The 286,421-nt window shown below is 52.4% G+C and overlaps 5 protein-coding genes across 5 annotated transcripts; 2 read left to right on the forward strand and 3 right to left on the reverse strand.

Annotated features, from left to right (window-relative positions):
• Positions 1-40,050: 40,050 nt before the first annotated feature.
• Positions 40,051-46,122, reverse strand: PAX1 (paired box 1; the record flags this gene model as incomplete). Its single annotated transcript, XM_084261142.1, has 5 exons — positions 40,051-40,142; positions 42,550-42,769; positions 43,028-43,170; positions 44,256-45,053; positions 45,858-46,122. 5 exons carry the CDS (start codon positions 46,120-46,122, stop codon positions 40,051-40,053), a joined length of 1,518 nt encoding a protein of 505 aa, XP_084117268.1.
• A 42,189-nt stretch (positions 46,123-88,311) lies between these two features.
• Positions 88,312-89,505, forward strand: NKX2-2 (NK2 homeobox 2; the record flags this gene model as incomplete). Its single annotated transcript, XM_084261305.1, has 2 exons — positions 88,312-88,570; positions 88,946-89,505. The coding sequence occupies 2 exons, from the start codon at positions 88,312-88,314 to the stop codon at positions 89,503-89,505; spliced, it is 819 nt and encodes a 272-aa protein (XP_084117431.1).
• Positions 89,506-119,156: 29,651 nt separating this feature from the next.
• NKX2-4 (NK2 homeobox 4) lies at positions 119,157-121,198 on the forward strand (the record flags this gene model as incomplete). The annotated part of the gene is made up of 4 exons (XM_084261144.1): positions 119,157-119,529; positions 119,640-120,268; positions 120,577-120,739; positions 121,023-121,198. The coding sequence occupies 4 exons, from the start codon at positions 119,157-119,159 to the stop codon at positions 121,196-121,198; spliced, it is 1,341 nt and encodes a 446-aa protein (XP_084117270.1).
• Positions 121,199-123,309: 2,111 nt separating this feature from the next.
• Positions 123,310-172,392, reverse strand: XRN2 (5'-3' exoribonuclease 2; the record flags this gene model as incomplete). Its single annotated transcript, XM_084261145.1, is given in 34 exon segments — positions 123,310-123,759; positions 123,762-123,797; positions 123,799-123,838; positions 124,089-124,114; positions 124,118-124,177; positions 128,650-128,791; positions 134,148-134,208; positions 139,741-139,868; positions 141,190-141,324; positions 141,439-141,507; positions 143,308-143,364; positions 145,143-145,222; positions 145,308-145,405; positions 146,195-146,278; positions 147,468-147,540; positions 148,526-148,615; positions 148,695-148,802; positions 152,569-152,704; positions 155,939-156,057; positions 158,624-158,755; positions 159,611-159,655; positions 160,714-160,821; positions 160,909-160,966; positions 161,066-161,199; positions 161,300-161,374; positions 161,773-161,930; positions 162,270-162,320; positions 162,428-162,500; positions 163,535-163,624; positions 163,704-163,762; positions 164,891-165,002; positions 166,190-166,301; positions 166,389-166,516; positions 172,318-172,392. Coding segments are annotated over 34 exon segments (2,991 nt in total). The 3' UTR covers positions 123,310-123,720.
• A 5,090-nt stretch (positions 172,393-177,482) lies between these two features.
• On the reverse strand, positions 177,483-221,044 carry KIZ (kizuna centrosomal protein; the record flags this gene model as incomplete). The annotated part of the gene is given in 14 exon segments (XM_084261146.1): positions 177,483-177,707; positions 178,841-178,884; positions 185,478-185,577; positions 192,190-192,255; positions 193,282-193,441; positions 196,626-196,776; positions 198,019-198,183; positions 203,374-203,596; positions 205,834-206,209; positions 210,439-210,534; positions 214,016-214,172; positions 215,626-215,661; positions 215,663-215,686; positions 220,896-221,044. Coding segments are annotated over 14 exon segments (1,851 nt in total). The 3' UTR covers positions 177,483-177,603.
• Between the last annotated feature and the right edge of the window lie 65,377 nt (positions 221,045-286,421).

The raw sequence follows: 286,421 nt of genomic DNA on the forward strand, positions 1-286,421 counted from the left end.
TTTGCAGCAAGGAGAGGACAGTTCTAGCAACCAAAAATATAAACCAGATGGAAAACTCATCCAGCTCCAAGGGGGGAAGGGAAAAAAAAGTGTTCAACCTGTTGTAGGGTTTTTTTATACATTGGGAATGGTACAGTAAATGTTTGGGATAACCCAAGCCACCAGTAGGTCTTTCCTGCCATTGCTGAACTCCTGACCTTATTTCCTCAGAGGGCTGTTAAAATGAAGTCAGAGGGCAAGCAGAGTTATTTGCCAGCACTGTTTGCACTTGTGTGGTCTAGAAAGTTAACAGATTTTTCTCTCCCCCCACACACACACACCTTGCCTGCCCCTCCTATGAGCCAGACATGGTGATGAGGGGGAGGATGAGATAGCTTAATTAACCTCCCCAAGCCATTCAGGGAATCCGGGGCAGCAGAGACAAGTCTTTTCACAGCATCCTGTGGGATGCTGAGCTTCTCCATGATGGTTTCAGTACACAGGGTTGGCTGGGTGACGTGTAATCAGGGAGGAAACTACCTCTCTTCCATGCCTCTGGTGCTTCCCAAGTGATGTCTCCATCCCACTGAGGAAGACTGGTTTGTTGATGGAGGAGGACAGCATTTGATGAGATTTTTGAGTCTCCCTGGAGGTGTGATGATAGGTTTGTTTGCTGCTCTGGTGTGTTAAATAGGTGGGAAGGAGCCTCTGGGCAGGGGAGAGTTAGTTTCCTTTGTGCTCACTCCATCTCTCAAACTGGCCAGGGAGGAGAGGAGCATCGCCATGGATGAGGTTCTCGCTGCTGGAGTGAGGCCAGAGCTGGAGATGTTTTTGACAGCTTGGCGCTAAAGACACAGTTTACTTGGTAGCTGGACAACGAGTCAAAATAGAGCAAAATGAGCAAAAATAAGAAGCTGGAGCACACACATCTCATAGTGATGTCAGACCAGGTCCTAAGGGCTGGAGCAGGCTGCACTAGGCATCCATGTCCTCATCCCCTTGATCATATGCAGCCTGCAGCCTCTCCTTACCTCTCCCTCCCACTGATTGCACTGCAAAGTCCTTCACAGAATCCTGGCATTCCCAGGACCTTGTCCTGGAAGACGCCTTGAGTGTTCCTGGAGCATCACATTGATGCTGAGGGCTGCCCAACCCTAGTTGATGCTTTTGATGACTCTGCTGGAAGATGACACAGCCTGGAGATGGTGTTTCTGTGCAGCCTTCTGCAAGGTGACTCCTTGGACACCCCAATCAAACTCATAACCCTCCTGCTCCTTGGCAGGTTAGTATCTGACTCAGATTTGGGAGGCGGGGGGGGGGGGGGGGAAATGCCTTTCTTTGTCTTGTGAGTGTTATGTGATGTCTTCCTAGAAAAGTAGACACCGAAGAGCAAGTGCCTGTAGGTCTGTTTTGCAAATACCTGGTGCTCCAGGCTTCTCTGGAAATAGCCACCAGGCATCGGTGGGTGGCCACAGGTGACCTGTGACAATCTATACTCAGGTGCCATTTGACACATCTGCTCCTGGGGAAAGAATGGGAATTGGCTTCTGGAGGCCAGAGACACAGGCAAAAGATGGGGCTGGGTAGGGAGAGGGATTATCCCACCTTGGGATAAGTGAATCTGTTTCCTGGGGGCAGAGAAATGAAGGGCAGGAATCTCTCCATTCCCAGGGCAATGGATTGATTCCACCACCGATTAATTAATGAGACGCTCCGTTAATTGCTTCCCACCAATGCCCCAGCTCTTCATCCTTTCTCTACATCCCAGCCTTGCGCTGGGCTCATTCCCCTGGGTTACGAGAAGATGACATCCCTGAGGCTGAAATTACTGCACCGGTGACATCAGGCACCCCGAGGCTGGGAGGGTGCTCACATCCCCCCCAGTCTGAGCACAGGTTAATCCACTGCTCATCACCTAATTGCACATGAGGGTGATGAATCGTGGTGACAAACAGTGGCAGTGGGCACTGTGGAACGGGGCTGGATGACTGGCAGCACGTTCCACTTGCTCTGACACACAACAGACGTGTGTTCCCTGGCATGGGACAGCCCCCAGCCTGAGGTGGATCACAGGAAACACCAACTGCTTTCAGCTGTGCTGCTGTGATGAAATGTTTCAGACACGTGGGCCCGGGGCTGATCCCTGCGGGGGCGATGCCTGGAGACGGGGAGGAGGCATTGGGAAGGGAGCGGGGCACAGAAGGGGAGTCTGAGGCGTATGGGGGGCTCTGGGTATCAAATAAGGGAAGTCCCCCTGCTAGGGTCTTGGTTGAGCAATTTGGGGATTTGGTGGCAAGTTTCAGTATTTCAAAAGAAAAAAGAAGCAAAACAAAACAACCTCCCTCACAAAAAGCCAGAGGAAAGCAAACCCCCTGCATGGGATGAATTTTCTCCCTCTCCCCTAACAGCTCACTCCCGGGGTCAGGTCCCTTTGGAGCAGTGTGACAGAGTGGCAGCTCGCTAGGACATGGGAGAGGTCCAAAGGTATCCCAGCGCCTTGCCTCTGGGTGTCACCAAAACATCACAGTCCCCAAGCCCTGCATTGCACCTTCTCCATGCACAGCAGTTTGGGGAGAATCCCGGTGGTTTGGTGATCTGTTGCCTGAGAGAGATCCCTTTTCTGAGCAGCTACAGGATCACAGTGCCACGCCCCCTCTCTCAGACCTCAGAGATCACTGACATTACCTGTCTTGGGGCTGGTGGTTCCGGATTTGTCTGTCTGCCTGTGCAGACCTCCTCTGGCAGCTTTGTACCTCTGGGAATTTGGGGTCTGGGAGGTCTCAGCCTTGAGGAATCCAGTTACTCCCCCCGGCGCAGCGATGCTCACCGCTCTGCGGGCGAGTGCTTAGCTCAGGGTAGCCGAGTATTCCTGGGGCACACTTAAATCAGCTCTAAGTGACTTAACTCGACTCAGGCTGATTCCTTATCGATCTAAATGACTCATTTAGTCTCAGCTTTAATGTCAATCCATCTTTCTACCTTGCCGCTCTCATCTTCTGAGGCCGGAGAAATGGGATCCAGCTGTTTGTGTTTAGGTCTGTGCGGCTGCCAGGGCAGAGTAACGTGGGGTTTTTCAGCTTGTGGTTATCCAGACATTCCAGGTCAGCTTCCTGCATGGGGAGACACACAGCACCCCCCAACAAATAGTGCTGGAAGGGCTGTGGGGAGAGGGGTCTTCTCACCCAGCCCCACCGCAGAGCAGGCTCAGCCACACCAAGCCCCTTGCTGCCTCTCACACCCAGGGTCTTCTTCTGCCAGGAGGGATGGAAATGGTGCTGCCTGCCCAGGTGAGGTCTGGCTGAGTTTCTCTGATGCTACAGGAGGGAACTGAGTACCTGGTCTCTATCTGCCACTGAAAACCATTACTTTTTTCTTGTCCACAGTGATATGCAGCAGCTTCTCCCCTTCTGTTTTACAGTTGCCTTTAATACCAGACTGCTGTCCTGTTTCCTCTTGGTTTCCTTGAGCCAGAAGATGCTCTTTGCTCCTTCCTTCCTTCCTTCCTTCCTTCCTTCCTTCCTTCCTTCCTTCCTTCCTTCCTTCCTTCCTTCCTTGGGGGGATGTCATATTTTCCAGACTCCCCATCACTCCTGGCACCCTTTACCACTCTCTCCAGTCCATACCTCTGTGAGGTACATGCCTCGCTTTTTTGATTTGAAAACCCAGCCGTGCCCAAGAGTAGGGACAAACCAACCTCCAGGCCTGGAGCTACACAAGGTTGCCCAGGGCCCCATTCACCCTGGCCTCGAACACCCCCAGGAATGGGGCACCCACCCCCTCTCTGGGCAGATTCAGCACTTTGATGATTCTTCACCTCCAAAGCAATGCTGTCTGATGCTAGACACATCCCCAGGGCTAGACACATCTCCAGGGCTAGACACATCTCCAGTGCTTTGGATAGATGGAAGCCAGTGAAGTCCCTGGCTGGAGTAGGTGCTCAACCAATCAGGCTATGCTCCTCTCTTGCTGCAGAGATCGTGGGATGCACAGAGACTCGTTAATTGGGGATGATAGGCAATAGGAAACTTGGCACCTTGGATAGCACTATCTTCTGGAGAAGAGCCAGGACCCTGCAGGGAAGCAGCTGGTAAACCCGTCCCAAAGTGGGGAGCCCGTTCCCTATTTCAAACTCCAAGGCAAACAGCAAGTGAGAAAATTACCTCTGTAACCACTGTAAAGGATTAGCAGCAAGTGGGGACAGGTATTGCAGCTCAATAAATAAATTCAAAAACTAGAGATGACTTCTTCTGGGGTCTAGCATCAGCCAAGAGCTGAGCCACGATGTTGATGCTGTTCCTGGGGAAAGGGGGTCTGAGGGGGTGTGCTGAAGGCCGTGAGATGGCACACACGCCTCCAACTCTGCGCCAGCCTCCCTACCTCCCTGATGGGAGCCCTCCCGAAACCTGAGAGCCCCCCTTTCCCTCTCTCAGATGCATGGCAGACCTCCCAAAGCTGCTTTTAATTGTGGTCGCAACCAGAAGCCGCTTGAGCTGCAGTGCCCTGCCAGCCCGGCTCAGATACCTCTGCGATGGCACTGTGGCTATAAATCTCCAACCCCCATCCTCCCTTTTCCAGCTTCCAGAAATTCCTTCGGAGCTGCAAGCTGGCACACACGCTCCTGGCTGGGGAAGGATGTTTTTCCACCAAATTTGAAAGGGGGAGAAAAAAAATCAGGCTCATCTGGTTTATATTTAGGGGGGGTGCACATGGCATTGAAATATTGGCAATCTCTTGCTCACACTGACCCCTCCTCTTCTTTAGCTTGTCTGTGTTTTGCTCTGAGCCATTGAAACCTGAAATATTCCAGGGAAGCTGCCTGGCAAGGGGGATCCAGGGCATCTCTGCCTAGTGATGCTGGGGCAGTGTAAACCCTCCTGTTGCCTGTGCCTCTGCAGGAGCATTTTGGGGCTGTACAATCCTCCTCAGTGGGTGCAGGGTGTTTGTTCATGCTGGCTGATGATCTATTTCTTGGGACAAAGGACTGAATTTTGGGTTCTTGCACCCTGTAAGAGCACCTGGCAGTGGCACCAAGTTCTGACCTGGGCTTGGGCTTTGTAGCCTCTTGGAAATTTAATTTTGGCTGGAAATCAAAGTGCAGGCAGGTCCTCAGAGCACCCTGCCAGCCAGGATGCTTGGGATGCTCATGCAGGATGAGCGATTCCTGGGTTTAGGACTTGAGGTAAAATCAGTCGTGTGCTGGAGCAGTGAAGTGGGGGCGATTTTGGTGAATCAGGACCCCAAGAAGAGAGCTGGAGTGGGGGTTATGGGAGTCGTAGCTGCTTTTTTCTGCAGGCTGGATTCCTTCTGGCTGTTCCAAACAGCTTTATGCTTTCTTTCCCAGTCCCATCATCTCACTGAATGATGGAGGCTCACCACATCCCAAATCCACGTCTTCCACTGCTTTACCATCCTCAGCCTGCAGTCTCCTCTCTGATTTATTGTCCTGTCAGCCCCAGACCTACAAATGGATGGTCACTTTCCTGTACACATCCACTGCCGGCATCTCTATAGGCTTTTTACCATGGCCACACTCAGGCTGCTCTGAAAGAAGCTGGATTAATTCCTTCCATCAGGTAAGCCAGGATTTTATGGGCTTGGACTATTCTCTGGTTCCTCCACAATTAGTCCCCATTTTCCCTGCGCTGTGGGCCCGAAGCTGGATGCAGTGCTGCATCTCTAAGTGCTCCGGTCCTGAGCAGGGCCATACACCTCATGGCAATCCTCCCACTGCTGGATGGAGATCTGATTGCCTATTTTTTTGTTTTAATTCTGTGTTTTCCTTGTGGGTTTTGCCTTGTTTTTAAGCACTAGTCAAGGTATAGTCCACCTAGGCTCCATCAGGTCTCTCTTTCATCTCTTCCACAGACCTGCCACTCTGCCAGACGCTTCCCCTCCCAAATCCCTGCAAAGGCCTTGGAAAAACTGGAGCAACGGCCTTAAAAAAATTAAAAATAACTACAAGTGGCACTTGGTTGGGTCCTCCAGGCCCTGCTGCTGGGCAGGGATGCGGCCAGGGGCAGGAATTTGGCCAAGCTGGAGCACAGGCGCCGCAAAGGAGTCTCAGCCATTTGATTTTGGCAATTAAAACAGCCTGGGTAATTCCCTGAGTTCCTCAAGCCATATCATATTTTATGTGTGAGCTCTTAAACCCCTGGGCTCTTTTCAGCCCATGTGAGAAGTGGACAGTGCTGTATTTTAAGTGTAATTATGGGGATTTGAACGTTTCCTTTTTCCTCTTTTTTTTACTGTCAGAGGTTTTTTTACTCAGCTGCACAACACACCCATGTGTGGTGCACATGGCAGAGCCACTCTCCAACTGTATCTCCCTCCTCATAGCTCTGCTCTGGAGCAGCAGGAACTTTGATTTCCTCTCCAGGAGAAACCTTTCCCTTATCCACGCTCCATCAGAAAACAGAGGGGCTTTTTCGGCGCATCCCCCGCTCCCCCCAGCACCCCTATGAAGATTATCCCACATCAACCAGAACAGCATTAGACTGGAAGCAGATCTTTTAGTTTTGGGGGTTTCTGTTGGGTTTATGTTTATTTATTTGTATTTATATTTATTTGTTTGCCTTTATTTAGGTATTTGTCTTTATTTAGATATTTGCCTTTATTTAGATATTTATTTTGATATTTAAGTTTACTTAAATATTTAAGTTTATTTCAATATCTTTATTTCAATATTTATTTCCCTATTTATGCCTATTTAGATACTTCAGAACTCCAAATGGACCCCCTCAAGGCACCCTGCTCTGACCCATCTCCTTTGTTCTGGTGTTTTTGGGCAGACTTCTCAAAGGTAGGTTGCCCTCCTAGAAGGTTTTGGGGTTGTTTTTTTAAATGGAATGGTAGTTGCTAATGGAAAACACTCCAACAAATTCATCTCGACCAACTTCAGCTGTATTCACCCCAATTTCTGCTTCTGGTTTTAGATTATGGCTGGTATCATAACTGGTGTTTATTTAATGCACTGCTGTGTCTCCAAATGGATGATGGAAGGAAATACCTCTCTGGGTAAAGAGAATATTAAAATAAGCTGAATTATTTGCTCTTTTTAAAGAAAAAAGGTTAAAATATGAGCATGTGGGGATGTCACTTGGGGAATCCTTACGCTCTGGGTATGTGTGCATGGTCTCCCTTGGAAAGAAGGAAGTTCCCAGACTATTTAAAGCCTCCCCAACAGACCTCCCACAACTGATAACTTCTTGAAAGCCCAAACGTCTCCAAAGATGTTACATGGCTTCAAAAGGGAATCCCCTCCACTGATTGGAACCACCAGCCTCCCATCTGGAGCTGAGCTCCAGTAATAAGGGTCGGGACCTTGTCCATACGTAGGGAAAAAAAATACTGTAAGAAAGCACTTTTTTAGTATTTCCAGATGGAGGGAGAGCATTTTTCTTTTTGAAATACAATGAGAAAGCTTTGTCAGGCTTTTCTGGAAACAAATATATAGGCAAGCCCAGCAAAGGAGAACAGTTTGCCAAAGAGTAAAGACACGTCGGGGCAGGTGAGTTGAGGAGTTGGCAGCGTGGCTGGTCTCCAAAGGGCAGCAGATTTCTTGAGCTGTACTGTAAATGGGATTTATTTAAATCAAAAGGGGGAATCGTGGTTTAAGGAGGTTCATAGATTTTTCTTTTCAGGCTGGGAGGATCGTTAAATTTTCTAGGCTTTTCTCCAGGATAACCTAACCTGCTGGATTCCCCCCTCTCCCTGCCCTGTCCTTCAGGTACTGCTGAAAAGAAAAGAGAAGGATGAGAATTAAATGAAAAGGGGAAATAGAATGACAAGAATTAAACAAAAAGGGAAATAGAGTGACAAGAATTAAACAAAAAGGGCACTTACTTCCCTAGGAAAAAGGAAGGTGTCTGCCTTTCTGCAGATAGTCACACACATTTCCCAGTGTGGGATGTGAATAACTGGGTGCTCACAGACAGTAATTCCCTTTCCTTGAGAAATTTTAAAAGGCAAAAATATTTTTCTCCACTTTCAGACTTCATCCTTGAGTTTTATCTTTTAGAGCAGCTGAGGTAGGAGTGTGTTCTCACCTTCAGTTCTGTAGGGTTCCTTACATGCCACACAGCTTGCTCATGGGGATTTTTTGCTCTGTGGTTTTCCTTCTGCCTTTTTTTTTCCCCTTTTATTTTCCCACTTAAAGAATAGGAGGAGAATGGGAAGAAGGAAAGTGAAAGGTTTGGGGCATTTTTAGGGGGGAGGAAAATAATGCCTCTAAAAAAAACAAACAACAAAAGCATTGGATGCTTTAGAAGCTGCTTTGACTAGAGCAGAAAGAGCCCCTTCAGGGATATTTCTTCTATTTCCACCAGTGTTTGAGCATCACACTGGGAGGACAAGAAGAACAGGTCAGTATGGAGGTTGCCTTGCCTGGAACATCATCCCACCCTTGAGCATGGGAGATCTTGTCTGATATGGGCAGGTTAAGCTCTTGGGCAATTTCATGTAAGCTTGGACAATTTTGTTCATACTTCCACCACTTTTGGTCCCCTGCAGCGTAGCTCCAGGGTTGGTCCCTTGGGCTGGACTCTGTTTGCAGAGTTGAGGTGTCACCAAGAAGGCACATCACCAGGTGCACATCCCAGCAGCATCACCCATCTCCTTCCCCTGCTTCACGGCAGGAAACAAGGCTGGGATGCAGCTGGAGCCTCATGAGCATCATGGTTGGTGCTCATCACGATGGACACAAGGTATAGGTAGAACCACTGCAGGCTCCTCAGATTTATCCAGGTTTTTGGCCTGAGAACTAGGATGGAGGTTGAATGGATGTCATTATGAGTTCATGGATGTTGTTATGAGTTCATGATGCACGGCTGAACATGAGCCGACAGTGTGCGCGGGTGGCCAAGAAGGCCAACGGCATCCTGGCTTGCATCAAAAATAGTGTTACTAGTAGGAAAGGGAGGTAATTGTCCCCCTGTACTCAGCACTTGTGAGGCCGCATCTCGAGTACTGTGTTCAGTTTTGGGCCCCTCACTACAGGAAAGACATTGAGGCCCTGGAACGCGTTCAGAGGAGGGCTACTAAGCTGGTGAGGGGTCTGGAACACAGGCCTTACGAGGAGCGGCTGAGGGAGCTGGGATTATTCAGCCTGGAGAAGAGGAGGCTCAGGGGAGACCTTATAGCTCTCTCTAACTTCCTGAAGGGAGGTTGTAGTGAGCTGGGGGTCGGCCTCTTCTCCCGTGTAGACAGTGACAGAACAAGAGGGAATGGTATCAAGCTGCGCCAGGGGAGATTCAGGCTGGACATTAGGAAGCACTACTTCTCTGAAAGGGTAGTCAGGCACTGGAATGCACTGCCCAGGGAGGTGGTGGAGTCTTCGACCCTGGGGGTGTTCAAGGAAAGACTGGATGTTGTATTGAGGGACATGGTTTAGTGGGAGCTAGTAGTAATAGGTGAATGGTTGGACTGGATGATCTTTTAGGTCTTTTCCAACCTTGATAATTCTGTGATTCTGTGATTCTATGGATATCCAGTGCAGTAATAATTCCTGAAACAAGGCTCTGAATATGGAAAACACAAATATATCCACAATGCAAGGGCACTGAAGGAGGATGACATGTACTCTACAGGCAAATGATCAGAGTTTGCTTAACTCAGGAATCCGTTCCTCAGTTGGATATTATCAATGCCATGCCAGTTCTGTGCTGTATCACCATAGGTGGGGACACATCATGGCAGCACAGCTGTGAAGGTGAGCTGAGACCGCTGCAGGACGGGTTAAAAACATGAGTCTGGATGGTCCTTCTCTCTTCCTTAGGCAGGAGCACCAGCAGTGAAAGGGCTTGCCAGGTCACAGTGTGTTTGTGAAAGCTCAGTTTCCTGGAAGCATTAGACCTTCAGAGACTTCGGGGTTTGGCTTCTAAAAGGACCATGTTTCTACCCCGTGTGACTGCCGAGAAACCCCGACAATGTCATCTCTGTGGGTTGGTGAGGCTCAGAAGGCACTGTTGGGGGAAAGGAGGCGGCTTTTGAGTGCCTTCCCTCCACAGCTGATGCTGAGGATGTTTGGGTCCTGACTCACCAGCCTGAACACGTTCAGACTTGGCAGCACACGTCTCATACAAGCTCTGTGGGCTCCGATGCCTTCAGAGAGGGTCTAAGTTTTGTTGGGGTTTGGCTTGGTGTGGGGATTTGGTTGGTTGGATTTCTCCCCCTTCCCCTCCTCCCCTCTCCCATTCCTTTTTTTTCTTTTTAAATGTCAATGATCCTTGAAGATTTCAGGCTGTGGCAGCTGAATGCTACCTTGGCTCCCAACAGGCACCAGCAGAAGATCTAAAGGAACAGCAAACCTGATGGGCGCCTTTTGCAGCCTACAAAGGGTAGCAGTAACCTGTCACTGATACTCCGTGAGTTCATTGTGAATGGTTCACTTGTCTTTCCTGGTTCATACTGAACAACATGCAGGAAAGGAACTTTAACTAGCAGTGTATAACTACTTGCATTTAACCAAAAAAATGAACATTTAAAGGTATGGTTTCCCTTCCCTGAGATCTTCTCCGTTGTGCCCGAAGCCTCGGTGGGGGTGAAACCCTTTTCTTGCCCTTTCCCCCCACCCACTCCCTCCAGGGGATGCTCAGGCGGATGCACACACCAGTGCTTCTTCCAGCACCTTTTGTGCTTTGTTTTTCCCCCACCCTTGGGGGGGGGGTCTGTCCCTATAAATGTTTGGCAAGTGATGCTGCTACAACCCTCCCTAAAACACACCACGATACCTGCAGGAGACTTAACCTGCTGTGTGCTTTGCAAAGCACAATTAGAGCTGCTCCCAGATGCTTCTTATGGCCTCTCATGTTATTTAAGGAGAGGAAGGGAGGGAAACAAAGACCTAGCTGTCTAGATACTCATTTCAGTGTGGCTTTTGAGCTGGGGACTCGGTCTGCTGGGTCCAAAAGGTTAAACACCACACCAGAAGAGTTCATACCCATGTTGGGGTGTCTCATGTTTAGTTATGGAGCAGTTATGTTTGCTAACAGCTCAAGCAGCGCTTTGGACAAGACCACAGAGACTAAGGAATGTAAAGGTGCGTTGGCTAGTGATAAATCCACAGCCCCTGGCCATGGGAAGAGGTCACCAGGGCCCTGGTCCCGAAAACTGTCTGTGGATGGTTATGTGCTGCCCCAGCCCTGTGCCACAGCTGCTTCTTTTGGTGAATATTTGGAAGCTGGGTGAGGTAGTAGCTCCAGGTTTGCCATAAGACCTCTGTGAGCTATGCCTCAGCTTGGAGTAAGCAGGAGGAGCTGTGTTGGTGGGTCTCCAGAGGCAGCAGCCACCAGTGCTTGCACCAGTCCTTACCTAGGCTCCTTCCAGATTCACCCCAATCCCACTCACCTCTTGTACCTGTGCCTTCAGACCTTCCTTGCTGCCAGTCACTGCTAGCAGGCAGACCCTTCCCTCTCCAGAAGCAGCTCCTTTAGCTCTAACTCCCCATCCCACCGACGCAGCTGCAAAGGACTCCAGGAGTTTTAGCAGAGCCACGTGCCTGATTTTTCTGGGCCCTCTGGGAATTGACGTCTTTCCAACATGGTGGGTGACTGGCATCAAAGGAAGCCTGGTTTCTTCCCATGTGCGTGCTGTGGGGTGCCTTGAGCTGTGTGTTTTAGGGTGGGTGGTGGAGACGTGGTCATCACATCAACAAGTGGTACAAGAGCTAAAAGAAACCCCCAGATTTTCTGCGTTCTGCTTCACTTTGGCCTCCTCCTGCCTGGCTGCCTGGTCACAGATGGATTTCAGGCCTCTGACTGAAATCAGGGCAGCGTGTGGTTTAGTTGGTACTTGTTTTACCCGCACTGCTCCGTTGGAGCTCTCTGTAGTGTGCTGTAGCTTGGCCTGTTCAGACACGCTTCAGATTTGCCATCAGGTTTTGGAGCCTGTTTCTCCTACAGTTGCACTCTGTGCCCCTTGGGACAGGCAGGGGGGGTGTGTTTGTTTGCTTTACCCTTTGCTGATTTGGGATTCCACTCAGGACAGAGCCCTCCTCTATCACACCCGGGGAGGCAGCACAAGGGCAGCACAGAGCTGTGGGCAGACCTCAGGACCTTGGGAAGCGCAGTTCGGATCCGCGTCCAGAACTTGGGATGCTTTTCTGAAACTCATCCAAACATATCTGAGACTCTTTGGGTTAGGAATTGGGTTAAAACCCAGGAGAATAGTAACTTCTTATTTTTTTTAAGCCCCTCTCTGGTGTTGATGTGCTTTACTGGGTCTTGCCAAGCCCAGGCTCTGGTGAAAGATCATGATTCAGGGGGGACTCAGTACTTGTCTCTCCGCTCATGGAAGGAGTTACGGGGACCAGATGTGTGCAGGCACTGCGGATGGGAGAACAGGATGCAGTTAGCCCAGGGGTTCCCCTCTCCAGCCACAGCTATAGGATGCAGAGGTGCCCCCCCAATCATCTTCTCTTTCTCTGCAATCTGGGTATTTGCTTTTGGCATCTTACCACAGATAAATCTCTCTAGTTAACTTCATGCTAGCACACTGGACATCTGCAAGACCATCCAAGCTATTGACCTGGGGGTCTTTCACCCCAGGGTTGCACCACTAGACCTCGTTGAAGGAGCATGTTGATCAAATGCAAGCAGCATGATGCTCCACTGAGGAGACCTGCTGGCCTGCCCCAGGGTCCCTGTTGCCACTGGTGTGCTCGGACCTCAGCAGGACCAGCACCATTCAATGCTCAAACCTTGAACCCTTTGCCTGCCCTGGCTGAAAAAAAAAAACCACCAAAATAATAACTTAGAGCTGAACCACAGAGTCAAACCCCGAAATTAAATCAGGTAGAAAAAAAATACCATCATTTTCTCCAATAGTATGGCCTAAAGAGCATCTGTGCAATGCTAAAAGCCTCCAGTGAGCCCTGGGCTCCTGATATATTAGCCTACAGCACTGAAATATTAGCCCCAGGCAGTGTAAATCAGAGCTGCGTTGCCGGAGCCCGCGGAACCCCGCTGATTTACCCCGTTATTGCCCGGCCCGCTGACCTGCCCGGGGGTTTTAATCAGGTCTGAAGGAACTGAAGTATATAGCCAATAAATTACTGTGTGCTCTTTGATAGCACAGCAAAGGGTTCCTGGCTGAAGAGGTAGAATATCTGAATCCAACCCATCAAACCACGGCCTCGGCGGCGTTTTACCCCTTCAGCATCAGTTCATCAACAAGGCAGTAAAAGCCTCTGCGGATACCGCCTGGCTGCTACTTATTCTCCTCCTAATGAATGTGGAAATATCCATGGCAAGTGGAATTTATGGATGAAAGAATTCCAGTTACCATCATTTCATCTCTGCTGTAATAAGGCGGGCTGCGGCTGACAGCCCTGTAAAATACTGCCAGCTCCCCCCCACCCTGCAAAAAACACACCCACCCCTGGAAAAAGGGGTTAGGAGCCTGTCCAGCCTGCACCCGGGGAGGGGGGGAAACCACCTCTAAACCTCCTGAAGATGTTTATAACATAGTGCAGCTCCTGTTCCTTCACGGGCCTCTTCTCAAAGCCAAATGAAGGAGAACCAAATACTTTATTGAGTGGGCTCTGATGACCTTTGCTTATTTTTTTTATTATTTTATATATTTTTTTAAATGAGCAGATCTGTCTAAGGGAGGGGGGAGGGAAAAAAAAGCATATGAAAAACACAAACTAACTTCAGATGGCGAGTTTAACCTCCAGTGGTCTGGTAGATTAAAAAACATTAAATCTTTTTATCTAAATTCTAATAAAAATCATGTCTCCCATGGTTTTTAGTGACTGCTTCCAACTACACTTTAAAGCTTATTATTTTCAGGTCAGGTAGTGTGCATTGCAAAGCTTTTTTTCTATTCTTATATATATATATAATTTATATTTATTTTAATTTATATATTACAAATATATATATTTCATTTTTATTTTTATATATATATTTCTATCTTTTTTTAACTATTAATTTAAGGTTTGCTCTTACTATGAAAAAAAAGCCTTTCCCTCTTCTTGCCTGTCAGGGTCTCATGTGGAATAAAGCAGCATCAAGTTTGAATTAATAAAGAGAGTTTCAGATGCACTGCATGTTTACTCGCTGCCTTTCATAGAGTGGTACAAATATCCCATAATTTCATGTATTAGCTAAGAAAAATGCTTTTTTTCTTAAGGAAAACAAAAAGTCTTCTTAAATGATTAAAGCCTGGCAAGAGTGGAGGCATCTTGCCTTCATCCTCAGGTAGAAGCATCCTCAGGGGGGATGCTGAGCTGTTGGTTTCGCTGGCTGGAAAAGCCTCAGGATCCCAAGAAAAACATGAGTGTTCTCCAAGAAAAGGCAATTTCTGTGGGTTTGGGGGGAATTAAGCCAGATCCTGGCAAAGCTGAGGCGGGCACAACCCACTGGCTGCGGGGGCTCTTTTTGGTTGAAGGTTTGAGGTGCCCACAGATCTGGGCTCAGCCCCACTGAGGGCACGGGGAGAGGAGGTGGGTAGAGGAAGGGAGGCAGATTGTGACTTTGGGGTTGGGGGTGTTTCACTGGCGAGGGGGGTTGGAATGTGTTTTGCAATCCGTGCTAGTGCCCTGAACCGTGATTCCCAGGCTGTGTTGGGAGTGTGGCTAACGTGTGTGTCTCTGGTGGCTGTCTTGCTTTTGGCGGGCAGAATGGGGGAAAACACCCCCCAAGACAAAGTGGCCTTATTCCATTTGGGGTGAGGGCAAGGCATTTCATTCAGCCCAAGCTCAACCGTGGCTCGTCACTCTGTCTTTTTTTATTTATTCCTTTTTATAAGCCAACAAACACCACTGTGGGGTTGTTTTTTCTTTTTTTTTGGGGGGGGGGGGGGGTTGGCTGTGTCCATAGGAGAGACCAAAACTACTCTCCTTTCTCCCTCCTGGTTTTGCCTTGTTACTGACAATTTTCAACCAAAAGGACCATCCCAACTCCTGGAATTGGATTCCTCCCCCATCTACTTAAAAAATGCCTTTTTAATGGGCTCAGCCCCACTCATCAGGGAATTTTCCTCACATCCTTCTGCTTTCCAGACTGATTTGGTGCAGTTCTGAGATTGGGGATGTGCCTTGCTCACCTATGCTGCTTCTCCTCCTCCTCTTTTTTTTGTGGCAGCTAAAATCAGAGGGTGATGAGAGGCAGCTGGGGTGTGATGCATCACACTGAACTGAAATAGTGTGATCCCAGTGTGTGGTTTACCTGGAAAATAGAGCTCCAGGTGTGTAACTCCAGCCAGTATCACACATTCACCTTAGACACCTCAGCATCCCCAGCATCACTCATACAGTGCAGCATTTCACTGCCAGAAATACCAGGGGAGGGGGTTTAAAACCCACCCCCTCCTCTGACTTTCCATCCACAAGAGCATTTAAACACCACTTTACATCAAAGCCCTTTGGTTCCCCACCAGAGGAGTTATAAATGGGGCTCAGCACAACGGGCACGGCGCTCGCCTCGGGACGCGGCGCTTCAGGTGCCTCCCGCTTTCAAACACCACGACATCAATATCCCCCCTCCTGGAAGTTAAAAGCATCATTTACACACACACACATCACACTAATAACACATCGATTGACTGCTCTCCTACTTAGAAACTAATATATTAAAACAAATTGCCAAGTGGCAAAACTTGCCTGACAGGGGGTGAAATACAGCGCTTTGCTTTATTGTATGTTGTGTGTGTTACTGGGACTCCAGTAAATCCTGCCCATGCTGGGACTTCTTAAAGCAGAGTCTGCAGGGCCCATTCTCACTTCTGCTCCTCACTCACTCCCCCTCCAGCTCGTGTGAAGTGGCAACAGGGCAGAGAAGAGCCAAGCCTTTCCAAACTGAGGGCTTTAAATCGCATTTAGGATGTACCTGATGGGGGAAATAACCTTCCACCCTGCCTGTAGCTGCTGGGAGGGTTGGATATCAAACGGGAAGATTTCAGGACCCCGATACTAGAATTCTGAAAGGCCTTTAGCGTAATCCTTTAATCTGTTTACCGTTAGATCCAGGAGAAAATGCTTATTTACAAGAGTAAACATCTACTTCCATTTCAAATAGGAGTTTTAATCTGTTTAGAGAAAGGCTTGGGAGGAAATAATTCAAACTACTTTAGAGATTAAGGTTATCATCTTTTCCTTTTTCCTTCAGAGGAGGTGGTGGGCAACCTTCAGAGCAAGCAGCGTTCCTTCAGACTACCCCAAAGGCACCTGAAATGCTCCATTATCCCACCTGGTCAGTCACAGCAACTCTGGATGTGAGGTGAGCCCATGTTTGCTGGTTGGGGAATGCTAGTGGTGGGGGTGGTGAAGCCCCCAACCCCTCCACAGGAGCCTTTTCCCATCAGCCATCCTCTGTGCGCTCTCAGCCCTTACATCCTGTTTTATGGGGGGGCTTTAGGGCAGCCTGATTTTGGGGAGAGCACGTGACTGTGATGTCACATCTCAGCTTTGCTCCTGCACTTCAGTCACTGGCACGTTCTGTGGCAAATGCTAGCGATGCTTTTCTCTGCATCCCCTTCTGATTGCAACTTCCCATCCCACCAGCCAGCCCACCCTTCCCCTGGTGGCACTGGGGAACACCTATTTTTAGAAGCAAAGGCAGATGCTTAGCTCCCAGCAGCTCCTTGGGGCATTGGGATGGGGCAGTTGAAATGGGGATTGAGATGATCCGGGCTCAGTGCAGCAACTTTCCTTCGTGGAGGCAGAGGGAATAAAACACAACCCCTAAGCACCACCACAGTGACATCAGTCATGGGAACGTCACTGCTAAGCATATGACATAAAATCTGGCCTTTTCCAGAGAACCAGCTGGTGTTCTCCCCAAACCCCTCATACAAAGGGCAGATTTATTTCCAATGAGGCCCTTGACACGAGGGTGAGACGTCTTCTTTGAGGAGGCCCCGCAGTTTCTAGCCCCATGCACAGAAATAGAGGTGAGTCTGGTGCTTTGTTAAACGCCACAATCCTGCCCCATGAAACAGGCAGCTTTCCTCAGCACTGCTCCATCAGAGCAAAAGGCTTCCTCTCTGGACAGTGCCAGCCACCAAGCAAGGAGGGGGGATGAGGTCTGGTCAGAAGAAATGAAGCACAAGGCTTCATAGGACTTTAAAGTTTGCAGAGCATCCTCGGTTCTATGAGGGGAAGTAAGAACCCTCTGGCATGCTACTTTTCCCTGAGGTGACAATAGCAGTGATTTGTTTGGGGGTGACTCCTTAAGGATGGATTTGCCTCTGCGTCCAGGCAGGTCCATCTATAGCCCAGGGTTATGATGCAGAATTAGCCCTTAGCTGCACATACCCTGTGCCATTCGGCTGGGAAAAGATTGCAGCTAAGCCTGTTGGATTGTTAATCAGTATATTTTAATTTTAATTTCCAATTTGGCTGAAATTTTAGCAACACAAGTGCAATGTCTCTGTTCTGCCTCTCATTACTGCATAAGCCCTGTTGTGGGTATGTGTGTAGCCAGTCACACCATGTACCTGTGGCACCCTGCCTGTGCCAAAGCAAGACAGGCTGCTGCCCAACCATCCTACAGCAGGAGCATCCCAGCTCCTCCTTCCTCCACACACCCTGTAGCAGAGCAGGCTGCTGGGTTCAGGCTGCCACCCGTGCAGTCCCAGGGCCCCAGCGTCCGCTGACTGCATTACGCCGCATGGCATCGTCCTGTCCCCTCAGCTCACCTATCCAGGGACGCCATGTGCCCAAGTTTTCCAAGCCAATCTGAGGTTCCCAAGCACCTGAATCCCCAGCTATGAGCATCGCTGCTTCTACGAGCATGGTCAGAGCTGGGGTGGTGAGCACGAGGGGTCAGGTTTGGCAAGCAAACCATGGAGGGAGTACTGCAGGAGTTGGGCTTGATGTGGGCTACCCAACGGGGTGCCCTGGCTGCCAGGAGTGGCTGGGGACCCCATGCTCCTCAAGCATGAGGTCTTGGTGCACAGGTCTTGTGTTCAACTCAAAGTTACGGGGATGTCAGCGCGTGCGGAGGCAGAGAGAGGAGCATGGCAGAAGTGATGCCTTGAGCATGGTCACCCTCTTCTTCAGCCCAATTTTCCCTGAAATAAAACCTTTGAGGAAAGACACAACCAGCCCTCCCCCCCATCCTGCTTCCCATCCCGTGCAACCAGGAGCGCGATTTTCTGACGCGTCCACCCCCAGTAAAAGCCACAAGTCTCAAGAAAAACATCCACTGAGCTCCCTTTCCATAAATGTTCCTCCCTTGGAGCGTGCCTTCCCTTTTTAAATGCCTGCTGAACCCACCTCCCTGCTCCCAGTCCCTTCCCTTCTCCAGAAATAAATCTGAGTGTCTCTTGAACTCATTTATAGTGCTGGGTCGCCTTCCCCGCCTTAACTCATTCCATATGGCTGCTGCTCTTTGCGTGGAGCAGTTCTGCCTGGGTTCCCTCATTTACTTCCAAGATTCTTAATTTTATGAACAATTTCCTAACAATCAGATCAATTAGAATGTGGAAAAGTCCTCCAAGGGAAGCGGTGGGATCCCTCTCGCTGGTATAATGCAAATCCGGGCCAGACAAAGCAATTCCCTCCGATGGACTGATCTAATAACGCAGATATTTTCCATCTTGGCACTCCTGGGGCCCGATCCTCCTCCCAGTGACACCAGTGGCAGAGCTCTCTCATGGATTTTGGTAGTGGGGAGGGGGAAGAGGCTGGGTTCCCTCTGCCCATCACGCTGGGGCTTCGCCTCTGCCTTCTTCCCAGCATGAGCTTCATGTGATATAAAATCACCCTGGGTTATTTCGTCTCGTTTCCTCAATTAGCTGCTGCTTTACTAGTTCATTTCTTTTTCTTCTCATCTTTTTTCCTTCTTTTTCCCTGATTCACCCTGGGTAATGCCTGACACATGCTTATTTCATGCCTCGTCCCGCCGTATTTCAACCAGAGGCAAACAGGGAGAGCGAAGCCAGCCCAGTTTCAATGGATCAAACACCATCCTACCCAAAACCACAATTTTCAAATCAGCCTTTTGATTGAAACAGCCTTTTCACTGCACCAGGAGCATCCTACTGAAACCCAACATCTCTTCAAACACCCATCCCAACGGCCTCCCTCATTTCCCCATCCCAAACAGGTAATTTTCCAATCAGAGCCATTACACCAAATCGATTTATATTTACCCAAAACACATAATTACAAGAATTAGCCCAAACCCACGCACTTTGTTTTTAATCCTGTTAACTCAAACCACACGTATCTGCAAGGAGGGATTCTTTCAGAGGCCGGTGGAAATGTATTCCAAACAATGCATTCTTATTCAAATTCTTATACATTTTAATCAAAAAAACCTTGCATTATCTGCAGCCAATATCTCCAGAGCCAGCCTGCTCTGTGTTGGGGAAGTCAGGCCAGTTTTGGTGCCCCCCCCCCCACAGTTTCTGGGGGGGATTAATCCAGCACACACTGAAAGTGATGCCTAATGCAATAACACACACAAGTTCCTCCCAGTATCTCCCTAACGATGGGCTGTAACGCTGGTATTTACCCAACCAAACCAGCTTTGAGTGAAAGCAGGAGGGATACCCACCAAGGGCTGAGCTTTCCCCCCTGCCCCAGCCTTGCCTGGCTGAAGGGGCTGGGCAGGGATGAGTGGAGGACCGAAGGGCAGCGCGCAGGGGGATATATTCCTGCTCTCTGGACCACTGCTGTCTCGAGGGACATGGCGTGGTGACAGCATCTTTGCATGGGACACTCCCACATGGTAATGTACCTTCTGTATCCTCCAAAAAAAAACCACAAAGGGGGGAGTTTTCATGACTGCAGCTTATATGGGAAATTTCCTCAGGATTGTCCTCAGTGGATGGTTGGGAACCTTCTTCCAGCTGCAAGCCAGTAGTGATCCACCTGCCTGGAACTGGCACTGGCCTCACCAGATCTCCTCCATCCCTGGGATGTTTCTGCTGACAGGAGTCACACCCACTCTCAGCATTCACCTCTCAGCCTAAAAACAGGCTCTCCTCTCCCCAAGGTGCCTCAGAGCTCTTCTCTCCTGCTGAGCTGCCTTGTATGTGAATGGCTTCAACTCCTTGATTAAAGAAGGCCTCAGCAGAGCCCAATGAGGTGGCAATGAAGCATCTCAGTCCCAGGCAGATTCACGCTGTGGGATGCTTCCCCTGCAGCTGTCAGCCCGTTCCTGCTGCCAAAATCCCACCATTAGTTCCCACTGGTGTCCCCTCACCTGGGAAGCCACCCAAAGGGAACACCTGCTCCAATCCAGGGTGGGAAAGAAGGGTGCCCTGGCAGGGCAGCTCTCCTGTAGTGTGGGGTCACCCTTGGTAGATTCTGGGATTCCTCCAGCACCGCGAGACGGAACCGCCAGCAAGGGATACCTGCAGCTGGGTAGACAAACCACAGCACTGTGTTGGTCCCCGGTGAGCTTGGCATGTGGATGGCCCAGGAGGGGGGAGAAGGGTGGGTGGGCTTCGTGGCACCAGTGGGCCCCGCTCTCCATCCCTGCTGTGGTGAGCCAGGGCCGGCAGTCTGGTCCCTGCCAGGCAGCCGGGAGGCTGGGAAGCCAGCCTGGCTCAACTCATTTACTCCTCCGCTCGCTCCTTTATTTATTGAGGGCCTGAGCAGGCTTGGCAGTCTTCTGGTATTTCAGCAAAATTAGATATTAATTCTCTCCTAACTGCTCCATAATTTTATTTTATTAAAACTTTTACAATGGGGGGGGGGAGGGGTTTCTTGCACCATCCCAAACGGGTGCCAATAAACCCTTTACACCCCACCGCAGCCTCAGATGCTCTGTGGGCACAAAGGAAAAAACACATTATGCAGAGAAATTGTATTTCATGTATTATTTTTTTGTTTAAAATGTATATTAGAGAGGGGATATAAAACTTTATGGACACTGTATTTCCTCCCCCTCTGCCTCAGCCAGCCAGCCTTGGCAAGGACTGTGTGCCGAGCATGGAGAGGGAGGAGAAGGGAAATAAACCTGCAGGCAAACACGCTCCCAGTGATTTTCCCTGTGGAAGTAATGCCTTGATGTTGAGGGCTGGTGCTGCAGGAAGCCAGGCAGGCTCAGAGGGGAGCAGCCCTGGTGTCTGCCCCCCAGTTTAAGGAGCTGGGAAGGCAGCATTCTTCCAAGGGTGATGGGAATTCCCAAAGCACCCTGGTTTTCCTCCTGTCCTGGTGCTTCAGCCAAGCCATCCCTTTACCATCCCTTTACCATCACCTCCTTCAGACCAGGGGAGGGGGTTTGTGCTTAATCCATAGCTTGGCTAAAGCAGGGTAGAGCCAGAAGCTCCCTCTCCATGGCCAGGGATCCAGTCCAGCTTCCCACTCTTTACTGGGGGAAAACAATTTGTTTCCAGCTCTGCACTGGGCAGAGGAAGCTCACACAGCCCTTAGCCACACAAAGCTTTAATATTTGATAATGTTATTTAATAAAACCTGTTACAAGGTTCTTAAATAACTCTTTATGACCCTTTTATGATTTATGCCACGACACATAACCTCAGGTGGATATATTTTATGTTATTACAGATGTGTAAACTGATATTAATTGTACACATTTTCCCCCCAAGTAGAAGAACTTGGGGTTGTTTTTTTCTCTTTTTCCCTTGGCTATGTAACTAGACATATAATAATTCCTACAGAAGGTAAAAACCAGCACATACAGTAAAGAAAAAAAGGGGATGAAAAATGTTTGTGCAGCTCTGCCTTTCGCTTTAAATGAATATAAATGTTCATATATGTCATAAATTTAAGCTGCAAGTAAATTACTGCCAAGTTCTGAGCCCATCTCGTGTTGGAATCCTGGGGTAAAATAGAAACCATTTGTTGGATCAGTCTGCTGAAAGGGGTAAGGAAATGATGTCATGCTTGTGAAATATGCAGTTTTGATACAATCCAATTAGCACTCGCGGGTGCTCTCTCGCAGCCTTGCAGCAGGTTAGCTGTGGGATGGGGGGAGGGTGTTGTTTTGGGGGGGGACACCGGCTGCAGAAAGCAGGGATGTCCTCAGAGCAACGGGGATAGGTGGCTTTCCTCAGGAGGGTGCCCTGCAACCCCCAGGTTATTGCTCACAACGCCAGTAAAGATGCCCGCAAAGACCTCCAGTCCAGGACCTGTGGGGTGAAAACCACCCCCCTCACCCTCCCAAGCAAATCTGTATCTCCAAGGAGGGGAATGGGGGGCAGAATTTTAGAGAAAACCACTAATTTTTCCCCTTTTCTTGGATCACACACCCCTCAGCATCCCTTCTCCCTGGGAGCTTTTCAGGAGCGAGCCCAGGGAGCTCACATAGTGCTGCCGTGCCCAGCAAAACGGCGTCGGGACATAGAATAACATCCCAAAGTAGATCTGCATCACAGATTTCTGAACCTACCAGCTTTTGCACCCCAAAACCCACCCCCACAAGCAATAACTCTGCTGAGGCAGGCCCAGCACCCCAAAGAAGGACAATAAAGCCATGATACCTTTCTCTTCAATGCACTTCACAAGCCATTGCAGCATCTGGAACAAGGGACATCAGCTTTGATGATTTCCTTATGATATTTATCCAATTTGTTATCCTTAAAGCTAGTATTGTTTTCTGTTCTCTCTCTCTCCCTCGCTCTGTTCTTCTCTTTCATCCCCAGGTTTCTGCCCATTTGTCAAGCACAGCTCAGGGAAAGAAAGCTGAAACACATCACCGATGTGGCCTTCCTCCTTCTGTGGCTGGCATTCCATGAGCTGCTTGTCCAGGTAGGAGCAACACAGCAAGTTTGAAGTTGGGTGTAACGAGCAGCGGTGAAGCACAGAGCCCAAATCCCTGGGTTTTCACCCAAACCTCTGCTAACGGTGGGGTGATGCTGCTGATGGATGCACACACGTGTCGAATGCATCACAGGCTGCACCTTGAGGTGAAGTTTGCTGCGACCAGGCAGAGCTGCGGGATGGGCCTGGGTGAACCTAATGAGGTTCAACACTGCAAAGTGTCAGGTGTTGCACTTGAACTGGAAGAATCCCAGACATAGATACAGACTGGGAGAAGAGCTCCTAGACAGCAACCCTGCTGAGAAGGACCTGGGGGTTCTGGTGGATGAAAAACATAACATGAGCCAGCAGTGTGCTCTTGCAGCTCAGAAGGGTGGTGGGATCCTGGGCTCCATCAGCAGAGGGGTGGCAGCAGGGACAGGGAGGGGATTGTCCCTCTCTGCTCTGCCCTCAGGGGGCCCCAGCTGGAGTCCTGTGTCCAGAGCTGGGGCTCCAACACAAGAAAGATGCAGGACTGATGGAGAGGGTTCAGAGAAGCCACGAAGATGATCAGAGGGCTGTAGCACCTCCCCTACAAAGAGAGGCTGGGGGAGCTGGGCTGGTTCAGCCTGGAGAAGAGAAGGCTGTGGGGGGACCTCATTGCAGCCTTCTCGTCCCTGAAAGGAGCAGAGAAACAGGAGGGGAATCAGCTTGATAAAGGGCAGAGACTGGCAGGACAAGGGGGATGGAGTGAAGCTGAAGGAGGGAAGGGTTAGATGAGATTTTAGGGGGAAGTTCTTTACAGAGAGAGTGGTGAGGTGCTGGAACAGGCTGCCCAGAGAGGATGTGGGTGCCCCATCCCTGGAGGTGTTCAAGGCCAGGTTGGATGGGGCCCTGGGCAACCTTGTGTAGCTCCAGGCCTGGAGGTTGGTGTCCCTGCCTGTGGCAGAGGGGTTGGAACTCTGTGATCCTTGGGGTCCCTTCCAACCCAGACCAGTCTTTGATTCTGTGATTCTATGAAATCAGCCCAGAGATTCTGGCAGGTGTCCTCAGCAGATGGATCAGGTGGTCATGTGTCTTGTTCTCTACCCTGCTTGAGGACAGACATGTTGTCCCACCTCCTCAGCAGGAACTCTGAAGAAGAACTCCTTGTCAAGCTGGGCTGATGATGGATTTTTTTGGCTTCCTGGTCAAATCAGAGAAGAAACAGATACAAAACAAATAAAACCCCAACCCAGCATACATTGAACCTTGGCTTTTAGGGGGGAAAAAAATCTAAACCCCAAAATATGTCATGCTGGGTCAACCTGAAATGGCATCTTTGATTCAAATCCGAAGCACTTTGGCTTCACTGTTTTTTTTAACTCTCTTGTTCTAACTTTTGTCTTTTAATTTGGGTCAGTTTAGAAATCAGCAGATGCTGTTTGGAAACAAAAGGCTGAGAGGGGTTTGTTTGGGAAGTGTCAAATGTTTTTGCAAGTCCGAAGTGAAATGTTTTGACATTTAAAAAAAATAAATAATAATAGCACAGAAAGAGCAATCTCTGCTTTTTCCTGGCTGAAACCAATTGCTGAACTTGACCTGAAAGTGTGAAGGGTTCCTCTTTTCTCCCAAAACTCCGTTTTTTAACTGGAATTACTTTAAGAGGTTAAAAACCCCATCCCCTGTGCCCAAAGGTCGCTGCTTCACCCAAAGGGAAGCATGCAGAGACCTGCACCCTGCTCTCTGGCTCCAGGTGCTGGAGCTGGATGTGTGCTTCCTGGTGTGCAGCACCAAGGCACCATCAGACCTCCCTTTTCCAACCTTCAGACCTCATAAGAATGCATCTGGAAATAACCCCACGGGATGCAGCTCTTCTTTTCAGAGTCAGGACCTTGGCCATCGATGCATCAGCCAGGGATCCCTTCCTGTTCCCCCCCACACTTGTAAAATCCCACTCTCTTTCCCCAGCCAGCTGCTCTGTCTGGGGAATAGTCGAGGTCTGCTGAGGTTGGTACAGATTTTGGGGCTTTGCTACTTAAATGCATCCCCAAACCTGCCCCTCCTCTCCTCTGCAGTACCCTCATTCCCCAGGAGCTGGGCGGCTGCTGCACCCTGAGCCAGCAGCGTTTGTTTAAGTGGGGCCTGCAGCAGCGTGGGCTACAGCTGGGTGTCACAGCACACACTCCATAAATTACCAGCTGGTACCAAATGTGTGGGGACAATGGGGAGAGACAATGGCTGAGATAAACAAAGAGTAAAAGTCGTGCCTGCTTTGAGGAGAGCACATACCACACCGCTGCCAGCAGCCGCCCCGCACGCCTCCCAGCTCGTGTTTTCCATGTCTCCCACGCCTGGACCAGCTAAGCCTCCCAAAAAATACTTGCAAACCAGATTTATGCTGCCCCAGCATCACAAAACACCGGTGCTCGTGCTCCAGCTCAGCCCCTGGGAGCCCCTTGTCTGCCCCCCGAAGCGATGCTGAGGCTGCTTTGCCCCACACCCAGGAGGGTGGGATTCCCAGACGTGGGATTCCTCAGCTCCAGGCTGCTGGGAAAGTTTACTGTGGAAACTGATACCCTCCTAAAAGTCCTCCTTCACCCCGGTGTGCTGCAGGTAGGGCCAGGTCAGGGGATTACTCTGGGGCTGCCAGCCACGCTCATTGTCCTCCGCAACATGAATGAGTGAATGAAGGGGGTAATTTAACCCGCTGAGATAATGAAGCGCGGTGTCTGTCCCAACAGTTGTTATTAGCCTTTCCCATGAAGCTGCCTTTAAAGCAGGTTTAGAGAGTCTCTTAACAAATTATCAGGATATCTGGCTCCTTCCAGGTGCCAAGTGTCTCCGTGACTCCGCTTCCCTCTGGTCATCAATGGGCAGGAAAGCTTTAATTAATTACACACCTGTCTTACGTGGGCCGTCACTGGAGAAGTTTTCCTCCTAAGACAATACATGCTCAGGGAGCTTTAGGAAGCACTTCTCCACTTTGCTGAGCAGGAGGCAATCTTCTTCCTTCAAAATGGGGTTCACATGGGTAAAAATCGCTCTGGTTTAGGCCAATATCCATTAATGCTCACACTAACCCACACCAAAGATGAGGAGAAACACATCAGGCTGAGGTTATACCAGTCAATGCACGTGGAAGTTGCATTATTTCAGTTATTACACCTGAAAGCCAGTTTTCCTCTTTCCCAACATTAATGGGTGGACACCCCAGCTGCACCCCACTTTGGCACAGCTGCAGAAGGTCCCCATGGAGCAGCCATATGCCCTGCAGTTCCTCCTGCTCCTTCATCCTCTGCATCCCCTTATTGTCCCTCCTCCAGCCATCCTGTTATGCCCCCACTCTCCCCCCTTTCCACGGAGCGGGTGGTCCCAGCATCACCTACATCTGGGGCTCCATGCCCAGCCAAGACACGGAGCTGTAGGCACTCAGTTCATCTGCAGCCAGAAGATTTGGCATTTCCACACCCATCCTCACACAAGCCTGCAGAGCATCAGGAGTTTAATTTGCCTTGCGCCAGGTTCTCAAGCGCCCTGCTCGAGGAAGCCATCTACCCTCCCAAATGTCCAGCTCAAAACAGCACATCAGTTTTATTAAGCAGGATGCTTGGGCAACTTAATAGCCTGCTTTAATTTGGGAGACTTGGTCCAGCTTAAGTATTTTTCCATCTCCTGCTCAGCTCGTTCTGTGATTTATCAATTCCCTGCTTCACATACATCACGGGCTTAACTTTTTCACCCTGTAAATCATACTCCTGGCTGAAGGAATAGGGGGTTTTTTACAACTCAAAAAAAAGCCCCAAACCCCAAGGCAACCGCAGTTGTCTCTCCGTATGAGAGGCATAATACCTTCTGAGAAATATTTCAAGCAACAATAGATGCAACTCAGCAATGAGTCAGGAGATTTGCAGGATATTCGCGAGGTTATAGTGACCTTTGGAGGATAAACTGTATTAGGTATTAATCCTTCCTACAAATAAACCTGATTTCCATCAATAGGCCCTTCTTTTTTCTTTTTTTTTTTTTTTCCTTTTTTTCCCTTCCCTGTGTAAGTATCCCACCCTTTTTGGAGAAAGCCTCTCCCTGTAGCAGCATCGCCGGCATCTCCCGGTTGGATTCAGGAGGGAGCTGCCCTCCCATTCAAACGCAGAGATCTGCCTTTCCATTGACCATGGGAGGTTTGTGGGTGACTCCCCCCGAGCCTTATTTTGTCAGACACTTACTGAAACGCTGCCTGAAAAAACAAACACAAAGCTGACAACCCTCACCCCCATCCCAGGGTGGGGGGGACACATCTCCATTCACTGGGGCGGGCGCTCTGGCTGCGCAGAGGCACGGCACTATAATTGCAATAGGCCCTGCCAAATGAAAAGGAAAATGTTGTAATCCTTTTCTTTTCATTGTATCCCAGCCTGGCCAACTCCAGAAGACTTTGAAAAAAACCCCAGCAGACTGCCAGAGGAAAAAAAACTCCTGGCTTCACAGAGGTCAATGGGAGAAACTTCCCTGGGCTTAACGAGGTCACGGGCTCTCCCTTGGACTTCATTGATGTTGTGGTTTAATGAGTGAGTGTAAATGACTCCAAAGGAGATGGAGAGCCTGGTTGGTGCTGTATGGGAATGTGGTGCTACGTCTTAAAGACTTTCAGAGAGAAGATAAGGAGAAGATGCGCTGACTCACCTATGAATTTTAAGCCAGGTGGTAAATCTTGGCCACTTTTGAGGTACTGGTCCTCCAGCTCGACCCCACAGCATTGTCAGGCAAACAGCAACTCCCACTTTGTTGCTTTTTGGGGTATTTTTTTGCAAAGGAATAAGAAAATCTTGCAAAACAACCATTCCCTTTTGCAAAGTCACACAAGAAACCTATCCCAGAGAGGGTAAAGGCTGAACCCCTCCACTGCCAGTGATTACAGCTCCTTTTTACGGTCAGTACTGCTATTGATCCATCAGAATCTAATCAATAGGGACCAATTTAATGAAATGATGTGATAATTAAGTGGGGTTTTATGGGTTTGGTCTGGAACTGGTGAAAATGGCTTTGAGATGGAGAATAGTAAACCCTTCTCAAAGGCAGAACTGCTCCTTAAAGTTATTGGTATTGTGATAAAAAGTGTTCATCCTGCCCTCAGAAATGCCTGTCCTTTGCCCTTTGAAGCAGTACAGCAGAGAGCATCAGGGTTAGGAGGGTTTGGGACTTGGGGTTTTTCCCCCTCTCTCCCTGCCAGGAACCAGCCAGTTGCAAACACTTTCAACTGGAAACAACTCAGAAATTTCAGAAATGTTAAAAAAAAAAAAAAGAAAAAGACATTTTCACTTTTCCCCCAACTCTGTTCTTGATTTTCCAGGCTGGATGAGGAATGCTTGTTGAATTTTATGGAAACTGATAGTGGGACTATATGAAACTGGCCGTAAAAGATAACAGATTTTGTTTTAAAGTCAGATAAAAGTTATGGTCCCGTGTTATTTGGCATATGAATTTCCTATGATACCAATAAAAATGTTGGTTATAAAGCATTTCCTGAGGAATGGCTGTAACCCCAAATGGTCGTGGTTATTTGCTGAGGAAAATAGGTTTTATCCCCATACAATAAACCTATGCAGATTTATTAACCTGGGAAGCACGCGGCTGCCTCACGGACCCAGCCGCTCCCAGCTGATGGAATTAATAACACTGATACAATGAAAAAGATCTTTTACACTCCAAACCCATTGCCTGCCCAACATCACACAGAAAGGAGTTTACTTGAGAGCCCTTTAGCTCTATTTTCCCCCCTTCTTTGCAGAAGTCTTCATTCACAGTGGGTTGGTTTGGTTGAAATGCTGGTATTTGCTGCGTATCCTGTTACCGCGGGGCTGTTCCCCATGGAGGGATGGAAGCCAAGCATCAACCAGCAAGAGAAAAGGCCTTGGAAGGTGAAAAACCTGAAACAACTGAAAAATGCCTTTCCTGCTTCCAAGGTGATGGCGGGAGAGCCCGGCAGGCACTCGTGGCACCTCCAAACCCTCCACAACTTGCTCTCAAGAGCCCGAGCACCACCCCCACCATGGAATTTAACTTGGAAAATAAATTGAGAGGATGTTAAATAAGGGTTAAGAGGGACAGTTGAGCTCACCTGGGAACTGCTGGCTCGGTGCTGTGGTGACTAAGTGGGGATTCCTGATGGAAGGTGCCAGGAGCAGCGCATCCTCCATCAGCCAGGTTCGCATCCTCCACCGGCCGGTCCCTCCTGCTTGACATTTGTGCTTCCCTTCCTCTCCCAGACCAGCAGCCCCAGCAGCAAAGCATGACTCTGCAGCACTGGAGGATGCATGAGTGCTCTGGCCATCAGCTTCACCTCCCTCCTCTGCCGAGGGCTGGGGCGGCTCTGCCAGAAACTGCTACAGAGGCACCCAGGGCACGGCAAAATCCTTTCTCTACAGGGCTGTGTAGGTCCCAGGCGGTGCCCAAGCAAACTTCCCACTATGGCAGGATAGTTTCTCTCCAGAAGTTTTTCTGCCTACAGTGTAATTCTATCATATTTCCATAAATATAGAAGTAGCCATCTTTTTAACAGAGAGACGCCGCAGATAGTTTCACGCACTCAGCAGCCCTCAGTTGCTGGGTTTTGGAGGGCAAAATTGAAGGCTGGGATAGGGAATGACCTGTGAGAGCCAGCAGAGTGAAATCCTGAAGTGGCCAAACATAAGGCCCCATTAATGAGGGATCTCATCCCAGCACATATATGGCTCAGTTAGAAGACTAAGGCTTTGCTCCCCCACCCCACCCCCACCCCACCCCCACCCCCACCCCGCCTCCAAAAAGATCAAAATCTTTTGATTTCTCTTCATTTTGCCCTGGGAGCAGCTACCACTGCTTAATTCATCCCATATTTGCCAAGGTCATGGGCTGCAGTGTGCTCCACAAATGTTGGTGTGTCTTACCCCATCCGTGGCCTTCGCATCCTCGGGATGGGTGGAAGCAGAGTCAGCGGAGAGCTGCCGGGGAAGGCGGCTGTGGTCACCCCCCATCCTGCCCCAGCGTGTGAAGCAGAGAGGATGAGAAAGAGGGGGTGACCATTTTTTGGGTGGTTTGGCCACAGCAATCCAGTTTGGGCCAAGGAGAGAGTGATGCGGCTGAAGATGTTCGGTGCTGGACACCCTCCCTGCAGCCTCCTGAAGGTTGTAAGGGGGGGGGGACAGCCGAGCCTCATCTGTGGGCTCTGCCTGTTCCTGTGCAGCCTGTTCCTTGTCTTTTCAGGGGAAAAAAGGCAAAGAAATAATATCCCCTTAAAAACACCTCTGAACCCATCACAGAAAAATCACATGGGCAACTCGATTTGACCCGATTTTTGTACCTCCTTCAGAACCCATTGGCTCTGTCAGTAGCTTTTCCTTTAATTTATTTATAGGGATCAGCATTTCCCCCCTGTGATTAGCCAAGGAACCCTCCAAGGAGGGGTGCCCTACGTGCAGGCAGAGCATTGATGCTCTGTGATGGACAGGAGGACACGTGGGGCACACGAGGTCCAGCTGGGCACCACCAATGCAGCAGGCACCTTGGAGTCCCTTAACCCCCTCCCAGATAACACAGCCCCACCTGCCATGTGATGCTTGGTGAGTGGAAGGGAAGGGGTTAACCAGGGACCGTAGGTTTTGTCCAGATCAGCACATTCTGCCAGGGGAAATGTCCATGTCTATATATAGGGCGCCCGTGCTGTCTGCCTTTTGCCTCTCTATAAAGCAGAACCCACGGCTACAGGCCAGGGACTAAGGCAAGCAGCATGTTCCCAGGTAATTAGTGTTTATAATCAGTTTGTAAAGCTCAAGTGACTCCAGATCACAGCACACTCAAGGAAAACTAAAAGAAAAACCCCGCAGAAAAGGCTTTTTTTCCCTCCTTACAGACACATGCAAATGCCAAATTACCATCTGCATACAATATAGGCTCTGGTCAGACCCAAAATATTGTTGTGGTTATGGTCAATTCACTTAAAAGCCGCTCTGTTTAAAGCCTCACATTAGTATGGATGAAATGTTTTCTGTTCCTTTAACTTTTTTTTAGGGTTGGTTGGGGTTGGGTATTTTTTTTAAGTTGAAGTTTTGCATTAATGGCACTTATAAAGCCCAGCTGTTTCCCCAGACTGTGTAACAATAGCGTTTTATATCTGAGAAGGCTTGGAAATCTTCAGGCTTACTCAGTTCTTCCAAAACCAAAAGCAACACCCCCCCACACTTGTTCCTTGAAATGGAAGAGGTATCCACAGTGTTTGCAAAACAATTAGATTCCTGACAGCTTCTTCGTGAAGATGACGTGGTGTTACATTGCTGTGGAGAGGAGATGAAATGCAACCTCAGGGATGGGTGAAACTTGGCTCCTGGACCTTTTCCTTTGTGCTCTTGCTGTGGAGAAGGGGAGGCTGAGCAGGCTGCTCTGCTCACACCAGTGTATGGCACACCTTCCCTCCTCCATGGCTGGCTCCTTGGATGTTGGTCACGGCACCTCTGATGGTGACAACACGTGAGCCATCAGGTGAAGGTCCCTCTGAAGAGCTTCAGGGCCAGGAACCAAAGGTCCACAGGTATGCAGTGCCCAACAGCTTTCCAACAGAGGGGGTTTGGTGGCCAATGGCTTCCCAGCACACGGGATTTGGTGGCCAATGGCTTCCCAACACAGGGGGTTTGGTGGCCAATGACTTCCCAACACAGGGGTTTTGGTGGCCAATGACTTCCCAGCGCAGGGGTTTTGGTGGCCAATGACTTCCCAACGCAGGGGTTTTGGTGGCCAATGACTTCCCAATGCAGGGGGTTTTGTCCCCACACAGTCATCCTCACAACATGGTTGTCAGACAAGGGCTTTGCAGAGCCAGGAGGGTAGAAGGGGGCTTTAAAGAGGTGGGGAAGCCACTGGTGGCCCAAAAACCCACAAGTGCTTGCCTAACACCCAGCAGGGGGTCTGGAGACCCATCCAGCAGTAAAACAGCAAAGGAAATCCAACAGCCCTTGGTGGGACCATCCTTACATGGACACTTTACCTACCTTGGAGTTCAGACTTGCTGAATGTGATCTCCAGCCCATCTGGATCCCATAAGCCCCACCCAGGTGGAGAAGCCCCCTGTCCATGTTGCTTTTGCAAGTCCATGCAACCAGGGGACCCTTTGCTGTAGCTCCAGACGTAGAGCTTGGCTTGGAGTAGACATGGCTGCAGCTTTTGTTGACCCCACAGGTGAAGAGGGAAAGCAAGAGGCACACATGAGGATGCACGCTGGCAGGATGCAGGATGCTCTCTCCCCAAAAGTAGGGACAAGAGCAGGTGCCTGGCAGAGGGTGGTTTATTCTCCCTTGCAAGCAGGGTCTGAAGTGCTCTGCTGGGTGTGCTTCCTTTCCTTTCTCTCTCTGTCCCAGCACATTTCATCTCTTCCTTCCAGCCCCTGGTTTTCCGGGAGAGGTTTTGAAGTGGCCTTGTTTGTAACCTGACCTGGCTCCTTGTCCTATTTGTGTCATCAGCTCTGGGGCCGTGCTAGGATGCTGACAAGTCTTTCCAGCTCCAAAACACAACTCCTTGGCAAGGCAAAGAAGAAAAGGAGAGGAAACACACATACCTCCCCCCCATCACCAGCAGCTGTCTTTGGAGTGTTTCTGCGTGACACAGCTGCGACCAGGATTGTCCGAAGCTGCTGGAATCCCAACGGGGTTTATCCCAGCTCTTTTCTCCCCATGGCTGGCCCTTGGGTGCTGCACATCCCAGGAGCAGCCCTGGGGCTTTGGGAGGTTTGGCAGGTCCAGCCAAGGCCACGGTGGCTGGGCTCAGCTGGCCAGACCTCCTTGTTGGCAGAGGGAGCACTGGGTCGGAGCGGAGGCAATTCCAGCTCCTAGGAAATAAGCAGGGACTATTTTAAGGCGGCTTCCTGAGGCTTGCAAAGCCAATCCGTGGGCTAGGGCTGGGGTGGATGTCCTTCAGCTTTCTCATTCCTGAGAGAAGCCAGAGAGGGACTGGTGACAGGGACAGGGGATGAGGGGAATGGGTCTGAACTAAAAGAGGGGAGATATTGGGCAGAAATCCCTCCCAGGGAGGATGGGGAGGCCCCAGCCTTCAAGGCCATATGGAATTTTACATGACAAGTATCACTTTTGTGCTGCTTTTCCCCCAAAACCAGCTGATACCAACCATAATGGGAAATCTGCTAGACCTCTGTCAGAGCCATTCTCACCAACCAAATTAAAGTACCCGACATCACATGGTGAGAAACATCCTCGCTGACCCAGGGGAGCCACACAGCTTTCTGCAGCCTCCAAGTTTTAAGAAAAAAAAATAAAAATAAAAATTAAAATTCAGGCCTGTGTAGGTGCAGAAATAATCTCTATTAATCCCCTGGCTCCTCAGGAAACTCTTCAGGAGTTCAGGGCTCTACACGAGTGTGAGCGTCTGCAAGGTTGACACCAAGAGAGGCTCCAGCCAGCCCCGAAATGAAGAACGTAAATATGAGATATTAAAACCAGATCTGCTCCAGAGGAGAACTTTAACATTGCCACAAAGCTGAAGAAGAAAGAGGAAAAAACCCTGGCGTACAAACTCAGGGTGACATCACTTTCTGAGCGCCTGATGCCAAACCAGTGCTATCTGTGGGAGAGCTCCAATGAAAGCTCTTGTCATCTCTGCCAGGTTAACAGAACTTTTAAGATTAAAAAGTACTTTCATATTTGTAGGTTGCAGGCTGGGGGGGAGCAGGAGGGAGGGGGCATGTTTTCCCCAAGGGAAATCTTGCACTCAAGTCCAGAAACAGAAGACTTGTCATCTTTGCACAAGTCATTGATCTTCCTTCCCCAAAGGCTACAAAATCCCGTTGATCTTCCTTCCCCTACCAGCTCCAAAATCCATCGAGGGGTGAGAAAGGAGACCGAAACCCACTGTGCTCCTCGGTGTCTGAGTAATGCTGTATGTAGGGCTCAGCACTATTTTATTTTGCTTTGATTTATCATCACCAGCTTTCTACAAATTAGGGAGAGGAGCCTGTTTTGAAACCCTGATGATGCTCGTCTCCCGGAGTTCTTCCTCTGCATCAGTCAGCTTAGGAAGGGAGCGCCCCAAAAGACTGAGTGAAACCCAAAACATCTAACCTGTGCTGCTCTGGAGAACACCTCCTGCCCACCTGCAATCTCTGCAGCTCACTTCCCACGGGAGTCCTGCCTCTGCCCAGAGATCCTGCCCTTGCAGGGCTCCCAATCCTCATCCTCCGGAACGAGCGATCTGCCCGGCGCTGCTGGGAGAGCTGGCAGGGCAAGGCAGCCCCGGCTCCCCTCCACTGCAGCAAAGTCTGAGGTTTGATGTGTCGGGGGAGCTGTGAAGGGAAGAGCAGGTCCTTTCTTTACCCTGGAGTCAAGGAGGAAGTCAGGTTTTCTCTGGTCATCCAGAGCCTGCACACGTGCACAGTCCATACACAGTCCCAGGGATCCTGCAGCCAAGGAAAGAGAAGCCACACAAGGGTTTGGGAGCCAGTACCCACAGCATTCAGATAAAGGCTTTGCAGCCATGCTCTGCTCAAGCCTGCATGGATCCTGACCCCCCACACGCCACAGCTCTTGGTGCTTTCCCTCCAAAGCTTCAGATTATAAATGTCTCTCAGCACCTCCTGGAAATACAAGCCTGTCCTCCAGGCAGAGTGGACACCTTGGCTACCCAGCAAGCAGCATAACTACTGCGGCTGCGTTCGGTGCTGATGTTAGCAGGACAGAAGCCGAGGAATATGACAGCTGTGGAGATTATCACCGTCACCTCTGGGACTCCCTGGGTAACAGATCTGGTCCGGCAACGTGTAGCATCTCCCTGTGCAGGGGCTCCCTCAGCGGGGCTGGGGGCACTGGGGATTTCTATCTGGGGGCTCTGGGGATTTCTATCTGGGGCAGAGGGCTTGTGACTATTGCTGCCAGGGAGATGGGCAGCCTGAGGAATGAGCTGCCAGGGAGATGGACAGCCTGAGGAATGAGGGTGGGAGACCCTCAGCACAGGAAGACACACCTGCTGTAGCCTGGGATGGTGCAGGGAGCTAGCTCCAGAGGCACAGCTACCGAAGGGGCTTTGCCCCTGCTCTGGCTGCAAATTAGCCCAGCTCATGGATTGAAGGGGTGGGAGAGGGAACCCCATGGGAAAGCAATGGAAACTACAGGTACAGGGCTCTCCTGGGGAGGAAAAGCTGACTTACTCATCCAGTTCAGATCTGGAGGGCAGGCTGCCTGGGATGTTCTCATTTTAGTGTCCCTGTCATTCTCTTTACCCTGCTGAGCCCCTCAATTCCAGAGCTACCAGGCTCTGCCCAGAGACCCACCAGATCTAGATGCTTCCCCAGAAAGTGTTGGCAAAGAAAGAGTTAACCCTCAGATTTGTGGCTCCTAATCTCAGTACCCTCTCAGTATATCCAGGACTTCTGGAAGATGTTGGAGAGTTATTGGGCGTCTCAAGCTATGAAATGAGCTGAGCCCAGACTTCTCTTGCTGGCCTTGGACTGTGGGTGGCAAGGAAGGGTTGCTGGGAGGATCTCCACAGCAGTCAGCACAAGTGGAAACCCACCAGTGGGCAAGGCTGGGTCCAGCCCAGTCCCCACTCAGCCCAAAAAGCCATTTATTGAGAGGAAACACGGTGAAATGCCTGAGTGGCCTGGGAATGACATCCCTGCTTTCCAAAGCGACTCAGGCAGTTGCTGGGGGGTGGGGTTACAGATTCACAAACAAGGGGTTGGTTTGCAAATACACATCACCAGCCTAAAGTTTCCCTTGGCTGGGTGTTCCCCAAGCCCACTTGTATTTTCCTGCTGGTGTGGTAAGAGGACCTGAAGCCCATGGAGTCACACACGGGGACGGACACCAGCCAGTGCAGGCAGGGACTGGATCCACGTGTGTACAGGTCTACATGCACACAGATATGTATGTGCATCTCTATGACTATACATGTATGTATATATGTATACATGTACTGACATGTGTGTATGTGTATCTATATGTACATACCTGCATGTAAATACTCTTTATATGCTTCCCTAAGCATCCACAGTCATAGACAGCACAGGGAGGCGTGCAGATCCTTGAGCACATCAACCCTTGGCTCCCAAGGACGAGTCTGATCTCTGGAGGAGGCACCACCTCTCCTGCCGTTGTGAGCTGCTCCTTGCACTGAGTAAACCAAATCAAGTTGGGACACCCCAGGACCTTTGTCTGGAGCTCAGCACACACTGCACAGCCACAGCAGACAGCTCGAAGCAGCCTGTACCCATGCCAAACATCTGCAAGCCCCCACTTCCCCGGCACGGATTGTTCCTAAGCAGAGTGATGGGTTTAAACCTTTATGATCCTTAACATGCCAAAAAGGAAATAAATACGTGGTCCACCAGTGAGTCTTCAGTAACAATGTGCAGGTCTTTGAACAGGGGCTGTAACGCTCTCCATCCCGCCCCGCACTCGAAAGAAACCCTGCTGAAGATATATGGGGCAGGTAGAGCTGATGGAAGCAGTTTCAGCCCCATGGGGTTGGGGTTTTTTTTCCCCTCCCCTGTCAGAAAATGCCATTCCATCAGAATTGACATGTTCCAAGGGATGGTATCGATTTTGACAAAGCCCTGGCTGAGGACGTGTTGGGGCGGATGGCTCCCACCCTCCTGCTTCGTCCTGATAAATTCAAAGAGCCCCGCTCCAATCAAGTCCAATCTGCCTCTGGATTATGTCAGCCTGCCTGTGTGGGGTTTGCTGCAAGGCCGGATGGTGTCGAGGCAGAGCAGCCCTGCCTCAGAGACTGGTTTCAGCGTGGGATTTATTTGGGGGTCTTTGCTCCCAGCATTTTTCTATGACAGGGAATGAATTAGCAGAGATGCACAGGCAGGCAACGAGCTCCCCCTGCTCCTCCGGGGATTCTCCACACGGCAGGACCCCACCAAAAGGCCGGGCAACACCTTGCTGGTGGCAGCCTTGCAGCCCAAGATGGAAAAGCAGTTGCCCTTCAATGCTGGCTCAGGGAGCAGTGGGCTGCATGCACAGCACATATGCAGCAAGTACAGCACACGCACCACATGCCAGGCACATCAAGGCTGCTCCCTCACTGGCAGAGATGCTGGGGACAAGCAGCCACCACCCTCCTTTGCCCTTCAAACACGCAGCCCTCATCCCTTCTCTTTTCACAGAACCATCCCCCCAACTTCCATGGGTCTCCGTCCTTGCAGGAAGGAGAAAACTCTGCATTAGCTGTAGCCCTGAGGAGGTTTTGAAGTGTGAGCCATCCACCTCCCAGCAAATTCCAATCCCTCCGCCCCTCAGATCCCCTCTAAGTCCACACCTGTCCACCCACCTAGCCCCTTTCTGGGGGCTGACCCACCCAGCCCCTTTCAGCTGACCCACACCATCTGCATTTGGGTCAGCTGAAACAATCCCCCCAAAAAAGCACTGGGCTGTTTGTTTTTAATGAGAAAGTCCCTTCCCTGATCGTAATCGTTAACATCACAGATTTAATAAAGGCTACTGACAGTCACACACCCCAGAGAAAGAACAGAAACCAGAAGCTTGTCAGCACGAATGGCACCCGGGGTGTACCCCTCTGCTCCCCGCTCCCACCCACCTCCGAGAAGCATTCCGGGCAGAGGCAGAGCTCTGCAGCCCCAAATACCTGCAGCAGGGCAGGGTCCTGCCGGGGCTGGGAACAGGCTCCATCCCTTCCCGGCTGGGAGCGCAGTGGCTGCCTGGCCGCTGCAGTTACGTGTCTGTGGAACAATGGGGTCTCCCTCTGGTGGCAAATTCCACCCGAGGTGTGCTGACATCGCAGGCGGCGATGGGCTGCGGTGAAGCTTCCAGCCCCTGCCCGGGCATCACATAGTGGCACAGCCCCAGCTGGCTGGCGGTGGGAAGGAGGGGCTCACAGCCCCATCACCATCAACCTCTGCCTGGCACAAGCTTCGTGCAGAAGCCTCTGGGTGACCTGTCACCCGACACATCACATCACACGATGCATCACATCCCATCCCTGCAGGAATGTAGCCCAAGGGGTCTCAGCCCCACCTCCAAAGCCTGGCAGCCAGGTCCCCACACTCGGGATGCAGCGCTCCTTCAGTGAGCCCTGCCAAGGGACGTCTGCCTTGGGGCTGGAGTGGATGCTGAGCGCCAAAGTCCCTGTTTGGGGTTTTGGCAGGTCTGTGGCAGACTTGGAAGGGAATAAGTCAGGCATTCGCACGCCATCCCGGCAGAGTGCTAATTAAAAGGCTCAGACTCTGCACCAGGCCTCTGCCCAGCCCCAGTACAGGTCTCTGTCCAGCCCCAGTACTCACATCTCACTTGTCCCAGTCATCCACCAAAACCCCTGGTCCCATCTCCACAGGATGCAGGAGCGCTGCCCATCCTGCATGGATGGGGATGTAGGGCGTCACCGCTAGGTCCCCACGCAGGAGGGTGCTGCAAATGCAGCTGACATCACTTACCTACATGAGTGTGGGGTGCTGGGAGGTGGTGAGGCTATTTCAGGCTTCTTATGACAGGCTGACACTGTGGCAGTGGGCATTCCCATGGCATTCTCAGGCATTCCCACTTAGCCAGACCCCTCCACAGTGCAGGTAACTGGCATCTCCCAGCTCCCTGGCAGATGGGCGTTCTGGCAGCCCTACATAGAGGGCAGACTAGTTTCTTCAGGCTCATGAGCTGTAAGGTTTGAGCACTGGGGAGGCAAAGGGCTCCTCCGACCTCCCAGACGGGCAGCCTGAGATGCACAGGGCTTGGGGCTGTGCTCCCCCCTTGCCCAGAGGGGCCACATTTCCCAGCCACCATGGTGTCAGGATGGACAGAAAGGCTGTGCCTGCTGCCTCCCAGCTTTAAAGGTATTGCTGTGGGTCCTCTTTTCCAAAGCTGCTCCACCACATGCTCCTGGTGAGGATCTGTCTGGTAGTCATCTGCTTCAGGTGGCCTCTCCATCCCCACACCCTTCAAAAGGCAGCCAGTGACAGTCTGGAGGCAGATCTCGCCCTGGGACAGTACTCTCTCCTACTTAACCACCCTGCTTCCTTCCCCTCCCATGCTTTGTGGCTGGTTGCAAAGCCCAGCTCTAGCTGGAGGCTTGGCTTTGCAGTGGCAGCAGAGACAAGACTGAACTTTGCCACCCTGAGGTTGAAGGCAAAATAATTTCCTGGGGTGGGATGTCAAATCTGGCATCCTTCTCTCTCGCTGCCTCCCTCCCTCCCACAAAGACACACTCTCTCTGCAGAAAGCCAGGCGTGTATTCTCCTGCCAGGATATTTCCTCCCTGCCCAGCTGTAGGACCTTCCCCTTCTCCAGACAATGAAGGGACCAAAGCCAATGGCAGCGTCTTGTGGAGCCAGGGAATGCAAAAGCCCAGTGGAGCCCAGCCTGAACGCGCCCCAGCCGGCTGGACAGGAGGGGGGTAACAAACCCCAGTGGGGGAGCTGCAAGGGGTAGCCCCCCCCACCAGTCCTCAGCTTGCCCACAGCCAGGTGAGGTGGGCAGGAGCTGGCCTGGGGTTCAAGGATGGTCACCCACCTCCCCACTTGTGCTCAGAACATCAGGAGTCACAGTCCTTGAAGGAGGGGGACAGGACGACAACACACAACACCCCAAATACACACATGCAATTAGGTTGCAACACAGTGACACCAGGTTTCTGGGAGGGTGGGCACACGAATCCAGGCTCCACACAGAGCCATTCCTCCCAGCCACATACCCCCAACATCCCTGCGGGTCTCTGCCACTCACAGGCACCCCCACAGCTCCCATCCGTGGCTTGGGGACACCAGGACAGGCAACGGTGCTCAGCTGGACCCCAAGGGAAGGGTGTCACCAGTGTGTGCCCACTGCAGTCACTTTTTATTAAGGTTTGTTATTAGAAAAATAGATCATAAGATGTTGTGGGACATCTGTCCATCTCCATCCTGGGGCAGGAGCACTGGGAGGTCCAGAGGGAGCGGGCTCCATCACCCAGCAGCTCTAGGGGAAGCCAGGAGGAGGGAACATGCTCCCTTGGGCCAGGGCAGAGCTGGGTGCAGTGTCTGGGATGGGGGCATTCGGTACCCTGCCTCCAGCTGTCTCTGGAGATGTAGAAAGAAGGAACAAAAACTGAAAGCAAAGAGGGGGGGGCGAGGGGAGGGGGGTGTGGGAAACCCAAACCAAACCCCCAAAACAACCAAAGAAAGACAAAATAAAGAAGGAAAACCGAGTCTCTTCTGTTGCTCCTTTCCAATTCAGTGGGGGCGAAGCATCCCTCCAGGCAGTGTGGATGCACACCCTGGCCACACTCCCCTGCGCAGGGATTTGCCGTAGGAGGATGTCACCTCTCACCTCCCAGGCTGTCTCCTTGTCCCTGCAGGCATCTGCCAGAGTCCATGGCACTTTGGGTACAGTTCAGTGGCACTTGGGGCTCTGTTACAGCTGGCAGGCACTTATTCCAAGTCACTGTCTCTTGACTGCTGCTCCGTGGCTCTAGGAGGAGGAGGCTGGGATAGACAGTCCATGGATGGGATTTAGAGGATCTGGAGACTTCCCCACGGGGCTGGTGGGTTTTCTGTCCACGACTGTGAGAAGGGTAGAGGAAAGGGAAAGGAAAAGACAATGTGGCAGTGGGACATTGCTGCAGCCAGGCATGTCCCATGCCTGCACACCCACAGCTACCCCTCCAAGGGCTCTGCCCCACCAGGCCCCCTATCTGCCTGCCCACAACAAGGCCACCCTTCAGGAAGGGACTGCCAGGTTCTGTGTATCAGACCTCTCCAGGGGAAATGGAGAGGACAAGGGGGGATGCAATCCCTAAGCGTTAGGGACAGACCCCCTTTGCCATCACGGGGGATCTGGAGCTGCTTGCACGGGTGCCCCTGACGCATCCCATACCCTTCAGTAAAGCCTGAGCTTGGGGTGCCCCAGGAGCGGACTGTGCCACCAGTACCGGGAAGGGGAGAGGACCTGCACCCCACTCCAGCTGTAGGTAAGCTCCTGCCGAGCTTCTCCCCAGCCCCAGCTCATCCCAGTCCCGGTCGGCATCATAGGACCAAAGCTGGGCCGGCTCCACACACCCCCCCCGTACCGTACGGGGATGCAAAGCATCTGGGGTGGCTGTGGGCCTGGGGAGAAACGGGGGGAGGGGAGGTGTCTGGGGAAATAGCAGCTGTGAAACAGAAAAGCTCTGAATTAGAGGGTGAGTGAGCCGGCCTTTATCTCCTTTCGCTTTCTGGTTTATTCCTTGCCTTCTCTCTTGCCTTCTCTCTCTCTCTCTCTCTCTCTCTCTCTCCATCCCTTTGTCCCTCTCCCCGTGCGATGCGGAGCCCAGGACGCGGCGAGCCCAGCCGGCTGCCTCGGGAGAGGTGCGGGGCCGCCAGCCCCCCCACGGCTGCTTCGCGGGTCCCCCCACGTCCTTCCTCCTCCAGTCCCCGGCTCAGGCGGCGGGGAAACGCGCTGCCGGACAACCCGGGATTTGGTTTGTCTCAGATAAGTCGTGGAACCAGAAAACCGATCCGAATTAAATTAAACAGAAAAAAGAAATTTAAAAAAACCACAAAAGAAACCAAGCAAGGAAAATACCCTCAACTTTTAAATTAAAAAAAAACCACTCAAAAACCAAATTAAAAAAACCCGATTTAAATAAAGTCCGTGGGACTTTCGGCAGAGACAGATCAAAGACGGTAAAGTCAGAAAACTCAGGCTCAAAGTTACTTAAAATACCTCAAAAACACACTAAATACGCACAGATAATCCTTCCCGCTTCCCTCATTTTCTTTCTTAATTCGTTTTCTCTCCTTCTTTCTTTCTCCCTCTTCCCTTTCTTTCCCCCCTCTCCTTCTTCATTCCCCTCCGCTTTCTCGCGCTCTGCCTCTCCGTATTTATCTTTTCCACTAATAATTGGTTCACAATTATCTCTTTTCACCCCTTCACGTCTTCCCCGGGATAGCTGATTCCACAGCCCGCAGCAGGTTGCGATAGTTAGATAGAAACGGTAAGGCAAAGGTCGGATAAAAAAAAATTAACAAACACACATCCCCCACCCAAAAAAAACCCAAAACAAAACACAACACCCCAAACAAACCCCACAAAACGACAATAAAGAAATTGACTGATAAGCGGGGAATTAATTACAAACGGGGGAAAGGAGAACGATATCCACGGGGATTTTATATCCAACACATTTTGGGGGGTAAAAAAAAACAAACCGAAAGCGTCTATTATTTCAGTTCATCGTCGTTCCATCGATGAACTGAAATAATTAGCAGGAGACCAAAGAAACGCCTCAATTAACAACCTCTGATAGTTCCGTTCAAATCAAACGCTCGTGATTCCCGGGGGGGAGTTTTCCTTTAAATACTCCCCGGGCGGGGTTTATCGCGTTGATAACCCTTAGCTGGAGCTCTCTCGGTAGCCGTGATGCCCCTCGGTGGGACGGGTGCCGTTAGTACCTTTTCATCGCTGAAAATACTCAGAGGAAAAGCCCTCGAGGTGCGGAGGAGCCGAGAAAGCTGGCTTTGCCCGAGGAGGGGACTTAAAAGTGGGGGATTCACCCTAAATCTTCCCGGTTTCCGGCGTACACGCGTGTAAAAGACGAGAAAAAAAAAATATTTCTAGTTTGTAATCCCCGTGCGCTGGTTGAGGCCGGCCGGGAAGGCGCTGAGGATGGAGAGGGACCCATCGAATATTGCACCGGGGGGGCTCATAGCCCCCGGCGGGAACGGGGACACAGAGGGGACCGGGTCTGCCCGAGGCACCAGCAGCGGCAAGGCAAACCCGGGCACCGGCAGCCCCACGGAGAGGGGGAACACTACGAGTCTTTAAAACATTCGGCGCGACACAAGGTAAGGGGATCACCACCGAGCCCCTCAGCTCCCCCCCGTTCCTCTCCCGCTTGCCGAGCGGCCCCCACCGAGGGGGGTCCGCAACCGCGCCGCTCCGGGGGTCTCCCCCCGCCGTCCCCCTTCCCTCTCGTCCCCCCCGGCTCACCTTCCCTCCCGGGCTGCTTGAACGCCATCGCCGTGGCCAGGTCGCCGCCGTGCACCGCCACACCGGGCCCGTGGTGAGCCAAGGGGCTGCCCTGGGACTGCCAGGGGTGGCCCGGGGGGATGTAGCCGCCGGCCGGCCCGCCGTAGACGCCGTGCTGGTTGGAAGGGGGGTAGGCGCAGGCCGGGAGGAAGCTGCCCACCGACGAGAGCCCCGGGGTGGGCTGGGGACAGGCACAAAGAGACACGTCGGATACGTGGGGAAGCATCGCCGTGCGGGGTGGGGGGACCGTCGAAATGCTGCGGGGGGTATGGGGAGGGGGGCTAGGAACAACCTGCCCGCCTCTGCGGGTCGGGGAGGTGGGGGTCCGGCTGGCCGCGGCGGTGCGGAGCCCGGGGGAACGGAAACAACGGGAATTCGCCCACCCACCCCCGCCTCGTCTCCTCCTGCCCACCCCCTCCGTCTCCTCCGGAGTAGTTACCTGCGGGTATTTGATATCTCCTTCCATGGCAGCCTTGTCGATGCCGTTGACCGCCTGCGCCGGGGGGAAGGCCGTCCTGTTCACGCTGGGCCAGTCTTCCACTTTGGGGGGATAGGCAGACCCCTCTGTGCCGGCCAGAGCTCCTGGGGAAGAAGAGCGTTAGCGGCAGCCCTCGCCCGCCCGAGCCGAGCAGGTTTTGTCCCCCGTAGCAAGGATTGGGTTGAAGCGGGTTTTCCTGGCTTTGCAAGTGCCGGTTCGTATAAACCCGAAGCGGGGGGATGCACAGATCCGCCTCGCCTCCCCGTTCTCCGTCAGCATCCCATGGGACAGCCCCCGGACACCGGGGCGGCCCGGGAAACCCTCGATCCTGAGGGCCGAAATTAGGTGTACCCCGGTGTGGTACCATACAGCGAGGAGAAGCTGTGACACCCCCTCCCCAAAACCCTGTTCCTCTGCCCGGCTCTCCTGGTCCGGTGCCGTTCCCCCCATCACTTCCATGCTCCTGATAATTTAGGAGGCCCGATTCCTCTCCTGAAGAAGGAGATTTAGAAAAGTGACATCGGAATTTTAAAGATAAATGATTACACGCAGGGAAATGCATGCGGTTCATTTAGTCGAGCATTTGAAAGGATAAAAGGACTCCCCCCGCCCCGCCATTCCTATCCCCAGCATCCGCCCCCGGAGCCGGCGGGGCAGCCGGGCCCGGGTTCCACTCGCTTCCCCGAGCCCCGGCCGCAGCGGCCCAGAGACGGTCCTCGATTCCTCCTCCCCCGGGTGGGTTTTAAAGAAAATGAGGATAATTCCTTGGGGAGGGATCCCGGAGGGTGCCGTCCCTGTTTCCCGAGGCGGCTTTGCCGCCTGCCTTTCTCTTTCCCCCGATTTGGTTCCACACACCCCTCCTTCCTTTTCCCTCCCCTTCCATATTTTTTGTTTTCCCCCTTTGCAGAGGGAAATTCAGGGCTCCGAATTTGCGGTCGGCAATCTATCATCCCTACGAAAATATTTTCCACATTTTTCATAAAAAGTTCAAGATGTCTGAGCCGCGCTGCGCCTGGCCTGGCCCCGCTGCAGCGCCCGTCACAGAGATTCAAATAAAATCGATAATAATTAAAAAACCAACCCCGAAACCATCCCAAAATACCCAAACGGGTGGGGGGCGATGGAGCCGCTCGCCGGGAGGGAAGGGGCCGCCGCATCGCTGGCCGGGGCCGCGGAGCGCGGTACCCACCCGTCTGCTCCACGAAGGTGCGGATGCCCAGGATGTTGGTGACGGAGTGCGCCGAGGGCCAGGAGCGGGGCAAGCTGACGTGAGCCGCCGTCACGGGCGCTCCCGGGTGTCCCCCCATCTTGGCGGCCGGCGAGGCCATGGGGCTGGGGTAGGGGTACTGGTAGATGTGGTTGTAGGGCAGGGCGGGCTGTGGGGGCGGCTGCTTGCCGCCGTCGTAGGGGCCGGGCTGGGAGAGGCTGCCGATTTTGTTCCGCAGGATCCTGCTGATGGAGCTGACCGAGGGCACGTTGTACTTGTCGCAGACGCCGTCCGCCAGCAGCCGGTCGCGGATCTCCCAGGCGAAGATGCCGGGGTCGCCCTGCTTGTAGTCACGGATGTGCTTGACCACGTTGGGGGTGGTGACCCGCGGCTTGCTGCCGCCGATGGCCCCGGGCAGGATGGAGCCGGTCTCGTTGTAACGGGCCAGGATCTTGCTGACGCAGCCGTGCGAGACGCGGAGCTGGCGGCTGATGTCGCAGGGCCGGATCCCGAGCTGCGCCAGCTCCACGATGCGCAGCCGGATGGCGTTAGGCAGCGGCCGCCCGTTGACGAAGACGCCGCCGAGCTGGTTCACCTCCCCGTAGGTGTGCTCTGCAGCGGGGCCGGCGGAGCGCGTTACCGGCGGGCAGCCCGCGGGGCGCGGCGGCAGGGGCGGAGGGAGGGAGGGACGGGGACGCGCCGCCGCGCAAATCGTGGCCTCCGCGGGCGGCCCCGCCGGCGCACGTCTAGCCGGTAAGCGGGCGTGGGACGGGAACGGGGCTGCGGTGGGGGGAAAGAAAGGGAAGGAAAGGAAAAAAAAAAATAGAAAAAAGAAAGAGATGGGGAAAAAGTGTGTGGGGGGTGGGGGAACAGCGAGCGAGGGAACAACGAGAACGGGAGAAAGAACGGAAAGAGGAGAGCAGAGCGAATGGGAAGGAAGGGAGCGGAGGGAAAGGGGGCAGCTGAGAGCCTTCGCAGCCGGGCACGTCGTGCCGGGCACCCCCCCACCCCCCCCCCACCCCAACCTTCCCCCGCCGCCACGACGGCCTGGAGGGCCGCGACGCAGCCCGGACCGTTCCGCGGGGCAGCAGTGACGGGGCCGGGGCCGGCGGGGGTCCGGTGCGGCGCTCCCCCTCTCCCGCCACTTTGTACCCGCCCCCCCCTCCGGGAAGAGACACCGTGGAGCCCGTCCCGGAGCCCTCCCCACGGCCGCCCGTGCTTACCCATCGCCCGGCGCCGGCGGAGCGCTGCTCCGCCCGGGGAGGGGGCACTGCCTGCCTGCCGTGCCGCAGCCCCGGCCCCGGCCGCCGCCGACCCGGCATAGGGGGCCCGGGGGGCGACGGAGGGCGGGCCGGCTGGGCGGGAGCCGGCGGCGGGGGTGTCCTGGCGGCGCCGAGCCGGTTCCCCGCTCGCGGGGAGCCCCCGCCGCTACTTGGGATCAATTTGACGTGGGAAACACGTCAATCTCGGCCGTCACGGTGGAGGCGCCGCCGAGGGCCGCCCATTGGCTCCCGCGTCGCTCCTAAATGGCCGCGACCGCCGCTCCCCGCCGCGGAGAGTGGGGGACGGGAGCGGGGGCGGCACCCTCCGCCCGCCCCCGCGGGGCCAACGCCCCGTCGCCGCCGTTCCCCGCCCGCGACTGTTCGCACCGTCCCCGCGGGACGTCCCCATCTCCCGGCCCCGTTTCAGGGATGCGGTAAGGCGGAGCTGGGTCGACGGTGGGGTCCCCACGACCCCCCCACCCCTCCCCTTTGAGGTGGCAAGGTTCCCCCGGCTCCCTCCACTCCCACGCGGGACGCGGAGACGCGGCCCGGGCACCTGCCCCGTCTCCAGCCCCGGCGAGCGCCATGGGGCCGGGATCCACGGGTGGGGACATCGCCGTGGGCGAGGGGGGGTACTTGTGCTGTCGAGGGGAGAGCTGCCGGCTGCCGGTGCGGTCCCATAGCGAGGAGCTTCCCTCGGCAGCGGGGATCTGCCCCGGGCCTGGCCCCGGACATGGTCCCTGGCCGTCTGTCCCCGCAAACCTGCTGCCGCCCAGCCGACAGCGAAATCCACGGGGTAATAGCGCACGAAGGCAGCCTCGTAAAACGTGGATGAGACGAGTGTTCGTGGGGGTTCTGTAGGTGTGTGTCGTTCTTTAAACCCCCCAAGAAAAACGAGGTTTTCTCCGCAAACGACTGAAACTGGGGAGAGGGCGGCGGGGGGAAGGATGGAGAATCCTCACAGCTAGACGCTGGCATCGCCTTGCTTTGCAGCCGCATCGAAAACCCACTCCCCCTCCGGTTTTGGATCGGGGGTGCTGGGGGGAGAGGCGGGCAGCGACGCCCTGTAGCAGCAGGTGGACAGCGCCCATCGCCCCCGCGTCCGGCCTCTCCGCCGGCAGCGCGGGCAGCGGTGGGCAGGACCGGCAAACGGCGACCGCTGCCAGGGCACGGCTCCCGTGCGGGGACGGGCACGGCCAGAAGCCGCCGTGCCGTGCCCACCCGGCCGCCCCCTCCTCTCTTCCCCCCGACCCATGGGCACCGGATGAAACCCCTGCGCTCCCGCCGGGGCCAGGGCGGACGGTGCTTCCCGAGCTCTGGAAATCTGTCGTCGGGAAAAGAGTGCGGATCGAGTCACGGGCAGCTGAGGATCGCAAAAGGATGGGTGCTTCGTGTTCGCCTCCCCTCCCTCCCTCCCTGCCCCCAGTGCCCCCGGCTACGGACCCCGGGGAAGCGCCGTGGCAATGAGTTTCCCATCCTCAGCCTCCGGCGGAGCGGGGCGGGAGCGGCTGCCGGCAGCCCGCGGGAAGGAGGCAATCGAAAGGCGGCCGAAGAAACCAGGTGTCGTTCTCTCTGTCCTGGGAATACAACGGAACGATTTTTTCGAGGCATGGGGGGGTCCCCTCCTACCCGCCGAAGAGCCTTTTACCCCGGGGGACCGTGCCCAGCGCGCAACCGGAGTCAGCTCCCGCCGTCACCCTCCCAGGGCCGCGGGGAGTTGCCGGGATGAGGGAGAGGCCTGCCTGGCGACGGCCGTGAAGGGGCTCCTGAAGCCCCCCAGATCTCCCCAGTTGTTTGCTGCTCGAAGGAGCCCCGGAGCAAGAGCATCCCCGACGGCGCAGCGAGACCGGCTCACAGCGCTGCCGGGACAACAGCCCGGGGCCCGCCGAGTCCACCCGGGACCCCCTGCCCGGGTTCTCCCAAGCCCACCCGCTCCCCCTTGGCACAGCCAATCTTTTGTCTCCCTCTGTTGGGAAGCGCGGAGAAATCCGCCGGCCGCGGAGATGCCCCGCGGTGGGGGGTGGAGGGTAGGGCAAGGGCCGTGTGTCGAGACAGCCGCGGGCCCGGGGCGCCGCGCTGGGACCGCTCGGGAAAAGCCGCGGAGCAGCGGCCTGGGCCGTGCGGGCTCCGGCGCTGAAGGTGTGCTCCCCCCTACTTCCGCAAAGTAGGAACGAACACGCGTGGGTGCCCGCCCGAAGCCCCCCGCAGCCGCACGGCCCTGGGTGCGCTCGGGCTGCGAGCGGGCCCGCGGTTTGTGCGCGCTCGTTGTCCTCCTGGGGCTCCCACCGTGATGCGCACACCCACGGATACCCGTGCCCGCAGCCAGCTCGCAGCCCTGCGCCGTGGGGACGAGGTGCGGGGTGGAGGGAATCCCTAGGGGTTTAAAGAACCAAATACGCCCAGCCCGCAGGAGAAGCAACCGCCTCTCGGGGGGCACCTGCTGCGGGACAGCATCGCATGCGGCGTGCAGCTCCCCGCCGCGTCCCCCCGGGGTTCTTCTCCCCCCGTGGGAGGGGGTTAGGGGCTGTCCCGGTGGTCTCCGTCTCCGCAGGCTTCGAGCCACAAAGAATCCGAGGGTTTCGGACTCCGTGGGGCCGCCTTGCACCCGTGGGACAGAGCCCGCCCCGGGCCGGCCGGGCGCGCGTGGGAAGGAAAGGGAGAAGAAAAGCAAGAGGGAGAAGGAGAAGAAAAGGAAGAAGGAGGGAAAGAATAATAAAATGACGAAGGAAGAGGCAGACGGGAAATGAGAAGGAAAAGAAAACGAAGAAGGAAAAAGAAGAAGAAGCAAAAGAAGGAGGAAAATAAAGGTAGGGAGGGGAAAGAAAAATATAAAGGGAAACGGACAAAGAAACGACAGGGGCAGCGGGGCGGCCGGCTGGCTGGAGCAGCAGGGATGCGGGCGGGAAGGGGGGATTCTCCTTCTCCCCTCGCAAAAGCCGCCGAGCGGGAAGGGAAACGGGACTCCGCGGGCCGGAACCGGGCCGTGACCCCCACCCTGCCGGGAAGTCGCTCTCCCGCCGGTGACGCCAACCTGGCTCTCCAAACCCTCGATGAAATCACTAGCAATGCGCCCCAAAACCCCGCGTGCTGCGGAAAGGTGTGGGGAGCACCTGGGGGCTGCCCGGCACCCCCAAACCTGCTGGTCCACCCCGCTCTAAGAGTCTCCATTTTCTCCGGCTCTTTCTCACCCCATCCCATCCCATCCCCTCTTTCTCTCTCCGCTCCTCTCTCGCGGTTTATCCGCGCTCCCTCCCGCCTCCGGATTCGATTTAGCGGCGTGAGCTCACGGTCCGGCACTGAAAATATCCGGCTAGGGCTCAAGATCTGGGTGGAAAGACCCCTTGTCCCCCTCCATCCCCTCCCCCGGGTGAGGGACAGGCTGCCCCAGCCGAGCAGCTTTCCCTTGGAGCGGGGGGCGGCAGCTCCCGGAGCCCTCGGCTCCGCCGGCATTTCGCTGAGAAACAGATAAATACTTCGTTATTTATTCGATTTTATTTCCCTGCTGCCACGAAAAGCTCGGGAAAAGAAAAGAAAAAGAAATAAAATCCTCTTATTCTAAGCCTGTCTGCAAGAGCATCCGCGGGTGCGGGGATTTTTAAGCTGCGCCTTCCCAGGGGCTGAGCTTCACGGGGCAGCACTTTGCATCCTTCATTTCGCTGAACAAAACCTCCTGCCAGCAGCCGAGCAGGTAGAGCCGCGAGCTTTTTGTTTAATTTAATTTAATTTTAAATAGAAATACCCAGGACATCGCTGCCCTGCGCCGGCCCCCAGCTAACACAGCTAAAGGTAGGGCTTCCCCTGTGCCAGTGTCCCCCCCCATCATTTATCCCAGGCTCACTAACGATCCCGAAAAGCCGTGGGTCCGAGAGGGGGGGTATTTATTTTTAAGTCACGCTTATGGAGCTGGTTTTCTGTCGCGAGCAATGATGGAAAATCCTACTGCAGCGGGTCCAAAGCTTCTCCCTCCCCGAGCCCAGCGCAGTATTGTTTATCTGGGTGCTGGTGTGTGTGCTTTTTGTGGCAGAAGGAACCCAAAATTATTTCTGACATTTTTTTAAAATATATATATTACACACACACACACACCTTGAGCATTTTGACACTGGATAAATGGAGTTCAATGGCCAGAAGGGAAAACAACCCAAACCTGCTCCCTGTTTTCTAGAGGATGGGCTCGAAGAAACAAAAATCGTCCTTCAAAGCCTGATGTGCTGTCTGAGCCGTTTTGTTTCACCATCTATTTCGGTTTGGTAGAAGCCACGGGTTGAGTAATTAACAATAACTTGGTTTCATTTTCAAAAGCAATTTAGCTCTATGAAATACACCCTGCTGCAAGCCAGAGGAGAGAGAAAAATACCCCAAACAAACCTCACAACCCACCAACAAAAACTTTTAGGTTTGGATTTGCTTTCCTAAAGCCTGTATATTTTTTGTCGCAGATGTTCAATGTGAAATTGGCAGTGGGATCCTGGATCCTTAACAAATTCTACCTGGATCTCGGGTGAGACACTGTTGGCCCCAGGACACCGCAGATAATCGGTGCCGTTGCTTAAGTAAGTGTTGCCTTGAATCCTAAGTGACAGCAGATATAGCCTACCTTCGTTTTACCAGCTGCACCGCTATTTTCATCTCCTTTTCTGCCCGTGGACTATTCCAGATCACGGTGCATGGATTTGAAATCACCCTTCATGTCCCAGGCAGCGTGCGGGCAGCGGGAGGTTGCTCTAGCTGCAGCCTGGATCTGCCTGCCTCCCATCAGCTGCAGAGGTGCAGGGTCACAGGCCAGCCCCTGAGCTTCCCCGGAGACGGAATTTAGTCAGTACAGAGCGATTTGAGAAGGGTATTAAACAGCTCTTTAATGGCACACGGGGGTCTCACTGGAGGGGAGGTTTGAGGGTGAAGCGGGTGAGCGGGGTGGTGGGATGCCTGCTCTGGTTGTGGCTCAAAGTTGGGAGCAGGGGTGGGGGGGTGGGGGGGTGGTGTGTGTGAACTAAAGCCCCTTCCTTGCAAAGGCTTGATCCTGCAAAGAGACATCTGTCAGGCATGTGCAGGGGCCACCGTTCAGTGATGGGGTTGGCACTGAAATTTGGTTCAGGCGCCTGCTGATGGACCGGGCTGGGCTGCCCCAGGGTGGAGGATGCGGCAGTGGGGGTCTCTGGGCATGGGAGCAATGCACCACGGCATCGCTGCCTTCCCAGCAAAGGACTTTGCGGGGGATGAAGGCATGCAGCCATCCTTTAAAAAGCAGGTATGAAAGCCTAATTCTGCACAGGGCAGCCAAGCATCCCGAGACCAGCAGCTGAATACCCTGGCTTTGTCAGGGCTTAGATTGAAAGCACCGTGGAAGCCGTGCTCTGGCACGTGATGCCACTGCACGGGCTCTGCACAGGTGCTGCACCTTCTGCCCTGTACAGCTTTCATGGGGGAACTGGGAGCCCAGGATACCACTCAGCTTTGCCACTCCCTCGGTTTGCCGAGCCCCCTACAAAGCCACCTCCCACCTTCTGCACCCAGGTCCTTTCTCTCCACCTTGTCTTTAGGAGGAGGGAAAGCAACCCCTGCACGGCCCCCTCCCGTCCTCTTCCCAGGGCATAAGCAAACATCCATCCCTCTCCTGCCAATGCTCACACAGCCCCAGCGCCCACGGCGCTGGGAAACCACTGTCCCTGTGACATGGATGGAAGCTGTAGGTGCTGTGAGTGACAGCCAGCACCTTCTCACATGAAGCCCTAGTCTCCTGGCTGGCCAGCTGCCCCCAAGACCTCTGGATCCAGCATCTGTCTCTACTCACTGGTGAATATTTCTTTGCTCCTACAGTGCACTGAAAGAGAAACAAAAAAAAATCCAAAACCCAAACCCCAAATATTTTCCTTTAGATTAAGCTCTCACTCCATGCTAAGCCCATATGGAAGTCTTTGCCTGAGTGTAAATCTCCATGAGACCAGCTTATTCCTTTACACCCAACTTCGCCAAACAAATGCCGCACGCGCTTGCTGATGGGAGGGACAGGGGGCTGCTAAACCTATCCCTTTGTGTTCTTACTGGAATGGCTCTTACAAGGACTGAAGTGGGAAGGCCACACGCTTGGCAAAGGAATGGATGTGAAGTTGTTGCTGGTGGAAAAATGCATCATGTAGCCCGAAACAGCACCGGGTTGACTTGTTGCCTTTGGCACTGAGGAGCAGCACACTGAGCTGCATGGACATGGCCCCAGGAGAAGAGCAGGAATCTCCTTGTGGAAAGTGTTTCTGATGAGATTCAGGTGCCTCTTCTCATGCTCCAGCCAGCCGTGCTGCATGGCACGGATCCACCCAGCATGTCACATCCAGCTCTCCAAGATGGACCTCCCTGGGCTTTGTGCAGGATCTTCTCATCCCTAGGGAATGCTGGAGGAGGACCATGGAGGGGAAAAGGAAGGGATGCCCACAGTGTTGAAGAAAGGCAAAATAAACTCTTCACTGGGATCTCAGAGGGGAATAACCTGCCCTGCCTGTCAGACAGCAACAGGCTCAGTCACCCCAGGCAGCTTCGAGGGGGCATCAGTTTTCCTCATACATACATTCTGCTCATCCTCTGGCTCGGCCTTAGGGGTGGTGATGGACACAGCAGGCTAGATTTTACACAGCCAGGCTGTGAATAAAGGGTATCTTGGGCAGCTCTTTGTGCTAGAGCCCATAGCTCCTTGCCAGGGCACTCTGTGAGGTATGTGCCAAGAGCTGGGCGTCACGGTGCCATACCAGAGCATTTCACAGGGTTCAGAGCCATTTAGTGGCAGGTAAACTCCTTTCAGGGATCATTTCACAGCAGAAACTCACAGCAATATGAAGACACACTGAGGGAGCGAGGTGAGCAGTGGAGAGCGTCATAACCATCATAAAGGCTCCAATTAATCACCACAGAACTGTGTTTATTTCCCCTGCACGTGGCACAGGGGATGTGAAGGGGATTTACAGCACGTGAAGAGCTGCCTTGTCCCTTCTAGCTAGCTTCTTCAGCCCTGAAGCATCTCCCCATGATGCTCCTCAGTCCTGCCCGCAGATGCTGGCAGCATGCTCCTCGCACAAGACCCTTCAAAGTAAAGATTGGGGGGAGGATGCAAAAAAAAGAAATCCCTTCTCACTGCCCCAGCAACTGAGCAAAGGCTGAGAGAAGGCACTGTGAGCAGCAGCCTGCCTTATGTGAAGCCACAGCCCCTCCTCATCCTTAGCACAGCAGCTAAGCCCTGCAGTTCACCCCACGATGCACTTACAGTCACGTATTTGGTTCACACATCCCTAAATAAGTGCTACCAGCTCCTGGAACTGATCTGCCACAGCTGTCTGGCCACAGCAATGCACCATGACCTGGGCACGAAGCTCTCAGAGACAGCAGGATGTTTCTTGAGGCTTCATCTCAGCCAGGAGCTCTCCAGCAGGTCTATTTGGTGAAGCTCTGACACCAAACCCAGGGCATGGCTGGAGGAATGAGTTGCAGGTGGTGGATGGGGGGAAACCCAAACCCTCTGATGGGAGGAAGGACCCGCAGCTCCTCCCTCCTGATGAGCCTGCACCCGTGGTATCAGCTCCTGAAGACTTTAAGCAGTACATGAAACACGTTGTATGTTACATGAATGCTGTTGCTGCTGCTCTCCAGGAGCTTTCCTGGATCAGCAGTGTTGGGAAGGAGCAGCGAGCACTGGGATGGAAACATGACACTGTTGGGATGGGGACTGGGGACCATGAACTGCAAGCAAAGAGCAGCTCCTTTCTGGAATTTCCCCCCTCCAAACAGAATGCTGGTCCTGTGGGGAAAGCACACAGGTTATCTGAGCTACTGAGCGCTACCAGCCATACCCAGCGCTAGAAGAAACAGCACCGCAGCCATGTGCAGCTCCTGAATGTGATCTGGGCAGCTCTGCACACTACCTGCGATCCTGTGTTCTGGCACAGACCTGATTTCTCCCTCTGCCTTTGTTGGATCCTCCTTCTCCAACAGGAATTAGGGGGACTGGCAGCACCCCAGCCTTGCTGCACCCTTGGGGTGGGCAACACCAGCCCCTGTGATGTGCATGGGGACATCTGGGCCAGCAATTCAGATAAAACACAAATTAAACAACATAAGAGGAAAACATAAGCAGAGTCTGTAAAGGCTATGCACAAACAATGCTTCCTGCTATTAATCCAAAGGCATTGGCAGCAGAGGGCTTCCAGGGCACAGGATCTACTCTGTTTCCCATTTATGCGTTGGAATTGCGGTGGATGTCAGGAGAATTCAATACACATGATGCAGGCATATGAATGAGCTGGATCCTTTTCTGGGAACGAGCATTCTTAAGTCTCCATGTGGTTCCACATCTACAAAGACATGGGTATTTATTTCACGAGATCTGGACTCCATTTCAGGCAAGAAAAACCCCTGCTAGAGCCGAGGGGGAATCTTTCTCTTCACGTCAACGGGGCTCAGAGCCCCGATTCAGGCATGCCGTTAAAACACATGCTTAACTTTAAAGCCAGGCTTAAGTCTCCCCAAAGCCCATTAGGCGCAAGCCTATGCTTTTGCTGAAAGACAAGGAATTTGGGCGGGTGCTTACGTGCTCACCTGAAGGTGAGCCTGGCTCCTGCTCGCAGCAGGGTGAAGCAGAGGAGGAAATGTAAAGGAAATGCTGCAGAGATAGACCATGTCTGCAGGCTGCTGGGTCCAGGCTGCTGGGCTGCGTTACCTGGCCAGTATGGGGGGAACAGGCTCTTTCGCAGATGAAGGTGGGGTTCAACATGGTCCAGTTTCCTGGAGTCTCCTGGGTAGACATCGCTGACGGGCACAGACAACAGCCTGGGTGGTTTTTGGGGAGGCTGTCCTGCCCCTCTCTGCCATTTCATCAGCAAGTGAAGCTCAGCAGGCGATTTTCAGTGCTCCCATCACTGCCTCCATCCACCCTTCTCTCACCTTTAGGGTTTTTGTCCCTGCTTTTTCCACCAGAAAAAGGCAGTTTGTCCAGATGGGCACACTCCCTCACAATACAGTGGGGTTTGGGAGTGGAAAGAGCCCCCCTGACTTCCCTCCTGCCCCAAATCAGGCCTCCCGGGCACAACACTTACTGGAACAGAAGCACTGGTTCCTCCCCAAGTCCCTTCGAGTGAAGCAGCCTGGCTTTACGCTGGGGGAGCCTGCAGCCCCTCCAGGATAACGGTCAGGACCAAGTTATCACCCGCTGCCCACAGCATTATTTTGGGTGAGCAAACCCAAGTCCTACTGGAGCCCAGCACTTCACATCCCCCTTGGATACAGCCCTACAGCAGGGAAAGAGCATGTTATCAAGAGCAGGCACCATCAGCAGGTTAAAGAACAAGGAGGAAGGGACTGCCTGGAATAGCTGCAGGGAGGGGCCAGACGGACCAGGATAGCAGAGGAGTGGGAAATCCTCTGGAGAGATGGACACCACCTCCTCCACTTCTACTATGTCTCTGTCTTCCCTCAGCCAAGCCCTCCATCAGCCCTTCTGCAACCTGCAGCCAAAGGAGTGACCGGCTCCAGGCTCCAAGACTCAGCATCCACAGCGATTAATTTCCTCAGGATTAAGTTCCCCTGATTTAAAACAACAGATAATGGCTAATAAGGGGAAGCATCCCTATCATAAACACTGCTTTGGCATTTACCATTTGAAATAATTTATATTCTCTGGTCTAGTGGGTTTGTATCACCAGCCTTAATGACTGTTTCTGTTTAATTTTCAGATGCTTAATTGCAGTAGAACACTTCAACACCATTAAATTAAAACAAGCTACCAGCTTTTCCTTGCCTACGCTACTGGCCTGGCTCCAAGTGACATTTAAAGCGATCTCAGATGTTTTATCCCTGCCACACAGGCTGCTCACTTACAAACAAAAAGTGTGTGTGCACGCCGGGGCGGGAGGGGGACGTCAAGCCCCCGACGTGGGAGCACTAAGAACAGCCCCTGAGCAGGGGAGAATTGGGGTGAGGGGTGGTAGTCACAGCTACTTTCCCTCCTCTGGAACAGATCTGTGGTACCTAGGTCATGCTGATGGCTGAGTGAAGGGTTTGGGGGACCCCAAAACAGGAGCACAGCCTGGAGAGGAACCCCCAGCCTCAATAGGACCGCCCCTTCTCTTCATCCTGAGATGAGCTCTACTGGGAAAGATCCTGTTAAGGGGCTTTATCTTGGGCAATTTCACATCTTTGAGCAAATTTCCCAATGTGGAAGTACTTTGGGTTTCAGGTACCTATTAAAAAGGAGTAAGAGGAAATGGAGTTCCCCCATAAGTCAATATCCTTCAGTAATGGATGTTTAGAGTTAGTATGTGTCTTTACAACATCATTCATAGGGGTATTGTTTGCTCCTGACAGTTTTTCCCTTTCAAGATTAATGTGCTTATGAAAACCTTGTGCACCGCTCCACGAGGCGAGCTGGGAATCCATCAGCAATACCATCGCCATGACACAATGTCAGGAGGGGGGGAGCAGCCCAAATGACAAACAGAATCTGGGGGGGTGGGGGGTGGGCTTGGAGACCCGGCGTGTGCTGAAGAGAAACACTCTGAGGCAGAAATTTGGCCCCCCTCCAGCCACCCTTCCTGTTCTGCTGCTGGCACTGCCCGGGGAGAGGGGGGAGAGTAAAAATACACACGAGGCAGTGAAAGAAAACAGAATTAATTGGGGGGAAGGGGAGGGGGGGGCAACCCCCCTCCCCAAGCCCCCTAACTCAAACCTGCTAGCACTCGGTCTCTTTTTAGCAAACAAGCATATGGAAAACCCATATAAAGTTTAAAGACTGTTTCAGGCTTGTTACACATATAAATAATTTCACCGGAGATCAGCGGAAACAATGCAATTAGGGGCGAGCTGCAGCGAGCGCGCTGGGACCGCGTCCAGTTGACGTGCATCCTTGTGAAAATTCAAACATCATGCACCAGGCTCCCAGTCACCCTCCGCTGCTCTTTCTTCCCCCCCCTCCTCTTCATGGAGTTTTTTCTTTAAGTGCTGGCTTGCCCGACCCTGATGAGAAGAGACAAGGGTCTGGCCTCGCTGCTGCCGGAGACAAACCAGCACGCAGCATGAACACGCTGGGTTAAGTGATACACGCTGTGGTGAGATGTGGGGGGAGAGCTGAGAGCCTCGCAGGAGGTACAGAACCATCGCTGGTCTGGGCAGTAGCAGGGGCACTCAGCCTGCCCTAGCAGGGAGTTGATGATGTGCTGCTGTTCCATGGGGTTGTGCCCTGACTGCTAACTTCCCCAATTTTCCACTTTTTGTGGAAAATTGGGTGAAAATGAATGGGGAAGTTTAAATATTGCTCTGATGTGGGTGGACATGGCTTTGTTTTCATACCTGCTTCCTGGCCATGCGTAGGAAGGAGACCATCCACATCCCAGACAACGTGGGGGCTCACACGAAGGCAGCGCCCTCCACTCGCCCTGCTCCAGGGGTGGGAAGAGACCAAAAGAAAAAAACCTTAAAATAACATTTCTGTTGAGTTACCTGATCCCAGCGCCGAGATGAGTGAAAGAACATCCTGGACCCAGCCGCTCACACTCCTGTTTCGATCGTTATCTCCCAAGGAGACACAATGCCCCGTTCTTCTGCCTATTACTGCTGAAAAACAACACTTAAAATTAATTTCATCCTCACAAGATCTATAGCAGAGCAGACCTGGTGCTTCGCATCTCCTTGCTACAAACCCACACTTCCGATGAAAACTCCTGTAACAAACCCTCTGATCAACCGGAGAGAGATTCGTTTGCCTTGGGAAGCCCAACAGTTGGAATCCCCTGGGATTGCTTTCCCATCCCATCTCCTCTACGAGCCTGAACTGCAATTTCAGCTTTCTGAGGGAAGGAGACAGGCAGAGGCCATCCCTCCATGTTTTTGACTCCAGTTACGCAGCACCCACCCACCCCACCAACCACCAGCAAACATCAACAGCAGCCTCAGCGTTATTAATTTTCTACCAGTGATGTGCAGGGACTTGGGGAGACCCTAAGCTGTGCCCCTACCCCAAGGAAGAGGCTCCCCAGAGCAGCCACGAGGACACCAAACTAGGCCCCAAAACCACCTCTCATTACTCCATCCACAGTCATTTCCATCAAACCAGTTCAGGCAGAACAAACACAAGCCCCCTGGGCGGGGAAATCTCCTTTCCACCAGCCCATTTGATTTCTCCATGGTCCAGTGATGGTGTCTTGCACAGCACCAATGGGGTTGCCTCCCACTTGAGTGCCCAAATGCAGTTTGGTGAAGCTGGGAATGCCCATTTTCCTGGGCTGCTTGCCAGGGCAGATGAATTGTGCATGAGGGCTCCTGATTTCTGCTCCTCCTTGACCTCTGTCACATCTCAGGGGGAGGTTTGCAGAGCTGAGCTGGCACAGGGGGGAACACCAGGAGATGGGACCCACCGTGCCCTCCAGCTTCCACCACAAAAACCCAGCGAACCAGCTCTGATTTGGTAGGAAAGCAGCTCCAAAGGGGATACCTTTCACCTCTTTGTGACTTCTTCCACAAACACACCATCCCTCAACACCTTGCTGTTGACAGAAGTCTCTGTCAATACCCAGCCTGAACTTCAGACTCGATACCATCTCCGTACAGAGAGGAACCGGTTGCACCAGAAGTGCTGCTGTGAGAGATGGCTGCATGGAAAACCCAGCCTCCTGCCGTGACACTGGGGCTTGGCATGCGGGTGCTGCGCTGCAGAAGGGCATTTCAGGGTGGGCAAGGCTCTCAGAAGAGGCAGGTGATGTTGGGTTTTTCCCTCTGAGGGTACTTCTGCCTTCCAAGTACCCTGCTTCTCAGAAGAGCAGTGCACAGAGGATAAACCTGTGGCTTTGAGGATCCCACGGCCATGGAGGTGCTCTGCAGAGCCCCAGGATGGATGCTCACCACACGCCAGCACAAGGAGCCTCCTGGTCAAAAAGCAGAAGCCAGCAGCAAGTTCAAACACACCCATATAAAGAAGGCAAGAGAAAGCTTACCCAGGGGAGGGCAGCTGTCCAGACACACTAAAGAACAGGCTCTAACACAGATCTGGGCAGTTTTAAGGTAGGCACAACCCAGGCTGTACCTGTAGAAGCTCAAGAAGGCCATGGGTGACAACACCTTACACATTTGAAGTCTTGTGTATACTGTGACCACAGAGGAGAAGGGCTTTTGCCCAGAAAGGCCTGTATCCCAGCATCTTCAATCCATTGGTACAGAGGAAACTTTAACTGCCCAGTGAGTGACAAAGGGGGAGCGAAATAGCCAAAATCTGGAGCCCAGAACCAAGGCAGCACATTACCAACTGTCAGACTCCAGGTTTCCCATCACTATTTGCCCAGGAAGCATCTCCAGAGAGCCATGGGTGGTACAAGAGGGGTTTGCTCTCACCCTGCCCACACCTTGTCACAGGCAATTGCAGGGGCAGAGCGCAGATTAGAGGCAGCCACGTGTTGGGGCCGGGACAGGGGTGGGGGACTCCTTAGGAGATGGGAGCAATGCCAAGGGAAATGTCCACATATAATAACATCCATTTCTTTAAACCCTCACTCAAAAAAGTCACCCCAAAATATAATTACATTATATATTATTCATATATATTTACATATTTTATATATTATGTCTAACTATATTATATGGATATATTCTATATAATATATTTTATATTATGTCTATTTAACATATCAATAAATATATTTACAGTATACATATTTACATGAAGGCTGCTTGGTTTTGACAATATTACTAGATTTAAAGAGCAAAACAAGCAGTAGAGGTGAAGGAGATCCTTTTTTCTTACCGACCATCATTTTGAGGAACACCGAGGTGGAAAGGGAGACACAGCTCGTCAGGGTTTCTTGGGCAAACACCAGAAGCAGTTATGGGTTGTCAGCACCCACATCACCCCCACGTGCATTTCCAGCAAAGCTTTAAATTTTTAAGATAAGGGGAGGGAGTGGGGGGAAATCATGTTCTTTCTCTCAGAAAAATAATTTCCTATCAAACCCCCCTGGGCCTGGAGTGTGTTTGTGTTTTGGGGGGGGGGGGGGGGAGCATCACTGGAGGGGTACCCGTGCTGCAACCCGCTTCCTGCCACGCACACCTCACGGCAGGCCAGGGCACGCCGAGCCGGCTGTCAGCATCGGCCGGGAAAAGCCTTCTGGATTGGGAAAAGAAGGGGGGAATTAGGGGGAAAAAACGCGTTGGCAGCTCAGGGCTGAGCGGCTCCCTCTAGTGCCGCTCCCCGGGACCTGCCGGGCGCTGGGTACCAGGGGAGGATGCTCTCCTCCCGCGCCTCGGAGAGGGGCCGCTTTGGCGTTTGGGACAGGGAGGGACACACACAGAGAGCAAGCAGAGCTCAAGCCAAGGTGCGGGAAGGTGCAGTCGCTGCTCCCTGATGGCCATCTGCTCTCATCCAGCCCCTCAGAAGTCCGTTTCCTTGATGTATTCACAACCCAGTGTAAGGAGACAGCCTGGATTAAAGCCTGGGGGGCAGCCAGGGCTTTCTCCAGCTCCCCATGGCCCCAAAAAGCAATGAGGGGGCATGGCTCTTGCCTGGCACATACTCACTGACACGCTGTTCCTGCAGCACTTCCAAGAAAGTGTTAAAAACCATAGGAAATAAGAGGTCAGGACCACGGTTTACATACCTTATTATATACCTGTGTGCTTGCCAACACACACAGAGGCACTACACACCAAATATTTGCCCAGGGAACCTGATTCAGTTCACCTGCAAAGAGGAATTGAAATAAATGAGGGGCTCACGTGCACAGGTGATGTGAACCACAATCAACACCCACAGCTCTGAGGATTCAGTTCTACACATTCAAGCCCAGCTAAGAATCAAACTGGGCTGCTTCAGCCCCGAAGTCCCCATCCAAGGCAGAATATCAACTCTCAATATCTTAATATCAGCCCCAAATACCATCACCTTGGAGCAAGGGATTGGGGCTGGACCCTTTAAAGCACAAGCCCTTTACACCCTGGGCAGAGCATCTGTCCAGAAGATCAGAGAACACCTCAGACCCTAAATCTAAGTGACCAAGCAGCATCCTCAGCCCACCTGACTGATGCTCACACATCAAGGGCTGCCTTTCCTGGAGTCAGTGTCCCTACCCCGTGCCACCTCTGTCCTCACAGGCATGTGTGTACCTGCTGCACACACACACACACACACACCTGTACAACAGCTCCCCAGGTAGGATCTGCTTGTGCGTTTGAGGAATGACACACAAATGGAGGGCTCATTGATGCAAGCCACCTGCCTTCCTTGCTCCAAAAAGTGCTCCTGATCCCTCCCGGGTGGCACCCACATCCACAGGAGAGATGAGAAGTGATCCACAAAGTCAAGATGAGAAGTGATGCACATCAAGAGAGCTCCTTGCATCACAGCAGGCAGCTGACATCAACACGGCTATGCGTGACAGGTGAGGGGAAGAACCGCCGGAGAGGAACCCTGAGACATCCCTGGACCACAGGGTGGGAAGAGCTGGTACCCCTAGTGGGAGACGGGCCCTACACGGGTGCTTCGCTCAGCAGCGATGCCGCGGCAGCACCGTGCAGCTTCGCGGCGCGCCGGGAGATGGCAATCTTCATCTTCCCTCTCCGCCTGCCATGGGAGCTGCAGGCCCGCTACCCAGACACGCAGGGAATAAAGCCATTAAACCAGCAGCCTGGCAGATAAGTCCTGCGCAGGAAAACACCTCTTAAACATTTTTAAATGAACGGGGATTTATTTTAGTGTTTAAAGCAATAACATGTATTTGCCCTGCAGCACATTATCTCCCTCTGTATTCTCGAATAAACTACAGAAAATTAGAGTGTCTCTGTTATCTGTTTGCTATCTGCAGCAGGATTAGAGGCGTCATGAACTAAGCTTTGAATCAACAATGGTTTATTGGTTCATGTCACTAAAGGCTGGGTACAACTGAGATAAATAAGACATCAAGCCCCTCTCCCATCTCCACAGCCCTGCTTGCAGCACTGAGGATGCTCATGTGGGCAGCCACAGCTCCTCTTTTCGGGGAGGGGATAGGGAAAAGGGGGTTGGCATCACCATTTCCAGGGTTCCCTCCCTTCTGTGGAAGGAGAAAAGCAGTGCCCACGGTGTGCATACAGCTGCTGGGAAAGCTTTCCTTCAGTCACTGCTTCTGTAGCATGTTTCTAGAAATACTTAAATACAAGGTGGGAATCTGCACTGCAGCTTTTTGGGGTGGTCCCCCCATCACTCCAGCTGCCCCTCATCTCAGGAAGCTGGAGGAGCGCATTGCAGATGCAACCACTCTGCAAGCAAACACCCAAACCAAAGCCAAACGGGAGGCAAAAGGGTGTGTGGGTAGGTTGTGACTCTCAGAGACCTCTCACCATCCACAACTATCAGCAACAGGTCCACAAAAGCCCAGGACAGTAAGGTGGCAAACGGGTCTCCTCAGCCCCATGGATTCAGAGCTGGCTCCAGCCATCTCTGGAGAACAGGTCCTTCCTGGGCGGGGGGGGGGGGAGGGGGGGGGGAGGGGGGGGCACCAGCCCCAACTCACCTTCTGCACCCACTACTTGCAGACCGCTCCTTTCTCCAGGTGATGAAGGCACACTGGGTTTTTCAACAGCCTTTCCAACCACCCAGAAATGGGGAGAAGGCCCGAGCAAGGCAGAGGGACACGAGGCCAGGATGTGCCACACAGCCTCAGAGCCAGCAGCCAGCTTGCTTTACTCCACCCTGCTCCAGAGACTGGGCTGCCTCTCCCAAGGGTTTCTGAGGGGAAAAGAAACAGAGATTCCATGACTACAAAGCAATAACACGTGTTTTAAAATAAGTACATGGTGTCTCTGCAAGGAAGCCCTGACCTCCCACCCGAGGTGTCCAACTACCCAATGCCGATTCCCCTTAGCAGCCCCAAAGAGGACAAGTGATGCTTTGTTCACAGCAGACCCCAGCCCTCCCTGCTCAGCCAGGACAGCCTCTCATCCTCCTCCCACCCCCTCCATCTGCCAGCCCCAGGAGGGGTCTGGAAGCCCCTAGCCTCACAGCCAGAGCATCTCCCTCCCTGCAAAGCAGACATGGATCTCACTTACATCCTCTTTACCTGGCTGGTGAGTGGGAAGGGGACACTCATTCCCAAAAAGCTGGTCCCAAACACATCAATTCAGTCCTTTCTTCCTTCCTGCCCTTTTTCCCCACCATCCACCCCCTTTTAATTGTACAAATGCAGTTCCAGGACCCCATAAAGCCACACAGAGAACAAAGTCAACCGAGCAGGGACAATGGCAGGTGAGAACAGCAGTGTTGCTGTTGGGGTACAGGTGCTCAGTGCATCGCAGAGGGTTTTACTTGCCGCTGAATAACCTTTGGCTCTGCACACATAAGAAATGCAGCCCCTCATCCCACCGCCTCCTCCACATGCCAGCCCCAGGAGGGGGTCTGGTAGCCCCTTCCCTCGCAGCCAGAGCATCTCCCTCCCAGCAATGCAGCCACGGATCTCACTTACATTCCCCTTACCTGCTGGTGAGAGGAAAGGGGAGACTCACTCCCCCAAAACCAGGTTCCAAATACATCAATTAATTTCTCCTTTCGTCCTTCCTGCCCTTTTTCCCCCCTGAACACCCCCTTTTAATTGTACAAACACAGTTCCAGAACCCCATAAAGCCACCCAGAGAACAAAGTCAACTGAGCAGGGACAATGGTGCTGTTGGGGTACAGGTGCTTGGTGCTTCACAGAGAGTTTTACTTTATGCTAAATAACCTTTGGCTCCTCACACATAAGAAATGCAGCCAGGCTGTTTCCTCAATAAGATGTCCTTACTTAGTTTTTCTATTACTGTTATCAGAGAGGATCAAAACAGACAGATGCATTTACTCTTTTCCATCAAAAGATAATAAAAAGAAACAGTTTATAAAATCAGATTATATGAAAAATTGCCTAATGATTATAATTTCTAAACCCGTTGCTGAATAATGATGTATTCAAGAGTTGTCATCGAGTGATGAAAGAAACCTAATATGAAAGATTTTCTCTATGAAGAATGACTACAGATGAATTGCACAGAGATACAATCCTCTGATAAAGGACAATAAGAGCCTCTAGAACACTTAATAATAGACTACTCAGGATGAATTGAGTATTGCAATAAAAGCCCATAAATTAAAAAGTTTCAAAATGATTTCTGATAAAAGACATGCCAAGGTGAAATAGAAAAAAATCCTTGAAATCAACAGATACACTGGCTACAGCACATTAGGTAATAGAAAACGCACTCCACAAACTCAAAATAATTGATTTAAAGAGAATGCTATCACACCCTGTGCGCAGCGAGCTCGCAAGAAGTCTTCGCTGTGAGGCAAATCAGGGTATCCATGCAGATGTGCTGGCTGGGGGGGGGGGGGGGAGTAGGTGATGTTTATGAGGTGCTGCTGAGCCCCCCTGGCCCAAACTGGGAGTTCCAGAGCACTGTGAGGAAGAACCTGAGGAGGAAGGTTGGATTGGCAAAGGGAAAAGTGAGGTTTCGGCATCCAACATCCCCTTCTCAGCCCTTCACCCTCAAATCACTGAAACCTATCAGGCTCCATTGGCTTTAAACACTAAAGAGCTTCCCGGCTCCCTAAAAACCTTTCCTGGACCATCCCAGGTACCAGCAGAGCTCATCCCTTGGCAGCACCGGGATGCTCTGGGTCCAGCACCAGGGAAAAGCTGAGCACAGCCCTGTCTGTGATCCCACACCTGTGAGGGACCCTCCTGGCCATGATGGGTGGGGACATGCCAGTGCCAGGAGCCCACACTCCTCATCCTCAAAGGTGAAGGAACCCAAAGGATGGAAGGTGGCCATGCTCACTCTCCTGCATGGGGAATTGAGATGATTTATTACAAGCTGTGCCAGCATATATTATTCATGTTGGAAGCAAGGAAAGGTCTTTGATATGTATCTGAGAGAGCTTCAAATCCATAAGAGAGATAAACTTGCCTGAACAGTGTCACCCAGTGCAGAGATGGAACTCCACAACACATCCTCCTATCGCACAGCGTGCTGTAGGACTTATACAATCAGTGCATTAATTTCACTTAGAAGAGAAATTAATTGCCGTGTCTCATCCAAGGGATGACTGACCCAGCCTTTGTTTGCTTCTGACACACACCACTGCCCATGCGAGCACCTCGCTCACCACAGGCTTCCCTCTGGACCCCACTGTTTGGGCTCAAAATTACATCAGTCCTCCCCAAACCCCGCATCATTTTGGTGGTGTGAGGGAATGATGGGATCTGCCAAGGACCCCCTTGGTCCAGCCTGGGGAGCTACGTTCCTGCAGGTCTCCTGCCAGCACTGGGATTAGGCTGTGGCTAATTACGGCTTTATTTCCTTTAATAAAGAGACACCCAAGTGTTCGGCACAATCGCGGCAGAAAACAACAGTCATAAAGTCTCCCGCTAAATGCCTGCAATTAGAGCATTCACTATTAATTGCACTAATTAACCCCACGCGCAGAGCAGCTGCTGGAGCAGGCGCGGAGAGAAGCAGCTTTGGGTAAGCGGGAAGAAGGATGCTTTACTCCCTAAAGCATCCTGCATCTCCTGCCCAGCCCACAGAGAGGGACAGCAGCAGCTTCCCCAGGCTGCACAGAGCAGGCTGGGGGAGAGGGGAGCAAGGTGCATTTGTGATGCTTATTGCAGCCAGGAGGGTTTCCCATCACTGCTCCTACAGGGAGAACCATCGCTTGCCCAAAGGCAGTTGTTTGAGGGGACAAGTGCAGGCCTACAGTACCTGGAAAGGGGCTGGTGTCCTCACAGAAACAAAGCCTCCAAGGAAGCAGGGCACTGCCCATCCAGCACAAAACCCCATGAGACACTCCACACCTTCAGCTCTCCCATCCTAGCTCTGCTCTAGTTTGATTTTGCTTGGTTTGGGTTGTGGTTTAGCTTGAGGTTTTTCTGAAATTGTCTCTATTTTTAACTTCCTAAGCTCCAGGAAAATCCTTTCCCTTCCCCATAGGCATCTCCAGTTCTCACAGCTCATTCCCAGAGTACTTGGAGCAGTAAAAAGACAACAAACCGAAGTCAGAGCATCCAAGAGTCCGAGCATCCCTCTGGGCAAAGCAGCCATTGTGCTAGCTGTGAGAGCACAGCCGTGCTTCCTCCAGCAGCCAGAGTGGGAGTTAGAGAAGGGACCCTTTCCTCAGTTTTTTCCTGTCTCCAGAAGAATCTGGAGGTGTGTCACCCTGTTATTGCTCCCGCACAAAGCCTGGACCAAATCCCACCATGACGAGCTGTCGGCAAGTGCCAGAGCAGCACAGAAAGGGAACAAGAGCACCCATGATGCTTTCATCACAAACTTTCTGCCCTTGCTTTCCCTGCCAGCCTTAATTCACCCACAGCCATGGGATTTTCTCTGGCCAAACACCCTTGATCCAGGGATGCCTGTGACATGGACACCCCCCCCCCCATATCCCCCAACCCATGGGGAAAGGCACTCTGCCAACAGGGCAGGGCACAAATTTCAGCTTTCTGGCCTGCACAGACCCCTGATGCTCCAGGAGAGTGGCTGTCCCAGCTCTTCCACTTCAGACCAGTCTGGGAGCTGTTTTGGGCAGAGGTTGAGTCCTTCACTGCTTGGGTCTCTTAGCCAGAATATTCTTATTTCCCCATCTGTGCCCTATTTTTAAGCCCTTGCTCCCCTATCCTTCCTTCCTTTTTGACAGCAAATGTGATGCTTTTGTTCCCATTCTTTCTCTGGCCCTGATCCTGATAAAGAAAAAAGAGAGGCAGGCAAGCAAAAAGAGCCCAGCATCTGAAGTGGCTGCACAGTGGGTAAAGCCCTGGCTCCCTCCAAACCCAGAGTCAAACACCCATTCATTCCCCTCCACCATGGCGCTCACCCCGTGACTTCAACGGGACAAACTCACAGGGCATAAAGTTGTTTGTTGTCCCTTAAATGGCCCCATTGTTCATTGTTGGGGCTCTTTCCTGAGCTCTAAATCTTCCTTTAGCTCTGCTCCCTGCCCCTCTGAAGGCCCGGAGAGGAGACGCATCCTCCAAACACAGCATTTGAGCAGAACAATATTTCTTTCCCAAAATACCTTTTCTGCCCACTCTCCAAGGGCTCTTAAAGGCCTCCCACTCTTCCTTAATGCTGGTAGGGCATAACTATAATGAGTAATTTATTTTCCCCCCACCCCATGAAGAACAAGGGCATGATTTTGGCAGCAGGCTGGATTGCTCCGTACCTGTCACCTTGGTGTCCCCCCCGCACCCTTCACCTCCAAACCAAGGTGGGCTTGGGGGGATTGCCCTGCTCCTCGGGCCCCAAAACAAGCAGAGCTGAGCTTGAAGTGCCAAGTCCACATGACTGGAAGGGGATGAGGAGAATAAAGCTCTTTTCCTTGGAATACCTGTATCTGAACACGTTGGGCACGGTTCTTCTCCAGAGCCTCCTGCCTGCCCACATCAGGGATAAAAGGTCCACATCCTTCAGGAATCTGTTTGCTGACAAGAACATGGTGTGTGAGAAGCAGGATGTAAAAACATCTGGGATCAGCTGAGATGGCCCAGCCATGCCTCCCAGCAAACACCAGTTCATGGCGAGGGGCTTGGGACTGCAGTGGGGCTGGGGAGGAGCGGGGTCCCGCATCCTGGCCCTCAGCCCAAGGACGCCAGGCTGTGTTCAGAAGGCGCTTGGAGAGGATTCAGGGCTGGGGGAGGGAGGTAAAGTCCCCACCGCCGAGCCGCGGCCGGTGCGGAGATGCGGGGAGCGGCCACACGGTGTCAGCGGAGATCGCGGCATCCCCGAGCCCGTCGCCACCGGCCCGGCCCCGGGAGCGGGGATGTGAAGGGGAAGGGACCGGCGCAGAGAGAGCTCCTGAGCCCAGCCCGTGCCCCGCAGCCGCACGGACGGGGGCAGCCGCCCTCGAGTGGGTAGGGGGCACTTAGCACTGCGCAGATGGCCTCTGCCGGGACCGACCGCCCCCCTCACCCCTCCCAATGGCTTCTTCCACCCCCTTCCCCTTTTCCTCCCCATTTCTTCCCGCTCATTCCTTATCCATGCTTTTTTTCCCCCATCTGTTTTCTGCAGCCAGCATCCTCGGAGAAACTCCCAGTCACCCCCCCGCCCCATCCCTGGGTACCAAAAGGCTCCTTTGCATGGGGACAGACCAGCCCGGGCTGTTTACTTGCTCGGCAGTCCTAGCTCAGCGTTTCTCTCAATCCTTGGATACTTCCATTTTTAGCTGACTGGTCAGAGTCAGGTTGAGCCAAACAACTTTAGTGATGCTACACTGGCATGGTGAGCCTGGAAGATGCAGCCCTCTGGTCATGTCACTCCTCTGCCTACAGTGTCACTGATTTACCCTGGGACTGTATGGAAACACAAGTTTCAAACTGAAGTTCCCCACACTTAACCTTGCCAGCCCCACACCAACAAACCAGAGGAGACACCAGCAGACAGACAGACCTTTTCAAGCAGTTACACACCAGCTTTATCCCAGCACCACCACAGCACTGTGAAGACAGGAGGTCAAACAGTGGATACTGATTTCCAGGCAGGAGAGACTACACAGCTGGCAAGGTAGGGGCTCCCCCCACCTTAAATGAGATTTTTTTTTGGTAGCACTGGGTGCTCACTGCCACAAGCACCAGCTCAAAGCACCTGGACAGCAGCTGCCTTTGCCATCTCACCCTTGTCCACACAAGCAATAGAAAGCCCTGGAAAACCATGAGCTCTCCCTCAAATACAAGGCAATTTCTAAAATGCAGTAGGCTTCTCAGCACATCTCCAACTTCAGGTGCCCTTTGAACACACTTACTTCAGCTTTCCCACCACAGGCAACAGAGGTGGCAGTTTCCCTCCCCCTCTAAACCAGAGCAGAGATCACCCAAGAATTAATAACAAGAATGCAGCAAATGAGGCTCTAAAACTAGACCAACACGTGATCTGGGCTTTCCAACAAGAGGGATCAATAACCCCCAGTATGATTTTTATGGCCCTCTGAAATACACAACCAGTTGAGCTGGGGCACCTGTCCAGGCACTTTGCAGTCACAACTAATGACTAACAATTTCAGAGGTGGAGTCAAGGCAATTGCTGGCCAGAACCACACCATCTCCAACACCACAAGGTCCCAGTTCATGCTGGGCTTCCCAGGCTCTAGGAAATACAACAGCCCTCCAAGTAAACACCCATCAGCAGCAGAACCCTGCAGCACAGGCTTATACCAAGCAGGAGCGTTTCCTGAACTTCCCTGGGAAATTTGGAGTTTCCCATCCATCCAAAGCTCCCTTTCCCTACCAGCTGCCTTCCTCCTGCCCCAACTCCAGTCATTTTTTGTAGCCTAGCATCAGGCAAACCACTGTTTTCCTGTGAAATGGAGGAGTGAAACACTGAAATCTCAAACTGGGAGAGGCCAGGGCACCACAGGAGTGCTGGACACAAAATGTGCCACATCACACCAGGCTCCCATAGGCTCTTCCCCCACATCACACCACACAACACAGGGAAGGCTGTGCCAGACTTATCCTCCTGGCCACTGTTCTGAGCATCCCTTTGAGCTCTGAGAGCAGGAGGATTAGGCAGGGTGGGCAAGCATGGCAATGTGGGGTTCAGGACCATCACCAAGAGCTCCCCACCTAAGGGCAAGGGGGCTAGTTTGCTTGGGGTATTTGCTAGAAACAAGGAAAATGTCTGTGCATCTTTCCAGAACAAAGAGCAGAGGCTCTGTAGAAACCCAGTTCTGCCCCAACAAAATATTTTCCCTTTATTTTGGCTGGTTTTGGCCAGAAAAGTTCTCCCCCCATGAGATTTCAGTGGGTTGAATTGGGACCTGCACCTTGGGGAAGCCAAGCAGTTGGGATGGTGTGAAACACTGCGAAGGGAGATGAGTGGAAAACCAGGCTAAGCCACAGCAGAATAATCTTCTAGTGTCTCCACTGGGACTCTCTTCCCTCCGACACCAGCGCAAACACACTTCACATAATGCTATTCTCAGGCAGCAGATTACTGGTGTGTGGGTGTAAAGAGGAGGTCTGCTCCACAGCGAGACATCTTGAACAAACAGCACGCTGAACCCTCACCCTCTGCCAGCACAGCGTGCTGAGGGTGGCTGAGCACAGGTCAGCATCCTTCCCCCTGCTTTGTCACAGGAGCCACAGCTCCAGCTCACACCAGGAAAACCTGCACGCATCAGTGAGTGTGGAAAGCAGCCACAAGCCCAGCAAGGTACTGGTGTGGTGGGAGTTACCTACAGCCATTGCAGTGTGTGCATCCAACCTGTGTTACACACCCCCCCAAAAAAAGCACTCTCCAAATCAAAGTGGTTATAGAGCTACAAAAGCGGCACCCTGCACATAGACCTGTTTATAGGGGGCAAGAGTGAAACCAAAGTGCCGCCTTCGCCTTGCAGAAAGCTGTTGAGGGGCTGGAATTAAGCCTGGACAATCCCACAGGCAGTAAAAGGAGTACCTTCAGTTATTAAGGAAGAATATAGCTTTATAGAGCCTACAGTGCGTGACAGGGCATTGGGGGGAGGAGACAGAGCTGATGGAGGTTCATGCCACCTCCAAGGACTGCATCTCAGAGAGCAGCTACACCCATACCAGAGGGAAAGGCATAAGAGAGCAGTAATTAACAGGCAGCCAGACCACTGTTGGCTTCCTTCTGCCTAAACGAGCCAGTTCCTGGTTGCATGCCCTCATTATCTTCCTCCCACCCCCACCCCACGCCTGAGCACCCCCTCCCTGCCTGCCTCCTTCCCCATCAGTGGGGGCTTACAGGGGCCTGTGCTGCAGCACATTTCAGAGTAATACAGCTGGAGAGCCGCCTCCGGAGCGGCATGTTTGTAACATGCCTGCCAACATTATATTCCAATCCAGCTCTCCACGTAACCTTCAATTTATTCCTAAGCCCCTGTGTTTATTTAACCGAATCTGCCTTCCGCCGCTCTGAGCGGGAGCACTCAACCTTTAAACAGCCCAAGAGCCACTTCAGCCTCCAACAGACGCAGAGAGCTCCTGAGTCAGGGAGTCACAAAAGAGCCCCAGCGCATTGTGCCACAGGCAGAGGTGCACCGAGCCCCGCGGGCGGCATTCAGCCATCCGCACCTCCGTGGAGGTTGCAAGCCGTGTGGGCTTTGCTCAGCACCCCTGGGAGAGGAGAGGAGTGGGTGGTGTTTCAAGGCTGGGCCATGGGGGCTCTGGTGGGCTCTGGCACAGTGGGAGCTTGGCAGGGAGTTGCAGGACCTCTGCGGCTGGCTCCAAGGTTTGGGGGTGTCCGTGGGGTGACACGGATCTGAGATGACCTGAGGCATTCTGACATGCTGCTCCATCCTGTGGATGGTTGCAGGTCTGGCCCCACTGAGGTATGGGCAGGGGTGATGGGTGGCTGCGATGCCCCTGCTTTGGCAGGGGTGAGTTGCAGCATCACTGTCCCCCCCTCTGCCAGTGATCATCACTCACTTGTTCATGCACACCACTGATCCTCACAGCACATTCTTCCCAAAACCAGCCATCTTTCCCCAAGCTCATCCATCCTCACAACACCTTCTCAAGAACATCCACCTTTTCCCCAGCCTCTCCTCCCATCTCCCAGTACTGCCCAGTACCACCCAGCTACCCAAGGAACCCACACAAATCAGTCCCAGGGGGAGCAGCCCCAAACACTGCTCCATTGGCACCCCAAACCCCTCCAACAAGGGCCCATCACCCCTTTGGTAGTGCCCATATCTGCACCCAGGCCAAATCCTTCAGGATTTTGGTCTCATCCTGCTGCATTCCCTGAGAATGCAGAGTCACCAAGAGACCCCAAAAAGCCAAGCCCCCTCCCTTTCCAAAGCTGGGGGCTCAGGGCAGCAGGATCAGCCCTTCCCTTGACAGGGGACAGGAAAAACATGGGTCGTGACGAATCCACCTGCCCACGTCCACACACTTTTCACCCTGAGAACAAAACCCTGATCATTCCCCATCACTTTCCCTTTCAATCCTCCAGAGCTCTGTGCTGCCTTCGGGTTCAGCACACATCGCTCAGACACCTAATGCAATCTATAGCAAAAAAACCTTGGCTTGCTTTTCTGTTTACTGTTCCCAAGCATAATGAAGATGTTAAAATGCTAAGTCACTTGACACCTGTCACCCCAGTAATGCACTTACTTTACTTTTTTTGTAGTTACGAGAGTTGTTGAATATATTTAAAGCTCTTCAATTCACTTAAGTTGAGAAAGACACACTGCATATTCAATGAAATGCCACAGTTGTGACATGTTCCATATCCTCTGCTGTGTTAAGTCTCTTCATTTATTCTTTTACAGACAGTCGCAGAATTTATTCTGTTATGAATAAAATTATCTCCCATGTCCTTCAGAAAATAATGCAGGGGCTTTTGACTGAATGCAGGAAGTTCAAGGAAAATATTCCAGGTGCCCAGGACATGAAGAACAAGTCATTGAACCCTCTTTCATCGAGCTGTCATCTCTCCTTCCAGCTCTGCGTACTGCACCCCTGATTCCAGACAGGCTGCTGCCTTGGTGAATAATGATTTACCACAGCCAAGCCTTCTGCCTGCTGAATGCCAGCCCCATGCTCTGGAGCTGTGTGGGCTGCTGCTTAAAGATGACAATAGGAATAACCCAAATTCTCCCCTGGTACCTGTGAAGCCACAGGGATCTGTAGCAGTGGGGTGGTGGGGGCATTCCCAGGCTGGTGGCAAAGCCCTGGGAAGAGGAAGGAGCAAGATAGGGAAGGGGAGGCTGCTGGCTTGGCACACCACGCTTGATGCTCCAACATCAGTTGGGTCAATGCCCATTGGGTGAGCGATTGGCTGGGGTAAGCCTGTTTCTCCTGTGGAGGAGAGATGGAGCAAAGCGTGGGGAAGTGGCCAGCCAGGCTCCCCTGGGAATGCAGTCCCCCCTCCAAGCACAGTCCCCCAAAGCATCACTATCGCCACAGGGAGGAGGCAAGTTTTGGGGAGGGTTGGATCCAGCTGGCAGTTCCCTGGGCCCTGCAAACATGAGCATGGTGTCTGAAGGCCAATACAAACTGTTGTCCCAGCAAAGGTTGAGGAGAAAGTGATGTGTTTCCTTGGGGGGAATAATGGGAGGGGTTTGGGTTTTTTCTCTTTGCATGAGAATCCTGACTCTGTTTATGAGTTTGGAGACAACCAGGAGGGTAGATAAACCCCTCAAAGAAGTACCTGTGTACCCAAGGGCATCCCCGCTGGATGAAACAGTGCATAAACATCCCTAAGCTTGGACCAGCTTTATAACCAAGAAGAACAAGGCTTCCAGGTACACCCACACTGATGCCCACAGCCTGCCCTCCGCTCACAGCTTCACTTGAAGCCACCAGCAGCTCCATCCTCCTGGAAGTCAGAACAGAGGTGGCTGGAGAAACAGGAACCAGAGCACCCAACACTCAGTCTGGGCTTTAGAAACAACAGCTGCTCCTGACTACTGCCAGAAACATCCCCAGGAGCCCCAGCTTTATACACCCAAAATCACGCCCTTGCCTCCCTGAGGACCCACAACCCTTCCAACTACAACTGCTCAGACTCAACTTCAGCTGCTCAGATGCCTACAGAAAGGCAGAAGCAGCAGCCAAAGTGGATGTTGATCAACATGTTAATGTGGAAGCCAGGTGCCCAGATGCTCCCTGAAGGGCAGAATGAAGACAGGGATACAGGCTCGTTTTCCTGTGCCTCACAATGTAATGTTTCCCCCCCCCTTTCTATTGTCAGCATCATTGTTGATCCTGAAATTATAGTGTCTGAGTGAGGAGTTATTCAACAGGAGACATTCAACATGAAGGGAAAAAAATAAAAAAGAGCCTCAGAAAATAACTGTGAGGAGAACATTTAAATAAACCCAGAGATTACAGAGGCAAAACACAGAAGCGACTCCAAGAAGCTCATTTGGTTTCATTCCACTACATTTGAGTGTTATCAGAGAGCAGGAGAGGAAAAAACACCCAGACTGGCTGTGTAGGATGAGGAAAAGCCCAGGCATCTCCCTGCCTACATCCCAGCCTATTAATTACCCCCAGATTATAACCATCCAACTAACCCACCAGTAAGGAGCTGTATCAGCCCAACAGCATCTCCACTCCAAGGAAAAGCTTGGCTTTTGGAGAGGCTCGAGGAGAATCTCTCTTGCATGGCTCAGAGTGTGTGTGTGGGGTGTCTCCCCGCCTTTTTCAGTTAATCTCCTCATTTTTACAGCCTGTCTGCTGATTTCCTTCACACTCTTACCCACAGTAGTAGGAAATAACTCCCAGTTTCTCCCAAATAGTTGCAGAAAACAGACCTGGAGACAATGCCAGGCTGCTAGCCCCACAAAGCCAAGTGACCAGTGCCTCCACACACCCAGCAAGGAGCATTTTAAAGGCACCCCATGTTCTGAAGCACCCCTAAAAGCCCCCAGCCTGGCCAATTTCTACCCAACAGCAGCTTCACCCCTCTCTTGAATCAGGGGTTTCTCCAAACCTCCCAGTGCCATGGGGGAGGAGATTAGACCCCTGGTAGTGGCACAAATAATATTTTGAGATAAGGAAATCTTTTAGGTTTACTTCCAATTATTTTATATATATATATTTAAGATGAGGCTTTTATCAGGCAAAGAATCAAGGTTCCTCTGCCTTTGAAGAGCAGAACCCTCCTGATATTCATTACTTGACTTTGCTGTTCACTCAGGTCTCTTCCTTTGATGGAAAACTGCTTTACAGGCAGCACTGAGCATCCTGATTAGCACATAACATGATCTGCTATTGGAGCAGATAGGGAATGTGGCACCATCTCATAAGGCAAGGTAAAGAGTTGACTTAGTTGTACTACAAGGGAAAAAAACAACTGACAAGCCCTTGAGAATCATTATCCAGCACTGCTGCTTTAAAAAGAAAGGAGATAGATGGGGGAACAAGGGAAACAGGCACTTTCTCCTTCCCACCTTGCTTCAGAGGAGAGGAGGATCACATCACAACCTGTCACCTGCCCAGGACATGCCAGGCAGAGGCTTGTACCTGTCCCAGATACTTCAGTCCTGGGAGGGAAGTGTAAACCAATACAGGCACCAAGAGTCAGAGCTGTGCCAGGGAGAACAACCAATCAACAGTTTTCTTTAATTATTACTGTGGCAAGCCTCTGATTAGTGATAGAAGCAGGGATTTTAATTTCAGGGTGTATATAAACTGTCCCCATGGCGCCTCAGGCCTGAGCATCCAGAGGCAGCAGCAGAGTCCTCCACACACCTCACAGCTCCAGCAGGTCAGCACTTGCAATCACACCCTTCCTCCCCCAAAAACATGGCTCCACAGAGCAGGCAGCCCAGCTTTGCAGGCAGGGGAAACACTAGTGCCTCGTGAGCCAGGTTTGGGCAAGGAAACAGACTCAGCGTGAGCTGATCACCACACATGGGCTCCCCAGGAACATTTTGTGCCCCCAGGACAGCATTTAGGCTCACCTGAAAATATCTTTACCCTAAAGATCAGCATCACCAAACACACCCCCCAAGCACACAGCACCTACCTCTGCGAGCACAGCCCCACCTCACCAAGGCACCCTAGCTACCAGGCCATCCTCATGCAAGGGAGCAGCACATATCTGGGGTTACACATTAGCCAGGGCAGCCTCTCCAAGGTCCCCAGCAAGAGGAACGGGTCTGAGACAGCAGGGAGAGAGCAGCCGGTCACACTGTTAATGTGTAACACTCAGGACAGCTTTACCCTGCCTTCTGCTCTCCCGCTTCTGAGTGCCAGCATCAGAGACCCCAGGGAGAGAGCAGCCCAGGGAGACAGCAGCTCAGGCAGCAAAGCCCAGCCAAGCCCCCAAGCTGGGCTTATATACCTGGGGAAGGGGGCGTGGGAGTGGGCGGAGGGCAGGGCAGGTGGGGAGGAAGGGGTGGGCAGCCTCATCAGGCACCTGGCCATGCCCTGGAAGACCCTTTTCCTGGGCTCAGGGGGGCCTTGAGGAGGGACACTTGGTGATGTTTGCTCTCAGGGAAGGTCCTGAGCAATCTTCTCAAGGTGGTCCTTGCAGCAGCCTCCTGCCACAGACCTCAGAGCTCCTCCTTCCCTCTTCCCGCTGATTGCAGACCCTCCTGCCCCCCATCCCCTCCCCAGACTGACTTTCCTAGTGCTGGGCTTCAAGGTGCAGAGCTGCAGGGAACAGAGCTTGTCCTTCCCCCTGGTATCCAGGCATCCCCCACAAGAGCTGCACTGTTCCTCTGGGGACAGAGCTCAACTTTTCTTATCACTAGAATTGTACCCCGTTCCCATGACAACGGAAGAAACCAGGCAGTAAGCCCCCTCCCAGCCCAACTTGGAACAACCCTGGCAGTATTCTCTGTCACGCTGTCACTTTGGACACCTCATGGTTTTCCCAGGGAAGTCCTTGAAGCACATGATGCTGTTGACCCGCTCTGTCTGGGGTTTCACCGCTGCACACCAGCAGCATGTGCCCAGGAGGGTCAGCAGTTGGAGCTTCCACCATCCCTGTGTTTTTTTTTCTCTGGGGAAGCCCAGGTAAAGTCACCAGTGATGGGCAAGTTCATCTGGAAAGTGATGGAGAAAGAGATGGGAACCACACTGAGCAGCATGGTGTCTCAGCCCAGAGCTGCTCTGTCCCCTTGCCAGCAAGTCCCATCTCCACCAGCCTACTGGGGATGATATTAGGTCACATCCTCCCTGGGCACTTCCCAGGAAGCCACCGAAATGGGTGATGCCACCCCCCACATTACCGGGCGCCTCTGCGATGTCTCCGCCAGTGCCAGCCCAGCCCCGCAGCCCGTGTGAGTGGCAGCGTGCCCACCAACAGCCTCCCTGATCCCCACTGACAGTGATGCCGCAGCCGCGCTCCTGCCGCGCCGGGGTCCGGGCGCCGGGAGATGGACGAGTGATTGATGGGGCGCCCGCGATACGCCGCCACGCGCTGCTTATCTGCGGCTCCCCAGTGGGTTCCCATGTCGCTCCTGGGGTTTACGGCATCAATGTCACTTGCTTTCCCTTGGATTTCTCCTCTTTTTTCCTTTTTTTCTTTTTTTTTTTTAAACCTGCCTTGGTTCTCTCACACCAACTCACACCCCTCGGTGAAGCTGGATTACTTTAGGGCAGTGATTGTGCCCTTGGACTGGGCACTGGTGAGGCTTCACCTCGAGTGCTGTGTCCAGTTCTGGGCTCCTCACCATAGGAAGGACATCAAGGTCCTGGAGCATGTCCAGAGAAGGGCAACCAGGCTGGGGAAGGGGCTGGAGGGCAAATCCTATGAGGAGCAGCTGAGGGAGCTGGGGGTGTTTAGCCTGGAGAAGAGGAGGCTGAGGGGAGACCTTATCACCACCTACACTGACCTGACAGGAGGGTGCAGAGAGGTGGGCGATGGTCTCTTCAGCCAGGGGACAGGAGATGGGACAAGGGGAAATGGCCTCAAGCTGTGCCAGGGCAGGGTCAGCTCAGATGTGAGGGAAAAGTTCTTCCCTGAAAGAGTTGTGGGGCTGTGGAAGAGGCTGCCCAGGGAGGAGGCTGAGTCCCTGCCCCTGGGTGTGTTTAAACAAAGGGTAGATGAGGTACTTAGAGATATGGGTCAGCATAGGATGGGAATGGTTGGACTTGATGATATTAAAGGTCTTTTCCAACCTTGTGATTCTGTGATTCTGTGATATGTCTCATCTTCAGGATCCATAAAACCAAGCAACTACCTCAAAAGACTAGTCCTTCCCAACCATCCGTGGCATGCAGGTGAGCTGGGACCCGTGGGTACCAATTTCCCATGGCCAGTCTGCTGAGAGTCACATCCATCCAAAGCATCTTCCTTAGGAATTCTTAGCCAAACCTGGGAGCGCAGAGAGGGGACAAGATCAGCCGTAGAGGAAGAGGAACAGTGGGCAGGCATCATTAAGAGGGGAGAAGAAACTCAGTCTGAGTGTGAGCATCACTGGGATCACTGGGAGATCTCTCCTACTTTCTGAGTGGCAGCTCTGCTTCCCCAGGGACACAGACCTTCACCTGAATGCACTGGGAAACATCTCCTCAGGGTGTGCCATGGACAGTGCTGGCTTTGCCAGGCAAGCGTGGCCAGGATGAACCCACAGCATCCCCAGGGAGACTCCGGAGCTCGTGCTAAGCTGCCAACTCCACAGGACCTCCTCCACTCCCCACCAGCCCCCCCAGCATGCCATCTCCCATGGCCAAAGGCCAGTGTCAGAGCGTGGGCGTCATGACTCCAGGCTGCCATGTCCCCATTAGCTACCCAACTCCAGCCTCTGCGCCCCATCAGCTCCCACCTACACCTGCTCCTGCTCCTCCCCATCACAACCCCAGGGGGAAAATTAAAATAAGGAAACGAAGTTACGGACACCCACTTCCAAACCAGACCTGGTTGAAAGGCACAGTTCACATCTACCTCTCCTCAGGCTTCACCTTCCCCCTCCCCTCTTCCAGCCAGCCGAGATGCTGTAGAGTGAGTCAGGGTGAGCACCCATCCCAGGGAGATGGGTGCTTCTCCACGGCCAGATTGCGCTGTGTGCTCAGACCCATGGGGACAACCCATAGCCATCTGTCACCCCCAGGTGTGTACACGCTGCGGCTCTGCCCACAGAGATAGTCTGCTGGCTCCTCAAACACACCCGTCGCCTGACTCACCACGAGCGGGGGGCTGTTGAAGCAGCATGGGGAGGGTGTGCTCCCCCCAGCCCCTCTCCCACCTCCTCCCTTGCTGTTCCCCAGCACCGAGGGGTTAGGCAATGAGCAGATTGTGCTATTTCTTCAGTGTAAGGACCAGTCTGGAGCCAGGCACCACTCAGTCCAGACTGCACAGAAACGGTTCCCACTCTCCATCAAAACCTGACGTGTCCTGATACACAGTGCGGGGCGAGCACCTTCCCTGAGCTCCCATCCTCCCTGGGGAGAAGGTCCTGGTCACCTGGAATTCCTTCACACTTGTGAAAGGAAGTGGGAAAAGTGGGAATATATTCCTTCACCCAGGGAATTGGGTTTGATTCACCCTGCCTGGTTGATCCTGAACATCCCGAGCCCGAACAGGAACCCTTAGAGGTTCCCTTTGATGTGCAAGTGAAAAACTCTCCCAGGATGTAGGGACGTCTCAGCAATCCTGGTGCTGACATCTGTACCCAGCCTGTGCAGCCAGCCCAGGTTCTGGGCCTGCTCTTTAGATGCCCAAAGCTCAGCTCCTGGGAAGGGGTCTCTACAGAGCCTGTAGTCACACAACAGCAGGGCCCACATTTTTCCACCCCCCTCCGCCTTACCCTAAGCAAAAAGCCTCCCCCACCTATGAAACACACCCTCTGATGAAGCCTCCTGGACTTTTTACCCACCAATAAAGATTTAATCTACACAGTGGAGTGAAATAAGGTTTGGTGTGGAAATCCACATCACCCACTTCGCTCCCCATGGCCCAAGGGTCTGGCTTTCAGCAGTTCTGGGGGACAGTGGCACACGTGCGTCAGGTGCCCCAAAGCCCTTTGCATTCAGGCATGAACCTAAAATGTCTCTGTTAACACCACAGCACGGGGTGGGGGTCAGAGCCAAACCTTGCCCAGAAGTTTGCCGTGGTGACTGGGACCCAGTTCCTGAAGGCACAGCTTGCTGCTCCTGTCACTATGGACCATCCTCATCCTCCCCCAACCTCCAGCTCCCAGTCCTCAGGTCCCCTTTGAACATACCCCCCTCCCTCCCCAAATCCAGCTGTTGTACCCTTGCCTTTCTCCCACGCTCCTCCTCCTCCTCCCACTGTGCTGTGTGGATGCCAGAGCCATAGCTGGGGAGGTGGTGGGACCCACTCCTGCATCCCAGGGCACTGCTGGATCTGCAGCAGGGGCACCTGCATGTGCCTCTTACACAGATTATACCCAAAATTACCAGACTGCAAGCTCCAGTCCCTCCACGGAGCCATCCCTGGGGATGGAGTAAAACAGGTCTGGAGCATCCAGGCTGCATTTCTTGTTATGAAAGCTGACGACTTTGCAGGTATGTACATAAAGAGCTAACTACTTACATTTGTATTTTTGTGGGGGCAACGGGATTATTTCCACACACCCCCTAATTTCACTCCCTCATGTCAGCAACCTGGGCACTTTTTTATGCAAAGAGAACAAGCCTGGCAAAGTTATTAATTGCTCAGAACAAGTTCCTTATTGATTAGCATAAGGATCAATCACTTTATCTGCGGGCAGCTCTGTCAGAGCTGCCTGTGACAGGGGTATTTAGCTAAGAGATATCTGTCCTGGGCCCCAGGGAGTTCCACACAGGAGTCCAAGGTCTTCCCAGTGCTTTTAGAAATACAGCAGGTGGTGGAAAGAATTCAGACGAGGTGGGATGGAGAAAGGCCCCTGCGATTTTCCTTCCCGACCCAGTAGTGATACCCCTTTAAGAGGACTTTGTGCCTCCTCCTAGAGAGGAAGAGCAGGTTGGGGGGGCTTTCCTGGAAACGTCCAAAGGGTTACAGCATTTGGGGCCCCCCGGGGGGTTAAAATGAAGCTGCGTGGGGCTTGCCTGCCTGGGCTTCACGGGGCCCGGTGGCATGGATGGCTCCTTGAGGACGGGCAACGGATGCAGGGCTCACCTGGGCGCGGGGTTGCGCTGGTGATGTCTATCCGAGGCTTTGGGAGAGAGGTGGAGAACCGGGCTCGGCTGCCCAGAGAGCCCTTCTGCCCAGCCCTACCTTTCGCAGCAGCATCCTGCAAACAGGTACCGCTCCCCAGCATCAGGAAGGTTGGACAGCGCCACTCTCCATCCCCCACCCTCACCTCCCTCCCTCCCCATCACCTTTGCTTCAGAATACAAATAATTAAATTTACCGTCAAGAAAAAAACCCCAAACCATATATATATATATAAATAACTAAAATTAAAGCCAAACCAAAAAGGGGCAGGGGAGGGGGGCTGCAGCTGGAGCCGTCGCTGGCAACCCAGCTCTAATCTCTCGCAAACCCCTGCTATCAAAGCTTGGATCAGCATATCTAATGTAAACGAGCTTTCACACATAAATAACGTGCCACATCTGGCTATTTGGTTTTTATAGCGTCTTAGCTACCGAGCGATTTATAGAAGGCGAGCTTGTTAAAGAGCAGCCCGGGCTCGGCCGGGGGAAGTTGCGGGCTGCCCCGGGGCGGAGCGGGGTGGGAGGTGTGAAGAAGCGAGGTGGGAGCTGGGGGGCGAGGGAGGATTTGGGGTGGGGGAAAGGAAAGGGAAAGGAGGGGGGTGGCCGGAGTCCCCGCGCAGGCAGAACGCGGCTTCTCCGCATCTTTGGGGAAGGGGGGCCGGGAGTCGGGGGAGGGCTCTGCCCCCCGGGGGAAAGAGGGGCCGGCTCAGCGGCAGGGCCGGGGCAGGCTTAAAAGAGCCATCCAGGAACCGGCGTGTTTGCGCTTATAACCAATTTATTACCGCCGAACATATGGCCAGTATTTCGCCTGGCGTCACCCGCCGGGGAGGAAAGCAAACAGACCGCGCGATGTAAAGCCGGAGGAAGGAGCGGCCGCCTGCACACGGCGGAGACAATGCGAGAGGCGCGGAGCCGCCGCCGCCGCCGCGCTCAGCCCCCGCCCGCGTAGGGACCCCCGGCCCCAGGTGAGCCCCGCCGCGACGGGCAGGGGGCGGCGGGGCGCCCGCCGAGCTGGCAGCGGGGAGGGGAAGGGAAAAAAGCCGGCGGGGGAAGGGGGCTTGCGGACAGCCGGTGGAGAGCCAGAGCTCGGGAGCAGCAGGTGGGAAGAAGGGGCTCGCGTGGGGGGTGCCGGGGGGGGGGGGACGCGGGTCGGCCGGCGGCGCAGGTAGAAGTTGATGCTGAGCGGACGCCGGGGAAGCGGAGCGGAGCAGGGCCGGAGGTGGTGGTGGTGGGGTGGGGGGGATCGAGTTCCTCTGCCCCGACGGCGGGGCTCCGTCACCCCGGCCCGCCCACGCCCCCAGCCCCGGCCCCGGGAGAGCGCCCGGCCGACCCCCGTGCGCGGCGAGGCCGGGGGAATAGCGCGGCCCCGCCGAGGCGCTCCGCCCGCCTGGCCCGGGGAGGGGGGAGCCGGGGGCGCTCCCCCACCCCACCCCCGCCCCGGCGGCGGGACACTTCTCGGCTGCGACGGCAGAGTACGCCAGAGGACCGGGAATGGCCCCGGCCCCCGCCCTGCTCCCTCCTCCGCCACTCCTGCCCTTCCTGTCCCCCGGCGCTGCCCACGCCGCGCGTGTGCGCCCCGACTCGGGCGCTGGGGTCAGGTCTCCCCGGGTGGATCCTTCCCCGTCCTTCTCCCGAAAAAAAAAACCCCTCGCAATCTCCTTTCCCCCTCTCACACCCCGCGCACGGGGCGTGAGGGCACCGAAGTCTTCTTCGAAGGCTTAACGTGGACCCCCGGCACCCCCTTCCCCACTCGCGGCACGCACCCACCAGCTACCTGCGCGGATAGGCGGGCTCCCCGCTAAGCCCTCCATGTTGTGCGTGCGGGTTGGAGAAGTAAATTCAGATAAGAAAGTGCTCTCGCCCGTAAATCCACCCCACCACCACCCACCCCAACCCCCCAACCCCGCCGCCTCCTCCCCAATTCAACTCGCCCTGGGCGAAACGGGTCGGGGTTTTCTTCCCGAGAAGAAACATTTCGGACAAAGCTTTAATCTCATTGGGACACGTTTAATCATTAGAGACACGGGAACGAATACAGCCGGGGGGCTCGCTGGGCCGGGGTGGGGGTGGGGGACGGCAAGTAAAGCAGGTTTATAATAGACTGGAAGGGAAAGGGAGGCCCCGGGCCGGGCTTACAGCTTTCGCCGGGGGGGAGGATGTGGTGGGGGGTGGCTGAATTAAATAAGACAAATAAATAGCTGGGTCGGGCGGCTGCGGGATGCGGGGGGCTGCGGGCTCCCGGCTTTGTGCTCGCACGCATGGCCTTAACAAACTGCCTCCGCCACTATTGGCAATATTTTCAAAGATCTCATTAAAGTGCATTTATCAAAGCCCTAACATGTGCCCTCCGGCTCTGACATAACCCCGTTAGCCCCCAGGGAGGAGGAGGGGGGTGAAAATAAAATCCCAATTTCTATTACAATTCGCCACCTCGGGAGGTTGGTTGGAGGGCAGGCTAGATCTACATCTACGAATTTCTGAGTAATATCGGTGAATTGGAAGGATTTCTCCGTCTTTGAGGCTTCAGGGAGAAGGAGATAGAGTAATCGTGAGAATAGGAAAGCTCATTTAGATTCCTGTGTCCTGGAGAAGATTTAATTGTCTGCGGCAGAAAGGCAGGCCGGCGCCGGGATTTCGGGGGGTGGCAGGGACTTTTCTCTCGAGCTTCGATAGGGAAGGCTGGTACCGGCTCCCTTTCTGCGTGCGAGGGAATCTTTCCCCTCTCCCTCTCCCCGCCCCCGGCCTTTTATTTTATTTTTTTCTCCTTTTTTTCCTCTCCCCAATACATCCCTAACGCCTTTGTAAATGCAATCTTTCCAGCCGTGAAAAGAGAAGGGAATTTCAGTCCGCAGAAACTCCGAGCCCCGCACGTTGCCATTAAGTTCTTGAAAGCGCCGGAGGATTCGGGGTTTCTGGTTCTCCCCGCTTCAAGAAATACAATTTATCTATGATTTTTATATTTTTTCCCCTCTTTGACACCCCCTCCCTCCCCGGCCGGGCTTCAAGGTAACCCGGGGGCGCGGGTCCCCCGTCCCCGCTCCCGTTCCCACGGCCTGTCGCAGGCGCATCCCCTCCGAGCCGGAGCCGGAGCCGCCTCCGAGCAGGCAGCATCTCCGCGGAGCTGTCGGATTATTCACTGGGAAAACGCGATTCGGCACCTCCCGGAGGGGTACATTTAGAAGAGAGAGTTTTAGTAATTTTTGCTGCTTGTTTGCTTTTGTTTTGTTTTGTTTTGCTGTCGACAACAAAAGATGCCAACGCTTAATGCCGCGGCTCTCCTTCTCTCCCCAACCCCCTCCACACTTTAAAACAAAGAGGGTGTTACTTACAGGGGATGCTCCTGAGGTGAATCTCCTAATAACAATTATCGGGAGCGGCACGGGCTGCGCTTCCCTTTCCCTATTTCTTTCAAGTGTGGCTCATCCTCGGAGATAAAAATAAACCTGTCCCCGTCGTGTGTGCGTGTCCCCCCACCCAACAAAGGCTTTGTGTGGGCTTCGCTAATCCATACCGAGCGGCAAGGTGCAGTCCTTTTTTGTTTATTTGTGCTCTGGAGTGAGGGAAAACAATAGCTAGCACCTTTGGTCTAATCAAACAATAAACTAATCCACTTGACGGCTGTTATCGGAGATGCGATGCGGGGATGGGTTAGAGGTCAGAGGGAGCGAACCGCGCTGCGAGGGGAGGAATAGCGGCAGACTCCCGCCTCAGACCCTTTTATCCGTTTCTATATTATCACTGTGCGCAATAAATGAACGCGGCATCGCCGGGCAGAGAGGGGAGCGAAGTCGGGGGGGCGGTGGCGGTTTTACAGCGACGGGAGAGACCCGGCGCATCCCGGGGAGCGGGAGCGCTGGGGGCCGCCGGCCAGAAGCGAGCGAGGGCACCCCGCCGCTGGAAGATGCGACCCACGGCTGCCCGTGGGTTTGTTCCGCCCGCGCGGAACACCTCGTAGCCCGGGCTTGGGCGCTGCCCAGCCGCCCCGCCACGCGTGACCGGGGAGAACCGGCGGAGAGCCGCCTGGAAGGGCCCCTTCCCTCTCTTATCCCCCTCCGAGCGCCGATTCGCTCCGCTTCAAAAGCCCCAAGCCCCACCAAGAACCTTTAACGCCGCTGAAACCCGCACCCACCAACCGCGGGGTTGGGGGGGACCCGCTCCCCACGCAGCTCGGGGAGGGGAACAAACAGGGGAGAGGGAGCGGAGCCGAATGGCGGGTGTTTGAGCCACCTGTGAAAGTAAACAGGTAAACACCCCCCCGCTGGCAGAGGCACTTGTCCTCAAGTGCAGCCACTCAGCCTATGTACACGCACCGCACCGCCGGCCTCCTGTGGGCTTGTGCAAATAACCCCGCCGGGGCGAGCCCCCGGGGAGCGGGCAGGGAAGGACCCCCGGCAGGCTCTGAGGAGTACCCCCTCTGCCCTGACACCCCTCTGGCCGGAGTATCCCCCACCGGGATGGTCCTGCGCGTGGGGTGCGGGCAGCGGGACACGCACTTCCCGGCCCTGTCGCGATAGCCGTCGGGTTTCCCCCCGCCCCAGTGCAGCACGTCTTCGTGCACGGGCAGGGAGGGGAGGGCTGCGTCCCGACCCTGCGACCTCTCCTGACGTCAAAAGGCCCGAGTGGCTCTTACGTCATCCCCGCCGGTGACGTCACGGCGCCCTGGGCCGCTCGCTCGGTGTGAATGGACAGCGGCCTCGCCCCTCAGTTTTGTCTCCGCGAGTGGGACACCCCCTCCCCTCTCCCCCGCGCTACCGGGCCGCGGGGAGGCGTGGGGAGGGGGGGCTGCGGCCCCCGGGGCTTTGTGCCCCCACAAGGGACCATTGTTCCCCGCGGGCCGACGGGCCGGCAGCGCCCTGGGAAAAGCTTTACCTCTCAGGTGGTCCCGGGGCCCGGCCCGAGCTCCCCCGGGGCGAGGACCCCACAGCGACCCCCGGGGCTGTGCCCACCTTAGGGCGGTTGCACGGCCCGGCCGCCCCCCCCGGGCATCCATCCCCCGCTCCCGCCGCTGTCGGTCCCCACGTCGCGAAGGGTTTTCAGGACGCTTAGTCTGTGTCGTGGCATTTGGGTTCGAGTGGCGTGGTGGTGGTGGTATTGTTGTTACTACCATTATTGTTATTATTATTATTTGATGAAGAGGAGGATGATGATGGTTCTTCACCCCGGCCCGAGGAGCTCCCCACCCGAATCGGGCCGCCAAGCCCGTTGCCTCGGAGATGCTCTGCCTGTCCCTCCCCGGTTTGACTATTCCCGGGGTTCTTTAATTCGAGACCTCGTATCGTCGTCCTGCCGCTGTCGCGATTGTCGCTGCTATTACGGCTACTCGCCCCCGTTCCACCCCCCACCACCCCCCCCGCCCCAGCCCCGCTTGCCACGGCGGGAAGGAATTATCCCCCCCGTCCTGCCCCATCCCAGCCAAACGCCGCCGCCTCCCCCTCTCAGGGCAGGTCGAGCCGGGGGGCCGGAGCGGGGGGGTGGTCTGGGGATGTGGGGGGGAATAAATCAATCGATAAGGCCGAGATTTGCTGAAATTAAAGCACTATGTCTGGTGCGCGTCCCAAGCCCCTCCTTCCCCCCGGGGAAAGGGAAGCGGGGGGGAAAGGGGGAGGGGGGGGGGGGAGGGGAGGGACGCCCGCCCGAAGGGGGTTCCCTCGATATCTAGGAAGGACTCCGAAATGGATGAAGAGATAGCCATTGAGTGCGGTTGAATACCATGACAACTAGGAACAACCTCAGATTTATTCCCAACAGTTAGGACACATTGAAAGAGGGCGTCAATCACGTATTATTTCGCCACTGAAATAAATGCAAAAACTGCGCCGAGACAAAGGGTTCCAACAGAAGCCGGACATTTGTCTACATTGCGGACATTGTTTCCAGCTTAGCCATAGGGTTGTATTTGTGTTTGCGCGGGTCCGACCACCCAGGATGTGCTCAGGGGCTCGCTTAAAAAAAAAAAAGGGGGGGGGGGAAAGGGTGGTGGGGGGAAAATCCCTGGGCATTGTCAGCCACATCACATACTTTATGGGAGGCAGGCTGGGGGCTGGGGGAGGAAAGATGGGGGGGAGCGGGCAGGGAGAGGAGGAGAAGGTGCGAATGCGCTGGTCGGCGAATAGGAGGGTGTCTGAGGGCCCATCTTCCTCCTCTTCCCACCACCGGCAGCCCCGCTCCCTTCTCCTTGGAAGAGAAACTCGGCCAACTTTTCTTTCCCAGAATTAGGGGCGGCGGCGAGAAGCCCTTTCCCAGACCGCAGCCCCCACCCCCGCACCCCACCCTCATCGCCCACGCACAAGCCCGTCCCGCGCCGGGCTCCGGCTGCGGGGCGTTTCGGGGAAAGGGGAAAGGGAAGAGGAAGAGGAAGGGGAAGAAGGTCCGGGCTGCGGCGGCGAAAGTGCGTACGGCCCAGGGTCCTCGGCGGCAGCAGGGAAGAGCAGGGAGAAGGAAAACGGAAATAAAAGTTGGCGGTGGATAAAGAAGGGACAGAAGTTGGGGAGGGGAGAAGGGGAGCGGTCGGCAGTGCGGGGAGGGGGAGGGAGGAGTGCGGGGTAGTCTCCGCGGCCGCGCAGCTCCGCACCGCATCCGCCGGGACCCGCGGCCGGGGGATGCTGCGGGGCTCTGCGGCTGCCGGCGCCTTGTCTGTGACACCTGGAGATCCGGCCTTCCCAAAGTGTGCTTTCGGGAAAAGCAACCCCTTCTTTATTCCCCTCCTCTCCCGGGTCCTGGGGAAAATGGAAATAAATTTTAAAAGAAAAAATAATAATAATTCAAAATAAATTAATAATAATTCGCTCGTATTTGAAAGTCCGCTGGGCTCCGGCCCGTTAAGTCAACCAAATGGGTTGGGTTTTATTCCCTTGGAAGAAGGAGGCGAAATCAATGAGACCTCTTCAAACAAAGCCCCCCCCCCCCCCCCTCACCCCGCCCCAAGTAATCACCTCCCGGATCTCGCCGGGTCGTGACTGACGATCGCGTTTTGCCAGTTCGGTTAATTTCGGAGCAAACTAGAATCAATTACTCGCTGTTTAATTTCCAGCGTTCATCCCTAAGCCTCAACCAAAATATTGACCTAGGCGGTTTAGATAAGTTGGTCTCTTGCCATCTGAGCCTCTCGTTTCCGTCCCGCGCGGGGCTTTGAGCGCGTCCCCCCACCCCTCCGGTGGCGGGCGCGCAGGCTGCGCGGGAGGGGTGGGAAACCGCGCACGCAACCTCCCTCGCTTCTTAGCACACCCACACCGTCCCTATTTATTTATTTTTTTTATAAATTTATTTATCCCTTTATCCCCCCTCCCTTTCCCTCCCTCCCTCTGCTTCCCGAGCAATCGGGGGGAAACACACTTTGGAGAGCGCAGAATATCGGGCTGGTGCGGGGCTCTTTGTATGTAAATACAGTGTTTAAAAAAAAAAGGGGGAAAAAAAAAAGGAAAATCACACCCTCCCTCTCTCGCTGACACACACACACACGCACGCACCCGCGGAAGGGCCCTCCCCACGCCGGTAATTAACTGACACGTTATACCACTCATCACCAATGGTGGAAGCTCGGAGCTCGCCCCAAACCCGCAATTTCACATCTGCAAACACTGTCTTCATCCACTTGACTTCCAAGACCCGCCCACACGTGGCCAACCTTTCCCGGGTTTAATGTATTTTTTTTCTCCCTCCTCTCGGCAGGTTCATGTGTGGGGACCAGCCTTATATGGACTGTTCGCTCCAGCAATGGCTCGTTTTTTTCAAGCGGCAGGCTCGGGTTCGGGGTGTTTAAGCAAGATCCAGAAGTGATTTTTTTTTCCCCCTTTTTTTTTTCCTCTCCTTTTTTTCTTTTTTTTTTTTTTGGTGGATTTTTTCCTCCTTTTTACTTTTTTTTTTTTTTTGGTGTATCTTTCCCCCTTTCCCCTGGAGTTACAAACTATTTCCGAAGCCAGCTGCTGCTCCCGCTCTCTGAATTTCCCCCGTGGCAGAACAAGCCCGCAGAAACCACCACGGCAGAGATCCATCCACCGGTGGGCTCCGCTCCTACTCTGGCATAAAACCCTTCGCTTATTTTTCTATATATCTTTTTTTTTTCCCTCGCTTTCTCACCCCCCCCCCCTTAATTGCCTCCTCCACGCGTGCCGCCGCCCCGCAGCCTCCCCCCCGGGCTGCCGTGTGCGCGGCGTTGCGCTCACCGCTCCGCGTGTGCGCCCGTGACACGGCGGATCGGCGAAGCTGCTCCTCCAACTTCCCTGCCCTAAATTTGGCCGGAACATGTCTCTGACCAACACAAAGACGGGCTTTTCGGTGAAGGACATTTTGGACCTCCCTGACACCAACGATGAGGACGGCTCCGCCGCGGAGGGCGGCGAGGAAGAGAGCGAGGCGCCGGAGCCGCCCAAGAAAGCGGGAGTTTTGGGACAAACCCCCTTGGATACTGTTCAGACGCTGCCTTTGAAGAACCCTTTCTATGATAATAGCGATAATCCCTACACGCGTTGGCTGGCGAGCGCCGAGGGCATCCAATACTCCCGTGAGTACCGCGCAGCGCCGCGGGGACGGGGACGGCGGCGGGGACGGGGCAGCCGCGCAGCCGAGCTGCCCCGCTCCCGCAGGGGCTTCCCGCGGGGGGCGGGAGCCGAGGGGAGGGGGGGCGGGGGGGGTGTTCGCCGCTCGCCACGGCTGGCCGAGCTCCGGACGGTGCCTCCATCCCCCCCCCCCCCCCCCCCAACCCCGCACCCCCACGGCGGGGGAGACCGGCGCTGGGCAGCGCGGTCGGGCGGCGGGAGGGATGCGGGGGGCGCGCAGCGCGGTGCACACCCCCTCCCCATCTTCCCCACACACCCCCCCCACACACATACACACCATTCCCCCGCTGACCGGGCGCTCTCGGCCGGACTCTCCGCAGTGCACGGGCTGACGGCCGGCGGCGGCGGCCAGGACCCTTCCGCCAAGTCACCGGAGCCGTCGGCCGACGAGTCGCCCGACAACGAGAAGGAAGCGGCGGGCGGCGGGGACGCGGGGAAGAAGAGGAAGAGAAGGGTGCTCTTCTCCAAGGCGCAGACCTACGAGCTGGAGCGGCGGTTCCGGCAGCAGCGGTACCTGTCGGCGCCCGAGCGGGAGCACCTGGCCAGCCTGATCCGCCTCACCCCCACCCAGGTGAAGATCTGGTTCCAGAACCACCGCTACAAGATGAAGCGGGCCCGGGCCGAGAAAGGTATGGAAGTGACTCCTCTCCCCTCCCCGCGGCGGGTGGCCGTGCCGGTCTTAGTCAGGGACGGCAAGCCCTGCCACACGCTCAAAGCTCAGGACTTGGCAGCCGCGACTTTCCAGACGGGAATCCCCTTCTCCGCCTATAGCGCCCAGTCTCTACAGCATATGCAATACAACGCCCAGTACAGCGCTACCAGCAACCCCCAGTACCCCACGGCACACCATTTGGTACAAGCTCAGCAATGGACTTGGTGAGGGCTGGAGGGGAGCGCGCACACACGCACACACTGCCCGCACCCCCGCACCCGCTCAGAAAGGAGGAAAACCAGGAAGGATGAGTAGAGGGAGAGAAGGAGACAGACTGATGCTCCAAAACTAAAATCAAAACTGCGGGGGAAGGAATGGAAAGGGAAACGCTATTATTATTATTATTATTGCTATTATTATTATTATTATGGGGGTTTTTCCCCTCTCCCGTTTCTTTTCCCCTCCATTTAATTTTTTTTTTTTCGGGGGGGGGGGGTTGTCTCAGTTTCATTTCGGGGGAAGCGGGGGGGAGGGGAAGGGAGGGGAGGTGTTTTTGTGCGTCATTGTTTACAGAATTTTTTGCGCCATTCAGAGTGGTCCTGTCTACCTACAACTAAAATAAAAGGGGGGGGTGGTCGTCACAGTTAAAAAAAAAAATAAAGAATAAAATCCCCCCCCCGCTGCTCCTGTGGTTTTGTGAGGGATGCGCGTGGCGCGGAGCGCCGCGGCCGCGCAGGGCACCCCGACACGGAGATCCCCATCGCCCCCCCCCCACCCCTTCCAGGGCAGTTTTCGGCCCCGTATACTCCCCGACAACTAACAGTGGGCGTATTTTTACTTGTCGTTGCGACCACCGCGGCCGTGAGCGGCAGCCGGGGCTTTAGTTTTGGTTTATCTCGTTTGGGGTTCGCGCAGGAGCCTCCCCGAGCGGCCGGGAGCGGAGGAGAAAGAACCGCAGAGCAACAACAATCTGCCCCCGACCCCGCTCACCGCCGCCCTCGCCGTGCCGAACCCGGGCTTCAGATATTTCGGTACGAATTGTAATTGGAGGAAAAAAACCCAAAACCCCAAACAAACCCAAAAAACCAAAAACCCAGCCCCAACCTGTGTTTCGGGGCTGCGAAAAAGAAATGAAAAAAAGAGAGAAAAATATTTTAAAAAAGAAAGAGAGAGAAGGAACCGGTAACAACGACCAACCAGTTTTGTTCGACTTCCCGGTGCGGCCGGTGCCCGCGGCCGCCTCCGCGCATCGGCCTGCGTGGGGCTGGAGACACGGCCGAACACAACCCCCACCCAGCCGCTCACGAAACTTCTTTTTTTTTTTTTTTCTTTTTTTTTTTTTCCTTCAGGAGAAAACGGCTTTCCCCCTTTTTTTTTTTTTTCTTTTTCTTTTTCTTTTTTTTTTTACGGGGCACGGTTGCTTCTCCACCCCCGGGCTCGGCGGAAAAACAGGAGTGGGGTGTGTGAAAAGAATTATTTTATATCTGTGGCTGTGCTTTTATACCCCCCCTCCCCCCGCCCCGTGCAGCTGGGGCCCTCCGGCCAAGGAGTTTTGGATACCAGCATCACCTCAGCGCTCCCCGCCCCTGCCCGGGGCCGTTTGTACCGGGAAGGGGAGCGCAGAAACTTCGGGTTCAACCCTTGGGGATGCGCCGACAGCTCAGGAAAGGGTTAACACCTGGGGCAGCCCCCGCCCCTTCCCCAAAAAAAGGGCCCAAGGGAGAAGCCAGGCGGAGCTGGGCAGGGGCAGGCCGGGCGGCTCAGCCGGGGTGACACGGGGACCGAGCCCGGCCCGGTGAAGTTGGGGCCGGTTTCGGTAGGCGCATCCCCGGCTCGGAGCGGCTCTGGACGCAGCCGGGCAGCCGTGCGCTCTCCCCCGCAATCCCCTGCTATTTTAGGATGGAAAAGGTGCTTAAAAAATACATTTTTTAAAAGGCCCAAACAAACCGGCCTTGGCCGGTTTGACAGGGCCGGGCCCGGGGCAGCCCCCACTCCTCCCCGTCCCGTCCCGTTGGGGCCAAGCGGCGCCGATCCAGTTCAGCCCAACGCCCGAAGCAAAGGGATGACCGGCACGGTCCCGCCGAGCTTCTGCGCGCCTCTCCGCCCCGGCGCAGACTCCGCCGGCCCCACGGCCTCGGGCACAGCCTTCCGCGCTGCGGCTGGGCGGTTTGGGTTTCCTTCTCTGGTTTTTAATTTTTTTTTTCTTTCCTTTTTTCTTGTTCCTCTACGCCGGGCGAGGCCGTACCGGTACCACCCGAGGCCGGGGAGCTGCTCGGCTTCGCGGCGGGGACGGCTCCGGTAACCTGCCCCGCGCACCGGCGGAGCGATGCGGCGGAGCAGCCCCGGCTGATCCACCGGGGGATGGAGCCAGCCGAGCAGGCGGAGGAGCCCGCTGTCCAGCCCGGGGGTCTCAGACCCCCGCCCCAGCTGTGGGGGGCACAGAGCCGTGTGCGGGTTTTTCCCCCCGCAGCCCCAGCCAGGAGGAGAAGGGAAAATGTCACTTTTTTCTTCTCTCTCTCTTCTCCCCCCCCCCCTCTCTTTTCCCCCCAGACTCCGCTAAGTCTATAAAACCAGTTGTGTGGCCCTAACCTCCGTGGCCTTATATCTCCCATGCTGCCGGGCCAGCTCCGGGCAGTCTATCTTTGCACAATATACAGTAGACTTCACAAAACAGCACAATGGGGGAGGCAGGGAGGTGAGCATGTTAGAGGCGTGCATATTAAAGAGACGGAGGCAAAGGCAGCCAGGACTGGGCCGGCCCGGGGAGGGGGAGAAGAGGAAAAAAAAGAGGAGAGACAGTTTTGGGAGGGGATGAGCCCCCCCTCCCTGTGCCTGCCTCCCTTCACCCCCACCCCCTCCGTCCCCGTCCCTTCTTTTTAGGACCATTCAATTCGTTTATGGGAGGCAGTCCATCTCGGAGTCAGGGAGCAGTGTCCTTTGCGTTTTGTTAGGGCTGTCACTCGTGCTCATTGTTAGGCATGTTCTACATGTTGTATCCCATATGGCCAGCTGGGCCGGGGGACCCCTCACAAAACCCAAATTGTGCCCAGCTTTCAAAACCAGCATTGTTGTCTGTGAAAGAAAGACGAATTAAAAATTCGTGCTATATCTATTCTGGAAAAAAAAAAAAAAAAGAAAAAGAAAAAAAAAAGGGGGGTGTGTGGAAACAGGGACGGGACCAAGGAAAAAGAATCCCTCTCTCTTTCTCTCCCTCTCTCCCCTCTCTCCCTCTCTCTTTGAAGCCTAACAGAGGCCCTCCTTTTCTCCCAGTTCCCGCTGACAAGTTTCTCTCTCGTTTCACAGGAAATTAGACTTCCCCCCCCCCCCTTCTCTCCCCAAGGACCCAAGCGCATCTCCCCCGTAAAGCACCGGGCCGTGCCGCTCCCGCGCCGCCGGCCCAACTCCCGCACGGCGCGGAGGCTGCGGCGGCGGCAGAACAAGGCGGCATTCAGGGCCGGTAATGGGATGCGGGCTGTCTCCCTCCCTCCGCGGCCCGTCTCCCTCCCTCCGCGGCCCGGCCGTACCGCGCGGCGGGCTGGCACGTCCCGCTTCTACCCCGGAGAAACGGCTCTTTCTTGTCGTGGGTCCGCGTTGTGCAAGGCAGGCCGTGGGGAGGAGGGGAAAGGGGGGGGAGGAAGGGAGGGAGAGAGAAAGAAAGGGAGGCCAACATAAAAAAAAAAAAAAAAGAAAAGAAAAGAGAAGGAAAAAAAAATCAGGAAGGAAAAAATAAGAAAAACAAAAACCAGAAGAAAAAAGAAGGAGGAAAATAAGAAGGGGAAATGAAAAAAGAAGGAAGAAAAGGAAAAAGAAAACAAAGAAAAAAGAGAAAAACGAATAAAGGAAAAAACGGAAAGATGAAAATAAAGAAGATAGAAAAGAATAAAGGAAAAAGAAACCGGAAAATTACAAACGAAAAAAAGGAAAAAAGACAGACAGAGAGAAAGGGTGGGGGGAAAAACCGGGACCCCTCCCCAGCCCATCTATCCTTGACACTTTCAGCACCCCAGACAGGGGCAGGGGGGTGCGTAGCGCTGCGCGGGGGCGCTGGAGTGGTTCCGGTGCCAGAGCAGACCCTCAGCGCCGAGACAAGAGAGAAGAGACCGGAGAGAAGGCTTCATTGGGGGTCCGGCCGCTCCGACACCCACCCCGGCCCCGACGGCAGTTTTGGCAGCACACACCGCCCCCCCCCCCCCCCCCCCCGCCGTTTGTCCCGCTGCCGGCCTTGGGTCCCGCTGCTCGCCCGCGCCCCCGGCCAGCCTCTCGCCGTGAGAGTCGCCAATCGGGTTTGTATCGCGACACGCTCTGCGGATCGCGATTTGCGGCACAACCGGCTGCTTGCTCGGGGCGGCTGAGAAGCTGAGCCCGGCCTTCAGGCCCCTCCGATTTCCCCTCACTTCCTTCTTTCTCCTTCCTTTCCCCTCTTTCCTTCTCCCTCTTTCTTCCCCCTGCCCCTTCTCCCTCTTCCTCCCCGCCCCCCCCTTCCTTCTTACTCCCTCTTTTTTTCCCCCTTTCCTTCCCCCCCCTCCTCCTTTTTCCCCCTTCCTCCGCCCCCTTGCAAGGAAGAAACTCCTCCGGCGCCCCAGATAACCTGATAATGAGCTGGAAGCCCCGTTAAGCCCTGGAAATAACTTACTTTCGTCACCTATTGACTGTTTGGCTTAGTTTGGAACCGGTGTGGATTTTTCGGGTCTTTTCAAGAGAGCCGGTCAATGAAAAGCTAATCCAATATTTACAAAGTATAAGGACAATTCTCGGCGGTGTTTATTAAGGGGCCGGGTGGGGAAGGGCTGCGGAGGGACATGGAGGGGGGGGGAGACAGCCCCCCTCATCGTGCCCGGTGCGGCTGGAGCGGCGAGATACGGCCTTGGGCGGTAGTTCAGGGAATACGCACTTGTGGCTTCAGGAGCGCGATGCTCTGCCCCCGCACCACCCCCCCTCAGCATCACCTCCCGTCATCCCCGCATCCTCAAACCTCCCAGCCCTCCCCCAGCCAAGCAGCCCGCCGCTATCGCCCCGGAAAGGATACAATCGGAGGGATTTAACGCTTTCTACAGCGGGAGGGGTGTATTTATGTTATTTTATGTTATCCTTCCCCCGCCTCCCCCGCCGCGGAGCGGGGCCCGGCGGGCGGCGGCCGCAGGGAGGCAGCAGAGCCCCGCGCAGCCCGGCGGAGGACGGTGCGGCGGTCCGCTGCCCCTCCGCGCTCCCCCGGGGCCGAGGAGGGGGGAACCGGGGAGAGCCGAGGCGGTGGGCACCGGCCCCCTCCCCGCTCCCCCCCTCCCCGATGCCGTGGGTGGGCGCATGGGGGCGCTGCCGGATAAGGGACGCGCCGTCGAGGCCGCCCCCCGCGGCTTCTCCCGGGACCCCCGTTCCCTCGCCCCGCCCCGGAGGGGTCCCGATCGCGGCCGGGAGCCTGATGGCAGCGTCACGGCGGGGAAAGGGGCCCTCGCAGGCGGCCGGTGACACGGCAGCGGCACGGAGATGTCGGGGAGCATCTCTGGGCTACTCCCAGCCATCGCTTTGAAACGCAGCTCAAAGTGTGAACTCACCTGCCCCAGAACGCTTGGGGGGAGGGGCAAGGCGCGACAGGAGCGGGGGCTCCTGCACCGCAGACTGGGGGCATTGCTTCCTCTTCTGCCCCGGCAGCCCCAGGGTCAAGCATCCCCTCGAACCCACCTTTTGGGCAAAGAGCGCAGCTCCGGGTCCCGGGCAGGCTCTGGTACCAAGCAGCCACTGCATCCGCCGCAGCGGAGGAGCCAACAAAGCAGCCCGGGGAGCTGAAGGAGAAGCGACAAGCACACACCTGGTTTCTGCTCCATCTCCCCTGCGCCCTGTCACAGCGCTGGCACCCACGGGGGTGGCCACAGCCACCTTGCTGCTTCCCAACACACCCGGGTGCTGCACAGTCGAAGACAGCGGGGCAGGAGCTTCCCTTTTTCAAAGGTCCCATCTCAGAAGGGCTTTTTGGGAAAGGCCAAGCAAACAGCAGGCACCGACCCTGCATGCTCTGCCTTCGGCAAGCCTCCCCCCACCAGCCGATAGCCCACCACCCCATGCTGTGGTGCTTTTTCCTTGCCCTCTATTCATTCATCTTGCTGTGTCACCCAAAAGAAATATTAAAATAATGCTAATACTCATGTTTTGTGTAAAAAAAAGAAAGAAAAAAAGGAGTCCAGGCTGTGGTTTTATCCCCACTTGTGGCATCTGAAAGTACCTGAGCAGCATGTAGCAAGCAGGTCAGGACACATTTGTAACCCAAAAAATAGAATAACCCATTTCTGAGGAAGTGTCAACTCTCATTCTTGAGAGTAGCATCAGGATCTCACCCCTCCTTCGAGGGACCTCTTTAGGAAACACCTCAGGAGAAACAGGTACAGCCCTCACTTAGGAAAACTGGAGAAGAAAGGAAGGCCTGGCACTGGTCCCCTCGGTACCAGAGCCTCACCAGGGCACTGCCAGGGTTGGTCTCTGGGGTGCAACACAACAAGCTTCTCTCCAAACCAGAGATCCTCACTCCTTTCCATGGAAATAGCCCATTTCCATTCCCCAGAAGACCTGGTTCTTCTTCACAGGCTTACCGCTTTCCATGCTTCTCTCTCAGCAGGCGATGCATTGCTGAGTTGTGGGCTTAATTCAGTTCCATTGCTAAATTCCACCCTTAATCCAGCAGACAGCAAGAGCTTCATCCAGCAGATTCACCATCCCATGCCAGTGGATTTCCTGGCTTTTGCATGGTGTCATTAGCTAACGAGGCTTAATACATGAAGAGCCAACAGCTCTGCCTCTCATTTTCTATATGCATGTGTACATGCACATAAGAGCACCCAGAACCGAACACAACAGTGCCCGCTGGCTCATGTCATTGGAGTGAAGCCCCCACCGTCCAGCTGCCCACCCATGCCCCCTCCCCACTCACCACTGTTCCCACCTCACACAGCCCAAGCTGGTCCAGCAGCTGCTGCTCACCTAGAGCCATGCTCGAGCACTTGTTCTTCTGCCACCCCGGGGTGCTTGGTCCTTACCTGAGGGGTGGCTGTCACCCCCACTTCAAAACACAAAAGACTCCAGCAGCATCTTCCAACATCAGCTCACCACCCCTGGTTTTATCATGCTGCCCACATGCCTGGAGGTCAGAGAGAGGGAACTACCCCCCTCACATTCAAGTTCCCACCACAGCCATTTTGGGCAGCAGTCCCCCTCCCTTTCTGGCCATACCCATGGCTGGGACAGGCTGGTCTCTCCCACAAAACATCTGAATGACCAGCAGGTTTGAGGCACCTGGGGTGCTCCAGGCATGAAGAACAAGCATTTGGGTGGAAAACAAAGGATTTAAGCCCAAGATGTGTAGTATGGCTTGGGTGCAGCATCCTTCCCTCCTGTGGGCTCCCAGGTTGAGCACCAGCACCCTGTGGATCCATCCCATGGATAAACAGTCGAGCATGGACACACAGCAGCCCTTGAGGTGCCGTAGGCCATACAAATCTGGCAGTAACAGCTGTCAGAAAGGCTTCACCTGTCAGGGAAAAGTCATTTCAAGCACGAGACACCACATCTCCACTTTAATGCTCAACAGGCTTTATTGTTTCACACAAGCAAGATTCGAGCAGCTTGAGGAAGAGAGGGGTGGTCATTGGACCTAGTTCTGTTCGTGTACTTGGGATTCATCTCCTAGAAGAGAGAAACTCACCTGGAATTGCTGGGGAGTTGCTGGGTTCTGCAGAGACCAGCTCTGCTTCATGGGGCTCAGTCCTATGCCAGGGAAGAAGTTATCCAGCAGATAGGAACCACAACCAAAGCCCCTCAGAATGAGTTGTGTAGGACTATTATCACCACCACAGCCCAGGCCTGATCAAGCAGAGGGAACTACTGCAGCTACTCCAGGGAAGGGCAGTTTTCCACAGGGTGGGTGTATTCCATCGGTTCCTTTTTGGTGCAGAGAACACAGATAAAGCTGTACCGAGCCACCCTGAGAAACAAGCACACTGACACCTCCAGCATTGAAACACACCAAGCCTTCCTCTGGTCACACAGAGGATTTAGGATACACAGGATCCCTTTAGCATCTAGGGTTACATCCATACTAGTAAGATGACTGGTACCAGTGATCGGTCCTGGGAACAAAGTGCTCTACAGTACCAAACAGGAACCCCAGGGGCATCCTTTCAGCACCATCCCCAAGCTGATGCTGTCCCCAGAACACACGCTCTCCAAAGCTGATGGAGACCATAAGCAGGACACAGGAGAGCTGCTCCCTCCCCATGACCTGTGGGATGGGCTGCACACATCTTGCAGGGAAGAGGCATTTGCAGGAAGAGAGTTCATCTCTTGGTGTGTGAGACAATAAGAAAAACATCCCTGGAAAACTTCCCAACAAGGAGCTTCCCAGCTATTGTCTTACTTGGATGTGCTTTCCCCCTGCTCTACAGTTAAAGTTACTCTGCAGCTGGCTGAAAGAGATTAACACACACGATTTGTTACCCAAGCTGAGCCTGAGTAACAACAGCTTCGGGATGCTTTTGGTAACAGTATCCTTGAATCCCTCACAGCCTCCACCTGAGGCTCAGCACCCAACCTTCATCCTCCACTCCACCGCAGAGGACTTGGCATGCATCTTGGTGGGCAAACCAAGCTCCTGTCTCCTCTCCAGCACAGTTCTGCCCTGCTCCACGCTCAGCAAGCCCAAGCCACGCAGTGCTGCTCCCCTGGGAGCACAGAGCCTGGTAACACTGTGAACCAGGGGATGAGATAGCCATGGTGCAGGGCAGAGGGGGCCTCTGCGACACACCAAGAGCAGAGATGTGCTCTTTGGGAACATCTTGCTGCTGGCTGGGCACAGACCAGCCCTGCTCCCAGAGAACCGTGGTGTTGGGGCACCCAGCTCTGCATCCGTGGGTCAGGCAGGGAGGCTCTGTCCTGCAGCAGACCTTGGGTTTCCTCATTCCTCTTCCTCCTCCCCATGTTCTGCTTCTGAACTTGCTCCAGAGGTTGCACAAGGTCTGGTCTATGGTGCAGCTCTCCTTCCACAGCCTGTGGACAAGCAGAAGTACACTCAGTTTGGAAAGCAAGCAGGCATCATCCCGAGGCACAGACTTTGGAATGAAGCTGCAGCAGAGCAGCTCTTGGGTTTCCCCCAGGCATATTCACACCAGCCAGCAGTAAGAGCAGAGTTAAGCATAGAGTGTAGCCCCATTAACCCAAGCAGGTGTTGGTCACAGCCCATGGAGCCAGAGGACCCATCCCTCACAAGACACCTCTGCCCCAGAAGTGAGATGAGGCATCGCCTTTGCTTAAATGCTCCTGGAGCTCAGCGTGCACCACATGTACCCAAAGGTTTCTGGAACTGCCACACTGCTGCCTCCTGGGGGGCTGGGGGAGGGTGGTCAGACCCATCAGCAGTCTATGTGTCAGACCCATTGCTTCCACACTTGAGTACCACAGTGGGAGGTGGGGAGGAGAGGGAATGTCTGGTGATTTTAGGGGTTGCCAGAGAGTCCAGATCAAGGGAACACCACAGCAGCCCTTCTCCTCTTGCACACTGCTTACACCCACACACCAGGTAACATCCTCAGCATCTCCCAGAGAACTGCTGGAGATGTTTGAGGGACGGCCTGGCTCTGCCAGAAACCAGCCTGAGTTTTGCAGACCTGAGATCTCCTCCTTCCCTCAACCCATCTCCCAGGCACGTGCAACAGCCACTGGCAAGAGGATGCTGCTAGCACTGTCACCTCACCCTGCATCACCATGCTCAAGCCCAAGCCCCCCAGGAGCCAAGCACACCCTCCTACACCCAGGTAGGAGGTGGGAAAGGGCATCCTCAAACCCACCAGCTGGGCTGAGAAAGGGGGAAGATGACATCGTTTATTCATGGCCATCCATTCCACCCTGACAGGTCAGCCCACCGATGCTGCCTTCACACCCTCACCCATCACAAGTACCACCAGCCTACATGGGCACACACTTCAGCGTGCAACACCCCCAGATTTACATACGTGGTTACAGGAGGCAAGGGAAGCGGTGCTGGCAGTGCCAGACATCTCATTAACCCACTCCTGCCCCAGCAGCGCTTCAGGCAGGATGAAAACACATTAGGTTCGTGCCATTCTTACCACCGATTTTCAAAGACAAAGGCTTTAAAGGTCAGAGGGAGAGGAAAAAAGAGCCTCACTCGTGGCTTATGGGATGCTTTTTGAAGTAATGGATAAATACAGAACTTGCCTTTGATGGTCCCTTTCAGAGTTAGGTAACAGCTGGATGAAAAATCCACTACAAAAGAGAATTCAATGTTATCATTAGCGGTGACTTTGGATAGCAGCTGTCTGCTGCATTTTTCAGAAGACTACTCGATCCGTCCCTCTCGAGCGAGGCCACTTCAAACTCCATGTGATGGACAAAACAGCAACTGAAACATCCCCAAGCTTTTTGTATTTTGGCTCTCAAGGTAAGTGTTTCAAAGGGAGGCAGGAAGAAGACTCAGCCCCGAGCCAACAAAGAACAAATCAAGCTGATTAAAGATGAGGGAGAGGAAGGAGAAGAGAGGAAGGTATATGGTCACCCAGTCCTTACCAGCAGGCACCCAGCCACACTCTGTGCATGTTGTGCTGGGTGCTGCCCACCTACAGTAATTATGTGCCCTCCAACTCAGGTAAAATAAGTCAGTGAGGTTGGATAGATTGTAAAATTATACTTAGGGGTGGCAATACTGAAAGTCATTCTGTCCAGGACATCCAGGATTATTTTTTCTTCTTCTTGAGCCAAGTACTTTTGTGGTTGCAGCCTGGAAACAGAGATGCGATGGTCATCAAACCACAGGCTCAGTGCAGTGTGTTCTGCTCCAGAAGAAACCTGGTCAGACTCCAGGCTGCCCAACTCACTTGGGAACAAATTAGGGGCAGAGTTAGTGATTGCCCACTGACATGCATGATCACAAAGTCACGACCTTATTGTCCTCAGCCTGAGTTTTCAGATGGGATGTAAAGGAAGAAAGGGTTACGGCATTGGTGTGTTAGCTCTGGGGAAACACTGCCACAAAAAGCATGCGAACGTCACGCTCCATCTATACTGGTGGGTACATGTCTGTCTCCTGCTGACACCAAGCCCACAGTCTGAAGACACCTATTAACCTCATTAAAGAATTCTTTTGCCTTGGGAAGACTTGGGAAAATATTATTTTTCCGAACACCCCAGCATCCCTAGAAGGGATGAATCAACTCGATGGTGTTTTAAGCCATCCAGCCAAACATCAGCACTTTACCATTGTCATCAACCCCCTAAGTTAGTCCAGACTTTCCATTAGGCTAAAACCCATTGCAGAGGTATTCAGATAGGAGCCTAGAGGTAGTCACAGCTAAACTTTATTCCCCTCTGGGCTCACACATAACACCAAAGCTTGGCAGTAAACAAGATCTGACTTTTCCCCCCCCAACCAACCAATTTTGTTTGGCTTAAACTAAAATTCTAGGGCTGCCTTTTCATATATAGCCATGCTTTGTATCTGGGTTAAGGACTTTAAAGTATGCTAAAAGACAGGCTTTTGTTCTCCATCTACTTGCTTTTACCTCTCAGTTACTCCTGAGGTCAGATCTTCAGCTGGTGGAGACCAGCGTCTCTCCATTAGAGCCCGTGCGGCGCAGCACTCGCCTCAGCTGAGAGCAAACTGCTATGAACCTGCTCTCTCCTTCACAAATCACCACAGGTCACAGCTCCTGAGGAGCTCCCAGACAACTTTCTGTATAATTCATGATCGTTGCCTGGAGTAAATAATGCTTCCTGCCCTCCCCACGCGCCTCCGGTTATTGTGCTCCTTCAAAGGGCCCAGACAAATAAAAGTTTGATGTTTATTTTATTTTAAGAATGACTATTTACCCATCTTCCCTATTCTACCTTTATCTTGTTTACTACCTCCCACAATAGGCAGGAGTCACCGCCAGGTAACCCCTTCCATTTCAGCCCTCTCCGTGGTGAGTGAGGATGCGTCGCCCTCGGTCGCGCTGTCTGCTCCGAGCCGAGCTCTGCAGTTCCACCATGAGACAAACACACCAGGCTTCCTTCAATCCCTCAGGTAGAGTGCTGACACCTGACCCTGGCCACGTCTCCAGCTTGGGTTTGATCCACTGCCTCACCCTTAAATCACGCTCACTGTCTGGGGACTTTTAGAATGAGATAAATATTAATATTTAATTCAGAAACCAAAGCAAGCATGTCTTTGCACATGTGTGAAGCAAAGGGTCTGGATACATGGAGGATCTGGCTCTCAGCAGCATCACTGATGCTGTTCGGGTCATTGCATCTTCTTCAGCTACGCAAAGCATGAGTAGCAGCTCAGTCCCAACACCATCCTCTGCTCACACTCTGGCTGCAGCAGGTAGATGCAGAAAGCTGCATCCACCTGGGTTGGAGGAAGGTTCCCACTCCTCCTTAGCCAAAGGGGAGCTGAAGAACTTTGTTGTTCATCCTCCAGAGCAGAGCAGGGTTTGGACTCCCCCTCCAGAACAGGCTTCTTGGCTGTCCCTGAGCTGGCACATCCATGGTATCACAGGAACAGGCCAAGCACCCTTCTCAGGACGAAGATTATCTGTGTATGCTTGCCCCCAAATCTTCAAACCACTTTTTGTCCAGGCCCATAGGATGCCACCCTCCACAGCATCCTGACAGGTACTGCTGCAGATGTCAGCACTGATCTACCTCCTCAGCTTGGCTGCTTGCAGCCCATGCAAGGGGATGGATGGAGGGTCTGGCCAGCAATTCATGCTGAGTCACACTCACAGGGATCCATCCAAAGGTTCAGTGAGAGAGTCAGGTATTCACAGAACTCTTCTAGACCAAGCACAAGTACCCTCACCTACGCTGTGAGAAGCCATTGGCGGAGCCAGGCTGTGGGACATCCCACCCCTGCTCTTCCATCAGCTCCTGGTCACCACTGGGGACAGTGTTAGGCTGTGGGGACCTCTCACACCATCCCTGCAAACAGTAGTTATGTCCCAAAATATTCAGTTTCTACTTTCTTCAGCTTGATTTTAAAGGCAAACAACAGCTTTCCTAGTCTTCATCAATTATTCATGGGCCACTTCAGATAGCCATCAAATATATAATCAAATTAAATTAACATATCTTGAGTTTTGTAACCCAAGATTTCCTGCTCCAGCCCGCAGGACGCCTGCTTCTGTTTGGGTTGCCACTTAATCACTCCATAATATTTGTTTTGGCTTCGTTGTGTGTAAGGAGAGATTTACACCCTTCCATCTGGCTGCAGCACAGCATCGGAGGATGAGCATCGCTGAGCATCGCTATGGGTGTAACACCACCCCTCAAAGCCTCAGAAAGGGCCACTGGGATGGAGTAGCTGAAGATACACCCAGATTATCAACCTTATCAGTCCATAATGAATATTAGGTGCTGCTCGAGTCCTCAGCCACCTCCTGAATGGCTGCCACAAAGGCACATGAGCTCACATACTCTACACTGCTCTCAGGGGTAACACACAGTAACAGTGATCCTGGGTTTGTCTCTGCCCCACCAAAACCAAAACATAAGGTGTGATACAGAGGGTTTAATTGGAATTTATTTAGGACCATCTCCCTGTCATTGTTAAATGAGCTCTTAAGAGCCCCAGGATAGACAAGGGTGGCATCATACTACATGTACAACACTCAAAGTGGCTGGGGCTAAAGGAGAGCTTGACTTGACACCCGCTGGAGTCGATGGAAGGACTCACATTGGCTTAGGGAGATGCTGAATCAGGGTCTCAAAGGAAGACAAGCTACGAGAAGCGACTGATGGGTATAGGCTTCGTATCTGTCAGCAATTAGAGGTGTAACAAGGAGTTCAGACAAGTCACAGATGTATTAAAAAATCAACAGTAAAACTCCACATCATCACCTATAATCCAGAATAAGGGGGAACAGCAGCAGCTGCACACAGAGTGCTTCCAGCAGTAGTCACTGCAGAGCTGCTATCAGCATGTTGGGGTTACGGAGGATGAGAGCAGAGGCACACACACAGTGGGGCTGGGTTTGCAATGTTTCAGCCTCTGCAGCAGCCCCTCTGGGAGGGAAAAGCCATCAGAGCAGAGGGAATGTGCCTGTCCCACCTGACCAGCATTCTGCAGCCCTGGGGTGCCCCTTCAGGCCAGGTCTCTTCTGACAGGCGGCAGCACTTACCTCATCCCTCATATCAGCGCTGAGGGCTCGTGGGACGCTCTCCTCCACCACCATCACAGCCAGGTGTGACTGTCCTACCCATGAGAGCATCTGGTGCCAAGTGGAGGCATCACATCACCCTCTCACCTTGTCAGCCAGAGAGCCTCCACCTCACATCTGCATCAGGTCTGGAGCAGCACAAACTTCTCTTCTCCAAGTCCTGCAGCGGTGGGTTTGCAGCCAGGCTCCTCCTGCATCTCCCTCCTAGCATCAGCTCTGCCTTCCAAAGGGGGTCCTTGAGCCTGGGACTGGGGCTGCAGCCGCCTCTCCTGACAGCAGACCTCTGGCACCCTCCTGCAAGGTAAACAAGTGAGTTTCCCACACTGCAAGACAACCCCTCTGTGCCAGAACAGTCCTGCTTCCCAGGACAGCATGTAGGACACCATACACATCTCCATGGGCCTTTATGGTGGGATCTGGGGTGATGGGAGAGGGGCTTCAAGGAGCGCTGGGCTCAGTGGGGGGCAATAGCAACCACTTTCCTCTACCTGCACTCACAGCAGGGAGCTGGAGGGGTTCAGGAGGCTGTGCCCACCTGAGCCCCCCATCCAACCTCTTGGCAAGGCACAGATGGGATTTGGCTGCTTCCCCCACCCACATCAGCTCAGACAATCACATCAGCCATCGCGTTGCATGGATGCCCATGGGACAGAAGGGGGGGGATAAAGCCAACCCACACCCACCCATCGGGTGATGCACGGAGCATGAACCAGCCCCCAACCCACAAGTGCAAAGATGCTGTGGGGTAGGTGCCCTGGTACTTCCTCCTGTGGGACTGCACAGACCCTCCTTGGGGGGGTTGCACATGGATTCTGAAGTGGGCATCACACCTTCACACAGAGAGAAGAGCTCCAGGAAACCTCTTGCCCCTGGCACACTCCCATGAGTCCCCCCAACACGCTCCCATGGGTGCCCCCAGGCACGCACCTTCATTTCCCAGGGCAGGAGAAAGGGTGGATTTCAAGCCTTGCTGTAAGGAAGGGGGAGCAGATACCATCAGGAGGGCGATCTACCGAATACCCGCTGAGCACGAGGGGCTGTTTTACTCCTTGAGTGGCATTTTAGGCTCAATCATTTACATTTTAGATAATTCAGCATGTCGCCCACACAACAGAAGTAATTCAGCAACACCATTTCCAGCCCTGGAGCAGGACGGATCTTAATTGCCGGGGAGACATTTCCCTCCCTATCTCTGGATCTGTGCTCCACCACTTTCTGTACTTGGAGCCTGGGAAAATTGCAGCTCTCTCCTGATTAAGTGCTTAATTGTGGTCAGGGCTTTTCAAAGTATCTCCAGCAGTTAGCTGAAGTTCCACTTCAGGCACACGCCGCTATCGACTTCTGTATCAACTCGCGCAATCTCCCCTGCACCAAATGCTTTCTGAAGGATGCTCGGTGGGCCTTGATCACATCCCTGTTTCACAGGGGCTCAAGTGGAGAGACAGATACCTGGAGAGCCAGGCAGCATCTGCTAGCTCAGAGCTCCAGGAAGATGTTTCCCTACCGTCCTTTGAGGTCCTTTCTCACCCGAGGTGGCAGAGGTTGCCCTTCAGCTCAGGAAGGGCGGGCAGAGCTGGCAGGCAGCCACCCAGCACCCACCATGTGATCCCACCACAGGATCTCACCACATGCTGACCCCTTGCCAGCAAAGCAGCCAAAGCCCAACCTGGGATTGCCAGGAAACCAAAGGAATTTAACCACGATGGAGCATGCTGGGCTGCAGCTAACATCCATGAACACAGGCTGGAAGTGTTCCCCTGGCTCTAAGGCACAAGGGCTAAAAGCCTTTTCCTCCTCAACTGGGAAGCAGATGATCTGTTAACCCTGCCAGCTCCAGCGATGGTCCCCAAAAGGTCTCCTGCCTTTGGAGGAGGGTGGGGGTCAGCTCCTGCTTCCAAGGTAAGCCACCCTGTTTTTTCAGGGATTTCTGTTGCAAAGCAAACAGGGAAGGTGGAGTTTGCCTTGCTACAGGAAGGGACCTACCCCCTTGCTGCTCCCAGGGGGTTTTCCCCCCTCAACGCACCCAGTCCTGCTGTCACCTTCTTGTTGCAAGGGTCCAGATGCAGCCAAAGATGATCTAGATCAAGGATGCAGGAGAGCTTCCCAGGCAGCAAAGGCTGGTTAGCACCAGCCTCGAGGATGAGGATCTCAACACCAGCTGAGCTGGACCACAATGGACCGGTCCCCCACTGCATCATACTGATGTCGTGCCTGTTTTTCAGTGCCACAGATGCCCTCTTCCTCCAAGGCATAGACAAGTCACTCACCGAACAGCACCCACCAGATGCCAGGCTGCATCAGCAAGCTCTAACACTGGGTCCCTCAGACAGGACCCCATCACTGCTGCGCATCGGTGGGTGCCAACAAGGACTCAGGACTTTATCCCCACCTCTCATGTGGCAACATGCTGATGGAAGGCTTGCTTTCCTGACTTCACAGCTCTAGGAAGTGAGAGGTGATACCTGAAGCCTTCTAGACACCTTGCAATAGGTTTCTAAGGATCACCAGTGTGTTTTAAAACATCATTTGGGTGTTGTATCACTGTGAATAGCAAGGGTGGGTTACTGTGGGGGGAAGCTCTGATGAGACTTCATGTCCCACTGTCTGACAGCTTTGTAGCAAGAATCCTATTGACTGAAACATGCTGGATCTTAAACCCAAGGAGTATCTCTGCACAGCTTAGGAATGCTTCTCTTTGGGCAAGCATTACAAGTTACAAATCAGCCTGAGTCCTTACCTCTGGATGTGACTGAGAAGTGAGAACAGCTCCTCTTCTCCTGGTAACCTGCAGGACATGGGACTTCTTTGGCCAGAAAATGGCTCCAGTTGTTTATTCGGCAGGAACCCCAGAGTGTGCACCTATTGCAAGCACAGCTTTACGAGAAGCTGTCGATGCACAGGACCACACAGCAGGGTCAAGCTTCACCCAGCCAGAACTTAAGCCCATGTTTAAGCTCAGTTCTGTGCCTCTGGCTGTGGCTGTGGTCGCCACGCTGACCCGAGCCCACCAGCAAGGACCAGGGGCAGATGCTGGGCTCAGTTTGATGGGGCAGATGCTGATCTCAGTTTGATGGGCTCAGGAACTTGGGTGTGATTAGTCAGTGGAAGTACAGCTGCTGCTCACAGCACAGGGCTCACAACATGGCCATAGCCTGGCGTACCTGAGCTCCACCTCACGTCATCACATGAGGCACACCATGGCTGGGAACAGCCCCGGCCTCGCCACACCCTTAATTCCATTGCCTTCTCTCCAGCCCATGTGCATTTGCAAGGAGCTCTTGAGAAGTTTAATGGCTTCTCCAGACAGTGGGTTTGAATTTAGCGGGTCAAGCAGCAGCCCCAGTGAAGCTCAAGCTTCACTCTGGGCACCCCAGGGTGCCTTCAGGGACTCGGTTCAATTACACAGCTAGGAAAAGTTTTCCATGAATTAGATGTCAGGAGCAGAGTTAACCAGACCTCAGCTACACCTTCAGCCATGAAGCCTTGAAGAGCCTCATCACTTCATGGACACTTCATTACACTCGAGCCAATTACCACCCACCCAGAGGAGCTGTGCATCTCATGCCGTGGCACCTGAACGAGGGGTACCCACAGCTCCCCAAAAAGTTCCCAGCCCCAGGAAAACTTTGAGGTTGGAGACCCAGCAGGCAGTGCCAGTGCTCAGACAATAGAGCTGCTAATGGTTAAAATAATGATATTTTCATGCCGTTGGAGGTGAGGAAAGATAATTACTGTCAGGGTTTAAGAACTGAACGTGTCGATCCAAAGGTAATCTCTGTATTTTAGCATCTGATTATTACATTAGAAACACAAATGTCAATGGGCTGCAGTAACCCAGGGTACTGGGTGGGTGGGGGGAATTAAACAGGAAAGAGATGTGTTGCTTAAATTACACTACAGAGGGGCAAGCAAAACCAGCAAGGGGCTTGTAACTTTTGTTAATTAAAAAAATATTACTTCTGGAAAGCATTTTGGGAGCAGAGAGCCTTTGTTTTTCTGGAGCAATCCTTTTGCTACACCCAGAAGTGAAGGCAGGCAGGATGCAAGGGGATAGGAGAGCCACGGGCTGTTTCCACTGCTCAACCACCCAAACCAGAGGTACAAAGCCCCACAACACCTTCCCCAGTGAGGAAGACCTGTGTTTCACAGTGCTTAGTGATGGCACAGCAGTACCCACCTACCCAGTGGTCACAAATTAAAATGGGAACCCCAAAATACCCTCTTGGAGATGGAGATCTGAACAACATCTCATAGATGCTCTCTGTGACTCAAAGACCAAAAGTAGTCTTGCATTTCCATTCCTCCCCTTACTTCCCCCCCTTCCTTTCAATCCAGGTAGCACTTTGCTCTGGCATCCCACAGGATCACAAGGTTGGAAAAGACCTTTAAGATCATCGAGTCCAACCATTTCTGTCCTAAGCTAAACCATATCCTTAAGTACCTCACCTACCCTTTTTTAAACACATCCAGGGAAGGTGACTCAGCCCCTTGCATCCCAACAAGCCCAACGGGTGGGTTTGTCCCTCTCATCCTGAACCTGCTCTGGTGAGTCTGCACCCCAGCCCAATTCAAGGCAAAACCAGCCTGGATCCAAACCAGCAGCCCCAGCAGCACAAAGACCACCTATTAACTGGTTTAGAAAGGGAGTGCTGCCCTCCAGGAAGGCATCCCTACACTGAACTTCTTGCTGAAAGCATCCGACACAAACTGGGAGCCGAGACAGTGTATAATAGTTAATAACAAGAGCGTGCTGCCAAGGATTGATTCAAATTGTTATGATTTGCTGCTGAACAAGCTATTGCCTTGATTTCTCAGCAGAGTTCAAGTTTACAGCCGGCTGATTAGTCCCACTAACATTCCTGAAGCACCTGCTGTTGTATGAAATTTTATTAAGCTGCCGGCGCCGGCGGCTGTTCAAAGTTTGTGTGCCTTATTGCAATTGATGGCAGCAAAATAAGGAAATAAAGGGAGGGGGGAGGGAGGGAAACCCTGTTTGTTAAGGTTTTTTTCTCTTCCCTTTTCAATAAAATGTCAACTCCATTATATAGATGTCAACTCCATTACTGTAATGCTCCTTCCCTCACCTCGGCACACAACTACCTGCTAATAACACAAGTTTCTCAAAGGGAGGGCTGGGGGCAAGCACGCCTGTTTATCCCCACAGACACAGATACCAGCTTCAATATCCTGCTTCCCTGGTTGGCTTTGCTGCTCAAAAATAAAAACCCCACTCCCCAGCCCCAGGAGCCCACAGTGGTCACAGCCCCGTTCTCGTGATGGGAAGGGACAGACAGTGAAGAGCAATGCCCAGCCTGCTGTGGGGCCATCAAAAAGCTGCCTTGGGACAGAAAATGTAGGCAAAGAGAGGAGCAGCTGCCTCGCGGTCCTGCCCCAGCTTAGAGACCCCCAGCAATGCGTTGCCAGACCCTCCGAGGGAGCTGCCCCAGGCAAAATCCCCCCCCAAACCAGCAAGATCCAAAATTTGGGGCAGCCCTATGGGCAGGATGCACCATCACCATTAGCCCATGGGTGCTCCCAGCCACAGTGCTGAATCCCCCATTCAGGGTTTACATGTTCCAAAGGTTAGCATACATCTGGGAAGAGAAGATGGGTGTAGGAAACCAGGGGCTGTTTGTAAGCACCATTCTTCCCTCCCCCCCCCCCCCCCAAGCTTATATTTATTAATAACCCTGGTTTTAGCCAAGCCAGGACAGGGGAGACCCTCACCATGTCCCAGGTGAGGCTGGCGAGGAGCAGGGCGGAGGACAGGCTTCCTCCCACCATCTCAGGTCTGTGGGCTGCACACAACACAAAGCTGAGTACATATTTAAAAAGGAATAAAGAAACCCCGCTCCAGAACAGGAGCTGTTTAGATAATTGATTTCCCTTGGACTTAGGAGCACTAAATAACACCCACCAAGCCGCATCTCCACGATAACCTTTCCCTTCAAATCTCTCTTCCAGAGGACTGCCCTTTGACAGAGGCATCTTGCAAAGTGCAGATCCAGCTAGCTCTAAGCCAGCTCGTAGGTAAGACCTTTCTGAGAGAACACGATGATGATTCCTCAAGCAATTATTTTTCCTTGGTATCCTTTTGCATAGAGAGAGCTAATTAACTGCCTGCCAGGTTCCGCGGATCCACAGTGGAAAAATGAAGCGGCACAAATGTCATAATTAATTAGCAGTTTAATGCAGGAGAGAACCTAGGGAAGGGGCTATAAATATGCAGGCACCGGGACCTCCACGCCAGCGCTGAGTGTTGGGGATTTCGGATGCCAGGGACCACCCAACAGGGTCCCAAATCACCATCCCTCAGAGGTAAGCTCCCCTGGAATGGCAGGGGAGCGAGGGATAACCAGCCAGCTCCCACCTCCAGTCTACTGGGCATCTATGCCCTGAGGAGCTGCGCAGGAGGGAGCTCACACCAGGCAGTGATCTCCACTGCTTTACCCCCCCACCCTCATGCCACCGCTGGGTCCCAGAGCTTGGGCTGGGTCACACAGCCAAAACCCCCACTGCTTTCCAGAGACATAAGGGGGGGTTAGACCTGAGGAGATCACACCTGGGTCAAACCCTGTGCCTTACACTAGACACGCAACAGGAATTAAAAAGTTTAAACCTCATCAAAATCAGCCCTACAAGACCCTCTGAGGGCACTCAGCCCACCCCCACAGGTACTGGGGAGCATGCCGACCCAGAGCCCAGCATGGGACACCCCACATGCTGCAGCAGGCTTGGGACCAGCCTTCATAAGCTGGATGATGGAGCAGCCCAGGCAACAGTTCCCACCCCAAAAAGAAGTGATCGTGGGGCTTGGGCCCAGCTCCCACCCTGAGTAGACCAACACTCCTGCTGAAAAAAGAAAGAGGGGCTCCTCTCACCTCCCCCCCCCCCCATCCACCTGAAGCCTTCAGGGTAGGGCAAGGAAACCAACGAGACCCCTCTGCCAGGCACCGGTCCCTGGAGCATCCCAAGCGGCGGTGTCACCTCTGCCATCTGCTTGGCTGTGCTGCTCAGCACTGCTTTTTGAGCCCTGGTGGGTTTTTTTTCCCATCCCCTTTTTTAAATGCCACTATCACTTTGCAGGCTGCAACTCCATGGTGACAAGCACCATGGGGAAACCTGTGACACTCACGGGTCAGAGCCTGCACGGCACGTGCGGCAGCCAGGGAGGGAAACAAAGAGCTGGAGCAGCAACCCAGGGAAGGAAAAGGGAGGATAGCCTTGAGGATAAGAAAATACACAGCGGAGAAGAGAAGGTCCTTAACTTAAGTTTCCTCTTTTTTTAACCTAATGAAATCTTTTATTAACACAATCTGGAAGAGGCCAGCACCTCTTCAACATCTGCTTGGATGCTTTGTTCAAGCATCAAACTTCTCTTTCCTTTGCCTCTGCTGTTCTAACGTGCCCAGCCCACCAACAGCATCTCTGGGCACTTCACAACCGTGACGTTTCCAGGCTTTTTCCCCCCCACAACGTGCTGCCTCTGCAGGTTTGAGCTGTGACACAATGGCTCAGCGACGTCTGCCAGTCATCAGGGTACCACACAGCAGGGCTCAGCCTGGGAACGCGGCGCCTCGGGATGCAGCAGCCCATCAACGGGGCACCTCAGGATGCAGCAGCCCGTTCCAGAAGCCAGGAAGGCATCAGCAGGGTGCTGACTGCCCCCCAGCAGCTCAGCAGACCCCAAAGGTAACCTCCCCGTGTGATGCTCTCGGATCTTGGCAAAGGGGGATACAGTGATGGGGGATTCTACGGATGGAATCTGGGAGACTCCTTTCACCACTGCTTCTCACCTGGGAGCAGGACCAGTCTCCTCCAGGTTCACACCATTCACAGACACAGTTTGACCAGCTCTTCCTCCAGTCTGGACCAGTGACAGCCCTGCTATGCTCGCCTGTATCCACATCACCTCCAGCCCATCCTGGCTGGGCCACCAACTTCCATGGAAGACATGAGACGGTGAACTCACAGGGATGTAAACAGTGGCTACGTGGCAGCGCAGGAGACTGGCCCATTACAGGAGCAGCACAATGTACTAACTGGGATTACTCCAATACCTGGAGATGTGGTCTGGCACCCAACAAGACGGGTTGGTGCCCAACTGCAGAGTGTGCGGATTCCCTGGCTGCACTGGAGCGAGAGCATCATTCCACAGACTTTTATTCCCCACCCTGAGAGTTTCTGGTCCTTCGTGAGGTCTGAAACCCCCCACTCACATCACACAAACTGCTGGACAGTCCGGACACCCCAGCACAGGCACAGGGTGACCTAAAGGGAAACCTCCATCTAAAGGGAAACCCCCATATCCCAGCCCAACACCACCTCCCAAACCCCCACCAGCCACCCTGGTTCTGCTCAGACCCCTGGATGGCATTCAGACCTTTGCTCCCTTCATTAGCTTCAAGTGTTGCCTCTCAATTCCCAATAGTAGATGCCACAATCCACCCCACATGCCCTGGCCCCCTAGGTGTAAGCACGTTGTAACTGAATTCAAAGCAAAAGCTCAGGCAGGGTTTCTTCCTCAGAATAAAAGTGATTTATTACTACTACTACACAAGCCAGAGGAGCTGCCTGGGATGCTGGTACACCGTGTGCTACCCCACACACCCTGAGAGCAGCAGGAGCAGCCGACACATCACAGCTCCCATACCAGCCTGAAAGCTCTGCCATGTCTGTGCCATGGCTCCTTCCACGATGGGGCAGGGAGCCTGACGCTGCCATGGGGGTACTGCTCTGTTGTGTGTGAGTCCACACGCTGCTTGCTGGGCACACTCCCGCTCTCCACGGCTTGCACAGGAGCTCTGCCCCCTGAATCCCACCAGTCAGGCTCAGCCTCTTCCACCCAGGTTCCCTTTCTCCCCCTCCAGTTGGCACTTTGCTCCGCTTGGCCTTCCCAGAGCCAGGGCTCTGAGTAACTATGGTTACTTCCAGTTGTAGAGGGAATATTCCTCTGACTTCAAAGGTAGTAGAGAGGAACCTTTGGGAAGTCTCTCCACTTAGCAGTGGCCTTACACGGTACCGAAATCTAACGCCAAGCATCACCTTGGCCCTGTGCTGATACAAGGATGACAGCAAAAGAATTCAGGGGGGTCATAAGATGGGTACAGAGGGTTTTTCATTGTTGCCCCTTTCCAAAGGAACCCCACATGCTGCTAAACACCTGCCTGGGGCTTGCTCAGAGCCAGGTCCCCACCTCCCAACCTGCTCCCCGGGCTGCATGTGAGCTCCCTGCTCCTCCTGGTTAGCCCAGAATGCTTGGCATGGTTTGCCAAACAAACTGTCTGTGGCACAGCATCCTGAGCAGGCACACAGACCCAGGCCTGAAGGTCTGACACACTGCAGAAGAATTTGTCCTTCTGCAGGGAGAGTGGCCACAAACCCCCCCTTCAGCCCAGAACTGCAGGAGCATCCCAGGCATGCGTCTGGTCACGGGGCCATAGAGGCATTGAGTGATACCCCAGCATGTACCACACATGGACAGGCAGAGAGACACATCCCAGGAGAAAGGACTCCTCTGCCAGAGCCCCTGGCACACAACACAAGCAGGGGAAATCGGGAACAGTGATGGAAAACAGCCTGAGGGGTAACTGAGTGTCTCAGATCCCACCAGTGTGCCCTCGCAGGGAAATCACCGTGCCCCACACGGTGCAGCAGCAAGGGAAGCCAGCCTCGTTATTCAACGCTGCTAATTAAAAAGGGAAAACAATACAGAATAAAAGAACAGCTACAAAGAGGGAAGGGAAAGTTGGCCAGGAGGCCGGAGCTCAGCACAAAGGAGCTGACAGCGGCACGAGCCCGCTGCCAGCCAGGAGCAGAGCAGGGTTCAGTGAACCCCGCTGCAAAGGCTGGGATGCCAAATAAATGTTTGTGTTCTGTTACATGGGGAGAAGCAGGATGAGGTGTCACACAGAGCTGGAATATTTCCTACCACAGCAATAATTAGGAAAACACTCCAAGCAGCTCTTGGATGTTCTACATCACTGGGAGGAGTGATGCTCTCCACACCCCACAGCCCCCCTTGCATCACCACTGGATTTCTCTCACCAGAAACTTTTCCCAGCCAAATCTGAGAACACAAGGCATGTACCGAGAATCTCTGTAGCCAGGAGCATCCATTTCCACAGGGAAACCCTCTTGTGCTCCTACAGCCACAGGAGCTGCACCCAAGCCCTGCCCCAGGCAGAGCAGAAAGCAGACAGAGCCCATGGCAGCTCCCAGGGAGCCCCTCACATGCCCACGGGCCTTCATAAGCTGCATGTGGGAGTCAATCAGGGCTGCTAGTAACATCACACATCTGTGTGAGCACATTCCAAGTCATCCCTGTGGACTGGAACCCCAACACAGGGCACCAGCACCCAGCGAGAGGCACAGGAGCTGGGAGCAGGGCTGTGGCTCATCCATGTGCCAAGTGTGTCAGGGCTGGCAACCTTGTCACTATCTCAGCAGGAGGAAGACTGCTGATACCATCCAGCCCCAGCCCAAAGGCTTCAGTGATGACAGAATCAGTGTAGCCCTCATTAAGGGGATCAGCGTTGATTTCAGGTGGTAACTGCCCCTCCTGCTAACCCACAGGGTGTTTCTAGGGGGGCTTCTGCCCCTCAGCATCTTCTCTGGTGCTTTGGAAGGAAGTCTGAAAGGACTGCTAGTATTTTCTGGCACCCTCCAAACGAACAGGCAGCTCCACTCCAAAGGGTGGTGGGAGCCACATAGGCACCCAGCTACGGTCATGCAGGGGGGGTTTAAGGCACCCAAATGCAGCACCTGTGTGCCTGAGCACAGAGGGTGGAGGGGGAATGAACCCTCGTGGACCCTGGCAATGGGATGAGTGCTGCCCCAAGCAGTCAGTGGGTCTAGAGCCAGTACAGGAAAGCAGAGAAATGTGTCCTCACCGTGTGTCCGGGCAGCCACACGTGATGGGATGGATGGTCTAGGGCTTGGGAGAGGATTTCAGCCCCACATACCGCATCTGTGGGGCACTGCAGGCACCCTGCCTGCCAGGGGGGCTGGGCAAGGGTCAGGAAGGTTCCTCAGGAGAAAAGAAATAAAGAAAGAAATAAAATCCATCTAGCAAGCAGGGCTGTGGGGGAAGGATCCAAGGAGTCCAAATGTGTCTAGTGGCTTTTGGCCTGACAAGTGACATAAGGGAAGTCATAAGGAAGGGCATCAACTGTCACTGAGTAAAGAGTAGCAGCGTGACAGGATCCCCACACGTGGCTGGACATGGAGTGCAGTGAGAATAAGCATCACACACACACCCCTAACCTGCCACTGACTTCAGTATAAAGAACCCCCCCCAACCCACGATCACATCCCCTACGGCATCACCATCAGCGAAGCCCCCAGTCGGGAACTCCTGCCCAGTCCCCTTCTCCATGGATGCACAAGGTGCCCTGGCAAGGGATCCGCACACTGCCCAGGCACAGGCAGAGCTTCCCTGGCCACAGACACCTCTCCCCTTCCCTGCGAGCAGCCCATTTAGCAACACTTGAAGCTGGGGGCTCGTGTGGGAATGATTTTAGAGTGCGCTGGAAACCCTACGTTCCCTTTTTCAATCTACCAAAGTCTTTAGAAAGCAATTCTTCCAGCCTCCGTTTCCAAGACCCTTTTAATCTCTGCAAATTATTGGTGAGAGCCGAATCAAGGCGAACAGCCATCAGCCACGCTCACAGCACGGCAGCCGGGCGGCGAGCGGCTGCCGCTGATTATTTAGGAGAAACTGCTGCTTTTAGGCAAGCTGCTGCTGAAGTGAATTAGCATTTATACTGGATTATTGAAAAACGTCCAGGGGGAAGGAAAAAAAAAACACATTAAAAAAAAAATAAAATCAGGCTCCATCTCTGTGTCAATTGTGTCTTGCCAAGGTCAATATCTGCACGGTAATAGGCACGGTCTCAAACAGCGAGAGCAACTTAGGTGTGGAAATGAGGATGCCATCATCATCAGAGCCACAACCCGGCCCCTGAAATAGCATCTGCACTCCCACCACTCCCAGGGACGGCGACCTGCGGTGGGAGGCATGTAATCAAGGAGCTGGGGAAGTCATTCAGGAGAATTAAGATCTAATGGCTTGACTTCTGGGTAGGTCCTTCCCCGCCGTTGCCGTCAGCCCCGGATTGAGAAACCTCCATTGGGAACGGCTTGGCCCCAAAACCAGAGCTTGATCTTCCCAGGCTGCAGGGGGACACGGCCCAGTTTTGGATGGTACCCCAAGGTAAGCACTGGTTAAGTTTGAAACAAGTACATTCTGTCAGTGGGGATGGTTTTAAGGAATAAACCTTTTATTTTTATTATTTTTATTTCTCTTTGGCAAAACATTTGCCTCATCAACAGGGTTTTCCACCCACCCATCACTTCGCAATGAAAGGAGACATCTCCTCTCCCCCAGAACAACCCAGTTGCCAAAGTTGAACCGGAACAAAGGAGCGTGTCAGGCTCCTGCTAGAGTGCAACACCCAAGGGACTGACCCTCCCCACGCTTCACTCAGTGGGGGCCACGTGTTTGGTGCTGCCCCCGCCAAAAAAGCCCTATCTGGGGCGAGGTACAGTGCCCAGGGTGGGAGGTGGGGAAAGGCAGCCGTAGGATGCTGCCCCATCTGTAACAGAAACAGTTGTGCCACTGATGTGGGAACATTTCTGGGGTATTTTCAGTGCGGAACAACGTGGAGGAGTCCTGTTGGCTGCATTTCTTCCAGCTCCCCCCAGGCTGCGCTTCCCCTTTGGCTTTGTAAGGGGATGTGAGGCGGGGCAGCCGCTGCCCCGGGGAATCGAGGTGTCTCTGGGGCTCTGGGAGAGCCAGTGGGCAGGAGACCGAGCCAGTCCCTGCTGAGACCTGCCACAGACATTGAGAGCCCATCCCAGCCCCATTGCCCTGCACCACTCCTCATCCCAGCCCCACTCACTGGACTTTTTGGCTCAGGACCATTTTCCCCCTCAATCTCTCCGTCCCTGGGCAGAGCCTGCTGCTGTTCACTCCTCATGCACCAGGTCCCCAGTTAAACGTCTCAGTGCATGAACAGAGGCTGCAGGTGCTTGACCTGTGCCCATTGCTAGAGCCCTTACAGACCACCTTGCTTGCACCAGACCTCAAAGGCACAGGTTGGGGGGTACACTGCTCCCCACCACTCTCCATCCATCCATCCATCCATCCATCCATCCATCCAGCCAGCCAGCCAGCCAGCCAGCCAGCCAGCCAGCTGCCCCCCGGGGTCTCACCTGCATGGAGCCAGGGCTGCTGCAGGGTCCCTGGCTGGCCTGGGGCTGTCTCCCTGAGGGGCTGACCGGGGTCCCCCTTCCTCCTCCCCCTGGCTGGGGGTTCTGAGGAGGGTTCAGGCCCTGGTCCCCATTCATCTGCACGATGCCACCTGCCTCGACAACAAAAGGGGACCTCTACGTTCAGGGAGGATGGAGTTTCCAGTGGCTCCAAAAGGGATAGAAAACTCTTTTTCAGGGGAAAAAAACGGCAACCTGACAGTAAAGCCCCACAACATAGGGTCAGCCTTTGGAGGAAGACTGGTGAAGTAAGGGCTGAGCTCAGCCGATGCTCAGCAGTGCACAGCACAGCGCAGCTGTACCCTCGGCACCTGGAAACATGGGGGCTGGTGGGCATGGGCACTGGGGTGGGGTGGGGGGGGTGGGGTGTGTCTGCTGTGGGACCCTGTCCCTCAGGGTGAGCAGAAAGAGCTGTGTACCCCCCCACACCCCACCCACACCCCCGGGGTGCCCTGATGGGCAGGCATGTCACCACGGTGGGTCACCTGTGGCTGCAGGGGCAGGATGCTGTGAGGTATGAACGTCTTTACTGCCCTGTGCAGGGGGTCTCCAGAGTTTAAGGGGGGAGCGCCAATTTTCAGAAGCAGACCTGTCCTCTCCCTGACTTTATACCCTTCATTCGATGGTCACCCCGGGGCTGGAGGTGCTTTGCCCAGCACTTCTCCCCAGGGAAGGTTCATGGTTCGGAGAGGGAATGGGAGGAGGTGGGGAGGCTCCAGTCCGGAGATGTGGGACATCCCTGGCTCCCCAAAACGGGGTTCAGTCCCACAAAGAGAGTGGGGGGTTCTGTCAGCACCTCCCAGGCCGGCCCTGGTGTCAACGCTGGGAGCGGAGGGATGTGCACCCGGGGATGCAGCGTGGATGCTGCGTGTAACACCCCCAAGTCCTGTCTCTCTGGGCCACGGGTGGGTGCAGCAGCCTGCGCGGGTAGGGTGGCACCCCGCGGCACCCCGGCCCGGCCGGGAGCGGTCAGGCAGCCCCAGAGAGCCCGCGTCAGCGCTGCGAGCGGTCGGGAGCAGCGTGAGGCCGCTTCCGAGAACGCATGGACCGACGGGAGGAACCTACGGGCTCCTGCGCGGGATCAGCCCGCGGCTGCGGAGCTCGCCCGCGCACACGTACCGCGGTGTATAGGCGGAGCGCGTATATCCACGCAGGGATGCGCGGAGCTCTGCTCGCCGCCCGGCATCGCCCAGCCGCCCCGTCGGGTCTCCCCGGGCCAGATCAAGCAGGGGCCGCCTGCGGCTCCCCACGGTCTCCCCCCCCCCCAGAGCGGGCAAGCGCCCGGCATGGCCCGGAGCCCCCCGGCACAGACCGGGGGTGTGAAAGGGAGGAAAATTTTGGCCTTGGGGTCTGGCTGCGCCCCGTCCTCTCGGCCCGTAAAGTCTCCTCAGCTCCCCCCTGCCCGCCAGGAGAGGCGAGAGACGGGCAGGAGGCGGCCCCAGCCGCTGCCCCCCACACCTCATCCCGACCCCGACGGCCCCCGGTCCCGCCGCAAGAGACTCCGCAGCCGCAGCCCGGCGCGTCCTGCGTCCGGCCCGGGGGCACGGGCAGCCCCGAGGGAGCATTTCGTTGTCTCAAAACGAACGAACGAACGAAAACCGACAAACAAAACCCCACCAAATCCCGAAACAAACTCGACCGCAAACGAAGCATCATCCCTAAAAGGGCACCTGGCGCTGTGAGGGTCCCCGCCCGGGCCCGCACCCCGACGGGAGGGGCTCCGAGGAGCGGCGGCTCCGGGGCTCCGTCCTGCCACCCCGAGGGGCCGGGGTTAGCCCGCCGCCTCGTCCCGGCTCGGAGCCGCCGTTATCCGGGGAACCGAGCCGGGATGGCGTTTTTCCCCGGTTTCTGCCGTCGGGTCCGCGCCGTCGGGTTCGGGCCCACTCCACAGCCGTCGCGTTGCCCCGGGACCGGTTATTTTGGGGGGGAACACGCGCAGAGGTGTGGTCCGTGCCCCTCGGTCCATGTCCCCAGTCCGTGGCGCGTAGCGCACCGCCCAGGGAGGGGGGTCAGGGTGAGTGGGGAGCGGGCAGGTACTTACGGGCGAGTGCCGCGGGGCTCGGCCCGGGCCGGGGCCGCTCGGAGCCGCTCCGACGCTGACCCGGGGCTGCCGGGCTTAAGAGCCGTCCGGCGGGCGCAGGACAATGGCCGGGAGGAGGGGGCCGGGGAGGGCGGCGAGAGGCGGGGAGGGGACGGGGCCGCCCGCCGCCGCCGCTCTCCCCCGCCGGGCGCGCTCGCTCCGCCCCCCCGCGTCTGGCGTAAACCCGGCGCCGGGCTAAAAGAAACGGCGAGCTACCGGCGCCCGGGGCTGGTGGCCGCCGCGCCGCGCCTCGCCCGCGCACGGCTCGCCGGTGCCGGCGGCAGCGCCCGGCCCGGCCGGGCCCACCCCACCCCGGCCCGTCCCGCCGCGCCATGTCGCTGAGCCCCAAGCACACGACGCCCTTCTCGGTCACCGACATCCTCAGCCCGATGGAGGAGAGCTACAAGAAGTTCGGCGGCATGGACGGGGCGGGCGGGCTGGGCGCGCCCCTCGGGCCCTACCGCCAGCCGCCCGTGCCCGCCGCCGCCGCCGTGCCGCAGCACGTCGTGGCCGGCCCCACCGGGGCGGCCGCCTACCACATGCCCCACGGCGTCTCCCAGTTCCCGCACGGCGCCGTCGGGGGCTACTGCAACGGCGGGCTGGGCAACATGGGTGAGCTGCCGGCCTACCCCGAGGGGATGCGGAGCGGCGCGGCGGCGGGCGGCGGCTGGTACGGGGCCGGCGGCGACCCCCGCTACTCCAGCAGTAAGTGCGGGCGGCGGGGGCGGCGGGGGCGGCGGGGTCGGCGGGGCGGGGGGAGCCGCTGTCCCCGACGGGGCGGCCGCCGGCGCTGAGCCGCCCGTCCCGCTGCTCAGTCTCCAGGTTCATGGGCCCGTCGGCGGGGATGAACGTGGCCGGGATGGGCGGCCTGAGCGGCATCGCCGAGGGCGCCAAGGCCATCGTGCCGCTCCACGCGGCCCCGCGGAGGAAGAGGAGGGTGCTCTTCTCCCAGGCGCAGGTCTACGAGCTGGAGCGGCGCTTCAAGCAGCAGAAGTACCTGTCGGCGCCGGAGCGGGAGCACCTGGCAAGCTTGATCCACCTCACCCCGACCCAGGTGAAGATCTGGTTCCAGAACCACCGCTACAAGATGAAGCGCCAGGCCAAGGACAAGGCGGCCGCCCAGCAGCTGCACCCCGACGGCGGCGGCGGCCTCTGCCAGCAGCACTCGCCGCGCCGCGTCGCCGTGCCCGTGCTGGTGAAGGACGGCAAGCCCTGCCCTCCGCCGGGCAGCGGCACCCCGGCCCCCGGGCAGCCCGCACCCCCGCCCCCCGCCGCCTCCGCCGGGGCGCTGCCCGCCGCCGCCCCCGCCGCCCACCCGCACCCCGGCTCGCTGGGGCAGGCGGCCGATCTGGAGGAGCTCTCGCCCAGCCCGCCGGCGCTGCACGGCCAGGTGCCCCCCCTGGCCCCTATGGACTCGGCCGGCGTCGACTACAACGGCGGCATGGTCAGCCCCAACCTGCTCTACGGCAGGACGTGGTAATCATCCTCGGCGCCCCCCCACCCCGCCCGTCACCCCCTCCCGCCCCGCCTCGGAGTCGCCCCCGCCCTCCGGGACCGGCCCCGACGGCCGCCCCGGCCCGGCCCGGCCCCGCCAGGCGCTCGGAGGCACCGGCCCGCGGGGAGCCCCGACGGCCGCCCCTAGGTTCCCCGCCTCGGGTCTCGACTGTGCCCTCTACTCCCCCACCCTGCCCCAAATCTCTCGGGCTCGCTTCGGGTTCGGTTTTGTTTTTTGGGTTTTTTTTTTTTTTTTAGACTTTCGGGGGTTTTCGAATCGCGGAGCCGAGACCGGGACCGGGGGTGGGCGGCCGAGTGGGCGCGGAGCCGCGGGCGATGCGTGCCGGCTGCGGGTGTCGGTGGCCCCGCGTCCCGGCCGCCGGCCCGCCCGGGAGAGTCGCCCCGACGGGGCGCCCTGCCGGTGAGGGGCGTTAGTGGGGGGACGCGACTCGACCCGACCCGACCCCGGGGCCGGGAGCTGCTGGCGGGCTGCGGGGCTCCTCCGCTCCCGGCCTAGCCCCGGTCTCCCGCGGCCGGGCACTGGCAGCCGAACCCCGACGCGCCCCGGAGTCCGCGCCGGTGCGCGGATACCTTACAGCCCCATTGAACGCGAACAATAAATCTTTTGAAGTGCAACTTATCTCAGCAGAATTAATTTTATAAGGGTGCCCCTGAAGTGCAATTTCATTATTATTCGATTGAAGGTAAATTGAGTTGTAACTCAAGGTCGAGGAGGCGGCGAGCGGGGCAAGCGGCGGGCGGCCGCTGCCTTTTGGAGGACGGGGAGCGGCTGGAGCACGGAAACAACCCGAACCCGTGGCCGGCAGCGGCGGAGGGTCTCCCGGCAGAAGAGCTCTCGAACGCCGGTGCTCAGATTTAAGGGGGGGTGGGAAACCCGTTGTGATCGTTATTGTTAATCGTTGCTCTCGTTAAACGAACGTACGCGCGGCCCCCGCCGCCGCCGGGCAGACGGCGCCGCCAGCCCCGGCACCGCGCCGAGCTGCGGAGATCACCGAGACCCCGGGATGCGGGAATCCCCGGGGCTGGACACGGCTTCCCCGCCGGGACAGGGCGGGGGATCGGGCCCCGCAGCGGCCGGGGGCGGAGGAGGAACGACGGCGGAGACCGGCGGGACGGATCGGGGCTCATCCCCGAGGAAACCCAGCGAGCGGGAAGCGCATCTCGGGGCTTCTCGGCAATTTTCCCTTTCTTTTAATTTTATTTTTGTTTTGTTGTTGTTTTAATTTTATTATTGTTAGTTTTTAACAATAAAAGGAAGCGTTGTTCTCAAGAGCCGGCTGCTTCGTTGTCAGTGTGCGCACGGCTGCGGTTCGGCCGCCCCTGGAAGACCCCCGAGCCCCGTTTCTCCACCTCCCTCCCAGCCGCTCAGAGGATTTCTTTCCGCGCCCCCCGCCTCCCTTCCCGGCTCCGCCGTCCTTGGGGGGTCCGCTGAACCCCGGCCTCTTCCGGGGGTCCCCCCGGCCCAATCTCGGGCACGGCCGCGGCTCCGCGCCGCACCCGGTCGCACCGTGAAGGAACGATTCTGGGACGGGGAAAGCCCCCCAAACCCGAACCCAAACGGATTTGGGGCCGGCGACCGGCCCCTAGAGCCGTCCCAGGGGGCGGGTAGCAGAAGCGGCGGGGATCCCCACCGGTCCCTTCCCGACCGCTGCCAGACAGGGACCGCTCCCTCGGGGGACAGGGCGATGCACAGAGACCCCCGCGGCTCTCCCCTCTCCCATCGCTGGGCTCCCACGGGGACCGGCCCTGGGCCTGAGAATCCCTCCAGTCCTGGTGAGGCAAGGCGGGAGGCTTCAGGCTCGGCTCCGGCTTGAAAAACGCGCACGGAGAGGGGCAGAGTGGCCCCAGCACCGCCGCGGGGATCCTGTGCCGCCCAAGGGCCACCCAAACCCCGCGGGGCAGCAGCAGGGCCCCCTGCCTGGGCAGGGGACAGCAGGCAGCCGGAGCAAGTGGTCAGCGGAGGTGTGATGCTCCACGGTCGGGCCCTGCATCCCACCCTGGTGTGACGGTGTAGAGGACCCAAAGGTCCTGGCCAAGCACGTTGCTCCGAGGGTCCGGGTGGGCACTGCATCCCCTGCGGCCGAGGGCCGGCTGCGCTCAAACACCAGCCAGAACTGAGACTCACGGCTGTCAGCTACGGGAGAGAAGAGCTGGGCAGGGGGAAGGGGCAGGGACAAGCCCATCCCAAAGCAGCCCCCCAGAATGCTTTTTCAGTCCCGTTTCTGCAGCCTCAGCCCCGAAACGCGGGGAGCAAGGGACAAAAGCCCATTCGCAGCCCAGGTTCATCCTGGGGAGCAGAGGGTACCTGCGGCAGCACAAGGACGAGCTCCCTGCTCCTTCCTCCAGCCTCACACTCGACCACCGCATTTGCATGAAAATTCCTGTTTCCCGGCTGGTTTTGTGCCGCTCCAAAAGCAAAATTACTCTTTTTTTTTTCCTTTTTTGAGCCCCAAATATTTTCCCTGCCGAGGGAGAAGGCCATTGGCAGGGCCGGTAGCGCTTCCCCAGGACCACAACTCTTTGCATTACAATGAAGGACTCTGCTCCACCCTCAATCACTTGAGAAATAATGAATCCAGTTGCAGGATTTCTTCCTCCCAAGGTTGCAGGGGTCTGGTCTTTTTTCCCCCCCTGCACCTCGGAGGAAGGGGCTGAAAAACCTGCTCACAGCAGCATGGAGGGAGAGCAAAGTTTTGACGTTGGGTGATGTGGGGGATACAGGGAACAGCTCAAGGTGGGCACCAGGGAAGGATGTCACACTGGCACTGGGGCCGCTCCGTTAACTGGATGCTCTTCTTTTACCTTTTTTTTTTGATTAAACAAAGCTTTTTCAATGCCATGGTAGAGGCTGGGGGGGATTTCCTTCCCAAGAAATTAATAGCGCTGTGGGCATAAAGGTACGGAGAGAGGATGCAGAGGGGTGCAGGGGGTGGAGGAGTGGGGGGAAAGTAAATCACTCGATACTGCTCAGAATTTGAAAAGCCACTTTATAAAGCAAATAAAAATATTTACTGTTTTGGTACACTCACATGGAAAACCCCTAAGAAAGTGTGCTAAAAACGGATGGGAACTCTGCACTGTGCAGCTATTTTAAATTAGATATCAAAACAGACACGTACACCTCCCGCGCTCGGTTATCTTACAGCAACCAAGTCATAAACAGGCACAAAAGTTGTAGAAGTTGGAAGTAAAACATTTCATGTCCAAAAGGGAAATAAACAAAAAAAAAAATAGAAAGAAAAGAAGAAATCTCTCTCTGTGAGAAATCCAAGGAAGCATCTGAGAAGGAATACCGGCAGACATGTCTTTAAACACTGTGCTCCGCGGGCTGCCTGCTGCGTCCACCCCAAGAGTTAATAAAATCCCATTTCTATGGACTCTTTAAAACTCCGTGTCTGTTTTCAGGCTCTTATGTGTGGAGCAAAGGATGTTTGGAGTTCAGATTGACAGGCACAGCTAAAGCACAGCTTGGATACGTAGTAAAGACAAAACAGCACTCCTACCTCATCGAGCGTCTGATGGGCAAATTAGCGAGGCGAGCTGAGCCGCTCGCCCTCTGGAATAGGCTATTTCCAAGTGACAGAGCCCCCCCCTCACAAAATAAATCACCAGTTCAGTAAGAAATGTGCACATTTAAAACAAGTATCATAGTTTAAAAACTACAGGGACATTTCTTCAGGATTTCATTCTTTCCCCTTCCCCAAATAATAAACCCCAAACCCGACCGCTTTCTATAGATTAAAAAACACCCCCAACCCCAACCCTGAGCCAGGAGCTAATTCCAGCTGTATCTTCCGGAGGGAGGTGGCAGCGGGTAGGGCCTCCCGGGGCCGTATGCCTATGAACAAACAAACAAAAGCAAGGGTTTATTTTTGAGATTAACATCACAGCAAACAAGCCTGGCAAGCTTCAGGCGCCACCCGACAATGAAACAACACATCCTTCGCACCGCCAAGGTACCACAGGCAGGGCTGGATGTCTCCAAGGGTGCTTTAGGGATGCTCCCCTGAAAATGGGAGCTTTGACTGCTCACAGTGGAGAGCTGTTCCATACAGTGCTGGCCTCGGCTTCTCACTGTACTGCTCCTAAAACGGAGAGCAACTGCCCAAGGAGGAGCTGTATTACCTCAGCGGTGCGGGGAGCAGAGGGGCACACTTCGTGTGAGAGCCACACACACCTGGAGGGTGGCTCTGAAAGGCAGATTAATTCCCACAGAAACACGGGCTCTACAGTCTGGGGTGCCCAGCAGGCAGTGAGGCAGTGAAAGTCCTTCCTGGGGACCAAGGATGGAGTGGAGCAGGGCAATGCCTGTGCACCGCTGGCAGGATTAGTCAGGTTTAGGTTTTTTTTTTTTTTTAAGTAAAATAAAATATTTCCTTTGAGTACCAGCTTTCTGCTTTGGCTGCCAGCAATCCTACGCTGAAGCAAGGCGGGTGTTTTAACAGAGAAGTGTTTTAAGGGAGGAAAGAAAGAAATCATTAGAGCAGCAGCATTTTCCAGCACCCATTAATTTTGAACAGGTGAATGATTCTTAAATACCACCCTGAAAAAAATCACTGCAAATTCGGTAGGTTTTTGTATTTAAATTGAGATGAGGCATTCCACACATCAGCTATCTGGTGAGAAATCTCTTGGAAAACACCACAAAGTCCCCTTGAAACATATAAAATTATTTCACAGTCTGAAACACTGCAGAGACCAGGGAATGAATTAAACACAAGGTGCTACCAGCAGCCACAGGGCTTTGTCTCTGCTCCGAGGGCTCGGAGCTTTTTTGGTGGGGAGGGGAAGAGTGGCTCGCCTTCTCTTTTCAAAGAGAAATCCAGCCTTGCCCTGTCTTACAAGAAGAGGCAGTGGGTGAACCCGTTACTGTGAGGGTGGCTCAGCAGCTGCTGCCAGGCTGGAGAACGGTGTTCCCACCATAGGCCAGTCTGTCACACCCTGGTTTTAAAGGCTCTGGGAGAGCACACCGCTTCTGCTGCCAGGAAGGCTTCATGCTTGGTCTCTGTTTTGATTTGCAATTGATTAAAAAAATAATTAAAAAAAAAAAAGGAAACAAGTTGACTCTGTCCCTGAAAACAAAACCCACTCGGGTTCCATCCTGTGCAGGAGACTATTCCGTGCTGCACAAGGTGATTGTCCAGGCAGAATATTACTACTGGTTATAAAATAAAAGCCTCAGACACCTGCACAAGGCGATGGAGTTTATTCTCCAGCTTTCCAGGCCGGCTGGAAGACCCCAGCAAACACCCACTGTAGCAGAACAACCCATATCCATGGCAGTGGGGGTAATTTTGGCAGCGCTTTGTAGCGGCGCGTTTATTAACCTCTTCAGACCACGTTCTGCACGCCGCAAAAGAAGAATTCAGAGGTGAAAGGGACCAAAGATAATTATTTATGCTGCTACGTGTCACCACTTCCACTTGAATCCCTTTTCAAGGCTTTAAAGCTTTGAAATTTACAGGCAGCAATGCTGGATTCAATTATTGGGTTTGCACCCGAAACCCTTTAAGGTAGCTTCTAATTTCCCTCCAGTGCTGCTGGCCCCGAGGAAATAATGGCATCTGAAAGTTCATTTAATAACGGCACAAAAAAAGAAGATAAAAAAAGAAAATAAACATTTAAAAGGAGATGAAGACCTGCTGGAAAGCAACATGACCGCCAAGGGTTTTTTTTAAGGAAGCCAATTCACGTGAGCTGAAAGGTTTGTCCTTAATAACCCCCACGGATGGTAACACCAGTAAAGCGGCTGCCACCGCCCAGTTTAACTCTGTGTTCCCATCCAGCAGGCATGTCCTGCACCAGGGACAGGGGAGTTAGGCTCTGGGCAGGGCTGCATTGGCACTAGCAGCAATCGGCTCCTACTCATCAGCCTGGAGAGGGCTGGAGGTTTTCCATCACTGCCCGGCTGCCGATGGCCACGGTGCTCCCAGACCCCCGAGGTACAGCTTGGCTTGCCAAGGGGGATTTGCCCTCCCTGAGTCCACTCTGCCGCTGGTTCTGGAATACAATTCCCATTTACCCTCATGATTCCAGCTGTAGCTGTTACACATGAAGGTTTAAGATCGGGAAGGAACAAGTTTCAGCACCGATTCCCTCTGCAAACGTACTGTGCACCGGCACTACCCGGGATAAAGGGCAGCGCAGAGCATGGTGCAGCACGCAGACTTTGTTCAAGTATCTATTTCCCAGCCCTAATTAAATCCCACCCAGACTTCCCCAGCATCAAAACCCTCTCCTGGTTTCCTGAGGCTATTACAGCAGCCTCTGTTCCGGATGAGTGCAGTGATGTACGTATCCCTTTGTCTCCAGTGTTTGGGTAACACAACAGGGGAAACTCACCCAAATTTGAGAGAGCTTTCCAAAAAAGTCCGAGCCCCAGCGCTGGGGACTGCCTGAGGATTCAAGCCCTGCTGTCTCCCCATGAAGCCTAATGTGATTGTAACCCATGCCTTCTAGTCTTGCTTATAGCCAAAACCACGCTGCTGGAAGGCTTTGTCCTGGCAGTGCCTCCCCTCTCTACCTGGAGCCAGAGAGCACAGTGATACACTTGCCTTTTCCCCGTTTCTCCCCACACCAACAGTATGACAAACTGAATGAGCTGAAGACAATTCTTCCTCCAAACCCAAAAGCCTCCTCTGCACTAAACCAGCTTGAGGGTTGGAGTCGGGGGCCGGGGGGAGAAGGGAATGTCACTGCTGCTAACGAGGCTCAGCAGAACAGGAGTTGAAGAGTTGGGAGCGCTGGGGCAGGCTGCTCGCTGGCTATAGATCCTTTCAGCAGCGCCCTGTAATCCCGTGGCCGGCAGACAATGCTGAGCACGGTATTAGCAGCTCAGAGGCATGTTTCTGCCAGGCTTGGGTCCCAGCAAGCTAAGCCAGAGAAGAACACGGCGCTCTGCACACAAAGCTTCCCCCCAGCAAAGCCCAAAGGCTCTTCTCTCACAGACGTGGTTTGACAGTACTGGTTCTACTGGGCCTCGGCACCCCCAGCCTAACAAGGGCACGGGGCAGAGGTGGGTGCTGCAGGGAGCACTCCCTGCATCGCCTGAGCGGGGCAGGGGAGAGGCAGAGAGCAGACAAAGCATCAGTGAAGTGTCCAAGTGCTGCAGGGTGACTCGTGCTGTGCCGTGCGGCGTTACCGACTCCATGGGTCGGACCTGGGGTCCCTAGTACCCACCAAGGGCCTGGCCCACGCTGCAAGGCACATGCTGCAGGACAGGATGTACACCATCATGAACAATCACTGCATGCCAATGGCATGGGGACCCAACAGGACTGCCTTTGTGCGGTGTGACACACGGGAAACCAAGTCAAACCCAGAGCGAGCACTGAACAGGGGCTTGCCTGGAGCATGTTTAGGAGAGGTGGCTGAACCAGGTCCCATCAGAAGGCAGATTTCCAGCAGTCTGTGCCTTAGTTTCCACACAGAGGACTGGGAACCAGTGCTGTTAAGCAGCTAAGCACTTCCCTCTCTTCCCCCACCCTGGCCAATAACCTTCCACCTTCCCATGGCTGGGTATTAGCTCTGATTTACCTAAACAGCAGCAGAGCTTGGGAGCTGAGTATAGACACCTGAAAAGTATTTTCAGCTAATACACAACACTGTAAACAACCCCATCTCCTGCACAAGAGCACATGCAGGTTTTGTTTTCACTGGGAGCATGCACACATGGAATAACCACGTTGTCAAAATCATCTGCTGCTTTCAAGGACCTTTTTTATTCTGTGGCATTTTCATAAACCGGTGACAAAGTCACCTCTAATTTCGGCTGAGGCTCCCCTGTCACTTTCCCTTGCTCTCACCTAACCACACAAAGCTCTTCTCACGTGTACTTTCCCAGATATATCCACTTCTCTGACTGCTAGAATCCACCACTCGCATTTAAGTAGTTTTTCAGCTAATAAACATTCAAGGGGAAAACTTGATGAAGACTTTACGTTGCAAACACAGCAGGGAGAAGCCCTTCCCATCCCCAAAATGTGTAGCTGAGAGATTTCCTTACAGGAGAGGAAGACTCTGTTTGAAATACCTGCATTTTCCCAGGCTGCAAGAAGAGTGTGACTCGGTAGGACGTTGGATCTACCTTTGCAGAGAAGCAGCAGTGGCACGGTCATGGCACGGGCTTCTGCCAGGGTAGGCATGGAGGGGCTGGACAAGGCTGGGAAGCTTACCTGCTGGTGCTTTCACTGGGCTAAAATGGGCTCAGGAATGCCCACCTACAATGACTTCACTCCCCACGGCCATGTGTGGAAGAAGCCTTACTTGTGAGGGGAACTACACATGTGAAACAGAGCAAGGTTTCCATACCTGTCTTCCCCTGTCCATCCGATCTTCAGGTCTCTGCGGGTAACTCATGGGTCCACCCAGCCCCTGGTACTGACTGGGCTGGTACTGGTTCTGGGACTGCAGCATGCGGTTCCAGGCAAGAAGAGGAGCAGCCCCGGCAGTCCTGTGTACAGAAGAAACACACAGCAGGATGAGCTGGGCTCCTGGGGAGAGGAGCACTCCACAGGTCCTAAATTTCTATAGTCTCATGTATTAAATGATTCACTTTTCCTCAGTTAGCACCCTCACACCCAGCTCTGCCTGTGGTGGTACCACTGATGGCCAGGTTGTTAGAGGTGAATGGGGGGGAGGAAGAAATCTCCCAAGGCTGTCCTACAAAAAGGCCACGTGTGCTTCCTGCTTCCCCGCAGCTCCAATGCTACCCCAGCAGGTACTACTGTGAGCAGCAGATTCAGTTTCACAAATGAGAGGCTTTAACTCCTCAAAAGGGTTCTGGCCATCTTTTTATTCCAGGGCAAACTTGCTGGTTCATCTGCACCGATCCTGAGTGTAGACTAAGCCCCAGATATCACCCAGTTGGCTACATGTAACACACCAAGCAAGAGTAAACACGGGAGAATGGGGCTTTCTTTTCTAAATGTCCAGACTCTTTCTGGGAGTCCATTCTTCCTGCTTAATTGCAGGTTGCAAATGAATTCTTACTGCGAGTATTCTGAATCTAGGGTAGGGGCCTTGGCTGCTTTTTCCCATCCATTATTCTGCTCAATATGTCAGAAGGTCTGATCGGGAAGAAACCTTTTCAAGTTCTATTGATGCCGTTTTCAATTGACCACGGTGACCTAGCAACATAAGCACTAATTGGCACGGGCTGACTGACATTTGGTGTACAGTTTATATGGGAACGCAAATTCAACATCCATTACAACCTAGTTTGCCATCCCAGATTACTAGCAGCAAGAAATGTTTTAATTGCCTTCAAGTACCTATTCTAACGTTACAATTATAAAGCAACAGGTATAATACATGGAATCATTGTTCAATTAAAAATATTTAGAAAAATGATATAGCCATGATCCAGCCTTTAAAGCTGGGCAGGGCTAAGGGTATGAATTCCTTACCCACTGGGAATTCTGTTTGTTTTGTGGTACAAGATATTGCTGTAAGGGAAAAAGCATTGGGTAGGAGAGATGGTTAATCTCTCCTGAGCCCTGCGCAAGAGAGTTGGTTGAACAGTGTGTGACAGGCTAGCAGGGAGTGTGAGCCCCATGTCTCAGTTACCTGCTGAGGATGTGCAGAGTAACTTTCAAAGAGCTTCTGCCTAGATCTGCTGGAGTAAATTGGCAGGGCTTCACCCTTGGAGGGGGAACCCTACCCAGAGGCTGGGAGACTCTCTGCTACACGCGTGCAGATCAGAGAGGAGGTACGGCTTTCATGGCTGTGGGAGGATGCAGAGCCAGCTGTACAATACAGGGCAGAGCAAGCTGTGAGACAGCAGTTTTGGGGGTGAAGGCTTTCCCCCTTGGGATGCACACCGCTTGTAGCTTCACGCTGTAGCCTGTGGGAGAGCTGCTCCATGGGGCTGCATCCAAACCTGCTCGAATTTTACCAAGGCAAGAGGAAGCACCCAATGTCATCCAAATCACTGACGGGGTAGAGCAACACCACATTTAAAGATAACAGCACACTACATTTCCAGGGACCCAATGCTCAGAATCAGTGTCATAAGTGTGACAGTCCTCTTGACTGGTGGTTTGAGGACTAACAGCCCCCACTCCTGGAAGACAGGGATGTTCCAGGAAGAGCTGCTTAAGGAAAACAGAGCCCCAGCTCTGGGAGTGTCACCAACAGCGGCTCTGGCTCCACAGCTTTGCCAGCCTGCTTGTGTTAAACGCCCTCTGCGATCGATGGCCACAGGCCAGCGCTTGAGACACGCCTGGAACGGGAAGTCTGACACAAGTTCATTGAGAAAAGAAGTTGACTTCCTGAAAAGTTGGTGTGTTTAACAAATGGAGCAGGTTAACATCACTACAACATTGGGGTGTTTTGGCTTCGAGGCCACTGGAAGACTGAAATTGTTGACTTTCAATTAGAAGCTCTACACATCCTGGGCGTGAACTCAGCAGGACAAGGGGGAAAAGAATAAAGCAGCTGCAAGGCATTTTCTGACCCCAAGCCCAGGAAAGCAGCTGACACCTTTCTGCTGCTCTTCATGCACAGAGCTAGTCTTGGAAAACAGAATTTCAGACTGCCGCTGGAAGACAGAAACTGGGAAACGCTGGTCCTTCACGTTCATCTAGGAGAGGCATCACCTGAGGATTCAAAGTACCCAAGGGGGAGATCTGTGCACAGCAAAGCTGGGCCTCACAGGTAATGTCTAAAGAGCTGCACCACTCAGAACACAAGTCCACATCGAAGCTACCCAGAGGAGCTGCCCAGAGTTAGGTCAGCTCACGCTTCAACTAGAGCACATGCAGGCAGGAGAGCTAGCATACAACTTGGGGAAGTGCCATACAGGCACAGCTCACCATGTGCCATCCTCTTTGGAAACCTCTTCCAGCAGCAGGTTTGGCAAAGGGCTTTGTTTAACCAGACTACACGTTTCCATTGGTTGGCGGGAAGCTGAGTAGGAAACAGAACTATAACCCCTGGCACAGAGCCCAGCAGCAGCACTGAAGGTGACACCCTGAAGTCATCTTCTGCCACTTCCAGCAGCACAGCCCAGGGCCTAAACAGACCTGCTGAAAGGTGTCCTGGTCAAGGAGAAGAGGAGGCTGAGGGGAGACCTTATCTCTGCCTACAGTTACCTGACAGGAGGGTGCAGAGAGGTGGGAGATGGTCTCTTTGCCCAAGCAACAGGTGATGGCACAAGGGGAATGGGCTCAAGCTGCACCAGGGCAGGGTCAAATCAGCCATCAGGAAAAAAATTCTTTCCCAAAAGGGTTATCAGGTGCTGGAACAGGCTGCCCAGGGAGGGGGTTCAGTCCCCACCCCTGGGTGTGTTTAACAGACAGGCAGATGAGGTGCTATGGGTTAGTAGAAGACAGGTACAGTTGGACTCGGTGATCTCAATGATCTTTTCCAACCTAGGGATTCTGTGAAGGGCAATCCATCACTTCTGTCTTACTTGCTGCATGCCAAATTGAATCACTGCATTTAAAAGCAAGAAATCTGATGCAGGAGACAAGACCACAGGGATTGTGAAGAAGCAGCTTTAGGCTATGGGCTTTCTTCTGCATCCAGGCAAGGTTAGTCCCCACTGCAATACACCATTCCTGAAACGGCACAGAGGCTCAGAGCTTCCCTGGTGTGGACAGGGCTCCTCACTTATCCCTTACTTGATGATGCAAGACAAGGACATTGCACCTCCTGCCAGCACGCTTCTTCTGAAAAGGCTGGAGCAGCTCTGGCCTCTCCCACAAGTGCTTTCTTCCCAGGAGCAAAGCTGATGGAGAACAGAAAACCCTCACTGCTCTCCCTGCTGGCACCTTGTTGCTGCTGGAGCAGCTGAAGCCACGGGGATAGTGGTTTGGGAAACTGGCAGCTCCCAGGGAATTAACTGGGAAACCAAAAACCTCTGGGGGGGGATCAGTCCAACAGGTTCAGCTGTGTTTGTCCTGCATAAAGCCTGGTTCAGCTTTTGCTTGTGTCTCCACGCTCACATCCATAAGGCAACTCAGCACCAGCCCTAAACACCTGTCTGATCTGTTTCCCATGTCAACTCCCTTTCAAAAACACATCTCAGAAACTGCAGGCTAGCAATGTTCCAAACCCATCAGAGGCCCTGCAAAGCACCATCAGGGAGGGAAAGCACTGCCATCACACCCTTGCCACTCCAAAGCTAGAACAGCATTCTCCAAGCTTACTTATTTTCTAGGTGAAGAGGATACATCTCCAATTTAAAGTCACCTTGGGGGACACCAGTTTCCTCAAGCTGGGGAGCTGAGCATAGTGAGGCTGACACCTGGACACTGGAAGTGGGCAGGACAGGTTACAGATCCAATCACAAACACCATCTATCTGCAAAAGTGCTCTGAAGTACTGTCAGTGCACGGTCACTTCTGAAAGTATTAGCACAAGCCAGGCACAGTCACCTCCTGAGAGGATTTTGCTCAGAGAGACAGCCTGTTATTAACTTTGGGACAAAAAATTGTGTGTTTCAAGTGAGAAACAAACTGAATTCCCAGCATTTGTGTGAAGTGAGAAACTCTTCCACTCTGCAACAAGCAGCAGCCTGGTACAACGACACAAGTGCAGCACCACAGAGGTAAGGGCAGGTTACAGCCCCACAGCCACACTTCAGACTGGTACTCTATAAATTGGATTTAAGGTGTAGGAATAGCAGCTCCTGTGGACAAAGTGATGCTGAAGTTGGCAAGGCAAGCCTTGTTTGTAACACAGTACACCACGCTGACGTGGCACAGGACAAGGGAGCCCGGCTTATTTCAATAGGGATCAAAACGGTTGCCATGGAAAGCGTGATTGCAGAGAGCTCAATAAATTCCCCCAAAGCTCATATCTTCAGTGGCAATGTTTGCAATTAAGAGAAAAAAAAAGGGGGGGGGGGAGAGGGAGAAAAAGTTGTGCCTCAGAGCAGAAACTTCAAAAAGATCTCTCAGAGGCTCCAGTTCCTCCATAAATACAAACAAATATCATTATTCATAGCTTGCACAGGTAGGCTGGAGTTTATAAAGTCCATCTGACTTAAGGATGTACAACCTATCAAGGGAGGAACGCACGCAAAACATCCCTTATTATGAAACCATGTCACATTCCTTCTCTTCGATGGCACTTATTGGGCTGCAGATTCCATAATCCTTCCCTGAGTCCCTTCTGCATTTAATTCAGTCCAGTCTTAAGTAGTTAAAGAAACTGTTTTCAGTGGCAACTAATAACTACTGACCTACAGTGACACTGCCCTACAATGGGCTTGTCAGGCCTGAAAAACTTGTACCAAAGAAGCTGATTAGGACTTCAAGAGGTTTGTAGCAAGAATCAATGGCTGGTCTGTGCTAATGCCGCGGCTGCGGCACAGACATGATAAAAGTGGAACGCCATTAGTTATGCCTCATTAAGCTCCACAGCCCTCCTAAAAAGAAATTTGTTTAGCCTGTCCAAAAATCTAATGCAGTTTTAAGCTCTCTGTGTTCAATTTCATAGTATCTCAAAAGCTTCAATAAGATAAAGGCCAAAGAACCAAGAACGGTACCAAAGCGCCAACAGTAAAGTTAATTTTGGAGCTGGAGTTTTAATGGAAAGTGTTTTTGCCTTCCTTTTTTTAATACAAAGTGCTCCAGCCTTTTAAAGGGTGAACACCACACAGAGCACTCCCCAAAATATAAATAAATCATGGACATTAATTAACTCCCAAACCCCGTTGTACAGCATCATTTAAACAAATTTAAACAACAAAGTTCAAAACAAAGTGGGGAAAAGGGAAAGAAGCTGTGGAAACCCAGCAGAACAGAGTGCAGCCTCTGGACCTGATTCTACCCAACTTTGACCCCCCCACCCTGCCTTACCTCTGCGGCGTCTGCTGAAACAAGGGTGTAGGGCCTCGCCACGACTCCTGGGGTCTAAGATCTAGAGGGCAAAACAAAGTGTTAAAGTGAAAAAGAGTGAGGATCCGGCAGAAAAGCTCAATCTGGATGTACTACCAGACACATCCCACCCAGGCACTGGCTCCCACTGCTGATTTTGGCCACATCCATCAGTGGCAAGCTCAGTCTTCATTAATAAAAAAGCAATTTTTATATGTATTTAAGTTTTTTCGCTAGTATCTCCAATAAGCTTCAAGTTATAAAAAGAATGAATTTTAATTACTAGAACTAGCACTGATTACTGACCAGACACCTCAAAGGTATCTGTTTTCTGGAACTTTTAAAGATGCAAAGCTTCATTACTGTAAGAGCTGAAGACTTTAATCACTGCATTCACCATCATTACGCAATATGAAAAGATACAGATACACACATGTGCCATCATCACATGAGCAGCAAGTACTGAGTGCTTGAGTGGCAGTTTCCCTCTGATCAGGCTAAGTTATTCTCTAAAGCAAACTAGGAGAGCAACAGAGCGTGCACTAAAGCAAGCAGTTCCACCTTATTCATGTTTAAATACATATATTAAAAGTTATATTTAAGATAATTATGATGATGAATGGTCTCTCAGATAAGATCAGAGGGAATTAAACCTTTCTGAGTGAAACCCTGGCCAGAGAAACAGCACTGCAGCTCAGAGAGCAGTGAAAGAGACCACCCACTTCTCAATTGTTTCTTGTACCCAAACTAAGCCTTTGTAAAGGCTGAGCAGTACCAACATTGCTTTAGCAGGACACGCAATTAAACGGTTGTTGTTCTTCCAAATAAACTGGTCAGTAAACAGGATAAAAGCAGCAGCTAATCAATAGCTCCCGGCCAGCCCACAACACTCAGATTGTGCATCAATCAAAAGCTCCAGTTTCAGTGACACCTCTGATTATTTTCAATGGTGTTTAAGTGTGACCTAATTTCAACAGCTGGTTCCAGAAGTTGTCTAATGGCTGCATGGTGACAGGGGCAGGAACGCCCTCTCAAACCATCAGTATTCAAGCACAATGAAGCTCTGCAATCATTGAAAGAAAAAGGGAGGAAAAACCCAACCCAACCCAAAATGGTGAGAGGAAAAGCCTGCGCCTCTCTCCTAAGGGTGGGCTGTCAGCAGGCTCCAATGGTCTGACCTGGACAGGGACCTTTCCTGGCAGTACCCCAACAAGCAGGGGAGGCTGTGGGCAGCCCCCATCAAAGACAGCACCATTTCATCAGACAGTGCTGCTCCATCCAGGGAAACCCTCCTGGCCTGAGAGCCCAGCCAGGCACTGCAGGGACACACACTGCCTGCTACATGTTTACTGAGCACCACACGAGGCCCCAACACCTTACACATGCCGTGGTGGTGACACCCCCCCGCCCCACACACACAGACACACCTGCTGTTACCACCCAATGCTCATAATCAGGTATAACTGGGGATTCCATGTGCACTGTCACCAGGCTGGAGCATCCCATGGACTATGGATGGGTATGTGGTGCTTCCACACTGTGAATTACAAGCACTTTTGCATGTGTAAACAGGCTGTCCTAACAGGATGCTGCAGTGGTGCTGTGTTTGCTTTGGAGCACAAGAAAACCCAGGCCCATAATGCTGTCCTCAGCTACACTGGGGAAAGCGAGCTATTCCGACACCATGTTAAAGTGAAGCTTTAAAAAACAGAGAGAAAAAGACAAAGAAGGAATTGCTAAAAATTAAAATAAATCGGTAAGCTGAAGTGTGTTACTGCTCTCAATCCAAAAATACCCTAGACAAGCTTTTTATTTCTAATAATTCCAAAATACAGGCAACACATCAGAACTGCACTCTTCTAAAAGCAGTCTCAGGGACGGGGGCCAGGCTTGGCACTGTCTCCATAACCAGACCTGCAGGTCACCCACCTCAGTCTCCTCCTGCTTCACAGCAGACACAAACTTTCAGAAAAAAAGCAAACCAAGCTATATTCCATGGGGAATAAGGGGGATGCTGCCCCTGCCCTTCTCTGAGCAGGCTGAGCTTGGCAAAACCCCAAGTATCGGCCCAATGCCCAGACCGATGTGCTCCCCCTCAGGTCAGAGTGTTACCATTTAATTGAGGTTTATTAACACGTTTGCCACCCCACTGCCAGGGTCAAACAGTGTTCCAGTGAGAAACCCCTGCAATGGTGCTGGTCTCACCCCCAGTACAGTGTTTCCCCTGCTCAAGGGCCAGTTAAAACCCCACACCCTGTTTAACCAACCGCTTTCCATCCAAACTAGGACGGACCCAGCTCTCCTACTGTAGCCACATCATCTCTGCGGCTCTAGAAAAGGGTTTAAGAAAGCATTTAACAAAATACCACAGGAACATTGAAAGCCACCTTATTACTATTCATTTGTGTGGCTCTGACAGAGAAGAAAAATCTTTGAAGGGAAAAAGCTGGGAGCAGTGAATTGCACTTCAAAAAGGTACAAAAGCAGAGAAGAAACGACAATTAATATTTTTCTTTAGTCTTCAAAACTTAGGCATTTCCTAGAGCTATAAGGCCAAATAAACTGCCTTATCTAGCAGCTCCTCAAGTAACAATTTATCTAATCAGTGTGGCAATCAAAGACGAGATTTTCTGTTTACTGATTGCACTAATCAAAATCACTTTTCAAATGCAGCTAATCGACAAGTTTACTGACTGGAATGGAAGTCATAAATCAGATACCCCACGCTGCAGAAACCAAATCTGCCATTCACAGAGCACTGCCACACTGCACTTGACTCCCCAAGTTATCAGCACAGACAATTATTCATCAGCTGAAAATTGGCACATCAAAGTCAAATCAGAGCACAACAGTAAGGAACACCCACGGCAGGCTCTTGAGGAAGAGATGGCACTTTGGCTGACCGCATTGCCCTTCTAGAGTCTAATTTTACTTCATCATACATATAAAAACAAGACAGAAAATGAAAAGTTGCTCTGCATCAATCCCAGGAACCGTGGGAATTTTAACCACATCACCTCTCATTCTGCAGGGCTCAGGATGCTTCCCAACCCAGTTATGCTGGAGCACACAGCTGCTCTCTCACAATTCGACAGCAGAACACGACTGACGGAAGCAACAATCTGCCCCCTTCAGAAAACTCAGCACGTGCCTTCCCATCCCTTGGGATTTGGTTTTCCAGTTGGGGATATCCATGCTCTGATAGAGACATCTGTGCCCAGGCTGGAGGGAGTGACTGCAGAGGGCTGCGCTCTCACATCTAGGAACACCTTTGGGTACTCCCAGGTGGAATGATGTCTGGGTGAAGCTGGCCCACAGGCTCAGTTCTGTCCCCAGGTTTCCATCAGTGTGGAAATGCCCGTTTGGACTGTTCCTGCTCAACAAGAAGATGGCCACCTACTGCAACGAGGTTCAGAGAGCTGCTGATGTGCTCTCACCTTCACAGGTTTGCTTCATGCCACCCCGAACACAATCCAGAATCCAGGAGGTGTTATGGCTTTGGGGTGCAATCCCATTTGAGCATGAACATCCAAAAGACTTATCTCAGCAGAAATTCTGAGCTAGGACACTTAGAGGTGGTCTTCTAACAAGGGCTTATGCAAGCCTGACTCTACCCGGTAGAAGAGGACTTAAGACACTTGTGATCCCTTGGCCTTGATAGTCCCAGGTGGCCTGGCCTGGACCCTGCCCCACCATCCCTGCAGCAGGACACGTTTCTGGCACTCCTCCCAGGGAGGAAGCACATCCCTCACACTGCCTGGCCTGCACCCATCCCACACCCTGTGCCATCAGCTGCTGGCTAAGCAGTGCCGCACTGAAAGAAAGACAATCTCCAAATATTAAGCTGATTGCTGCTGTAATTAGTTGCAAAGACTCCTCCTGGCAGTCAGTTTAAATCAGCAGTCCATTAGATTTAAGACTAACCTCCGAGGGCAGCTCGGTATCCTCAGTGAAGAGGAGGAGCAGCTCAGTCCAACGAACTGGCACAGCCTGCGTTTGCAGCACGCTGCACTCCGCTCTCCCCTGCAAACAGAGGGTGCCAGGAGCCAGCTTCTCGACCCGGGGATGAAGAGCCCTGGTGAGCAGCGGCAGGCACACAGGCCTGGCTTTGTGAAAGAGCCTTTGTACAGCCACTGCCGGCAGCGTGCGAGGCGGCAGCTGGAGGGACCAGCAGCTTGGCCTGGCCCCTCTTTTTGCTGCACGAAGGGGAAGGCACAAGATCAACCGCTGCCTAATAGGAAAAGCAGCGTGAGGGAACGTTGCACAAGGAGGAGAGGAGGAAACAGAAAAAAAAACCCCAAAAAGAAGCAAGAGCCTTGTCCTTGGCTTGCCAGGCACAGCTGCAGAACAGCAAGTGTGGATGGTGGAGGCAATAGAGGCAAGAAAGGGGCAGGAGATGACAGGAGGAAGGCATGGGTGGGAACAAGCCCCCAAATTCTTTATCCAAGGCCAACAGCTGGACTGGGATTTTGTATCCATCAGTGGATTCAAGCCTCCTCAACTGGAAAGAATGATGGCATTGAGGCATGTCTGCATGTGGAGTGCTTCCCACTGAACGTGAGGTACTCGGATGCCATGAGGATGAGAGGCATGATCAGCCCTGTGCACACAGGGCACAGAAACCTGAGATAAGTACTTCCCACTAGGCATCAGGGCTCGAGCTTCAGAAGACATGAACAGCAGTATTGGGACTGATGGGCTCACAAATATGTTCTCTCATCCCAAAACCAGGCAGACTTTCTCTTTTTGAAGATAGACACAAAAATGCGATGCCTCTGGTAGTTCTGCCTTCTCATTCCCCACACTCTTCAGACCATCTGTTTAAAACCCCCACTTGTTTTCCTTTAACCAAAGATAATAGCTCTGATCCATCTCAGCTCCTGGTTCCTGGCAAAGAGACAGGACTCTTGCTAGCCCCCTTTTTGGGAGCCCTTTGCACAAACAATTCCTCCTCAGGACAAAGACCTCCAACTCTGGGTCCCCTGGGATTTATCCTACCGCTTCCGCTTGTTAACCAAGCCCAGAGCAGTGGCATCCCTGACCTCCTGACTGTCTCCTACCACCTTTGTCAGAAGTTGCAACACCTACCACAGGCAGGAGAAGCCAATACCAAACCATGAATTAGCAGTCTTGGTTCAGCCTGGCATCCCAGTACCAACCACAGTTCTTCTGTCAGCACTACAACTCATTAATTACCTTCTGGGCATCCTCCTCTGCCTGCTCTCTTCAGACAGAGCACCAAGCTCTAAGCCTGCTGCTGGTGATGCTGAGATTCAGCCGTGTACCAAGCATGCTGCAGATTACAGACACTGGGAATCCTTAATAGACAAGGTGCAATTTTACCTGTTGCATTCGAATCCTGGGTGCAGTGCTTGCAACAGGCTCCTTGTTACAGGCACACGGTTATGGCTTAGTACACTTTCCCTACAGCAGTTACATAAAGGAAGAGCAGTAGAGAAGGGACCCACAAGGTCAACGGAGATGGATGCCTGAAGGCACATTTTGCTTGTCACAGACCCAAGAGCAGCAGAACTACCATTCAAACTCTGAACTGTAAAAAGCAGAGCCCACTTACTTGACAGCAATTTGGGAATCTGCTGCTGCCCGCTGAGGAGTGGCCTGGTGTAGGGGCTGCCGTAGGCTGCGAGAGGTACTGCGTTGGCATACATTCCTGGCATCCCTCTGTCCCGCGGCATCGTGTGGCTGGGAGGTGCAAGGAATGGAAGGGAAAAGAAATGAGGTGTTTTCATGAGCACACCTGCTACCCAGCCCATCAAGTGCCCCAGGTCTCTGCAGCGTGTTCGCAGGGATGTGCAGAAACACGGCGCAGCGACTCGCTCGCAGGTCAGGGTCCCAGGCACCCCGTCACCCAAGCATGGGCTGTCTGAGCTGGGAACTCTCTGCAGGAGTTTCTACAGCAAGCCACAACAGGCATACCACATGTTTCTGGGGAGCTCTGGAAGCACCCAGTAAAGCTGAACTGCCATCACATTTCCCAAGAAGCCAGAGCTGGCAGACACACAGGACCTGCAAACATCAGTGTGCCCGCGCTTGCCAGGCCTTTGCTGCTCTTCCTGTGCAGAGTTAGTTTGCATTAAGACCCTGATGCTTCTGGCACCTGCCACCCTGACAGCAGGTTACTGAGGAACCATGGACCATCAACACAGCTACACTTTTGGTTGTTTCCTAAGGCATGGAAGAAGATAGCTGCCAAGCACAGTGCTGGAACAGTTGTTCTTTCCACAAATGGAGGGAAGGGTGCTGCTTTTTCTTCCTCCAGCTACTTCCAAACTGTGAGGTAAAGAAGAAAGTACTTTCTCTTTCTAGAGACATTCACATTCAGTTGCTCAGGGTTTACTTTTGTCTGCTAGTAACACAGTCTCCTTTAAAATATTCTCTTCCCTGGCTCTGACAAACGCACAGCACTCTGCCCTCCCCATAAGGAAACCATTCCATTTCACCTGTAACACACAGCCCCAGCCCATTCTCTCACCCTGCACCCAGAAGCATCCTCATGCTGCACCACAGCACCCAAGAGAGTCACTTGGGCTACTGGAGAGCTAATAAAAACAGATTATGGCAACACCTTCAAAAGTGACATTCAAATGTATTGTATGGTGCAGCATATGCTTTGTCTGAGGGGTTTTAAGGCTTCTTCACTTTGGAAAGCATAGAAGACATTCCTGCTTTCACGGTAGTTTTAATTATTCCCTGTGTGCAATATTCTCACTGTACTTCAAGCAAGTAATTGCCAAACAAGAGGAGAAAAACCAGGGGAAATGCTTGTTAGAAATATTTAGTAGGACCTCCCCCAAAATCAAGAACAGAAGGAATCACTGCAAAACTATAGTAATAGATGGTTTTATCAATGGTGAATTTGAGTATCACATGCTGAAGTTTCCATCATGGAACACCAGCACCTGATCTCTGACATTCCATCCCCATCCCCTTTGGTTTTGGGGTTTTAATTAGTGAGTTCTAGTCACCTAGGCAAGGCAGGCAGTGAGAATGGCACCAGTCTTACCCTAAGGTTCTAAACGCTGACTGGTCCAGGTGGACTGGTTTTCTGTCTCTGTTAAAGCCCAGCTGTGGCCTCCATGGCCTGCCATCGTTGTTGGTTTTTTCCCAGTCTCCGGGCTTCAGCACTGGAGCAGGTTTCCTTAACATTAAAAAACAATTCCATAAATACTTCTCAAATACTCAGGTTAATGGAGGAAAACAGAATTATTTGAAAAAAAAACAACAACCCCAACACCTGACAAGTGATACTTACTTTGCACCTGGTAACACGACAGCCTTGAAAACAAAGTCCTCAGCAAACTGTGGGTCTTTGAAAGAGATACTACGAGAAAGTATTTGAGGATTAGCTTTACTTGGTAGTTGAGACAAGCAAGATTACAAAATAACTGCTGCTTTAACAGTGAAGTACATGACAGAAAGAGAACACTCAAGAACCCACAGCTGAAACGGTGAAGTGCATTTCTTGCACACACATATATATACACTGACTATACTGGAGTTGGATGTCTGTGTTCTTCCCACAGGGTGACCTTTTTCCTCCCCTGCATCATCATCCACCCCAAAAGAAAGCTTAACAGAGAGAGCAGTTACTCCTGGGTGCAGCAACAGACATATCTTCCACAGACCTTTGAGTACAAATCCTCTGGTCAAGGCACCGATCGTATCCCAGCTCAGAGGCTGCCCAGGAAGGACAGCAGCTTGCTATGCAGCCAAAAGCACACAGCTGGGATTTCCTGGGCCAGGGAGCTTTCATCCTGGAAGGCTCCTTTATGGCTGCCTGCAGTTTTCATGAAGGGATACACACCTATGCCCAGTGACACCTCACAGACCCTACATTTCAAGATGACAAACTAAGCTGCAACAGAGGAAGAAGTGGCTGAAGGCTTTGTTCTACTGGTACAACGTGTTATGTGCCAGTTTGGGTTTGCTCTAGGAAAAAGCATCTGTGCTCTGAGCAACTCCAATCTCCTGGTGTCCCAATGGGGACACACTGAAGGACACGGCACTGACCTGTTTCTTGTTCTCTCATTAGGTACCAGTTCAGAGAGGAGACTGCTTGGGTTGCCAAGAAAGAGAAAAGCAAACAACTAAGCTGTGAGAAGAAAGAAACTCACTCTTCCAGATGAAGTACATCTGGTTTTCAGCAGGGAGAATGAATGAGGCTTGAAGGAAGGAGAATAATGGTCCCTTGGAAAATTCAGCACAAGTCACAAGCACTGAAGAGCAGAATCATGACTGCTCATACTATCTCCAGAGACAGGGAGAGAGAAATGGACAGAAGTGTAAAACAATTCAAACATGACAGTGGCAGACAGAATGCCACAAACTCCAACTCATCACTCTCAGTGACTAAATTCCCCATTGCAGAACATCCTCTCCACAGCATCCCTAGAAGCCCCAGCTTTAGCCTGCAGATAGTGGCTCTAGCTGAAGCAAATTACACCTCCTTGGAGGAAAAAAAAAATCATGCAGACAGATCACAAGTGATTTTCAGTGTCTCAGGTATCTCATGTGGCTCAAGAAGTGGAAGGTCGAGCATGACATACCTATCACACTGTGCCTAATTCAGTGAGAAGGACATATGACGCCCCAGATATATAGCAACGTGCTACAAATAACAACAACAGTAATTAAACTGCTATAACACAAGAGCAATTAAACCCTTCTGGCACCACAAGATTTACTCCTGGAGCTCTGCACTGTTTTCATTCACTATGAAGTTGTTCCTTATGCTCCCAAACCTTGTGTTCAGGCAAAGATAGTGTTACTCCTTTACTCCTTAAGGACATGAAGCTCGTTCTCAAGCATCCTCTGGGAACTGCTAGGAATAGAAGTAGATAAAAACCCAAGAGGCAAAGCCACTGAGAAGCCACGGCTTTGGACACCCCTGCAAGGCACCCTGCTATGCACAGGCTGCTCGACCACCCTGACCCAAGCCTGCTGTGTTCAGAGCATCTTGGATTCAAGGCTCACAGAAAGCCAGAAAGGTGTGAAGTAAAAGCGTCAATTTTATGAAGAGATGGATTTTACTGCAAAGTCAACCCCACAAACCACCAGAATGGAGAGTTCTACTTGCTGCATTTTGTACAAACCACTGTATCAGACCCCAGAGGTCCCTTACCTGACTGCAGAGTTCTGTGCGAGGTCCCGCAGCATGGGGACAGGAGACTCCACTGTCCTGGTAAGGAGAAACACCTGTCAGAGTGCCACCTAACACATTGCTCACCATTGGCTCCACTTCCTCTCCTGATATCACAGCCCCTCCTCTGTCACCTAAGCTTGGGACACAAGAAAGGCATTTCAGAATTACTTGCCTTTCCCCTAAATCACACGCTTCTATAGGAAATGGAAATTACTGAATCTGTATTTCTTACCATTTTGGGCAGATTCTCTAGTGCCTAAGAGTGGGCTCACACACCTCCCTCTACCCCACAGCCAGTTTACCAACCCTTGTGCCATTCTGCACCCCATACTGACAGGCTTTGACTAGGACAAGCTAACAGGCTCTGAAAGGGCAGGAGAAGGCCAGACACACACACACACATGCAGACACAAACCTTCTTCACCAAGAAGAAAAACGCTTTGAGGAAAAAAAAATGCATGAAAAAAATCATCAGCTGTTTAACACAGCACTTGGAGCCTCCTTTCTAACTGAGGTTTAATAGGCTGGCATTCAGTTGCATCTTAACCCTTTCCTTCTTTCCCCCTGAAAACTTTACCCCTTCAATCAAAGCAGATAGCCATGTGCTCCAGAGAGTGATGCTTATCAATCAGAGCCCAGGTCTCCTTGCTCACCCTCCCACACACAGCTGTCACACCCCCGTTATGCAGAGATCACAACCTGTACACATGCCTGGATTTGATCCAAATCACTTTAGCAAAAGCAGACTTACTTTTTTAGTAGCAATATAAATGCTTGCTCATTGTAGCAGAATTTCTGGGGAACTACTCCTCTAGGTAAAAAAGCCCAACACCCATTTCTCACACCCTACCAAGGGAGGACAATGGCAGACGAGCTTCCTGCTATCTCCTCATGCCCTGCTCTCCCCTCCAAGAACAGCTCTGACTTGCTCCTGGTCTCCACAAGCCACGACAGGAATAGAGACATGTATTAGGAGCATGACCTCTGATACATGATCTGTCCAACCAACCCAGGGTGCCTGTGCACTTAATGCAAATGAGCTCCTGAACACCTGCAATGGCTCTAAGCAAAGTTAGATCAACAGATCCATAGCCTACAATGCAGAGATTGCTAGGATCATTTCTCAAACTAAAGCACTGCCTAGAAAACAAAACACAGTGGTGCTTTTCATACGTGTAGCTGGTAACAGCCCTGAGTTTAGTCCCACAGCCTGCATGGAAACAGCAAAAATCTATCTAACATAGATCTATCTGGGGTTTCCCCTAATGCCATTAAGATTAGCATATAAAAAGCAGAGTTGTTTTGGTTTTTAAACAGCACTCAATCCTGGAAGTCACAGACTACACTGGATTAACCTCCATGCAGAAGTCAAGAGGGCACAACAACGGGACCTTACTGAGCAATGCTGGTGACAGTTACCCCTGTACTATAACAGGCTCCGATTCCTGAGGTTCAAACATCACCAAACACACAAAAAATAGACTCACAGACAAAGTGACAAACAAATAAAGATTCATCAGCAATTAAACACGCACAGCCGAGCGCTTTAAAGATCTCCAGTGCTGCTTTAAACACATAGTTCTGACACAACAAAACCAGGAGAGGGGAATGGGAGTTTCATTTGTGTGGTTTTCTGCTCAGGTGACACAGCACAGCCCTGTCCCTGAACCCAGGGGAAAGCATAGCTAGGAAAGCAGGGTGTGCCTCTGAGCTAAAAGCACAGAGCTTCAGGCTTTCTGCTGTGGGCACAAGGATCCCTCTGCTGAAGGAGGTGCCCCCCAGTGCCGAGCAACGGGTGCCGATGCCATACTCACTTATCTGGAAGAACAGCATTGTCATTCAGAGTCAGCTTTCCCTGGATGCCATGGCACAGCTCCGGGGGCATATCCACAGGCTACAGAAAAAACATCTCAGCTGAGGTGCTTTATCAGCCCTCCACCCTCACCCCTGCACCAGCCCTGCAAACAAACACAACCCACCTCTGTGTTTTTGGTCTTGTACTGCTCTACAATAAAGTCACAAAGCGGATGGTGTTTTCCAACAAAGAGAACATCCCCACCAAGGCTGTTTCTTCTGCCTAGAGAAGACAAAGAGAATGGGATAAGTGAGGGAAGGGAGTATCAGACCAGCACATTGTCCTGCTGGCATCTTGGCCAAAGCAAAGCTTCACTGATTTAGGAGGAAGCTTTGAATGCTTCGTGAGCGTTGGAGAGTGTTAGCTGTGTCTGCCCTGAACAGGATGCCCCTGCTCACAAGGGCAGTAGCTGGCAGCAAACCAATGGGAATTTTGTGTTCAATGGGAGAAACTTCTGATTTAGAACAGGGTAATGCCAAAGACACAGATAAACTATACCTCCCTGAGCAGCTTTACCTACACAAACAGCTATAGTTTCTGTACAACAGAGGCAGTAACATGCCCATTTGTTTGCCCTTAGAGCTGGACACAAAGCTTCACATACCCTAAGTGAAGGCAGGTCAGAGAACAGCCAAAATGCATGTCAGGTTTTACTATCAACTCTAACCCTGGAAACAGAGTTTAGTCTTTTGACCTCAAGAAGCTCACCTAACAAGTGCTCTGGCAGCATACACTGGTGGAAGCTTTTCCTGTAATTAAGTTGCCACCTAATTTCCAGTTTAAGTCTTACGCAGGTCTGCTTCAGTACCATGAAAATAAGTGAAAGCTACAAAGCCAAACCCATGCAGGGTTGTTCTAGTTCCCAGCACCATCCTTGGAGGAGAGGCTACAGCCTGCCATAATTCAATCAAAGCAAGCATCTGTAACACTGTGCTTATTAAGAGTGAAACACAGCATGTAACGAGTCACAGGGAATACACTGCAATTGCAACACATCATCTCAATCCTTACTTTCTTCTGGAGTGAGGTCAGGGTAGACTTCTTCCAGGGCAGCTCTGAGGCGCCGCTCATCCACAAACGGCAGTAACGCAACACCTAGCAAAGCCAAAACACTGGTTTTCACATTTGTTGGGAAAAAAAAACCCTAGAACTAAAGAAGACCCAAGGATGGAAAGCTCCAAAAGGTTCTTCACCCAAGAAACAACTGCTGCATCAGCCACCAAAAAGAAAACCCTACGCTTTCAGAGGTGGTGGGCTGTTCAGATAGGTCAGGTTGAAAAGGTTAGCTCATCTCCAAGGGAATGAGGAAGCTTGCAGAACTGCACTAGGGGTAAGACAGGGCTCTGAGCTAGAGAGACAGCCTGCCATGCAACATGTTTCCTAATCCCTAGGAATAGTCTTCTCTGAGCTTGGAACCCCATCCCAAGGAAGATTCTTGTGTGTCTAACTGTGGCTACTTCCAAACGCAGGTGAGCTGACTTGGGGAAGACCCACAGCATCACTGGTATCAACAAGAACTGCTGGAGATCCTCTGCTCCACCCTCACTGCTCAAGCAGTCCTGAGCAGGTTCCCCAGGTCTCCAAGGTATTCCTTGGGTATCTCCAAGGATGGAGACTCCACAGCCTCCCTGGACATGTTCCAGTGTCTGACCACCCTCTCAGGTGCTTTCATCCAGTGGAATCTCAGATGTTCCATTCTGTGCTCAATACCTATGGTACCTGCAGTCAACGTGTTCACCATTGGCCAAATACCAGACACACAAAGAATGAGGAAACAGAAACAGTATTTACTGCAGCTTCTTTCCTTGGAGGATATTAATTTAAAATTCCTGCCAAGTTTTGTATGCATCCAAATATTTCTCTATTCCCCAAAGCATTTTCCACAAGGTACTAATGAGCCACTGATTGAACAGAACGAGATCCATTAATTAAATGCAAAGGAGACAAAAGACAATTACACAGTAAGGCTGATAAAAATAGAAAAGTGATTAATCTAGTTCAGGACAAATTAACAAATCTAGAATGACTGCTGAAATTGCTACTCATCATTCCCATCCCCCAAATCAGTTATTGAACCATAATTTGTTCTTTGCACAAATTTCTTTTAGAAAACATACCGGCTGCAGAATATTTCTCCCCACAGCAAGTAACACAAGTTACCTGTGTGACATGGTGCATCACAACCTCACTAAGATAATTTCCCATTTTCTTCCTGTTTTTTACATAGATCCTTAAGACTGAGGTCAGTACACTATATCTTAAAAAAGAGAAGTTGAAGTTTCACCTTGCCAAGCATACTTCTTCCCATTTAAATCAATGGCAAAGTCTTCAGGGTAGAAGTCAATTATGCTTGATTCCTGTATTTGAGAAAAATAATAATTAAAGCCAATTATCAAACTGATTCAGAACACCACGTAAGACTGAAGAGGATGCAAAAAATTTTGACTAAAAGAAACCTCTTTTATGAAATGCCATTTGAACAGCGAAGCACGGTAGGGCACTTCCATTACTCAGAGCACCAAAACAAGTAACTAAGCAGGATGGAATAATGTCAGATAACTGCCTTCAGGTATTTGGTCCCCAGTGAAGTTCTGCAGGGTGTCTACACGGGAGTAAGCAATCTTTGCTAAAGAGTCAGGGAATCATTTTTCTAACTGAAACATCCCCCTCTGCTCTGCCCTGGTCAGGCCCCACCTGGAGCATTGTGTCCAGTTCTGGGCTCCCTGGTATAAAAGGGACAGGGATCTCCTGGAGAGAGTCCATAGAAGAGACACAGAGATGATTAAGGGCCTGGAGCATCTCCCCTGTGAGGAAAGGCTGAGTGACCTGAATGTTCAGCCTGGAGAGAAGAAGGCTAGAGGGAACCTTATTAATGTTTATAAATATCTCAAGTGTGGGACACAGAGGGAAATGGCCAGCCTCTTCCCAGTGCCTGTGGGACAGGACAAGGCACAATGGCCTCAAGTTGGAGCACAGGGAGTTCCACAACAATCTGGGGAAGAACTTCTTCCCAGTGAGGGTGAGGGAGCCCTGGGACAGGCTGCCCAGGGGAGTGTGGAATCTCCATCTCTGGAGATATTCCATCATCCCCGTCTGGACACCGACCTGTGCACCCTGTCCTAGGGACCCTGCTTTGGCAGGGGGTTGGACCTGATGGGCTCTGGAGGTCCCTTCCAACCCCTACAGCTCTGTGATCCAAATTCAAAGATTCATTTGTAAGGATCTTTGAAGAATCTCTGCATCCCACCAGGAACATTCCCGCAGTTAAGCAGCAGCAAGTGATGCTCACACAACTGCAAGACGACATAACCTTGTGGAAAGGAATACAACAAGGATTCCTACCGGATCTGTCATAAGCTTCCTCCACGTTGGGGGCAGAAAATTCCCACTTGCAGCTGGAAACACTCCCATCAGTTGTTCCAGAGGCTTGAACTGTTGAAATTAAACAAGCAGATGTAGGATGCTCCTAATGAGCTGTTAAATGGTAAACAAGTAAGTAAAGGTGCCTTACCGGTTTTGAGCCTTTCTCAAAGTCTGAAGGCATGTCTGCGATACCCTCAAAGTCTGAGGCGAATGGTGCGTAGTGAAAGGGGTAATACCAGTTCCAGGATGCACAGCCCTAGGATAGAGAAACCAGAGAAACAAAAATCAGGCAAACCAGAAAACTAAAAGAATAAGAAGAATTAAAAATCACACAGCCCAGCCACTAAAGGTGACAAAATTTAGCCCAGCATCAGCCAGGAAAAAAAGCGGAGTCCCCATGGTTAGAAAAGAAAGAGCTCTTGCCTCTAACGGTACTCTGGACTTCAAGGTGGGACTTAACTTTTCATAGCCAGGCTAGAGCCAGGGAGTTCAGTGGGCAGAGAATGGAGACCTCAGGCATTTCCTCGGCAGCACAGAACAGCAGATAGACTTCTATGCCAAAGTACTCTTGCTCTGTGCTAGGTCTGAGTCACTAAGGGAGACAGCCAAAGAGACAGGACCTAGCACCAGAACGACACAAAAGACCTTAGAGCAGAATCTTAACCTTAGTTTCAGGACACTGTCATGTACCTCATGCCTCTTTCCTCCCCCTTGAGAAAAAACACCACACACAAGCACATGCACAGAGTCCAGTAAACCCGAGCGCACAAAGGTCTTTTACTGTGTCCAGTTCTGGGCCACTCACTGAAAGGACATCAAGGTCCTGGAGCATGTACAGAGAGGGGCAACCAGGCTGGGGAAGGGGCTGGAGGGAAAAGCCTATGAGGAGCGGCTGGGGGAGCTGGGGGTGTTCAGCCTGGAGAAGACAAGGCTGAGGGGAGACCTTATCACTGCTTGCAATGACCCAACAGGAGGGTGCAGAGAGGTGGGCAATGGTCTCTTCAGCCAGGGGACAGGAGATGGGACAAGGGGAAATGGCCTCAAGCTGTGCCAGGGCAGGGTCAGATTAGATATCAGAAGAAAATTTTTTACTGAAAGAGTTGTTGGGGCCTGGAACAGGCTGCCCAGGGAGGGGGCTGAGTCATCTTCCCTGGATATGTGTTTTAAAAGGGGGTAGATGAGGTACTTAGGGATATGGTTTAGCTTAGGATGGGAATGGTTGGACTTGATGATCCTAAAGGTCTTTTCCAACCATGTGATTGTAATTCTGTCTTGCCAAGAGTAGGAAACAGGAGCCTATCCACACAGCTAACCAGGCCCTGGGGCTTGGCTGAGGAGCCTGGGACAGCCAGACATATTTTCTACTTGTGTAGAGCTGCTTTCACATCTGGAACAGTGAATTCCCCCAGGAATTCCTTCTCTGTGCCACCTAAGCACTCCGTAATCGCACCACCAGCAGAATCATGCCAGTCAGAGAGCCATTACAGGGTCTCAATAGGAAGAGAAGTGATGGGGTTTTTTTGGCAATGCACAGCTCACACTACTGTTTTTCAACACAACATCCCACCACTCACTTGGGAATACAGGGACTAGAGCACCCCAGCATGACACACTCTACAAGGTGTGAAAGTGTGCACGGTACACATTGCAGGTTGAAAAGTATTCTGGTTTTAACTGCACAAACACACACTTGGAGTGACAGTTTGCTTTCCCCCTCTTATTCTTATATCCTGAACATTGAGAAATACAAAGTGCCTTCATTTGAAAGAGGCAAAATAATCCTCAAAAAGAAGAAAATAAACTTGAGACACGCCAGAACACAATGCACTTTGGAAAGGAAACGTGGCTCTAGGAGGTCCAAGTCAAGTTTTCACCCCCTCAGCTATTTTTCTTAGCAGTTCCACTTGAAACAAAAGTCGACCACTTTGATTTCCTATTCTGAGTAAGTAAATGTCAACGAGGCTCCTCCAGTGATATTTTTGGTATAAAATGGCAGAGATTATAATTATTAGGTGCAATTCTTCAGTATGTTTCAAAAGCCAGGTGGACTGGATTCTGTTGGTTTCCTTCCCCTTCTTTTGTCTCCAAGCAGGTGTTGCCACTAGTGGGACATGCTCTGCATTATGAGCTTTTGATGGCAAGAGGAAAGCACCTAATGTATTTTCTCATAAGCCGCACAGACAGTGAACAGTAGCTCTTGGAAGTAACTCGTATTATGGTAAAAAAAAAAAATAAACCCAATAAAAACCCTCCAGCAAATCTGGTTTGAAACTCCCTGGTCTGACAGGCTCCTCATCTAACTTCCACATGGGCAGAAGGTGATCTGAGTACCGCTCCATACTGACACAGGTACAGCAGGTCACAGATCTTGCCTACACCTACTTCTGGTATGAAGTACAAACAGCAGCACGCTGCAAGCACTTCACTGCTGCACTATTTTAAGCCCTCAACATAATTTTATAAGGTCTAGAGAGAAAGACTAGCCTTTCTTTCAGAGTAACCTGAGCATGGAGCAAAAAGGCAAAGACAAAGCCCCAAACACTTCTGTGCTCTCATTATGATTCTATGATTACTAAACCAGAAAACATGTTTTGTAGAGTCACCTTTCCCTGAGGTCTTGTTGTCACTCCTCCATTTCCTTGGGAGCACTTTGGTCCTGCCTAAAGTTGTTGCCAACCCCACAGATCTACTGTCTCTGCACCCATAATCACCTGTGGCTTTCCCAGGCATCAGTTAGTCATGTCTACGACCTCAGAAGGATGTGGCCATCTCAGTAACTAAATGGCTTTATCAGCTGAACTGAGGAGCATGGCACCAGGACTGCCTGTAAGGTAGGTATGTGCCCATCTTCCAGCTCCTGTGTATTTAACACCACAAATCTCTCACCAGAGTAGGTGCAAACGCAGCCCTGGTTATAAACGCACCCAATAATGTCTGCATGAGGCCATGGCCAGTGAACATGCACCCCGTGGACACCTCTTGGGATAAGATAAACTTGATTTTACAGTCTTCAAATGAGGATAAATATTTTGGTCATCTTGTAAACACTGTCTTAGGTTTGGCCTTCAGTTCCCTTTAAAATCCAGGCTGCCTTTTGCAGCGCTCTCCTGCACATCAACTGTGAGAGACTTGCAAACCTTAAACTCTATGATTCCCATCCACCCAAACATTCAAATCAGAGCCCAAACTCTACTAATTCACAGAGTGGAAGGGAAACACACACACACACACACACACACACACACACACTCCTTTTTTGTTCCAAGGGGGCAAGGGGAAGTACGTGGTAAAATTAACTTGAAGACTACCTAGTTTCTTGCGGGCACATGAGGTATTGCCCTAAGTTGGGCAGCAGTGAGTCACTGATGAAAAATGTGCAGTTTTATCAAGACAGCACTGTGTTCAGCCCAGCAAGCCCTGCTGACAGATAAACTGCATCAGCTCGAGCACATTATGCTCCCAGGTCACACACAGAATACAACTTACTTGGTCTGCAGGGCACGAAGTTAGTTATTAACCATCGGCACAACGAACCCCGACATGTCTAACTAATCTCTTGCCAATCTGACATCTCAATTATCAAAAGATTTAAATCAGATACAGATTACTCTAATCAGAATACACTTCATAGAACTTCATTACAATCTATGGAGGGAACTGACAACTCTGGTCCTTTCAAATTCTTACTCATGTTTCACAGGCTTTGTTCATTTAGCCACCTGCAAATTCGCTATGCACAGCTATGCACTGCAAAGGAAAACCAGGCACCAGTCCTTAATAAACTAGCAAGCACTGTTAATGTATGCAAGAAGCTAAACCTGCATTCAAAGCTCGAGTATCAAACAGAATAGGTGCCCACATTTTGTACCTTCCAGAAACCCCAAGCCCCGCTCCCCCGGCCCCTGACCCAGAAGAGCACTGCTTTTTAAAAGCTGAGCCACAGGTAATTACTATTTCCTGAACAGAAGCAGGGTGCAGACACAAAAGATGACTGAGGTTTCAGAGGTGGAATTTTTAAGTACCTGGTAGTAGTATCTGAGAACCCAGCAGAGCCCTTCCACGTAGGACTGTACGACTTTACGGCGGAATTTCTCATCAGATGCATCCACGTCAAATTTGTTCTTGTAGTATCGCTGCTTCCACCCAGTTTCCCACAACCTGTGTAACAGATACATGTTCAGAGGTACACTTACATAGCTGAAGTCAAGCATAAGCCAAAGTCACTTGCTGCTTCACTTCCTGTTCTTATACCATTTAAGTTGAAGCACAAAAACTTGCACTCAACAGAGCAAGGGCATAAAATTTGACAGTTGGCATCACAGAAAATCCAGCTGAAATTCTGTAGCATCATCCCAATAAATACCCCTTCAAAGTACTTCTCAGGGTAGCTTTGCAAACATTTTTAAAACCATGTTGTTCCTATCTGGCAGTTTCATCTTCCTCAAAGCCTGCTTTTGAGCTTTGTCCTTTAACTCTTCCGACCATTACGAAGAGAACGAACTCTTTCCTCCCTTATTTTGCTTCATCTACCTGGACCACAAGTCTCTGGCTTACTGGAACACCTCTTCACATCATGTTCATTCCCCTATTGCTAATACCCCTCAAGTAGAAAAAGTGAGGCAGTTTCCCTGATACTTAAAGTCAAAAGTAAGGAAATAACAAGTGATTCTGTGTATTCTATTGCTGTCCAGACGTGCTGTGATTCCCAGCAGGATTATCTGGGAAGGGTAGATGAGGTACTTAGGGATATGGGTTAGCACAGGATGGGAATAGTTGGACTTCATGATCTTAAAGGTCTTTTCCAACCTTGTGATTCTGTGACCTGCAGTGCAAGAGTCCTGTGCTTGCTGACACTCACCAGATGTGCTCCCCCTTCCAGGGCGGTTTTCAGTCCATGCCAGCGATGGGTAGCAGAGCCAGAAGTGTGCTCCCAGACACCACCCATCCTTACTTCAGACAGCTCCCCCTGATGCCTGGCTACAGGTGGGGCAGGGGAAAACAGCCACCCACATCTGACCCCCTCAGCTCTGAGGCACCAAGTCAGGAAGAGTGGATAGTGTGCTACAATGTGAACTGAGAAAGCAGGGAGAATACTGCTGTGGTGGGCATGGGCAGCAACAGGAATCGCTGCCTGTGGACTCCAGAGCTTTCTTCCCTGGCTATTTTATCCACTCCCTCTATCTGCTGCGCTCCCTGTCAATCCAGAGGTGACATGCCAGTGTTGAGAGAAGCCCCGTGCCACAGAGCTATTCACTCACACACAAAGCTTCAAGTTGCCACTCCTAACAGACACGACATCACCTGTGGGGAAACCCCAGTTCAATTCAGAGTCTGCCATCTAAAAAGGTAGTTTAAGTAACGGAAAGATTAAGCTCTACTTAACATCTGGTTCAGTCATGGTATTATGCTTCAGATTGCTCTGGGTTGGTTTTTGTTTGGGTTTTGGTTTTAATTTCAACCCATTATTCACCACAGTGCATGTGTTCAACACCCCCCCCTCAGAGGTCACAGGAATTTTGGTATTGAAGCAGACCAGAGTAAAAGAAATTACAAATTGTTTTCGAAAATAGTTAAATTAGGTAATACTTTAATATTTTTTTTTTAAAATAGAATTTTATCCTCAACTAAAAGCTTGGCACCGATTGCCACATCTGGCAATCATCATGCAAGATCCCTTTCCACAGAGGCTGTGACTGCTGTAAGTCACACAGAGAAGCTGAGGCACACAAGTGAGCTGTGAGGCCAGCTCAGGCTTGTCAGGACCCCACAGCACAGCGGTGACAGTGCAGGAAGGCTGCACAGCACGCTAAGGACTGATTTCTCCTCCTTCACACGATGCATAGCCTCTTGGCTTTGCAAACAGGACCCTCCCTTGCTTCTGTTGCAAGCTGCTTGCCTATTACAGGGATACTTTTTGGAATTGGATCCAAGATAGTTCAAAAATGATTCAATCTGGGGAGGAGGTAGAGAAACTGAGAGATGTTTTCAAGATTTGAAGGAAGCCAGGTGAGCAAGGACACAGCTACTTGTGCTGAAGTCTCAAAGGACAGAGTTGATAACATCTGCAGTCTGTGAGCATCTGACCCTAGGCACTCCCTGGCAGCTAGACACTTGCCTACATTTCAAAACCCTGTTCTGTAAGGTAAAACACAGAATCAGTGAGCTGACCACAACTATTTCTTCTAGTTTTAAAGTCATTCTAAACACAAAATAGATTTTTGTAAACAACTCTGCTGCATCTAGTACATTTACACAGTTATTTTTACTCACAATGAGAAGCATAACATCATTTTCCACTCAGAAAACGATCTGAATAAATATCCTGAGCTACAGAAGAGCTGAAGTAACTGCAGATGAACGCAGCACATCCTTTTGCTTGACAATACCAACCCTGACAAAACTACCACTACTCATAAATCCCTGTGGTTCATTCACACTGGTTGCTATGAAACTGTTAAAGCCACTTTTAGAATCTCTACTAAAATTCAAATGGAAAGCAACACCAAGACTTATCCTGAATTTACCCTGACTTTAGATAAGACTCTGCCTGCTTGATTAAAAAAATGGTAAGTAACCAAACCATTCAGACCAGCACATAGAGGAAGGAAAATAAGAATGGGAGCTGGAATACCTGATACTGGGAGATCTGACAGGCCAAATGTCACAGGTATGCCACAAGCACAGCGCTGGACACCAGCAGTCAGCAGCTCACTATGAAGTAACCCTTGCTGTTTTCCCACATCCCCATACTTTATGGAAAACAAAACCTACTGGCTGCTTTTTGCAGAGCTCTTCCCTCTTGATGTAAAGAGTGATAGCTTGAATTAAACCTTTGATAAATGCAGGCTGGCTGGTAATGCACTGTCAGTTAATACCCATAAAATTTCTGTCCCTTAATCATCTAGGGATCACCTGTCCCAAGGCGGTTAAAGAACTCATCACAGACAGAACAAGCCCTGTTGGAAACTGAAGCCAGAGGAAAACACACTGTGACTGTCAGGATAAGGAACACTGGGCACGTGAAGCCAGCTGAATTTTATGGGTTAAACAGCTGGGAACCTCTCCTGGAGAACAGCAGCATTCAGCTCACATAACCAGAGCGGAGCAGTACACGTCGAGCCAATCTAGGGCTTGGTCTCAAAGGGAGTAGTGGCTGGGTGGATGGAAACCTGCACGCATACTAATCTAGACACTTAGATTTAACAGCCAGAGCTTACACATCTCACTGGAATTTACCCAATATTCTGAGCCTCCACATTAATTACCGGTGGATAAAAAGATCACAGAGAAGCATCTGAAGGCACTGCTGCTCTAAGCTAAATGGCATTAATTAGACTGCATCTATTTCAGCAATTTGCTAACAAAGTGCTACAAAAAAAAGAGAGGCTTCACCTGATATTATCCTCTGGCTCAGGTTCACTGTCACTGTCTTCCATTTTTCGCTTGATTCCTCCTGCCAGGGACGGGCTGCCATCAGGAGTGAGGCTGGTATTTGGCGACGATGAAGTTGTCTAGGGGCAGAATTATCACAGATAAATGGGGGGGGGTGGGGTGGGGAGAAAGGATTGACCAGGCATTTTAAATTCCAGTTAAAATTAACAGCTTTGTGGTCATGTGTTATTTTTAGCCCCTCCCTAAAAAACTCCAGGCAAAAGCTATGTGACCCTTAAGCTACGAAGTCAAGTAGCATAAGAAAAGAACACATCAGTGTATGAAGAGGCAGGCATTGATACATACAGGTAAAACTTCTTCACTGCATTTGAGAAGGAAAAAGATGTAATAAGACGACAGTGTAAATGGATAAGCCATGCCATTTTTGACATATCCCCATTTTGGAATGAATATAGCTGTTTGCCCTGGTCTTACAGCTTATGTCACAGCTTTGGTTTAGAGTAACAGTGGAAACACAGGTGCAGGCTACTGTAAAAATGCTGCTTGTAATTCAGAGCCAGCAGAAAGACTCTAAGCATCTTCAACAGTCCATCTTTTCATCTCCTTTCTGTGGTGGTTTAGCCCTGGCTGGAGGCCAGACGCCCACCACAGTCAGTCTATTACTCCCCTTCTTAGTCGGACAGGGGAGAAAATATATATTAAAAGGCTCAGGAGTCAACATAAGGACAGGGAGAGATCACTCTGTCATCAACGACATGGGCGAAACAGACTCAACACAGAGTGGAGAGAGAAACTACCTAATTTATTACACTACAAAACAACAGTGAAACTGGAGTTAGGAGCACGACCAGACCTTAAAACAAATGCAAGCAGATCTTAAAACACTTTCCCCCCCACCACTCCCTTCTTAGCAGACTAGTCAAAACTTTGCTCCCTTCTTCCCCCCCCAGTCCACAGCACAAGGGGGGCAGGGACTGGGGAAAATGGGGTTCTCGGTAGCACCTTCCCCCCACCCCTCCATTCTAATCAGACTTCCCTTTAGCTATGATTTCACTCCCTTCTTCCCCCGCGGATCGCAGCACAGGGGGGCAGGGACTAGAAGATGGGGGCTTCAGTCAGTCCCTTGCAAGTTGGTTTCCTTTTCATCCCAGGGAGGAGGTGAAGGGGCAGGGGGGAGAGGCATTCATTCCACACCCTCCCCCTGCTGCACCATGGGGTCTCACCCACAGGAGACAGTCCTCTGTGAACTTCTCCAACATGAGTCCTTTCCCACAGGGCTTTATCTCTATCACAATGGCTCTCAGTCCCAGTCCTCCACAGGGTTATAAGCCTCCCCCCAGCAAACCTGTTCCGACACAAATTATCTCTCTCTCATCTCTGTCTCTGATTCTCCTCATGGCTGCAAGTGCTGGCAGGGGCTTATCCCAATGTAGGGTCACAGTATCTTCTCTATGTCTCCACCTGCTCCATCCAGCGTGGAGCCCCTCCACGGGCTGCAGGTGGGGTCTTGGCCTTTTCCATGGGTTTCTCCACAGGCTGCAGGGGCATCTTTCTCTCTGGCACCTGGTACGTCTCCTCCCACACCCTTTCCTGGCCTTGGTGTCTGCACAGCTCGTTACATCTTCTCACTCCCTTCTCCAGTGGCAAAATGCAGCTGCTTCCAGGCTGTTTTCTCCTATATGTGATTCTCAGCAGCACTATGACTATCTCTTGGCCTTGAATTGTTTACACTTTGGGGGCGTGGAGAATTCCAGCAGCTCCTCACAGCAGACATTTTCTGCACCCCTGTTCTCTCCCAGCACCCAACCATACAAAACTGTGACACTTTCAAATGTATCTCTCAATATCGCAGAGTCTAAAAGAAACTTCTCCTGTTCCATAAAGGAACTGATTTGCTTAACCCACGTGCAGAAGTTTCAAGATAAAAGGGAGAAGAGCAGGTATCATACTCTGAAACAGCATAGTGCATTTATTTAGACTTAAGAGAAAGAGCACATCTTCCCGATGAAAAGGACCTTCAATTTGGTCACTGTTTGGATGAAGGTTTATGCCCAGAAAGAAAATAACTGTCATAATTGTTATTTAAATGTTAATGAGCAAGATTTCTAACACAGCACCCGACTTATTTCCAGTTTCCCCTCATTTTCTAATACCTTTCCAAAAATCTCATCAGTTTTCTCCTCTTCCCAGTGAGAAGAAAAACTTTGGAAAGTTGTAACAGCTGACAAACATGCAGCTATTCAAACCACAAACTTCCAACCCCCAGATATCTCTGTCCCTGTGTGCATACCAATCCCAAAGAGAGCATCAAGAGACTCCCAAACTCAGGTTATTGGGTTTGTGTCTCTCACAAACCAGCTGGGGAAGCTCCTGTTCCTGAACTCCCAAGGCAGTTTGACTCCAAGGGTCAAATGACAGTGGGGGGAAAAGAAGAGCCCCCGTATGCCACTGGATGCACCCATCTCTCACCTACCCTCCCAGAGCTATTTAACAAGCAGCACCATGCAAACATTAAACAAATAATGCTAGTTCATTTGAGTAGTCTCACAAAAATGGTTATTAAAAGCCACTTCCCTTCAAAATCCTGCCTCTGGTGCCTGCTTTTCAAGCAAGCTCAACTGGGGAGAGAAGAGTGTGCCCAGGGTAACGCAGGGTGTGATCATTTCCCTTTGAAGATTTACTTACAGAATTCTGCCTGTCATGCATCCTCATCTCAAAAGCAGCTTGCCTAGGGTTACTGATGGCCTGAGGACTGGATCGATTTCCCAGAGCTTGAGGGGAAAACTGGCCACCAGGGATGAAAGAAGGCTGATCCCTCTAGAAGATAAACACATAGGGGTACACTGAGAAAGTGGTGTGATCTCCACAGCTGCGTGATGCTGCTCTCTCAGTTTTCAGATTAACATGTTATATAAGCCAAGCATAATTTACTCAGTTCATCTTAACTATGTTATGCTTAATCTCAACCAGACATAAAATGACACTCAGGAGTCCTATAATTTGTTAAGCTCTTAAAAAAAGGAGGACCAACCCACAACCACACAAGCCCTGCCTTTTGTGCCTGTGTTCCTTCTATGCGTGCTGAAAGGCTGTTTTTTGGGAAAAGTGAGACCATCTAACTCACTGGGAAAAGCTTACTCTTTGTAAGCAAGTAACTTCTTCCACTCTAATGTCAGAAAGCACATCATTAAAAAATACACACAGGGGCTAAATACCACAGTCCAGTGGGGAACGATCAGCAAATCCATTTGATGCAAACTGGTACTTATGCATTTAAACCTAAACTCTCCCACTAAGCTCCACTGCCCTCAGCAATATGATTCCTGTGAAGTCTTGTGGCAATGCATGGAAGAGCAATTCCTGTACAGTGGCCACGCTGGAGCATCACCAGTCATGGAAGTGCCATTTGTGTAGGTGTGAAGGACAGAACATACGGCTATCACCCAGCGCATTTGCCTCCTCTCCCTTTTAAGAGCTCTTTGATAGGCAATTCCTCCCTTCAAAGCTCTTGCAAGTCTACAAAAAGCCACGAAAAAACCCTTTAAAACAGTTTATACACAGGCCAGAAAATACTGTGATTACAACAGCACTTTCAACCAGCCCCTCCTCTGGAAGCTACAGTTTTTGCATTCATTCTCACTAGCTTTTGCATTGTGAAAAGAGTTCATTTACCTTCATTCTTTTCCTTTTTTCTTTTTGCCGTCTTTTAAAGTTATCCTAAACAAAGGATAAAGAGAAATAAGGTCAAGAGTACAGTTTTCCTGGGAAGATATTGCAATATAAAGGTCTGCTGACCAAAAGGCCATAAGGTTTTTATATCATGTTCTGATTAAGACATAGGTCAATTCTTGTGTCCATAAAGCCAATGGAAACGGGATAGAATTTACCCTGAAAACCTCTGAGGAAAAAAGTAGCTGTGTACTCAGAGCCCAGAGTTTCAGTGATGGCTGATATCACCTACTAAGCTTAGCTATAGCCTTACTTCAGGGCGACAGCAATGTCAAAGGACACAGGCTGCTTTCCTGTGCTGGAACAGAGAGAAGAGAGTAGGAGAGACCTTCAAGTCCTAAAAGCAGGGGAAAAAAAAACAAAACCAAGAGGCTTAAGGAAAGATATTTCTTATTCTTGGCCATAGAACCTTGAACATCAAATTGTTATCTTCAAGAGAGGCCCAGGCTGGGGCAGCTATAAACGTTTTGCCAGCACCAGCATGGTATTTTTTTCCACTGGAAAGCAAATACAATTCCACTCTTCCCTCACAAGGTGTTTTATCCCCTGTACTTAGGGAATAAACTGGCACAGAACTACAGTGACAGACTGTAAGAACAGGAATTTACAGACACATTTCAAATGGCAGGAGGTGCTGTGAGGGAAGGACACGCCTGGGACTCCAACGCAGTGTTTCAGCCCTGCTCATGGCTTCACTCCCTCAGGCTGCAGCAAGTGACAGAACAATTCCCTCCCCAGTTTTCAGAGTGGCTTTTGGAGAAGCAGCAGGCAGTGACAGAGCTCACACACAGCTTTCACTGTGCTGTGACTTGGGATAACAAGCAGCAAACACGCCTTACAGTCTAGGAAAGGAAAACTGACTGGAAGCATGCATATCTTTTTTGAGAATGGAGGAATTCATTAGAGACTATAGCAAAAAAAAAAAAAAAGACAAAGCTTGGGTTTCTTTCTCTTGCTCTGTTAAAGGGCTGTCACAGTCCAGTGGTGATACATGTGATTAAAACCAAACTCTAAGAATGTAATAAAAGATAATTAGTAATAATTACATCATCATCTTTTCTCTTTTTGAAAATGCTGTCTTCAACTTCTCCAACAGCTAACATGATCATCTGGACCCGCTGAAGGTTGACAAAACCACTTTCTGTGAGGTACCCCTGCAAGTCAAAAAATACAGTTGAAACACAAGTTTATCCTTGTAGCAAGCACAATGATATTGCTAAAGAAAAAGCAGGAAGATTTACCCCAGTTTTGTGCACCACATTTTTATATATGTTAACCAAGCGATCAATGGCTCCCTCCCTAGAAACAAACACAAAAACAACAAACAAAAGCATGAGATTCTTATTTAAATCCACAGCAGACACAGCTGGGGAAAAAGAAACACATATTCTCATCTACCTGATCTCCAAAGAGGGCAGGTGAGGAAGAAAGTCATTCCCCACAAAGAAGCACATAAAGACCCAGTCATCAACGCTTCTCTCAAAGTCAAAAGTGAAGGGCAAGCTGGCCATAGTGAGCTCTCTTTCCAAGTACTGCAACAGGCACCAGAGAAAAAGGGCATCAGAAATCACTGTGTATGGAGTTTTAAAACATTATTTATACATAGCAGAGGGAGTCACTGCTTCAACCTACCTCCCGCAACACACACAGTCGGATGAAGATGAACTCCTGTTCGGCGATGGGAAGGCTGTCTGCAAACTGGTCATGCTGGAAGGGAAGGGAAGTGTGCCATTACACCCCAGCTCACCCCAAAGTTCCTCCAGCTCAGCTTTAAAGACTGGCTTTGAGAGGGGTGAAAGATCTACAGGCACAGTTTCTCCAGCCCTTATGCCAAGCCTGCAATTTGCCCCTCTGCATGGCTCTTAAGTTACTGATCACAGAATCACAGGGTTGGAAAAGACCTTTATGATCATCAAGTCCAACCACTCCCATCCTAAGCCAAACCATATCATTACTCACTAATATAAAAGGGAAGCCAGGTAATTTTAATAATACCATTTGCATTACATTCCAGCTAAAACCAACCACAAGAACAGTCTGAGGAACTCATTAAAACATATATTAGCTTACAGATAGAGAATTTCTGGAGCTGGCAAAACACTTACCTTGCCTTGCTTTTCTCTGGGCAAGCCCTGGCAGTCCTTAACCTCGTGACCCATCTGGTTACAGAGAGCACACGGCTTGGGTTTATTTGGTTTAAACTCCTCTCTAATTATAGTGAAGTTTGGTTCATGTGTGGCTAAACCAAGCATGATCAGATCAGCTACAATCAAAAGAGAAGAATAAAATATAATGATCAACATTACTAAGCTTAAAAAATAATTAAATTAAAGCAAAGTCCACTCTACTCTAAGCAAATGCAAACACACAGGTATGTTCACCCACACACCATCACAGCAGTAAAACCAAGTGAAAGCTCACCCTTCAGCTATGGGCAGTGTTAGATCATTCCCCATACACCACACAGCCTTCAACAGCCACACAGGATTATTTACACAAATACAAGTGAAAGCTTAAAATCTACAGCCCAACTCAACCACTAAGCAGCCTGAGAAAGCTTCAAATTTAAGCAATAGCATATTGCTAGCAAAAGAGAACTCACCATCGGCCCCACACAGGCAGTGATGAGTGTTTGGGTCATGGTTTGGCTGAGCTATACAAAAGAAAAATCACATTTAGTCAACCAAAGTCACACAAAATAAACTACTACAGACCACACCTTAAAGTAACCCAAAGTGTTCCCATTTATGGGGATTTTACCTCTTTGTCTTCTAATGTAATCCATGATTTTGTGTTCCCCTTCACCGGGAGCACTGGCATCAGACAAAATAACCTGTGAGACATTGAAACTGTGTGAATGATTTATGCCACTACAGTAAATAAACCCCAACACCTTAAGGAGTTCAAACACTCAATCCCACTCAGGAATAGCTGAAATTCTAATTTGTAGCTTTAACTAAATGAAGTGATTTAAGAGCTCTGAACCAACACACAGACCTCCGTTTTCCTCTCCTACTGCTGGGGTGAAGCTGACATACTGAAGTTATCACATCATTAACCAACATATTGAGGTTTCCTGAGAAATTTTCCAGGCACTCAGGACATGCACTAGAGAAGTAAGAGATAAAGCAGACACACACATGCTTCCCTTTAGATCTTCCAATATAACCATAGCTTATCATACAATACACTTCCTTACAGCGCTGCCCAGGTAAGCATTAGTGTTTACAACACTCAGGTCTGATGGAGGGCATTAAGCAGAGTCAACTGCCCTCTGATTAGACCACTTAAACAGCCAACTTATGGAAAATGAAACAAAGAGCTGCATCTGAGGAGACTGCCCTCTTGTACAGAGCAAACACAGGCTGTCAGAACCGAAACTCAGTGGGAGCAGAGCAGCTGAGGAAAAGGAGGACAGAAGTTCAAAGTCCAGAAAGGCCAGGAAGCCAACATGCATTATTTTTGTTGCCTCTCATCTACTGCCTCTGTTGTTAGAGTAACACGCAGCACCCAACCAGTTAAAAAAGATACCGTGAAAAGAACAGATATACAATGAATCTTGACACTCTTTCCCCAAACGAGGAGAAAGCATTCCTAAAACCCTGTCTCCCATTATATCAAATTGTGGCTTTTACTACTTTTCATTGCTCTTAAAGAAAATCAAAACAAAGGGTGCTGTTAGGTTGTGTGATTGGGAGGAAATGGATCTCTGAAGCCCCAGCAGAGCGTGCAAGTCGGCCCGTTATTAACAGCAGCACAGTGCCAGAAGATGAGACAAATCTGCTAAATTCAGACCCTTCAATCACATCCCAGCCCAGCCCCACAGATTACCTTAATTTCCCTGAAGAGGGAAGCCATGAAACTTACAGTCAGGTTTTTCCAGCCCGGGTCGCTGTTCAGGCGGTCAGCAATGTAATAGCGCAGGCATTTAGCCAGATTGTCCATAAACTCAGTTCCCTGGAAAGGGACAGAAGGAAACACATTAAACCTTCACTTAGACACCGGCAATTGCTGGCTGAAGTACAAGATTGCCTACCGGGGTGATGCAGTTGCTGTCAAATCTCTCCTTCACTTCTTCTGGAGGAAGAATGCCACCTAGAGCAACAAGAACATTTAACAGAAGTAAATCAGTGTGGCACATTAAAAGCATTTTTCTGCATGATAAAAAACCAGGTGACTCCCTTGATAAAAATTAAAGCTTATTAAAAATTAGTTTAGTAAAAAAACAAACCCCAACAACAACAAAAAAGCAACAACTGAACACCAGAATGAAAACAGCTCTTACCATTACACTATCTCCATCTTAAAATAAGGTGTTAGTATATTTACAAACGTTGTTACTTCAGAAAAGTGATTTCACTACCTATTCTGTCAAAAGATGGTGAAAGAAATCTCAAAGAAACTAAGCTTGCTAGATAAGATAAAACATGAGGAAATAATTATTTTCTTACATATTCTCCCCTATGTTTCTACTGTCTATTCACTGGGGCTCACAAACAGGGTTACACCAACTTCTCTCATCTCTGAGCTTCATAAAGGGTCTTCGCAGTCTAGAAATGCTACAGGAAGAAATGTTAAACAAAGTCTTTGCCCTCCCTTTTCAATCTCCTGCTCAGTTACACAAGGGGCCTCCCTCTCACTCGGGCTACAGCATTCATTCCTCCTACAGTCACCTGAATTAGCTGCTCCAGCCCAGACAGCAGGCTTTGGCTACACACACTCCTTCCACTCCAGTCACGTCACTGTCACCCGTAGGAAGTTGCACTGACTTTGCTTCCTCACCACATTTAGAGTTTCCACTGTCAAGCTCCTTGCTCACAGTTCATTGTTCCTGTGTAGCAGTATTTTCACTTGATCTCTGCTTTTTATACCTCAAACTCTCCTTTCAGCAACCTACAAGTTCATGCTTCCTTCCAGAAGAATTGTGGCTACTTTCCCACTACTACTATGCTTATCCCTGTGCTTCTGTTCAATGCTTTTCTACAGAAATTAAGAGTACTCAGCACAAAGCCAGGTGAGGCAGGAGACAGAAGTAAGAGAGAATGATGTTTTATCTTCGTTCTTAACTTCAAAAAACAGAGCACCATCCTTCTGTTGGCTTGCTACCCTCTCCTCCTCCTAGGAACACACAGACAAACATTCACCAAGCTGGACATCCCTATTCTAAACCTTACTGAAGAGTTCAGAACCAACATGATGACCCTCACTTGGCCACAGTTCTACCTTTTGCCAGAATCTCTTGTCTGATTTTCTGCTTCTCTTCAGCAGCTTCCATGCCCTCCTTTGATGCTCTGAATCTTCTTGACCGCTGTTGATTCATTTTTGCACGTGGAGCCTAAAAAAAGGGGTACCATAATGCTTGGTTCAGTTACTGCATCTGGGAATTCCTCTTGGGACAAGACTTGTGATTATACAGCTATTTAACAAGACATCAGTCTGAACCGTAACCAAACCAGGGATGCCTGTTCTTCTCCCTCTGCCTTTGTTGCACCACCATCTCTCACACGGCAGCACAGGCAGCTGGACACGTTTCTACACAGGTCTCCTGAGCTCAAGAGCACAGTGCTCAAGGATTCCAAGTTTCCCTTGCAAAATAAGTAACACTTCTGGTGACATGTATCTGAGAAGCATTATTTATTACAAGCCCTTTCTCCAGCAAGGAACTCCTGTGATTGTATTTATAACTCTTCTGAGAGTAAGAAGGCTGCAGCAGAGTGGTTAGCTCTTTGTTACCACGGGTATGTTGGGTTTTTTAAGAGGATACACTGTCATTTACTTGGGATCATTGCTATGTGATGCACCATTGTCTAGTGGGGATCACTGCAATGACCATTCTGTGTCAGGGATTCCTGCACCTGAATTCAGGTTAACCACCTTTCACTCAGTGATACTCACTTTACCTCTGAGAAACCAAAAAGCCTAGAACAGCAGTCAAAGCTCAAGGGGCATACAGCAGTCTGCTAGGCCACCTGGGCATCTCTTAGCAAGACTATGCAGTCTGGATAGAGAAGTACCCAGCAAAGCAAAATTCTTAAGGAAAGATATCTTTCATTAGACCAACTGATGTACAGAGGAGAGATGAGGACCAGGTTCAGAGAAAGACAAGCTTTTGGCTTCAAACATGCCTCACAGCCTGTCTGTGAAGTATTCCACAGCACAACTTTAAGTGCATCTGCCTAAACCGTCTTCTGGTCTTCCCCAGCCTGCAGCAGAAATTGCTACTGAAGCCACAGAGCAGAGGAACATAAGTAGTTCCTGGGTGTTTCTGCCTTGCAGAAGTTTCCTGCTTTCCAGAAGCGAAGTTCAGCCTGCAGCAGAGCGTACTAGCTCGCTCATATAACCCCATGGAAAGCAAAAACCCATGAACACTTTTAATTACCCTTGCTGAAATTAGATTAACAGTAGATTTTACATGTAGCTTTTCATTTTAGGAAACTAATTTCCCAGAGGATCTTACACAAGCAGATGGCATCCACCCTAATTTCACAAGCAGCCACTACTGGGAGCTAAAACAATACTTACTACTCCATCTATGGCCATGTAAAGAAGCCGCCGTGGTCTCACAATGTTGAAGATCCTGTCAATATACTCAAAAATCGCGACCATCATTTCATCTTCATTTTTGGGTGCTGGCCTACAACACAGAGCATTCAATTTAACATCTGAGAGGCTACCAACACACCCCACAAAACCCTGTGAAGAGACAAAAGAATGGCCTTACTTGTCCTCTGGATGCGTACAAGGGTGAATGATACCATTCATATCCAGATACAGGTTGTCAAACTCCACCTCGTTAGGGTTTGGTTTGCTTGTATCGATTGGAGCCTTGATGCCATTGCACTCCTTAGCCTGTGGATGCAGTTGAAATGAGTATTTCAGCACTGGACTGGAGAAGCATCATAACCTGAGTTGGCCAATGTACAGACTCATTAAAGTGTTATGTTTTTCAAGGGCAGTAGAAAAAAAAAAATACAGAAGCAAGCTCCCCACACCACTACCTGAAGATGCATGCTTCTGCTACTAAAACAGCCCTTTTTTTAAAAAAAAAAAAAAAGGTTTATAAACTAGCACAACCAGAAGATACTGCAATGGAGTTACAGCAGAGCTGGCTCCCTCCTGTTGACTGGCACGTATTATAAACAAGAAGCTCCCATACCTCACATTATTCAACAAAGCAACTCCTTTTACTGCCAGGACCATGCTGGCTCCCTCAAAATTTACCAAAGGGGCTTCAAAGTTCATAACACAACGCTGTAACTATGAGATGATAAAACTAACCATTTCTCCTATGAGTAGCATATACGTCTTGTGTAAAAGCTGTGTAACTGACCCTTCAGGTCATACACATTAGGAGGAGGATGCCCTGTGTGCCCAGTGCTGCAGTAAAGAATACCTGCTTCACAGTCAGCAAGGCCAGTGAGTTCTGAATTTGGCTTTTCACAGCATCATGACTGGATGCACCAAGCTGCTCAAACCCTGGACTCTTCCACGCCTGCCTCCAAGTTTGTCCTGTGGATGTATCTGAAATGCTAAGTAAGGGTCAGTCCTTACCATCCACTTCTACAAATAAGTAAGCTTTCAACTGGAATGCTTCACCTCCTGCCTGTCAGTGCTTTTCCTCCTGCCAGGCTGATGCCTGGTGAGCATGCTGCCCAGGCCACAGTGCAGATGGGAAATGTGATGCTGAATGACAGCTGACAGTCACCATCTGCAGCCACCCATGGCCCTGTGCTCCTCTGGCATTCCTGAACACTGACAGCAAGCTACACAAGGTAACCCACCACTGCTAAGAAAACAAATCTCAGCTGAATGGGAAGTAGTAAACAATCCCAGTTACTTTGCAGATGTCATCATGGCAACAACAGGTAACTTTCTGGGAGGAAAACAGTCTCTGGTCAGCCCCAGAGTAGAGACAGACCTGGCACTATGATACCTACGTAAATAACCCAACTTACCCCCTCCCCTTCTCTGAAGCTGCAAAGCAAGTGGCTTCGAGCCACAGGTGAGTGTCTCAAAGGGTGGCTTAGCACTGATGCTCAAGTTTGTTCCCACACCACAGTCTGGTCTGGGGTGTTTTTACATATAAACCAATGAACTAAACCCCAACAGCATCAGCGATGGAAGAGACATGAGCTGACCAAGACAAAGCCAAATGTATTTTCAGAGAAATTATGCTGGAAGGGGTTTTACCACCTCACAATGTTGGAATGAAGAATGATCTCAAATAACTTGGCATAGAGCAACAGAAAAAGCGAAGGCCACACTAGTATGTAAAGGCACAATCACAGGATTACAACACAAGGGGAGGGGAAAATGTGGTACTATTTGTCCTCTGATTCAGGTGAAACATCTCTGTAGCTGACAAACAAGCATCCAGCACCTTCTCTGAACTTGTAGTTGCAGACTTGCTGCTTTCTACACTTCTAATGAGCTGCCCACCTCTCCTACAGAACTCCAACCACCACTTCTAAAGGGAAACACTTCAGAGGTAGCACCATCAACTTGCATACAGTTTTCCTGCTTAGAGTAGCAGCAGGATTAGATGAACTTGCCCAGCCTTAAAAGGCAAAAAATTAAAACTCCTAAAGCAAAATACATCCTTACTCAGTATTTACATTTGTCCTGGTTAGACGTGAAGGGAATTCTTTCAGGGCACTTATGCAAAGCCAACTGAAAACAACTGAACACTGACTGTCCCCACTTCACCTCTCTACAACAGGTGAGTCCAACAGTTCACATCTCCACCGTCCAAACCCACCGAACCCTGGCAGATGAAGTCTTTATCACTGTGTGCTTCCTCTAAAGCTGAGCTTCACAGACACAAACCACTGGGCTTCAGCAGAAGCTCCCAGGCACGAGCACGCTGCGGTGCTGCAGCTCTAACAAAGCTGGGCAGCCCTGAGGTACGCTTCTACAAGCAGAGTATCCGCTCTGCTTGGCATCAGATAACGGGATGAGAAGCTTGCCTTGTGTTCTACTTGATCTTCATCAAACCTCCTGCCAGAGCTGATTGCGACCGGGAGGATATCAAAGGCTTACAACTACGTGATAGGGGAAATAAAACTGCCCCCACCACAGATCTTATTTCTAGCCTTGAAGGTAAAGGAAACTAAGTATGATCTCTCTCAGATGGATTGGAGCGCCATTGGGTTTTCATCTGCATACCGCTCTGTCAGCAACTTCACCATCACATCAGATTGTTAATGTAACAGCCTCGTAGAAGGTTGAAGTATCTGGGAGTGATATCTCCTGTGATATAACTAAACTGTTCACTTTTAATCTACAGCCTCTTTTGAAACCATTGAAAGTAGATCTTCAAATATGATACTTTAGTTGCAGATTTATTAATTCATATGAATTTGATTAAGAATATTCTCTCCTGGATTTTATATTATCTTCAAGATCTTCCTCTTATTCTTCCTGCTCAGCTTAAGAAGAAGATTAATCAGGTTTAAGAAAAAGAAATAATCTAGCAAGGTAAGAGAACAAGGATCAACTTTTTAATATTTCAAAGAGACAAGCTACTGCGAGATACAAAATTTCTGATTAGAGAGATTTACAAGCAATCCTAAAGCACACACGGGGCTGATTACACTGCCAGAGAAGTGTAAATTCACCAGCAGTAAGACAAACTGTGGCTTCTGACCACTGTCCCAGTCCACGCTCAGGTTTGTGAATGTAAATAATCTGAATATTATAATTGTAATATTATAATCTGAATGTAAATAATGGTAACGAGGAGGACTTTTGTGTGTGCTGTCCTCACTGTAACTGCAACTTGCTCTTCAGCTGGGACAAAGCTACGTGGTGAGGGCATCAGGATCTGACACCTCAGTTACTACACAGGTAGTACCAAGCGCTTGCTATCACAAGCTCAGTTATTAAACAAAGGACAGCACACACACCACCACGAGCCCAGCAAAACCGAGGGGCTGAAAGCCTTAATTTTACCTAAACACCAGAGCAGCTTTGATTAAATAAGGATTAACCTAAATACTGACAAACGTGGATGTGTCTTCTGCTCTTAGAGAAAAACGTGCCTGCTACTGATTGCAGATACATTTGGTGTTTCAATTGTGACTGCTTTTAAACAGGCAGGTCTTAAAGCATCATCCCAAAACAGCTGGACAAGCATGAGACAAAAATGTAAGACACCCATTCACAGTAAAGGCGAGACTGGAAGAATCTACCCTACACTGTCAAAACTTCACCTGCACCCGTTTCAGAACACCACAGCTAAGCTTCCCCTCACTGCCTCTTTGGTAGCATGGGGGCTAGCTGACCCCCCGACAGCCTGGCAGACACAACTGTGACACCTAAACACCAGCCCTGGAAACTGAGGGTTACCCAGATCCTCAGCATAGATCACATCAGACAGAAAACCCATGAGCTTGGTACAGCGATGAACCACTGCTCCTCGCTGCCCAGGGGCTGTTCCAGAGTGAGTGAGAAAGCTAAGCCTGCAGAGCCACAAGCCGCCCCAGGCAGACACGTCCTCACATCTTACCTGTCCACTGGAGTAAAAAACCCACTGCCTGCAGCTACAGGTAAATAAACTTCAGGCTTCTCTCACACTGAGAGAGGTCATATGCAACCACAGCAGCAATGAAAGCAGGAGTAACTCGCAGCTTTAACTGGGATTTGATTAATCCCATGCTATTTCCATGCTGATTCGCAGCGTGAGTTTGAAACACAGACCTGCCCTGCCTGTAAGGAGGACTGAATGCTAAAACCGATCTGCCTGCCACCCACAGGCACCCAACTCTTGCTGAAGGCAGGGCTGAAGGCAGACAGGCAATGTGTGCAGTGAAAAAAACCCATGTCAATAGATGATTCAGTCACCTCGCTCTCCCCATATCTTCTCTGCCTTGCCCTCATATTTCCATCTCCTTCACAGCTCAGCATTTCCCAAGTGTGAGGTGTGATCCCCCTGGAAGGACAGGGACAGCACAGTGGCAGAACCTGCAGCACATGCTCAGGGGACATGAACCTTCCAAAACAGCATCATGAAGAGAGGAACCTGGCTAGAATAACTTGACCAAAGGGGATATGAATCATTTGGAAGAACACACAGGGAAAACAGCTTGGGAAGCATGGACTCAAGAGTTTGCCTGCTCAGAAAAACTTTGGCTATGTCAGCCCTGAGGGAAACTACTCGACACATTCACTGCAGGGTAGAGCTACCAACACTGATGAGCCCCTACAAAAACCAGCTCCCTCTTTGGGCAGGAGGCATTTCTCCTCTACTAGAGACCACCAACAGCCACCAGACTGCAATGCTCAGGCAAGGTTAAAGAGTACAACTACAGACTCAACTAATGAGTGAAAAATTAGCAAGAGGAGCTCCTGAAGAGCAGCCCTGCTGAGAAGGACCTGGGGGTTCTGGTGGATGAGAAACTCCACGTGAGCCAGCAGTGTGCTCTTGCAGCTTGGAAGGGCAACAGGATCCTGGGCTCCATCAGCAGAGGGGTGGCAGCAGGGACAGGGAGGGGATTGTCCCTCTCTGCTTTGCCCTCGGGAGGCCCCAGCTGGAGTCCTGTGTCCAGAGCTGGGGTCCCAACACAAGAAAGATGTGGGACTGCTGGAGAGGGGTCAGGGGAGGCCACAAAGATGATTAGAGGGCTGGAGCACCTCCCCCACAAAGAGAGGCTGAGGGAGCTGTACTGGTTCAGCCTGGAGAAGAGAAGGCTGTGGGGGGACCTCATTGCAGCCTTCTCGTCCCTGAAAGGAGCAGAGAAACAGGAGGGGAATCAGCTTGATAAAGGGCAGAGACTGGCAGGACAAGGGGGATGGAGTGAAGCTGAAGGAGGGAAGGGTTAGATGAGATCTTAGGGGGAAGTTTTTTACAGAGAGAGTGGTGAGGGGCTGGAAGGGGCTGCCCAGAGAGGCAGTGGGTGCCCCATCCCTGGGGGTGTTCAAGGCCAGGTTGGATGGGGCCCTGGGCACCCTTGTGTAGCTCCAGGCCTGGAGGTTGGTGGCCCTGCCTGTGGCAGGGGGGTTGGAACTCTGTGATCCTTGGGGTCCCTTCCAGCCCAAACTGTAGTATCTGAATGCTGCAAGAGCAATCCCAGAGAAGCACACGGCCACACGCACACCATGGTACCACAAAATACCTTGGAGATCTCCAAGCTCCAACCCCCCACCGCTGCCACGGCCAGCCCGAGTCCCCCTCGAACGCCTCGCTGCTGGGCTGGCGCCGGCGATGCACAGCCCGTGGCCCCGATGCGATGGGAAGCGGGGCCGCCCCGGGGAGCTCCCGGACCCGCAAGGCCCCTCCGGCCGCTCGGGCCCGCGTCCCCGCTCCTCCAGCGCGGGGTGCGGCCGGGCGGGGGGGGGGGGGGGGCTGGCGCCGGAGATCCTCCCCCCCCCCCCGGCCGCGCCAGGGTAGCGGGGCGCGTCCCCGCCGCTGCCCGGTTACCGCCGGCGCCGCGCGAAGGCCAGGCCTCCCCCACAGCCCGCGCTGGGGTCGCAGGCGCGAAGGGGAGGGACCGGGCCCAAGCCGCGACCCCTCGAGAGGCGCCCGGGAAAGCGAGTGGCGGCCGGCAGCGCTCCCCTGCCCGCCGGGCCCGGGCCCGGGCCCGGGCCCGGGCCCCGCAGAGTATCGGCGCGGTGGGCCCGGGCCGGGAGCCGCGCAGCGCGCCCCGCCTCACCTTCTCCTCCACGCAGTTGACGATGATGGAGGGGTACTTGCGGCTGAGCCAGCGGAAGAACGCCGGGACTCCCATGGCGGGCGGGGGGGCGGCCGCAGCGCGGCTCTCGGAAGAAGCGCCGGGCGAGGCGGCGGGCAGCGCTTCCGGGGTCGGAGGGCGGCGCGGGGCGTTGTGGGACGGGGAGCGGGCGGGGGCGGGCGGGGCCGTTCGCGTGAGGCAGTCACGTGAGGCGCACGCGGCCGGGCCGCCATCTTGCAGCGCGCGGGGCGGGGTGAGGCGCGTCGGTGACCGGCCGCCTCAGTGTGTGGCGCCTCAGCGTGTGGCGCCTCAATGTCCGGCCGCCTCAGCATATGGCGTCTCAGTGTATGGCGCCTCAGTGTCTGGCCACCTCAGCGTGTGGCACCTCAGCGTATGGCGCCTCAATGTCCGGCCACCTCAGTGTATGGCGCCTCAGTGTATGGCTGCCTCAGTGTATGGCGCCTCAGCGTATGGCGCCTCAGCATATAGTGCCTCAATGTCTGGCCACCTCAGTGTATGGCTGCCTCAGTGTATGGCACCTCAGCGTATGGTACCTCAGCATATGGCATCTCAGAGTATGGCGCCACAGTATCTGGCTGCCTCAGCGCATGGTGCCTCAGCGTATGGTGCCTCAATGTCCAGCCGCCTCAGCCTATGGCGCCTCAGTGTCCGGCTGCCTCAGTGTATGGTGCCTCATTGTCTGGCTCCTTCAGTGTATGGCACCTCAGTGTATGGTGTCACAGTGTCCAGCCATTTCAGTGTGTGGTGCCTTAGTGTATGGTACCTCAGTATCTGGCTGCCTCAGCGCATGGCGCCTCAGTGTATGATGCCTTAGTGTATGGCCACATCAGTGTATGGTGCCTCAGTGCATGGTTCAGAACTGCCTCGAGGTGGGAAAACTCAGCAGTGACACAAGGGCGGCAGCTTAAAACCTCTGTCCTGTCTGTCGTGATCAGAAGGTAGTTGTGGGTTGGGAAGGCAGGGCGCTACGGAGGTGGTGTGCAGAGAGTTTGAGGGGTTTCATTCTGTCTTGCAATGTGTGTTTCTAAACCTCCCCTCTCAGATTTCTCATATTCTCTTGGTGTTTTCCCAAGTTCAGGAGTGAAATGCGAGCTTCAGGGGAGGAAGGTCAGGAGTGGTGCTTAGGCTCCATTGAAGTCTCTGGTGAATGAACTATGTCCTAGGTGCCCTGCTTTGGCAGGGGGGTTGGACCTGATGATCTCTTGAGGTCCCTTCCAACCCCTACGATTCTGTGAGTCTGTGAGTCTGTGTATGGTGCCTCAGCACATGGCGCTTCAGCATATGGTGTCTCAGCGTATGGCAGCCTCAGCGTATGGCGCTTCAGTGTCTGGCCACCTCAGCGTATGGCGCCTCAGTGTATGGTGCCTCAGTGTATAGTGTCTCAGTGTATGGTGCCTCAGTGTATGGCCACATCAGTGTATGGTGCCTCAGTGCATGGTTCCTCACTGTATGTTTCCATTATGTATGCTTCCTCAGCATATGGCGTCTCAGCATATGGCATCTCAGTGTATGGCGCCTCAGTATCTGGCTGCCTCAGCGCATGGCGCCTCAGTGTATGGTGCCTTAGTGTATGTTTCCTCAGTGTATGGTGTCTCACAATATGGCGCCTCAGCATATGGCATCTCAGTGTATGGCGTCTCAGTGTACGGCGTCTCAGTGTATGGTTCCTCAGTGTATGGTACCTCAGCATATGGTGTCTCAGCATACAACGCCTCAGTATCTGGCTGCCTTACTGTATGGTGCCTCACTGTATGGCACCTCAGCGTATGGCACCTCAGTGTGTGGCGCCTCAGTGTATGGCCATCTCAATGTATGGTTCCTCAGTGTATGGCGCCTCATTGTCCAGCTGTCTCAGTGTATGGCTGCCTCAACATATGGTACCTCAGTGGATGGTTGCTGCGGTGCCCGGTTGCCTTGCTGCTGGGCTCCCTCAGTGCAGCCATGTCACAAGCCGGCCCTGCCCTCAGGCAAAGCTCCATGTGAAAAGTCACCCTCAGCCAACTCACGACCCTGTGAGGAGCAAAGAGGGCATCATTCCTCAGCTGGGGGAGCCAGGGCTCACAGCCCTGCCATGGATCCTTCAGTTGTTGAACCGGGATGAACGCCAGGAAGGCTTTGTTGTTCCACCACGTCCTGTCGCTGTATGCCGGCTTCGCTGGGAGGTCCGTTCCGAGGTTCGTTAACAGAAATAACAAATCTTAGTGAGGTAGCAAGGTTCCTCCCCCCTTGCTACCTCACCAATTTGCTGTCCAACACATTAACCCAATATTGCATGTCTCATTATTCTTAGCCTCACTTAGCTGTTGTTAAGCCATTCTCTGTTGCCGCTCCTCTTAATAAAAATCTGTGACTTGAATAAATTTCCCCAGCAACTTCGTGCTGGCACCGCATCTGTGGCATCAGCGAAGATTGTCCTTTATCTGTTCCTTACAAAACACGCACCCTGATTGAAGTTTCCTATTGTCGCGCTTCTCCTCCTGGGATTTAGCATCGGGTGAGACAGCTTAGTATTAACAGGTTTTGTTTGTATTGATGGGTAATCAGTTCTTTTTCTGATAATGCTGAAGAAAGCAGGAGACAGCAGCACTAGCAAATGCAAAGGAAACATGATCGCCTTATCTTGGAACTGCTTGTGTAAATAAGGGCAGAAAAAATTAGGGCAACAACAAACATTTCCTTGGAAAAAAAAACCCAAACACGCTTTGCTAATGTGAGCTCCTTTCTGCAGGCAACCCACTGTCCCAGGACACCACGGCCAGAGGCAGTGGCGGTTCTCCGCTCCCCGTGGTTCTCTGCTCCCCACACTCTCCCGTGTTGACGCGGCAGGTAACGGCGCTCGTCTGACATGCTTTTTTTGCCAGCCTCCCCTCTGTACCACCATGTTTTGGTCAGCAGATGTACACGGGTGCAAGCCGGCGTTTCGCCTCGCGACCGCGTGCACGTGATGGGTGGAAAGAGGCCATGGTGCTGAGTCGCTGCGCATGCACGGCAGAAATAGGGGAAGACTTCTCGTCGCGGGTGTTTTCCATGGCTGAGCGACGTGCCGATTTAAATCTGTTGTGGCTGTATTGATTACAGTCCCCCTGTCTGTCAACATCAGCTGTCATCGTCTTGGGGCTGCCGCTATGACAGCTGTGAAGGAGCGGAATAAAGTTGACTGACAGAACGTTTTTGCATCTAATGAGCCTGTGTGCGAGGAGTATAATGACTAATGCTCCGGAGGAACTCGGCTGTCGCTGGAACACCGCGCAAGAGACACTGCCTTAGCAGGAGCTCCCAAAGCCATCTGTCACCTGTCAGGAGCCACACTCTGCGGCTGAGCAGAGGGACTGGGACATGCCACAAGCTGGTGATGGGTGCCTTGTGCCGCACAGGGAGGTACGCTGTGGGCTATCAGGAACCTGGAGTCGTTTGAGAAGAGCTTAAAACTACACAGGTGCTGCGGATTTGAGGCAGCGTTACTCAGCAGCGCTGGCTGCTAGAGGCGCTTCCAGCCAAACAGCAGTCCGACGGTTGCCAACAGTCACGTAGCAGTAGCCTGTCCGTGACGTGGTGCATCCGGGAGTTTAGATTAGGCGATGGCCATCAGGGATGAAATACTGCGACGTGGGCACGACCAGAAAAAAACAAGAAGGAAGGAGGAGCTGGGCACTCACCATCAGTTCCCGCACGGCTCTCCCGGGTGGCAGCGAGCCCACAGCGCGCAGAGGATGACAGGCCCCAGTGTGCTCCAGGAGAAGCCTGCTGAGAAGCCCCCAAATCTCCCTGGTGGTCACTGAGGCGGCAGCATGATGGAGTGTGGGCCCTTCCATCACACTGCTGGCCCAGCGCAGAATTAGTTCTCAGGGGTCATGGCTCTCAGGACAGCCCCGCAATTCCCCTGCCCTGAGGCCTGGAGAGCCAAGCATTGACCGAGGTCAGTGGGTACTGTGCCCCTCTCCAGCATCCCTGACATCCAGGAGTTACAGTTTTGGGAAGCAGGAGAGCTCCAGTGGGCCCCATGGGCCATGTTCTCTCCAAACAGCTCCCAGCATGAGGGTCTGTCTGTGGGACAGTGGTCCCATGGGAGTTGGCTGACCAGAAACCGGGAAGGGCAGAGGAACAGCTGCTGGTTTTCTAGCCATGGCTGTACCAGCCAGCCACCCTCTGGAGGGAGCGGGCCTGGAACCCGGTGCTGGGGGGGTAATGATGCAAAGCCTCTGGTGCAGTCCAGCTTGCCAAGTCTCCCTCCTCACCCGGCATCAGCCCTGGGCTTGTGCTTGCTCAGCTCTGTCCTTTGCATCACGCTGAAGCCCATGGCATTCCAGCTGGGCCAGCAGCGACCTATGGGAGCCCATTTCCAGGCCTCCCATAGCCTTGATCTCACATTCTCGGGCTACACACTCTTTTTATTCCGTTTTAAACTTGGGTTTGAGGGGCAGGCCTGGTACTTGGTGCCTGTATTCAGAGATGCGGTGCTGCGTTGCCGCCGAGTTTAATTGGGGTGCTGCTTTCTGCTTTTGAACTTGCCGTAATTATGAATGGATTCTTAATTTTTTTTTTCCTATGGCCCCTGGTTTCTCCCTTCGAAAGAAAATCTCATGTTAATGAACCTAATTTTAGATAAAAGGAATTAAAAGAGAAAAATTAAAAATGCATGAAGCTCCTGGAGTCATCCAATTACTGTGATGTCCATACGGCGACGCCAGCGTGGATTTTACAAAGCGAGGCAAAGCAGGAGAATCACTGGGGCTGGCTGCCTGTGAACGCTGCTCCATTCCAAACCACGCTGAATTGAAAATGTGAGGTTTATGTGGGTCTTCTTGATCTGCTGCTGAAGAAGATAAAGATCAAACGTGGCAGCCCACCCTGCGTGGCATATGTACACGTACCCAGAATGCTCATTTGCTTTTTCCAAACCCAGATCAAGCTCTGTAGTCAGAAGTACTGGACTACGTGGGAGTGGATGGGCTCTGTGCTCCCAGTGTGATGAAAGCAGTGGCCAGGCAGCGCAGCACCAATGGAACAGAGGCAAGGCTAGTGTGGGCGGCCAGCGAGGTTCCCTGTTCCCAGCCCCCCAAGGTGGGAACCTCACATACGGAGCCGCGTGGTGGCAAAGAGAAACCACGCGCACGAGGAGGCCGTGTGTAACACTGTGTAACCTTTATTTTGTATTTAAATCTGCTTTACAGCCAGAGAAATGAGCTGCACGCCCGAGGTGTACAAGATGATGTCATTTATTTCTCCCTGAAGGCAGGTGGGGGGAGCTTAGTCGTAGAAATCATAGAAGTCGTCTGCTTCTGAGCTGTGAGTCTGTGGGCACAAAGCAGCCTCGAGCTCCGAGCTGCTGTCGTCAGATTCGCCCCAGAAAGCTGCAGGCAAGGAGAAAAACATAATTAGAAAATCTTTTCCATGTTACTTATGTCACAGGTGTGATTGTTTTACAGCTCTCCGGAGTCAGAGAGGCACCACAGCTTCATGGAGAAGATGACTGTGAGGCCTAGGTATGCATTTCCGATGCAGCGAGCTGTCAGCGTGCCGCAGTCTCTGATACCGAGCTGCTGCGGCCTAACAGTGGGCTCATTCAGAGGCCCCACTTCATCGGCCCTCAAGGTAGCTTGAGAGAACATTTCCACTCCAAGCGATTTACTTGACCAGCTGCCGCCTGAATTACGGCTTTGTCTATTATCTTCCATTTTCTCCCTCCACTCGACCCTGCAGTGAAGTCATAGTTGGACCATGACATCACAGAGTTGGCATAAAAATGGCAATGACGTCACAAATGAGAAATTGCTGCTCTGAGACAGACACAAATGTGGGCACGACCGACCTCAGAGAACTGCCTGGCTTTAACAAACTGCTCTGGGAACTTGCAAACTATTTCCAGAATCAGGTTTAAATTCGGAGTGGGAGAGATGCCTTGGGTGTAAATGCATCTGACCTGTGGGGAGGGAAAAAACCCTCAATGCTAGGAAGAGCCCAGCACCCAGGGAAGCACAAGCCAAACCCAATCCCTTTCGGAGCTGCTGCGCCTGTGCCCAAGTGCTCTGCGAGGCTGTCCTGTGTCAGGAGTCTGCACAACAGCCGCGACGTGAGGGGCAGGCTGTCAGACCTCCCAGGGGGACTCCAGCCCGCGCTCCTTTGAGGCACTGTGAACATGGACAGTGCTTTTGATGGCCCAGCTAGGCAACGTTTTATGGACATATGCAGCGGCCTCATCTTTCACCATACAGCTGGGGCGGCGGGGCTGCACCTGGCTGGAAGGACTGAGCTGTGCTGGCTGCCCCCCGCTGTACCCGGTCCCACACCACAAGGCTTCAAACCCCAGACTCCCCAGGCTGTGACCAGCATCGACTGTGTGCTGGTTCCTGTGTCGAGACAGGGAAGCTCACATCCCTTGTGCCCACAATTTGTACGGTGCCGTGGGGGGGCCTTGGGAGGGCTTCCACAGCACGAGACACTTAGAAGGACATCTGTTGCAAACAGCATGATGTTGGGTTTTTACCTTTGGATTTTATAGCTGGTATCAACCCCTTCCTGGTTTCAGTCCTGGGAAAGAGAAAGATTTCAAATGATCAGCACAATGTCACAGGTCTTTTTTGTAAAGGCTGTGAGGTGGTTTAAAAAAAACACCAGTAACTTCTGTAACTACTTCTATTAACTACTGCATCAAGGGTTTCTTCCTTCTCCACAGCTTCTAAGAGGTAGAGAAATTCACACGCTGCAGGGACACTGGTCCAGATGTTCAGGCAGCGTGACCTGGAGCCATCCCTCGGTACCAGTTTACACCAGCAGTGAATTAAGAGCATGGAGGATCAGAGCTCTGTCCGTCTTTCGCAGCCTTTCAGGCAGCGCAGGGACAGCAAGGGAAAAGGAACCAACCCCAGACCCCTGCAAACAAAAATAAAAGCACCCCCCGATGCTCACCGAGCGTCCCCGCGCCCCTTCCTGCCAGGCGCCCTCCAGCCCCACCGCTGGGTTCCCAGAGCATCACCCGTGTCCCGATGTAAATGCCTGCTCTCCCAGCTGCCTTTCATCTACCTTGATGTATACGCAGTTGCGATGCCGGTCTGTTAAATGACCGCTCTTGTGCCTGGAGCATCACAGGCCCCTTTGAATCTCTCAAACAGCCTGGAATCATTTTGATCCTTTGTGTGCAGCGTGCGTATTGTGGTGGTGCTGCGCAGTAATCACACAGGGGCAGCGATGTAGGAGAATTAACTGTTACATTAACAGTCCCACAAGACGCTCTAAAAATAAAGCTTCAGCTGGTTTTAATAAGGGAGGTGACAGGGGAGATACTTGCAATGTCCTCACGTGCACCAGTGAAACGGAAGCCAGCCTCAGGCTGCAGTCTGAAGCTGTTGCCAAAGCAGGTGTCAGAAATCCTATGCAGCTCCCTGTGTCCCATGTGAAGGCATGGCAGCGGAATTAAAATACTCCTACGGACCGTGAGGTGGGCATTGGTGAAGGACTCACGTAAGCAGAGACGATGCACTGCCAGTCCTGCACCACTGTACACATTTGGGAGCGCAGCCCAAAAGCCAAACCCAAAGAGGGAAGAAGTTTCATCACACCACAGCTAGCTTCATGACAGGAACTTGCCCTTTCAAATGGAAGAAAGCTCATACTGTCTATTGCTTTCCTTTTCTACATGCTGGGGGGGGGAGCAGGAGACCTCCCTCCTCATGGCTACACAAGAGCTCCCAGAACCAGGCCATTAACCCTGGTCGAAGTGCTGCCAGGGTACCATCTAACGACTAACAGACCCGAGCTGAGCAGTAGCAGGGTGACATAATTACTATTTCCTTAAGTAACAAGCTTGAAGAAGAGGGCCTCCAACAGTTTGCCTTCCCGTGTCACTCAAGCCTGCTTTACCCTGTGACACGTTCCCTCAACAGGATTTCCAGCCCGTAGTGTAAGTCGGAGCCCTGAGCTGCGTCCTGCCCTTAACGTTCACTTCGGTGAGGTTTCCTGACCCTCGGTATTTCCCAAGAGGAGCACCACATATCCCAGGCTTAGCCCGGAAAACTGCACTCAAGAGGCTGTGGCTGCGTCGCTCTTCCCCTGGGTGCTGAGCGAGAAACCACTTGTTGCGGAGCCGCAGACTGAGAGGTGACGGCTGTGGCAGACGGCAGGAGAAGTGTTTAATCCTCAAGTAGTTCCGTGAAATGAGGTGAGGCAGTCGGCCGCCAGCACTTCCACAGCCTCTGCTTCCTCTCCCTTCAGGAAGGGAAGGAAGGTGCCTGGGGTTTCCGCACTCACCCCCCAAGGAGGGCCCTGGAAGCAGGTTCTTTGCCCCACTTCTCTTCAGCCCAGAGCAGCCGCGAGGACAGGCCCAGCCTCTGCTGTGCCCAGGGGTGGGATGCGGGACCTCGGTCCTCTGGCACAGCTCCTGCAGAGAAACCTCCACGGAGAAATTTCGGGAGCATAAATGAAGTAAGGCCAGTTGCACTGCCTTGTCTAATCCCCCGCCGTGATCCTTCGATACCCATTTACACATTTGCTTCTTCCCTAAAATAATTCCAAACTGAACCCGGGCTCCAACAAAGAAAAAACTCAAACCAGTTTAACTTCAAAGGGCCTTTTAATCTCCCCTTTACTCTGCTGAATCGGGCTTTTTGTATTGAAGATGCTGCAACAATGAGAAATGCAAGAGCTCTGAGAAAATATTTCTTCCCCCGTAAGAAAAATGACTGTTCAGAGGAGAACACTGGGCCAACAGGACCCAGGGTGGCAGGGGCAGCTCACTGAAGGACAGCGGGAAATGTTTACTGGAGCCTGAGTATCTTTTTGCCAAAGCACCTGTTGAACCTCTGTGGTTTAGTGTCGAGGGAAAATGGACACCGAAATGCCGAGGGGAACACACATGCAGAGACGCCCGACTGAAAAAACCCAACACAAAGAAAACCATCCAAACGTCAAGGGGACAAGAAACCTCCAAACCACTCCCAGTTCCTACCCCCGCCAAGCCCCAAGACATAACCCCCCCCAACTGTCAAGTTGTATCTGAAAACTAAACAGGGTGCCACAGGAACCTCGTCAGAGGCTCAAGCCTGCACACCTCCATCCCCTGCACACTGGCAGTGCGCCGCAGAGCACAAATCAGGCTTCGCTTTCTCACAGAGAGGTGCTTATGAGAGGTGATGAAGCTTCTCCCCAGCAACACACAAAGAGCCACCGATCTGCCTTTTAAAAGACGTTTGTTTGTTTTCCCCCCCCGCCCCCCCAAACATTCCAAAGCCGCAGAAGTGAGGCAGGGAGCTGGGCGGCAGTGCCTCCGATGTGACAGTCTCGGCTGGGTGCCCCCGTGGTCACACGCTTCCCTGGCAGGTCCTGCAGAAACCTGACGGCTCTATCCTTTTCTGCTGATCGCTTACTAGAATCGGGCATCCCAGATGTATTCCCTGCCCTGGAAAGTCAGAATAAACTACAAAAATCCACTAATCACCCCAGAATTGGAGTAACAGTACTGCATGTAGGCAATGACGCTGCAAGTAATATTATTTTAGGGTACAAAGGCATGGATTGATCTACATTTAAAACCCTTCTCTGTTGAAAACACCCAACCCCACGTTCCTGCCTGGAGGAACTGATAGCACAAAGCCTGTATCATAGCACTGTGTGGGGAAAGCATCGGGAATAAACCCCACCAGCTCTGTGTGACACAGGCAGGGTGCTGAGAGAGGTGCTGCCGCCTCCCCACCAACGCTGGCCCAGCACTCCCAGCCCCCATTCCTTTGGGATCTGTTCTTGGAGCTGGTGTGTGTCCCCCCCACCCCAGGACACGTTTCAGGGGGATGCACAGAGCCGGAGTGCCCTCCGATGGCCAGCCTGGCAATGGACCTGGCATTAAATGTCAGCCCCAGAGGAATCAAGAGATGATTTATAATCCGCCAACTTTTATTTGCCTATCTTCACACGTGTGTTTGGGAAAGCAGCCTGCGACTAGAAAGCAGCCCTTGGAGAGCAGACTGTGTTACGGCCCAACAATCAAAGTTTAAAATACTTCAGGCCGCCGCCGTGTATCTCTCCCGCCAAATTAAAACCCCTCATTGGTCCCTGGCTGGTAACTCCGGGCTCTTTGGGAAGGAGACGGCCAGTGCAAACAAGCCAAGGCAAAATAAGCTGCTTGCATCAGCAGCTCAGAGTTGCCCAGAAAGCTAGTGACCTCCTCTGGCTGCATCCCTCGCTACAGGCCGGGGATGCCACACACATTGCCTGCCACCCGCTCTTGCGGAGAGATTCAGCCCTGACTTCTGCTACCTTCTCCCCCAAGTAACTGCATAATTTCACGCGCCCTTGGCCGCCGCGAAACACTAACTCTTCAGACGGCAGCGGCACCTCCGCACAGGTAAATATTTTCTCAGCAAAAGGCTGGAAAAAGTAGTTTGATAGCTGGCGGCGGAGCGGGGCGATATTTGCGGGAGAAGAGGAAGCTCTGGCATGCACCTCCGAACAAAAGGGAACAAGTGGTCTTTACTCGGAGAGCAGCTTCCTATTAAGACTCACTCCTTCGTACATTATGCCTTTCATCCCCACTCAACCACAAAATGATTTTGCTGTAGGAAACACAATGGCAGAAAAAGATTTACATTGAAAGAATCTTTAATAATAAACTGTTGCAGATCTGCCTACTTCCCCATGATTTATAATACAATAAACATCGGATTCTATTAAGTCTCATGCACTGAAGACACGCACTGAAAACCCGAATATGAAAGCCCTCAATTCTTCCCGTCTCCAGCACCATAATAGTGAAATGAGCATGGATAAATGTGCTAAGAGTATCTCTTTGCATCTTTTATAGCTTGTGTGTATTAATCTGTAAAGCTTATTAAGAAAGTCATTGCTATGCAAAGCAGCACCCAATCTCTTTCTCTTGCTTTTCAACAGAGCGCAGTGTTTAGCCAATAGGACCGGGCCCCGGCCCCTCATTCCGCATTCATCACATGCAACATTTGCACAATGTATCTCTCAAAGGCTGCTGAATAGAAAGCCTTAATACTCATGTAAACAACTGCAAACCAATTACTTAATGAATCAGGCCCACACATAATGAGGTGCCAGACAAAGAGCTATAAATGCATTTTTGCGCCCGAGCCTCTGCTTTAAAGTAAAATCCCTCAGCTGTAGTTTGGGCTTAACTGGCACATCGTCATTATTGTCTGGGGGACATCAGAGGAAGCCATGTTTTATTTAGGTCCAGCAGGGTCTCCTGCGAGGTCACTCATCAGCTCAGTGACAAAACGGAGCAAAGAATCCATAAAAAGTACCACCGCAGCGCTACACAGTTATGTTTATTCTCAAGTAGCGGGTTTCGAGACCACTTGTAACGGCAATAAAGCCCCAGAAGTGACTGCACTAAGTGGAGCGCTCAAATGTGAGCGGCGAAGAACCCGCGCTGCGCCCTGGCCGCAGCCCAGCGCCCGGACACCCTTTCCTTCTCTCCCTCCTTCTCCTGCTCTCCGGCTTCGCAGAGCAGATGCCGAGCACCCCAAAGTGCACGCTGCTTGGAAACTCTGTGTTTTGCCTATTAGTTTCGAATCCTTTAGATAAAACCCCACAACTCTAAGCCATTCTGAGAGATTTATTTCTGTTTGAAAGCGGCAGCTTTGGGTACCAGCGCATGAAAGGCACAAAATTCCAGTGCCAAGGGAGTGACTGTGAAATCTACTGCGAACAAGAACTGGGAAAAGCCCCAGCGAAGCGCAGACTTTCACTGCACGTGCGGCAAGTGAAGAATGCCGCAGTCACCAAGCGCGTTATTAGCAACACCCAAGGGGAAAAGCAGAGAGACTTCGGTAGAAATAAAATAACGAGTCCCTTTCTTACAGTTATCCAGAGGCTGTGCAGCGATCCTGGAAGCAAGTTCTCAGGGCCCGATCCTTCCCTTCCCCTTCCCTTCAGGGAACAACTCAAACCTAAACTTTGGGAACTGCCACACAGGAGCAGCTCTGCCTGTCACAGCACCAGGTGCTGGGGTTCGGAACAGTGTTCTCAAGCAAAGCGCCAGAACATTTCAAAGGGGGGGAAAAAGGCAAAAAGGAAAAAAAACCACAAAAAAACCCCTGAGTTTGAGCCTCAGGCTGCAAGAATTAAACTCCCAGAGAAAAGCATGAGCGTGATCTGTCACTACCACGTCAGGGCTTGTCTCGCTGCGCTCAAAGCGTACAGAAACACTCTGATGCGACAGAACACGCACAGCGTCGCTTCCAAAACGGAGCTGCCTGACCTCATCAGCAACAGCGCGAACAGCTGCGGAAGCACAGCGATGCTGTACCAACGGCAGAGGTTAAGCATTCATCAGAATCCCCCTGAGTGCTACCCACGCTGGGTCTCGGGCCGGGAGCAGCGGCACGGCAGCACCCACGTGCTGGGCTCTTCTACCATGAGCAGAGAAGGATCTGACTCCTGGCTGGCATTTCCCAGGCTGCCGGCGTTAGATCCCACTTTCTGCTGCTGCCTGAGCACTAGTGCGGTGGCTGCCACTGGATTGCTGCTGTGTGCCAGGGACCAAGGCTGGGAACATCCAACGGGGCTGCTCGGGGGGAACTGACTGCCGCAGCTTGGAGACAAACCACAAAGCAACTCCTTTCTTTCTAAACCCCAGAACAAGCTGCCCTTTAGGTACGAGTAAGGCCATTAATTAAACATCCTCAGCCTGAAAGCCAGGCAGGCGTGTTATAAATACCCCAGCACCAAATGTAAAGCCCAACGCCAAGCCCGTGAAAAGCGTTATCCAGTTACAGCCAGTTTCCATCTCGGATACGGGGAGAAGAAACCCATCACTTTATTTCGTGAAGACTTTAGGTTTTCTGTGTGCCCCTCTCCTGACAACTCCCATTGTCTGGCCCCTGAGTAGCCCTACTGAGAGCAGCTGTACACGCTAATTTGTGGTTCACTGAGATGTCAATTGAGTCTTAAAACGAGAAAACAACAGCTGCAAAACAATGCTTGGCTTGGGCGCAAATATTTTGTGAGGTGTACAGAAGTTTAAGATGCTTTCCTAAATAAACATAAACACCAACCTTCACCCTGGGCAGAGGGAAAACCAAAATAACCGGCGCTTTGGTCACTTTCTGTCAGTGTTTCCTGTGCTGCAGCAGCAGTTCCCACGTTAAAGGAATTAACAGCTTTACCTTGAGACGGGAGGACTCCTTTCCTTTGATGAAGAGCTGCTTTCCGAAGGCATTTCTTGGCTTCCTCTGGCTTTGAGACTGGTATCACCAGCAGCCCAACCTGGTCAGGAAGAACACGAAAGAGAAGTTTTCAAAGAGTGAGGCTGGACCTTACACCAGTGAGCAATGCCTGCAGCAACGCGCTCCGGTTTCACAGGGACACATGGAACAGCCACGCTCCCAGCTCGGCGGTGAAGCCTGGAGAGGGACACACACCACACCACTGCCATAACTGCCCCCAGACCACTTGCTCGTGGAAACTGGGTAAAGCCACAGAAAACATGACCCCCTCACTATCAGTTATGTTACCTGATGATGATTTCATGCGAGTTACTGACATTTTTGCATGTTTTGCCTGATTTTAGACAAAAAAGCAAGCTCTGAGATTCTTTTGAGGGCTGTGTTACATCATGGCCACTTTAAGAGAATATTAAAGGATCTCTGAGAGGTTTTTTTACTCTTAATCCCCAAGTTCTCATCTACTTTGGGCGGTCAGGAACTGAGGGTATTTTTACTCTCCTTCCCTTTAAATGCAGATGATTTTGGGTAGCTGCAGTTGTGCTGGTATTATTTGATATGTCAGACTCTCAGCCATTCTCTTGAGTCAGAGCTGCACCAGGCAGACACAAACCTTGGGATTTGTATGACTTAAATAGGTGGGTGTTTGGCTGTTCAAAGATCTTTTATCCACAGCCCCCTCTCTTTCCAACCCCCACTCTGCTCCTCATTTCCATTCTGCAGCGACTGATTTAAGAAAAAAAGAGAAGAGGGAAATGAATCCATTCACTGGAACAGCACACTTACTCATCTTTGTACTCTGTTCTGAAGAACACGATGCTCAAGTACAAACCCCACATTAAAAGGCTTCTTTGCGCATGCATGTATCTGTATCTGTATTGCTGAAATTGTAAACAAGCCCTAATTGTCACCAACTTCACTGCAACCCAGGAGAATGTCACCTTTCTGTACACCTTGGACATGTTCTCACCAGTGGCAGCAGTGGATTGCATTGCTCTGCACCTGGATTTCAGCGGGACAGATCCCACTGGGCCTCATGCAGGCACCCCACACCTTGCTGGCACAGGAGGGAATTGCTCAGGCACGAGGTGCAGTGCCGGCAGCAGCATCCCGCTTGCGGAACAAAGTCTGACCGCTTCCCAGAGAACACACAGAGAAAAGACACATGAAAAGCAGGAGGGGGAAAGAGAGGAAAACCAGGACACTCCCCTGCCTTGAGAAAGCCCTGCCCAAGGTGAGTTATGCCTGGCTAACAGAAGGCCGCGGCACTCAGCCCCACTCCAGGCGCAGCAGGATGTGCGCTCAGACATGGCATGGCCGTGTCCATGGCTTGCTCCTCCTGCAAAGGAGGGCACAAAGCAAACTGCCTCCACGCAAGTCACCGGGACTAACCGCCTTTCCTGTTCCAACGCGACACCCCATTAACAAACAGAATGCTCCCTCCTTCCCAGTGGTAACAGGTGGAGGCTCTGGAGCTGTGGGACAGCAGCATGTGTGGTGGGTGGCACACAGGCTGAGCAGCTGCCTCTTGACCCTTCCCTCTGGCTTGGGCTAAAACAGGGAACCCCACCTCGCACGGGGATCCAGTACCTGGCTGCTGATGGGTATCCGCACTGAGGGAAGTGCTTCTCTCGTGCGCGGCTGCCTTCGCTGATGTTGAATCCTCTTCCCACCCCTCGGGCAGTGACACATCCAGACGTACCCTGCTGCACTCGGACGGCCAGGTCTTTGCCAGCTCTGCCAAAGCTCAAACCAGGCTGCTGCTGTTACAGAGCTGCCCTTTGGCTTTCCCATGCACAGCAGCCTTGAGAGACCATTCTCTGTGTTTTCTGTGCCTGCGCCAGCTCCCCTTCCCTCCCAGTGTCAAACCGCAGCCCGGAGCACTTGTTCTTCCCCTTTAGGCCGCTCATGGCTGGCTCTGCCCTACCTGTCAATTATAATACAATGCCGGGCTATCAATCCCCACTTCTGCCTTGCCAATTAGCCCAGTCCTTCCCCTGAGTGTCTCTGTGCTGACTTGCCTCCTGCATACCCTATGGCAGCAGCAGACCTTCCCACAATCTCCCAGGCCTGCCAGCTTGCCTGCCGGCTTGCCTCCCGGCAGAGCCTGCCCCGGTCACTCATCCAGTTGTGGTGCTGCCAAGCAGACACCAAATCCTCTCTTGAGCAATCTCCAAGTGCTTAACTCTGCCTGCCTGCCAAGGGGAAAGGTAACTCACAGGGTGCTGCTGGTCTGTACAGCACAGACTGGGAAAGCAGCAGTAGTGCCATGGTCAGCACAGGCTTCACATGCAGCCCGTACAGCCTGTGAGCAAAATGGAAAGCTTCGACCCAAGCAACAAAGTGCAGAAGCCATGGAAGCAGCATAGTACATGCTGCTTTACTGGGAGAGGAACAAGAGCACTTTGTGTGCCACTCATGAGCCATAAAGAGCCACCAACCATCATTTCCAGTAAGTCATCAATCCCAGATGCACAGGGAGGTGGTTGTAAGGCCGAAGACCCCAGTGCTTCTGCAGACTCAACCCAGGCATGTGCCTGCATCTTCTTCCTATAGGCAAGCCAGAGCCTATGCAAAAGGGACTCTGCTTTCTCTGTGTGCTTTTATCACCAATCAAATAGTTAGCTCGGGTATTTCAGCCCTCACCAGACTTCAAAGTCAACAATGCCTTGAAAGGAAGGCGAAGAGGATGAGCTGAGCCTGCAAGCTGTGCAGTTACCTTGGCAATAGTTACTGCACTCGTGTTCGGAAGCCCTTACAGGACCGGGCTGCCATGCTGCTAGAGAGACAGAAAAGGTAGTGAACTGTTCCTGCCCAGAGAACTTCAAACCCCAACACTAGTTGCAGAGTACCAGCAAGCACAGTGAAGAGCTACAGGGGTTGTGAGGAGATGTGCCACTGCCTGCACAACCAGCTGCTCCACATGCCTCTGCCCAGGGACCTTTGGTGTGAGCACCAGCCATGCATGGGCTCTTGCATGCAGCAGTTCCCCTTGTGACAGAGCAAACCACGTGCATACGGAGAGGAGCTACCAGCTACCTGTAAATCCCACAGATGGACGTGCCCTTTGGGGGCAGAGAGATGGCAAAACCTCCCAATTAAACCTCGAGCAGAACACTGGAATCTCACCCAGAATTCCCAACTGTAGAAGGAACTCAAGTCAAGCAGCATGAAGTGTCATCTACTGGAGCATGCAATCCAAAGTAGTGTAAGCAAAGATCCTACACTGTCCCAAGGTAGAGCTGCATGGCCATCACAGCGATTAATCCCGTGCAGATGAACTTTTTCCACGAGAGCAGTTGTGGAAGGTTTCATGTCAAGCAAAGGGAAAAGTTGGGCAGACTTATTAATGCCTTTATTAGTGCTCTCCAAGTGGAACCTCGGGAACCTTTTAACTTCAAGCTCAAAGGAGGACCTCACCAGGAAGGATACGTGGGCGTGGGAAAAGCATTGCCAGGATTATTGGCTCATTAAAGGTGACCTAAAAAGGAAGCCAGAATTGGATTTGCACCCTTTCATGTTCCCTTATGATACATAAAGGAGGGCTAATTTTATTTTTTCCTCTTCACAAGAGGGTTATTCCTTCTTATTTGTCCATTACAGATGTTATACCTGGAGAAGAGCTTGAAGATGACATTCGAGATGTTGCGGAAGCAAAGCCTGATGAGTGGAGAAGCAATGCCAGTTTTATTAAAATGCTTTATAGCTTAAACACCTATTTAAATCAAAGAGATAAATGAAGGGAAGAGACACAACTGCTTTTGTTAAAAGATACAACAAACCTGCCCCTTCAACAGAACCAGCAGTTTTCTACTCGTAAATGAGACTCTTAAACAGTCACCCAGCAGAACAAGAAATCATGGATTTTATCCTCTCTTTTTAATCTCACATTGTTCACCCACCTCAGGAACAGCAACAAAACTGAGCAATGTTTTATCTGTCCTCCCACAATAACAAAGCTTCCACAGAGAAAACAAGGAGCCCATGTTTCCTCCTCTGTCCTCACATAATCTGGGACAAAACGGGATCGCTGTTAACAGCTGCGGCCTCTTTGGGTGATCCCTTTAGAGTCAATTATCACATCACGGCCTTCCAGAAGCTTAGGACAAGAAGCCATCCCTGTGCCACGAGGCACACTGCATGGCTGTGGGTTTGGAAAGCTCCTGTGTCCTGCCACGATGGGCATGGCTCAGGTGACACTCAGGTCCCTCCACTTCGCAGAGCTCTGGGTGATGCCAGCCCTTGGCCGAGCAGTTGTGGGCACCAGCTCAGGCTGCTTGAGGGCCCAACCAACCCCATGCAGCTACGGCTTGACAGCCCCAGAGCCACACCGCTATCTCCTTCCTTCCCTCCCAGCTTCAAAGCAAGCACACCAACACTCGGGCATTGTTTACAGAACAGCAAGCTAAGTATTTAAATTATTTTTTCTGCAACAGAAGCAGCAGAGTAACCCAAAACTACAGCAGCATCAGCAAAGTGCCATCACAGAAACCTGCCTGGAAGCACACCCGCCCCATTCTCACAGCCAAGTCCATTAAAAGCCCCATATTCCAAACCAGCATTTAAAGCCCATAAAGAACGCAGCAGCTATTGGAAAAAACACCCTAAAACGTATATCCCTTAAGCTTAGAAAGGCTGTACAGCAAAACGATCGTGTACAGAACTGACAGTGAATACCAGTTCATGCCAAAAAAACCCAACCAAATCCCAAGGACAAGCCCCCAAACAAGTCATTTGAGCCCGAAAGATAATGCACAGAGATGCTGCCTCAATTTTAGGTGCTCCAGGGCCCCAGTCTACAGCAAATAATGATGAGCAGAAAGGAAAAAAGCGACAGGCTGGAAGGGCGAGGAGCCAGAAGAGAACAAGAAGCCCGGAGAAGATCATGGGCTGAAGATGAATCACATCTGAAAGGAGCAACTTTGCTTTCAAATGAGATATGAAAAGCCTCACTCCTAGAGACGATGCGACCGCTGCCTACAGGCAACACGATGCAACAGATCAGTAAATAAAGCAGATTCAGAGAAGAACGTATTTCAAACCCCGAAGTTACTGGTGTGGCGGTGTTTGGTTAGGGTGTGTTTCTCAGTATTTCACAAATAGGAAGCACCAGTATTTGCACACCCCTTCGGCCTGAAAAGTACAGGAGAAGCGGGGAAGGGGGACGTCTATCACAACTTGGCTTTTGACCAGCCAACACAGGAACCAGCCACACAGCCCGTTGGGGTCCGCATCAGAAAGAGCTGTGAAGAGACTTCCCCACCATGTCACAGCTAAGCCAGTACAGACAAGCCCAAAGACTCTGGCTGCGGAGAAGCAGACCAAAAGCACCTGAACAAGAACCCGTACTCTCCTTTCAAAACAGAAGGGGAAAAAAGAGAGCTAGCTGATGATGGCATGAGCCATTAGTTGCCATTCCCGACGCTGCTCTTTTGCTGGCACTCGGTGGTTCAGGGAATGTAAACCCTAACCCTCACACCTCAGTCCTCATCAGTTACAAATCAAATCGAGCCAGTCTCAGGATTTGCTAAATTTCAGATTAATTTTCAAATGAGGAGCATGTTTTTGTTTCATGAAAAAGATTTAAGTGGCTTTTAATTTCTCTGGAAAAAAAAAAAAATCTCTGCAGTACATGTTTTTAAAAGATGAGGCCATGTGCAACTAAAGGGTGTTTAAAGAAGCAGGAAAGGGGGAAGTATTCTGCTCTAGAAAAAAAAAAAATCTAAGTTTTATTGGGCTAGCATAGGGATATTATTGCTGCAGTATAATTTGGGAACAGAAGCAGCACATTTTTACATTTCAGCTGCAAATTAGGCTCAAAAAGCAGCCGAGGAAAACCTCCACAGAGAAATGAATCGCCCTCTGAAAGACAGGCTATTCTGAAGCCGTAAAAGGGCAGAGGAGCCGCAGCGAGCGTCGCATAAGCAGATGCCCTCGCACCTTCCTGTCGGGGTACACACCTGCATAAATAAATATTTAGCCAAACATCTACATTTCTAAAGGAAGCAGCCCAGCACTTCACAGAAATCCGGGCCAGGAAAATTGAGGCTCATTTCAGAGCGCCCTGCCTGGAATACTAACGCCTTATCCATACCCCAGCACCAAGCGGCTCCTCTGGATCCTGAACGAGCCCCACGCATCTGCTGCAGGAGGATCTGAACACGCCTCGATAAAGCCTTATTGCTAAAAATTTTGTGTTATCAGGCAGCTTTTGTAATAGAGGCAAAGGCATGGCTTCCCAGCTAGCAGGGCTTTTCCCCGCGCTTATTCTAATGATACACATTCAATTACTCGAGAAAAGAAAAGAATCAAATCAGAAACATCTGTAGTTTGCCATATAATTACTGGATCTTCCCCATGGAGACTGACCTTTGTAACACTGATACCGGGACCTGAAAGGCTAAATGACAGGATATTCACATGGTTTAAATGTATAACATGATTACAAGGAATTAAATAGGCGCTGTTATTTTCCATCTTGGTTTATGTTAACATAAGCGTGGACTTTATGATCTTACATTTAATCTTTGCGCTCAGTATGTAGTAGCTGAATTTACTCACTATTAGCGGACCCAGAGCACTAAAATGCCATGTTTTGATTATATAATAAAGTTGAATACTGGATTCGAGGTTAATATGCAGCCATTACTTTTACCTGTAATAGGAATCTTTTCGACCGTGCTTTCTTCCTTGCTCTCATCTTCACACCCGCTTGTGACTTCTGGATGTGAACACACCATAATGAAACACATTTCAAAGTCGCAGTGATCAGACTGGTTTGTTTGCTTTTAAGCCCTACTCCCTTTAATTTCTCACTTTTGTTATCTCTTGTTTATTGATCTAAACTATCCATTACCGTTCTTAAAAGAGGCGCCTACTGTGAACTTTCCTCGCATGCGAGGCTACCCTGCCTCTCTGTAGCTTCCAGAGAAAAAGGACAAGCTCACCAAATGTCTTAAATTATTTAAGACCCGATGGGATTTAGGAAACAAACAGCCCACAGTAACTCTGCGATCTCGTCCGGCAGCCCGACAGCAGCGGCGTATATCATACCGACCGCAGAAAATGAGTTTAAATCAAAGTCTGTGTCTCCTCCCTGGATAAAAGTCCCGTGAATTTAGGAGGCCTAAAGCGGTTTGTTTACATTTGCTGTGTAAAGAGCATTGCAACCTAATTGCCTGTCTCTTCTGGACTTTGATGTAAGGGATGCTCTGACAGCAGGCTGAGCAAGTTGCCGTTGCCGGTTATTATGCCGCACTAATATATTACTTCCTTATCTAAAGAAATTAACTGGGGTTTCACAAGCGCGTTCACCTTCCACGCTTGGAGACCGCGCCACGTGCCCTTCTCAGCATGAACCCTTTTAGTTCTGAAATTCATTCTGTGCTCTGGCTTTGCTATAAAAGGCAGTGAATATATCACACTGTCTCCAAACGGTGCCCTTTTTTAAAAGGCATGCACACCTCAAGATGGGTTTCAGCAAGTGCCACGGGCTTGCTCTGCTACCCCTGCTGAAACACGAGTCACAATGGACATCGCTCATTTGGAGCGGCAACAAGAACCACAAGAGATACTGAGATATTTTAGAAAATCCCCTGATGTTCGTTACAAATATACATTAATTTGCTGATTGCTGTAATACAGTCCCTTGCAGATTGGAAAAGAAGATACTCTATATATAGAGAGAGAGAGAAAGAGAGGAGGACAATAACTTGGAGACACAGCTGGACCTTCTAACACTTGTTACCTTGTTCTCCCGCGCTGGTGAGCCAGGGAGCGTGTTTTGCCTGCTTGATTTCCCTGCCGTCATTTGGGATCGATGGCGAGCTGCGAGATGATTCATTACTCTGAAGAGATGACCTGTCCCCACTCTCTTCTGGAAGGGCCCCTCTCAGCACCGGGAGAGCCTGCAGCATTAAAACAAATAAAAATAGCTGCAGGCCTATTATCCTTCCTCGGGAGCATTTCCCAACATACATTTAGGCTAATGTATACTTCATGGTGTAATCTGTTTCCAGGGCGGTTTCCTTGGATGGTAAATTACCCCTGACTTCTATCAGCTAGCTCAGGAATTGCATTCTGCCTCGAAGGAACCCAAACTCTGAATTACCGTTTTAATCACTGGGCTTTCTGGAATTCTCTGGATCCTCCCGCATTCAAGGCGAGCAAAAGAGAAGGGGGCACCCAGCGAGCGCAAGGGAACAGAAGAAGAAGGAGTCTCTCCGTTTCAGGCACACAGCAGCAAGGCAGGTTAACCTGCTGCATTAGCAGCAGCTGCAGCTTAAAGCCACCGAGACAGACACACTCAGCCTGCCCAAGCTGGGCTCAGCCAGGCACAGGTCTGGTTTTAATTGCGTTATTCCTGCACGCTTGCAAAGTCTGCTCCCTCCTGCCTGTACAGGCAGCTCTCTGTGCAGCACTACTCCAACCTCCCTAGTTAAACCTGTTCTTGATGCACAAATCCAAGCAGGAATCCAGGACCTTTCTAGGGAGCTGAAGGTACCATAAATACAGCTGGGCTAAAAGCAGGCTTCAGAGAGAGCAAGCGCTGCTTGGGTTACCATTCACCTGCGTTACAAGTATCGCATGTGGCTTCAGAGTGCTCGGAGAGCGGGAGAAACCATCCTTCCTGGTGTTCATTATTTCAGAGAAAGCAGCAAAGGCTGTTTGGGCATCCTTCCTCTCTCTCCTTTACTTACAGCGCGTTCCCCTCGGGTTTATTTTGTAACACAAAATACAGGCTCCAGCCTAAGATCCACAGGGTTTTCTGCTCTAATTATCTAACAGGTTAATAAAAACTAAGCCGTCAGCCACGAGGCCCAACATCTCTGAGAACTCCAGGTTTGGTGAATTATTTTACATGTATTGACCTCAAGCCAAAACATTTTGGACTCATGAGAAAATTTGATTCTGCCGCAACTGCCCCCTCTCATTAAACCATATTTATTCAGGAGCCCAGAACAGCAACATTTTGGTTTTAAAAACCAAAACAAACAGCTCACTGAATTTATTTCTTCCTATTAAGCTTACACATGGAAGTCTCTATACAAAACCAGTGAGAGGAACCTGTTACTTCATCTGAGAGATGGGGACTTTATGTCTTGTTTTCTTAGTGTAAAGAACACCTTAAATTACAGGCAGGACTGGGAAACCTTGGCTGGTGGAAGAAATTAATTCCCACGTGGAGATTTATCTCAGTGCAGATCTCTTGCACCATGAGGACTCTGTTTACCTACGTGCAGTATCATTTAGCATCCAAACAGTCACAGACCACCACCCCAACTACAATCAGTGCACACTGGAACACCGTAATTAATCCGGGCAGGAGGAGGGTTCCCACCAGGAGAACCAAAGCTCGGGGTGGGTGACATCTCCATCGGAGTATGAAGACATCTAACACGTGGAATGAACCATGCAGGGTTTATTCTTACAGGAGCATAACTGGGCTGGAAAGAGCACAGGATCACACAGCTTCCACGGGCAAGAGACCACTCCACTGCCCCATAAAGACGTTCCCACCACACCAGCTCCCTGCAGCTGTCCCACACCCACATGAATGATACCCAGGTTTCCTAGCAGGGGGAATGGGAGAAAGAAGAAAAACTGGCAGAATAAGTAAGTGTAAGAAGAGAATTTGGTGATAAACGATGATGAGGAGATGGGCAGGTGGATAGACAGACTCTGTGAGATGCTGAAGGCACTGGAGAACCACCACCTCCATGGATCACAAGCGCTGATGGGGATGGAGCTGGCAGACTCACAGCCCCATCTGTACAGTCAGGAGCTCAGAGCCTCCTCCCACACCTTCACCCTGCTGCCTGGTTGTGCAGTACCACCCTCCACAGGGGCCCCGACAGGTCTTCAGGCCCTCAGAAAAAGAAACCATCAACACGGGCCAAAAATACAAACTTTAGAGTCATAAATGTTTAAGACCTGAGGTGCAGGTTGCTTACAGCTCACTACTGCATCATAGACATCCTCATGGCAAAGCAACTGGCCCTGCACAGGCGTGTTGTGTCACTGCCCCTGCCCCTGGTCTGTGCCCCCTGCCTGGACAGAAGGGGTTACAGAGTAGAGGATGTGCCTCGGTGCTACATTTAATTGACGGGATGCACTTAATAGGCAGTGTAAGTGTTAAAGGTACCTGTGTGGGCAACACGTAGCAACAAACAGGTTGTGAGTGCGTACATCCACCCGTAAGGCTTGTGCCTTCGCAGGAGTGGTTACATGCAGTTACAAGTGCCTGAGCAACATTTGTTTCTCTGTGAGCAGCACAGCGACACATCCCCTGCCCATCCCTTCTACTCTGAACGTTTCAGGACAGAATACAAAGTACCCATGTACAGAAACAAGTTACCCTGGCTGTGACCGAAAGCTCCAACAGGCTCAGCTCCTACACCTGCATTATTGGCTTCAAATGCAGTTAGAACAGAGTGTGGCAACACAGTTCAAACAGTTTCTTGGCTCTGCATTAAAACCCAAAGAGAGTGAGCCGTGCCGTCCCCACTGCTGGCTGCTCCGAGCTGGTGACAAAAAGATCAGGGCACTCGCGGGTCTACCGAATGCCAACTTTTTTTATTATTATTGTTATTATGAAAAGAGTTAGTTTATAACCTTTTGCATTAACGTTTAAAAAATGAGTGTACTGCTATTTGTAAAGCGCTCTGCATATTCAGTGTACCACACATAACTCTGTTTTAGAAAATAAATACATCACCCATGATAAAAAGCTACCAAGGCAAAGAGAAAGACAGATGATCTAAGCCTCGTGATAAATTTGCACCACAAGCAAGTGTGTGAGCTTGTTTAAATAACTAACTAGTTTGAAGGGTGGAAAACACACCCCCTCCTGGACACCTCAAAGAGACTGTTTAGCTCGTGGGATGAAGTGCTGTATGTGTTTGCCCTGAGACAAGTGAAGATCTCCTTACCCACCTCCTAAAGGTCTCCGAGGCTGATTAACAGAGGCAGACTGTCATTCCCCTGAAAGCCCACTCACTGTGTTGTGTTAGCAGCACAGGGCCCATCTCAATGGTGCAAATTCCTCTCTAGGTGTCATTAATTCAGGTATTATTAGATGCAAGTGCCAACCTGGCTGTCCTGCGCCTCCCTGCTGGAAACCAGTAGGCTTTCAAACGTCTCCACCACCTGCTGCGTGACCTGAAGCTGGTGCTTTCCCAGGAACAAGCTGTGGTTGCTCGAGCCAGGCTGCAGCACGTCTGTGTCCCACTGCTGGTTCGGCCTGAGAAAGAAACGTGAGCACCATCAGTGGGGCACCCCTGGCACACGACAGGCATCACACTTCCACGTGTCTGGAGAAATGAGTAAAGCCACAACAAGTTTTGTCCTTAATCCCCACTTTTTCTTTTAAAATGTCGAAAGGTGGCACAAGTAAATCGTCACTCGTGACTTCCACAAGCATGGGGAGGACAGGTGACAGTGATCATCACCACACCTGTCCCTAACTCCATCTGCAGATGTTAACCTTTCCTGCAGCCCCCCACCTGCCCCATCAAGTGCCTTGCTGGGTGCCCACTCCCCAAGCTTATCCTGTTCTCCCCCCACAATTATTTTATTATATTTGAGCCCAAGTGCCCTTTCCTTTAAAGCAGAAGATAGAAACGCTGCAGCCTTGCTTGCCAAAGATGTTTGTTTCTCCAGTTGCTCCACTGAAGTTTCACACGCAAAGGAGTGAATTCCAATTAACTCAACAAGAGTCTGTCCCTACAGAAACCATTTAGGAAATTCAACAGCGTGTTAGTGCTCAGAAGCACAGCAGCCTCCAAAGGAGAACCAGGTATAGTCAAATTGACTGTTCTTCAGCGCTCATAAGTGCCCTGATCCTGCTAACACTTGAGCACTGCTGAGCCTGGAACAGGGAGAAAGGTCTAGGCAGAAGCTAAGTAAGGAAGAATGGAAATTGTTTTCATTACTGTATTAAGAGAGACCTAAAAAATAATAATATAAAAAAAATCAATTCTCACTTGTCCTTGTACCATGCACACAGGAGAGGAAATGCTTTGAATAACTGTGGTTTATTGTTTTTAGAGCCTGTGTGCATCTTCTGCTTCACAGAAAAATAATTTGCTTCTCAAAATTACATCCACCACTCTCAGAGCCCTGAAGCTCACAGACACGACTGGCTAAGAGGTCTCTGAAGTTAGTAAGTTTCCTTCCCTGCCAGAGCAGCCTGGGCTGGGAGGTGCTGCGGACAGGAAGGATGGGGGGTGGCTGGTCCAAGTGCTGCCCAGCAGAGTAAGATTCACCACAGAAAGGACAATAAGTGAGTGTGTGTAATGTTCTCATTCCAAGCCGCACGGCCACTGCCACACGTGCGGAGCACGGCCCTCAGACGTCTCTATTCTCCAGCGCCACGGAGGTCTGGCCCCAGGGTCTGCTTTCCCTGCACCACAGGCAGAGCAGGCGTGGGGAGGGAAGAAAAGAACCTTAATCACACCCACACAGGAGTTTGTGCCTGCGATACCTGGTTTGCTTTTCATCCTCCGCTCTACCTTTCGCATCGAGTGTTTTCTCAGGTAGGCGGCATCCATTCAACGCGCTCGCTGACAAAGCCCCGAGCTGATGAAGGACGACTGCTTCACATGCTTCAAGGTCGCCTTCTTTCAGGCTGCTGGACCGATGACAAAAGCTACAAAATAAAGCAGGTATTACATGCAATCTTTATTTAAAGCCCAGCCAGCCACCATGAGTTTGGAGGCTGTAACACCCCTCCTGGCTAATGTGTGTGCTGGCACAGCCCACACACCCCGATCTCTCTGCAAAAGGTGCAGAGCAGGACAACAAGGTCAAACCCAGCCCTGGGAAGGCGCCAGGTTTAACCTCACACCTTTGCTTTGTGACAGGGAGAGAGGAGCCTGCTCACATCCACGTGGTGAAGCTGCTTCTCAGCCATACCATGGCCAAAGCAGCTGCGTGGCAGGAACCAGCCCCACTGGTAGGCTGGAAGGGCCAGGTCCGTGTGGCAACCCTTCCTCCTGACTCCCCAGAAATCCTCTCACCATCACATGTGTACAACAAACCTAGCTTAAAGGCCAACACATAATTGTGTTTAAAGCTACAAAGCCATTCCCAGGCCTCATAACGGAGAGCCTGTGATGCAGAGGGATGGTGAGGGCCCTCTGAGCTCAGTTCAGTTACCACGTGGGTTTCAGCAATGCTCTCTGCTCCTTCACCTCAAAGAAGTTATTTTTCTGGGTATTGTTTTCTACCCTGGTAAATGACATTAGCATCGCTAGCTGAGGGGATGTGCTTGTTCTTGGAAATAAGTATTTACCTCACTTAAGGGATCTGTGGAGTCCGGCTGCAAAGAGTGCTGCATTTAGGGAAGAGTATTTGTCGGAGCAATTTGTGTGCGCGCTCCTAAGTGCCATATTTCAGCTCTGCGATGACATAAAGCCAGTGGAAGGGGAGGGAGGCCTCTTAGCAACTGGCACTGTTTGTTTGCAGGAGCCCGCCTGATCTTTGCGCTGGCCATTTGTCACCGCCAGAGCGAGGACCCCGGCTCAAATCTCAACAGGCTCCTGCAGAGCTGCTGGGTAACAGCCTCCCGCCGCCGCTCACCTGACTCCAGTTAGGAGCCCATCAGCAAGTCGACACTGCAATTATTAGGAGGCTTGTGCTGGATGCACGGCAGTCAGGAGAACGGGGGGGACAGGGTCGAGGTGTGGGCAGCCCTGTTCCCCTCCGAGAGGCGAGGTGGCTGGCAGGGAGGCAGCATTAGCCTGAGCAGCTCCAGGGTCCCCATCGTCCCCGTGGGTACAGCACCCAGTGCCAGGGGCTCACCCTCACCCTCGAGCTTTCTACTGACTGCAGCGCCCGGGAGAGTCCAGCCAGCATCCCGCTGTGCCTGGGAACGGCAGCGGGCAGGGCATGAGGCTGAGTATGTTACATGCATTCCCATCGCACCAGCTGGAAAAATACAGCCCCTGGCCGGAGCTGCTCAAAGCAAACAGCAGCAACACGGCATCGCTCGAGCTCTGCGGGAAGTGGGGAGCACACGAGCAAACAAACCACCCGAAAATCAGCCAGGGCTTGAGGCGCTGCATTGAAACTACCCCTGCGCCCAGTGCTCTAATTCCTTCACCTCCTCAATCGAAACAAATCTGGTGGCCACCTACACGTATGGGGACATAACTGGGACCTCAGAGGGGTTCTGATGAAGCTGCACCTCTATCATGATGCAAATGAGGACTTACCCATTGAAACAATGCCCCGGGCTAATCCCCGAACAGAGGTGTAAATGGCTATTCAGGAGCGGCGGCTGCTGGCTTTGTTGGGGACTTTCAGGCCAGGTCCGCACCAGCACTGCCCAGCTGGGCCTGCGCCCCCAGGCCCCCCCGGCAAAATAAAGGCTTTGGGGGGTTCCCCCCATATGTAGGAGCCAACATATTTATACGGTTAACCTGGGGTTAGGCTCCCCCGAGCGAAGAGCCCTGGGCAGAGACTCCGGGGCTTCGCCATGGGCTGAGCCATACCCGGAGTCGTGTTTTCCCTTGGACTGTCGGGCAACAGTGGACAATTAAGCAGGAGCTGCCGTGCATTGAGTCGAGTTTCCTAGACATTTAATAAGCAAAACAATACCAGGGAGATCACATATGCAGTTAAACAGTGCTTTTTCTTTTCCCCCGGTCTTACAAACCCTGTATTTTAGCAGCCGGCTCGTTTCCCATTGTTTTCCTCCCGCTGGGTGGTCCTTCCAGGGTGCCACTCGAGAGGGATACAATAATAAAAAGGGAAGGGGAAGGAAGGGACACCAACATAAAGAAAAACAAAATGTATGACAATCTGCAGCAGGCTACGGATCAGAGGTCAGCAAACAAGAGGTCCTTCTCTTTTACAGGTTGCTTCCTGGAAACAGTCTGATTAAGCTGACAGCTTGAATTATGTGTTACATTTTGTAATGCACAATCCATCTGTGCTAAGTCCTCTTCAATGCAGCTGAAGCAGCACAGGCATAAGCTCTGCCTTTTTCCACCCCCTCAGCACAGGCCTTAAAATAGTCATCATCTTTCCCTGTGCTAATTCTCAGAGACCCTTTCCCCCCCTGCCACTCCCCGGGTTTAAGCCCCTAAAGAAAAGGCCGGGTGCTGCAAGGAATGGTAAGAGGATACAGAGCCTTTCACCTCTGATACAGCAGCTCAGGCGGGTGACAAGTAGCCGTGGCCCAGAGCCTTCGGGTAGGGAAATGGGATGCCTTTTGGGTGAGCCTCCCCTCACCAGTGGGCTCCTGGGTGCACACCCCAACGGAGGATACACATACTGAGCTCTCACACCAGCCCGAGTGAAGGAGGGTGTGTACAGCCTCTGCCCAGTACTCCTACTGCACGCTGCTCCAACACAGCAGCTCGTTATGAAAATGAGCATCATGATTTTTAGCAGCAGAATTGCAACACCCTCCTGTGAGCTGCAACCGAGGCACACACCTTCTGCTAAATAACCTCACGCAGCCACAGTGCTGGCTAACAACTCAACAATGCTATGATAACCGTTCTTCTGGCTGGGGAAGACCGCTTGAAGCTGGGCTGAACTCACCCAGGTGATAAAATATGGCCTGCAAACACCACAGGGGAAAATACCCAGAGCTTCTTAAAAAGAGACCAGTACCTCTGCAGTGAGGTAGGAGGGGCATTGTCTCAAAAGACGTGAACTTGTAACTTCCTACAGGCAAGCAGCTTGTTTTGCACGTGGAGTTAAGCTGTGGTCTCTGCCCTAAGAGCTCCTTTCAGCTCCACCACTTGCCCCAATTTCCAGTAACACACCAAAAGCCTGTGCCTGGCTGAGAGGACGGCTCTTTGCTCAGATGCCACAGCAGTGACCCTGCTATGCTGGGAAAGCCCGAGCTACAGACACAGCACTAGCAAACATGCATAGCTTTGCATAATTTCACATATTTCTCCACGTGGCGTAGGAATTTCCTAGGAGAAACACACAGACTGAGGGGACATCACGAGATCCCCAGTATTATTTATTTCCCGAGTCTGTGGCATCATATGCCCAAAGCAAAAAAAAGTTGTTTGCTTTTTGTGTAATTTATATAATTGAAATTTGTGCACTGGTAACTTGGAGACTTTTCCCAAAGATTTTTAGCTCAGGAATTCTTCTGCACGACTGAGGCGCGCATGCTGAATTCCACCTGCACGGGCAGGATGGACTTGGAGAGCCCCCCACTCACAAGCACCACAAGGGAAAGGCTGCTCTCCCCTGCACCAGATCCTCCCTGCCTGCCACCTTTCAAATTTATCTGCGTTTTAATTGCCAGGCAAAACAATTCAAACTTGTATCTACTCCAGAGAAACAGCCAACAGTTGCGATCCCACTTCCATGGCCTTGAGAAACAGAGGCATTCAGCTTGGCATAATGCAAGAGGAAACCTCCACGTTCTGGAAACCTTTGGTATAATTTAGCTGGGCTTCAAGAGCATCACACAATATTTTCATCAGTTCTAACGCCGGCAGGGAGGGAACAAAAGGTTAAATTACCATAGCTCAGCTCTGACTTCTCTAGCAAAGGCAGGCACTCTATGCAACTTCCCTACAAAGTGTTATGATTAACAGGTGTTATACAAAAGAAAAACTGGGTAAAAGCTATTTAGATGTAAATTAGATGATGTTTCCATAGCAAGCAACAGTCTGATGCAAATGCAGAATGATAAAGTTACAGGAGTGTATATTGATGGCCGCTACTTTCTGCTCAGTTGTTGCCTATTAAAATACAAACTAATGCTGAAATCAGTCCCTCAGACTGCGTGATCATGAAGGCAGAGAGAAGAGATGCATTAGACAAATTAAAAAGCTGCAGGCAGGGAAAAACTCAACCAGGAGACACGTACTGCTCACTCTCTGGGGGTAAACACACAGGCCTCTTTGGCATGTGGACTCTCCCCAGCGTGCAGCCCCCAGGCTGTATCTGATGAACCACTCCAGCCAGAAGCTGTCTGCACATGGGTAGTGCCTGTGCAGTGCAGGGAGACTCGAGGGGAGCAGCATGTGCCTACCAAAAAGGCTCCCTTCAAGGTGCCTGTTGTGGCTGGGGCCGGAAAGCACTCGCAAGGAGGGAGAAGGGTGTTGAGTATACAGAGCCCAAGGAGCATGCTGCCATGGGAGAGCAGGCTGCAGGACAGGGTGCAAGGCTGTGGTGTCAGGCAGCAGGAGGACAGCCGGGCTGAGGGGGGTGTGGACACAAAGCACCACAGAGGGAACTGGTGGCAAAAAGTCTCCCTGAAGAAGTTAGGGACAGGAGATGGGGAGGGATGTGCCTGCAGCACAGGGCACCACAAGGCAGGCACAGCAGTGGTTGGCAGGGCACCGTTCGAGCACAGCAAGGGAACAAAGCCAGGGAACAAAGCCAACCCTTGCCCCATGGACCATCTCGTAGCAGGCATGGCCCTGTTGGGACAGGGATGTGCCTCCCTGTGCTACATGACCAAAACTCCAGCTGTGGCTGATGTTATGGTGATATTCTGCTTCTGCAGTTGTCAGTGGCAATAAAACCCCACCACTTCCACTCACAGTAGGAGAGGACAAGCTGTGTACCCGTCACACTTCTCTCATTCTTTCTCTTGTTCTCTCAGCTATTACCAAACAAAACACTCGAGGAATGTAGATGGAAACTTCCAGTCAGGTACACTGAGCAGGCTGCTCGGTAAGTTCTAAGTGCTGTGACAAACTTACTGACAGAAGATTCATGTACGGAACACCTAGTGCATTCTGACAACAAACACACTTATCTTGTCCAGCTCTGATCTGGGTTACCTGAGGCCACTCAGCCCCTAGCACACTACTGACTGAGCACCAGCAGAGAGACATATGTACGGACATACCCTTCTGGTGCACAGGGCTCCTCCAGCACTGCAGGAGGGTTTGGTGGTTGCAGCGGGGAGTCCTCCACAGCAGGGCTATCCCTGTCCAGTGAAGCTGTTTCCCCTGGCACGCTGGGAGTGCTCAGCATCACCTCCGTGACGGTGGCTGGGACTGGGAGCTCAGTGCTGTGCTCGCAGCTCGGTGCCTTACAGGTCCCCCAGCTCCTCAGGTGAGGCTTCAGGCCTGTAAAATAAGTCATAACAATAAAATTACTCCAAATCACACTATTGTAGAGAATTAAACTGAGGTTACCTACGCCATTTGTTCACTCCTCACATGTGAAGGAGCATTCCTCTGCTCTCCCTCGGCTCCTGGTTTCCCTGCCCACGGCCCCGTGTCCTTCCGCGCTCCTCTCGCAAGGGGGAGTCCGGGGAGGCTCCAGCCTCCACTTTCCTGCCTTTTGGGCCCGCAGCTCCCGGCGGGTGGGAGGCAAACCTGGCGCTGCTCAGAAACCATCACCAGTGCCAGCTGCTCTGCTAATTCGCCTCTGGAGGAAGGATGAAACAGAAGAGCTGGAAGAAGCTTTTCTGAGGGTAAAGAAGTGCACCTGAACAGGCTACTATCACAGGCGTTTTTAAACCTTGCCTGGAGGCTTTCAACTCTGCACATTAATTGCCTTCTCTAAAGAGGAGAGGACAGGGCAGAATCAGGCTCTGAGATGACAGATACACACTACTTATCTTTTCATAGAATGCCAGAAGTTAATGGAGCAGCCAGTGCTGTAACAAATTAGTAGAGCTATGGAAATTCCCAGTTTTCCATAAAATTCACCATGGGTTTATGTTAACCAGCTGACACCTGCTAGCAATGCACCACCCAGCTTTTCTGCTTGCCTTGGTCCTGAGTCTCACTGAACTGCATATCACGGTTTATGCTGAGCAGGAGCTGGTGCCAGGGTGGGCTCTCAGCCTTGCTTCCAAATTTGTGAAGCACGTACATGGAACAGAAACACCCTTCCTTCACCTCCTGGGACATGAGGTGAAGGGTCTTCCTTCAGTTTGGATTGTGGGGAGAAAGGGACCCTTTTCTTGCTTCCTTAACCTGATGCAAACAGGAGTTGCTCCTTTCACTGCTGAATGCTGCTGAGCGGTGCCTGGGGAGCAGGAGAGGCTGCGGAGCGCTGCTCGGCACCACCCTGGCAGATCCCAGCATGGCACAGCCAAGCATCTTCATCAGCTCCCATCATTTGCAGCACGAAGGTCAAGCTTAAGAGAGCTGGAACAAGCTGGTCCCCTGCACACATCCCAACCTGGGCCGCAGCAGCCCGCTCACCCCGCAGCACCCTCTTGGCAGCAGCAGATGTGCAGAGACCCCCCAGGCAGCCCGAGCTGATTACCCTGCTGCTGACAAAAAGCTCATTTGGATTTTGAATCCAACTGCACGGCTTCTCTGAAGGCAGAGATACCACATTCCAGGAATTAAAGGGGTATTCTTCCCAAACACAGCGCTGGCACCTCAGCCTTCCCCCGGGGGAGGAACCTGCCCTCTGCAGAGCTGCTGGCAGAGCCCGGGGCTACCATAAGCCAGGCTGGACCGGTCGCCTTCCATCGCCAGTGAGGGTTGGCTTTCATTAAAACAGAAGTGGCAAATGCATCAGATGAAAGAAAATGAGAGGCAAATAAATCCTGAGAGAAAGAAAAAGGAATGGAAAAAACCCACAGCTCCAGAAAGAAGATGCCCAAAAGGCCCCAGGGAGAAGTACAGAACAACATTTGACAGGGATGCCAGCTCTCCTCTATAAAGGAGCTCATGATCGTTACAAGGGAGCTGGAGCCCCTGCATCATTAGGGTTGCCACCAGTTTCCATTATAAATAGCATCAATTTAGCAATCGTTGTAGGGCCTGGAAACTAGTTTAAGTTGAAAATCACTATGTTAACTGGCAAGGCAGGGGAGAGTATTTCTGCAAGGTCTTAAAAAAAAATTAAAAAGGAATAAATAGTTATTTGGTGACAAATCTTTGTCACTGTGACTTCAAAACCAAGTCCATTAGCTCACTTCAAAGTGACTGACCAAGGCAGTAAAAGGGGAGAAAGCACATTTTGCCAGGATGGGGGGAAAATAAAGAAGAAAAAAGGGAGTGAGAAGCTGTAACACAGCCTCTGAGGGCAGCACATCTTGTCCCAGAGCAAGAGATCTCGGCCAGGAGGGTAGGCTCCACCTTTCTCAAGGAACAAGGAGAGGACCACAGCCAGGTCCAGCCATGTATGGGAGACATACCGATCCCCAGTCTACACTGCCAAATCCCCTTTTTGGGAAGGGATGAGCTGTTGCTTGCAGGTGCCTGAGGAAGGAATAAGAGCCCTGCCATGCTTCAACCAGCCCAGCAGGCATCAGAAACCAGCAGCTGTGGGCACTGCACTGGTTGGAATGAACAAGCACCAGGGCCAGGCAGAGGGAGACAGGCACAGCATGCCATACCTGGGATGCTTCCCTGCTGCTGTTCCTCCTCAGGGCTGCCTGGTTTGGAAACAGACACTGAGGAGATGAGTTGTTTGGAGTCTTCCTCACTGGCAGCCACATCCTCATGTCCCGCTGCTCCCTCCTCAGATGCATCGCTCTCTAAATCAGCGCTTCTGCTCTCTGAGCTGAGTCCTTCTAGAGATGGAGAGTACGAAGGTGGGTCAGGTGCTGAGCAGGTCCCTGTGGGCTGAGGGGGGTTCTGCTGCATGCCCAGATCTCCAGCAGCCAAGATGGCTGATGGGTGGTGGCCCATGAAGACTGTTGCTGGATGATAAAGCCCTCTTGTCACGCCTGTCTTGGTGCTGATTCCTGCCTGTCTCCCAACCCATGGCACCTGAAACACACAGCCCAGAGATGGCTTAAGGAAGCAAACAGGCAGCGTGCTGCAAATGGTGCTTCTAGAGGATGGCTATTGGTTTCTGGAGGGAAAAACATCACACAGTTCATGTACTTTCTATAGTATCATAATTATTCAAACACTTGGCACACATTTCTTGCGTCCTAGTATGAAAGTGAGGACCTGGACCTCAACTGAAGCTTTGAGAGCCAAAAAACCAGTGGCAAAACTGCACTACACCCCCAACCCGGTTAAAGGGGACCTAAATACTCAAAGGGCTCAAGCTAATCTAAACCACAGCAGGCAAACCTTTAAGATTAGATTCCTTCGAAGGCTTTTAAGGCCCTGAACCAAAGCATGACATTTCGAGCTGCCCACTGACGTCACTGAGTGCCCTGGAAGTTCCTGACCCAAGAGAACCACAGTGCTCTGACTACAGCTGCTGGCAGCCTTTGGTTTAGGCACCACAGCACCCCCAAAGCCAAGATGTGATCACTGGGAGTCTGTGGCAGTGGCCATGGCACAGCTGGCCTTTCTGGAGCCACATCCTCCTGCTGCTCTTCCGTAGAAGGCAATGGGATGAGGAAGAGAGGCCAGAGAGGCTGAAGCACACGTCTGCCATCGCTCGGCCATACCCAGCCCTGCCCGTGGCACTGCAACAAAGCAAATCCAAACAAGGCAAAGACATTAGTGAAACCACTGGATTCTTCCTTCTGCTCCTTCCTGCTGGCTGAATCACACCACAGAGGAAGAATGACCTAACAACAAGCACCTCACAGATGAAATGGTGTTTTCCACAGGGCAACCTCAGGCATGAAGCAGACACATTTTAAATAGCACCTTCCTCCAGGAGCTGTGGAGCCTGCAAACAGTTCCAAGAGTACAACTGCTGTGCTTCTAAATCCCAGTGTTTTAAAACTTGCCTTTTTTCCCTTTGAAAGCCTTCCCAATCCGAACAATTTGGAAGGAGTGGCTACTGCCACCACTACCACTAAAAGGTCACCACCAGTTTATGCAAAGCCAAAATTAGCTACCCTAATACCACTGTCCATACAAAGCAGGGCTTACTTCGCAGTTCCAAATCACAGCAGGACAATTTACAGTCACCTCCACACCTCTCTCCTCTCTTTCATTGCTTGACCTCTTTCTACCACACAAAATCAGCTGCCAAACCCAGCTTAAAGGAGACAAAGGCATCTTGTCTGGTCTGCGACCAAGTTTCATTAAAAAAGCTCAAATTCCACGTAACAAGAAGCAGAACAAAAACCCATGAAGTTATTTTAAGGAGGAGTAAAGGTTTGCTACTCAGATTAAGTTCACAGCTTATTCCATCACCACTGCTCTCGGGTTCCTCCTAATTGCTTTTCTGGTTGTGGATTTGCTGCTTTAAAATGCATCTAGCAAGTGCTTTCTGGATTTAGCAGCTCCTGGATGCAGTGTTCCAAAACAAACACAATCCAAACAGGTACAAGTGCTTGGCAGAGTCACATCTCTAACAAGCTCCTCTGTGATGGGAGGGGAAAAAAGTAATCTCTTCACTGCCTTTGCCTTCTCAAAGCAGAATTGAGACAGGCAACGTTGCTCCAGGTACTGTTTTTACCAACAAAACAGCACAAACATGTAGGTGACTTACCTAAAACAGTCAACAAAATGACTGAGCTTCTCACCTCTCCACCTGGGAGTTTAATGAAGCCCCTGCACTAAGCACACTTAGAATCCTCCTTCTGGTTGTGGAGTGCCAGCTCCCCACTTCTTCCCCCAGTAACCAATTCAACTGGGGTTTATTAACACTCAAGGGCTTTGAAGAAAAACAAAGATAAGAAAAAAATCCCTTCCTGTGGGCTCACAGAAGGGCCCACTCTCCCTTGGCAGGAGATGACCACGTGAAAGCCCAGGAGGTAAAGCCAGGCCAGAGGTTTGTCACATCCAGGCATCACTCCCACCCAGTGACACCCCCTTCTCAGGTGCCCAATGCCTTGCATCCAACACACAGCTGTGCCAAGCTGCACCAGCATCCACAATCTTCAAAAGGCTTCAAGAAAGCACTCTGAAGTCGAAGCAGCCAGGCTCCATCACACACAGGTTTCAGAGCCCAGCCTACACAGCTCTGCTCTGCCAGCTGAGGACCTCTCCTCCAACTTGTAACACCAGATTGCTACTACACTGGGCTTCAAAAGACCTGTGTTCAAGCCCCTTCTGTGGAGAATCAGAGGTTTCCAGACAAACACTGCCTGGGGATATGATTTCTGATCTTAAGGACTCCCATAAGAGTCCAAAAGGGTGCAGATCCCATGGCTTAGTACCACCAGATACTCCCACTGCTGGCTTAGGGGCATCAGGATACTGACCACCTCTAGCGGACTGGTTCCACAGGCATCCTTTTGGATGAGCTGATCACACCATCACCAACAGTTCACTGGCATCCCAACTAGCCTAAAGGAAACCATTACGATCCCAGCACTGGTAAATAAAACCAGCAGTGCCAAGCTGTGGGATCCACTTCCCAGACACACCTCCTGCTAACTGCATGTGCTTGCCACCACCAACTCGGTGCCACATCACCAAGAACAAACTCTCCTATTTTGGACATGGGAATGAGCAGATTTTAAGTGAGATGAAGGTAGTTGGAAACGGGCACAAACAGTCTGAAAAAAACCTGAGTTACAGAGTAAGATCTGAGGCACAGCCCATGGACAAGGTACCCACAACCGAGCAGTGAGCTGTAACATGAAGTGACTTATTTGGATAGGCACCAAGTTCTTACACTGTCCAAAACCTGCCAACAGCTTCTAAAATCTAAAGTGACACTGCAAGCCTTTGATGTTCCAGCATCCACATAAACTTTTCCACAGGTTAGAAACCGTGTCTCCTACACAGACTGCTTATAACTGAAGAATCTCCTGTTCAGAAATCAACTCACCTTCCCACACACACCAGATCAGAACCGTAATTCGCAGACTGCTGAGGGCCTGCTTATATAGGTCAAGGTTGCTGGGGTTCACTGCTTTGTATATTAGAGTTTAAAGAATGCTCTAAATTCAAGGTTTTTAACTTTTTAATCTATGGGGAAAACTTCCTATAAACTCAGATTAACGACCACTAATGCACTGAAGAAAGAAAACTGGAAACCTTCCTCCTACTATAAAAACAAAATAGTGTGGCCTCTGTTTCTTTTCTGATAAGAGTCTTAAATACCAAACATTTAACTGCATAATAACATTTACTGGCAGCCAGGCAGCCTGCTTAGCAGATATATAAAGCAGGTAAAAGGAGAAAAAGTTAATTTCTTGGCTGAATGATTCCATCGGTAGCTATAGGGCAAACTAGAAAGTCTTTTAGTAAAGTAGCAGTTGATTCTTCTATCAATCTGCAGCACACATACTCTTCCAAGGAATGCATTAAATATGAAAATCATATCCCGTTATCATCTGTTTCCAGCTTTCAGCCCAGTAAGCTTTTCTTAATGAATGCTGTAGCCTAAGGGACAAGCATGCTGTTGGCTTCTCTGAATAATGGAGTGATGCTACCAGCTCTGCTTATTACAATATCGACTAGCTGAGGGGGTTTCACACATAGTCACAAGTGACTACTCTTGCCAGCATGCTCCAAGTTATTACAAGATGTTTTTAGACATTTCATCTAAAGGAGCTTTACTGCTTTTAGTGAAGAAAACAGCTATGGTCTTGAACTGTATCATTTATATGGAGATAGGAGGAGGGATTAGAAGCCTGCATTACTGCAGATATATAGCAGAATATATTTAAGTATTCCTTGTCAGTCTTTTTGTCTGTTACTCAGATATGCAATCTCTTTTTGCTTCTTCTGAGAAAAGGTCAAAACGCACAAAATTATATATATACCACGTGAATCAACTGCTGCAGTTTTACAAACATCATTCATTAGGAATACTTCCTCCTCAGCAGAGCCCATTTTCCACACTATTCAGCACAGGAATCACAAAAGCCAGCACGAAGATGAACGTAAACAGTTCTGTGTGTCGTGTGTCCCCCCCCTTTAATTCTAGTTCTCTGGTTGAAATAGTTGCCCCTTTTTACCCAGGTTATTCTCCTCCACTCAGGCACTACACACTGTTCCACACCACAAACACCACAACACCACCACCCCCCACGCTAAGAGTGCTCAGCAGTGCCTGCCTCTTCACACCACAGCTCAGAGGGAAGCACATCAGTGTAATAAAGCATGTTCCCCCCCTCCTTCCGCATTACCTGCTCGTCGTACCCTCCTTCTCCCTTGTCACCCTCCAGTGACGAGTCACCCTCTCGAAGCGACAGCACACTTCTAATTTCTCTTCTGTACCATGCCTAAACGTGAACAAATCCATTATGTAAAAACGAAGCCCAAACCACCACCCCCCCAAAGCGACAGACAGGACTTTGCAAAGCCTGTGCTTCCAGATGTGATGTCCTGGCAGCACTGAGGGAGCTGCAGATCCCATTTCACCTGACTGCTCTGGATAAATGTCCGTGGTCTTCTGCAGGTTTTTAATGCATGTTTATTCATTCAATAATTTCAATTCCTACAGACGAGCAGTAACCTGTTGGCTCAGGTTTACTCCATCCCAACTAGCATCTGTAACACTAGATTATTTCTGCAGCATCCAGACAAAGACCCAAATGCTCTGGGATGAAACAAGCTTTAGAATTTGTTTTTGTCAAGTCACTGAGCTATTTGCAGGGAAAAAAATATATGGCAGACATTGTAAAGAGCAACCCAGCGTGAAAGCAACTTGCTGCAGCGTTACCACAACCACTGTGCAAACTGCCTTCACCTCCACTACACTGCTTAATTGACCAGAGGTAATGCATGTGTAGGAGGACCACTGCTTAAAAGCCAAGCACATGCAGCACCTATAATTAATCCTGTTTGTTAGTAATTGCAAACCCCAACAAGAAGTTACACCGGCCCTGAATGAAAGCACTTCAGTACCTATTCTGCATCAGGTAATGTGCATGAAAATAAACCTTTACAACAATTAACTCCACCAGCTCTGCACACCACTCCAGAGCTCAGCAAGCCTGCTGCTGCCCAGGCAGGCACAGCCCTTCACAGCATCAGGAATGTGAAGTTTCACCAAATAATCTGAGAATTAAAGAGGCTCAAAATAAACTCAAACAGGGCTACTGCATTTTCCTAAGAGCTTAAGGGAGCTTACTCCCACTCCCATGAACTGCTGAACACACTGGGGACACACAAGCCCAGGAGACAAAAAGTGCATCTTTCAGAAACAAAAGAACTTTCCTCAGCTCCAGTCACATAACAAACTGCACATAGTCATGATAAAGCACTCCTAAAGGGCCTTCTCTATGAAAAACAACAAGGAAAAAAGAGGAAACAGTAATAATTTCTTTCTGTGTGCTTCCATGATAGATTAAATGATTGCATGTGCCATAATTCTTATGCAAGCCACAGCAAGGGGGCTTTCCATAACCACAACAGGGAGGACATGTACCCTGTGCCTTGTTTGACAGCTCAGAGTACATCAAAACCCAGCAAATATGAAATGGATGGCACAGAAACATCAAAATGGAAGTGGCAAAGGGAAGCCCTGCGTGCAGACCAGCCCCTGGCACAGCTGCAACTTGTGCCAAAAAATACTCCCTAAGAACAGCAAGGCAAACCCAGCATCACAACATACCCCCCAGCTCTGCTCGGCTCGAAATAAAAAGTAGAAGAGGGTGCTGCTGCACCTGCACCTTTCCAGGCATTTTAGACACCTCCCTTTAAGAGCACACCACAGTTTTATTTTGTGAAATCCAGGATCATTACCACTTCACCACACCCCAAGTCATCCTTCAGTCAATGGCAAGATGACACCTTAACAATACCATTCCAAAAGCCTCAAAGCCCAGCTGTTTCTTACAGCAGCCTGTTACACTGGGAGTACTCCAGCCATGAGTGTGGTAAAAGTCCTGTCTATCATACAACCTGAAGCCTGGATCCTGGTCCCATTTGTTTCGTGCAGTAGGACACAGAAAGCTCTCCACTAGTATGAAGAGTTTCATCTTATCTCTGCATTAATTATTTTAAAAAGCCCATGCTAATTCAGCCCACCAATAGCATTACCAATACACAAGGAAGAGACTAAAGCCATTCACCCCAGTCGGGCTAAGCAGGAAGAGCAAACAGGCTGTTCACAGATGAGGGTCTGAAAGATTGGAAAATTAGGAAAATCAACAAACTTTACTTCAGCATGAAAAAATAATCATAGGGATTCAGGCCTGGTGGTACCTCAACTTCTATCTCTACACAATGAAGTGATAATAAAAGGCTTTTACTTCCACTCCTGGTTGCTGTGCTGTTTTGGGGCTGTTCTTCCCCCCAGCCATACTGCTTCAAGGCATGGAGGCGGATTGGCTACACTGGGAGGTACAGGAACCCCCACATCATTAATCATGAGATTCCAGTCAGGCCTGGCCAGAAGACAAATACTCCTCTCCAAAAAGAAAACATTGCAGAGTCAAGTTGACTTCTGACAACCTTCTCCACCATGAGAACTAGACCAAAAGCACTGAAACGGGCAGAACAAGTGGCTGTGGGTGGCTGGCACAGCACTGAATAGGCACTTTCCTTTGTCCTCACAAGAGCTCGGACTCCTTCCTTGGAAGCACAATGACCACGTGTGTTTTCTACCTGTTGTGGGAATTTTACCCAAATGAGACACTTAGAAACAGAACATGCATGTGTTAAGTTTGACAGCCTCTGTCATAAAGGGTAACTGCCCCCAGCACGAGGTCTCAACCTGTGACAGTGAAGTCAGTAACACAGCCCCTTTCACAAACGCAGACTTGAGCTGACAGCAGCCAAGGCTACAGGTGGAGATTGTGGTCATCCCTGGTAACAAAGGTGCTGCAAAGGCAGCAAGAAATGTATTCTATTGGGTGTGGGCTCCGTTAGAGGAGTCATTTGGCTCTAGCATGCTCCTACCCTGTCAGTTCTGACGCAGGACTACAAGGTGCTTAAACGCTCCTCAGGCTTTGCCCATCCAGGAGGAAAGTCCCAAAGTTCCAACTCTGAATGTTCCTGATTCAAATCTCTGAGCACACACAAAAACGTTACCAAAAGCAGAGATCTGAGTGATGCAACGGGACACTGGAGGAGGCAGGTTTTTCTCTTACTGCTGCTTGCTAGTTGATTAGTAATACAACAAAGCATGACCTCATTTTAGCTCAGCTTTAGTCCAGACAGTCCAAACACAACTACCTGTTTTACAGAAGTTATTCACTCCTACACTTTCCCTGCTGCTGATGACAGGGCAATGAGCAGGGGCAAGACTAACAATGGCCATGTAAGGGTGTTCACACCAGCAAAATTAAAAATACGAAACTTTGAAGCAATAAAAGCATTACTGAGACACAGTTTTATAACAAAGTCTCTATCAAAGTATCACAACTCAAGTCTTTCTGTCCCAACCTAGATACTGCTGAGGTATTACCATATCACCAACACTCCAAACAGACAACCCATTACCAGGTTTTTCCTGCTCTCAGCTCTCGCTCGCTTCCAAGAGACCCAGAAGCACAGGGCCCTTTACTGTGGGCTAAGCCTGGAGTTCTGCGACGTGATGCTGTCTACCTCTGCAGCCACAGCAGGGTCTATCACATCAGATATCAGCAGAGTTCAGACTCGTTTCACATTCCCAAACACTACCACTTCACCCACTCCAACACATATGAGGTTTCACTAACATCTGAAGTCTTGATGTGCATAATACTCAGCCAAAACCAATTTAGCAATCCTGTAATAACAGTAAACACTAACATATCAAGTCTTATAGAAAGATACTTCCATCTTCTGAATCATCTCTGAACTTGAAGTCTTCATGCGAGCCTCAAGCCGGTCCAATTCCTTTCGAAGGGTCTGGTTTCTCAGAAGAGCTCTTTTTTGTCGTTCATCTACTTCTTTCAAGTATTTTTTCAGCTTCATGTACTTTATTTTCATTCTACAGGGGAAAATGAAACCATACTTAAAGAGGATGGAATTAAAACAAACACATCTATTACAACCACTCTACTTCAGACACACAGGCACTAACGCTTCCCTAAGAGCTGCCCCCATCCCTCCCAAAAGGAGCGGGCACATTCTTCTGCACAACCACCCAAAGCTGCATTAGACATCCGTCAGGATGGCTGCTGAGTAACTTCAGATTTAAACAGCAGGTTCAAAAAGCATAAGTGTATTAAAAAGCTGCTTCTAAATTTGTTTTGTTTTACACACCTACAGGGCATTAAATGAAAATTGCATTTGGGATAACGTGCCCTACAAGCCATACACACTAAGTAACACTAAGGCTGCGGTTTCACAACAGCTCTAAGCCAACCCAGATCCATACCGACACCAACAGGGGCATCTCCCTCCAAGCCTGGCTTTTTCATGCCAGTACTATCTGCTGTGTGGCCACATGGCAAATTAGGCTACCAGTAATCCAGCTGAAAATCCATCTAAACCAGTTCTCAGCCACCGAAAAGAAACCCAGCAGGATTCAGTTCCAGGCAGCCCTATTTCCTGATCTGATTACAGGGCAGACAGGCAAGGGTTAGTGCCCACAAAGGGAAACCGTAAACCAGGGCACTCAGGAGCATCTTTTGGTCTCAGTCTGCCTGCAGGTCTGCTCAAACCAGCTATGAAATCACAACCCAAACCCCCATCCTGCCTGTGCTTCCAGAGGAACTGCAGCTCAAACCCTGTTTGGCTAAAATAAACTGAATACAACAAGAAAACAAAGTACACATGATGCATCCCCACCTGTTCAGGTGCATTTTTCTTCCTTAATTTGCACCTTTATTTTCAAAACTGAAGGCCCTCTCTCAGAAGAGGGGAACCTGAGGGTTGGCTGTGCTTGCACCTAGCCCTCAGTGCCTTGAGCCAAGACAGAGCAGTCACCTCTATGACCTTTACAAAACACATTTCAGGACAGGAACACAGGATGAGACTTGCCAGCCCGCTACTGTTGTTATCATTTATGGGGTTTTTTTTGTTTGTGGTTTAAATGTTTGGGGTGTTTGTTCAGCCTGCACATGCTACTTACAACAAATCAATAGTGCAGAAACAACCCAAGGAGCGGGGTCAGAACCTAGAGCATCCTCTAGGACTGCCTAAAACTGACTTTCCAAGACGCTGGGACTTTCTAGCACAAACTGTGCTACCAGACATTTTGGGGCAGCTGCATAAAACCAACTTGCATGTTACTAGTAAGTGCTACAATAAGATTTCAGTATTGATAAGGTGGTTATGTTATTGCTGGAATTATTTCATCAATAACATGAGACACAAATCTTACACTTAACATGAATATAAACATGTACTTTGAGGTAACATTCTAAGAGCACTCCACAATACCCCAGTCTTTGCAGCTAAAATAAAATGACCTATAAGAAGCTCTGAAGTAGACTTACAGGTGTGCATCAGACTCTCCGCACTCCATCAGCTTGCTCTGAGTCCAGCCTTTTGGTTTCACTGGAAGAAAACAAACCACAGGGTAAGATAAAACTATCTCACAATTTAAACTCTCACAATGCAAGAAAGCAAGCGTTTTTACAGAGCAGAGAGGTGGGAAGTCTCACAGGCAAGCTTGTCACAAAATACTCAACCAGCAGCTCAAAGCTTTTACTTCTCTGTTCCTCCCTGGGACGTGAGCTAGGCTGTTTGAAAGGGAAAGGGTGCTGGAGTATGTATGTACCCACACAAGGGTCACCAAAAGATCCCTTCTGTAAATGCAGTTTACAACAAATCAACAGTGCAGAAACAACCCAAGGAGCTGGGCTGGTTCAGCCTGGAGAAGAGGAGGCTGCGGGAGGACCTCACTGCAGCCTTCCAGTACCTGAAGGGAGCAGAGAAACAGGAGGGGAATCAGCATGTTAAAAGGGTAGATAATGTCAGGACAAGGGGGATGGAGTGAAGCTGAAGGAGGGAAGGGTTAGATGAGATCTTAGGGGGGAGTTTTTTTTACAGAGAGAGTGGTGAGGGGTTGGAACAGGCTGCCCAGAGAGGGGGTGGGTGCCCCATCCCTGGAGGTGTTCAAGGCCAGGTTGGATGGGGCCCTGGGCAACCTTGTGTAGATTCAGGCCTGGAGGTTGGTTGCCCTGCCTGTGGCAGGGGGGTTGAAGCTCTTTGATCCTTGGGGTCCCTTCCAACCCAGACCAGTCTGTGATTCTATGATTCTGTTCTGCACATCCAGAGATATGGGAGTGCTACCAGCCAGGACTTACTCAAGGGCAACAACAGATGGAATTAACCATGGAAAACACTTATAGTTGTGAAAAAACTGTCTCTGCCAAAAGCAAGACAAGGGTACAGCCCCACGGGGACCATCAGACCACTTAAGAACAATCTCTATACTTCACCCAAGAGCTGTTTGAATCTATTCTCAGGAAGAGAAGTAAGTCCAAGTTGTACCACGCTGTGAGGGAAACAAATAAAATAACCAATGGATGGGACAGAGGGTGCCAGGAGATTCAGGTTACAAACCCTGCAGCAACTAGATCAAGTACCCCAAGCTGCATATTAAACACCAGCCAGGAAGGCTGTGCAGGTGTGAGCAGGATGGGCAGATGGATGGCACACACCCCACGGCCAGGCACGTTTATCTATGGATTTATGTGTTCCCTACAGAAGTGTCTGTGTCACAGCCACACACAGCTGCCCTGCACAGGGAAGGAAAAGCCCCTTTCTGCTTCTCAGGCAGAGAGATCAAGGCATCCGTTTTACCCATCTGATCCTGCCACTGTCTGAAACAAGATTAGGTTTTCATGTCATGTATGCAATTTAAAAGCCACGCTTCATCTGGGATCTCATCCTTTCAATTTCCTTTTACATGATGGACAGCTAAGCAAAAGCAGATTTCAAGATCTTGTTTTTACACTTCTAGAAGTAATTTTCATGACTCAATGAAGAACACTGATATCCTGATGGATGTAAAAGCCGATGGATGCGTGCAGGCACGGGCTCCAATCCCATTCCTCATTCTCCGATACCACAGGTAGCACATCACACTCCTCAGCTCCTGAAAGGCCGCTGCCTTTCCAGCAGCCCCTTCACCAGGCTGTGCCTCAGCTATTTAGACAGCACATGGACACATAAGCAAGGTCTCCTCAAAGCAGTAAAAAAAGCCCTCAGGTAAGAGTCTCTCAGCATCTGTGTATCATCATTATAGGTGCTCAAAAGGGTTACCACAGAGCTCGTGGTGTTTTGGCACGCAGCTCTGCCAACACACTGAACTGGAGGCTATCCAGACCTCACTTGTAAGTTTGCTTGCTGGGTTCCTGCATGGTGCCTTTGTGTCCATGACAGAATCAATGCTTGAAGGAGTCCAGGCACCACACTGCACCACCACCTCCTTTTTTAACAAGAAAATAATCTCTGCCTGAAATGCTTTGCATTAGGTTAATGCGGTGCAAACAGTCAGGTATCAACTTTTCTCTCAAATGGGCAAAAAAATAGCACGCTTCAGAACTTTTTAAAGATCCAGGTGGCTCATTTTCAAACACCCCTGAACCTGCAGTCCACAGAGAAACCATGTTAGCTTGGGATTTGAGAGCAGAATTAAATTCCCCGGCCAGCCAGCAGCTCTCTAATCTCTGGCGCTTCACCAGGCATCGATCTGTAGTGATATTTGATCTCTCACCTCCCATTTAAACCAGCAGGGCTAAGATGCCTGGGTAGTTTTTGAGATACCAGCCCTCAGTCTCTTTGTGCTTCAGTTCTGCATCTGTGAGGGAGGAATAACAGTACTACTGCCACGATACCCCGGTGAGATAAATACACAGAAAATGGCACAACACTTGGGCACAATGCAATCTCCCCATAAGAGTAAGGGACGTTGTTTTTACCCTTGTTTTTCTACCCTCATCTGGCATTAAGTCCTGTTGAGGATGGAGCTGCATCTGTCTTAGCAGCCTGCAGAGCTTGCCTGAGCCTTAGCCAAGTGTGCTGGTCCCCTGAGCAAGTTGGCAAGGGTGGTGGTGGGAGGATGTTTAGCACCATCTTCTACATGCAACTGGAACCAGCAGGTTTTTCCATAAGTAATAATCCTATGTGGTTTATATTCTCTGCTCAGGGCATTTCAGTATCGTGCAAGTTTACTTCAAGCTGCCCTTAGCACGAAGCGCCTGGCCCCTGCCCAAAAAGCTGGCGGCCAAGTCAGCCCCAGCGTTAGGTACAGCACTCAGCCACCAAATCCATTTACCTCACCACTGACACCACTCAAATGACACCACTCAAATGCCCTTCTCACCAGCAGCCAGCAAAGACGAAGTGCTGAGTGATGGTAGTGAGGTCAGGTCTGTATAAGACCCAGAGGGCAAACTCTGCCCCATTTCACTTGTCTCAGACACCTTAAGCCTAACTCTCCCTAAGTGTAACTCTCCCTAAGCCTAACCCTCCCTTAAGCCTAACCCTCCCCAGTTTCTGCACACAACACAGACACCCCTGACCCACATGCAGTGATTTTTACATTTAGATTGGACAGTGCACCAGTGTTAGGAAATAAGCCATGTCCAGTTTAGTCTAACATGTAATTTAAGGTACAGCAATGAGGGGTTTTTTGCACCAGTCTCAAGGCAGTCCACACTGACTGCTTATCAGGAGCTCAATATCTGGTAGTTAATTTCTCAAGCACCTCAGAACTTCAGATAGTTAAAGAAAAAGAGAGATTTATGAGAACAGGTGAAAAAGAAATATTCATGGAAGCTCCCTGCTAGTTCACAGAGTCTGGCAGGGACGGAGCCAAGCAGCAGCTTCCTCAGCACGTTCAAGCTCTTGCACACACGGCTTGTTAGCAGTGGCTCATTGTTTGCTTGAGCACAAGTGTGAGCTGAAAGCAGGAGGGAAACAGCTGTCGGGCACTTCAGGTCTCAGAGCAGGAGACTTGAAATTAGATCAGTGCAGAATTCCAAAGCTGAAACGCTCCAGCGATCTGACAGAAGTTGCCGTGTTTTTAGGCTTTAAAGTTGTTTAGAGGAAAGGCATCGCTGTGAGAAGTTCTGAGGAGGCAACTGCCCCTGCAGCATCATTCCCAGAGGCTACAGCAGCACACAACTTGTGGTCCAGCATTATAAAACAAAAATAAAGATCACTCCTTAGCTGTCGACACCACCAACCGCAAACACATCTTTTATGCTCTGAACTATTCACAACAGAAGCATGCCAGGCAGAAAGGGTCTATTTGCTATCAGATGACCTGTTAAGCCAGGTCTCCAAAGGAAGCACTGTTTGTCTGTCTGTCTGTCTGTCTGCAAGTCCCCTTCCCCAAGTAACTCCTGAACCTTCTGGTGCAATTGAATGAGTCGGAGGAGCTGCTGTCTGGCACTACATTCCCAGAGGGTCCTGGGGAGCTGGCAGGGGTACCCCATTTGTGCAGCACAAGCTCAGCCCCAGCTCTGACAGCAGAGAAGCTACAAAGGAGGGAACAAAACTTCACACCGACCATGCTCTCAGGAAGCACGGGACATCTCTATGCCTAACCCAAGGGATGTCCACACACAAAGACAGAGTTTAAAGCAGGACAGGACCTAGAACACCTGGACTTTAACCTGCCCTCTCTATCTAAGTAGTGGCATTAGAAAATAAAGCCTCCCCTACCCAGGACCTACACCTTTAACTTCCATACAACAAAAGTACACTTTGTATACTGACAGCCATTCTTTTAAACGGCAAATTAATCCCACTTTGTTTGCCAGCACTCTCCCAGGCCAGGAGATACACACAGCACTTTCACCAAAGCCCTACCTCCTAACACTGTACGCTGGAGATGCTCACATGAGGCTCAGAAACCAGAGTCTTTGGTATCAGACAGCAAGCAGGTACTGCTGAAAAAGCAACTTCAGAACAGTATGCCACAAGCAATCTCGAGAGACCTTCTGGACAGAAAACCCCCACGCTGACACCAATTCCTGTGGCTGTGGCAGCAAGTGTCAGGCTGGAGCGTTGCAGATTGGGCATGGCTTCAGAGGAACAGGGCAGTGACCCTCAGGCCTAGGCCCTGCAGAAAGCATGTGGCACCACCTGAGTGCTCCCTGCAAACCCCAACACCTACAGTAACTATTTAAACAGTAAAACACGCCTGCAAGAAAAACACCCGTGCGATCTCGAAGCCAACTCCGCACCACCAGCACCTGTACTGCTCACCCGCCCGCCCGGAGCAATAGGTAGCGCTTCGAGGGGCCGGGGGAAGAGCCCAGCCGCGCAGGGACAGGCCGACAGCTCTCAGGGTGACCAGGCGCTATCCCGGCGGCACACCCGAGAGCACCGCGTCCGGCACCACAACAAGCCGGCGTCCCGCAGCCCCGCCGCGACCAGCAGAACGCGACCGAGACGGGACAGAGGCGTCCCGAGGGCCCTGCGCCAATGCCCCCCCGCCCCACCCGCGGCGCCACGGGAAGGCGGGGCCCTCCTCTCCCCACCTCCGCTGCCGAGACCTGCGTCCCCCTCGGGGCAGAGGCCCAGGAGCCGCCCCGAGCACAGGGCTGCACCAGCGGGCGCCCCGGCGAGAACGCCGCCCCTCCCAGCCCCTTCGCGGCGGCGGAACCCGGCGGGATGAGGAGGGGCGAGGCCCAACCTGAGGCCCCCAGGGCCTGGAGTGCGGACCGGAGCCTGGCGTGCGGGCCCGGCCGGCGCGGCCGCTCCCGAGGGGCGGGTCCCGGAGGCGGGTGCCGTGCGGTCTCCTCACCTGTCGCGGAGGCGGCGCGGGAGACGAACGAGCCGCTCGCAGCCCAGCCAGGGAAAGCCGCCCTGTTTACGCCCGTGGCCTAAGCGACGGCTCCCGCCGTGCACCGCGCCGGCCCCGCCCCGGAAGTTCCTTGCCCGGCACGTTGCCATGGCGACGGGGCGGGCGCGAGTGGGGCCGGCTTCCCGCCCCCCCCGGGCCGCGCTCCCCGCAGGCCGGGCTGCCCGCATCCTGGGGCCCGGGGCGGGCCGCGGGGGGGTCCGGAGCACAGCACGGGGCTCGGGCGGGCCCTGCAGGCTGGCGCCGGAGGTTCCGAGTGGTCTCCCCGCTCTCAGGGGCCGCTGGGAGCGTTCCCGCCGAAGCTGTTGCCGCCTCTGTCCGTGGAGCGCCGTTACACCGCCCGTTTGGGTGTGCGGGGCGGGCTGTGCCCGTAGTGCCCCACCGAGCCGGCAGGCTGGCGCTGAGGAGGGCTGGCCCCGCTTTGTTCGGGGTGAGGGGTCGGCTCGGTGCCGCTGGAGAAGGGATGGGGTTTGCCAGGCGCTGGGGCCCGGGGTCCAGCAGTGATCGGGAGCCTCACATCAATCCCTGTTCTTTATACCCAGCTCACTGCGCCCTTCAGGGGAATAACTAACCGGAAAATGCAAACGACATCTCGAGTTGGGCTGGAAACCAAGTGCCTCAGCGCAGTGCTCCATGCCCACTCCTCTGGACTGCTACTTTGCCCGGCTGGCAGAGCTCCTCAATGGCCCCCACCAAAATCCACGGGTGGGTGAAAGCAGCCACACCACTCAGAGCCAGCAAGGGTGTCCAGGGAAGCGCAGTGAAGGGCCTGGAGCACCAGGAGCAGCTGAGGGAGCTGAGGCTTTTTAGCCTTGAGAAAGGGAGGCTGAGGGGAGACCTCATCACTTTCTACAGCTACCCGCAAGGCGGGTGCAGAGATGTAGGTCTCTTCTCTCAGGGGACAAGAGGAAACGGCTTAAAATTGCACCAGGGGAGATAGGTTGGATATCAGCAAGATTTTCCATACTGAAAGGGTTGTCAGGCACTGGAACAGGCTGCCCAGGGAGGTAGTGGAGTCACCATCCCTGGGGGATTTAAAAGGCGTGGGGATGTTGTGCTTGGGGACATGGTCTAGAGGTGGGCTGGGCAGGGTTAGGCTGAGGTGGGACTCGGTGATCTTAAAGGCCTTTTCCAACCCAAGTGATTCTATGATCGACCCTGACTGACCCCACCTCACCATCTCCAGCTGGGAAACGGGAGTCGAAAAGAAAAACATGTTAATTTCTTTTAATTATTATTTTCCAGATAAAAGCTCAGATCCCTTTGAAAGGAAGTTGCCAAATTAGCGCTTAAATTCCAGGGCCCCAATAAAGGAAGTTCAAATACCACGAGGGTATTTGAATTTAAGGAGAAGAAACGCTACATCAATAGACAAAATTGCGGGTAGTTATGAAATGCTCGGGCGTAATTACAACAGCAATCAGTATACAATTAGTACGAGATGATCATCATAATTACCCCTCATTAGAACTTCTGTCCAGCAACTGCCACATGAAAGCGCCAGTTGTAGCTGCGAGTGGGTAACGGCGGCACGGCTGAGGACACGGCTCGAGCCACGTGCTGGCACTGGCGGGCTTGGGAGGCTCCAGGATGAGCTTTTGGGGTCCTGCGGGCAGGTTGCTCCTCTGCCAGGTCGTGTGACAGTGACCCGAGTGTTTTCCAACACTCTCAGCCTCAAACTTGGATAAACCAAATTTAAATGTGAAGTAGAAAGCATTGCTGAGTTGATATAATGGTACTGAGCAGCTCCCAAACCAGCTCCCGTCACTCCAACCTCCCGGCTGTGAAGAAATGGCTTCATAAGAGGCAGAAGGCTTTAGCTGGGCAGGAGCTGACCTACTCAAGGAAACACACACACAAAGAATTTGCAGGTTTGGGAGCCTTTTATTATTGAATCTGCATACAACACACTCCTATTCCCAGATGTGCTGTTCCGCATCTCAAAAGCAGAGGCATGTTACGCACACCTCCCACCTCCACAAGAACTCATGGAAATCAAGGCCTCTTCTTGGTGCATTCCCAAAGCTGGGCATTTTTCTCTCTGGGGGCTGACTTTGCAGCCCAGCTCCACCACAGCCTGTCCTTTCCCGACTCATAATTGACTCGAGGGTAATCTTATTACTCACATGCTTGATAACTAACTAACATGGGTACCCCAGTCCGGAGAGCCTGCAGAGAGGAGTGCTTTGTGTTCTCCCTTCAGCACTTAACACTTCTTTTAGACTGTTTTAATTTAATTTTAATGTAATCTGGTAAGAGCTGTAAAACTGCCAGAGCAATCCACCTCCTCCTGCCTTATTAAACACACTTTGAATGGAACTGGGGTGTTTTTTCCCCGGTAGCTGCCGAACAAAAGCATCTCTTGATTCTAATGCAGGGATAGATATGCACTAATCATAACAGCTCCACGCACCTAATTCAGGGAGGAACCTGTGTGTGCATCTAGCATCCCTCTTCCCTCTGGAGATGTGAGAGTACCCCAGGAGGTACAGAATTCGCCTAATTGACATGAGCGCCTGGGCACAGGCTGCTCACCTACAGGAGGGGAAAGGACCAGAGGAAGGGAAGAAAGTGAAAAAGGAGAGAGGGAGAAAAAGGGGGACGAGAGCCTGACCACATGTGCCTGCATTCCAGGACATCACCCCTTCAGGGCACCTTCCCTGCCACAGAGCCTGATGCTACATCCATGGAAGGACCCACTGCCCGGGGAACGTACGAGTCAGGACTCAGCGACACACCTAGAAATACCTGAGGGGAAAATAACCTTGCATTCCAGCCTTTTCTGTTGGGATTTTGGCAAAGACCTGGGATATATTTTTTTCCTGCCCTACGTATCCCTTACTTGCTCTGTGGTTTTTCTCCCCAGGCGCTACAGATGGTGTGTCTGCCTATCCCTTGGCCTCCCCCCCCATTGCTGGCCCAGGACTGTGTCTGTCAGAGACTGCTGTCCTAGGGTTTACTGCCTTTCCCAAGTGACAGATATCTATCTGCTGCAGATTGCCTGCCATGGCCTCTGGACTAACGCTGGGAGATGAAGGGGATGCCACTTGGTCCCAGAAAGATGGGAAACTCTGTATAAAGCAGAAAATGCCTACGCCCTCGTGCAGGGTGCCCTGGGACAAAACACACCCCCCAGCCTCTGCATAACTCCCACACACACCACTGCTGTAATGATAATGATGAGCTTTCACACATTGAAGGCTCTCTCTGGCTTCAGCTGAGCTTTGCTTAGCACTTGTGTGGCTGCTGAGAGTGACTGTACCTGTAGCTGGGCTTGCCTGCAAGCCAGGGCTGATCCAAAACCACTTGCTTTCCTTCACATCCAGTTAGACACGGAACACGGGCCTGGTAGCTGTGTGAAAGAACATACAAAAGCATTTACATAATGCCCATATAAGTCTTTCTGCTAATGAATCAAGGCCCAAATGAAGAGCACTAGTAATACATTAGCAATCAAAGAGCAAACAGGAGCAGTGAACATATCTCAGCAGAGCAGTTGTGCGGATCTATTTCCGACTGCCGGTGTCAGTGCACGGGAACAGTAATTAACGTCTTGAATTTAATGTTTAAATTTTAATAAATTTAAATGCAATAAAGTGCCTTTACTGAACACTATAGTTCCTCAGAACCGATGGCTACCGGTTCCTGATGCACAAGCAGGAAGCACATTGTCTCATGGAATGGGGTGGGCTTTGCTGCCGACCGGGTAGGTGAAGCGAGCTCCTCCAGCAAGAGCTTGTGGACACAGAAGCCAACCGTCTTGAACTATGGTTCAATAAAGCCCCCAAGAACAGGTCTGCAGCGTTTAGAACTACACAGTCTTTATTGAAAGTGTGAGGGCCTCATCCAAAGCCTGCTGAAACAATTGAGAAGCCTCTAGGAACATCACTGGCAATTAATTTCTGCATTAATCCTGGATAATTCAGACACAGGCACACACTGTTGTTTACAGCTCTGTGTTCTTAAGGAGTGACGGAAATGCTGTGGCACAGGGAGAAGAGCATTGTAGAGGCTGGTTCCTGGGCAGTGTCCCTCCTCTCCTGCTGTCTCTGAGTGCTTTTCGAGCTTCTAGGGCAGCACACGAGGCCCCAAGACCGGAAGGGATCAGGCAGGACCTGACTCAGGCTTTTCCAAGGTCAAGGGTCTGGAGAGGATGGCTGGGAGATTTCGTGTCTCTCTGCTTTCCCAGGAAGGCGCAGTCACTTCTGTTCCTAAGATGTAGACATGAGGAATTAGCCCATTTCCATTTAAGCATCCACTGCTGTCTGAAGAGGAAAGAGGAGGTTGACTTTGTGGAGTTTCCCTGCCCCCGGAGCAATCAGGCTGAATTTAGGCTTCCTGAGCTGTGAGACAAGAGGCTGAATTTGAACGAGGCTGCTCACAGCACTCGATTCCTGTTTTCTCTGATGCTGCCCGCTCCAGCACACTCTGCACAACCCCTGCCTTCGTTTCCATCCCTCAATCCGAAACGCTTCTGATGATGTGTTTCTGTGCAGGACAGGCTGTTGGGGATGCTTGTGAGCCAGCTCCATCGGGCCTGCAGTAGCCAAAAAGCAAGCAGGAAGAAGGTGACGGCTCACAGATAGGTACCCATCAGAGGCAAAGCACAGGTTCTGCACCCAAATATTTCCTAGCCACCCAAGAGTCCCTCCTTGCCTTCTACGTGCAGTCCTTTGCACTGAGCCAAGAGCATGCCATGGCTTTGCAGGATCCTCTTTCGGGAGATCCAGGGCTTCACAGCAGCATGATTCCCATATTCCTGTCTCCGTTCTGCAGCTCCAACGCACCAGGCAGGCAGCACAGCCTTGGGTTGGCCGGCTCCCTCTTTCTCCATGCTGCTACTTTAAAGGGCAGAGCTCTTCTATTAGTCAGGCTCCTCCATTAGTATCCCAACAAATGAGCAGACTGACTTCATGTGCTCACCGAAGCCCTGAGAAAGTTTGTGCTTCTCCACATCCTGAAAAGCTAAAGGGAAAACACAACCAGCAAAGTCTTCCAGGAGAATTAGGTACGGCTTCCCTCTCAGCCCCATGCCGAACAGAGTTGTGCTGCAGAGCCGCTTTCTGCGCTGACAGGGACAAGGCATTCAGACAAGGTGAAGCCCTGCAAGCCCCAAGCCCCAGCCTGGGAGGGAGAGCGCCTGGCCTATTGTCTATTTTGATTAATGAAGCCTTTTGCCTCGTGAGATAATACAGCATTTTCTGAGCAGGGAATGGCTGCCACGCAGCAGCAATATTACAAGTATGAATAATATTCAATATGATAACGATATCAATAAGCTGATCTGCCTGTTACCCGATCCTGATCAAAAATGCCTCAAATGATACTTGTTTATTTCCTAATTGTCAGGCACTCGGGTGCACTTGGCGTCAGGTTCAAGAAGTGCTCCAAGCTACAAGGGCTGGAAACAAAGGGAAGCACTGGGGCGAGCCTCGCAGGTTCCTGCTGTTTGGGGCGAGGGGAGTAAGATCGAGGGCTGCGTGGGCTGCAGGGTGCTGCTCTTCAGGCAGGCATCCACAGACATGGGGGCTCTGGGGAATCCCTTCCTGCCATCAACCAAAATATTTAAGCTCTGGGAAAGCCCTTATCACTCCAGCACAACGCTCACAAGTGACCCTTCAGAACCGAAGTGAGCGAGGCAGCAAACACCCTGCCTGGAAAATAATCGCCTTCCCCACGCTAGAGCTGCGGTGAACCTGAATTGATGGCCAGGCACTGTTTAACTGCCATCTCTGGTTTATTTTCACTCCTGCCCAAGGTTTGGGGCTGAACGGAGGTGCTGGGGATGCTGGCTTGTTCCTCAGCTGCGGAGCCAGGCCAGACTTGACGTGGGCTGACAGCTGCACACTGCTTCCCCGCATCCCCTGCTTCCCCGCAGGCAAGCAGCTCACTTCCCCTCCCAAACCTCCGTGCTGGTTCTCCTGTGACCCAGGGAGCATTCTCCCCTCTGTCCTATGCAGAGGAAGATTGTTCTGGTGATGGACAGAGGGGATCCTCTCCCTTGCAAAGCAGGAGAATGAGCCTACAACCCTTCAGATAATTACCCTGCGGCTGCTTGGAGCGTGCAGCGCTGGGCCTTGCCCTCCGTGCTCTCTTTAGGGTATGCAACGGTAAATAACCCTGCCAAATGTACATATAGGGACCCGAGGCTGGCAAAAAGGGCTTGAGAAGAGCTGGAAAATATCCTGACAGGGCTCCAAAACGTGTTTGGTGGGTACTTTGGAGGAAACCCCCAAGTCAACCGGGCAAGCAGGTGGGATCTGCGACCAGCAAAGGTCCAACTGACTGACAGGGATGGGGCTGAGACACACACTCCCCCACACAGCCTACCCCTCCCAGCCGGGTGGGGGGCCTGAAGGGTGCCCCGTTTCCATTAGGAGAGAGCCAGGCCCTGGGGGGAGGGGCCGGGGGGGACAGCAGAGCCTCCAGTTGCCCCCCCAGCTAACTTCGGGTACTACCTATGGGACGGCAACTTCTTGCCCACCCCCCCCGACCAGCGAGATAATCGCAGCCGCCCAGCAAAGTTGTTACCGAGCGAGCCTTTATTCTTGCTCGATGAACACACTCCGCTCGCCTCGGTATTTCCCCCCGCCCCACGAAGCGCATTTCTCCGCTGCGCCCCGGAGGACCCGGCGCCGCCAGCCCGGCCCTCGCGGCAATTACACCGCAATTAGCCCCAGGCCGGGGCGAGATCGGGGCTCGCCGCTCCGCGCCCCGCCCCGGGGCCACACCGAGCCCCCCGCCGGCAGCCTGGGCGAAGGGGCTTCGGGAAGAGAGAAAGAAAGAAGGGAGAAAAGAACCAAAACACAAGAAAGGAGAAAAAGAGAAGCGGCACCGGCAGAGCCAGGGAGCGGCACGGGACGGCGCCGGTGCAGTTTTCGGGAGCTGCCGCTCGCCCCTCGCCCCCCATCCCCGGCGTAGGGCAGCCAGGAGCCTTCCAGCCCCGCCGCCGCGGGGATGGCCGCCGGAGCCAGCCGCCGCCCCGGCCGCGCTGGGGATGCTCCGGCCCCGGGAGCGGGCTCAGGTAAGTGCCGCTTGCTTTGCCTCTCCACCCCCCGCTTTCCGCCTCCCTTCCTCTTTCTATTTCCCTCGTCGTTTCCCTCGAGCGGTTTAATTCCGTTATCAGTTCGGCGGCGCGGGCGAAGGCACCGCGTTCCGCTCTCCCCGCCGGGAAACCGGGGCGATTCCCCCAGGGAAGGTGCCGCAGCATCCCGGCACCCAACGCCGCGCCTGTTTGGGCTGATCCCCGAGGCTCGGCCGGCAAGAGCTGTCGGTAACCGGGGAGAGCGGGTTGTGCGAGCCGGCGGCTGGTCGGGAGCGCGGCCGCGGGGGCAGCGGGGGCCGAGGGCAGCGGGGGCCGAGCGCTCCCAGCCCTGACCCGCGGCTGCGGGCACCGCCGGAGAAGCGGGCCGTTTGGAAGCCGAACGGGAAGGGAGCGGCTTTCCTCTCCCCATGCCCACCCCAGGGGCTGCGGCAGCGGCTACAGCGAGGCGGGGAGGGGGGACCGCGGCTCCCGGGGTCCCCGAGCCTCCCCGCAGGCGGCACCCCGGGATGGGCGCAACCCCCCCGCAGCTGCGCCAGCTCACCTCCCTCCTTCCAGCAAACCGGCGGCCAGGAGATTCCGCTGGAGGGAAGGGGCTGGGGCGCCGGAGCAGATGCTGCTCAGGGGGCTTCTCCCGCCCCGGCCCCCCCGGTTGGCTCCCGCCGCGCTCCTTACCTCGGCTCCGGCGCGGCGGCTCCTCCGCCCCGAGATGCCGCCGGTAGGACGGGTGAGCACCGGCCCCGGGCTGCTCCCTCCGGTCCCGCCGGGGCAGGGAAAACCAGCGGCGGTAACACCACCAGTAACGCTGCTAATACCTGATTTTGCCAAAGCCCCCCCCCCCCCCCCCCGCTTTGGCGCTTTAGCGTTGGGGATCCTCGCTCCCATCCCAGCTCCGGCCTCGGGACCCCCCCTCATTCTGTCCCGTCCCGGGATGCCGCCGGTGCGGGGCGGGGGGAGCCCGTCCTTCCTCCCCGTATCGATTTCAGCCCAGCACTTGGGAGCGTTTAGGCCAGGATTGGGGTATAATGGAAATATCATCGGGAGACAATTACCTTTTCAGAGCATTCACTTCTCCTCCCAGACACTGTTATTTGAGAAATAGGATCATTTGATTTCATATCGCACTAAATAATACCCAGTCGTCTCAAATTGCCAGCTTCTTAAAAGCCACCCATTGGAATAAATTGCAGAGCGACTCTTTTGGCTCTGGCTTCTTTCCCCCTCCGTCTCCTTTCTCCCCATACCCCTCCCATCCTTCTCCTTTGCAGAACAGTATCACGAGAACCGGGAATAAATCGGGATGAGGGCGGCTGGAGCCCGAGGCGGGCGGGCAGGGCTCAGCAAAGCGCCGGCTCCCTTTATCGGCGCTTAGAGCCGCTAAACCCGACCTGCGCGGGGTCTGCTCCTCTTTTTCTCTCTTCTCGTCACCCCCCCCACCCCCCCCCAAAAGCAAGCCCGTGTGCCTTGAAGGCTGTCCGTCCGCGGCTGCTAATCTGGCCATCATCACAGACTTCATTATATCGGTATTAATGTCATCCGCGGATTACTAATTAGATTTGCGGGATAAATGAAATTACCCGAATGGGCTGCGTGGGAGGGGAGGGGGGAGCGGAGTCTCCCGGCGCGTCCCGGGATTTACGGGGAAAATAATAATAATAATAATAATAATAATAATAATAATAATAATAATAATAATAATAATAATAATAATAATAATAATAATAATAATAATAGGGGTGGGGGGGACACACGACCCATCTTTGTATTTCCCCTGGTTTTTATCCCCTGGCTCAGGCCGCCCCCGGCCCCGCGGCGGGGCTGGGACCCGCGTCCTAATCGTGTTCTCCTTCGACAGACACTAATCAAGTAATTTCCCAATCCCAGCCCCATCAAATTGCTCTTTAGCTGTTGAACTGTGGAGTTTTGCTCCTCTTTTCTCATGCTAATCAAGCCCATTCAGCATCTCTCTGTGAGGCTATTTGTAGTGGAATAAATCTCCTTGTTTGCCTGCTGCATGATTAATTGATATTGTTGTATGGCTTTTGTTTGGGGCGCGGAGAGCTGAAAGGCACTGCATATTGGCTGTGACGAAAGGAGCCCGAAACATCATTTCGCTGCTGAGGTCTCTCAGAGGTCGGGGGATAGACCGATCGCATTATTCATCCTATTTATTTATCCTTATTAGAAAATATGATGAAAGAATAAGGCCCGGAGGCTTTTTTAAGCGTTGGCTAAACAGCGCATACACAACCCCAATTAAAAACAGTGCCCGAGACGAGGCCTTTTCTCCGTATTAGAAAAATAGCTCTTTTTAACGAGGACCAATTAAACCGTCCTTCATTTTACCTGGGACCCCTCAATAGACTCGACAACAAATTGCCTTTCTTCTTCACCCTTAATTACCGGCGGGATCGGACACGCTCCCAGGGGCACGAAGCCTGGGCAGACCCCGCAGAGATGGGGGTCCCTTCCTTCCTCCCCACCAAAGCCCACTCGAGATACGCGTGGACCGGCCATCTCCTAACCGAGCCTGTGGAGCTATCTCAGCCCTCTCTAATTTCGGCCTGGCCCCCACCTCCGCCTCCCCCAATTTCAGCCTGGCCCCCACCTCCACTCCCCACTTTAAAAACTCTGGCCAGGCTCCCAGGGGACATCGCTGCAACCCAGCGATTCAATTAAATAATCCCAGTCCTTTGCTTCTCCCACAAATGCCTTTTTTTCCCCCTCTTCCCCCCTTTTTTTTCCTTCCCTCCAATATTTCCAAGTTTCTTTCTCAGAAAGGGGAAAAGAAAAACCCCAAACAACCCCCCAAACTGAGGAACAACAGGGAGGGGAAAAAAAAAGAAGAGGTGGGGGAAGAAAAGAAAGAAACTGTTCTCCTTTCTTTTCCCTGTGTGCGGGGTAATTGATAGGCTCTATCAGAGGTCAGGATTTGCATAAGAATTAAGAGCAGTAAATTAATTTAATATTCCATGCACATCTCCAATTATTCCCGCAGACCTTTGTCTCGGCGGCTGGCAGAGAGAAGGTTCAGCTGCTCTTCAACCAAACAACATCTGTGCAGTTAATAATTTGATAAACAGCTCATACAAATAGTTTCTGAATTATCTGCCAGCCCCAATGGCTGTTCAGCCCGGGAGCGCTTGGCGGGGTCTGCTGGGCGCTGCAGCCACATCCCGAGGATGAAGCCACCATCTTCCCTCCTCATCCCTTAAATATGACCAGCTATGTGCAACCAAACCCCATGTCAGGAACAATATGTGAAATAAGGAATTAGCAGCAATTAATAGGGGCCCCTTCCCACAGCTGGGGTGTTGCAGGAGGGGGCCACGGCTGCTTTTCCTGCCCAACAGAGCGGGAAGGGGAGAGGTTTTCCTGGAAGTCCTGGCTGTGCCCCTGCGGGGGAAGGCTGGAGGCAGCCCTGCTAACCCCGCATCCCAGCGTCAGGACCACAGCCTGGCTTCACCCCTCCCTTTCCAAGGGAAATCCCATCCTGTGAACCTGAGGTGGCTCCTTCTTCCATACTGATGAGGGGGTCTGACTGGGTGCTGGCCGAGCGCCTCTCCTTCCCGTGCAGCCCGGTGGTGAATCAAAGCGCTGCGAGAGCGCCGGGCTGGCCCCAGCGAATTCTGCATGCAGGCACTGAACGCCGAGCCCCGGACGGGAATTACAGGGGTAATACCCCCACGCTCCGCTCTCCGCGGCGTAATCGGGACGGTGACCTTGTGCAGACACAGACAGCCCCTCACTAATTCCCTCTTCTGCATGGCTTGTACCCGTTGCTTCTGGTACCCGCTAACAACCGCGAGGGAGGACGTGTGGGAAGAGGAGGATTTACATAGATATTGGGAGCCCACTCGTCGCCAGCTCGGAGCCGGCGAAACCGCGTGGCTAATGAAGATGAATGGAAGGGCTAATTTGTTCCAGGTTATTGCAATCTGCCGCCTCAATCTGCAGCGGGAGCGGAGTGGGAGCCGGCAGGATCCTTCCCGCCCCGTCACCGGGCTTTTCAACAGATTGACTTCCCAGCGCGGCGGCGGCTGCGCTGCGTTTCACATCGCTGTCCCGGCGCCTGCATCCACGGGGGTAAATGGAACACAGGGAACGAGGCCCTTCCCTGGTTAATGCCACACGGCTGGCTAAGTGCTTGAAGCAATTGGAAATGACACCCAGATTTGGAGAGGGCTCAATAGCTCAGCACCCTCGTGCTGTGCAGGGAGTAGCTGGCATTCACCGAATCACAGAATTGCAAGGTTGGAAAAGACCTTTAAGATCATCAAGTCCAACCATTCCTGTCCTATGCTAAACCATATCCCTGAGCACCTCATCTACCTGTCTGTTAAACACACTCCTCAGCACAGAGGCTGAAATGCCCGGCTGTGTAACGGGCCCGTGGTGAGCACAGTGCTCTCCGGGCAGCTGCACAAGGGCATCGTGGCACCCAGAGCCGGGTGATCACCATCCTGAGCCTGTGAGCACTTGCCCAAGATGTGTTTGCTCAGGGAAAGGTTGTGCTTTGGCCCAGTTTGCTTTCTGGCTGGGTGTGGATTGTCTCCTGGGTCTCAGGGAGCACATTTCCAGCTCGTGCTCTGGGATTCTGATGTAGGGCGAGATGCTGTGGGATGCAGCCAGGGAAGGCAGTACCCGAACCTCTCCTCAGAGCTATCTATATGTGATTATATCTGCCAGCCCAGTGACTGACCTTCTTTGTCCCTGCCCTGGCTGACATGTCCAGTCACTCTGCTGGAGTGCAATGAGAAGCAAAATTAAATTTGCACACTGGGTGCTGTTAATAACCCTGGGGCCACCTCATCTTTCTGCTAACGAGCCTCCTGGTGAGGCCACCAACTGTGGTTGTGACATCTCCTGAGGCTGCTCAGCTTCTCCCCTCCGCTCCCAGGGCCCAAGGGAAGCTCTGTTCCACCATCAGAGCACCCAGTCCTGAAAACTCCCTGCCCCAAGCACCCAGCAGGCGTTGCCTGTACAGGGCAAACTTGCCGCAATGTGTGAGAGCTCCCAATGGTGGGATGCGGTGTGTAAGGTGAGGTCCCAACAGCAGGATGTGACATGTGAAGAGAGTTCCCACCCTGGCAGGACCCCACAGAAGGCATCAGCATGCAAGAGGGGAAGAACTGGGGCAATGCGGTGATTCCTGCAGTGCCCACAGGCAACAGTCAGTTTAGGTGTGACCTTAAATTATACCCGTGAGGAGCTGCAGTGAGTTCCCTCAATGATGCTTCTCGCTGCCCTCAGGCATTGTCACTCCAGAATTAATAAAAAGTTGATTTTACAAAAGATTATGAAGTTCTTCAGGCTAAAGGAGAGGTTAATGCTCCTCTCCGCAGTCGTGCAACTTTCACGTTTGCTCATTAAGAGGAGTTGGGTTTCCTCTCCCTTCTAACCAGAGAATTTACACAGTGAACAGGAATCCAGAAACGGTGACACAAACAGAGCCAAAAGGACCCAGCACCACATTTGGAGGGATGTCTGTGGTGGATGAATCACTGCTGGCTGTTCCCAGGGGCAGTAACACCAGGCTGAACGGGATGCCCCGGCTCTAATTAAAACACCACATGCAAACCCGGTTTTATTTTGGAGGTTAAATGGGCTGCGTGAAGAAATTCAAACCCCAGCCCTCATGTTGGAAGGAAGGAGTTGGCCGCTGCTTCTGTCAGCCCAGGGGGGACATCACCAGCTCCTCGGTGCTTCTGTCATGGGGAGGGGTCTCAGGCAGCCTCAGCTGCATGGAGAAGGTGCAGTGCTGGTTCTCGAGAGCCGGGATGTGGGGTCCCTGCATCTTTGCTGCTGTGGGTTCATCCCCAAAGCTCTTAAGCCCCTCCAGTCCCTCAATTTAACCACGGCGGGAGGATCTCAACACTAACACTTGCCAGGCAACTTAATTAATGTTTGCAGAGCTCTAAGCAGACAGCACTACACATGCATACATCTTGTCCTACTCCACAGACCCCACAGAAACCCCAGCACTGCCCCGGCTGCAGGGATGCACCACCTCTGCCAGGAGTTTCCTCCAGCACCTCAGGGTGATGCACACTGGGCAAAAATGGCTGGAGGATGGCAGCGATGCTCGCTTAGGCTCCGGGAGCAGAACAGCCCCCGGCTCCCCCACAAACCCCTCTGTGAAGCACCAACAGCCCCCACATTTTCCCCGTTTAAGGTAACTGAGCAGAAATCAGCCTGGCTCTGTGGGGCAGATATGCTCCATCCCACTGCCCACACTGCAGCCCGTTCCCATGGGAAGTGTGGTGGTGGGAAGCTGTCTGTCAGCTGTGGCTACCCACAGCCGAGCCGCTGGCTGGCGTGGGGTGATGCCAGTGGGTTATTCTGTGGGTTGTTTGTGGTTTATTTCTCATAAAACACCCCTCGTACCCTGTAAAGGTGGGACTGGATGCTGCAGGGATGTGATGTGGGGTAAGATACTGCAGGGGCACACTACCCCTCGCTCACACAACTCTGTCATTTGATGCCAGGGGAGGGACCCTCGGTCAGTGCACGGTCACCATGGCTCTGGCTCGTGCTGAGAAGCATCCCTGGGCAGGTGGACACCAGCGTCTCTGTTGCACAGGTTGGAGCTCCTTAAGCATTTCCCCAGAAAGGCACCTTACCCAGGTGTCAGAGCCCTGCCTGGCCACCCCACACCCCTCCCATCGCACATACACGTGTTTGCTTCTGGTTGCACATGGAAATCCCAGCATCCAGAAAAGTCACCTCCACCCACCATTCCCCCTGAGCGACCCGGGCTGGTGCCGCAGTAGAACGCAGGCAGTCGCTTGCTGGTGCCTACCCAAAGTTCTCTGCCTGGCACCACCACGTGCTCGCCTGCCCGCCCGCCCCACCACCAAGGGCTGCTGGCAGCCATCCCATCCGCTTTCTCAGCACCATGTTTTGGGGCAATCTCTTTCCTCCTGGTCGGTTTTTTATTGAGCCGTAGGAGAGCCTGTAATGAGCGATTAGAACAGCAGCCACACCTTGTGATTTACTTTGTAGACCCTCGTGCCTCCGCGTGCGTGTGCTGCCCCAAGCTGCCGGATAAATAACCCACCGCAGTATATTCACCACCTGAGAACCTCAGAGAAACATGTAGAGGAGGAAGAGCGCTGGCTGAGTGTAAGTTATTGGGCCTTCCGAGCAGGGAGGGGAGAGGAGGGTGAGGGGGGGGATGTGCTCCTGCCTTCTTTCCCTCCGGCACATAAATCAGCGGCCTCGCGGTGCTTGCGCCTGAATAAAATATGACAGGTCCCTCTGGCAGGGTGAGACGCCGCGGCGCTCGCCGCGCACGCGGACTGCAAATCGGGTGGGTTATCAGCCGCCGCCGGAGAAAAAAACCCCACCAAGAAAAACAACAACCCAACCCGTCCCTCTCTCCTTCCCCCAGCTGATTACCAACCTCATGCATAGCAAATGCCGGAGCAATAACGCTCGTGCTGCCTGCAGCAGAGTGGAGGGTGGGGGGGGGGGAAACCCAACCAGAAAATATTTACAGACTGACAGGCTAATGGACACTTTCCCCAAGAGCGGTTAGAAAGAAGTAGTAAATGGGCCCGTGCTGATGCAGGGCAGCGGGCCCGGTCAGGGATCACGACACACAGCACCATATCGGATAACACATAATTGGCAGGTCACATCCAAATGAGTGTAGTCATGCATCATCCAGAAGGCTTTTGCTGGTTATAAAGACACTTGTAAACAATTCAGCCGCTGAACATGGCAATAATATGTTGATCCGGCATGTAATGAGGTGTTCCTGGAATCAATAAACTAGTCATGAAGAGCAGGGAGCAAGGTCAGCGCCTGCCTTTTTGATGACCTTTCCCGGCTGGTAAGGACATCATATACTCTGAAGAGGACTTTTCTCATATTGCAGAAGGCGCCGAGTGTCAGAACTTCCATTCGCAGCAAGCAAATGAACAGCCGGGCTCTGCATGCTAATGAAGTCCAGGCTATTTTCCACCTTTTCATCTGCACATTATGCTCTTGACTTTGGAGAAGGTGGGAATTAGGTTGGACCCTCGTGTCAGACTGCCTGATGGCTCGGCTCCGGAAAACTGGTAATTGAAGCTGATGACTGATGCGGAGGAGGCCTGAATTTGGAAATAAACAGTTTCAAGCACTGCATGTCATTTCTAGAGAGACTGCTGAGTGAATGGAAATGAGCTCCCTTTCCCCAATCTAATGCAGTTTCTCAGCAGGAAAAACACCGTCTTGGAGCCCGCGATGCCAGTCATTAAGATTTAAATGTCCTGGCCATAATGTAAGGAATAGCACCTGCCTTCCCAAACAGCACTTAGGGAAATGCTGCCGCGCCAGGGTCTGCGGCTCATCTCCAGCCCCCCAGTCTGGGAGGAGTTGGGGCGCTGGGGAGGGCCATCACCACAGGGGTCAGTGCGCTGGGAGACATGGCAGCGATGCCGAAAGCGGGGGGCTGAAGGATCCTTGATTGAAGACGCTGCTCGCCATGTCTGTGCTGGTTAATTGCTCTTCCCAAGCACAGGGAGAGGGAAGGCCACTGGCCTCATCCCCAGCACCACTCGCTGGGGCAGCTTTAACTCAGATCAGCCCTGGGAAGACAGATAAAGAATGGAGTTTTCAGGCCAGGCACTCCAAGGCCAGTGTCTTCAGGCTCAAACAGCAACGCTCCGCCATCCTGGCTGTCAGGAAGTAACGGGAAAGACGCTGTGAACCCGTCCAAACACCTCACCTGGCGTGGTGACACAGAGCAGAGCGACCCACTTGCTGGGCAGGGGCAGCCTGACACTGCCAGGACACGGCTGCCCGTTAACCACGGCCACTCGTTAACTGCGGCACAGAAGCATGGTTTGAAATAAGCAGCTGGCCTAATCCCCTGTCCTGGGGAAAACAATGCTTGGGGTCTTGTTTCGAAAAGAGGACGAGCAGAGGCTCTGCCTGTCTCCAGCTGATGGGGGCAGCAGCAGAGGACGATGCTCCAGCACCCATCACTCTGTATGATGCTGCCGCGAAGCACCCACCAACCTGGGACGCTTCCCATGCAACGTGGGCAATAACAGCTGCTCACGCCTTGGCTTTTGTTTTACTGTTTATTCTCCCAAACCCAAGTGCCCTCGCTTCTTGCTGGTAGTTCAGCCCCCTTTGCGGGTTTCCCCCCACACCAAGCAACCTGTGGGCTCCCCGTTTCTCTGTGCCAAGGGATAAGGTGGGATAAGGTGGGATGGTGGTGCTGGTGAACCACCCCCCCGCACCCCAGGCAGAGGGCACAGCATTCAACATCCCCCATGGAGCTGCCGTCTCCCACTCCCTGCAAGCTGCCGGCTCTCCCCTCGGCGGCGGCTGCGTCTCGGGAGCGGGTCTGTTTGTGTAAGAGTTTGCAGCCCTTCAACATGAAAGGATGTAGAAGGATGCAAGTTATTATTATGAAAATGAACCAAGCAACAGACAAAAATATTCCGAAGATGTAATCTGCCATCCCTACAATGCGCTCGCTGAGAAGAGCACTTGGCAGGCAGGAGAGTCGTCGCCAGATACATCATTGCCTTCTGCTAAATTGCTTCTGCTCCAGCACCGCTGTGCAAAACCGCGTGCCACCCTCTCTGAAACTCATACCAAAGGTGTGGGGCTCAGGGCTGGTCCCCAGTTCAGGACTTGTCCAAAGTGATTCTGCCGGCTCAAGGCCACAACACCTCACGCGATGGAGGTGGGAGGCTCAGTTCTGCATGCAGGAGACCATGGCCCTGATGCAGACACCACCAAGGCTCAAGGGAGCGAGGTTCATGTTCTGCCTGACACCTCACTTTGCTCCGGAGCGGGGGTCGTTTGCCTGCAGCTCATGCGAGGGGGCCTCTCCCCGTGCGTTGGCTCCGTCCATCCCGCAGAGAGGGGGAAACACACAGTTCAGCCTCTCCTACTTCACTGTAGGAAGCAGCTACAAGCTGGGAACTGCAAGGAGCTGTCTCATGTTCTTCCTGGGAGACTGGGCAGTGAGGAACCCCTGAAGAGAGCCCACTGGCACGGCACCTGCCCGTTCCTGGTCCTTCCTGGAGCAAGGCAGCGTGCTGCTCCCAGCTTCTCACCGAGCCTGAAGGTTTGGCTGCAGGAGCCAGCTCTGCACCCCTCAACCTGGGGGTCAGTAGAACAGCTCCCAGACTCCTGCAGAGCCCCGTTAGCTGCCTGATTCACCCACCAACCACCCGAAAGGAGCCTGGAGGCTAAAACACAAGGGGCAGCATCGCTGGTGGCGCTGCCGACGGAGGGCAGGTGTATGTTGTACAAGGCAGGGTGCCGGTGTCCTTGGGCTCCCCCATCCCTCAGCGCTCCTTCCGGCCTCCCAACTTCATTAACAACCTCCTTGCCTATGCTAATTCCAGCAGGAAATTATGCAGGCTGTTTATATTTCTTTACAGCCAGAACAGGCTGCTGACACGAATCAGCCATTAGCGATTCACATTGAGGAGTCTCCGCTAATTGTGCAGAATGTAATTAGTGATTATGTAATATCTAAGCTCTTGCAACTGTCATTAATGTCCACTATTCACCAGAGATAGTTCTTACTGAATTAGAGAATGATTACTGCACGGTAAATCTACTTAATCCTAAATATGCTAATTAACACTGTATGCACTTTAGACAGTGGTTAAAAGCACTAGTAACCTCAAAAAAAGGTTGCAATACACCAGAATCTAAATTGCTTGCAATGGATTTTCCTTCAAAAGGTAAATTTGTTTAATTAAATGGTATAGCCGACTGTTAGGCACAGCTATTGATTAGTGCAACCCGAGCAAGGGGTTTCTGTAACGGATCTAGTGAGGTGCTGCCGCAAGGCAGCGGCGCTCCTGCAGCATCCTAGTCCTCTATCCTGCAGCATCCTGGTCCCCCATCCTGCAGCATCTCCAGTCCTCCCTCCTGCAGCATCCCTAGTCCTTCCTTCTGCAGCATCCCTGGTCCCCCATCCCAGAGAATCCTGGGTCCCCCATCCTGCAGCATCCCTGGTCCTTCCTCCCGCAGCATCCCTGGTCCTCCCTCCTGCAGCATCCCCGGTCCTCCCTCCCACAGCATCCCTGGTCCCCCATCCCACAGCATCCCTGGTCCAGGCCCGGCCTTGGCAGAGCCTCTCAGTGAGGGGGGCCTCCGTGCGTGCCCGTACACACGCAGACACTCCCACGCAGGCACGAGATGGCCCGCAGAGCCTCACGTGAACCAGCCCTCCCTCCAGGATTAAATATTCCTGGGGTCATAAACTACAGCATCGCCACAGGCGGATACAGCAGCTTCCCTCAATAAATTCTTACTTAAATCTTAATTTTAAGATTTATTGGTGTAAAAACAGACTTTAGATATTAAATGCTGCCTACTAAAGGGATGGAATGAATAGAGCAATTGTAACAGTTTTTGAAACATCCCTTCCAAATGCCCAGGCTGTTTAATGTATTCTGGTTATCCATAAAAAAAAAAAAGGGGAAAAAAAAAAGAGGAAAAAAGATATGGCTGTCATGAACCCCCAGGATAATAGCATTTTGTGATTTATGAAGATTCTTCCTGCTTATATATTTTATATAAATAATACTCCTGCACGTATCTCTGCACTCATCCATTATCAAAAGCCGCGCGGGCTGTAGAAAGAGTTTGCGTAGTAACATATTTAAAATCAGCTTACAGAAATTGGATAACTAATGTATCAGGCACAGAATAAGTCACTGTAGCAGGCACACCAAAGGAGAATTAACAGCACAATGCAAGCCACGGCGCGCTTTCATCGGCGGGCTGACAACAAAAGAGAGCAAAACAAAGGCGCCCACAACAGAAAGTTCCTTGATAAGAAGCAAGGAGGGAGAAGCACGATAAGAAATTAAGCACGCTCTTAATTTACCTGGGCTCGTTAAATGCTTGCGGCCGATGAGGAGATTGCAAGTGATGTTTGAAAGCTGCGCAGCTCCCATCAAACCCAGGCTGGTCGGTGGGTATGGGCGGGGAAGCCCAGCGGGAAACAGGGGGCCAGACCCCGGTGGTTTGGGGGATGCAGAGTTCAACCCAACAGCTGCCACCTTCCGCTCATGAGGGTTGCTCTGGGGAGTGCAGGAGGGGCTCTCCTGGGCCCTGGTGAGAGGCTGATGGTGCTTTCACTGTGGCAGGTGAGATACAAGATGCTCACAGAGCTCCTGACACAGCCACGTACCACGTCTGGCAGAGCCTGGCCCATGGATGGCATTGCTCATGCCGTCTGGCTGCATGGGATGCTGGGAGCACGTGCCTTTGATGGGGATTAGGGGATGCTGCTCCTGCCACTGCCACAACTCCACCTCTCTGGGAAGGGCACCCCTGTCCCCTTGGCTTGTGGAAGACAACTGATGGGGAACTGCTCTGCCCAGTGACCCTGAAGCCACCGCCCTGGGAGCTGAGCCTTATGGTCCCGCTCACCGGAGATAACGACACTAAAACCACTCCAGATTCCTACTCAGAGCCCAGCGTGTCAGACCTGTGCAACGGCATCAGAGGCGATGCCTGGACTGCTGGCCATACTTTTGGGTATGTTTGTGTCTCTTTGATTAAAAACACCTTAAAGCCCAGCCAACTTTGGACTTTTGTAATTGCCATTCTCAGCCACTGACCCACCTCGTGCCACATCCAGCCTGAGGTGCCGTCTGGGCCCTGGCGTGCCTGAAGCAGCCCAGGTCGGTGGGTTCTGAGCATGTTGAATGTTTATATTAATTTTTTAATGGAATTCTGGGAGGTTTAGGTGAAGCCATCTCAGTACGTGCAGGCAACAGCTACATAACCTGGTGATTTGCCATTCTCTGTGCACTGACTCTAATGGAGCTGTGGCACAGAAAGGAGCCACCTTTCTCAGGAAAGGAGTCACTGGCACCTGGATAAAGATTCACACCAAACACCTGACCCCAGTGCCAGCTCAGGGGGTTATTTTCCATCATCACTGTCAGTAACGTGGCCCTGAGCTCGGCACCCCCTGCCCCGGAGAGGGATGCAGGGCCAGCTCCACGTGCTTTCAGTGCCCCTCTATGAAAAGCAGACTGTAATTAGGAGACTGTAAATAGGAGACGGGAAGTACACAGCCTGAGTGGAGAAGGAGGGCTAAGCCCACATGTGGCCCCCCCGAGTCACAGCCCCCATCTCACAGGGCTTCGGAGACCTGGGCAGCCTCTGCCCCATCTGCTCCTCCCTCCTGAGAGGGGCTTGCAGAAGCATCCCTCAAACTCCCCCACCCTCTGAAGCATCGGGTTTGTTGGGATGCTGTTGCCTTTCCCCACTCCCTGGGAAACACAGCTTTCCTTTCTTTTCCACAAAGAGCACTGCTGTCGTGGGTAAGGACGTGGGATGCTCAGCACGAGGTGCTTCAGAGCCACTGTTGCTGTTTGAAAATGTCACGAGGCTTGGCTCCCAGGTCCCAGATGCCACCAGGAGAAGTGGCACATCACTGTCATTCACGGCAGCAGCAGGCAAGCACCCCGACACATCTCCAAAACAGCTTGTTCCCCTCGCAGGTGCCTCTTCCCAGCCCAGGGCCGGCCTGCTGCCCCAGTGAGGGGCTCCACACCAGCACGAGCCGAGCTGATGAGCACTGCCACAAAGCCCAAGCCCAGCTCCGTGCGGGCAAGCAGGCACGTGTGGGCAGCATCAGTGTTTTTAATTAGCAGTGCCTAATTATTGCCAGAATGACTCGCAAGGCAGGGTGATGAAAAGACAGGGCCAGTGCGGCATGCTGGGAGGAAGGATGCCGGGGTGAGAGGGGAGGATGCTCAGAGCAGGGGGGGCTCTGGGTACCCATGGCAGCTGTGGGAGCGTGAGGCTGCTCTCCCACCAGCTCAGATCCACCGAGGGCTGTGGGGACAGCAGCCCACACCACGGGCCATGGATGTGGCCTGAGGCGGATAGTGGCACCCCGACGGCGAGGGAATGCCGTGCCGTTGGTGGTGCCTTCCCGCTGGCAGACACACCAGTCATCCAGGGACAGAAATGGAGCCCGTTCCTCAGCTGGTGGCCACGCACATCCCTGGTACCTGCACACCCAGCTCCCTGGCTGTGGCCAGGAATGGCAACATGATGTTCAAGCCACAGCCAGGTGAACATGCAGGGTGCAGGCACAGGGCTGTAGGTGTGCCACACACGCCGGTGTGCCAGCACAGTGCAGTGCATCCCGCGCTCGGCAGGGACAACTGCTGGTGATGGAAATGAAAGAATTAGTGGCACAATAAAGCCCTAATTGCCTGGCAACAGCGTTTAGGCCCCATTAGGTAGATTGGTAACTGCTTCCAGAGGAATAAACTCCTGTGTCATTAGATAACAAGGGAAGAAATGGGTTCTTTCCTTTTTGAAAGGTATGAAAGCTCCCCATTGCCTGATGTATTCGCTTAGTAGATTATTTTTCTGTCATCTCAGTTAATTGAATTTTACCCGTCGCTCTCAGCGTCCCTCCCTTTGGCGCAAGGTTAGAAAGTTCAGAGGAGTCAGAGTTCTGAACCTTGTCACAAGCCAACCCCGGCCAGGCACGGAATGCTGGGGAACGGGGTAATGCAACACAGCACAGTAACTGCCCTGTAGCACCCAGGGGAATTGGTGCTGGGTGGCTGTACAGCAGGGTGTTTCCACAGGGCCCCTGGGTGGGATGCTGTCATGAGATAAACTCCACACCCAGCCCTCCTAGGATGCCACCTGGACATCCCTCCGCCCTAGGAGCCCTTCCCAGCAGACACCATCCCCACCCTGCTTTTCAGACATCACTGCTCAGCCCCCCCCGCAGCTGCTTTCCCCTTTGGTGCCACCGATGCTCAGGCTTGCTCCATGGCGCATCCATCGGTGGCACCGTGCCACACGCCTGCCTGGGTGACACGGGTGTGGGCACAGAGTGCCTGTTTGCAGGGGGTGCCCGTGCCACACGCCCAAGCACAGTGAGTCAGGTTCATCCCCGTGCCACTCCACCGGTGGCTATGCACGCTGCAGCAAGTGATGCCAGACCACGCTTTCAAGGGTCCCCCTCACGTCTTCCTTTCCAAAGCGAACCCAGGCTGGATGTTCTTCCCTCCTCCTCTGGAACTTGCCTGCTCCCCCCATGCCCCCATCACCCCCAGGTGCACCCTTGGACTCAGGCTCTGGGACCTCACAGCCTCCAGCCCACGCTTCCTTGCAGGGAGCTGAAAGGACAGGTTGAAGTTATTGGGGGCTGACAGAGGGGTAGCTTCGAGGGGCAGCTTTGTTTGGGCCACGTGCAGCACTCGCTTTGCGGGGCAGCTCCATTTCCTGCTTTGGCACACCTGGTGCAGGAAAAGGTGACACAAAAGCTGGGTAACAAGGGGACAAAGTGGAAGGGAAGAGCAGGGCTGCGCTTTTCCACGCCGCCCTTTAATTTTATTTGTTTTTAATTACACCCCAGAGTGCTGCGCATTAAGCATCCTTAATTAAAGAGGGGAATGAAGAGCCGCAGGCACCGGGGAGAGCAGGAGGGTGAGCGGCCGGACCCTGCCAGGGAAGACCCCGTCCCCAGTTCATGGGGATAACCTCATAATCTACAGGAATCTGGGAATTATTGAGGATATTAAATAAATGATGCCCCCTCCCGTCAATCAGGGACACCCCCCCCCCCCCATTTTTAAAAGAAAAGCAGCTCAAAATTAACCCTGCGAGCGCGGATGTAACCCAGATCACCTTGGAAGAAGCAGCAGAGACAATGGCACGCATTCATCGCCCGTCCTTTATCATTTAAATAACCCGGCCTTCACGGCGCTGATGGATTGCTTTAAAACTGCCAAACGAGGCTGGGTGGGTTTTGATGTGTAGCTGCATTGATTGCACACCCACGCCCTCACCCCACCCCTCCCCATTTTAATAAAAGGCATTTTATGGAGCGCCCAGAGTGGGCTCCCGGTCTGCCCAACAGCGGGGTCCAGGAGTGGACCCTGCACGCTGCTGAGGTCAGAGGGAGTTTGGGGAGGCAATGTGGGGACCACGGCGGCGAGACCACTGTGTTGGCAAGACCCCCACATCAGTAGCTGCGCAGTGGGTGCTGAAGCATGTGGGGCTCTTTAAGTTACACCAGAGCGATAGGAAAGCACAATAACTGGAGCCCAACACCCCATGTGCAGCCGGGGACCCCATCCTGGCTGGTGCTGACCCATCTCCGGGTGTGTGGGGCTGAAGAATGGGTCCGGCAGGCTCGCTGCCTTGCTGGGAGTGACCAGCCGACCCTGGGCAGCACAGCAAAGCCCAGCTCGAGGAGCTTCAGCAGTGCTTGTGAGGAGCCCTGCCTGCTCCCGAGGGCTGCGGCAAACGAGGGGCACGAAATGATCATGAGATGCAAATGAGGGCTGGAAAAAACCCTTATGGTTAGCACCAGTGTGGGACTGGAAAGCAGGATGAGGAAACAGGACCTGGCAGCAGCAGGTCTCCAAACCTCGTCTGTCCCCACACCCTGGTCAACAGCCCCTTCGCTCCCTGGCTTGGCCGCTGCATCGCAGCCCCACACCTCCCTGTGTGGGTAACTCCAGCCCGCAGCAGTGACACCACCCAACACCAAATGCTCCCTCCTCTCTCCCCATGGATGGAAAATCTGCCCAGGCAAAACTGGGGATGCTCCTGCGGCCGGGCGCATCGCCCTGGGTGGGACTAGCTGGCCAGGCTTTGATTTGAAGCCTTTCCCGAGCCTTGGGCTGCTCTCCCCTTCCAAACCAGGCTCCTTCGGACGTGTCCTGCTGCGGGCCCAGCCCAGGTTTGCAGAGACACCACCAAAAAAATTAATAAAACCCCCTAATTATTTCATAATCACTAAAAAATCTCAATGAATAAAATAAACCAAGATAAAATAAAATGCAATATTCTTTAAAAATACAATGAAACAAAATTAAAAATAAAAAATGCATGAAAGAAAATGAAAACCTAAAACCTAAAAACAAAGAAGGAAGAGGGGAAAAAAAGGAGAGGGAAAAGGACAGGGAAAAGGAGAGGAAGAAGAAGGAGAGGAAGAAGGAGAGGAAGAAGGAGAGGAAAGGCAAAGAAGAGGAAAGGGAGAAAAAAGAAGAGAAAAAAGGAAGAGAAAATGCAAGAGAGAAAAGCAAGAGGAAAAAGCAAGAGAAAAGGAAAAGGAAAAGAAAAGGAAGAGGAGAGGAAGAGGCGAGGAAGAGTGAGGGGAAGGAAATCTAAACCAAATAAAACCCCCAAGGTCTCACTCTCTGGCTTGCTGGGCCCCCTGCAAGCAGCACAGCTGGGGCAGGCGGTGCCGGGACGGGCTGTGTGCCCACCGCCGGGGCGCAGAGCCCCCCGGGAGCTCGCTCGTGGGGCTGGGGGAGTCGGGCACGCACTGTGCCCAGCGCGGCTCGGCGGCACCGCTGCTGGTGATGGACACATCCTTATTTGTAAGTATTTAATGTTTCTTAGGAAGCACTTCTAAAAGAAATTGGTATGTAATGACAGCACTCACTGGCAAACAGGCCGATTATAAAATGCACTAACTTATCTGGTATTCATTTGAAAAGTAAATGGATGCAAGTAAAGGTGAGAGTTCACTACCAATTCAAATATTTTGCTTTAACAGGCTCTAGCACTCCTACTTTAATTCAAGCAGAAGCACAAGTATGAATAATCAAACTGGATGATGCTCATCAAAACCTTTGTGCCTTGCACCATTTCAAATGGTCATTGAAGCTTAATGGCAAAAAATTTACATTATTCCTTTAATTTGTATTCTGTTCCTTCCTTCTGAGTGATGTGATTGTGATTTTCTGTTGCCGGCTGTATTATTTTGATGCAAATGTTATGTGCTGCTACAGTCCAATTTCCTGCTTTGCCCCCCCCTCCAGTCCCCCCTTTTCTTCCCCCAGTAAAGAAACGACAGCTAAAATAGTTCAAAATTGGGGAGGGATTTTGAAATAGTTCCTTAACTACTGCTCCTAATTAAAGCAAACAATGCAGGGGCTTGGAGCATCCTGAAAAGCTGAAAATTAATTATTAGCTGAAGGGGGAGGGAAGTGGCTTTGCTCCCCAGACCTTCAAATAAAAACAAAAATTAAAAAAAAAAGGAAATAAAAAAAAAGGAAAAAAGCAAGGGATCCCAATTCTGCCCACAAAAGAATTAGGGAAGAAAATTTGTAATTCAGTTAAAAACTCCTTTAGCTGGAACATAATCACCCAGGGATGAATGCTTTATTGAGAGCATGGGGTTGCAAAGCAAAGCCTTGCAAACAGGAGGCCCCTGGGGTGCTGGCGGCACGTAATATATGCACCGGCTAATTTATTGCGCTGTGACTAATTTCCATTCCTTGTGCTCAGAGTTGCCTGGCTAATTACAGGGATGTTTTCTTAACTTGGGTAATTGGGCTGCCTGCGCGCGCCCCCCACGCGTGCCCCGCACGGGCTTTGATGCGCCCCCACGGCGCGCTGCGGCGGGACGCCGCCCTAATTAGATTGGATGCCTTAATTAAAGGGAGATGTGGGGGTGCGTGGGGTGTGTTGGGGGGCAGCGCCTGCACCCCCCTCTATGCTGGCACGCGTGGGGCTGGTGCATCCCCAGGCTGCCCAGGTGTTGGGGGGGGGAACCAAACCCAGAGGGCCCCACACCCCAAACACCAACATCCAAACACCCATCCCACCCACACAGCCGTCCCTCCCACGCATCCATCCCACCCATGCAGAAATCCCCCCCCTCAGTCCATCCCACCCACATGTCCATCCCACCCACACATCCATCCCACCAACGCAGCCGTCCCCTCCAAGCATCCATTCCACCCATACATCCACCTCACCATGCATCCGTGCCCCCGCAAATCCATCCCTCCCCAAGCACCCACCCCCCTTTAACCCCACCCTGGCCAGCATGACTGCATTGGGCAGGGCTCCCACAAGAAACATCCCCAAAAACAAGTACCAGGGGACCTTCCCCAAGCCAGTGCCAGCATGCTGCTCGCCGTGTGCCCCAGCCTATCTCCAAATCTGCCGCCTTAATTTCACGTGCGGGAGAGCCAGCGATGCATTTAAAATTATTAGACAGATAATCACTTCCTTGAAATAATTTCAGCACTCATCCCTAATAAAGAAGATTCCTTTCAAAGGGCCCTCAGTTAAATGGGCTCGGTGCTGCTTCCCGTATCGCACGGGTCAATTCGATTCTGCTCTGCGCTCTCCATACAGCTAAACAATTGCTTTTCATAAACTGGAGAGCGGAGTGAAAGCAGCCCGTAATATCCATCCAGAGATGGCCTTGAACACTTTTGTTAATAAAAGCTTGACATCTGAAATTCTGCTTCTTTATTCTTCCCTTATCAAAGAGTTGGTCAAGACTTCAGAGAATTAACGCTGCGTTAATAAGCGCTAATAACCCAGCGGTGAATGCCAGCGGGGAGATGCTGGAGAGAAGCACCCCCTGCCCACTGGGCACAGCATCCCCTTGCCTGCCCCTGGGTACTGCACCCTGAAGCTGGAGGGTGGCCTGAGGATGCCTTGTGCCAGTGATGGAGACCTCTGTCTCTGCAGGATTGGGATTGGGCTGCGGCCATGCTGCCTGCATCCTGAATGGGCTTTCTGCCAGAGGGGTGCTGGGAACGGCTCTCCAGGCACAGCCCCCCAGGTTTCATGCCAAGCAATGAAATTCTGGCTGGGGGCTACGAGGGTCCCTGCAGCTCCCCAGGATGACTTTAAGCTCTTGCTAAGCCTAACAGCGTGTTCCACCATGAGCGTGGGACCTCCGACCGCTCAAAGAGATGTTGGTAGTTTTACATTAAAACACAGCAGCAGAGCTTTACTGCCAGCTCCTGCATGACGGCAGCACGCTGTGCCCCTGGTGAGACCCTGACAGCACAGAGGTGGCCTTGGGAAGGGGAGATGTTCTGTTTCTCCCCTCCAAAGCCACTTGAGACAAGCGTGGGGCAGGAATCCCACATGAGGCAGGAATCCCATGCGGGATGGAAGGCCCTGCACCCAGCAGCACTCTCCCTATCATGGTCCCGCGTGTCTCCTTGGGCAGCAGAGCCGCTCAATTCCCCTTTCCTAAGCCAGCATGGGGGTGCTCAGTGCTTGGTTTTGCTAAGCCAGGCAGAGCTCAGGCTCCTGCAGCTCGCCGTGCAGATGCAGAGTTCCACGTGCACTCAGTGTACGATGGGCTGGGCAGACAGGTGCTTTTCTACCTGGGCACGTTTGCTTGTCTATGTGATGGGACAGTCCCCAGGGAACAGGATATTGCTTTGAGCTTGAGTCTTTAAGGGAAAGGCTGAGGTGTGGGGCCAGTTCAGCAGCCAGCCCTGCCCTGCCCTCCAGCACCAGTAACCCAACCACCGCTACCCAGAGCGGAGTATTGAACACGTGTGGTGTACTGAACCTCGCCCTGAGATGAGGTGGTCCCTCGCTTCACCCAATGATGCACCACACTTCACCCAGTGAGCCACCAAGGTCTGAGCCCTCAGGGCAGTAGATGCTCCCACATCCACCCTTGTGCCCATCCTGGAGCAGCAGCCTTGGTACTGGCAGTGGAGAAGCACCCAAAGCACTGAGGATACATGCGTGCTTGGGGGCACCCGGGGGTGCTGCAAGGCACCGGCGTGCGCGTGGCACCACGTAGGCGTGCGAGATGCTCATGTGCATAAAGCATCTTCTGGTCCCTCACTGTGAAAAGGGGAATAAAAGGAGCCTCCCCCCTCGAAGCCGCCTCCGGCGTCGCCTTTCTAATAACTTGGCATATTCACTTAATACAGCCCAGCTCCTTCCAAGTCGTTAGCGGCGGCGGGAGCCGCAGCCCGAACGCTGACCTGGTTTGCTTGCCAAGACAGAGCAAAGAGAAACCTTCACATAATCATTTCCAAACATTAAAATGGCTCCATTGTCATTATAGCCGAGAGATTGAATTCGCCTCATCAAAGCGGCGTATGACAGGTGACTCAATAGGATGGTGCCAAGCGCGGAGGCAAGGAGATTAGCAGGGCACTGATATCATTATTTCCGCCTATCACAGATTCGGCAGGGAGGCAATTGTAATTTCTGGGCTTATTAGTCTGCATTCGGAGGAAAAAACCCAGTGATAAACCTCAGTGTGACAGCCAGGCATTTGTGCAGCAAGTGCTGTCATCGTGACACTTAGAAAATGCCAATGTGGCTACGTTCGCGTAATCCCCCCTAATAGAGGTTAAAGCATGGCACAAAGGCGCTCTTATCAGCCATCGGGACACTAATAACATTTGCATTTTTAAGTTAAATATAGTAAGTAAAGAGTAAGTCTGCTCCCGGCGGCTCCGGCAATTAACGCGGCGCTGGAAGGATGGAGGCAAAGCAGAGATTTCAGCCGGCCCCCGGCTCCCCCACGGTGGGCGAGGGTCCCCCTGGGGTCAGCGATGGTCCCTGGGGAAGGGGGGGCAGGCACCCTGCGGCCCCTGTGCTTGGGTGGAGGGGCTGGGATGGGATTGGGCTGGGGTGGGACTGGCGGCTCGGGTGAGCGGCGCTGAGCAGACATGAGATGAGATGAGCCGAGACGATGAGCGGGGATGAGATGATGATGAGATGAGATGATCGCCTGGCGTGGGAGGGCTCCCAGGAGCCGGGGGGGGGTGTGTGTGTGTGCAAGGAGGGGCAGCTCGCCCCAGCACTGCCCTTTCCCCCAAGGAGGGGAGATTATTCGCCTGCTTTTACAGACTTTTACAAGTGGTTTGCGCTTCAGAGGGACAAAACTTTTGTGGGGGTTTTTCCACTCCGTGGCATGGGTTCTCTGGGGTAATTCCTCCTCCCCCCCAGCCACAACCCCCATGTGCTTGCTGCAGGAATTTCTTAAAGAAAAAAAAAATTACAGGTGGTAAACTGTTACTTTTCCACGTTTAAATAAGAGACCAATTAAGACGACTATGTAATTCAATTCTTGAGTGAGTGCCACTGAATTCAATTTGTTTCAGGTCAATGAATATAATGTGAAGTTATTAACAAAAAGGTCAGGGACTGCATATAAAATATACACACGCGACACGCCAGCGGTAATTAGTACACATTTCACATGTTCTGCTGCTCAGACATATGGTGTAGAAAATCTTAACAGGATTAGATGTTAATAAATGTTCCCCTCTTCCTCCCCCCCGCTCCCTATTTAAATGGGGTTTAGAGCTATTCCCCCCGGCGTTCCCCGGGATCCAGGGGAGGTTAAGGACCCGCAGCTCGCACGCCGGCCCCACTGCCCATACCCGTATCCTCAGCTCACCCGGACCCCTGAGATCTGGGGCTCCTGGAACCTGTCCTGGCTACGGTCTCCTGGAAGCTGGCTAATGGCATCTCCCATGCGCGACCAGAGGGGACCCGCAGCATCCACTGGCTGCAGCACCGCTAACCTCAGGCAGCCGGGGATATTTTAACACCAGCTGGGAAGAGCAGTGCCTCGGCTTTGCCAAGAGCTCCTGCAGCATCTCTCTTCTTTCTCCTGCTAGAAATGTGGGCTGGTTGCCTCAGTGCCCTTCCTCACCCTCCCCTTTGTGCAGGACAGAGCTGGGAGGATGTGGTGCAGGATGGAGCCAGGAGGACGAGGACAGAGCACAGGATGGAGCTGGGAGGATGAGGATGGGGTGCAGGACGGAGCCGGAAGGATGAGGATGGGGCACAGGATGGAGCTGGGAGGATGAGGACAGGGTGCAGGACTCCTCCCTCTGCATGGGAACACCAACACGAACCCACGTGCCAGCATGTGCCACGGCAGTGAGGGCACTCGGGGACCCCGCGTCGCACTTGTCCCCCGGCTCTGCTGACAGACAGGGCCACACCATCTGTATTATGATGCAAATAATAATTGAGAGAAATCAAATTATGATCTTAAAACTATGTTTGAGCGGTGGGTGAATTAAACTCGCAGCACACACTCGCACCCCCAGCCCAGGTGGACGCGATGAGTGATGAAGAGCTGCGTTAAAAAACATAACCCCTGCCTCTCACCCCCAGCACCTCCGCCCAGCCGAGCTAAGAGCTTTGCCTGAGAACTTTCAAGCAGAAGACAGTTTAAAGCTGAGCACTTGAAGTCCTTCGCCATGGCACCCAGCACCATGATTAACACCTTCCGCCAGCGCTGCCGGCAAACCTGGAGAGCTGGCGCAGTCTGGCCTGATGCTCCTCTGCTGAGGAAGGTGTTTCTATGGAGTGGAGATGCTAAAGGCTCTTGCTGTTAATTTTTCAGATGAGCGACCCTGCTGCATTATGCACCCAGCGCATCCCCTTCTCTCCCTCGGCCCCGATGGAAGAGGAAAAGCTGCAGTGCCCGAGGAAGCTGCAGTGCCCGAGGCTATGTCATCCTGCAGGGCTGGAGATGCTCTCGGAGCCGGTGGCTCTCCTCCCTGTCAAGGGACCACACACGTGTCCCCACAAAGCCCTGCTGAGAGCCTTGCTGAGCCACGTCCACATGCGTACGTGTTAGCGGCAACAAACCCCAGCCCTGTCCCCTGGGTCAGGCACGCACCCCTATGACATGCCTGAGAAGCCCATGTGGCACGCCACAGGTACACTGAGGCATGTGCACGCCTTGTTTTTTCCCACCGGACAGACCTCCCTGCTTCAAGCCAGTAAAACATCCATACTCTGGCTTCAGGAGCCATCAGTTCCTGTTTTTTCCCTGGATGCTGGAAGATGAATCCACACCTACTCCCAGTAATCAGGTCTGGGAAGCAGGACTGAGCAGCCTGACCTGGTAAAGGCGCTTTACTAGATGCTCGCTGTAGGGGTGGGACTAGAAGACCTCTAAAGGTCCCTCCCAACCCAATACATTCTGTGGTTCCAGACTAGGGAAACTTCTTTACCTGGGAACCGCTCCGGTGTTTCTGGAATGAGCAAGCATCACAAAGGAGAGGTTAACTGGTGCCTAGCAGCCTCCCCAGTGCTGGCTGTGGGGCACTGAACCGGATTTATAGGGACGCTCTGGTGTCCATTCAAACCTGCACGAGGTTCTTTACTGGGTGGAGATCATCACACTAACGAGCCAGATGGGCTTGCTGGCTCTGGCACTGTTCTGCACATCCTCTGTTCAGAATGAAATACACAGCTGATTTCCCTAGTTACACTTTCTCTCCAGCGCTGCCTGGTGCATTAAAGGGATCAAGTTATTTGTATACATCGGCTGGTAATTGTCATCTATCACCGAACTCGTTAACACAGTCCTCGGCTGGAGATACCTGTTTGCTTTGCCCATGTGTCACTGCATTGGTTCTGTGTAACTGACCGCAGAAAGCGCCAGGGAAAGAGGAACAGAGAGCTTCCCTAAGGGATCTGAGACGTGCTGCAAACATGGGGGGGTCACAGGTGTAAAGGGGAGAGTGCAAGCTCAGTCAGCGCAGAGCATGTTAACCAGTGTTGCCATCCAGGGCAGGACCCCACCTCCAGCCCCAAAGCAGGACTCCATGGGCGTGCTCAGAGCAGACACCTCAGAGCACAGGGCAAACAAAAAAGGAAGCTTCTAGAATGGCTGAACATCACTTCTTCAGCATGTCACAGCCCAGCTCCCCCCCAACATCCCTCAGCTCTTTGCATCCGCTTCCAGAGTACCTTTTTCTGCAGCCGCCTCTGTTCAGGGACACGGAGCTGGGTGCGATGTCTGGGGATGCAGAGAAACTCGCTGATACCCAGGGACACAGAGCTGGGTGCGATGCCCAGGGATGCAGAGGCACATGCTGATGCCTGGGGACACAGGACTGAGTGCAATGCCTGAGGATGCAGAGGCACACACCGATGCCCGGGGACACAGCGCTGTGCCCGATGCCCAGGGACAGTGGCTGCCAGGCTGTGCCGTGGGTCTCTCGCCCCGTGTTAGCCTCAAGGCACGGCAGAGCCCGAGGACAGGACGAGGTGTGAGTCGACGCTGCCAGGGAGGATTCATTTCTCCCCAATTCCAAAACCTGCACCATCCCAGACATGAGGAAGGGTCAGCTCAATCCACTGCAGTCTGGCTTGCGCACAGGGACACAAAAGAGGGAGGTAGTTACCTGGAGCCTTTGGAGTTACATCCCTCTCCCCCCATTTTCTTTTGTGCTCTCCCTTCTCGCCAAAACCCCAACAACCGGGCTCCCCACGCCGCTCCACCACTCAGAACAACCCCCCTGTGTCACAAGCCGGATTTCCAGCTCCCGCCGCTGGGATTCGCTCGACATTTCTTCACCCCAGCCCTCCCCCCCGCTTTCCATGAACCCACCAGAGGAGCTGGCAGACCTCCCAGGCGTCGGGCGCCGATGCCGGCGGCGGTCCCAGCGCCGCTCCTAAGCCCCCTGGGCTGCCCGCCGGCACGCGTTGCGTGGGGGGATGCTGGGGCGTTCAGCTGCCGGCAGCCGCGGGGTCAGTGCCTCCCAGCTCGGCAGCCTCTTACCACTCCTGTTCCCCAGCATTTTCATTAACCGACGATTGCGAACGGGTCAGCAGATCTATACACTTTTTGTATTCCCTCTGCTAGGTTTATTTATTTCTTTCTTCCGCGGGATGCTGAATAACTAACCTTTCCTTCAATAGACAGATTTAAAAAAAAATAGGATCCATCACACAGCAGCAGGATAGCCTTGCTCTGTTTTGACCTTTCTGAAATTAATTTCCCAATCTTAGCTTTCAAAATCAGAGATTGAAAAGACCTATTAGATCAGCCAATCCATCTTATCGCCGGCGCGGCAGCAAGCGGAGACCCCAGCTAAGTGCTCCTCTACACGGGGAAAATATTCTGGAGTAAGACGGGGCATGAATTTAAAGTGGAATGCCTGTTCCAGATCTTTCTGCACGTGGACACGCACCCGGGAAGGACTGTGGCTCTTCCCGAGTCGGCTCAGTTGACACCCAGAGCCGAAGGGTGGGTACAAAACCAATAAACCCCCATTTTGGGGTAAGGGCTCCTGCAGAATCAACGACTGCCTTAGGTTCGGGCTGGAAGGATGAAATCCCAGCCTGTAGCTACCTTGGGAGCCTGTGGTGTTGAAACACACCCCTCCCAAGCTGTAGTTCTGGGGGCACAGGTCTGCTAGTGCTTTTCCAGGGAGCAGGTAGCTTCCCCAGGGAAGTGTCACTGCCCACCCTAGCAGTCGTGCGGAGCTGTGGCCATTTCAGGATGCTAAACCTGCTGCTGGGTACCTGTGACGGACAGGGATGATGAAGCCCTTTCCAACCCACAGCCCTGGAGCTGTCTCGCTGCCAAAAGGTGAGAGCAGCTGGCTCACCCGACAGACCTTGAAAGGTGCCGGGGCGAGGAAGCCGTGAGCAGGTCACAGGGCTTTCCGGGGCACCGCGAGGATCGGCACAAAGCTCCATGCCAGGGGTGGCTTCATCTGAACCGAAGTCCTTCACTGCAGATATTGGAGGAGATGCCTCCAGCAGTACCACGCCGAGCCCAGGTACGGCCTTTCCTCATCAAGGGGATGCTGGTGATGTCGATTTAGGCTGCTGGGAGCAAATGACAGCAATGGCACTATGGGCTTCAGCCTGGCAGAGGGGAGAATGCCTTCAAAAGTGTCTGAAAATAAGTTTCTCACTGTCAGGGTTGTTGGGAATGAGCGTCTGCCCAAGCCCATGCTAACGGTGGGTTTAGATCAACACACACACACACGCACACACATATATATAGATTTAAAGCCCCTTTATGTGTCCTACCAAGCACTGCAGCTGGGCTAGTGGTCACGAGCCTGTTCCCACTCCCACACCTCTCCTGCCTCTGCCCTTCCCAAGCGCTGCATCACAAGGAGCCGCCTCTACACCTTACAACGGGGCAGTCAAGCGCGTGTAGATAAACCGGGGCCGCAAACTTTGGGCACTCAACAAGTCCTCAATCAGGGCCAAACAACAAATACTGACACGTCCAGCTGCCTCCCGTGATTTCTCCTCTGGCTGCTGGTCCGAGCGCTCCAGCGGGGCGCAGCTCCACTTCCCCGCTACCTCGGGCTGCGGCTAATAGAAACAAATAAAGCCAAAGCTTCTGTCCACAATGGGTGAGGAGCATCTATTGTCGGCAGGCGCTAATCGGATTAAATGGGCTCCTATGCTGGGAGGCTGGCTCCTGCCGAAACTTCTCCCATCTCCAGGGGATGTGCCGGTGTCGGGTTTGGTTTTATTTGCGTGCGTGTGTGTCTATTTAAATCTGGTGGGTAGAAGGAAATGTGGAGCGGCTGGAGCTGGCAGCAATGCTCACCGCCCTGCGAACAAAGAGTAGGGCACGGATCGGGCTGGCGCTGGCCGGAGGGGCTCCCGCAAGCCCCTTCTCCCAGCCGGAGCTGCTCCAGCATCTCGGCAGCCGCGGCGTTCGGAGCTGAGAGCCAGGGTGGTGGGGTAGGCTAAGCCCTCCCGCTCCTCATCGCGCCCAGGTTGGCTCCCATTAGCATTTTAATACCTACCCCTGGCACTGAAGGCGTTTATGTGCCTGGCCAGAAAGAAAGAGGGCCTTAAATAATGTCTCCTTCGGAGGGAGGGAGCCCGCGCGCCGCGGCTTTGCCCACAGCCTGATAATTTTCAAAGCTATTGGCAACCTGGGAATTTTCCTGCCTTATCGCCGGGGCTCAGCTAACTTCACTAACACTAATCAGAGCTGGAATCATTCATTCAAGGATTGCATGATCATGTTTTTCTTTAGCGGTGACAGCTGCCTGAGCCGCATTAGCAATGCAGATGAGCCAGCCTAATAGGTTAATGCAGAACACGCGAAAATTAGGTTTAATCCCCAGTGAAATAATCTAACATTTTCACATTTCTTGATGTGGGGATAGAGACGTCGGTGGCGACTCAATTAGGTGTAATGTAGATCAAAGCAAATTTACCTTCTGGCTGAACCTTCCCCGTAGTTTAGATAGAAGAATATAAGGGTTCTCTGCTAATTGGCCAATGGCTGGGGGGGAAATGATATTAAAAGTGTGTGGAGCAGGGGGATGGCATCCCAGGTTTGGACCGAGCTGACGCCCAGGCTCCCCAACCGCCAGAACCTGGCGTTCTGTGCACCTTTCTGCGATGCAACGCTTGCAAATGAAGGCATTTGAGGTGGGGGGGGATTGCTCTCCCCCTTTTTTTTTTTCCTTTTTCTTTTTTCCTTTTTTTCCCCCCCCTCTATTCATTTTTAATGTCCTGTACCGAAACGTCCCTGCTGAGGTTTGAAAGAGCTCGTATTATAAAAGAGGCATAAAGGGAGGGAAAAAAACCCCACAACAAACCACCCGCCAGTGTGTGTCTATCTAATGTTTCCATTCTTGGGGAATAACATATCAAACAGCCATCGCTTCCAGTCATAAAGGGAAGGAAACAAAAAATTACATGCCCTCAGTTGCCAAATTATTTTTTTGCCTTGACATCTTAATTCTTAATCCTTGTGTGTGGTCAAATCAGTCTACTATAGACAACCAATCAAGCAATTATTCCTAAATTATATTTGCCCAACTCGCATTGATTGGTTATTCTTTTCTTATTGGATAAGCTCATTAATTCTGAGCAGCTTGCTTATTATGCTTTCCACATCATTTTCTCTCTGAGCCTATCTACTCACACCAGCCTGCTGATGTTTCAAGATGCCACGCAGGAGAGAGGGGAAAAAAAAAAGGCCGAGTGATCTATTGCATTGTCTCTTCCAGCAATTACAATTCACATTGCTGATTAACTTTGATGTGAAAACTAATGAGATAAGGCAAGTTATCAAGGCGGACCTGATCGTCATCTCATTTATAGAGCATTTGCCATCGGTGAATGACAAAAACTAATGAAGATGTATCTGACAGCAGGCTGAGCCGAGGCAGAATTTCGTTTCTCATCAGCAAGTGCTCTGCTTCCAACTCATCAGTCTATCTGAAACATGTGGAAATTAGCTTAATAATGAAAACACTCCATCCAAATAGACAAATGTTTACATTAAAACAGCTACATGATAAATAGATGTTAAAGATTTTATGCCTTCTTGAGTCTAAACAATGGAGCACGAAATATGTTCTTGGATTCACTAAATCATCCCCGCGAGCCTCCGCACGTGCCGCTGCCTGTACCTGGCAGCTCCAGAGCACTGCCGGGCCAGGGCTCGGGCTGCTGGGAATTAACGCTGTGCCTGTTAATGAGGAGGCTGTTGCCCCACGCTGGGCAGGGATGGGGAGAGGGTTTGGGCACACGGAGCTCTGAAAGCCGGTTGTTAGGAGAGCTGCCGATGCGCGCTGCGCCTGGGAGCCGATGCACACAGGAGGGAGACGTCTCGTTCCCCAGACCAAAATCACTAACCAGCCCCTCTCACCCCAGCCAGAAAGTCTCCTGCAGTACGGGGACAGCCCAGGAAGGCTCCTGATCAGAGGAAGGTGGGCAGAGCTCCTCCTATTCTTAATACGATGCCTTTGGTACCTTTATTTATGAGAGACTGTCACGTTTGCTGTGTGTTACTCCACACGCTAGGTGCAAACATTCCCCCTGAATGTTTCTGTATCTGCAATAAAATATTCACTCATCACCTGGCATCAGAAACACTGGGCTTAATGAAATTAAAAAGAGAGAGAGAGAGAGAGAGAAAGGCGATCACCTATATGGCAGCACAGTGAAATCTTGTTTCACGAGGTATTTTAAAAATTGTGTGGACTGCAATTAAAAGCAGCAGCTGGCAAAAGAGCCTTTCCCATTGTTACAGCTTTTCCCCCCTCTCTGAAAAAACCCATAATAATAATAATAATAATAATCTGCCGATCCTGCCCACCGTCTCCTCCAGGAAAACCAGCAAGCCCAGCACTGCCGGCGACGCAAGGAGAGTTTTAAAACTGATTTAACAAACGATTAGCCGAGTGGGCTGGAAGGAAAAATAAATCAGAGACTTTGCAGAACAGCGTGGGGAGCTCCTGTGAGTTACACACAGCCCCAGCTCCAGGCACGGGTGCGAAAACCACCCCGACCTGCCCAAACTGGGAGCGTAACGCTCGTGCGAGGGGAAGGAGGACGGAGCCGGGGCTTCCCGAGCCGCCGATGGGTGCAGCCCCCTCCCCAGCATCCCTCCTCCCCAGCATCCCCCCCCCCCCCGCCTCTCCAGCACCGGACAATTCCCATCTTCCCCTCTGCGATCGCAGCGACTCACCAAGTTCCACCGCTCCTATTCTGAGGACAGCTGAGGTCCAACCCCAGGCAGCCCGGGCGGGCCGGCATTGTGTGCCGCAGATGAGCCGCACAAAGAGCCCGCGGCCCGGGACAGCTCCAAGAAAAAAGCCTGTTAGGCAGCGCCGGCAGCGCACTGCTGCTCGGACGCGGCGTTACATGGAGCAGCTCTTCCCGGGGCTGTGGATAAATCCCCTACTCCAGAAGGAGCCGTACAAGCACTCGCTCCAGAGCCAAAGGCGCAGGAGGAAAGTTGACCGCAAAGATGATGATTTATTTTAACATCCCTCTAAGTTTATACATTTTCCCAAGGTGCGGGGGGGGTGGGGGGGTGGGGGGGGGGATGCTACTGCTGTGGCACCAAGTGCTCACAGGCTGGCTTGGCCACTTAACGAAGTTAGACAAATCCACAGCAATCAGTGCAATTCATTAAGCGACGCAACAGCCGGCTTTGCGGTTTGGGGTTATTTTGGGGGGTTAGGGGATTTTTTTGTTTGCTTGGTTATTTTTTGCCCCCCCAGCAAACACAGCAGGATCATTTCTCCTTCACCACTCCTGCACAGGGAGGGATAAGCATTAATCCCTCCTTGTTTTCCCTTCCATGTGGAGCCGTGAGCGCGGGTACAGGGCAGCATCCTCCCCAACCTGGCGCCAGGCATCCCCACGGAGAGCTGCCCCGAGCCCTTGGGATGCTCTCCCCGGGGTCAGGACACAGCCTTTTCCTTTCACTTTGTAAAAACACCAGCGATCTGTTCCCGTTTTCCTCTCTTCTGCCTGCACATCCCTTGCTTTATCTTTCTGAGAATACAGGGCTCGGACACTGGAAACGTATAGGCACGTCTATGTGCATGGAGGGACGTAGGGAGAAAGGAATGCTGCTCCTCCCTCCCCCTCCCCATCCTTTATCCCAGTAGCCTGTTTTAATAAATAATTACAGGCAGCTAAAGGATTTGTTCATTCCAAAAGGTCTCCCCTTCACATTTCTCAGAGGTTCAGCTCAAGGAGACACCGCGATAATAAGGCTGACTCGGGATCCCTACTTCACAATGTCATTACGAGCTAGCATTTAAAATGGGGAAAAAAATATGTATATTCTACCTAAAAGCGTTACAAGGTTACAGGCTCGGCTCCAGGAGGATGTGATGCTGCTGGGAAAGCAGCGCTGGTGCACCGAGAAGGAGGTAAAGGGGGGGAAAAACAGACACAGAGAGAAATCCTCTCTGAAACACCAGCTTAGAAAGAGGTGTTGGGAGGGAGCGTGGGGTTCATTTGCATTTCCAATGACTGGGACTAATCCTCTGCTGCCACCTCTGTATTTTTTTATTACTCTTCCTAATTATCTTCTTTTTTTTTCATCCCTCTCATAGCTTTTCCTCTTCTCTCCATTCCTACTCCCCCCATTCCCAAACACCCAGCGTCTCATTGTCCAGCTTGGGGCCGGACTGCCATGGGCTAGTGACAGTCCATCCGTGCCGGTCCGTACAGCCCCCATAGGGTAAGGGGGTGAGGAGGGGGGGGTGGGTGGATCCCCACATCCCGGCATCCAGGGCTCGGGGACTTCCCTGGGATGGGGGATGCTGCTCCACAGCCCCTCATCACCCCCCAGTAACTGTGGGCGACAGACCAGAAAGTGGAATTACATGAAATAAAATCCAATGAGCCAACCCCCCCCCAAAGGCAGGTGAGGGGCTATTGTTGGGGAATTTAGCTTCATCCTCACGGCCCTAAAAACCAGCGCAGGGTAATCTTTAAAGCCCCATTCACCACGGCACTCAGTCGCGAGTCAGACGTGAAACCCGAGCGGTATCCTCACGTTAATATACATCCTCTATCTCTGACAAGTAAATTACATTGCTAAACGCCTGCTCCAGACCAGCCACTGAGCTGCCATCTCGGCATTATCCTAAAATTTGTTAATAGCAGCTCTTTCAAATAAATTAAGTGATAATGGAGAGAAAATAAATAAAAAAGCCCTGCTTTGAATTTATATATATTTCAGCAGAGAAGAATGTTTTATTTAAAATAGTTACAGCTCGCCTTTTGATTTAGAGTTTAAAGTAAATAATATTTGTACATCTAAAACATACTCAAGACAAATGAAAAGCCTCTAGATGCTTTTGTATGAGATGCTGAAGAGCTCTACAAACTTAAAAGCACAACCTCAATTAAGCCCATCTTCATCTGGAAAAAAAATTAGCAACTGAAAGCTGAATATATTAGATAATGCACACTTGCAGAAGAGCATTCTCTTAGCAAAAAATTCTTGATAACCAACCTAAAGCTGGCCTCAGAGTTGCTCAATGCTAATTTTGTTTGAAACTGTTTAACTAACTATGAATAGATATCCATATTCAACAAAGACATAATTAATGGCAACCTTTTCTTCTGCTTAGAAGACATCATAACAAGCAGGAAAGTACAAAAAGATTTTTATAGTAACTAATTTAAGGACAAAGGGTTGACCTCTAGCATTTCATTAAATAAACTGAGCGAATAAAAGAAGAGTGACAGTATTCATCCTTGTTCAATTCAAGCAGCCAATTTCAAAATGCAAATCATAATCTGCAGATGTTGGAGCCTGATATATTTTTTTAAAATATCATTTGTTCAATTTGAGAACATCAGACATTTGAATTTTAAATAAAATAAAAAAAATCAAACCCCATTCCCAGGCTCGGTTTTAGGCATCGCGTGACCGCGTGTGGTGCAGGGGAGGTCTGGGGGTGAGCTGGAGCTCCCCTCCCTCCCTGTGCTTGCCCCAGCCCTTCGTTTTAGTTATTTCCAAAAGCTTTTAGCCACGTTGTTTCCCATAAGCTCAGCAGGTGAGTGCTGCTGGTAGAGCAGATGAGGAAAGCTCTGGGCCAAGCCCAACTGCGCTCCTCTGTCCTCCCAAGGCACAGAGGTTGAGGGATGCAGCCCCCCAGCAGCAACAACGCAACAGGGCTGCTCTGCCCACGGAGAAGAGCATCCTCACCACCGTCCCCAAGGGCAGCAGGAGCCTGGAGCCCCATCCCTGGGGGAGATGCGGTGCTGCACCCTGAGCAGGGCACTGCTGGGATGGAAAGGCAGAAGGAGGGGAAGCCACTCCGAGGTGGGAACACAACCCCAGCCTTGGCTGGAGATGGCATGGTGGGAATGAAGGAGGTTGTGGTCAGACTGGGAGCCATCTGCAGTCCTCTGCCTCGGGAGGAACTGAGCCTTGACACTGCGTGACACTTGGTACAAGCATGGAGGGGCAGGTGATGGCATGCTGCCACAGATGGTTTTTTTCCCTCATTTCCCTGCTTTAGTAAGGCTGTTGTAGCACTTCTTACTGTGACATGCTGGAGTGACAGGCAACATGCTCAGAGAATACTCTTAGTGCACCTAAAGAGAGCAGATGATGCAGTAATACGAATTCCTCCCTCTCTGTCAAGTTGGACAGCAGTTTCCAAGCTTGAGGAGGATAATCCAGAAGGCATGGCATGCCCCGGGCTGCAAAGCCTCAGAGGGGCTCTGCAGAAATTGCTTTGAGGTGCTTGTGAGGGGTTTGGGGGGAAGCAAGAGTTTGTTTCAGACTCTGTAAGACAGAGGGCTGAGTTTCTGCCTCATCGAATGCAGCCGTAGGCTATGGCAGGCCAAGGCTCAAGTCTCCTCAGCAAGCAACTTCCCTCAACAAAGGGAAAATGTCCCGGGTACCGGTCCCACAGACCTTAGGGACTGTGAAGTTACCACAGAGAATAACACCTGTAAAAACACCTGTGGGAATTACACTGATTGGAACTCACTGGGGCACACGGAGCAGGGTAGAAACACGTGGCCAGGAATGGAGAGCAGAACTGCACCATGGCTGGCAGTCGGTGCCGTTTCACCCCCAAGGACAGCCTGGGCATTTCTGGCGTGCAAAAAGCGTGGGGTTTTGGGGTTGGTGGGTTTTTATTTGGCAAGATCCTTCCAAAAGCACCGTTCAGGGGTGGCTGGGTGGCCGCGGCCCCGCCGGTGCTGGGCATGGGGAGCGAGGCAGGGCCGGGGCCTTGCCAAGCGCCTGCAGCCCTCCTACACAAACAGCCCCTGCAGCTGTCGCGGGGCGAAATAAATGACTTCCGGAGGTTGGGGGGAATAAATGAATTCATTCACGCCAGAGTGAAGGGGACATTGTTTCCCTCCTGGGGAAAGAGAAAAAAAAACCCTCCCCAACAACCTATATATTAAGGTATCAATGAACAACAAATTCATTCTGTTATGACACAGGAAATCTAAAGCAGAATAGGCTGCAAAACAAACTCGATTTATCTTCCCCACACATGCAAGAGAAAGAAACTCCCCTTGTCTGAGAGCGGTCTCTGACCGGCGCCTTTGGCTCGCCTGCCTCTCGCCGGGCGCTTGGAATTCAAGCCACACACGGGGGATTTTTCGCCAGTGCTTTAGCAGTTGATGCTAACTTCTTAGATTAAGATTGTTTCCTTAGGTTTATCCTCTTCAGCGACAATGTGTGTACAATATGCCTTCAGAGCACGGGTAAAACCGGGCTGCAGATGCACGTAATCTGCCTTCCTGCACCGCAAACAGGAGGCGTGGAGCAGGGAGGGGAAGGAGAGGAATTAGTCAGAGAGAAGTGGAGCTGTTCACTTTCAGTTGGGCGACGTTTGGTTTTATATTAAAAACAGAAAAAAGACTTAAATAGGCAGAACTGCAGCTGGAAGCCCCTGACACCCCTCAGCTCCATCTTCAGCTCCATCCTCTGCCTCTCCCGCCGGCACCCTGTGCCCACCCAGGAATGCCCATTGCCTCTGTAACCCACGGTGTCCCCAGACCTCAACCTTGGGAAGGCCAGAGGTGCTGCAGGTGCTTCTGGCACAGCACCATCTGGTTCCTCTCCCCTGGAATGAAGGCCACCCATCCTATGATGGCAGCATGTGGAGCAAAGGAGGGAGCAGCGCCTTGCCTCATGCTATCAAACATTCCCCTGGGTACCCACAGGGCTGCAGTCCAGCTCTGCAGCTCTCCATCCTGCCCTGCTGAGTTGTTCCCTCCCATTCCTCTGCACACCCCTCGGCACTGCAGTGTCTTTTCTGAACCTGCTCTGAGGTTCTGCTCAACACCCTAAACCGAAGCGGGGCTGAGAAACAAGGCCCCCATCACTCTTAGTCCTAAAACATTTACACTTGGCTATTTTCCCCAAGTAACATTAAAAAAAAAGTCTCTTAAAAATGAGTGAAATGGCCGACACTGGTATAGAGATGGGATTTGCACAGCCATGCACAGCTGCAAGCACCACTAAGCTTCCTGGGGAACAACCCAAAAGGTTTTAATTAGGGGCAGCAACAATAAATAAAAGAACACGAGCTGGGATGAGGGCACTTGAAAGTAAAAATAACTCGGGAAGAGGAGATGGGTTTGTGCTCGGAGGGGAGATCTCTCTGCAGAAGGGCAGCCACCAGCATTTTTTGCCCTGCCCAGCAACCCCAAAAGAAGGCACAAAGCATCGCCCGGTGCCAGCATGCCCTCCGGCATCAAAGGGGCTCTTGAGGAGAAGGAGGGCGGGCGCTGCCCGGCGCATTAATGCAGAGCACATCTCTGAACCCATGTGTGGCCGGGGCAGCAGCCCACCCCTTCCGTCAGCCAGTGGCATCCCGAGCGGCCCGGACAGCTGCGTGTCTGGCTGCAGCGCCCTGAGACGCCTCGTCCGGCCGGTCCCGATTTCTTGGGACCGCCAGCTCCGGAGGGGGTCCCCGACAGAGGCAGGATGCACCTCCGGCACCGTGCCAGGATGCATCCAGCCTTGGGCAGGGGAGGGGAGCACAGTCCTCCCCGGCCGCTTCTTTAAACCCATGTCACGCTCCCACGACAACTGCTCCTCTGTGCTTGTTTGAACTGTCCCTCCCAATTAGCGGTAATAAGTGACTCTGTAAAGATGAGCAAACACAGCGCATTCATTAGCCTCGGCAGCCCCCTCCCTCCCTCCCAGCCCGCAGCCCCAGGAGCTCCCCAGGGCACGGCCCCGCCGGCGCCCGGAAGATGCTGAGCGTCTCGACTGGCCTCGGCCAGCGCCGGCAAAAGGCAAATTAATGACAGGTCGTTCCAAGAGTTTGCCTGAAATTATTTTATTCTGCCCATCTACCCAAGAATTGATTACTCCCGGCCTGAAAATATGTCCAAATCAATACGCTGAGGCTGAGCACAGGAAAGACATGCTCTAGCCCCATTTATTTAATGCACTTTTTTGAGGAATGGCACATAATTTACCGGGCAGGAGCTGCTGAGCCTTTCCAGAGCAAGGACTAATGACAAGCTGAGGGAAACCTGCAGCTCCATCCATCTCCCGTGAGAGCCACGGGTCCCTGCGCCCGCCGGTGACCACCTCAGTGGTGCTGGGATGTGCCATCTCGCTGCCCTTGCTGGGCAGACATGGAGGTGAAGTGCGTGGCTCAGGGTGCTGAATGAGAAGGTAAAGTCAAACCTCTCCTTTAGATGGGTATTCTTAAAACAAGAGGGATAAAAACCCTACCCCCAACTCATCTAAAAGGCTGAGGGGCTGCCCAGGTGGGTAAACCTCCCTGGTTTACTTGTGGTTGTGCATCTCAGACCACTCTGTGTTGTCTGCAGACAATGCTCCCTCCAACTGTTCAAAATAAACACCCAAACCCCAGCCAAGTGGCAGCCTTATACACTGTTTTAGGGCAGAAAACTCAAGGAAGAACCCAAACCACCCCACAACCATTGCACACATGGGCAGGGCAAGCGTCCTGCTTGAGACAAATCCCATCAGGTGTCCAAAGCCCGATGTTCCTTTCCAGAGCATCAGTGAAATGCTCCAAGCCAGTTGCCTGGGAGAGACCTGGGGCTCTGTGGCAAGGAGGAATCTGGGGAGAACGTGGGGCTGGTGGCTCATCCTGCAGACATGGGTCTCATGCCCTAAGTTTAAGCCCTCACTAATTGGGGAGCCAGGTAAGGAAGCAAGACTGAACATACACAAGAGGAATGCTGAAATTCTTCAAGCAGGGTTTGGGGCCGGGCTCCTCGTTAGCAGGAAAAGACATCCACTCCCCAGGGTGTGTGAGCACAGTTCCCAGAAACACACAGCATGAAGGCTGTTTGGTAGGACCACGATATGCCACCTCATCACGGGGCTGGGGAAAGTTCGGCACCAGCCCCCTGATTTCCATAGAAGATGTCCAAATGCACCTCGCCGCTGACACAACCTGACGGGGGGGAGCAGTGTCTGCAAACACCCCATTTACACGTCCTCTGCATGCTCCACAGGGTCCTGCATTTTCCAGGGCATTAAACTCTATCCCCCCTCAAAAGGCTTCGTGGCAGCTGTCATCCTCCTCAAGGGGGGTGGGCGGATGGGCTTCTCGCTCCAGACCATCAGCGTCACTCCTGAGCTGCTGGGGGGTGAAGGACGAGGCGGCGTTGCTGGCCCCAGCAGCCCCACCGCACCCGGGAGGTCCAAGCCCGTGCTGGGGGGTCTGTCACCCCTTCTCTGCAGGGCGTGGGGCTCCCATGCATCCATAGGGACTCGCACACAGCACCCGGTGTGCTGCCACAGGCAGGCTCAAGGACAGGACAGCGCTTTGACCAAGTGAACCTCAGCTCTCCCACTCACCGCAGCCCCTCGACGCAGGCATCCTAACGTAAAGCAAGGAAGGAGAGTGGCAGAGCATCACAAAAACCCAGCAGCAGGGTTTGCTGCCTCCTCCTGCCTGCTCAGCACTGGGCCAGAGCCGTTCCTGGGTGTGCTGCTTGGGCTGGAGCCTGCTCCTGGTAGCATTAAGGCTCGCTCAAGCCCAGCGCTGAACCAGGAGATGGGAGAAGAAAGGTACCTTCTCCAGAGAGAGAGGCTGTGTGCTCTGAGCACCTGGCACTGTGGCAAGCCCAGGGACCATGCAGGAGGGCTCAGCAGAGCCGGGAGCAGGGCAGGCACAGCCCTGCTGACACAGGGCTCTTGCCTGTGGTTGGCTTTACCTAGGGGGGAATTTTCGAGATTAGAAATGCCAGTTCTCTCGCATGCAGAACAGGAACATGCATGAAAAGGGCTCCTACAACCCCATCAATCTGTGCGCTGGGTAGGAAAATGTTCAAGTCCTGAAAACAAGGTGTCTTTTGTCTTTCAGCACTGCCCTGGAGCATCCCTGGGGGATGCACCTCTGGAGCACCTTGGCACGGCCCCCCTCAACCAGCCCTCATCAACGGCGTTCGCTCAGCATCCCAGACACCATGGCCAGAAGCAGGATGCGACCGGGCACTGACTTCTCCTCTCCCTCCCCTATTAACAGGCACAAGTCCCCATGCACAGCAGCAATGTAAACGAGCTTTATGACTCAATAAAATATTTGAAACAAAATGAATGGCTTGGCCAAACACTATATCTCCTCAAACAGCAACGCACCGGCTCGGAGAGAAAAACAACCCGCATTCATATTCTATGGCAAAGTTTTATTTCCCCTCCCAGCGGAGGGGGAAACGGGCACCTCGGATCTGAATTCAAACACTGTATAGGAATACAGTAACCAGAGTTCTCAGAGGGTTTGTGCAAATGCCAGCAAAACAAACCCCAAATCAAATTTATTAGCTGGTGGAGATCGCTAACAATTTTACGCAGTGACTGATGGAGCCGCCTGGGACTCCCTTTCAACATTAAGTGATTTAAAGCCCCTACAGAAACTTCATTGTCCGCCACAATATATAAAGAGTTTCTGGGCAGTGCTGGAACAGGAGTGATCGTGTTGTTTATTCCTGCCAGTGCGTGTTTCCTTTAGTCTGGGGGGTTTACCAGGGACCCTGATATCCAGAGTTCCGCAGAGGTCGATAGAGGGAGGGAGTGGAAATGAATGAAGAGCCCTGGTTTGTGTTTTAAAGAAGCCATCTGTGTTCTGATGGTGAGGTTGAGGTACTCAGTCCTGTAAGCATGTGCAGAAAGTGATGCACACCTTGTTCCCTGTTCACGTCAGCCATCAGACACCCACAGTCTGCTGAGCAGGACAGGTGAGCAACCCAAGCTCCCAGCCCTGGGGCTCTCAGGCACGGCCAGTGTCCCCCCCAACACACAGCAGCCAGAATTAGGCTGTTCCTGTGCTGTTGAGCTGCTTCCTTGGGGAACACAGGTACCAATGCAACCCAGCTCCTGCTTGGGGTGAGAAATGCCCTCCCCAAGGATGCCCGGGGATGGTGGGAAGGCAGAGCCGGTGCCTGCAGCACCCTGGCTGTACACACATCCCCTTCCGGGGGCTCAGAGCAAAGCCAGAGATGCAGGAACTGCCAATTGCCAGATCTGTGTCACACACATTTTATTTCTTAAAATATTAGGGGTGTGTGAGCTTAATCGACCGTCACAGCATGAAGTCCTCAGCGAGAGAGTATTTTCTGGATTGTCTCTGCTCACACCCAAGCGCTTCACAAACCCCACACACAGTTCTTCATTTCAATTAGGGGAATGCTGATCGTTAGCTGACTAATAAGGACCAATTTTATGTCACAACTATTTCCTAATTAAATTCAAAACAGAGATTTCTAACCCAGATGGTCAGCGATGCTACAGATTTGTTTAAATTTGGTATCACAGTAACAAACTACTAATTAGGGTTTGTAAATACACCAATTCCCTTATGACTTAGTTGTTAGTAATGCATACAACCGGTTTATTAAAGCACTAATTGTGTCTGGCTTTACTTGGGCCTAAGACATAATCCACTTATCACATACTGGTACCAACTCATTTTGAGGGGATTATGAATGAAATCATAAATGAGGTCTCGCATCCAGCTCCCAGTATTGTTAATAAAGGCTTGGCGTGGGGTGGGGATGGTTTGCTGCCTCTGATGGAGAGCGGCGACGTGGCCGCTGTTCTCCGGAGGGAAGCGGCACTGGGTACAGCTCCAGTGCCTCAATACGGGGTGTCTGCCCCAGCTCTGCTGCCTGAGGTGTCACCCAAATGGAGCCCTGGTGCATCAAAACCCACACCTAATCCCAGTTCCTTTCCCATTACAGCCAAGCCTGGCACCTCCGTGGGGCTGTCTCTTCCGCAGGGGGCCACCAACCCCCCCCACCCTGGGGCTGAGGAGCAGGGACCTTCGCTTGGGTCAGCCTCAGAGAGGGCTGGAGGATGTCTGAGGAGATGTCCCAGTGCCCCAGAGCCCCACAGGAGCTCAGGCCCCTGCAGAGGGGTTGTCGTCTCTCCCCCCCAGCCCCGAGAAAGGCACCCCAAACTGGATTTCAACCGTCACCAACCGCCCCTTGGCCACATGAAGTAGGAAATAAATGATAGATAACTGTGGATTGCAAGGTTATGTAAACACAGAGGGGGTTTCAGAAGAATCCTATTAAACCATAAAAGAAAAGCAGGGATGGTTTATCACATCACTAAGACCCAAGAATGCATTAATAAATAGAATAATAGATAATGAACCATGGAGTACAAGGCTAAACTATCAGCTATTGTGAGGATCCTGTGACAGTATAAACAATGAAGGGGAAGAAAAAGCTTTGTTGGTCTGTCACCAGAACCTTGTAGTGTATCTTTTATAGCCTATTTTTAATGAATTCACAGCACCTATCAGTTATTCTCTGCCCAAATCCCTCATTTTCCTCCCTCTTGAATGTAAATTCCCATGCTCCGCGCTTCCTTCACCATGACTTCCCATGTCAGACTCCGGGTCTCTCTGGTTTCAATAGCCTTTCAGCCACAGCAGAACCACCTTTCTGCTTTCATATTGCCAAAGGGTCACCAGGACCTTGACAAAAGTGTTTTTTTGATGCAAAGCAGGAGTACCTCTCAGCCCTGGTACATCCCTCCTACCCCAGGAGCGTGAATAACCTGACAGGTCAGATCCAGCCCTAAGCCATGATGCCCACAGGCACATCTGGAAGGGGGGGTCCAGAGGAAGTGAAAATGCAAGGCTGCTCCTACTCTCAGTCTTTCCCAGCCTTCCACAAACAGCACTGAGATCCGTTGGAGGGGACTTCACATTAATTCAAGAGGTAGTACCCTCTTTGTGGACACTGCTGAGACTCACTAACACTTTATTTTCATTGCTCTGGAGGGTTTTTACCATGAAACAGGCACCCAGGATATGTTTACTGGGGATTACTTTTATCTTTACTACAGCATCGTTAGGTAGGGAGGACTAAAAGATACAGGGGTGATGAGAACTAGCTCAGCCGCAGTAAAACCCCTGGTCTTGCCCCACAGAACCTGAAATACCAACCCAGGGCCTGTGTTAAAAAGTGCAAAGGCTTCCTGCTGCTGAAGCTGTGCACCTCATATGGCTATGCAGAGTCCCAACAAGCGAGGCCATTGGAGGGAGAAGAGGGTCCATATTAAATAGAGACAGGGGAACCAGACACTGCAAGACAGATGCCCCGAAATCTGAAGTTGTTTGGGTGGCCAACCCCACCTGAAGGAAGCAAAACTCCACCTGAGGAGCCTGCATTGGCCCCAGACTTTGAGGATCTCGCTGGTCACTACACTGTGTGTTAAACCAGGCACTGCAGGTAAGCCACGAACAGCCAGAGAGCTGCTGGTTTGCTCCTCATGCTCGGAAAGGTGAGCTGGAGAGACTCCAAGGAGACCCACGCAGCAATTGGCAATCTAGATTTGCCTTTTTTCTTTTTCTCTCCAACTATTCACACCCAAGTTCCCTGCAGCGCCCGCTGCCTGTCCAAGCCACGGGGTCTCTGGCAGGACAACCACCCTAGGGACGGGACAGGTGACAGTCTGCTCTCCATCACCAGGTGCCCGAGGTGCAGACAGGGAGGCAGCTGCCCTGACTAGAGTTCTGGGAGGAAGGAGCCTTCCTCCTGACCACAGAGGAGGCAGTGAGCAGGCGGCTGCTCTGCCGGGAACACACTTCACGCCAGCGAGGAGCACAGCCATGTGCTCAACAGGCTCTGGAAACAAGTGGAAGTCAAATAAGTTTGCCATTCTTTGTCCCCCCTTTCAATATCTAGCTTTGATCAAAATCCTTGGATACTCAAGTGGTTGTTGACTTAATGTAGTAATGAGACGTAGCCTTAAGTGAGGCTATTTCCGTGCCCATTCAGCCTCCTTGAGAGCAGGAGATGCAAGAGGAAAACCTCTCGGTCTGCGAGCGCTGGAGGCGGCTCAGCAGAGCCCAGAGCGCGGGCCTGGCTCTGGCTACCACAAGGCACGGCAGGAGGACCTCTGTGGTCACCAGGACATGGGATGCACTTAACATGCCACCCCTCTGCAGTGCTGCCTTAGCGCGCTTGGTGACTCCAAGGAATGGACCAAACCCACCTCCTCAGGGCTGCACTGCCACACCACGCCCCACCAGAGCCCCTCCAGACATGGGCAGCACACAGAAGCTGCCTTCTTGATGCCACCAATGAGTGCTCCCCAGCACAGAGAGGACAACCCCATGGCTTGTCCCCTGTGGGGGACAGGGACATGTGCTCAGGGCCATGGGAGCAGCACTGGGATGGTGGCACAGCCCTTTGCACGCTGCCTCGGCAGAAACCCACAATGAGGTCTGAGTTGCCAACCCACCTTCTCCTTCCACATGTGCGGCTGGGAGAAGGACAGAGGTGGCACAGGCTTCTCCAGGATGGATTTAGCGAGCCAGCCTTATCAAGAGGGAGCTGCAACCATGCTTTCTGAGCCCTGGGACCCATGGCACAGAGCAGGACTGTGCTCAGTCACACTCCATCTCCTGGGCAGGCTCCCTCTCCTACCTTCTCACTACAAGCTCTGGGTTCCTGTTGACACTGTGAAGCCAGGCAAAGTTTATTCTGGGAGGGATGCACAAGAGCTCCCACCTGTGCCACTGCAGGGTGGGATGGGAAGCGGCTCTGCACCCCACTTCTGGCTCTTCCTCTCATCCTGTGCAAGGCACACCCCCCGAAGTGCCGCACTCCATCTGGGTCTGGACCCTGGACCCCACTGCTCCCTGCTTGAGGCCACTGGTGAGGAGAGGAGCAGTATCCCAGGGAGATAGGCAGGCTTTCACCTGCTTACGTCTCAGACCCACGCAATGGGAGGGCGGGACGAGCCCAGGAGCTCTGATGAAAACATCGAGCCCTGAGAAAAGTAAAAATGGCCAAACTGCCGGGGAGCAGCTCAGCCAATTAGGTTTTTAATTCCCCTCGTTATGCACAGACAGTCAATAAATTCTGCACCAAGCAGCTGCTCTAATTCTTAAGCCCATTAAACCCTACATCTGATAGGCGGGAGGGAGGGGCTGCCGGGGGGCACATACGGCACTCCTTGAGATATGAAACATTTCCTCTTGTGCATCTGGGTCGCCCCCTCCCAGCCCCACTCCTGACGGGGATTTTATGAAGCAAGTAAGAATTTATACAGATACACACACCGAGCCACACACGGCACATATGGCGGGGATGAATAGGTAACCGAGCCAGGCGCGGCGGGAGCTCGGCTGGCACGGTAACGATGCCGCAGCGGTGCCAGGGGGCTCCGTGCCGTGGGGCTCCGTGCCGTGGGGTGCCACCCAAGCTGCGGAGATCAGTGTGCAAGCACAGGGCGCAGTGATCCTCATCGGCCGGGGCTGTATAGTCCAAGCTGGATAGAGCCCTTCCCACCTGTTCCCAAGGAAGGGTGGCACATGTCACCCACCTTGGGAGAGCTGTTGGCATCTGCTTGGACAAGCTGGGGCTCCCTGGGATTTCTGGCAGGGCTCAAGGCCAGGCTGGAAAGGCATGGGGCACCCTGGGCTGGGGGAGACTGTCCCAGCCTGAGACAGGGGGACACTGGGGGCTCGGAGGGCCCTGCCCACACACCCCTGCTGGGGGTTCTATAACAAGTCCTGCCCGACATGTACCATGTGTCCCCACTGTGCACAGCAGTGTCCCACAGCTGGGTCCACCTCAGCCATGTGCCATCACCATGCTGCCCCATGCCAGCAAGCACCTCTTCCCAGAGCTGAATGAGAGAGGCGGACAGACAGTCTGAAGTCCCTCCATCAGCCCTGCTGGCACCCATGACGCCAGACTCCTCCGCTGCTACCAAAAGGCAGGAGGACATGGCCATACCTGCCTTTGGCTCCTTCTCAGGCTCCAGCCCAAGCTCTAAGCGAAGCCATTCCTCGCCCCGGGCTGGAGATGAGGCCTGTGCACAGCCTCTCGGGCACAGGGCCCACTCCCCTGCTCCCCACCACAGAGGGGAAACCTCTATTAGCAGCACACACACTCCCTCCCCACCCCAGCAAGCCCAGAGAGCAGCCAGCCAGCTTCTGACGCACCAGAGGAAGACCCACAGAGCTACAAGCACTTTTAGAGCAACGGAAAAAACCCCAAACCACCCCAGGACCCAACTCATGCACCAAAGAAGCACATGGGAAGCTGCTGGGAAAGGGCTGAGATGGGGCAATGGGGGTCTGGCATCTGAAGGGGATGGAAAAGATCCCAAAGAGCTGGGAGAGAAGAAAGCCAGGATGAGAGGAGCAGGTAAGAAGCCGACCGTGGAGTGGTAAGGCAAGCATGAGGAGGGCGGATCTGACACAGGAAGGGACCAGAATCCAGGGCAGCAATTCCCAGCGCTCAGGGGCAGATGGCTGCAGCGGTGGTATCCGACCGACCGCCAAGATGAAAGGCAGGGGAGAAAAAGGGAATATACTGGGAGTGGAAAAGCGTTCAGCAGCCAAGACAATTTTGCTTGTTAATTGGCAACCAGCTAGCACATTAATTACAAAGTTACTGTATGGTCAGGAGAAGAACTGGCACCAGAGCGATTTGTATTCCCTGCGAAGCGCGCTCCGGGCTGAGCAGACCTCGCATGCCAAGCGCCTGCTCCCACTGCCATTAACATGCAGCACTTCAAGCGCCCTGAGACTGGGAGTCATCAGGAAATGCAAATGACTACGGCAGCAGCCGCATCCCAGCGAGGCTGGCAGCAGCCACCGCTTCCCCTCTTCCCTGCCACAGACCACGCCACGGCCAGACAGGGCCTCCAGTGAACACACGTCTGTCCTGGCAGGGCTGCCCCAGCAGATTTTAGCATTGGGCAGAGGCACACCAACTGCACTATCTGGTACCTCCTCACAGCCCAGATGCTTGAAGGCAGTCTCATACTCACACCCACCGATGGCATTGGGAGCCTAAACCCTTTTGGACCTAGCTTTAGGGGTGAAAAGTGGTGCCACTTTCAGCTGCTAACCCCTTCCAAACCCCAATTAGTCTGAGACCCCGATCACAGGATGTGTGCATCTAGCAAAAGTATTAGTTATTCATCTTAGATAAAAATAGGAAAAGCAGCTTTGTCCTGTCCTGCCCACCCCCACTGCATACCCACTGCACAGCAGGAAAACAGTCCTTCCACATTGGTCTTTTCCTATCAGCACGAGAAGGCACCAGAGGGGTCAGCAGCAACAAGCCCTCCAGCTTTAGCCAAGGCAAGGAGCACAAATCAAAGTTTGCTCGACTCCTGTGAAGACAGAGGCTGTGGAGAGGCCGCTGCCATAATCCCATCCAGCCTAGCAATGCAATTTCCTCCCTTGGAAGGCTGCTGGGAGCTGCTATTCACGTTCCAGCCCCAGCCAGAGCCCGATCTCTCACCAAAGGCGGTTGCTAGACTGGGAGTCAGACACAGGTTTTATTGTTGGAATCAAATGGAGCCATCGGCACGAGCCGAAGTCACGGCAATCAAAGCCCTCCTGCGGCACCACGCTATCTCATGCCTGGCACACGGCTCTTGAAAGGCAGAGCCGCGGCCTGGGCTCCAATCAAACACCGAGCTGGGGGTGCAGAAGTCTGACCAGCGCAGTGAAGCCCCCAGATTTTGCATCACAGACTGGGCACAGCCCGCTCCATCCCCGCGGCAGCTGAAGGGGAGGCACAGCAGAATGCATCAGCACTGATCGCAAGTGAAGGAGAACCTCTCTTTGGCAGTGGGGGTCTGGGGGTGCACTTGTTTTTTCTTTCTAATAAGAATTATTGTGCCACTCTTGCCCTGCACATCGGGGAGACAGAAGCATTGCCAGCCTGCTTTGGGGTGGCAGCTTGGGAAGGACAGCAGCGCAGCCTCCGATTCATTCCAGACACGGCAGTGATGGCACCAGGAGGCGTTTGGCTTGGGGAAGGGGCTTTGCTACAGGAGCATGCACAATCTACCCCTCAGACATGCCGAGTTTAAAGCCTTCCCCACCCACCAATGGCACGTGCCAGAAGGGACAGTGTCCTGGAGCACCAAGCCCCTCGCCTTGGGAAACCAGATCTCTTGACCATGGCTACCAGCACTAAGCCCATGGCAGCAGCCAGCCACAGGAAAGCTGGTCTCCAGCCCACTCCACGCAGTTAATGAGATTCACTGTAATTAGCTCTGTAAGAGATGTGAGACTAATAAATGGAGCTAGCCGCTGAATCAGCCAATAATTATTTCTGTGCTTTCTTCCTCTCAGTTCTCCTCCTGCTGAAGTAAGCAGCGATTTCACGCTTGGAATGAAATGGCAGCGCCTGGGGAAAGCGGGGGGCTGCGAGCGAGCAGCCCACAGCCTGCACAGGGCAGGGGGGCTACACAGCTCCCAGCCTCTGACCCCAGAACGGCCAAGCCTCGGACATGTGTTTACAGAGCCCTGAAAGCCAAGGAGCACAGGGGTTCAGAGCTCCTCGCCGGGCTTTGCACTCAGCTGGTAGATTTAGATGTGCCAGAGAAGGAATTCATCCTACACATCAGAGCTGCAGTAATTACAGGCAGGGGAAGCAGCCTGTCCTGGCACGGCATCCCTGCGGCTCCTGGGCTGAGGCAGGCACCAGCCTTGCTGGCCAGACACAGGGATGCTGTGGAAGTCCCTTCCTGGGGCCTGGGATGCTCAAGCTCTCATAGCCTCTGCAGTCCCACCGCAGGCAAGGGAAAAGCATCCAGCCTCCGTGCCAGGAGGTGCCACACCGATGGATTTCTATGCATTTATCACACAAGTTCACCGACACTGCATGGAGCGGCAGTGGCTGTCCCAGGGACGTATGCTCGCAGTGGCACTGCTGTAGCCAGTCTGTAGATCCAGACAGGGGCTGTTCCAGGCTTGCCTGCTCCCAGCTCAGACTCCCCTGGAAGCACATGCTGGTGAGCTGGTACAGAACGGAGGGTTAGTGGAGCTGTCTATGCTTTGGGGCTAGAAGATGCTGGCCACAACACTTGGGCTCAGCCTCTCCCCTCCCAAACCATGACATCAACTGAAAATTAAGGGCCACACAGTTTGGCTTCCCTCCCTTCCCTGAACCTGACACTCTCTATTTCTTCATGACTGAGAACTGGGAACTGGGTGAGAGTCTGCAAGACAGCGATGGCCCCACATAAGGAGTCGATGAGCGTCCCTCAGAGGAACTGTGGCTGCAGGAGTCAATGGCTGCAAATCCCCCCCATCCCACTTCTGGCAGCAACAGGGAGGCATGCACAGAAATCCCCATCCCTTCAGATTACTCAGGTTCATAACTTACTAGGAAACACCGTTCCTGGTGGTCATCAGCATTCATTATCCTGAAAAGCTCCACCCTGAGAAGTGAATAAAGATGCTGCGATACACCGAGCCATTCCCCGATGCAGCGCCTGCCTGTCAATTAGCTGTCTGTGGTAGAAAGCACTTTAATTAAACAGAACCAAAAGTCTCTTTTGAAGCTGGGAGGAGATAGCCAGCAAGCAGCCGCTGAGGACAGTTCAAATGCATCTGTGCTCTCACCATGTCCTGTTCACACTGTACTACGCTGTTGTTGATTATGACAAACGAAGCAGGAGATCAAAGGGAACAATAGTCTGTAATCAAGGATATCTGCATAATAGTTCCCCTGAAGGATGTTTGTGCAGGTGAGAGGAGCACAGCATTGTTTCATCAAATGGTAATTTCCTCATACCTCAGAGCGTGGATCCTGTTTGCTAGTCAGGGCATAATTCAATTAAAGGGGAGAATCCTACGAGCAGGAGCGAGATTTGGTTGACTGGGATGCTGCAAATCACACCAAGGAAGAAAGTGGCGTTTGGTCCTGACATTATGATTTATTCCCTACTCAGTATCTTATAATTCCTACAAGATAAGCCCAGGCTAGAAATTATCATGTGGACGGGGGGCTCTGTCTGATCCTCTTTATTTTCCCTTCTCCACCACAGGACTGCATGTTTCATCCTTATCTTTTAAGAGGCCGGTAAAATAAATGGGAAATATCCCCACAGAGGCAAAGGGACTCTTGCTCTGCACCCAGGGCGTGATGAGCTGGCATCAGCCCACCCCAGGGGTGCAGGGGAGGTGGCAGGGCTGCTCAGTGCCACACCAAGCAGACCGTGCCCACCCCAGTGCTGCAGCTCCTGGGGTGCTCCACTCGCTTCACCCTGCACTTCTTGCCCCACCAATCCTGCTGGGAATACCAACCCCAGGCCAGGCACCAGCTCCTGAGCACTGGGAGGAGCAGTGCCTTCCTCAGAGGCAAGCCTTCCTCCCTAGACATCAGCAGCTCCCTGGCAACACCAATGGGTTTGGGTCCTCTCTGCTCTTCAGAGGTCTCAGATGCTCAGCCAGGCCCAGCATGGGGTCAGGGCACCCCACTGCCAGAGCCTGACCTCAGGCTGGGCTGCCTCCCCCCAGCCCGTCCCCCCAAAGTGGGCAGGGATACACCCAAGGCGCACTTTGCTGCAGGGAGATGTCTGCCCCACTACAGGCAAGGAGTCCCTGTGGGAAGTCTCCAAAGGTTTCCATCTGCTGCAGGTGACCTCAGCAGAACAGTTCAAGGCTCCCACAGCCTCTGGGTGCTGGACTGTTCCCAAGGCAAGGTGCCATGAGGCAGGCAGGAATGTGCATGGCCTCCAGGCACCTGCAGACACTCCACTCCTCACAGGGACCCAGCAGCTGGGTACTGCAGGACACTGGCCCAGCATCCCAGCAACGGCATCAGCTCTGTCCTGCTCTCACGGGACGAATGCAGCGCGTTCGCAATTTGGGTTCACAGCAGAGACCCCGTTCTCATCCCAGCTCATAAGCCCACCCTGTAACAGTATGCCACACTCATCAGCCTCCTGCTTCTCAACCTGCATGGGCCGAAGTCAAACAGAACAGGTGAGTGTGGCCAGCCTGACCTCCTCCATCCACCACCTCAAGCGAGCTGCCCAGCAAAGCTCCACCATGAGCTGCTGCTGGCTCATGGCCACATCAGCTCTTAAGAGTCCCAAGGGACACACCACCCTCCCCAGAGTTCCTGGAACAGTGCTTGTTCCAGATAAGGAAAGCCCACTGGTTTACAGATTTGCATATGGATAGGTATGAAGTGGCACCCCCTGTAAGGCTGGCTAGCTGGGGACCAGCACACCAGAGCCAGGACGGGAGGCACATGGGGTGCCACCCCCTGTCCCGTCACACAACGCAGCACCTGGGGGGTGCTGACACAGCACCCCAAGGTGCCAGGCTGCACCAAGACAGCCTCCCCACAGCACCTGCAGCAAAGCCATATCCTCGCTGAAAGAGAAAAGGAAAAGCATACCTCCCAGGCTCCCTGCCCCTCCTCCAGCACAGCCCACCAGCCCCCGCATGCTCCCCAGGGTGCCCAGCACGGGAATATCCTCAGCAGCCAGGAAATCACAAGATCAGGCTGTCAGTCATCCTCAGGGGACAAAATGGGGCTGGAGAGCCCTGCTTGGGTGAAGCACCAGAGATGCTGCCCACACCGTGCTCAGCCCATGCAGCTCACCCACATTTTTCTCACCTCCCTCAGCATCAGCCTTTAAGGGACCCTCAGCTCATCTCCTCGGCCACCAGCAGGAATGCCCGGGCTGGGGGGAATGTGTTTTGATGCCTTTGCCCTCCTGGGTAAGGATGTCAGGCACCCCCAGCCTGCGAACCATTTGTGAATTCATTAGCCTGGCTAGTGTAGCTCCTTTCTTTTGCTGCCTGTTTTGCAGCTGCCTTCCTCGTGGCAGCGGGGAAGAGCTCTGCGCAGGATTCCCAGCGACACTCGGGTGCCTTCGGAGGGATTTTTAGTTAATTGAGCCTCCCCTTCCTCCTCCTAGTTTGCATCTCCTGCTCCTTGCCATCTGAGGAGCACGTTTGCCTCCCCAGGCCCTCGTGCACATTCCAAATTCTGGACCACGGGTAAACAGACATTTATCCCAGGCTGTCAGCAGGAAAGAAAAGCTGAGGTACCTGTGGCGCCGCTGAGATCCTCTGTAACCAGGTGGGAAATCACAAGTTGTCTCTGAGTTTATCATCGTTTGCTGAATGCAGTTCTCTAATGGTAATTGTGGGGAGCAACAGTAATCATCATTAAAGCATCACCACCCCCAGTCTATCCTCACAGGCTCAGCCTTTCCTGAGGAGTCATGCCCACACAAGCCCCAAAGCACAGTTCTTAAAGCCTCGCCACTCCAAAGCGCCCAGAGAGATCCATTCAGCAGCGACTCCAGCCCTGCTTGGGGCAAAGAGTCAAGCCAGGGATGCTGTGGCAGGGGAGAAAGAGCTGCCTGGTGCAGAGCAGAGGAAAGGATCGCTTTGGGAATCAGTTCGGGCCATGTGTTTCACCCAGTGCCACTGTCCACCCACACATTTCCCTTGAGAGCCCACGGAGCAGCAAGCCACCGTCCTGCCCCATGCCGGGGGATGTGGGCACACCGAGCTGCTGGAAGCTCTCCCTCCTGAACCCAAAGTTAATCCGAACCACAGTATAAAAGCATTCCCATTTGTCCCTGTGTGTCAAGGATTAGGACCACTGAAAGCGTTTCCTATTATCGCCTTGTCGCTGCTGAATCACCTTCTCCCTGCTGCGCCCTCCCAGTGATGCCCCCCCCCGCCCGCCCCCCACCCCCGCTTCCTCCCCAGCCGGCTCCCGGGGACACTCAGCCCCACAGCCCCCGGGATGCTCCCCTGGGATGCTCAGCCCAAGCAGCAGGGCCGGTGGTCCATTCAGCTCCTAACGAGATCATTACTACAGCTAAACACCAGCCTGACCCCGCGGCCCCACAGGAAATGAGGCAGGACCGGCACAAGGCATTCACATGCCGCCGGGACCACCTGGCAGGTTGGTGGGACCCCCCCGGGTGAAGCAGGGATGGGACCCTCTCCCCAGAGCAACCCTGCCCCTGCAGCTGGAATAAATGGCAGCATTTCCCTTTGGAAACAGCCAACAACCTCTCACCCCCACCCTGGCACCCCCAGTGTTCTGAGCCACCATGCTGCTCCCAGACACCCTGCCTCCCGCCCCACACCAGGGGGGACACAGGACCTTACCCCCATCTTGGGGTAGGGATCGTGCAGGAGCAGCAGCAGCCATCGCAGGGACTCACATCTCCACATCCCTTGCTGGTAGATTTTGGACAGGTGCAGCTATTCAGCAGCACACAAGCACTGCACATTGGACACATGGTGTCTCAAGCCCCTTGCTCCGAGCCCTAGACTCCTTCCTGTGATTCAGCTTTCCCTTCCCACAGCATCCCCAACCTCCACGCGCTGGCAGAAGGCATAGCCTGCAAGCTGGCCATCTCTGAGATACCCCATGTGTTTTGGGCACCCACAGCCGGTGACAGCCGAGCGCCACCACATTAGCTGGGACTGCAGCAAACAGGCATTACCTGCCCATCGCCCCCAAAACCCATCGCCGTGACCCAAGGAAGAGACAGGAGACATTTAGCACGCAGCGCGGATGAAGCCACAGTCCAGCATCATTATCTCGGAGCAGAACACACACACAGAGCCCCTTTTTTAGCCTCCAGCAGAGGAATTCAGTGTTATCTCCTGGCCAACACGAGGAAATCTCCACGCAGCCATTATCTGAGCACTGGCTGATTTTGTAGTTTGCAAAATTAATAGTATTTAGCCCGGTAGTTTCCGTAGTAACCAGCACAGCCATCCCTGCCTGCCCGCCACAAGGTCCCTTAAGCATTTCACACAGCACTTATCCATTTTCTTGCTCTCACCTCGCTCTCACCTTTACTTTCAGCACAGAACGCAACACAATCCACCGCCACTAAAGACTAGGCTGAGAGTCAGATTAAAATTATCCCTGTTTGCCCTGACCTCTTTTCTCTGCAGGTGAGAGTGTCCCCATTCAGCGGCTAAATGAAGCAGAAATGATGGAGTGTTTGTTTTCCCTGACTTTTCCTCAGCTTGCCAGTAAATTTACAGCCACGAATATGAAGTGTTAATTTAATGTTCCCACTGAGCATCTCATTGTCAACAAAGGCTTCAAACCATAAGAGAGGAAAAGGTTAGCTCATGCAGAAAATGACCCTTATGGTTTGATTGTCTTCTGGTCCAGACTAGCAGCAAGCAGAAAGCTAAGGGCTTTGACTTCCAGCTTAATGCGTTTGATGGCAATAAATGGAGCCTCTCTACCTCAGCGCGAGGGAAGGATCACCTGTAATGCTCACTTATTTGTCTGCACAGGCAATCTCTGCAAAACCAAAAGGGGAAGTGGGCCTCCCTCTCCCCTCTCGCTCCCACAACTAACTTGACAGAACCCCGAAGTTAAACCCTTCATTATCCCAAACTCCAGTGGAAGGGGCTTGCTGGCTGGAGATTACCACAGGACGCTAGCGGCGGCATGAACCATGAAATTGCTTTCTTCACCTGGCGCCTCGCAGCTTCGAGGGAGTTCTTCCAGGGAGAAGTCAGGGAAGGCAGGAAGGAGAGAAAAATTAAGGTTGAAATAATCAGAAGCTTTTTCTGGACTTTTTGTGGCAGGATTGCCTGTGCAGAGGGCTCTATTCCCAGCACGTTTAGCCCCTTTGCTGGGTAAAGGAGCCCGATGCTCACAGAGCTAACGCACAGAGCAACCAGAGCATCAGTGTGAGCCACAGGCTGCTTTCTGCAGCCTAAGGTCTCTAAGAAAAATAAAACAAAACCCCAATGTGTCCTGGATTAGCATATCACCATTAAGACTCCAATACCAGGGTGCTGGGTTTTCCCCCCCTACAGCCAAACCCAAGGCTGTAAGCACAGTGGAGGTAACACACTCGCACAGGTCCAGGCTGTTCAGTCAGAAGACAAGTTAATTCAGCAACTTCGTTGTGCCCTGGAAAAACCCACTAATTAAATCAGCAATTTCACAGGCTGCTCCCATTCTTCCTGAGCGTGACCAGGCTGGGGGTTTGAAAACAATTTGTAAGACCTATTCTAATAACACAAAGCCACCCGTCACATTACATTACCTGGTTGTTTACTCATTACGAACCAGTGTGCACTGTGTTGCCAGCAGAAACAGCCCCTGACACCTCCCACCAAGGCAACAGCCTCCAGCTACACCACAGGACTCTGGGTGCTGAGCACCATGCGCATCGGTGCACTGCGGTATCTCCAGCAAAGCATCACAGCTGACTGAACCAGAAGTAGCCTGACAGTGGAGCAGGGTGTTCAGCAGCAGAGCTGTCTGCTTTTTGCTCTCCCAAGCACCCAGCAGACAGATGAGAGGTTTAGGGCTGAACCCCGGGGGCTGCACAAGGACACACACTACCTCAGCAAGCTTCTTACTCCTCCCAGTTCAGCTACTGGGAAAGGGTCCATCACACCCCATAGGAATCAGGGAAGCTGGTGGGTCTCATGGGGGCTGAAGACACCCACGAACAGCAGGGACCAGACTCAAGAAGGGCCTTTTGGTTGCATTTCCTCCAGCAACAAGCAGGCTCCAGCCCAGCAAGCCAAGCGTGCCCCTTGCTGCATGCTCTGCCAGATTTGGGGAGAGACAGGAGCTTTTAGCCAGCTGTGTGTTATCCAGCACCCACCGAGCTGGGCATGAGAAGCACCGTGCTGGAGCTCCCCAAGGAACACACCCTGCCTTTGGCAACCATTTGCCAGTTGCACTGTCAGTTAGTCACTGAAAGCAGCAATTCACTCCCCACAGTCCTTCTGTAGCAGTTTTCAGCCTGCAATTTAGATGATAGGAAAATTACAACCCTGCTGCACTGTATTATGTGATGCAAACGTTATTGCAATTAAGCCAATGAGGAAAAGTCCCAGAAAACAGAGATGCTTATTTCATGTGTTCCCCTCATCCTTCCCCAAAGCCCACACCACAGCCACAGGGCAGGAAGCAGGAGTGTTTCCATGAGCAGGAGGCACCCACAAGCAGCAGGAGCAGCACGAGCTCAGACCTGAGGGGCCGGGTGTTCTCTCTGCTCCCTCATAGGTTACCTGCCCTGACAGACAGCGTTACCTCAGTGATGGGCCACAGCCAAGAGCGGTCCAGGCATCCTGCTAGCAATAGGGTACAACACCCCTAAGTCACTTTGCTGCTTTTAAAACCATGATACAACACTTTGAATCACAGACAGTGCTTTTAAAGCAGCTAGGTTAGTCTGACACGCTACTAGAATATACATGGGAACATTTTAGCTGTCAGAACAGTTCAGGCAAAGGAGCTGGATTGTGCCAGGTACATGAAGGACAGGATTTGGATTTAAAGTGCTGTCCAAAGCAGACATGCATCTGTGCTGAGGGCTGGAAAATCCCAACTGGATCAGGAGCCCGTGGTCATGGGAACCAGGGAAAAGCAAGCATTTTCTGGCAGGCTTCAGCTGTCCAGACATGGCCATGGGACACAAGGACACTGTGCACCAAGCCTCACAAAAGCCCTGAGGCAGGGATCTCCAGGAGACACTCACTGATAGGAGCCTGTGGATACATGGACGAGCCTTGGGTTGGACTATCTCAAAGGTCTTTTCCATCTTAGCCACTCTGTGATCGCTTCCCCACAACAGAGAAGCCCGAGGGGGCAAGTAGAGCCCCCAGCAACACACACAGTAACCCAGGGGCAGCGCTGCTGGCTGGACAGACAGGGAAGAGCTGCTTTGTGACACCAGCTCTGCTTTAGTGTGAGCACCTTGTGCCACTGCCATAAGAACCTCAGCCAGGCACCCAGCAAAGTTTAGTTACAGCAGGGTGGGCTGTGCTGAAGCACTTTATTTCATTGTTCCTGAAGAGGGGAACTCGAGCAAAGCTGAGAGCAATAGCATCTGTCATTTACTCCAAGGTGCTGTAACCGGGGGGAAACTTGTCTTTTATATGCTGAACTGTGTCCATGAAAACACATTATCTTTAAGTGGGCACTGGAGGAGCCACACACAACATTGACTCCTTCGCACCAGCGCTAAGACTGGGTAGATACTTCAACCAGCTGGGGATTTCATCGGAGGCGAGCGCAGCCCTCACCTTTCTCCAACAACTCCCTGCTTTTGGGGCACACTCTGCAGCAGCAAACTCCTTACGAAGGCAGAGGCACGGAGCAGCCCTGAGCTCTGGCTGTGTAGTTTTGCCCTATGAAAGAAGAGCAAGGACAGTAGTTGTGTCCTCCAGCAGTTGTGTCCTCCACAGAGCTGGAGCAGCTGCCCAGATGTTCCCAGTAACCGAAGGGAAGTCTCTGAGGGGGCACCTGGGGCTGGCTTTGCATGTTGGGGGAGCGGGATATGTGGTGTGGGCGCAGCCTGGAAAGGCAGCACCACCAGCAAGGCTTTGGGGAAGCAGCTCAGCCTGTGCTGTGCCTGCACCATTACACAGCAAGCGAGATGCTGAGGCTGGAGTTTCCCCCTTCCAGTCCTGCACCAAGACCTCTGTGAGAGCCAGTTCACAGCCCCGAACCCACCTGCCCTGCTCCCCAACACACTACAGACCACCTACGCTTGTGCTTTAATCAGTCAGACACCTCAAAGCCTTTTGCAGAGCAAGGTCTCTGCTGTGACGCCGGTCCCAGACAAAATCCAAGTGTGCTGTGTCCTGGGGCAGGGCCACAACTGCTGCTCAGCCAGCTGCCTAAAAGTACCCAGGTCCTTCTGCAGAGCAGAAACACTGTGTCCTCAGCACTTGAGTGTGCTCAGAAATGCCCTCAGCACCACAGACCTGAGAAGCAAGGCAGCTGCTTCTTCTTTCTTGCTCTTTTTCCAGGCTCCCAGGCCTGGGCGCCAGTGGGGTTCAGAGGGGCCAGATCCAACATCTGGCTTACTGGGCTCCAGAAAGGCAGTCAGCCACAGAAACCATCAGCCACAAGGAGTCAGGAGTGACAGGCTGGAGACCTTGTGGACAGCCCCTTCCAGCCCAATGCATCCCACGCATCACTGAGGTCTCCGCAGCGCCAGTTGCTCAGGAGCCAGAGAAAGCCTCTTGCAGGGGCTGGAAGGGCAGCCTGGCACTTAACACAAACACCATTCAGGAGCAGGGTGTACCCCTCACACTGGGCACTCACAGGCCCTTTGGAAGCCCCCTCCACCCCAGCACATGCAGTGAGGGCAAGCAGGCAGGCTGGGGAGCGGCCGGCAGCACGGGCTGGGCACGCCATGCTGCAGCCACATACCTAATGGCATGCTGGGATGTGCTGCCACGTTCAGCTGATTAGCTGTGGGTGAGCTGAAATGTCAAACCATTACCCTGCCAGCCACTGCCATTGCTGGAAGCATCATCTTAATAATGTAACTGTTTGCAAGGGGGGAAGGTGATGCTTAAAACACAAAGCGGTAATAAGGACGAGTTACTGACCCAGCCAGGAAGCCTTTTGTTCTCAGCAGCCTTTGAGGCACGTCCTTCCTGGCTCCTCACACTGCATCCTTGCAAGGCGATGTGTGATGACAGACCTGTCACAGACAAGCCCCTGCCAGAGTGCCCTCAGCCCCAGCAGGCAGTGACCCCTCACATGGAGGGACAGGGATGGGGTCTGCACAGCACCCAGCACTGCTCCAGGGCAGCCCCTGCCCAGGACAGCAGGGCAGCAGCCACCTCTTCTCAGCTGCTTTTCATCAAGCAGTGCCTCCCAAAACACAGCCCTTTGCTGGTTGCAGGAGGAGGAAGCGTGCCCATTGTAGCAATCTGAACATGCTCCCAGCCAAAAGAACCCAAGCCATGCTGCATTTAGCTGCCACTATGCTTGACATTTCTTACGATTTCTTGGAAAAAAAACCCCCACATTAATTTATTTGAACTATTTTTATACTTGATGCCAGTGCCACAGCAGGGAATAATCGCTGCATTTCGAGCTCAGAGCAAGGCTCAGACACAGGAAAGAATTAAACAAGGATAAGAGCAAGAAACTGTTAATGATCAAAAAACTATTTTACTGCAGGTTCAACAACAAAGTCTGGGGGAGATAAGTCTGCGTGTGTAGCAGCGTTATATAGGAAAGTGATTATTCAGCCATTCACAGGAACAGGGCTATTGATTCCAGTAACAAAGGACACTGCAGAAACTGCAGCGGTTCCGCTCTCTGTAGCCTGGGAAAATTGATTTTCTTAAACTTTCCCTTGAACCTGCAGCCGGGTTTAATCTGAACCTAAAGGAGCCTTTTAAGAACCGCCATAAATTAAAAGACATCTCCATTTGGCACATTGCTGTCCCCGCTGTTAAAACAGGGACCTAGGGAATGGGTGGGAGGAAACAGCACTTGTGTTGTTAGAGCTTCCAGGACACGTGTGTTTCCATACATCCCACCCAGGACACCTCAGTGCTGAAGGGAAGTCAGCCAAAACAGAGGGCTGCTCCATGCTCCCACACGCCCCCCCAGGCTGACGCACACCAGGGCAGGAGCTGGGCAAAGGCTCACAGCAATGGAGCCACGAGCAAAGCAAGGACACAGAGCCGCCAGCCAGCTACCCAGCATCTGTGCTGAGACACACTGCAACTACTCCAGCACACAGGGGTGTGAGCCTGAGGGGAAGGAACAGCAGCACAGCCAGTTCAGAGGGTGCAAACAGCTATGCCAAACCAGGGAGGGCACAGCTTTCCTTGGAGCTGACCCACATTCCTGTTCGGGGCTGAGGAACCAAACCTATCTGGAAACGCACTCAGCATGTGGCTAGCTGGCAGAGCAGCAGAGGAAGCCCCCAAACCCTCCCCCACCCCAGGGCTGAGGGTGGCACAGCTGGATCAGCTCCCAGCCAGTGCTGCCAGCACACCCCGAGGTGTGCAGGACAAGCTGCTCGTGTGAGCAGCAGGGTATTTCTGCAGAGGCTCCACCACTAACCTTAGTCTCTGTGGCACTTTGATTTAAGGCTACACAACAGCCACCCAACAGAGAGGAGATGAGGCACGCCTTCCCAAGCTTACTCTCACAGCCCAACTATGGGTTCACATTGGTATTTACTCATCACGTATCTGTGACCTCCCTTTCCCCTTTGGGAAGCGTGTGCTCAGGGGCTGTGCTGCAGCAGACGATCCCCTGCTCATTAGCTGGCTCCCCAGGCAGGGAAACGCCACACAGGGCAGAGTGGGTGCCAGCGCCGCTCTCCAGCGCAGGGGGCTGCTGGCTGGGTGACATTTACCTGCTCACACAGCCAGAGCCTGACAGCATCTCACTGTCAATCTCCTGCTCTGCATCTCAGGGGCCCGTGGGAACCGATACAGCACATCATGCCCCTACAGCCACCAACCATCTCCGTCAGCCACCCATTCCCCCACCGGGCTCCATCACTCCAAGCCCAGCTCAGCTGCCTGGGGAGGATGGGTGGGCAGCACCACCATGGGCAGAGGGGGCTTTAAAGCCTGTCTGGGCAAGGCAAGCTCATCAGGGGTATGGGGCATCCACACAGTCATAAA

This window comes from Gallinula chloropus (assembly GCF_964237585.1).
Source record: "Gallinula chloropus genome assembly, chromosome: 3".
Lineage (NCBI taxonomy): Eukaryota > Metazoa > Chordata > Aves > Gruiformes > Rallidae > Gallinula > Gallinula chloropus.